Source organism: Falco peregrinus, chromosome 10, assembly GCF_023634155.1.
Source record: "Falco peregrinus isolate bFalPer1 chromosome 10, bFalPer1.pri, whole genome shotgun sequence".
NCBI lineage: Eukaryota > Metazoa > Chordata > Aves > Falconiformes > Falconidae > Falco > Falco peregrinus.
Window position 1 is genome coordinate 21,756,337 of NC_073730.1, and position 225,555 is coordinate 21,981,891.

The window sequence follows — 225,555 nt, forward strand, 5'->3', positions numbered from 1 at the left end:
AACAGAAAGCAGCAGCATCTCCAGCAGCTGCAGAAAAAGGTAACCTTCATCTGAAAAAATTCAAGGGTGCAGAGAAGACATGAAGAAAGAGACACAGAGAAGACCGAAGAAACGGCCTTTTGGTACTACAACCGCAAAAATGTGAGCAGGGAGGAAACTGTTTTCTTGGGGGAGAAATTAAGAGAATTCCCTCTAGCTGTGAAATGCCTGGCAGCAATGTCTCCTACATGCTGAAACATCTCATTCAGAAAGTCTGGGAATATGCAAATGAGAGTCAATAAGATTAAATAGTCGTTCTTAAGGCAACACAGGATAATGCTAATCTTTAGGAATTGCACTATACTGTGCTTGGAGTATCAAATGGAAGATATTTCAAGTAACTAAATTATGTGTATCTTTAACCATTAACCTGTTCTAAATTAAATTTCTCCAATTAAATTGTTTTTAACATTTATTTAGCATAATCATCTCTTCCCCAAATTTGCCACGGTTTTCTCAGTTTTGAGGAAGTTTCTCATAATATCATCTTTATTCGAACTCTGAGATAGAACAGCTTTTTTCTAATGGCAATCTAGTTCTTATTTTCCAATAGAGCAGAGAAACCAAGCAGAGAGGAGCAGCAATGCATTAACAAAGGGTGAAATACCATGAACTTTTGCATTCTGCTAGATAACCCGCAGCAGCGACCTGTGCTTTCCCTATTACTTAGCAGTATCTGGAGGTAGCTTGCGCAGGAAAAGCATACAGACCATCAGTTACCAATACTCAGAAATCAGCTGTATGAAGCCACGTTTGTATTGCCTCAAGTCAAAAGCACAATAAACCCACTGACATGGACTTTTAAAATTGCAAAATGAATCTAGTAATTGCCTTTTTCATTATTGCCTCATACTGGCTCATGATATACGAGCAACTTTAAACACAGTATCAGCTCTTAGCCTTATTAACCAATTCAATACAATAAAAACAAAAGAGTTAGAGCCACCATTCCTTTCAGTACAAAAGCTAGAATCACAAAAGAGGACTTGAGAGCTCTTTGTTAAATTGATATACTTTGGGTCTGCTGAAGAAATAATCTTTTCACACGACAAAAGTGCACAGACCAACCACTGAGCAATTTTTTGCACAATAGAACGATAGAATGGATTGTTATAATCTTGCAGACTGACCTCCTGAATAAATTGAGCCATAAGACTTTTATGTATTCATCTTGTCTGAATTGGAGCATTTCCTTCAGAAAAGCACCCAGTTCAGATTTTAAGATGTCCAATAAGGGAGAATTTATTACAATCTTTATTAAATCACTCCACTGGCAAATCACTCACAGTGTTTAAGATGTGCCTGCTTGGAATCTAAATCACCTGAACTTAAATTTAATTGCGCAGATCTCATTATACCTCTGCCAGCCAGACAGGAGAGCTGCTGTTACCCAATCTCTGCTTCACATATGGTCAAGCTGCTCCTTTATCTTCTCGTTAATAAACATTGCTGGATCGCATTGCAAAGAAAGGCTTCTAAATCTCAGCGTTCCTCTCTTAGAGCTCCCTGATTAATAAACTTCCAGACCTGCACGTGATATTCCAGTAACCGTTGTACTGTGGATAATTACAGGTTGAACAATTTCCTATTCCTCTGTTCAGACAGGGGAGGGGAAAAAACCCAACCTCAAGCAAAAAAAAACCTTTATAATGTTGCACTGGGAGCTGCCTCTCCCCAGAGTCCTCTTCTGAGTCATTGCTTCCCAAGACAGCCTTCTCTCATAGAAAAACTGCCCTGTTTTGTTTCCAGCAGCACAGGTTTAGCCCTAACCACATTAACACACATATTGTTTGGTTATACCCCGGGCAAAATGCAATTGTTACTTGACCGTGAGGAGCAACAGGCCTGGCTGTACAGCCACACGCACATTAACCTGTATCTGGGAGCACACATCACACTGAGTGGTGGAGAAGCTTCTCAGAAAAGCCATGCAAGGATAACGCCGCATCACCAAATAGTCCACATCATCCCAAACACCCACCTCTCCTGTACTCACCGTACTTTCAAGCTTTGTGTAACCTCTGTTCATTATTTGTGATGTTTTCTACCTAATCACTCATGAAACACTAGAACCGAGGACTAAGAAGCATCTTTGGACTCCCACAGGCAGTCTCTGGCACCAGCCCGCTACCAGGCACATGCCGAGAGCAACCAGCCAGCTCTTTATCCTCCTAGTCTGTGCTGGGCTGAGCTCACCTTTGGCTCCTGCGGAAGGGGTGACTATATTGCATCAAGTAATTTCCCTTGATCAGATTTAGAGATGAAAATCTGCTGCACAAGAAAAGCAAGGGATACACCAAAAATGACGTGAGGAGCATGTCTTCTGTTGGCTGGTCCCACACCACATCAGACCTGAAGCTTCATAACCCTGCACCCAGGGACCCAGCAGCCTGCGCGGGAGAAGAGGGGGGCTCTGGGGGAGTGGGGCAGGCAGAGGGCTGTAACATCACACCTGTGGGAAATATGCTTCTCCCAAGCCTTTCCCTAATGCTTTGGTGTAACCCCAGCAGAAGGGAAAGTTCAGAGGGCTGGAAAATTCTCTGTCGAGTATAATGAGCCCATGAGCGTAATTCATGACTGGAAACAGTATCTCATACAATTGGTGTATCTTATACAGTGCTTCCTGAGCGGAATTGATGGTCCTGACAATGCTGTACTGATACAAGATGATTTAGAAACAGCTGAAAAGCATTTACTAAACATAAAGCCAAAACAAATAATTAACTAAAGCATGAGCTCACCAAGCTTTGTCTTCACAATTACAATCTTTAAAATGTAGTCAACCGAAATGTGTTTCTGAAAATATGAGAAAATTCGGGGGTGGGGGGGTGGTATGGGGGGTGTGTGAGAGGAAGAATTTGAAAAGAAATCGACGTATCTGCAGTACATACTGGCTGGCATTTCTGTTGATTACTTACTAAATCTCAACTTAAGATACTGATTCCAGAGATTCAAATGTGTTCCGATTAATGAATTAACACAAAGAACATAGTCTTGATGTATTTATGAAATAGCCAAATACCCAGTCTTTCCATTTAATTAATGGGCAGTATACTTGCTGTTAAATGTAAAGCTACACTGCATGTTAATGTATTTATATGTAGTTTTCCCTGTTAACATATCATTAAAAAAGAAGAGAAAAAAAAAGATTTAAAATATTGTATTGAAACATAAAGCAGGGATATATAAAATGGGCTTGAGAAGTAATCAGAAATCTCTGCAGATTGAAATGCCTGGAAGACGAAAAGACTCTCGATCTCCACCACCATTAAAATTAGCTTTTGTACGTATTCATTGTGTTGTAGATATCCACAACATAATTTTAAAGCCTGACAAATACTGAGACCTAAAACACTCTTCGTAAGTAATAGAAATCATTCTGTGGAACAGAAACACAGCTCTAATAATATTTTTAATGTTCTTTAAATTTTTTAAGTGTTGATTCTGATAGAAAGTGTTTAAAATATGTAGTCTTGGGAAAAAAATAACAGGGATATGCATATCTGCGAGTATCTCTTGTGAGGCCAGAGACGGGGGGGTCATATCCATGGTAAAGAGAACAGCTGTGGCCTTGAAATGATCACATGAAAATGTACACTGGGACATACCTCCTCCAGCAGAAGTCTCCAGGTGGCACGGAGGCTGTGGATAGCTAAGCAGCACTGTATTCAAGCACGCTGCTCTCCAGTCTCTCCCAGTACACATCCTTCAGATGCAGAGCATTGTTTTGGCCCTCCTGTTTTCCTCAGTGCCAGGAGGAATAATGGGGAACACTCAGAACGAGGATCAGTCATTTTTCCCAAATATAATCTCGCAGCTAGAAAAAAAAAATTATGAGATCAATTCACTTTAACTCTTCAGAGACATAAACCCCATTTTGCCAAAGAAATGTACTGACTAATGACTATAAACAAAGAGGATCTGAATGCATCCAAGGGAAACTGCTGTTCAGCAGCCATGCCTGAATCAAGAGCTTCCTCTAAGCATCACTTGGCTGTTTTCCTTCTGATTTTTTATTTAGGTTTGGATTGTTTGGATTATTTAAACAGGGCCAAGAAGAACGGCATAATATAACCATCAGATACAGTTAGAAATGTTTAGTACACATGTCTGTTGAAAGCAGTTGTAGTTATACTTCTGGGATACAGGAACAGGTGTACGTAAGGGTAAGGCACCAAAATAGAAGCATTATCCCCTGTAAATCATGGGACTTACACCAGCGTATGTAGGACAATCAGACTGGGGAAGACATTTCTCATACCTGAAAGAGCCACAAGGAAGTTTACGGTTAGGTCTAGAAATGGCACTCTTGTTTAAGGTACTTTTTTAACTGAAGAGAACTGACCCATTAAAGCGTATTGCCTGGCAACATAGTAGATCCTTCATCTCCTGAAGCCCTTTATATCACTATCCAAACATTTCAGAGACATGCTACGAGCTCAGACAGAAATTATGAGATGGCTGTAGGAATTAGCAGATCAGTACAAAGATGTTATGCAAGAGGCTAGAATTACCCAACTTCCAAAAATGACTGAAAGTCATTTTATTGCTTTGACTGGATCATTGGTAGTATTTCTGTTAAGCTGGCACATTCAACGAACCAAACTGGAAAAAATAGACTTGTTTTCCATTTCTTTTTTCTTTACATTTTGGCAGGCTCTCTGCTGTAATAAAAAACACACCTTTATACAAACATTTCTCTCACAGAAGTTAATACAGATTATTCTGTATGGCAACTGCTCAACTTACCCAGCCCCATCATTAAATTTGTATGTGGTTCACTTTTATGCACTTGGCAGATTGTCTTTTTCCAGGCCATATTTTTCTAATCATCCTTTATGCTTTTGATGCTTCATATCTTTCTAATCTTTCTCCTATTTTCCTTTTCCTTATTCAATGGTTTGGGTCCTAGCCTCTGGTTGCAGCATGTTCCCAAAGCTGTTTCTCGGAAGATATCCTGACATACTCCTGGGCTTTTGCCCACACAGTCCGCTCACACGGCTTTATAATAAGAGCTGGGTATGAAACTGTGTCCAAAAAAAGAGAAATCAAAATTTTAATATTATTTCTACTCTAAATAAAAATAAAAATTTAAAAAAAAACAAAACCAAAAACAAGATGTTACAAGGGAGACAATCACATTTTCTACCAATTGCTGGGGGGTATTTACCAGGATTATGACCAACCTGCCCCCAGGCCCTCTTTTCCCCAGTTATCGTTACGGAACTGAATCTCATTTTTCCACTTTGGTTAAGCGCACATCTTAAATCATTAGGTCTCCTAAGTAGATCAAGCTATCCTGCTTTTTACAAGTAATAAAGTATTTATTTCATCAGCTTGACTGTGCCCCTTGCAATGAAGTGCTTGGCTATTCCCTGCCAGAAGGAGTGCATAATTCCCTGTACAAATAGATTATCTTCAGCTATCAAACTGAATCAAATGGTTTTAGAAAAAGTTTTGATTTTGACAAATCATATTTTTCAGCTTAAAAAAAAAAAGTATCAGATCAGATTTACTAAAAGAGTAAATCTAGCTTACTTGTAACCACCTCAACCATTACCAGTTCAGATAGGGTATACTGCAGCACTTAAGCATGTTTCAGATATCTTTCTAACTATGTATTGCCACTTAAGAATATGGGGAATTTCACTTACAGTACACAGTAGTTATCTGCTTGCATTTGAAATATTCTGCTGCCTTCACATTCATAATCCATTTCTATCTCATTTTGTTTTCCTATTTCTACCAGTATATTAACAATTTGGCAATAAAAATGCATGTTTTACCTGCAAAGTGGCTTTGCCTCTGATTCACTTCGATTGCCTCTGTGAGATCGTTAGCAGGCCATTTACTCCACCGCTGCCTCAGCTGCATGATGTGTAGAATAACAATAGTGTATAGCAGGCTTTACTACAGAAAAGGACTTTAAAATTTAAAAGCAAAAACATTATAGAGGGCAAATTGTATGGGGTATGAATTTACATAACCCAGCATTAAACGATGCATTTGTATACAGCATGTAAAATATTTGGTTGATACTGCATTCATTCAGTGATAAGAGAGACAGACGAGAAAGCATTCCCTGCCACATCAAAAAATGCTATTTTAAATTTCATGTGAAAAATCCTGTTGATCTACAGCCACAAGGCACTGCCAGAGAGCAGACCACACCAGAAAAGACTGACACAAAGAGGACGGGGAGCACCTCAGCCTTTCTCACACCCTCCATCAGCAGGCACTGCCCGCAGCCCTGCCCTCCCTCAGGAGCAAGGGCAAGGTCTGCAAGCCAGTCACTCCAGCGCCACAAGGTACCACCTTCTGGAGCCCACCATCATCACCTTCTGGAGCCCACCATCACCATCTTCTGGAGCTCGCCATCACCACTGCATGGAGACGATGGGTCCCCAGCGGTGCCCCAGGCTCCCAGCCTGCCTTTTCACATCAACTGCTGCATTAGCTGCCCAGCCCCTGCTTGCACACCCCGTGCACAGCTCTCTGGTGCAGGTGGTGGTGAACAGTAAGCAGGACACAAGCCTCCTCTCTACCCGTCCCGCACTCCGATCACCTTCCCAGCTGGCTCTCGGTTCCCAGAGGCAACAGACTCGCTGCAAGCACGGTGACGTGGCGGCACGCTCCTTTCTCCAGCACCATGCAGGAGCAAGGCAAAAGCCCCACATTCACCCTGGTTTTGCCACATTAATATTTACCCTCAAAACCATCACAGAGAATCAAACACATTACGTATTTTTATCAGAAGCTGCCCCTCCTCACCACTGCTCTAAGACCCTCACACCTGCACGACAGCACCTTCCCCCAGGCAAGGCATTATAATGCTACCTCATGCTTATCAGGCCACCCGAGAGCTGGAACCACATCAGTTGGGAGTTTCCTTGTGAAAAAAGTACTCTAAAAGGTCTCTATTGTGCACATCAACCTAGTATAGAAGACTTGAGATTATTTTTTTTGCCTCCAGAAACACAGATGCCATTGGCTTTTTGGTTTCATCAGCCATATTTAAAATACATTCTGGCAAAGAGGTAAAAAGGCTTTACTCTTCCGAGAACGAACCCTTAAAGAAATAAGTAAATCCACAGAGAAACTAGAAGTAGGACTGGTCTCTAGGAAAGGCAAGTAAGTGCAAATCAGGACACTGTGGAAGACACTGATGCCTCTTGCACTGAGGCTAAAGCTCAGAGGAAGCGCTCACACAGCAGCGTACCTTGTTTTAACTATCTGAGTACTTTGTCATACCGGCTGGTTGAAAAAAAAAAAAAAAGCCTGCTTTTTTTCTTTCTTATTTGCATTTAATAATGTTGTTTTACTCCTTTACTCTGCCTGGAAGCAAGACAGATATTTCACTGTGAAAAACAGGACATTAAAAAAAAAAAAAGGCAAGAAACCAGATGGAGGTTAAAATAAATGAGGCCCAGCAACATCAGTGGAGACACTAGCCAAGTGATAACTGCAAATCAGCTCTAATGAACTATTTTTTCCTGCAGGGTATGAGTTACTCTGTGAGTCAAAGGAATATTTTTAAGTGACAAATAAAATGCCACAGAGGAATTAATTGTTGCATTGTTAACTACTGATTACTCATACATATCACAATATGTGGTTGAGTGATGTCATCTTTTAAACTCCCACCCCACAGGAACATAATGAGGATGTAATTACAAGAAGCTGGCTGGAAGTAATCTGAGGGAAGAGGCACGAAGCAGTAACCGCTGAAAAGGTTGCATTCATCTTGACAGAGGAGGAAATGTCATTTCACATTTTCCAGGAAAAATTATCTTACCTGTATCTCCGTGAACTTTGGCAAAGCAGAGCTCATTTCATTATTCCCCTATGTTTGTAAGCAAATACAACAGTTTTTTTCTTGTACATCATACTAAGAGTTGATCATACAGAACTGAGGGAAAACAGCCTAGGGGATCTCAGGGTGAAGGCAGATCTGAGTTGTGCAGCTCACTCTGTCCGACATGTCCTGGGACACATGGGAAAATGTTCAAAATTCTCATTCCCTGAGGCATTTGAAAAAAATCCCCTGTTAATTTCTAGTTTTCAGTTCCCTAGATATTTTGCATTATGCTTTTGTCTATACATAGTTAGCCTCAGCATAGATTACATGCTTTTCAGGACAGATGCTTGAGAGCAGATCTATGTATTTCCTCAGACAATGGAAACCTGATATGAAAATCCAGGTCTACTATCCTATAAACGATAAAGAAAAATTCTTTTGCCAGATAAAGTAAATACACTCCTGTTCCATAAATTGAAGCGTTTGAATATAAATATTTTTTTCTGCTTACTTAACACTATCATCACCCATCACCCCCTTATAAATAATTTATGGTGACGGACTGTAGAAAATAAACTTCTCAAGTTCATAAAATCTCATCGTCTGTCCACTTAAATGTATCACAGGACGTGTTTTCTACCTGCACAGTGACAGTATCAGGTATAAAGAACTTGTTTGGGTTTTGATGCTTTTGAGCCAGTTGCCATGGATTCTAAGGTACATTCTGTGACAATTTTTGAGGCTAATGTTTTGAGAACTATTTATGACAGATGAGGATCTCTTGCAACAATTCAACACACCAGTTCTTCTAAATTTTTTGGCAATTTTTTCTACATGATTTAAGAAGATAACGATTTTAGAAGATGCATAAAGCAACAGTACAAAATCCTAACTGACTGTAATAACCAAATTTCTGTTATCCACCTCTGTTACTATGTCAACTAGCAAACACCAGTGTAGTGGGTTTGCATGGCAAGGGTTTGGGGCAGGGGGGGGTCTGCAGGGGTGGCTTCTGTGAGAAGGTGCCAGAAGCTTCCCCCGTGCCCGATGGAGCCGACGCCAGCCGCCCCGAGATGGACCCGCCGCTGGCCGAGGCCGAGCCCACCAGCAACAGTGGCGGCGCCTCGGGGACAGTGCGGTGAGGAGGGGGGAAACGTGCAACAACGGCAGCCGGAGAGAGGAGCGAGGCTGTGTGAGACACCAGCCCTGCAGACACCAGGGCCAGCGCAGGGGGCCGGGGGGGCTCCAGTGGAGCAGAGATTCCCCCCGGCCCGTGGTGCAGCCCCCGGCCAGGCCGGCTGTGCCCCTCGGCGGTTCACGGTGGGGCAGATCCCCACTGCAGCCGGGGGGGACCCCACGCCGGAGCAGGGGGTGCCCGAAGGAGGCTGTGACCCCGCGGGCAGCCCGCGCTGGGGCAGGGTCCTGGCAGGGCCTGTGGCCCCGGGGGGGACCCCGGCTGGAGCGGCCTGTGCCTGAGGGACGGCACCCCTGGGGGGGACCCTGGCTGGGGCAGGGGGACAGTGTGAGGGGGAAGGAGCGGCAGAGACGGCGCGTGATGGACTGGCCGTAACCCCCTTCCCCGTCCCCCTGCGCTGCTCAGGGGGAGAAGGGAGAGAAATCGGGAATTAAGTGAAGCCTGGGAAGAAGGGAGGGGTGGGGGAAGGTGTTTTTTTCTGATTTGAAGGGCAATAAATTAAACTAATTTTCCCCAAGTCGAGTCTGTTTTGCCCATGACAGTAACTGCTGAGTGATCTCCCCATCCTCATCTCGCCCACGAGCTTTTTGCTATCTTTTCTCTCCCCTGCCCGGTTGAGGGGGGTGACAGAGCGGCTCTGGTGGGCACCTGCACCCAGCCAGGTTCAAACCACCACAACCAGTTTGGTAAACAGGAAAGCCAAGAAGGGATCTTGGATGTGAGATCATGGGAGATGGAGTGTCACTGGGAAGAAGACTGCAATCCTACTATGAAGTTCACCATTGAAATGGTTCAAGGTTATTCATTATTTTATTCATTCATTTATTCAAGTGTTTCATGTATTCTCAGTAACAGAAAATTCAATTCTTTCTGCAGTAAACCAACTCAATAAAAGGAATTTAGTGCTAAGAGTAAAATGAAGGAATTACACACATAATACTACATGTCTCATGCTAATCCTAGCTAGCTTTTTTGCTATTAGGCTTTATTACTTACTGTGGATATTGGCATGAAGATTTAATAAAACTTCCCAAACTCCTACTTCCCTTAGAGCTGAAGCAGATAATACAGCTGGATAGTAATTAGTATGTTTTTAATCAGCCAACTTCCATGCTGCAATATAGAGATGACTTTTCCCATGGCATTTGTTATGGTGCAAATATTAATAGATACTAGGCAGCCTATCGTTCACATGCAAGTAACAGCATCTGTAAAAATACTGTGATAAGACCATTCTTTCAGACTCGTTGGCAGGAACAGTGAGAACCCAAGTACAAGATATGGCTGGAAAGAATAGAAAAATGAGGTGCAGTGCAAAATCTGACAAAAGCTAAGCTGGGTGGACAAAGCAATTCCCCTATTGTTCAGTGGGTTTGGGCAAGCTTAGAGGCACAAAGGAGAAGAATGAAAGCTGTAACCAAATGAAACTGTCAAAGGCATAATTCTGACATGGAGCAAAGATGAAGAAAATAAAGCATGTTAGAGAAAGCAGCTTGAAAACAATGAGCAAAACAACTACTCCCACCCTCAAACCATCGAAATAAACCAGGAATTTACACACACCACTCATGCCATCAGCATGTCTTTTAAAAACAATGCAACAAAGCTGTAAATATGCATTCAGGCCCTTCACTGAACATTAACCACCTTCTTACTAAAACCAGTACTGACTACAGGCTTGTTCATCAAGCTTATAAAGCCATATTTTTATGCAATGAAAATTATCATCATTAAGAAATATTGCAAAATGGTCAGGTTGATTATCACACATTCCACCTGCAAGCAATAAAGCAGCATGCCTACAACTCCACTCTCACATTTCCAAATGCCGTATAAACAAGACATAATAATGATTTGCAACAAATATTGAAAAATATCCTCTTCCCTGTAAATACTATTGAGACAGGCTATTTTCTTGCTTATGTATTAATGTATTTAATTGAAAACCTAAGGCAGCTGCTATACTGCTATTCATTTTATTATAGCCATAAAAATAATGGATGTTCAACACACAGCTGAATACAGATTACAGCCAAAACTATTAATTCCTTTTCCCCCGATCGTTCAAGTGACTACCCGCAAATCTGAAAGGCCAGAAATACAGGGGAAGAGCATACTGTAGTGAGTTTAGCAGGACACATTCTTGTATTTACTAAGGACTAGACATCTAGACAATGAAGAAAATAGCGTCCCAAGCAACAGTCTGCAGCATAACCACAGAAAACTATGCTGTCCTCACCCTTTCTTCATTCAGCCATAGCCAGAAGCTAAAAGAAATTAGCTCTTCCCCCTCACATGAGCTGAGCAATTCAGTGCCTACACCTGAATATTGCACTGAAGACCAGAATTTCTCTCAGCTGTTCCTGGGGATAGGATGAAACCTTGACAGACAACTCCTCTGCACTCAAAAGTTGTAGAGCTGGCTTTAAGCATAGGTCTAGGACAGCAAAACAACTGTACTACACCAAATCCATACAAAAATGGAGATCCAGCCACTAACACCAAAGGAAACGTCAGTAGGACTAGTAGCTATTGGTGGAAGTGATTCATCCTGAGCCCCAGCAGTATTAGCAAGCTCAACATTCCAGAGGCATGTCCTTCCCCTTCCCTGACACTGCTCCCCATCTTTTGGCACACAGTGGGAAAGCCTTGGCTTAGCTATCTCCCTCCACCCCTTTGGAGCAGCAAAAATCACCTATCCTGCTGAGAGACCTCAAACAGACTTTGGCCCTGCACTTCAGTCAAAAAGGCAAGGTACTTCAGTCTTAAAAGACTCTATATAATCCTACCTGCTTTTTTCAGATCTGTCCATGTTATAATAAACCTGGGAAAGTTCGAAACACCTGGTAATCCAACTACAGCCAAAACTATTCTTGGGACTGGAAAGACCCTACTGGGGGAATCACATCTTGCTCGCTGGTACTCCAGCAACTGTATCATATAACCTCCCTTCACAGGGGTTAAAGTTCTGCCCTAAAACCAGCCTGGGTTTTGTCCCCATACTACTCCATTGCGCTGCTTCATTTTTGATTAAAAATCCTCCTTAGCGTTTCCAGACTGAAAACAGTTCATGGCCACATAATACACACCCATGGTTTTGGCAGTGCAGTTGGTTAGCTTGACAAACTTCTCTCCAAGATTTTTGCCATCCTAACACACTTTTTTCTTGTTTCTACAGTGCCAAAGAATGCAGGTTCTTCAGTTTGATATTTATTCTCACGATCACCTTATCAGGTCTTTTTTCTAAATCTGTCCAATGTTTAAACAGAGGAAGCCTGCATTGGGCACATTGTGGCAGATAAAAATCTCACCATTGCCCTCCAAAACACTACTTCCCAGCTTCTCCTGGTTTTCCTCCCCGTGATGCACTCCACAGTCATTTTTTAACCCAGATGCAGCTGCCTGGTGGGTTACAGTCCTTCCATGAATAACTAGTGCATCAAGGTAGTTTTCATCTATTGTCTGAAATGAAGAACTTCCTTCAGTTACTAGTCCCCGAAGTTATGAACTTTCATTTTAAACTATTAAAACCCTATTAGTCAAGTTTTAAAGGTCATCTTCTTGGATAATACTCCGCTATTCTTTTTAGTCATGTCATCTTTCCCAGTTTGTGTCATCAGCAATCTCATTAACCTAAGCCTATTCTTTGTGCCAAGGACTTCTTTTTTATTTCTTTTAAAAAATTAGTCCCAAGATCAATTCTTGAGAAAGTCTTCTGGTAAACTCTTTAGCTCAATAGTTTGATGATTAGCACAACTCAAGAGGAGTTGTATCGCTCTCGGGCAATGCTTTAGCTGTCTTGGACCTTAAGGAACCAAACAACAATCTGAACTGAGTGACATGAATCTTTCCTTGGTGGCAATTCACTACAGCCAAGAACTTTGCCAAAAACATTGCACATTCAATAGATAGTACACAGTTCACTATATTTGAACAGATAAGTAACATTAAAATTATATTCACTTATCTGTTACACCGAAAGGTAAGTATCACCTTACTCTTTACCAAATGAAAAAGCATTTGTACCGGTACCATGTTTATCTACAGCTTCATCTCAATTCATAATGCTTCTGGTCCCGGAAAGAGGTCGTACCTGTAACTTTGGAACATCTCTTTCCATCATAGTTGTTCCCTTTCTTTCCTGGTTCACTTTACAGCTAACGAAAACATACCAACCACAAAACAACATGCTATTTTGTTTTGTTAACATAGAAAGGATAAAGTTAACCTCTACTTTTGTAGTCCTACAATTAGAATTTGTTTACTACCAAGTTTTGTTCATACTAATGACAAACATCCATTAGGCATTTCAGGTATTTTTACCAACAGAACTGAAATTTATGTCATTCTGTTGATCAGTTTCTGTATCTGATAATTTAAAAATTAGCTTACCTAGAGATACTTCAAAAAGGCTTACTGGTTTCAAACCTTAAGTTCAGCAATTGAAATTATCTGTAAAAATACTCATTGGAAACAAAGTCTGGATTCTGAAAATAAAGAAGTTTGGAAAGGATTTGACAGAGATTTCAGTATTATCAACGCCTGGAGGATATGACTAGCAATGAATTTACCATGCTTTCTTTCCCATTTCAAGCCAGAGAGAGTTTATATGTATGAAGAACAAATTGGTGCCTTTACAGGAAGATTTGTCAAGTGAAAGGATTAGACAAATTGTTCATAGATCATCTGTTACAAGCAGAATTTGTAACCCTAAGTCTGTCATTAAAAGCTTTTTCCACTAAGCTAAAATTTTTCCTCCCTGGCCCTTTACCATTCTGTAAGCTTATTTCCTTATTAAAAGGACAAAGATTTGGGAATACTTAATAAAACAATCTTTTTAGTAAGCAGAAACTTGCATTCTTAGATATTGACAAGTATTGTGGTGCAATATGCTTCTCCAATTAGAGCTGATCTACAATTCAAATACCTTATGCCTTTTACGTAGTTAATTAATGCAGTTCATGCTCCAAAAAGAAACATTAATAATAAAATATTTAACTATTCATCTTAAAAGATGACAGGAAAAAACGAGTCAATATAAAGCATATCTAGTAATCAAAAATGCGATTATTATAGTGAATCTTGTTTTCATTCTTTCTGCCTCTGTGAAAAGTTCAGGCATGCAATGGCTAAAGAAACACAACAGAAAAGCTTTGAGGACCGTTTTTTGTAACCTTTAGGTTCACACCTCCAGAGAAAAAAAAAATTCAGCTAATTTCCAAGATAGAACACCCAGGCTTAAAAGCTCATTAGGCATTAATTCATACGCTACATTCATGAGCCCACAAGCCTAGTAAACATTAACGTGGCAGGACAGTGGGCGCAGTGCACCTTGGCAAGGAGTCAAGAAGAGGTCTGCGACCACAACTGTTGGGGCTGAGTACCCAACAGCCACACTACACCTGTGTCAGGGATCTACTTTGAACTAACTCCAGTCTGATCCAGAGTCACCCCCCCTTAGCAGATGGAAAGATGGAAACTGAAGTATCTCCAGCCAGTGCTCTCTCATCTTTACTCATTCATTTATACCCCAGCCAGCCTGCTGCGTACTTTAGGAAACTGGGGAGAAGGAAGACAGGACCAGTTCCTCACATGTACCAACAAGTTATTATCCTCATAACTGCCATGGCACAGCACTTCATCCAAGGTGGCGAAGCTCTTTCCTCTCCTGAGCCACTACCCTGTCTCCCCTGCTGTGAGCTCCTGTGCTTTGCACATGGTTTTATGTATCAGTCTCCAGGGATCATACTCAGCAAACACGACTAGGATAGCAAGCTCAAGGGAAGTGAGATGAAAATTTGGGAAGAAAGGTTTGGATTTGCTCCTGTGGTCAGTCACGTTATCCATCTGAGCTCTTGGAAAACTACCTTATGCCACAAGCTGGAGTTACCTGTTGAGCTTCTGAATAGCAGTTACTCTCTTTTCCACAGTAATGATTTCCTAACAATTTAGAAAGCATTCTTACTATGCGGTGATTTTTTTGACATAATTTTCAAACAAAAGATGTTACTAGGTATCACCTTCCCGGTTACTCTTCAGCATCCTACACAGAGGTCACTGCGACAGCAATGCTGGTGTAACGACTCTAGAAAGTGGAACTGCCAGACACCCCTTCATTTCAAAGAGAAGCAGACATTTATTTCTCCCTGATTTTTTTCTCTTTTAAATACTATATAGTAAAATCAAGTTTGTAGCAACTTGAAAATCTGCATTAGTTCTCAGGGAACTGGGAGAACCCCACAGACTAACGATTCAGCTACAAAACCAACAGCTATGTTTTTCTGAAAGAGCTCTGACATAGCAAGAGAGATACAGGTAAGGGCTGCCCTTATTTAAAGAAAACCGAAAAAGCTGTTCACGACCTCTCTGTTAACAAGCGACGGGAGCTGAGAGATAGGGCAGCCTAAACACACCAGGAGATTGCTCCTCTTCAATCTGTGGACCCTGCGTTGTTCTATTTAAAGCCAGGGCACGTGTTTCAACAAAGAGATACTTTCTGTAAATTTATGCTGTCTCAATCTTTTTCTTCTTTCTAACTGTCATTGCCTGAATCTCACACATTGAATACACCTTTGCTGAGGACAAAGTCTGTACTGCAGGCTCATATTTTTTAACCAAAAAGCCTTACTATTTACAAGTATCTTCAAGAAATGTTGAGGATTTTCCTCGTCTTTGACTTCCGAGCCTGTAAATTTGTTCATATTCTCATAAACTAAATCACAGATCTTTCAAAGTATAACAGCATCTAAAGGCAAAATGGCCTCACGAATGTAAGTCAGAGAACTGGAAAAGAAAACAATACTGAATATAAATTTCAGTTTAAGCTCTCATTGCTAGAGTGAAGTTCTGAAGTATGTGGCAAATATGCATTTGATTTCAAAAGGGCAAATAGTCAACACCCTGACTTCTAATTGTTCTGAAACATCTCCTGGCAGAAAGAAAACTAAGAGTAATATATCATTTTACTGCAATATTCAGAGTTTGGAATAGAAATTCTCAGAGCTGTTCTCATGAAAAACAGTATAAAATTTGAAAAGTAGCAGAAGTTCACATTAAAAAGCAGACAAAAAATCTTCAATTTGCTTTTTTGTCATCACAGACAACACTTTAAAAGTTTTATACTCAGCTTTACATCTTGTCTGATAGCTTTTCCTTAACAAAATATTATATTAGCTTAACTTTAAGAAAAAATATTTTGCTCCCAAATACAAAGAAAAAAGATTTTCAGCTTGATATTACATTTGTCTGAAAAAACGGGAAATAGACAAGTTGTGAAGAAAATCATATACAGAAATAAGAATATATGCATTATTCAAATCAAGGTGCAAATCTGAATAGCAGATGAGATTTTCCCAAATACACTGATTATATTAATAGCTATTTGAATAACTGTATTATGAATAGGGTTGCATAAAATCAAGTTTAACTGAAGCAGCATCTGGCACATTAAAGGTGTCGTAAAAGACAGATCTGTAATTTGCAAAATTAATTCCTTTAAAAGTGTGAAATATTCATCACTCATCATATCTTTAAGATTATGAGCTCAGAACTTTATGAACACCAGATTTCATTAAATCCCCTTGTTGCATCTAAAGACTATTGCTTACAGAAAAAAACCAGTGGTGTATCCATCATCTTGAATATAGCAGTAAGTCTGGAAGTAATGGCACAAAAAATTGCATTAAACTGCCAGCTCCCTGCAAACTGTGTACAAAATTATAACAATAAGGAATCAGTTACTTTTAGAATAGGATTCAGGCTGAGTTACTACTACCTTGTCTCATTCCACCTCAGATTTTGAGAGGGCTGTTCACCAACATTCACCTCCACCTGCAACACACACTAACAAGATGTTTAAAGTCCTACTCTGATCAGCACTTACCTGTGAATTTGGGAGATTTTTGTAGTGACATTTAATGACATTTTCACCCTACAAAGCATGCAAAGGCTTTAGTGTTGTTATTGACTAGGCTTTAAAGGGATTTGCAGGCTGTATTTCATTAGTAAAACGTTAATTTACCACATAAATCATTACAAAGAGCAAGAAGTATTTATCAGACTTCGTAAGGCAGTGTGACTTTCACGAGACAACTTACTCAGGCATAACTGCAAAATGCAAATAATCTACTAAATTGGACAGTGGTACCATTATGTCTTATGTGCTGAAAATAGCGTATGTGTAAATGAGAACTCAGAAAAATCATTAAGATATATTGACATACTTTAATTGCTGTAAATGCTAGTAAAACTGCAATCACTATTTAAATCTTAGTTCTGAGATAAACGCCACAAAGACAAGCCACTATTAAGAGACAGCTCTGCAGAATTAGAGCTTCAGAGGTGATTTTTACCACACTATTTTATCAGTGTAATGAGACAAATTATCCTCTGAGCGTAAATCGATTGAAAAATACTAATTTCTCAAAATAAAATGAACAGCCAAAATGTTTTCCCCAAATCAGGGTTCTTCATCCAGTGTGCAAAACCTGACCAACACACAGAGTCGAGATATCTGTTTATTTCATGTCTGTGCAGAGATGGGTGCTAGATGGTAAATCCACAAAGCTAGCACAGCTTTTCCTGCCTGTAGGAGGTTTATATACCGTTCAACAACAAACCGGGAATGTAGCCATCGTACAGCATGATTGGATGAAACTCTTTACATAATATTATATACAATATGCATACGTCGGGCGGAGGGGGGGAGGCTACCTTTTCAAAGTTTCTGCTTCAAGCAAAGTTACTTTTACTATTATAACTACATTACAATGAGGATAGGTTAACTTTGAGTAGTTTGTCTTAGCAACAAGTGGGTCTGCAAATGTTTTCTTTACCTTAATTCCATAACACTGACTCTTCAGGGTCACTATATCTGCCTTCTGTCTGCATTCTGTTTGCCTTATCAGTTCCTTGGATTATTTCACATTCCTCCTTCAGCCATTTGGCACCAAAACCACGAGGGGTTATCTGCTACAGGCAACATTTCATGTATTATTTTATAATATGACTCTTCCATAGTACTTTATTTTCACTGTTTAAGAAGGAATTCTTCACTTTGATTTTATAATCAATGGCATGTTGGTTACTAACATTAGCATACATAAACATTTCCACAACCTTTGATATTTGACTTTGACAAAAAACAATTTAAAACCAACAGGGAATTCCTGACATTTCATTTTTTCCTTTTTTTCTAAAAGAAGTTTAAAAAATAAATTATATGGCCCACAATAGTTCAACTCTTCGTTACCAAGACTACATTAGTTAAAGTAGCCCTGTGCAAGACAGACAGCGTGCTCAACTGCAAGGGAAGATTGTGGGCTCAGGATTGCAATTTTAAATACAGAGAAACGCTGTCTATCTTGTTCTCTCCGTCATAAAACTACACTCCTTTCTCAAAATAATACATCCTCAAGACCTTAGTTGAGCAATGGGATGTATAAAATTTAACCACTTCCTTACAAAGTGTCTTTAATTTTCAAGTTTTACTAAAATTTAAGTTTCCTTGTAGAATTACATATTTTCACTTTCCATAACTTGCGAATAGCCTAAATTTATCTATATGTGTTTCTACATATAGAAATTTATAATGATCACACCTGTTTTGAAGATGCATATAGATTTTGTCCCACACTGGTGATGACGTACTGGTACGATCAAGCAAAATTTTGACACCTTTGAACTTCTTAACTGCAAGAAAACGTATAACCTCCATACTGCTCTGTACTACTCATTTCATAAAAGGAGTATATCATGTGAAAGATTGTCCTTAAATCAGAGATACAAAAGCAAAATATTCACAGCAGCATTTATAAAATTGGAGATTATCCCCAATGAAAGCACTAAACAGTATTTACATGACTTCATGCAATACATTTCATAACTAGATAAAATATTTGCTTATTATGAGATGTGCAAACCACTGAAGTGGAGTTTAGGAGCCTTCCTAAATAACATAGTAAAGAGAATCAGGACCTGTTCTTTCAATGATACTTCACAGTGTCATGATTTTAGACCTAAAAAAATCAACATAGAACATGTAAAATTACTGGCATAGTCTTTATTTTAAAGAGATCTCTGCAAGACAGTTAAAGACATTAACCTCAGAAGAAAAGTAACTACACAGTAGATACAGAAAAAACTTTTCTAATACCTATTATTTTATATGCTTATGCAAATATAAAAATCTAAAAAACTATGACACCTTCCCAGGTGAGGTCCCACATTCTTGTTTAATTTCATTTTCAATTATCTGAGATTTATTAGTAAAATACTATCAGTTATAAACTATGTTTATGTATGATATAATTGGAAATCCTTAACGCCTAAAATTATTTTAATCTATTATTTCAGGCTTTAGGCATACATTTTCAATCAAACTGTGATTGCGACTTTACAATAGTATCTTCCAGGTCTGAACACCTTCAATGTTTCTCCTATGTTGCCATGTAAAAAAAAACCCCAACCAACCAACCAACCAAAAAGAAAAACCCAAAAAAGCAGACAAGAGGGGAACTCCATAGGACCTCAGCAAATCATTTAGCATATGCAAAGATCAATTAAGCACTTAGTCATACACTAGTCTCCAGTGCCAGATCACAAATATTATTCAAATACATGACCAGTAGTCAAAATTAACATTTGTTTCTTTCTATGCAGTTCCTACTGCAATAATATGGCATCTGAATAAAGCAGCAGCTTCCTGGTTTAAGTGTTTCTGCTGTACTTACTCATTTCAGTAATACCCATGACTCAAATGAAAGCAAGTATTTTTCATTCAAAGAGTTCTCATGTTTCTGAGGAATATGTTTTTTCCTGAACTCAGGTTCTTGAGAAAAAGGGTAGCTTCTTCCCAGCTCTGTCTACAAAGAAGACTATGTCCCGGCCAAACTGTAAGAAAGGTTTTCTACAGCTCTTTGTGTACACACATGAATACATAAAGGACAATAGAAGACCAGGGAACTGCAATGGGTAGCTAGGTAGTTTTTCAACAAGTTTATAAACCTTTCTGAAGAAGAGATAAAATAATCCAAACTCTTGGTTACATATGTCTAACACTCTTCAGACTATTGATATCAAAGTGTACGTACAATAAAAAATATCTAAATTTCATAAAATCTGTATAAATATATCTCCTTGACACACTCCTCACAGTGATTTCTATATGTAAATTAAATGTTTGTTTTAAATATGCAGTTGTCAGAACTTTGGGTTTACCTTCATCTTCATATTTCTATTAGAAACCTTCCTTTGCAAAAAAAAAAAAGTCTAGATAAGAATACTTATACAGAGCACCCTAGATTCCTATCAATAAAAGTATTAAAATTCTGATGTACGCATTTGAAAATCATTTTGTATTTTTTAACTGCACAATCCTCATTCCAGTCGTCCTTGCTTAGCATCACCTATTGCTCCCCATACATCAAAGACAAATTCATCTGGAAATGCAAAGTCTCCAAGAGTTTCATCCAATGCCACTGCAAATTCATCTGGATTTTTCTTGTCTCTCCCAGCTTCCACCATTGTTGCAGCTAAAAAGCAACAAAACAAAATAATGTAATTATCATGAAAGTGACAGCTAACGTATATGGTCAAGATAGTTTTTGAAGGTCTGCTTTCCAAACCAGGTAAGGTCAGTTTAGGGACATGTAAAGCTTACCTACTGAATTTAGGATTCAATAGGAATTATGTACTTAAATCCCCACACAGCAGTTACATTCTGCTCTGATAAACAGGAGAACTCCCTTGGAGTGCTTGTTATATATTCTTCTGTTTGTTTGGCAGAGGTTTAATTTTTGATTCAATGAACCTTCATTTTAAATTATTAAATTAATTATTAATTTAATAATGTAATTGCATTATTAGTTTAATTATTAAATTAACTATAAATTGCTAAATTATATTCTGAATTCCTTACTGAAGGCACAGGAAGCATGGGTCTAAAAACAAGGTTAAGCACAACTCTTCTGCAGTAACAGGACCCCTGCCAGTTCACCACCAACTTCACTGAGTTTGCTATGAGCTTACTGATCTAAACCAGAAGATCAAAATGCAAACCTGAATGCTTTTTTCCTCTAAACAAAAAGAAAAGATCTCAGCAAGTCAGAGTTTAAAGAGGCCAAGTTGTTCACAGAAAACCATAAGGCATAGGGTTTGAACATGGAAAACGACATCCAGCCTCCATCACAGGTACATGCAACCACGCTAGTGTGGGTTTGCTAGCAACAACCTGGTTTAGGAGTTCAAATGTTGAGTATGACCTGCATTTAAAAAGGAATAATGATAAATAGGCCTAGAGAAAGCACTCAAATACCTTATTTTAGGAAGATTTCAAATACTAGGGTCAACTACTGTGTTGTATAAAACACAGAGAAAATTAAAATCTGATTTGTTAGGTATTGGACACAGTAGGTTTGCAACTGCCTGAAAGAAGTTGTCCTCTCAAGAAACTGCCATATGACCTCAAACAGATTTGCTTAATTTTTCAGCTTAATTATATTTAATTTTAATTAACTTTAGTGCATTTTTTTAACACCAAACACACCTCCAGGCAGTAAACAGACAGAGGAATTTATTGTGAGCCACATTATTCTTCTGCTTGGATCTACATTTTTTTCCATACCACCCGAACTACACAAGTAACTAATTTCAGTGCATGGGTTTGCTTTGGTTACTATTAACTCCAGCTCTGAAAAGCAAATCTTTAATTTACAGCACCCTCAAGGCTGGGAAAGGTTGCGTTTATGCCACTAGGAAGTGATGAAGAAGACAAAAGTTATTTCTGGAAGTGTCAGCCACGTGGTTCAAACTGTGCAAGAGCAAGGGAAAGGCCTTGCTGTGCACAACAAACTGGAGCCACCAAAGACTAGGAACGTCTTGGTACTCAGGAGAGTTGAAGCAGAGAGCTCTGATACAAAAGAGGTAGACTATGCTATCTTATACATCCATGCTGTCCAGCGTTTTCTTATTTAACACCCAAGTATCAGAATTTATCAAGTTTTAGACTTTAGTTTGGAAACGGCTACACTGGGGTTGCTGCTCAGTCCTTAGCTGCCGTGCATATCCCTCACCTTCAGCCACTGCACAGTTTTGCAGATTCTAACAAATTCCAAGTCTATTCCAAACACTGGATGTTGGCAACCCATGGATTATTGGAGCAAATGAAAACTGTGAGGGCTCAAACCTGTCTCGGCCATGGCACCTGCACCTCCCTGAAGGATGAGAAGTGTCAGCACAGGAGTTGCTCCCAGTTAAGCCAGGCCAGCAGAACTACTGGCACCAGGCTATCATGGTTTGAGGGATGCACAAGATTCTGTAAAACAGACTCAGCACAAACAGCACTGCTGAATGCAGTTTATTTTCTGCATTGTATCTCTGCTCCACAGCCTCTGTTCATAATCACAAGAAATGGTACTGTACAATAGATGAAGCCCTCAAAGTCTCCTTCATTTCGCTATCACTTTACACACCTGCCTTAAACTGCAAGATGTCTTCCATCTTTTGTTACACTTTTGATATATTTTCTTGATGATCATATCAAATTCAAGCATCACACTGAAGGACTTGATTGCTTTTAGCCTTTTCTCAGAGGGATAGCTGAGTGGGAAACATGTGCCCGAGAAAGGGAAGGAAGCTCCGAAGCCACGGAAGACCAGCTTCGCTGGGACAGTGCTGCCCACGACATGGCAAAATCTCTCTGATAAAAAGGAAAATAAAATTCCCCTGCTTTGAAGTTTTATTAAATGTATTTAATATTACTTTGTTGACCTGAAACTTGGCTCAAGTTTATTGACAGTTATGAACTCTGGCAAACAGTGTTTGCTGTTACGCAAACTTGTAACAAGCTGTGAGCAAACTTGAGCCATATTCCACACTGCAGACGTCAGCAACAGTACTTCTGAAGAAATTTGACGTTTTGGTTTTAACTGTGTTCAGACATGAGGCTCTGAACAGGATCGCAGTGTGCCAAACTACACAAAGCAGTCCAAGGAAAAATGATGTAAATTTTGACAAACAAACTGCTGCGATCGAGAGAGACAGTTCAAGTGTAACCCAGCTTCCCGGGCACCACTGGGGGGTTCTCCAGAACTCTCAAGACCGGCTTCCCTGCCAGAAGAACCCTACCCCTGATGCTTTTGTGTCCCCTGGGAAGTTCCTGGGACACTGACTCAGAGGAGTCTGGATGGGAAATAGGCATTAAACAGGGGACCTTTCTTTGTTCCTGACAAGCAGAAGACAAATATTTGCCTGATCAACACCACTCTATATCCCCTCACACTGTGGCATAAGAAGGTGCTTACAGAGGAGCAACCCTGGAGGTAACGAGGTAAAGGGTGTAATTTAAGCCACCGATTTCTGGATATGAGCCAGGATATGAAGTTATTCTGTATGGACACTGGGAAGGGGCTGGAGGGAGAAGAGTTGTGCAAGGTGAGACAAGAGCAAACATGTCTAGACATAGTTAAGATATTTTTTAAAATTTGCTATCAGAGCAAGGATCTACGCAAGTGTTCCAGCAGAAAGAGTGGGAATACCAGGAATTTAGCCAGTTTTAAGACAAATTGGTCAAGATACATGGAAGAGCCATATGACACAGCAGGGATAAAAAACAAAACAACACATCACTATAGCACAGTCCAGCCGCCCTAGTTGAAACCTCAGAATTACACAGCAATGAACTCTGTCATTAACAGAAAATGTTACTACACATGCCATTTTCTTTAAAGATTGGGCCTCCCAAATTTTGAAACAGAACCCTAAAAATAATTATAGATTTACCAAATTTGAAAACAAAATCCACTAAACTTAGATAATCAAGACAATTTGCAACCCAGTCAAGCAGGACTCAGCACATCACCACCGTGCTCAAGCAGCAGCCTCAGATAAAAGTGTTTTCATCCGCATTGAGCAACTGCAGTCAGCGCTGCCAGGGTGCACTTCACGTGTACACTGCATTTGCTAAAGCACATTCCCCTTCCCATTCACCTGGTGTAAGGAAACGGGCTCCCGGGGGAGCTGGCGGGGTGCCCAGGGCCGGGGCAGGGCTTTCGGCAGCTGCCTGCTGCCCCCTGGCGCCGGCCGGGCTGTACTGCCGCACCGCCGCGCCCCGCGCCACCCGGCGCTCACGCCGATGCGGTGCCCCCGCGGCACAGGGCCCGGCAGAGCGCAGCCCTGCTCCCCGGGTCTCACCCCTACAGACACCCCGCAGGCCTCCTCTGTCGCCCCCCGCACGTATCCTCATCCCCCAGGCAGCCTGTGCCCGCAGCGCTGGGATGGCATCCCCTGGGCAGCACAGCTGGGCGAAACACACGCGGTGACAAAAGGACACCTGCCACGCGTAATTCCCGAGGCAAATCAAAACCTACAGATCGCCAAGGCATCCAGCAGATACCTGCCAGCTTAAAGCAAACTTTTCTCCGAGGGCGACAGCTCCGTGCCGAATCACCTCCACTCCCCCTCCCTTTCCCCCACTGCTTCTTGTAACTGCTGCACAGTGAGTGATCACAGGAATTTTATTCCAATAAAATACTTCTCCACATTCCAGATAGCCCTGTTTTCAGATTATCATTTTTTTTTAATCTCACTTCAGGCAATGCTCATACCTGAGGGATTTTTACATAAAATGTGAAAAGTTCAGCAAATTTAAGAGTGATGAAAGGAATTAGAATTCTTCTCAACTTTAACAGAGAAGCTCGATATCAGGCTTCCCAGAACACTAACAAAGACGTATGCTGGCTTCTTAAACACAGTCCCTTTAAAATAACGTCAAAAGATCTTTCACAAAACTCTTATTTTCCCTTTTGACAGACACAAGCCGCACAAGCCATGAAAGCTACAATCTGCCTGCCATTACCTACCTTACATAGTGGTTTTGCTACCTATACCCTATCCTGTAATTTCTAAAAAAAAACTTTTTCAGAAGACTTAACAGAAGCTTCAGTATTTACTTAGCTGTAATGCTATCAGAAGCTTTGCCTTCATCAAAAGGTAACAAATATTATTATTCTGGCCTGATAATTTAAGACAGCTAAAATTCACTTTCAGCTTCCTTACGACATGACAGAAAATGAAGTGTGTTGTTGCAGTTTCCAGCATTTAACATTACTTGGTTACAGTTTCATGTTGAACATCGTCAGATCTGGCACTCAACGAACCATTAGAAATTATTATTATTATTAAGAAACCTTACTCAGTACTAGCTCTTCTTGAAGTGGAGAAGTTTTCTTGTTTAACCAGACTTGCCACCTTTCCCTTTTTCACAGAGGTCCCATTATTGTTTCAGAGTAAATAAACGGTACAGTCATAAACAATATACGCCAGCATGTATACAATAAAATCCTTGGGGAAAGGAAGACTGGTAACAAAAGGAGCAGAAAACAACAGATTCAAGGAGAATATCACTTTAGTCTAAGCATTTCAAGATAAAAACATCTATCCAATATTGCTGGGTTGGATTTGTGAGCCAAGAGAAGAGGCTTGGGTGACAAAAAGTTTAAACCTGTTAGGACATTTTGACTAGGCAGTGAGTTTGAAAAATAAAGTGTGGAGAAGTAGATTTGAAATTCTTCTAAAAAGAGATGGAGAATATGCAAAAAGATATCATGTCTGACATTATCATAGGGAACAACAAAAAGGAAATAATGAAGTGTAAAAATAGAACAAAATAGGACAAAATATCAGCAGATGAAGAGCTAGCCAAAAGATGCTGAAAGACAAAATTTGGACAGGAAGACCTTTTAGCCATCATTTATCCATTGGTAGCATTCTGGGGTTGGATCCCATAGATCCAAGCTTCCCCCACCCAGAATCTTTGGGAACAAATACAGTAAATAACAATTTAAGCCTCACTGATTTAAAAAAATAAATGTCACCAGTATTTTTCATTACTACTGCTTCCTGACTCCCTCCTATTAATCAGCTGTGCAAGTTCCTTTACCAGAAGGCACTGACAGGATTTAAAATAACTTGAATTATCTCTCAATTGTGCATTTACCTTTTAAAGAAGGCTGAAGTCAAGCCTTGGCCTAATTTCTAATGTACCCATAAAATGGCTGAGGAATACATTTCCAGAGCCAAGTGTCCCTTCTGCAGATTAAGTGCAGCTTTCAGTAAAATAAAGAGGTGAAAAGGTAAAAGTGCATTCAAAAGGCAGGTATGTAAATCTCAAGAGCATTTAGATCTCTGAAAATAACTAACTGTGCCAAAGAAAAGAAGGTACATGTACACATTTTCATTAAATTATTTCCAAGCATTTTGCTCCAACTTAGGGATTTGTGTGCAGATTTAGTCAGCCATTCTTGAAACTGTCAAGATACTTAACTATGCAAAAATTAAGGGCTTTATCTCATCTTTAATTCTGTCTGTAATTTTATATTCTTTCCTTTCTTTCTAACTTTTGGCTTAAAACTGGGGCACTGTTTTAGAATTCAATCACACCATGCAAGTGTCACTTGAATGGAGATGAAAGAGCAGTATTAACTGACATCCAAAGCTTCTGACAAACAGAACTGCACGGGAGTGAGCAATGATTGAGATCTTAATCACTTGTCGGTTGTCACATTGTGATGACTTGCATTTTCAACTAATCTGGCTTGAGTAATGAGTGAAATTTCTAGCTGAGTGGTGATTGGCATTCTCTGAATGAATCCTTTCCTCATATTTCATTTTCATGGGTGACTGATCACATCCAGTATATGAAAAACTGACATGTGTTAATTGAACAGATTTGTGACAGGTGATTAGCTCTCCTTTCCTAAAGAGTCCTAGAGCTGTTTAATTGTTTAAAAAGGATAAAACTTTTTTTTTTTCTTTTGTCATCACCATTGGCCCTTGACTTCAAGATCTGAACTTTAGGAAATGGTTTCAAAGGTGTAAACTAAAGCTACATGAACCCTGTAGTATCCTGTTCCTGACAGTTTCTCTTTCTCTGCCTTTTTAGGAGGAAGAGAATGAAGAGGTGAAGAGCAAAACAACAACCCAGTTGGGAAGAAAAGAGTATCTGAAGACAAAGAACACTTCCTTTTTTGAGAGTTCTTTTAAGACATTCTTTGACACTTTCCAAACTACATACTGAAGAAAGATGAAGGACATTAGATCAAGAAATTAATGGGAAAACCACCAGGTGCTTGGCTATCAGCTCAGCCATACGTGCTGAAAGCAGAACTCCTCAGTCTACTGCACAAGAGCCATCCCGTTACAGTACGGAGAGCCCACAGGGAACACCACTTCCCACAGGAACTTGCTTCCCTGTCCCAGAGCAGAGCATAGCACACCTCCAAATCCCAAGAAACCATGCTCTAGCCTAGGACCTCAGGGTTGCGGGCTATGGACACCAAAACCAGAGCACCTACAGCCACCTAATTCCTGTAAGGCCAGGTGCCTGAGGACCTCGGAGGTAACCTGCAAGGACAGGAGCCCACAGGGGCCCGGCTTGAGCTGGGACTGCAACAGCTGCAGGACAAAAGCAGCTCCCAGAGAGGTGGCTGGCACAAGGCTAGGAGCTTTGGAGCTTGAGCCAGAGACAGACAGCAGCAGGGGCTGCAGGAGAGCAACAGAACATGGGATCTTCCCTAACCTAAAGAGAGGGTCAGCACCACACAGGGCTCCCAGGAGCATATTACAGGGCAGGGGCATCATATATTGGCGTTGTTGGGAAGGGAATTTTTGAGAATTTTTAGTTTTCTGGGAACTGGGAAGTTTAGGTATTAGCTACAAAACAGAATTCACAAGTTCCGTTCTCTCTTCTATGCCAGGAAGCCCACCTCTACCTTAGGCTGGGGGACAAATAATACTTTACCTACAATTTTTCCTGTGAGAAAACTAGTAGAAGCTGCCAGTCAGACGCTTGCTGGTAGGAGCAGCCAACAAAGGACTTCTGGGTATTGGGATAATCTCCTGTTGTTCTCATTCCTTTGTGCTAACTGCTGCCTGTCCAACCCTCCTCCTCTACCCTTAGCTTCATGCCAGACCTATTTTCTCTTCTGCTTTGCCTCTTCCACTTCTCTCTCATAAAAGCTTTCTTTTCAAGATTGCTTTCTATTTAGCTTATCCTTTCCTAATTCTTGGCTGATTTTTTTTTAGCTACTACCATAACAATAAATACCTTCCTTTTTGTTTCGGTATTAGCAGATCCACAAGACTGTATGAGGACTAGGCCAGTCACAGCCAGCTACACAGCGGCACTTCTTGCTCAGCTACACTGCAGCTTCTTCCCATACAAACAGAAGCTCCTATTTAGTTGTCAGATTAACAGAGAAGTTTGGTGCAGTTTTAAGGAACTTTTGTAACTAGGATTGAATGGTTTCTTTCATTATTTATTTATAATTCAATTATAAATTGATTATTGTGATAGCTAGTAAATATCCTGGGAAATTTCCCATGCTCTTCAGAACCCAGGTCTTAGAGGATTCATTAAATTTGTGCAATTACCTTGTCAGATTCCTTTGCTAAATAGTTGCCCTTTCACTGATGAAGGTCTCACATTCAAACTTTAGTGATCAACTTGGATGTGTCTAAGCCAAGAGGCAAAAGAGCAAAAAACCAAATAGACGTGCTTATCCTTAATGACTCTTAAATGTGGTACACACAAGCTCCACTAGAAAACATATGCCAGAAAGAATACAGTGATGACAGTTAATGGCAAACTACTAAATAATTCATGCAATATTGTACAGATAACATGCAGGAAGAATAGAGGATTAATTAATTACATCAAAAGAATCTCTTAGCACAAGCCTTATATCAGACACACACATTTGCAGAAATACAGGCAAGTTTTTGAGACTGCATGTTGGACAAATTTTGCTTTACTTACATCCAGAGACTAAAGTACTTACATTTTAGACTACAGAAAATGAGAAATTATTTAATCTTGTAGTAATGTATGTGTTAAAAACTCACCTAATTCAATATCTCTTATCCCCATGTACGTTTCAAGAAGCTCATCCACTTTTTTAATTGCTTTTTCTTCAACTTCAGTTGGCTTTGTTGAAAAAGGGAGAAAAAAAGCAGAATTACAACTATATCCACACACATTTCAAAATAACGAGCAATTTGCCACTGATTGTCCTTACTCCTTTCTGGACCACCTGGACTTACAAACCTACAAGTAAAACACATTATGCCACACTGTCTCCCTTATCACAAACCTGAGCCTATCTCCTAACATCAAGCTACACAGCTCACATCCAAACTGAACAGGTGCTTTACATCTCCTGATGGCAGATCTCCATCAAATCCTCATCAGCTTTAGAGGAAACCAGTATAAATAACATTACTTTTTCCAAACCTTAATCCGGGTTTTAGACACATTCATGTCAATGTATGTTATTAGCCTCTCCTCACAACAACCCTTACACCAGTCAGTGCACTTTGCAGGGTGAGAAACAAACCCAGCTCTTCAACTATCCTCCCCTTCTTTTTTCTCCTTCCCTCTTTTCAACACTTCATGGTCTAATCTACCTTAAAGTCATCCATGTAACCCATGACATCTAAACATAGGCTCTCTCCTTCCAGATTCCTCAGCCCCATCCTATCCCTGCTAGCCTTCAACTTTAACGTAAGCATTTCTCCATACAGAAGGCAGTCATCGTCATAAGTCCTGCAAACTTTGTAACATCCACATTTTTCCTTCCTACTTTACATTATCAGCTTTGGGGAAGAATAAATCAGCTGCTAGATGATTAAACTATTGACGGGCCCTAAAATAACCATACCATTTCCTCCACAGTAGCAGGGCCTTTGGTTCTCAGCCGAAGTGTTTCTCTCCCTCTGGAGATTTTAGCCTCTGGCAGACTTCCAGCTTTGGACCTTGGTTCCAGCTTTTCTGAAAACAAAACAAGCAACAACAAGAACTACATGGGTAATGGTTTTTAACTAAAAAAGGGTAGATTTGGATTAGGTATTAGGAAGAAATTCTTTACTGTGAGAATGGTGAGGCACTAACTAGCACAGTTGCCCAGAGAAGCTGTGGCTGCCCCATCCCTGGCAGTGCTCAAGGCCAGGCTGGATGGGGCTTGGAACAACCTGGTGTGGTGGAAGGTGTCCCTGCCCAGGGCAGGGGGCTTGGAACTACATGATCTTTAAGGTCCCTTCCAACCCAAACTATTCTATAAAAAATCTTACAAAAAGAAAAAAGTACCAAACAAAAGTAAGTATATAGTAGGTTAGAATACGACATATCTGCTGTAGTTATTACATTACTTTCACTTTTTATTCTAATCAAGATCTGAACATATGTAAAATTTTAATTATAAATTAACTGTATTCTAAGCATAGTTTCACTGACAATTTCTTGTCTTCAGACTTTGATAATCTGCTTGACTGCGCCGAAGCTAGGACTTCCATTGACCGATACATCTATGCAGGCCTACTGCACTCAACTTCATATATGCACATTGTATAATCTTAGTTCCCTATTCCACAGAAAAGTAAAAGTATTTATTACTAATATTAGATAATGGATGAAGTCACCAGTAAAATGCTGATTTACCCCCATCTTTAGAGGCAGGCTGTGTAGCAGCTTTAGCATTGCAACATTTCCATCTTTCACTGATGCAATGGTACAAACACTACAGCTGAACAACTCATGATGAGCCACACTGCGCTAACAATTTGATTGCTAGCAGTCACATAGGTGAAATGCCCACAAGAAGATCTTCAGGAGTTTATCTGCATGTAAGATCCCCTCTCAGTCTTCTCTTCTGCAGGCTAAACAGGCCCAGCTCTCTCAGCCTTTCCTCAGAAGGGAGATGCTGCAGTCCTCTAGTCATCTTCATAGCCCTCCACTGGACCCTCTTCAGTAGTTCCCTGTTTCTCTCAAACTGGGGAGCCCAGAACTGGGCACAGAAGAAGGGCAGACCAGAAGGGGAGGACAGCCTCCCTCGACCTGCTGGCCACGCTCCTCCTGATGCACCCCAGGGTCCCACTGGCTGCCTTGGCCACCAGGACACACTGCTGGCCCATGGGCAACTTGCTGTCCACCAGCACTCCCAGGGCCTTCTCTGCAGAGCTTCCCCCCAGCAGGTCAGCCCCAGCATGTACTGGTGCGTGGGGCTGTTCCTCCCTGGTGCAGGACCTTACACTTGCCTTTGTTGAACCTCATGAGGTTCCTCTCCGCCCAGCTCTCCAGCCTGTCCAGGTCTTGCTGAAGGGCAGCACAGCCTCTGGTGTATCAGCCACTCCTCCCAGTTTGGTATTGTCAGCAATCCTGCTGAGGGTACTCTCTGTGCCTTCATCCAGGTCATTGATGGAAAAGCTGAGCAGGACCGGACCCAGCACTGACCCCTGGGAACACCGCTCGCTGCAGGCCTGTGGCGAGACTGCGCCATTGATCACAGCCCTCTGAGCTCTGCCATCCAGCCAGTTCTCAATCCACATCACTGCCCGCTCATCTAACCCACGCTGTCTGAGCTTGCCCATGAGGATGTTGTGTGAGACAGTGTCAAAAGCCTCTCTAAAATCAAGGTAGACAACATCCACTGCTCTCCCCTCATCTACCCAGGCAGTTGTTCCATCACAGATGGCTATCAGTTGGTCAGGCATGATTTCCTCTTGATGAATCCATGTTGACTACTCCTGATAACCTTCTTTTCCTCCACATGCTTAGAGCTGTCCTCCAGGATGAGCTGTTCCATCACCTTTCCAGGGATGGAGGTGAGGCAGAGTGGCCTCTAGTTTCCTGGGTGGAGAATGGCTTAGCAATAACATCTACCAGCTCCCTCAGCACTCGGGCGTGCATCCCATCAGGGCCCATGGATTTGTGGATATCAGGTTTGCTTAAGTGATCTCTAATGTGATCCTCCTTGACCAGGGGAAAGCTGTCCTTTCTCCAGACTTCCTCTCTTGCCTCTGGGGTCTGGGAAACCTGAGGGGTGGCCTTGGCAGTGAAGACTGAAGTACAGAATGCATACAGTAACTCCACCTTCTCCGTGTCCTTCATCACCAGGGCAGCCACCTCATTCAGGAGCAGGCCCACACTTTCCCTAGTCATCTTTTTTCCTGCTGATGTACTTGAAGCCCTTTTTGTTGTCCTTGACATCCCCCACCAATTTAAATCCAAACAGACTTTAGCCTTCCCCATCGCCTCCCTGCATGTTCTGACCACATTCCTATATTCCTCCTATATTCCTGTCCCTTTTCCCACAACCTGTAAACATCCTTCTTCTGAGTTTTGCCAGAAGCTTCTTGCTCATCCATGCAGCTCTCCTGCCCCATTTGCTTGACTGCTTACTCATAGGGATGCACCTGTCTTGAGCTTGGAGGAAGTGATGCTTGAATGTCAGCCAGCTCTCTTGGAGCCTGCTACCTTCTAGAGCCCAAATCCATGGGATTCCTCCAAGTAGGTCCCTGAAGAGGCCAAAGTTAGCTCTCCTGAAGTCCAGGGTTGCAATCCTATTTACTGCTTATTTCTGCTAGACTTGTTTCAAAAATTCATTCCTGACAAAACATACAACTTTTTCTGGTTCTGTCACCATTAGCACCTTGAATCTCCTGATTTGGCCTAACCTTTATTTGCAATACTTCAGACCAAATCTCCCTGGCCATCACATAAACTATTTTTCATATTCACATAATTTAAATGTAGAGTTTGTGTTATGCTGCCTTTACTTTGTTTCTATTTTTTCACCAGTTCACAGAGGGCCAGCTTGTGACTTGTAAGGACCAATCTTAATAAGACAAGTCTTCAATTCTGTGCTACAAGCCTTGCCTAGAGTAGCTGAAGCAGCCTGTATGCACATGGCAGAAAGAGATCCAACCAGCAAATTATCCTTATTTCACATTCAGCTGAGAGGAAATAAAATAAAAGTTAGTAATTGCACACAGTCTTGTCTCTTATTTCTATATCCTTACAAATTTGTGTTGAAACCAACAGGAATTCAGCACCTACTTGTCCAGCAGGATCTAGATCTTGTTTGTCATTTCCTCTGGGGCTACTCTCAGCATGCTGCAGCTTAAACACTACCTTGAATAAAACCGTGTTTGAAGCCCAACTGTACCGAAGGCTAGAGGTGGGACCTTCTAACCTATTAGGCACTGCAACTTGTGAATTAATTTATGTAGGTTAAAAAATAATGTGCATCTTCCAAAAATCTGTCCAAAAAGCTCTGATTGCCTCTTAATTCAGTGTCAGATAAAAGGTATTGCTGTGGAATTAGCAGGTTCCGTTCTCCACATCACAGGCAGACTAAAAGGTATCTTAAATCACCTGACTAAAGTAATTACTATTAAACAATGGCTGAAGTCAATCAAATGCTGATTTACCCTGGTCTTTACAAACAATGTAATGCATTTTGCACTGAATACAAATTACAGACCCATATTAAACAGGTATTGCAGTATTACCAATAGCAATACTATACATATGTAATACTACTTTAGTGTAATGTATAACATACACATTTACTTAACTGGAGTATCAACTTATATCCAAATGCCTTCGAGATTAACTCATAATCTTCATTCTTCACAGAAGCACCAAAAGCAAAAAGAAATCTTCACATTTCTCTCATTTTCAATTTCTGCTGCTATTCTGACACCAAGTGTCAAGATTGGTGTATGACAGCAGTTGTAAACTACTAACAGGTAAAAAAAGATTTGAAAAATAAAAATTTCAAACTTCTGCTGCTGTGATGAAGATGGTGATTTTGAACTTGCTGTCAGTGCGGGTATGCACAAGGAAGGACTCATATACACTTAAAATTTAGCAGTATTTTGAAGTTTTTATTACAGAAAAATGCTACATAGTTAGGAAGGCAGGGATATAAAGAAATCAAGAATAAAACTCAGTCTCTGTTTTGACTCTCTGAACTAAACCTACTTTTTTGTTGTTGTTTACCACATTGATAAAATTAATATGCATAAGGATTAGCAGTAGGTATGCATTCCTCTTATATAAGTATCACTTTGTCAGAGCATGCAAGCGGTAGGTAGAGACAGAGCTTTGCCATACTGCTTTCTTCCATTTCTGAGTACCTGCTGTATGATTAGAAATCCACAAAAAAGTTGAGGAGAGGGAAAGCAGGCAGGCATGCAGCAAAAGAGGTGCTCTAGGGAATCCCAGACAGTGTTTTCTGCAGCATCCTTCTGCATTAGAGAGTGCAGTCCCCAGTAAAGGGTACAGAAATAGAAAAATCTCACACACAGGTGAACAGGGATTACGTATCAATACAGAAAGAGGAGAGGTTCGAGGATCAGCATGTTAGTGAAGTGATCCATGCTTTAAAACTATCTATGAAACAATTCCTCTGCTTCTTTTGCATCATCATGTAGTGGCAAAAGAATTGAGCAACAGACTTAGGCTGAGCCAAGATGACTGCTAGAGAAAGCAAGATGGAAGAAAATCCATTAAATTTCCCCACTTCAAAGAAAAAAACAAAGGTACTTTCTTGCAGCAGTTCTATTACCTTGGGTGGACACCTGGCTGCAACCTGAAAAAAAAACCTTACAATGCAAGGCTGAATTTCAATATCTACTGAACAAGGTGGACAGTCAGGTCACTCACCAAATGCTTTCATGGGCTCTATCAACTGCAGCTTAAACATCTGACCTTTCTCCAGATCTTTTAGCATTTTGGCAACTTCATAATGCCGACAATCTGACACATTTTTTCCATTTATAGTTTCTATGTGATCTCCCACGCAGATAGTTTTCATTTGGTCCATAAGGCTACCTTCTTTGATTCGCTGTTGATTAAAAGAAAAGAGAGAGAGGGAGACAGAATTAGAAACACTTCTTTAAAAGGTGAAGAGGTGACACCACAGAGTTTCAAGAATGACAGTTAACAACATTAATGCTACTGAGCTTATTATACCAGCATCATGCTTTGTCTGCAAGATTTTCGTAAAACATACTTTGGAAACCATTATTTTTCAAATAAAGTGTTTTAATAAGCATTTAATATAAAATCAACCGAAGAAAAAAAAGAATGCAATCACACTTTAGAAATTAAGGCTTCTGAATAGGCTAATGTTTCTGTGCCTTAAAACTGAACCTAAACATGTCAGTAATGTTACTGTTTAATTGAGTTTTGGGGGTTTATTTTGATAGCTAGACAAGCATAGGAACAGAATTTTTCTCAAGTATGGTCTAGGGCCATTAAAAAAAAAAGTGTGTGATACACTAAAAAAATAACTAATATAAAGGGCTAGTCTTATATAAGACCTATTTATGGTGATAAAACTTCTACCATTTTCCTCATCAAGCTATATAGCTGCATATTAAAGTATTTCCTCTGAAATAACAATAAAGAATAAGAAATTCCTCTAAATGTCATCTCATGGAATACAAATGCAAATGGTCTAAAGGTCATAAAATGTAACAGAAATTAGTATTTATAGTTTCTGCGAAGTGGAATGTAAAAAGCAAGGAAATAAAAATCTTTAAAAGACCTCTATGTTTTAGCAAGTCAATTAAAGGACACAACATTTCAGTGATTCTGTTTATTGTTGTTATATGCTGTCATATTTGTTTATCATGCACCTAAGTCATGCAAGCCATTATACTATGGCTATTTAATAGAAAAACTATGACATAGTAGAGTATCTTGTATTTTGTAGAGATACTAGTTTAATTCTAATAGTTTCCTACTTTTTAATAAAGATTGATGTTCAGACTAACTTTGAGTGAGATACCAGTGAGGCAAGGGAGATAAACATATTTCCACCTACTACCATGACACCTAGCCTAGCTGTATAACTATCTCAGAAACCTGCTTCTAGTTTCTGTGCGCATGTCTGAGCCCACATATGTGCCTCCATCTGAGAGAGTCAGTGGGAAGTGTGATAGTGCTCAGTGTCCTATAACATACTGCAATAATTTTTAGCTTCAGGCTGAGTTTAACTCTTTCTAGCACCTTTTTCTTTAACCTAGACTAAAACCAAAAAGAAACCTCATGGTGAATGAAGGGGGGGGGGGGGGGGGGCGGGGAGGGGAGGGTATCATAAACACACCAGAAACCAGGTCCCAAATGCACTTCTGTTACCAGGGACCAGGATTCAAAAGCATGCTTACCAGACTTCAATTAACATTTAGTCTATGTGTTGAATTAATTTTCTCCTTCACTGGGATCCTAACACCAAAACTGTTTAAGCAATATTCACTGGCTATGTTACTTGTGTCACACCAAACTTCTTTTTTTCATATGACTCAGTTTTTATCATCATTCCAAATTAACTGACCAGAGACAGTCAAACTACATTGTCACAGTGATCAAGATGCAATTGATGTGCCTGTATTTCAAGTGCTCTACAGTCCCTTTAGAACCTAGGATCTTGTATTTCCTATGCAATGCCTAAAATTAATTGCATCACCCATTTTATAATGTCTCCTTATGCACCAGTCAGTCATGCTTCAAGTTCTACTGTTATTCTTTGAATGGTGAATTTAATTCCATAATGTATCTTCTCAGCTGGCTATGTACCCAGAAAACAAATTCGTTACAGCAGAATGACACAAAGTTTTGTTCTTAGTAAGGCAAAACAACATTAGCTTTCATAGAAAAAGAACCCGCAGTTCAGAACATCAGGTTTAAAAACTGGCCAGGCTGTATATCAAACTTAGAAACTGCCCTGTAATTCAAAATACAATAAAATTACAACAGCCCATAACAGCCCATACAATAAAATTACAACAAAATTTTCAACAACCCACAGATAGGTAAATTTAATATTAAATTATAATTAATAATAGAACATAGTAACAATTTCTCAAGGAAAGGAAATATAAAACCAAAACGGAATCTATCAAACTTTAAAGTCTCCACGTATCTTCCTAGACAACCAAGTATAAAAAAGATACAGCTTTTACTTTTGCATATGTATTTTCTATGCTGTTTTCAAAACTCCATCAGCTAAGTATGCAAGAGCTACAAAGCAAGGTCCTAGAAACTCCTTTAAATTGATGCATCCCCACCATTTTCAGAATAATGCTGATTATTAGACTAGTACAAGGACAATGATGTATTCGTTCAGACAAGTTTTATACAATTACATTTTGTGATTTTGGAAATTACAGCTTGTCTTGCTAATGTGGTGAGGGTTTTCCAACCTGCCCCAATTATGCAGTAGTCTACGTGATGGCTGTTCTCTCTCTCTGTATTACCAACCAAGCACAGAGAGAGTAACGCTCTGTACAGTGCTGCACACGTGAACTTTAATCACTGAAGCACTGCTTTCAATGCCTTCTTTTAAAATGCCACATAAGCAGCAGTGTGACAATGTCACAGGCTGCATGGATGCTGCCACTAGAAAGAAATTCAGAGTTCTGTGTCTATAAACACAAAACCAAGGCTATGACTTTACCAAAATGCTTACTGAAACCTCTGCCTCATCTCGACTTTCTCAAGTGCGATCTCAATCACGTTTTTCCACAACAAAGACAAGCAAAGCTGTTTCTAAACCACATCTTATTTTATATCCATGGTAGCTAAGGAATGAATAAAGAATACAGCCTCTCTATACAAGAAGCTCTGTTTGCAATAGCAATGAGGATAGCGACTGGGAAAGCAGTAATTGAACATAATTGCCAATGCCTCACTAATAATGGATAATTGGAGTAGATTAGAGCAAAGCATCTAAAAAAAGGCAGAAAATGTGTTTAAGGTTCCTAATACGTAGTCTAGCAAGAAGGACAGCATCATTTCCTCAGCCTCTACTTGTCTCAAAACACAGTATTCTGGAGGTCAAATAGAAGATGAGGAGGAAAGCAGTTATGATTAATATATTGTACATGTTACTGCCCATAGTTGCTACTCAAGTTAATTGTGGTTAATTGTGTTAATCCATATCCTTAGCACCTCTTAATTCACCCTATCTATCTTCTACAGCAACAATATTGGAAAGCTGAAAAATCACTGCACTTGCACCTATTCTTATACAGCACAAAGGTTTCTGCCCTGTGAACAGTCATGAAGACTGAAAGAACATGATCTCATCATCACATGAGTGACTCAAGTTCTATAAGCACCTAATCAATGACATCAGAAATTCACTTGAAAAAATGCAGGGGGCAGATATAAGCAGTATCTAACACCTACCACCTCAGGGTAGGTCAGAAAATACAATGTTCACATTGTAAAGCTGATAGGCATTACAGAAGCAATGAATCTATGAACTACTTTTGAATGACATGCAGTACAGAAATAGCTGAACTAATTTTGAATGAGGTATCTAAAGAAAAGCAACTGTATTTTTTACTTACCATATATATAAGATAATAAAATATTGTATAGTTCTAAAGGATCATTAAACCAATAATTAACCTGTTATAGTAACAGAAGCTTCTACAGAACAAAGTATTTCACTGGTAATTAAATTTACCTTTATAAATGCACAGCCAGTTCCATTGTCTGTAATGGTCAGCCCAAGCACGTCATCAGTTTTAATAACTTCTACTTCTTTTCGTTGTCCTTTTACATGGGCAAATATGAAATCTTCGAGGCCAATTTGTGCACCTAAGAGTTTGTCCATATCAGCTTTGTGAGTGTTCAAAGTGCAAAACATGATCTGTGCAGGAGGAAAGCAAACTCATTAAGTTTAACAGTGTATTAGGTTTGGTGAACTTCATAGGACGACAAAAGGAGAGCATAGTTCTGGCCTCTCTGACAGATCCATAGGTGAAATGATGATAACTCTCCTTCTCCAGCTGCCCCGGGAGAGGTGACAGTCTCTATCCACGCACATAACATGAAGCATCAACAGCTCAAACTCTGCAGATAAGAGCTGACAGAGAGCAAGGGAGAGAGACACATCTGTGTGAGCAGCCTCTCACGGCCTGCCTCAGCACACCAACTCTGACACAGGCATCCTGAGCTAGAACAGCTTGTTCCAGAGGTTAAAGCAAGCAAACTGAAGAGGCACCACCGCCTTTTGTTTCATCGTGCACCCACCTCAAATTCCACAGGATTCAAACATCACTAGAGACTGCTTCAAAACATAACTGCTTGAAAGCGGTTTTGGGCCCGGGGCGGGGGAAGAGTTTATCAAAACAGAAGCATCATGAGACAGCATGAAATGTTTTACATTGCTCCACGTGTTCCCCCACTAGCTCAGAGCACACTGCCTCCGATGGGTTTGCTTAGTTTCCCAGCCCCCCTCCAGCACGAGCAGGGGTCATCTCTGTTCCAGCTTAGTAGAAGCAAGGCTTAAGAGAAAGGCCAAATTAATTCAGCCTTTCTGAGGGATTTCCCTTCAGCACTGGGTATTAGGCACTCCTTTTTCTCCCTACATTTTTGCTAGTGGTGCTCTAACAGGGAGGTTTATCGTCCCGGCCATAGGCAGGACCAGCTGCACTGCCCGGGGACAGAGACGATGCTTTTGCCCACCATGGTGCTGCACAGGTGAATGTGGTTGGTCCAGGCAGGCTTTGGCCTTTCTGTTCTTTGAGTATAGGCTGTATTGAACAGCCTAGCCAAAAGAGAAAAAAAATAAACCCAACACTCCCCCTCACACCTGGAGTAACCACACCAGCCCGACTCCTGGCCAAGCTGCCGCTGGAGGGGAGCGAGGGCTGAGGCAGGCCCCGCACCGCCTCCCGGGCAGCAGCCAAGACAGACAAAGTCAAAGCTCCATGAGAAACTTGGAGAATCCCTAAAATCTACTTCACTGAGGCAAAGAGCACCCCTAAAGACCATCTTTCATTTGCAGCTGGAAGCAGGGAAGGAGGAGGCTTGCCACCCCATGTTGCCCTCCAGCACAGGTGGCAAAGCACCACGCTGGGGCTCTGCTGCCAGCAGCACGCCCGGGGCTCTGACAGGGCAAGGACAGAAGCAGATACTTTTCTACCCCCTGACTACACCTGCTGGGTATTATTTTCCTTCAGAGCACACCTCAGACCCCCTCACAGCCCACTGCCCACACCAGCTCCCAACTGGGTAGGGGAAAAAGCAGTGCCAACAAGTACCCCAGGAGCCAGCCCAGCCTCCAAGAGAAGCAGCAGCAGGATCCTGCTGTGCCCTTCAGCCTTGCCGTGGTGGCAGCCCCTGGGAGGCAGCGGGCCGGCCAGCTGCCCCACAGCCCAGGCACAGACCCCTGCCCGCGGCCCGCCGAACCCTCCGGTGCTTCACCACGGCTGGAGGGTCTCCTGCCTTCGCCACACTTCCCAGAGCGACAGGGTTTTCTGCAGCAGAACCTTTCAAACACCTTTTCTTTCCTTCTGGCATCACTGGATGACAGCAGAAAAACTGAAACGAAAGGAACCAACCTCCTCATATCTATTCCAGGTCAAATGAGGGGTGAATACTTTTCCTAACGTATTTCACAGAGGGCATTTAAGTTTCTGAAGCTATCTAGAACTTAAGATTCTTTAACTATGGGAGTTTTGGTTTTAAAAAACCTGAAAGTTTAGTAGCAGGATGGCATTTCTTGATGAGGGAGTCTTGTTTAGTTGGGTTTTTTAAAAAACAAACAAACAAACAGAAAACTAAACAGCCCTACTGCAAAGGCCAATTGCTTATCTCCTATAATCCATCAAACACCCACTGCAATCTAACACCCACTTCAACAATGAGAGTCGTAACAGCACACCCTTAACAGACATCAGTTTTATTCTCTCAGGTAATGCAAAGGTTTTCAGTTAACCAATACTCAAGCTGTAACACCACCTAGAGAAATTCAGCTGGTTTTAAGTAGAAAATTAGATTTTATTACACGAATGATCAACATCTCTAATCATCAACATTTTTTTAACCAAAATGGTTTAATCCAAACAGACTACATACAGTTCACGCACACATTTTCACTCTCTCAGGCTAGTAACTTAGCCAGTTTACAACTGCAGCTCAGTTCTTGTTCCCACAATGAACGACAAGCACTATGTCTTTACATTTTAGACATTAGCATCCTTCATCTGACCTTGTCAAACAGACAATCATCTAGTGACTACTGTCACACCTTTGAATAGATAAAATTGGCAACAGAACAGAAATGTGATATTTAGAAACTCGATCTAGAGCTTCCCTTTTTAGACCTTCGTCTGGATGGCATTCCTACTACAGCCTATAAGTCTGTAGAATTTTCTGTGAGTCAGTTCTGTGCTAACCACAAGGCTGAGAGCATCAGCCAGTCAAAAATAAAACTTAAATCATTCTTTATCCTCTTTAGTGAACAACTGCTTTTTCTCAGAACAGTTATATGCAGACTAATGTACTAAAGATGTATCTACTCAGGATAATATACCATTACACCATCTATCAGGTACAGTACAGCTCTATTGTACATGACTGAAACCTAAGAATTCAAAAATTATATTTTTTTGTAGATTTTATGTAAATTTAATATAGGTACCTCACAACGACTTATATACTTGAAAAACAGCTACTCTAGTCCACCTTCCACTCACTCAGAGTTCGGTATATCTTTGATAGAAATTTTCTTACTCAGAAATCAAGCAAGAAAAAAATTAAATGTGCAATTTTCATTGTTGTCTTTTCTCTCTCTTCTTACCCTCAACCTTCATATGCATTTGATCTTTAACTCAGCATACCATTGTTGCGACACTTCATGCCAACTTTAGCAAGATATTATAAATCATAACTGTTACATCAGTCACGAAGTATCTAGGATACCTCCCTTCACTGAGAGATTTATCTTGTGCGGCACACATAACAAGGAAATTCCATTCAGCTGGCAGGGACTGGGGGCTTATGCATAACCTTATAAAATAGATGTTTTCAGATAAGATTACTAAGAGATTATTCCCTGCCTCAGTATTTTCAAGAGAGACTACATTAGCTAATAAAAACAGAGTTACACGGGGTGTTCTATAAAGAAAACTGTATGAGCTAAGATAAAAAGGGTTACACTATGTGTTATATAAAGTATACTGCAATACTACATTGCATAACCTATATACTAATTACATTCTCAACTTCCATATTAAGCCTACACCTTGAGAAGAACTCAAAAATAAAGTTGACTGATAGATGACATATTCAGAAGCTATTAAAAGTGCTTTTAAAATCAGTAGATCTCAGATAACTTTACAGAGGAGATCATAATCATTTTCTCTCTCTAAGAGGTAGGGAAACGAGAGTTCTACTTCTGAGCAAGACATAACACCCACTGACGTATTTCCCTATATATGTACTGATCATTACACCAGGAAATCATCAACACATTTTCTAGGTACCTCCCTTTATTCTCCCTGGGGAAAATGTCGTAGCCTTGACTAGCTGCAGCAACAGGAAGAGTAATCATGTCCTCCAAGTTCTAGTAGAGCTTTTGATACTCTATCAGGTATGCAAGTTTGCCTCCCCAAATACATTCAAAGTACTATAAAATAAGCATTCAGTTTTGGGTTTTGTTTTGTTTTTTAACCCAGAGCACACAAGAACTACAGTGTAAGTTCTTCCATACAGTTTAAAAGTATTTGGTCATTAACACAGCAAACATCACACCTAGGGGAACAGCAAGCAAACAATTGTTGCCATAGGGTTGGAAGGAGGTGGTTTGTTGGGAGTGTTGACTTTTTTCATTTGAAGTCTTCAATCTGTAGGCAAGATTGTGAACAATTTGTGTCAGCAGATAAGCATATAATCTTAAGACTTCGAACAATTTGGTGAAGGTGATAAGGATTTCACAAGCTGACCCTTTTCTCTAACCTCCTAAAATATGCTTCCGATTTTTTCTTGTTATAAGGTCACTTTTACTCAGAAGCCTAAGTTTCAGCAGTGGCTTATTTTTCAGTATTCTTTCATAAAAGTCCAAACTGAACAGGCTTACATCAAATATGTCTACGAAAGCCTAATGTGGCACAGCCTCACAGTATACTTAACTGTTTAGCAGAGGCAAGGCCCACGGAACAACAGCCCAGGCAAGCTCAGCAGCTGAATTCTTATTTACTGAAGAGATGGAGGGAGCTGCATTTTACCTGGCCTTGGTGCTATCAGTAAGGTCTCCCTTTTCCTGTATTCCCCTTAATGAAGTTAAATTCCTTTTGCTGTGAAAGAAACCCCAACCTCCATGGGCTTTTTGCAGACACACCCTCTGAGCACGCAACTTACCTCACCAGCCCCACCATACTTCACCTTCTAAATCAAATAAAATAATCAAAAGTGCAAATTATGAGTACACAAACCAAAAGTCCATATAGCTTCTGTTGTTTACTGTTCCATTCTCATCTGATCAAGAAATAGCCCTGCTACAGTCGGACTTTAATATCCACATTCCCAGTGCCCGATTAGCTACTTTGAATACTTTAAAGCCCTACCATGTGCTCTCACAGGAGCACACCACCACCAAATGCTTTAACAGACTCACATTGTCCTTTGGTCAGTGCTCATTTATTCATCATATAGGCTGTACATAGCACTTTCACCCTTATGAGGAACCTAACATTCCCTGCTACATCTCCCAACAGTCACAGAGGAATCGCAAACGTAAATGGCCAAGACCATACAGAAACACTTTTTCCAACTTCATCCTCTATAGAAAAAAATGGGGCAGATATTTGTATTATTTATCCAACTAGAAACATACACATAACTGTGGATGGGTTGTTGTTAAGTATTGCATATATTTATATGGGGTTTTAGTTCTGTTGAAACCCTGTTGAAAAAATCAAGTTAAAAGTCAAGAACAATGCAATCTACCTCAAAAAGCAAGTACTTGTACTAATAATATAGGCAACCCATTGCTAGAAGCCATCTTCACTCCTCTTCCCTGTGGAAAGAACATCCTAGAACAGGAAAACAAGAAATGCTGGTCATGGTAAAAGTCAGAGAGGTAGGCAGAAATGCAGGCTGGAAGTCAGGTTCAAAAGGGATAACTGAGATACATATTCACTGAGGAAGATGGATGAAGAATAGAAGACCTAGCTACAGAAGGATGAGTACAGGAAAAGCCTCAGAAAGCTGCTGTTACAGCTCACTCCTTTGTAGATGCCCGGCAAACATCATAGGAGTGAAGGAGTGTCCCCTTTGAAGCTATACCTGTCTTGTTGTGTCCCAGTCCTACCCCTACTCATGATCCAGGTCTGTACAGAAGTTTTTGTCAGTGTCTGCCCAACAAATACTGTGTTTTATACAAGCTTCTCTTTATCACTATTAGCAGTAAATCACAGATCCTGGTCAGGATTCTCCAGCAGAAGCTAAACTCAGCTGGTCCTGCAAGATACCATACAAAAAGGAAATGAGGTGCTGGAACCATGAGGAGTCAAAAGGAGAAGTGACAGATCACAAGTACAGCTCATCCTGAACTCCACTAAAACACCCCAGTAGGAACTTACCCAGCAATCCATACCCTTGCCTACGCTGCAGTAAACTCACATATCATACTAAACACATTCACTACTGCAACAGTTATCCAAACGCTCGCTACACTGAGCTCTTCCCCTCACCCCCCCCCCATTTTCCACCCCAGTCACTACGGTGCAGAGATCTCTGTGGTGATAGCACCTGTTTCCGAAGGCATTCAGGTATCACGCTGCCTGTAGGCTTCAGCATCGCTGGGTCACGCAGAAACTTTCCTAGACAGATAACAGCCACAAATGGCATCTGAGCACCTCAGTGTCTTTCAGTTTGATGAGGTGCAGGTTCCGGCATTATTCTTTACACCAGACTGTCTGTCCAACAGCAGCTTTAATTAACAGAAAATACCATTTAAATTGTCCAGTCTTTCCTTACTTCCAGCAAGCTCACCAGTTCTTAATAAATTCACATTCATGGCACCCCTTGCTATTCTCTGATCCATCCTTTTTTATCTTGTGCATCTAAAATTTTGTTAAGAGTCTCTCATCTTGGTTCTTCACTTTGCTATACCACTTTTACACCAGGAAATATTTCTGATCACTACTTTCATTTCATACAACTTAGTTTCTTAAAGCAAATGGAATTTCTTGAGCAAAAGATTCTAAGTTCAGTGCCTCCAGCATTTTTACCAATAATGTCCGTTAAACAAAAAAATGGCCTCAAAACTAAATATGAATGGCATAGTAGAGAGAGAAAAGAAGCAGCTCATCTAGTGTAGCACAAGGCTGGCAATAGATGGCCATGAAACATGCAGTGCTTCCTCCAAAACCTTTGGGGGTGTCAGGTTATACAACTAGCAGGAGAAATGGGGGAGCACCATTCATTCAAAATTGCATTTCCCGATGAACGCTGTTCTTTCCCAAGTCAGTAGAGCCAAAAGATCAGTAACAAAAGTTCAACAGTGAAAGGAAGAAAACTAAAATAGAGAATCATCCGGCAATTACGGGAACTTGAGAGTAAAAGATACAACTGGAGACGGAACAGAACAAAAGGGGAACAGCAGCTCAGCACGGAAAGAAAACAGAGAAGCAGAAGGTCAGAAAGTAGCTGGAAAGGTCTAGGACATAGGTGCACTGGCTGGCAACGGCACTGGTACTTAATTACTTAATGCAACAGTGACTGGTTAAACTGTACTCACTGCTCCTGCCACTCTTCTTTTACAATTTACTGTGTGAAACGCTGCTAGGTCAGGCCACAGCAGACTCTCGGAACAAAGTCTGTAGTAGCCTCTGCTGCTTTAAAAGAGCCAGCTACAAATAAGAAAATAAGTCAAGCCGCATGGCTACGGGCAAGCACAGCGACATGGGCAGGCACAGCGACATGTCGGTGCTTCTCGGTGTCAACTTGCCACTCAGAGGTTAAGGTTCACAGAACCAGTAGGAAGAACTCGATATGGCCGCTACCTTTTAACCAGGGGAAAACAATGCATTTACAAACACAAACGAATCATTATCCAAACAAACGTTTCAGACTTGGCTCAGAAGAAAAGATCAAAGAGGCAGCACAGTTTAAAAAAAAAAATATCCTGTTAACAGATTTATATAACCTAACTTAAAAGAGTAGGCCTTTTAAAAGTAATCAGCTAGCAAAGCGGAAAACTTCCGAAACACCACACGTTCAGTTGGAGGTTTTTAAGATGCAGTCAAGATTTAAAGCATTTACATGTGCCATCCCCTTCATTCTGGGTATTTACCCTCACGGACACACTTATTTATTTATTTATGGACCCATTTAATAGGTTATTTATTTATGGAGCCTTTTATTTATGGACCCATTTATTTGTTTATTTATTTAACCGGAACGAATCGCTACAGTCAGTAATCCCTGCACTGGAAATGTACCAGGGGCCGGCCCCAACGCCCAGAGCCGCGCTGAGCGGTGGCCGGCACCAGGTCACCGGGCCCTGGGGACATTCCGCGCCAGGGCACCGGCGTCCTCCCGTGCAGCACTTCAACGCGGCCCCGCCGCGCCGCTCCCCGCACGGCGCCCCCCGCACGGCAGGCGGCACCTCTCGCCCCGAAAGGCGGGAACCCCCGCGGCCCGGCCCGGCCCTACCTCGGCGGGGTCGATGCGGAAGGCGGCGCCGATCTTGGCGTAGAGCTCGCGGGCGCTGCCGAAGCCCTCCACGCGGCCCGTGGGGCTGCCGTGCGCCAGCTGCGTGTGGAACTGCAGCCGCGCCGGGGCCGCCGCCGCGGGGACCGGGACCGGGACCGGGGCCGCCGCCTCGCTCTCCACCAGCTTGTGGGTCTCCTTGGGCCTCTCCTTCTTCTTGCTCCTCAGCCCCAGCGGCATCTTCCGCGCCTGCAACGGGCTCCTGCCGCCGCCGCCCGCCCGCGCTGGACTCTGCCCCCGGCGCCGCCCCGGCCCCGCTCGGCCATGCCGCCAGGTGAGGCCCGAGCCCGCCGGCCGCCCCGCCCCGCCCCGGCTGCGCCGAGCCCCGGCCGCCCGCCCCGCAGCCTCCCCGAGCCTGCGGGAGGCGCTGGGTGCGGGAGGGCCCGGCTGCGCCGCGCCGCCCCCCGGGCCGCTCCCTCCTCCGCTGCCCCGGGAGGGGACCGGCGCTCTGCCCCGCCGTGCCCACAGCCCCGCAGCCTGGGCCGCCGCGGGGCCGGGCACCGAGGCCCCCTGCCGCTGCCCGCCGTAGCAGCCGTAACTCAAGCAAGGGAGCGCGGAGCCGGGCCAGGAGCTACTCACAGCCACCGGTAACCCCTCCCGCCCTCGGGTCCGGGCCGGCAGCGTCCGGGGGCTCCTCTCGATGGCAGCCAGGGACACCTGGAGCTGGGCCCGCCGGGGGCCGGGGCCCGCCGCTCGCTGCCTGTTGCGAGGGCATCGCTGCTGCTTTCTCCGTAACGGTGCATTAGAGACGGTGTGTAGCGTAGAGTGTGCTCACCTCACCTGAAGGTCTCCCAACATCATACGCAAATCTGGACTGTAAAAAGTTTACCATCTTTCCACTCGCTGGTTCAGGAATTTCTACTAATAACAAAGTACTGAATGTTATTCAGAATAGGTTTATATTCAGGATATAGAAGAAAACATTAAGTATACAAGGACTTCAGCCAACTCTTGCTTATTTACCACAATCATACTTCATGTACCTATAAACCCCTCTAACGATTCATAAAGAAATAGCTGTATAAGCAAAGTTTCAGAGGCTTCCTATTGAACTGGACAACAGCTTCAAAACACTGAGATGTAACATATAGATACTTGAAAAGTATTTTCCAACATTTAGTAGATTTAACATGTTCCTTTCTCCATCATGGAATAGAGAAATGTACTCTACAGAACGAGTTAGATGTTCATGTGTTGTAAGAGACATACATCATCTGTGCTCCTGTGGAACTACACTCACCTGAGCGCAAGTCGCTCCATTTCCACTGGTGTTCTGAATCCACTCAAGGTGTGAAGAGCGGAAATTTCACAAGGCAACACCCAGCACTCCTAAAGGAATTTTCTCTAAAGCTGCAAAGAAGCAGCATTGCCTTACTGCATCTTCTGACTCAGAATAAAAAAGACAAATCACTGGGGAGGGGGGGAAGGGAAAAAAAGGGGGGGGGGGGGGGGGGGCAATTCTGGCACACAGGAGTCAGACTAGGTAGGCACAGAAAAGTGAATTAGTAGGAGCCAGCCTGGAGTCAAAAGTTCTTAGCATAGCAGATCAGAAAGTTCGCAGAACATCTCAGAAAAGACATGTAACTTTTAAACTGCTCATGTTGTGGGGAAAAAAAAAGTTTGAAGCCAGCCAGATTTCAGTCATTCCAGATGGCTTGTGGTAGATTTAACTGAACACTCAAAAATACTTCACTTTTATCCAATTCTAATCGAAGACAATTCAATTCAAGATTGTTATGAATTTTCTAGTCATTTCCACCAATTAAAAGAAACCCACAGAACAAACTTGCCATCATACTTTAATAGGTGACTTTTCAGTCTAGTTTAAAACCAGGAAACTTACCATTTCTCTGAACTTGGAGAACTCTGTGTATTTTTTTCCCCATTACTGCAATGCAATTCAGACAAGATGTTGGCATAAATTGGATGAGATTGCAGTGAGATGAAAGAGATGGATTAAATAACAGTGCCAAACTGTTCACATTCGTTCTGATATTTAGGGGGGTTTGCTGTTTTGCAATTTTAAATGGGCGATTTCTTTTAAGACGTGCCCTTTCCATTTACTAAAATGTATTACAAAGGAATTGGTGACATTCACAAGTATTTACGTCCTGTCTCTACCAGTCTTGATCTCCACCAACTCATTCCTTATCTTCTGAAAAGATAATTAAATCAATGAATTTAAAAAATTCATTTTTTTATGAAGTGAATGTGAAATGAAATGAAATATGCAAAAGTGAATACTGTTTGCAGTCATTATTTAATTATTGACGTTAATAATTTAATGTAAATTAAACCAGCCAAGTTTCTATACAGTGACATACAGAGGTTGTGAAGATTTATTTTAAAAACTCACGGATGTTGACAGCCCTAATTTAGGTATTCATTGCAAATCTTTCTTCAGTGAAAGTGTTAATGTTTCCACATTTCATATGGGGAGATGGAAAAAGACAGCTGAAGTTGTGCAAGAACTACACTGACCCTACTTACAGCTTCAAGCAGCAGCAGCAGCAGCTTTTAAGTACTGAAAGAAGAGACCAACAGAGCTGACCAAATAAACTGAAGATCATATTGTACTGTTTAACACAAACAGTATGAAGCATATATATGCTATCATAATTTATACAGTGTAACAGGTGACATTGTTGTCATTTAAATCTGAGGAAGGTAACGTTGCACATATGCTAAATTAGTCTCAAAAGGCAAACCTAGAACAGCATCTACATGAAATTGGCACAGCAAGAAACTGCAAAGAAGCATTCAACACTCACTTTCACCTGTCCATTATTGCTACACGTGCTTATTTTTTGCTAAGCTGCAAATTCTATTTATTAATATTGCTCTGATCATGTATTAGCAGTTCCAACCACTTGGATTTAATCAGCATAACAGTGTTGACTGAGTGATCTGTAGAGCTAGAAATGAGTCAGACTGCTGAGAAGCTTAAAGAATAAAAGCCTGTAATGGGTACAAGGCATTTTCTCCATTTACAACCAGTCCTGGTCTCAGGCTTCCTTGAACATGTATCCACACTAGGGAAATATCTGGCAACATTAACTAACGCACATCAAAACTAGGTCATGAATTCAAACAAGCCTCAAGCAATTCAGGATAGCTGGGATCCAAAAGTTACTTAGATTTCACTTCTTGTAAATTATATTGTTGGAGAGTTAACCATTTAAATAGAAGTTAATAATCCATTATTAGCCTTAGCTTTAGAAGAAAAAATAAGCTATTTACTAAGAGAAAAAAAAAAGGAAAAATGGGTTTCAGTTCTTTTATTCTATATCTCACACTGCAGTTTATTACATTTTTCAGTTTCTCAGCTACAGCACTTAAGATGCCAGAATTGTGGCATGCAACAGGCATAAAGTTTGTGGATAAAGTATATGGAATAGAACAGTGATGTTACTGGATATGAAATGCACAGTGCTATACTGAAAACTGTCAGTACATAAAGTTGTTTCACTACACATAAAATCTCTATATATATTGATATCTACCTATATGTGACTTAGGCAGTTCTTACCTGCAACATATTATATCTTTCTGGTTATCCATGTTCCAAACAAAGCAACTGCTTAAAAGAATTACTAGTATGGCAAGAGAACAAAGAGTTTCTTGTAAGGTATTTTAGGACCTTATCTTGTTTAGTCTAATTAAAATAAGACCGAGAAGAAACATACCTGGTGTTTGTAAGTATCTGTGATAGCATTAAGTGGATATAAACTATCTAAATAAAAGAATATTGATAAAAATAGAACTGAAATCTCCTACTCATAAATAATGTTCACAACTATTTTTAAACCATCAGAGGATACTGCAAAACAAGGCTTTTCTCTAAGATTTTATTTCCTCCTCAATTTTAAGACAGGAGTTCAAATAGGACTGCCTGTGAGAGGAGGGGACCAAACTCCATTACCAAAACTTAATGATCTTCTGAGAGTTTGTCCATATTACATTAAGTATTGATGTTTTCCATGTGTCAAAGGCAAAATATGAACTAGCAAAACCATCCTCTGAAAGTTTGTGCAGCAGCAATGAACTCAGTTCGCACACCAGCTTCAGTTTTGGAATTGTGACTTGATAGGGAGCACAAGGGGATCCTAGGAATTTTTATCCTGCTTCCTACTACTTTTAAAATCAGTTTGTTGGTATATGAGGAAAATAAAAATATGTGGTTTTCCTGGATTGCTCTCAGAAGTGTTTTTAGGTCCTTACTACACTTAGCCATAGCTTTTGTGGCAAGGTCTGCTTCTCGTTGAACCCAGTTTATCCACCTTTCTTTGGATACAAATACAAGCAGTTGAGACATTTCTGCGGAGCGTGCCATAAAGTACTAATCAGAGAAGTGCTATATGGTATTTCAGGAACTGGCTGGGTAGGGATTTTGTTTTTTTAATTATGTAAGGCAACAGGAATGTGAAGATGATAATTTGCCCTTGATACAGCAATCAGGCATGACTAACAAGATTGTCAAAGCTCCTCCCTTGGGTAACCAGTAATTCCAGGGGAACAAAACAAGCACAGGACAGTTATACATTCTAGATCTAAGGGGAGGAACAGCAGACATCTACTTTCACTTTTTAAATAATAGAACAATTAACTGGAGGAGTCTGAAGGAAACAACTCATGCTACCTGATAGTCTGTTGCTGAGCATTTTGACAAATGAAGAGCTGAGATTCTGTACTTGCTGAGATTGGTACTGCCATCTGCCCACTTTGCATGCCAAACAGTAAGTGATTATATGAATACCCTGGTTCTATGGGATTTGTTCAGTAAGCAACGTAGTAAAAACTATTAATGTCAGCTGCAAATGAGGACTAGCATTTACTGACTGGAAAATTGTCTCTTAATGATATTTACAGTAATACGTCCACATATTCTTTAGCTCTAGCATATGAATTCAAGCACATAGAATTTCACCCTGAGTCATAGCAAATTTCACTGGTGGAGTAAAATCTATTCTACCCCCAAAGTATGTTACCAGCGAGTCAGACTAGCACATAAAATGCACACACCAGAAAGGAATAGAGGGCATTTAGTTTGTCAGTTGTCTAGTCACCTCAAGGCTTTTCTTAGAAGCTTCATCAACTATCTGTCAGCATGAGAGCTGCCATACCCACTATGACTTAGAGCTCTCTAAGTGGATCCCTATGGGATTGATGCTGTTGAAGTCAAGGGAAGTGACTCTGGATCTGGCAGGGAGTGCTCCTCATATGCAAGACTGACCAGATCTTCACAAACATACTTCTGTTCTCCACAACCATCTGAGTTTACTGTCTTTCCCTTCCATTGATAGTACAGATGGCATTCAGTCACACACATCATTCTCTCAAACCCCTGTCTATGAAGCACTTGCTTCTGGATAGTTCTGTCAGCCAGACATACAGGTCACCATCAAGTATGCAAGTGCCTAAAGCAGTGAAATAACACAGTTTGGCATGACAGGATAAGAGACATGATTAACAAGCCTTGCACTATTTAAAATCAGTCAGTTGTCCATGAACAGAGTAAAGCCCTTACAAAGGCTACAGACTTCACTCCTTTAGCTCAGTAGCACCCCAGATACACAGCTCCTAGAACCACATTTGAAGACCGCGTCATCACATTAGTGAGGCCAAATCGTCCAAGATTGGCAAAAGCATCTTAAGGGCTTAAGGGTTTGGGAGTTTTCTAGGGTTAAATATTTTGAGAGACTCAAGGGTTATAAGGTAAGAATAATAATAATAATAAAAAAAAGATGTATGTCTAGGATCATACAGCTTTAACTAAAGGCCAAGGAAGAACCACAATTATTTTCCTCTCTCAACAAAAACTAAATGCCAGCCAGTTGCACCCAGTATGTCTAAAAAGAAAAAAAAAAAAAACCAAAAAAAACAAATACCAAAAACCCCACCACAAAGCATGACTCATTAATAGGGAAAGTTTAGTTCATGCAAGCATAGGGCTAGTGGCACTTACCAAGAAGTAGAACTGATTCTTGGCCAAATACAACTCCCTTTCCAGAATGTTGATTTATTTTGGAATGGGCCCTCCAAAAAAAAAAAATAAAAATCCAGAACTCATAGCAGATTATCCAAACAGGACAATGGTCTTCTCCAGTCTCTCAGCAAAACTATGCAAAGTCAAGAATTTCTACTGATGCCTGTGTACAGTTCAACCAGGGTCTTTAAAACCAAGCCAGCTACAGACATGACCTTCACCTATGCTTTGGCTCTGCATCAGTCCGATAGACATCTCCTCCTGCTTGGATTTTTGAGAATCAGACATGGATACCATTTTGAGTGTTTACTAAAAATACTAGGACTATCACATCTGAGAATTAGAACACCGGTAATCTCATTTGACTGATCATCATAATACTTATTGCTCATCTTCAGCACTGTTTGTGAGGTTTGGACCAAAGGTCATATTGAAAATAGGGATGAATACTAGAAGAGGACTTACAAATGAAGAGGAGCTCTCACCTCATGAAAGGCACATGGAAGTGAGAACACACAAAGTTACAAGATGAAGGTGGTAAGAACAACAGTGGAGACCCAACCACAGTCCGAAAGTCTGTTACTTCCATAACAAAGTAAACAGGTTGGGACTCAAAACCAATCCAAATCTGCATCATCTGTTCAAGACACCACAAAAAGGCTTCAACAAGTTTTCACCATTGATAATACAAAAGAGTGGAAGAGTAAAATACTAATATCCTCATGACATCAGAAAGCCTGCCTAGAGCAATCACAGAGTGATACTGCATGGCAGAATGGAGAAATGGTTGTAATGTAGCATGCCCTACTCTTGCAACAGCTTGATGTTGGGGAGATTAAAAAAGGTTAGAAGTAGAGGTTTTCATAGACTTGTTGAATGAACTCCTCTGAAGTAACCAAATGACTTCTACTTTCTATGGCACCTAAGCAAGCTTCAGGAAATCAAAATATCCTTCTTGCCCCAACTTCACGAATGTCCATGTTATTTCCATGTATTTCAGCAGTTAAGAGATAACACTAGGTGACTGTATTTGACTCCTTCTCCCAAGTAGCCTTTATTAAATAATCAAGTGTTTTTTAAAACATAGCTTTTAAGCACATTTTTTGATTAGAAAAGTATTAATTTTTGAGAATCCTGGATTAGATAGATATTAATGTTCCCTCTCTTATTTTGAAGTAATTCCACATGCTATTTTCTGAAACATATGCTTTCTTACTTCTCCGTAAGAAAAGAAATACAAGCATTTCATACCAGTCCTATAGTTCTGTATTTTGAGCATGAAAACAGTTGGAAAAATTTAGTTTGCTATACATATATATCTCTAAATACACAAGATACTGCAATTCCTCAATTTAACACTACTCCTCTTACCCGAGGATGGTTACAAAAAATAATTCTAGTTGCTGTAACCTTTTTTTTTTACAAGTTGGACTATAGTTACAAGATCCTGAATTACAAAATGCTCAATTCCATTAGCTTTTCAACCAACAAACAGGTATTTTAGGATGATATGCTTTTAAAGTTGTGTAGCTTACAGCATCTGCCATCATAACAAAAGATAAAAGTAAGTTAAAAACCAACTTTATACTTTTTACTTAAAAACCATATAAGAAATGCAATACGGAACATACTGAAATGGGAATTTTTTGAACAAATATATAGTGTTAACAATAAGCGTAAAGCACTAAGCAGCAAATTTTTCCCTTTGTGATACTGCTCCAATAATTGTTTAGTTCCTTGTAGATTCAGGACTACAGCTAACTGACACTGTATGAAGAGATCTGAAGTTGAAAAATTGACTTGAACAGTATCTCCCAGAAGTTCTATTCCTTTGAGTAACAGAAATGGGATTATTCTTGTGCTCATTAAAAAGTTACTGTAAATTAAATTCCACTTCCACATGACTTACTCTCCAGCAGAAAATCGCATACATGAAGATAACACTGCTATTTCTTAAGCCACCTAGCAGAGCAGGTAACTACTACATTTCCACAGGCAAAAGGCTGACAGCAAATCTTACATATTTTCTTATGAAGAAAAAAAAAAACCCAAAAAACAAAAAAAAAAAACCTTAGAAAGTGTTGTTAAAGCACTGTATTACGGTTTTAAACTCAAGTAATAAAGCACACCTGCAAGGTATTTCTTTCAATAAAATCATGCTGCAATCAAGGGAACCAGCCCTATTACTGTGTTATAAAACTATAGACTATTACAGAAGGCTCTCCATTTCCCTATGCACCTTCTAACTCTAAAGACAAGTAACTCATATTTCTATTCAAACAAGACTCAAGCATATGAAAGCTTATTGGCAACCCCTATTCCACCTTGTATCTTAAGCAAACTTTCCTTTAGCTAGGACCTGGGCTTTTCCTTCTTCACGGGAGTAAAGCTCAGCCTTTGAAAATAATGAATACTTGAGATCAGCATGATCTTTAAATACCTGCACTAGCCAAATGCTTTTACAGTGTTCTTTGTGCATCTTTCTACGCAGATACAGACCTGCTCCCTAGGGATTCAAGCTGTCACATCAATACCACCCATCTTTGGGCTACGCCTCATTTGCAGAGCACAGCCCATATCTCTGTCTAGTGAAAAGTGCTAAATCCAAGTTCACAGAATCATTCAGGTTGGAAGGAACATCTTGGGATCATGTAGTCCAACATCCCTGCTCAAGCATGGTCAGCTACAGCAGGTTGCCCAGGACCATGCCCAGTCAGGTTCTGTGTATCTCTAGGGATGGTGACTCCTCAGCCTCTCGGGGCAACCTGTTCCAGTGTCTGACGACCCTCACAGTAAAAAGGTGTTTCCTTATGTTCAGATGGAATCCCCTGTGTTTTAACTTGTGTCCACTGCCTCTTAGTCCTACCACTGAGAGCTAGTGAGAAAAGCCTGGCTCCCCCCATCTCCATTCCCTCCCATTAGGTATTTATATTTAAAAGATCCCCCCCAAAGCCTTTTCTTCTACATGCTGAAGAGCTCCAGCTCTCTCAGCCGCTCCTACATGGCCCTGTGCTAGTTCTGTTCCAGTAAGTTTGTATCCTCCTTGTACTGGGGAGCCCAGAACTGGACACGGTACTCCAGATGCATCCTCATCAGTGCTGAGTAGAGAAAGGATTGTCTCCCTCAGCCTGCTAGCAAAGCTTTGGCCTGTGTCACCACAAGGGTGCATTGTGGGCTCATGGTCAGTTTGTTATCCGCCCAGACCTCAAGGTCCTTCTCAGCAAAACTGCTTTCCAGCCACTCAGCTCCCAGGGTGTACTACTACTGCCTTGGGTTATTCCTCAGGGAGCAAGACTTCACATTCCCCCTTGTTGAACTCTGTGAGAGTCCAGTTCTCCAACCCACTTAGGTCCCTTTCAAAGGTGGTACATCATCTAGGGTTACCAGCCACTCCTCCCAGTTTCGTGATTTGCAAACTGACTGAGGATGCACCCCACCCCATCCCATAATCCAGGTCATTAATGAAGATTCTGAATAGTATTGGCCCCAGTATTGAGCCATAGGGTACACCACTACTGCCTTGCCTCCTACTGGACTTTGTGCCACTGACTACACCCACCCTGTGCCCACTCATTTGGCCAGGTTTTACTCCACCTCACTTTCCACTTATCTAACCTGTACTTTATCAGTCTGTTTACTAAGGTCAAAGGTAAACAACATGGACTGTTCTCTGGTCATCCACAAAGCTAGTCACCTCACTGTAGAGGGCATAGAGGTTGGTCAAGCACAACTTCCCTTTTGTAAAGCTATGCTAACTACTCCTGATCACCTTGTCCTTCTGTTTGGAAATGCTTTCCAGGAAGATTTTCTCCATCACCTTCCCAAGGACTGAGGTGAATGAAGCTGACTGGCCTGTAGCTCCCCAAATCTTCCTTCCTGCTTTTCTTGAAGACAGGAGTGATATTTGCTCTTTTCCAGTCTACCAGAACATCTCCCAATCTCCACGACCATTCAAAGATAACTGAGTGGCCTTGCAATGGCATTAGCCAGCTCCCTCAGCACTTAGACATGCCACCTGTCAGGCTCATGGACTTCCAGTTTAGGTGCACCCTAATCTGCCCTTCCATCACTGAGGTTCCAGACTTCCCCTCTGGTCTCAGGGGTCTGGAATTCCTGAAGGCTTGTTTTACTGGTAGAGACTGATGCAAAGAAGGCACCGAGTACCTCAGCCTTCTCCATGTCATTTGTCATCAAGCTTGCCTGCTCCGTTTGACAGAAGGCCCACCATTTTCTATTTATGTACTTGTTGAAACCCTTCTTGCTGTTCTGCCTGAAGGCTGAGGAACTATCCCATAGCAAATGGCTACTCTTGCTCCTCAAGCCACATGCCCTTTGCTAGACTCACAATGCAGTCCTCACACATTCTCTGAGGCAATAAAGAAAATGCTTTCATTCCACTGGGGGATGGTTCAGGAGTCTAAGCCAATTTTCCCAGCCTATGCTTTGTGCAGTGGAAGGCAACATACCAGAATGATATCTTTCATGTTTTGCTCTTTATATTATTTATACATTTGCATATTTCTACTACTATGTCCAATTTCTGTACAAATGGGTAATGTTATAGATAGGGTAGGGATATAAGAAATAAAGTACTTGGAGGCTCAAATACTGTATCAGAAATATGTACTGACTTTGTAAAAACCGACTACATTTTACATTAGGCAAAATAATGAATAACTTTTTTTGATTAGGAAGATCTAAAATAAAATGAGTGGTTTTCCTGTAAATTTTACTGCAGAAGTCACCTGTATGACTTATATTTAACCTTTTTCTTCTCATGCAGCATTACAGTATTTCCCCCCCATCCCACAAAACAAAAAAAACAAAAAAAAAAAACCCCAAATATTCCACTAGTTGTTACAGATTGCACTTTTAAAAGCACAGACTTGCCAGTCTTCTGCATTTCCAGTGTCCTGTTTAAACTGTTAACATACACAGTCTTCATTTTATGAAACTGGAAGATTTCGCCTAAGTACTTCTTTTGATGCTGGAGAAATGTTATCTGGGAAAATTACTTCAAACTCTATAATTAAGTCTCCACGTTGGTCAGGATTTTTGGGAAATGGCAAACCATATCCTATAATTCTTCTTCTCATTCCAGGCTTTACAACTTCATTTACTGTCATGGGTATGGTTCTTCCTTCTATCGTTGGCACGTTGATAGAGCTGCCACACAAAGCCTAAAGAAAGATTGTATCATGAGAAAAAGAAATTGGTCAGAACTTTATCTGTACCTGTAACTGAATTTGGATTATTTAGAAAAGACTAGCATTCTGAACAGTATTTCCACTGTGCACTACTGAGATGTCAAAATTCAAATACAGTGTTCCTCTCTTAAAAACGGAAGACTTCAATTTTTCATTGAGTATCATGGAATTTGCCAATCTTACACAATGGCCACTGGAGGGTAATTGAGCTTATATATCCTTCAGAGCCTTTATCAAATAATGAGCTAGGTGGGCACAGAGTGAACTCTTCACTCGTACTTCTCTAGAGATGTCTAGCTTCTCTGTTTCCATTGGAAATTTAGAGTCCTGTTCCACTTTTTATTTACATTGTACAGGCGTTTACTCCAATATACTATCAACCTATACTATACCAAACTGCAAAACAACATTTAAGTGTCTGTAAGCAAAGGCATATCAAATTTCACAGCCATCTTGGGTAAGCATTCATGATGCTCAAAGAAAAGGAAACAACCGTTTTGGTGCACCAAAATTAGAAGATCACAGACCGCCTCCTGCTTTATCCAATAGTTTGTTTTCATTACTAGGATCTCAGATAACAACATTTTGATTCCTCCAACTTCACCTGATTCAGCACACTTAGTCTATACTGATTATGTCCAACTTACATAACAATGCGTCTAAACAGGCTTTTATCTATGATGGAACTAAATTACTCACATCAACATTAAATGTTGTCTTTTCTCCCTCCCTCATCTTATTTTAGGTGTTTTACCTCACTTCCCATGTATTTTTAGTTAAGAATCCTTTAAGAAGGGAGCTCATAATGTACACAAAGAGCTTTAACACAAGCAAGAGTTTATTGCTCCACCTCATGCTAATTAAGGAGAAAAAAACCAACATACACGCTCATCTACATTATCATTTAAATTATGACCCTGTCGAGGCTTCAGACCCTTCAGAACTCTGCTGAGGTGTTTTTCTGATATTTCTTTTTGAAAGCCAATGTGTTTTGACCTGGAACAGAATTTTAAAAAGCTATACCATTTTTGTTGTTATATATAGCTTCTGTAACACCTGTTCACAATAATTTATAATCATGAAATCAATCTCTACGTACTTTGAAATCACACTCAAATAAGTTAGGACATAAAAAGGCAGACTTAGAATTTGTTCGCAGTGAAAGTATTTAAAACACTTCTACTTTGTCCTACAGAAGTAGCAATCACATCACAGCAGTAAGGAGCATACTATATTGGATGTATTCTTTAACTGTTTGTGTTTGTTACTTCAGCCTAATATATATTTATCTAGAAAGTTAAAGTACAAAGATTTAAGACATACCAACTTTTACTCTCACCCTCATACTCTTCCACCTCTAATAGTAAACAGCTTAAAATAATACTCCATTTTTATCAAAATGGCTATTGCTACCGCTATAAATAACTGTGCTTTGCAGCCACATATTGACTTTACAAGAGTGAAACTTAACTAAAAAACAAAATCAAAAACTTTACTGCTGCCATAGAGCTTGTGCAGCAGAGCCACTGTATCATACTGTAATGTTCTACCAAAAGAGAAACTTACCTCCCTTAAGCTGATCTTAACAGGATAGATAATATTTGATCCATCTCTCTTGAAGTGAGAGTGAGGTTTATCTTTAATGATAAAAACAATATCAGCTGGAATTGTGTTGGGTGTTTCATCACCTTCTTTTGGAAAAGTGATTTTGGTGCCTTCTTTCCATCCTCTTTTTATCTCAATAGTAAGAATTTTGTCCTCTGTTCGGACACTTCTACCATCTGGGTTAAGCCTTTTACGTGAAATCCTCATCCTTTTTGTGCAGCCATGATAAATCTCTTCCAATGACACTTTAAGTTCATGGATTACAGGGGGATCTTGTTTACGACGTAATTGGCTACCAACTGTATTCCTTTCCCTTGGAAAACCATTCATACTAAAACTAGTGAAGGACCCAAATGGATCACCATCCACTTCCATGTCTTCAGTGTCTCTGCCACCAGGCATCCTCCTTCCAAAGAAGATCTCAAAAGGATTTGTGCCACCAAAGAAAGCTGCAAATGTAGCATGTGGGTCGCCATGGAATGAGTACCGGAAGGTACCACCCTGTCCGTCTGGTCCTCCAGCTCCTCCTTTCAGACCTAAATAATACAAATAAGCAAAGTTAAAAACAAATTCAGTATTAGTATAAGATTCCCTATTGTAGAATGTAATGATATCAGAACTGATGAGTCAAAAAGGTCTTTGCAGTAGAGTGAAAGGTCTCCTTTACAAAGAGGACTCAACATCAGACTATGCAGTACCAACTAGTAATTCAATAGCCACAAAGTTTCTGAAGCTCTGGAATGAATTCTACTTCAGAAGAGCATGTATTCTGACAGTGCCAATTTTATTTCATGTGATTGAAGCCAGTTATTCAAAGAACTCGTATCTTAAAACAGAAGACAGGTCTACTTGACTTGATCTTTTCTTGTTCTGCAAAATCTGTTGGGAGTTGCACCCCTCTACAAGATCACTTGTGGGGAAAATTATGCAGTATCATATGCAACATTTTCCATGGTTTCTGTAGCTCAGCTTTAACTGAGTGTTAATTAGTTTTACCTCTGTTTTCCTGCAATTCAGTCTGAGTAAAAGGTAACACGCCAATAGTCAAGCAGCCATATGCTTCCTTAATGTTCAATTTATAATCCCAAACCTATCAGAGTTTGTGTTCCTATGATACAAAATAGGTAAGAAACCTGGGAACCCTTTTTCAATGCAGCCACAAATAAAAATAGCATGGAAGTTCCTAAGATCCATTTGGGTTCAAAAATCTTGTATATAACGTCACAGTCTCCGTGCAAAAAATCAGAATGTTCTCAAACAGAATGTTCTTTCTTTTCTATATGCCAGGAGGAGAGACCTACATCTAATTTCTTCCCGATAAGTCTTCCCTCAGTTCTCACTGGACAGTCCCTTGTACTTCCTGCTCTCTCATTCCAAACCCAGCTAAAATCACTTTCCTTAAATGCCTCTGTCCCAATAGGTGATCTCTAAGTATTTCCTCGTAATAGTGCTCTCCTGCACTGACTACTTTAGGATATCTTCTCAAATCTTTAAGATGAAAGACTGAAAGTCTTCTTAAGAAACTTTTATTTCTAAACTTGTAATGTATCTCGCAGCAGCTCAGCACTACGGCTGCTATTCTACTTTCATAGCCATAAAAGTGTGAAGACTTACGTTAGTAAAGTATGCATTCCCTAAATCTGAAAGAGGGGGTTGGTGGGGTTTTTTGGATCACTCTTTTAGACCTTCTGTGCATAAGCTTAATACTGGTTATCAACAGTAACCAAGCAAGACATTAGAATGAGAATGCTTTCCCCATCTCAATACCAGAACATATTAAAAGTACTTAGCAACATGTACTAGTACACCCTTCTGTCACAGAACTGTTAATGTCAAGCAAGCAGATCAGTGGATTCAGTCTGTGGTAGTAGAAGAACACCTTCTGAAACAGCAAGCCAAAAATTACTGAAGGTCCATCCAGTTCCTGGCTGTAAAAACACTCAGTTTCCTCCTTCCATCCTCCCACCCCACCCACTGCCTTTCCTTCACAACTAGTTACACTCACAGATGCAACTGAAGAGCTTAAGAGCAACTGAGGCATCGGGAGGTATTTCCAGCTTCACCGTTATAAAAATTATATTTTGGTTTAATATTATGCCTCAAATAAACAGAAATTATGTTTTGAACCTCTGGCTTCAAGTATGCAATACCAGAATGCCAAAGGCTTTATATGCTTTACTTTAAACTCTTTGGTAAAAGTGACTAAAATGATATTTTGGGAAAGTAGATAGGCATGAGTTGCTGCACAGGAATCTAAAATGCAAATGAATCCACAGAGTAAACAGGTTTACAATGACATACAGAAAGAAGGCAGGGGGTAAGAAGGAAGAAGTGCAAGAAGGCAAAAGACCCAAGAGGCAACAAAGGCCCCTGGTATCTACATAAACACTTTTTTCCTAGAATGTTCCAGTAACAGCACTAAAGCTTTGAATACATGCAATGTAACAAAAGACAAAAAAACCCTACATCCTCTGTAGAAGCTGAAGGTCTTCTACATGAATTTATGGATGTTAACAATTGTATTAAGTCCTACAGATGACAGAGGACCAAATTTTATTATGTATTCATAAGAACCCAAAATTTCCCCAAAGTACTGCTATTTAAGTGTCCTCCTTCATATCAGCAAAAACCATGGCCCTAAGTGAATAGCAATAAGTGAGTGACCTACTGGTCATAATGGAAGTAATTATTTCATGTAGAATTTTGATACCATACAGTTAAGGGGAGGGATGTTAATGACTTCCTCTGTTGCTCAATCAAAAGACTGAAAGCCATATTGGTCAAAAATAAATAAAAAGTCATTCTCTCCAGATAACCATTTTAGGATAAATATGACATTTCTGAGGCCTCATTCTCTTGGCATGTTATCACTGTTTACAATTAAAGCTAAAAAAATTGTTCTGGTATTTCATGACATCAGCCAAATTCTTTCCTCTCCAGGCAAGAAGCCAAGGACAACTACAGACTGGACACCTGGGCTTCTGCTCAGAAGGACTGCCCTGTTTAGATCAAGCAGACAACCCTTTAGCAAAAATTTAAGAAAAGAATACATCTATTTTCAACTGCACCTCAAAAAGTGCTATAGCAAGGGAAGACAGCAGTAAAAGATCCCAGAAAGTTATTTATGGGTCACAGAAATTTTTTCAGTTCAGTAACTTTTTGCCTGTCAAGTATCTGGGATTCAAAAAACCCCATAAAAATACATTAAAACAAGAAATAAAAACTAGATCAGCATTAAAGCTCCGCATTACATTTTACATTAAAAAGCTCATGAGTGAAACTTCAAGCAGTACAAATACGTTGCCTAAAAATCAACACATACCGTGACTTTTTCTGTCATCTATGTTTATTTTGCTTCAACTTAATGAGAGTGACTGATCAGAGTGTAACAGACACATACATACCTTCCTCCCCAAACTGATCATAAATGTCTCTCTTTTTGGGATCACTCAGCACTTCGTAAGCTTCTGCAACCTCCTTGAATTTTTCCTCTGCGTGAGGGGATTTGTTCTTATCTGGATGCCATTTAAGCGCTTGTTTTCTGTAAGCCTTTTTGATGTCTTCTTCAGAAGCCCCTTTTTCAATTCCCAGGATAGAATAATAATCTTTCCCCATCCCGAGTGTTGGAGGAATTCAGATTTTTATCTTGCTATAAGGAAAGCAGTGTCCAGTGTCTTAGCAATGTCGAGGCGCTAGAGAAGGAAAAATAAAAATCAAATATGGAATTGAAACAAACAGAACTGTTATAAATCAACAAACTCTCAAATACATTGAAGAAACACTAGACAGCTGCTCCGTATTTCATTCCTTCCCCCGTTGCTCATTTGTAAATAATTATACACACTGGACAAGACACAGCCCTCTTTAGAGTCCTCCCATCTACAGTACGTGTCTCCGCTCTTTCTAGAACGACAAATAATACAGGACGTCACTTCCCTGACTGCCCCAGCTGAACAGTCTGCACAGCTTTCACTCTCATACACACGCATGCGCACGCACACACACACACACAGAGAAAATGCTAAACTTCTATTTTTCTTCCCTTCTGAAGCAACTAGAAAGTTTAAAGGTTTAGCAGTGTGATACAGTGCCTTTCACCGCCAGGGCTGAATCCAGTCAGCTCTAAAGAGAGAGCTGTCCCAACAGAAATGCAGTAGAGCCCATATAAAGTAATTATAGCATTTTACTTCACAGTTTCTATAGAGACAGCTGTACATATAACTGTTTTCCAAATATTTCAGCATGGATTTGTACCCTTTCCAGCAAAGGCTACAGAAGTATTTTACACCTAAGTTAACTACAAATCTTCAGAAAGCATAACTTCATTTCTTTAAAAATAAAATTAAGCCACTCTCAATCACAGTTGCCTGCAGCCACGTACTACTATCAAGCAGTAAGAAATCGATCCTGAGCAAAAAGTACCACTCAGTTTACCGCAACTAAAGCCACTTGGTTAAAACGGACCAAAACTGTTACCCCTCAGTCCCAGCCTCATTCTACACTAAAGGCAATATCAAGACTATTATACAAGTACGGCGATATATCAAGCCAATCGATTTCATCTGATATTTCTGTTAATAGACAGAAATGTGGTTCCTACACATCTGTTTTACAATACATAGTGGAAATTTTACTACTGCTGTATTTCTCATGCTCTCTAGAAAGAATGGTATGAAGTTTCAACCTGCAAGATTTCTTTTGGATCTTAGTTAATTAAGAGCTATAGGGCAAGAAATTATCCCTACTTGCCAGAATGGCAATAAACTTCAAGTCTGATTGGCATAGCTTGAAAAACAGCTCCTCCCTGGAACAAAGTATTGAAATACAGCAGTTTTGGTCCTACCTAGAAGTTATCGGTATGAAAACATTTCTAGGCTCAATTATGAAGTTACTTGTATGAAGACAACTAGGCTCAACTGCCTTCCTTTCAATGATGAAAAAGTTTAAGAAAGGTAGCATATAGCAGTCAAGGAACCATGCAAATATGACAAATCACCATCCAAACCCAACAGCTACGATACTCTGAACTTCAGCAAACAAACTTCATCACTATTGACAGAATAAGATTTAAAGCAGCCTTGAATTCTCTTGCAAAACTAGCAGTATAAGGAGTTGTTATGCTCAGCTGTGCTTCCATGGTATGGTTTGAGCAACATCTGGTGGGGACATAACTTACATCACTTGAAGTACTCCCACCAGTGAGTGTCAGAGAAGGACTCCATGATGTTTGTGTCACTGTATTGTCATATAATAAAACTGTCAAAACAGCAATAGCTCAGACTAGTTTTAGGACTGTATTTTTCACTACGTTTTCACAACTTCTAGTTGAGCAAAGTAGCAGTGGGTGCATATGCTAGTTTAAAAAATAAAGTATGTGTAAGAATTAACACTTATAACGTCTCCTCTTAAATATTAAAATAATAGTAAAGGAGCTGCAATTAGCAAGGCTTAGTGCTACCTTCCCCTCCCCTCCCTTTTGTAAAATATAGCAATTCATTTCTCAAGCTTCTTTAAAAGACCCAATCATCAGGATTTCCTCTTAAATCAGAATTTTCTTCCCCTTGAATGTCAAAACTTACAGGAATAAATCTGGTAACAACAAAACTTACAATGTGACTTTTTGTTACAATCACAGTGAGTAACTGTTCAGGCATCCTTTCTCTCCCTACAGAGGAGAACATGCTATTCTGGCATAACTGCCAAATTATACCCTAATTAGGTAAAATACTCCCTAAAAACAAAATTATTCAAGATTCTGAGCGAGATATACAGCCATAACTACATTACTTCTACTTCCTGCCCTGCATGAGATCTTCATGTCAGAGTAAAATTTACAATCTGAAATCTATCTTCTAAGACCTGATAGATAACTGGAGCACCTCCTTCCAGAAAGCACATTCCTCCTCCTTCTCCATGCAGAGACCTTCCTTTTATCATATGACCTGAGATCTTTTTGAAATACTAGTAGACTGCAGTTTCTCTCACATGCTTATCAAGTTCTTTAAACAATTTGTAACAGATTGAGAGATATGACTCCCTTACAATTAGTGATTTTTTTATTTTTATAATTATTGTTGTTATTATTATTAAAAGACTAGCGTGCACAAGAATAACACCTAGTGATCATGCTAATGATCATTTGGGTACATGCAATCATACCAGTACTTCAGACAGTGAACTCCATCTGGTAATGTGGCAAGTTTTTATACCTTCCAATCTTCTAGTGTTAGTGCAGTTTCAAGGACAGATAATTAATCACAGCTACTAGATTTTTAGAACTCTGAATATCTGATCTTTGCACCTCTTTTATTGTTCATTCTGTTGTTTTATCCCATATTCCTCTTCAGAATTATTAAGAAAAGAAAATAAAGGAAACATCTTCATGTACTCACCACAAGGACTTCTGGCATTGCAGTCCCTTCAAATAAGCACAAATAGACAGAAAGCAAAACAGCTTTTTTGGTAAAAAAAAAAACCTAAATATTACTTTTACTGCTATAGTCCTATCTTCCTTATTACCATATACACCTAGAAGTGGAAGTATTTTTAAAAAAGCACTTTTCTATACCGTGAAAAGATACCACTTCCAATATGTTTAAATAAGGTTTTTATTTTTTGTTTAAATGCTTGAATAAGTGTCCCCTACAAAAACAGGCAAGGTCATCACTAGTGTGCAACAGATGAACTCATTTATGGGATTTTGTTCTTTACAAGTTTCTGTATTCCTACCTTAAGGCCTTCCCCTTTTGTAGTAGAACTTAGTAACATCACAGGGCATTCTGTCAGTAAACCCATTTCCCAGAGTCCTTGTATTTCAGCCACCTCTTCAGAGGTTAACACCTTGTGTCCAAGTACCAAAAGGCACCTGCAATATACGCACACTTCCTCATGCACAGTTTTAATTGGGGCATACAGGGATGCATGCTCACCCCCCATTGGGACTTCCACCTTTTACTTAAAGGAGGGGTGGTTGCTCTTAACTGGATTTGCTTATGGAGCATTAACAGGGCAAAACAGGTAGCCAGGGCTGGCCTCAGCTGTGACAAACCAGCAGCAGTGCATCTTGCAACTTACTCAAGCCTCCCAGGAGCAAGCCACTAAACTACTTATCTATAAAATTACTAAGGCTATAATCTAAGACTTTGATTAAGAGTACTCCTGAATGAGTGCAATTTCTCAGACACACAAATCCAGTAATGCACTTGGATGTGACACCACCTCAAAACCATAATAGATAAATTGACACCAATTAGCTACATCTCTTCCTCATTCTACCACATCACTATTTTCTGACTGATACATCACACTATGAATCAATTAACCATCTATATCATCGGTTCTTGGCTTACACAGTCTTCAAATACAACAGCTGTGTTCCGTTTCAGGCATACAGAGAAAAAACTTTTTATCATCACTGTAGTATCAAACGGTATCTAAGAAGCTTTTGCTTATAGTCAATTCTATAAACCAATTTTCTGTCAAACTAGGCAGTCTCAGACATGTCCCCCTGTTCTTATAAGTTACTTTAGAGTACTCTTATTATGCACTGTGAAAATCAGCAGACTGTGTTTGTTCACCGCTTCCTTATATCAGCGGTATTTGTTACAGTCCAAATCACAAAACAAATACATAAAATGGCAATTTCAGCTCAAACTTTTTTAAAGTTGACTGGCTGAAAAAAAAATGGTGTCTTGAACTGTAACAAATTACTAAAGAGCAGGATACACAATTTATTTTAAAAATGTATTAATTCTCATGAATACTTAATACAATTTTGAAACCATACAGAACTTTCCTAATACAAACACACTCTAATCTACAGGATTTCCTGTGTTCTTTGGTCACAACCGAGAAAGTGACATTCACTTTTGTAACACAAGATTTTGTTTAATCTAAAAATATTTATGAAATACACACTAAGAAACTGATAATAGTTCCTTCGGCAGTTCACCTTCACTTCTGAGACAGTTTGACTACTCTTATTCAGTACTCAAGTAAGTATTTCAGTGAAATAATTATTGCTTTAAAATATCTGTCCCATTATTCTCTCTGAACAACCACAGTTTAACTCACATACACATGGACAAATGTTACACATCATAAATTTAGCAGAACAGTGGCTGCAAGGTCACACCACTTCCAGCTCTTAGAAAAGCTGCATTAATAATATTAACCTTGAATTAGTTGCTTTCTTTAAAGAAGCCTTCATAAGAACAACAGAAATCAAGGAAATATTCACAATAATAGTTACCCTGAACTCAAATTCTAGATTAATCATAAATTAGCACCAATATAAGGTTATTTTAAGGAAAAGCTTCTAAGCAGAACAGTGTCATTATTCCCGGAAGTATCTGAAGGTGAATAAGAATGCTTATTATTTCCTTTAAATTAAGTCATTTCTTCTGTATTCCTCACCTATTAAAAACCTCAGAAACAAAACTGAAAAAGACAGGACTAGATCACAGAACAAGTTAAAGAGCAAACAAAACCACAGAGGCAAATTCCAGACAGATCACATCTATAAATATACATGTGCACGTAAATGTCAAGGCAGAGGAGCCAAATCCCTCCCCAGATTAAGCTCTTTCACAATTAAGTATTATGATATTTGCAAACGCACATTAATTAATGGAATAAATTGTCATTTGTCCACAATGGTTTGAAGAAAGCACATCCATACACAATAGTAAAATTTCCTGTAAGATCATCCATTATTTTCCCAGAGAAAAAAAAATTGGACAATTACTTGTCTCCTCCTCATCTTTTAACTGTATGTAGTTGACTGAGCTACATTTACACTTTTGGACTATGAATAAGACCTGTGTACAGGTAAACCCATTCATGATTTCATTAAATAGTTTCACTACTCAGTAGATCTCATATACATAAATAAATTCTAGAATTCACAACAGAAGCAACAAATACTTGAATTTTTTCTTATATATCTAACACAAAATACAAAGTGAGTGCAACAGTTCTTTCTGATCACACAGTGGCCTAAAAGAAAAGCTTCATCTATTAGTCAAGTACTTCATACCAAACTAACTACCCAAATTTATCAAATTTTTAGTTCAGATCTCTGCAGAAACATGTTACTGCGATGGAAGTAAAAAGGTCATTGTCCATAATGATTCTAGGGCTGATTTTAAGTCTAAATAAATAACCATAAAAGAAAGTGAAACACACATAAAAGCTTTCAAAAATGAATAAATACAGTGACATTTAATTTGTAAAAAAGCATACTTACTTTATACTTTCATATTACACATTGCCTTTGAGAGATTTTACTTGTAAGATTCAAACTGAAAAGCACCCTGAAGTATTTACCAGTTTGCATACTACATACATCATAATTTCTTCCTGAAGCAAATGCAACAGTGCAATTTAATGTAATTCACTGACAATTGAAGCTTACATTAAAAGCTGTTGACTTTTGATCTCACAGATGAAAAAGGAAGAAATGTAGTGGGATAGGTATAGTCATGCTTTACAAATATATCTGGCTTCCATTAGAGATATCTCCAAGTCACTGTGAAACAGTACTTCACAGGACACAAATTTAGTATACTTTCTATATTTACAAAGTCCATAGTATTGCCTGGAAAAATCTCGTCTGATTATTTTTGGTTCAAGAGGAGATATTTAAAAACCCTGCAGCATACAAAGTTAGCCAAGACAATTAAATCCATTATATTCAAGTTACACCAGCCCTAGCATCAACAAAAATATCTTCCATTTTATACTGGCAGTACCTGCTTCAAAATAATGTTTATAATGTTACTGGAATATACGGAAATTATGCTCCTGCCAACAGGCCAAAGGACATGTTTTTAAGATCTTCTGTGGGAAAATTTACTTTCAATATACATCCCAGAGTCAACATGAATTTACAGCTCAAGTGCAAATGTTAAATCTCAAAACGCACACTGCTATCACCCAGAGATATACTTTTACCACTTCTGAGCTTTCAAAATCAATTTTTAAGCCTGTGATTCATGCACCCTTCAATTGTATTCAGAAAATCTACATGACAGCAGGCACTGTCAGTAGATTTTTTTAATTAGTTTTATTGTTCTTGTTACTTTTGCAACAGTAGAGCAAAAGCTAGAAATGCTATACACAACTGAAAATGGCCATCATGTTTATTAATCACATTAAATCTTACTACTGTTTATTTAGTTATGGGGTTGGGTTCTTCAGAAAATTATGATCCCCCCTATATATATTAGGACCTATGTAGAAGTACACACATTAATAGAAAAAGAAACAAAACTTAGATCTAAGTCTGAAGTTGATTTTATTTTAAAGACTATTACAACCGTCACCAAAATCCGGGAATAAAGCTCCCTAACCCCAATGCAGTATTAAGAAGCAGGCATTTATTGTGGTGCAGGGTGCATGAGGGATCGTTCCACCTAACATGCATGCAGAACTATTTTGCCGGTCCCACTTTATGTTGTCAGTTATACATACTCATTACATTTCTCAGAATTATTTGCATATGTATGAGTCTTCATGCCAGGGCAGTTATGCCCCTTCACCCCGCTGTTTGCCTCGTGACTCCACCTAAGTTCTTGCACATATCCCTTACTTTGCACTGCTTCACAAACTCCAGAGCCAGCTTGGGCTGCTTTTTCTGCTGCAGACCCCCTCTTACCATTAGCTGTTCTTTGTTTCACGAAAATTGACTCCCCTGACTAGAAGTCCTTTCAGTCATCCGGTTTGACGACTTGAGAAGGTGGGTACTAGAGCATTAACGACTGGAGAGGGTGGGTCGGCTTGACCTAAACTTTGTGCACATTCTTGTTTAACTAAATCAGAATTTGGTAACTGGGGAGTTTAAGCAACGCAACTATCTTCAAAAACATGACTAAGACACTAGTAACACATGCACACTGATGCCACATCACAACATAGCAAACTTATATGTCATTAACATAAAGAATTGCTTTCTCATACCTGATTCCTGTCTACTAAGTCACAACCTCTACGATAGCTGAAGAACAAAAATACACTTGGAAGAATTTTCCACATTTAACTTTCCGCACCGAGTGGTAATGAAACATCTTCTTGCAAGTAGGCAGACTTCTTAGGACTCAGCTATGATGTATTACATGGATGAAAACACAACTAACCACACACCCACCCACTCCCCACCCCCTTACTTCAGAAGAGTGTAACTACTTCAATCAAAAAAACGAACGGAAACAAAAAGAAAACCAAAAGGAAGCATCCGAAGTATGGTCACACGAACTAACGCACAAAGTAACTCAAGAAGTTTTGCATCTACAGTGACGTGCGGAATCGAGCTCTACAACTCGAGGAGAGTTACAAAGCAGGTATGTTTACTGCGGCGCCAGGTGCAAGGGGGATCGCTCCTCCCGACTTGCACACCGTTTCAACAAGCGGTCCGATATTTATTATACAAATTCATAATCTCCTCCCTCTGGCGCCTCTTCCAGATATACTTTTCATCTGCTTGGGCAGTTACCTGAAGTTCTTGTTTATCTTTGCATATATTAGAAGTCTTTGTTATTTAGTTTCTGTTATCTTAAAACACCTGCTAGCTAACGATTAGTCCTTCCTTATTGCCCACTCTAACGTGTCAACCTAATACGTGCCCACCCGGCTGGTTTTAATCTGTATCAGCATGACCCCCGGGCGGAGGATCCACCTTCTTTGGGGTGGGGGCCATTTGAGTAGGAAGTCGCTGATCTATTACTATCACAATTATTTTACCCTAGTTTGTTTTCTTTTAGCAGTTAGCACGTCCGCATCAGAAGGCTCTTTATTTACATTCTTGTTGAGCTCATCTACATCGGTACTACCTATCCCTTCTCCAAATGCTAAGCGCTAAGCTCCCGCCCTTCCTTCTTTCTCGGGTGTTAATGTTTCTGTTATCTATGCAGTTTCGGTCTGCAGCAGAGTTTTAGGTTTTTTACACTATATCAAGAGGTTAAGCCTTCCCTCTTCTGAAAGAACAGATTCCACAAGTGCTTTTCAATTCCTGACTTAGATTCAACCACTGCTTCAGTTTCCACCCACACAAATTCCTGCCAAAGGACCCTTTTTCAAAACAAGTTGATTGGTCAACCGGGAAAAATACCAATAATGCAAAACACTGAACAGGTTCCCTCACATCACTGACTAGCCTTCAAGTAGTTAATGACATTGATGCCATATATACTTTTGTAAACATATATATGAAAACGTGTATTGTGTTGGTAAAAAGAAATAGCTTCTCACTGTTGCCACAAAAAAATCAAATTCATAAGGAAGCTGAAGTTGTGTTTCCTCCCAGAAAATGTTCTGTTTTGACAGGTTCTGCACAATTTACTCATTAAGTTACCAGCTCGGAGCAAAGAAAGAAAAAAAAAAAAAACCAAACCCAAAACAGTAGTCAAAGTTCCTACTTTCAATTTTACATATACTAAGCCTGGGTTTTTGTCCAAAGGACTGCTGACCCTGCTATCACTCAGGAAATTATTCAGGCCTCAAGGAATTCTGTACTGAAACAGCCCATATACAAATTAAGTTAGACTTAAATCACACATTTATTACACTGTACCAGTCAGGTTTGTGACTCCATGCCATCAACCTTCCCGTGTTGGTTATATAACAAAATATTAAATATAATGAACAGTTTAATACTTTGTAATTGTTCAGTGCTTCTTCCCTCCAATACTAGTTGCTTTTTATTTAACTTTTACATCCTTTCCACTAACTGCTTTAAGAAACATCACACTCCTGCAATACAAGTCTTTCAGATCCTCAAGTGCTAACATACTCAGACCCTGAATACATATTCAATATTGTCACATAGGAGTATTTTATTCGTTATACATATGCTTCATATGTATGCCACAGACTTCCATGCTAGTTTTCTCAGCATAAATATTATACCACATAACAAAATGCATACTGTTTATAAAAGGTAAAAACCCACTACTGATTAATTCTGATCAGTGTCAACAAAAATATAATATCGCTAGATAGCCAGGAAAAAAAGCAAATAAAGTCTTACGAGGTGCTAGGAAAGGAACAGAGAAAAAAACCCAGAAAAACCTATTATTGTATCATATGAACAATATAGTACCAATAGGACCTCTACACCATAACACTGTGCAGTTCTGTTCCCCTCAACTCCCCAAAACCAAGTATAATGTTCTTTTTGTAAAAAAATGTTCAGGAAAGGATCATGAAAGACGATCAAAGATATAGTAATGATTCCATGTGAGAAACAATTGAGGCAACATGAGTTCTTCAGTCTAAAAAAAAAAAAATTCAATCACAGAGGCCTACAAATGATGGCTAAAGGAGGAGGCAGAGGAGGCATGAACTGTTCATGGACTACTCCTACCTAAGCCAGAGCCACCATCTGAAACTAGCAGAAGCCAGTTTCTACCATAAAATTAAGAAGTTCTACAAGCCATAGAATTCTCTGCCAAAGGACACTGGAAACTCAAAAGTTGTTTCAGCGGGACATTGAAAAAATACTATATAAGAGATCCACTGCACGTTTCTTGACAGAGCAGGAATTCTAGGAAGGTAGAAAAGAGGATCAAGTGTTTGCTTTATTCTAACTTTCCCTGAAGCATCTACTTATGGCCACTTTTGAATGCAAATTACTGAGCTAAACAGAACACTTACTGGACATAAGCACCCTCATTAAAGTAATTAGAATCTCAATATAATGCAACTCAGCCACTTTCACCTTCTAAAGAATGAACACTCTTTAAAAAACACAGAAGCTTAAAATGCAACCATTGGCACTATGCAATCAACCTCAGTGACACAAAGATGTTGCCCAAACTCAGCCAACTCAGAACTCAAGCTCAGCCAACTGCTAGAGGTCTGCTCCAACTAACATGTTAGTTCTAGCATGCTTCCTTGTCATACAACTGCAGTATCGTTTTTGTGTGTTTCCAAAAAAACATTGAACATACTGATTAGCACTTACAAGAACGGTTGGTGGGAGCTTTTTTGGTTTGTGTTTATTGGAGGTTAATGTTTTGTTGGTATGTTTTTTGTGTTGGTTTGTTGGTTTTTTTAAGTGTACCTACACTAGAGGCATGTTACTTAAAATTGACTTGAAAGTACAAGCTATGGTACCACTTGCAACCATGCTCTCTCTCTCGTACCACCTCTTCATCTGTTCCTATGACACAAACTATCAGTTGCTTGTATGCTCTCGCACAATTCACACACACCAAAAAAAAAACCCTGAAAAGATGCGTCGACATCTACCCTCATTTCCCTACCTGCAGATTTATAATACAAAACTTGGAAAATAAGCAATGAATATTAAGTTCATCTGTACTGTTTTCCACATAAGTCAAATTAAGAGGGGTGCTGTTTATAATAAACAGACTTTTTAAAAACAGCTATTTAGTAACACTTGTAAAGATGTTTCTAATATTCCTGTTTTCAGTAAAAGTGATGCTTAACAATAACATTCAATGGATTCAGCCCCAATCTTGCAGCACAGAAGGGGCAAAAATCTCCCTAAAACTATAGAGAAAGAATAGCCAGCTCATATGCTACTCCTCCTGCATCCAGCATTCACCCCACGGACCCGGGCCAGCTGGCACAAACCAAAGTAACATTTGCTCTGGGCTCCCTGAGAGCGGACACAAGGCCAGCTCAGACTCTGGGAACCATGACTGGCTCCCTGCCATTCTTCCACCAAATGAATTCTGGTGTTAAAGAACTTCTGTGACCTAATAGTAGTGCTATGTACTGATTAACAGGAAAAGGACAATGGAAAAATAGTGCTAGTTTCCACAATAACCCTTGCTGACTTTCCTTCAAGAAATTGAAACGAAAAAAAAATTTTTAAAAGGCTTTTTAAACGCATTTATTTCAATACCTTACATAAAGTTAGTTATCACAACTGCCTATCACCCAGGAAACATTAGGATGTGCAGACTATTTGTTTCAACAGAAGCAGCATACAACAGCTCCTCTTTTAGCCTTTCACCTGTAGAAAAGGGAGGGTATCCACCACCTATGACAATTTACTGGCATTTACCTTAAGTATGGTAGTAATTCCTTCACTCAAATTCCTTCACACACACAGCAAAGGAATTTTAAGGAGTTTCTTCCACCAAATAATATAATTAACAACCTGCTGTCTCAGCAAAGAGACAGCAGCCGAGAACTCAGGGCTCCTGTAGAACAAAGATAGTTCTTACAGGTTAGCTCTTGCTAAAAACCTCTGGGAAGCTGGCACTGGCATGACTCATGTAACCTATCCAAACCTGAAGTCTTTCTTTTCAATGATCCTCAGCATATCACTATGTATTTGGATCCATTCTATTTAAAAAAAAAAAGTCCCCAACACACTGCCAGTTTGGAACATTCATCAGTGGAACATAACACATTATAGAAATATTTTGCTAAAGGTGAAGATTATACAGGTTTATACTGAAGACTGATAGGCTTATGTAGAGTTGTAGCACTACTTCAGTCATGTTCCATAATTAAGAAAAAGACACAAGTCATGTTTGTACATTATATTTTCTTCTTGCAAAAGTATTAGTGTTTTTTTTCCCCCCTGACATAATTAAAAAGCTATTGGTAAACAGAACAGTTGAGAGAAAAAAACCTGAATAAACATGATCATGGTTATGGGCCACATGTAAGAGGAGGAAAAGTGAAGGGTAGGTGGAAGATGCCTGCACAATCCCTATCAATGCTCTACTTTTTTCCTGTAATAATGAGAAAAATTAATAGTTTCCAGTAGAAAATAAACTATTTTCTCAGTCTTGATGCAAAGAAAAAATGCAAAATAAATAAATCTACTTGGAAAAGTGACTCAGCTACATTATATTGTGTTTAATTGCTGTTGTACTCAAACAAGATGAAGGTTATTGATGCATTACTAAATAAGGAACTGCACACATTTTTGCTATGAACATGTGATCACACTGTTCTTACATAAGCAAAAGGAGATGGTCACACTAGATGCTTTTTCCAGAGTGTACTCGTCAAAATCCCACCCAACTGCTCTGATTCACGCAGATAGTTTTACTTGCAAGGCTGAAAACACAAGCTGAACTGTTGGACAAAGACATTTGAAAAGGAGATGTTAGAACAACTCTAACCTGAAAGAACACATGTCAATAAGAACGTACTTCTGTTCACCTACAGAAGACAAAAACAGGCAGCCCTAGCTATATTTACAAGAGTCAGCTGTAACAGAAGTCAAAAATAGTTGCTCATTAGTCTTTCAAATGTTTCAACCATATCCCATAGCTCAAATCAGGTTTCTTATGTGTTGTTAGTTACCCCCGAGTCAACCTGTGAGAGTTTTGGGAAAAGAAGAGGGAAGTGGGCAGTTTAGTAGACCTATTTTGCAGTTCATCACTTAAATTACTTTATTCCTCTAGATTAAATGATGCATGCCTAATTAAAAGGTAAAGAAGGTACAACAAGGAAAGATGAACAATTAAGCAGAAAATGTCTAGGTTTTCTAAAGTGGTAATATTTTTTAAAGCAATAGCAAATTTCAGCAGCTACTGTACTAACAGACTATAGAAATTCTAGTTTCATGAAAAATTTCACTCAAACTCATAACAAAAGTTCAGCCTTTGCATGGCAGCATGTTCTAGAAAGACATTTCACTGTACAAAGCAACATTTTCAACCTTCTCCTTGCCCCTCCTGAAAAAATGCAGTACAAAGAACAGCGATGAAGTAGAGGCCACCTGCAAATAAAAATTGCCATTTCCGTGACTATTTAATGAAAACATTACACAGCATCAGTTCACTGACAGGATTCCTAACAGGTAACAATCTGTACAAACAAAGTAAAAGACCTCCTCTTCACATTCTCTACAGAAAATACCAATATACCAATCCATAGGTTTACAGGTGTATTTTTTTTTTTGTTTAAACTTCCAGAACCTCCTGTTTTCTTGCTCTTCACATCAAGCCATATCATGACGTCCACATCAATGATTTTTTTTTTAAGTGATATCTGAGATTAAGCCAGCAACATTCATCTCTTTCCAAGTCTATGCAGCGCTGTTGAGAGCTCATTTTTCAACACAGCTGGGCTTTTGATGGTTACACCAAGATACTTTTAACCACAAATAGATACGGAAAGAACAGTTAGACTAGAGCTTTCTCTAAGGTGCCTTTGGATACTGATTTCTTAAAGAGAAAAATACCCTTACACATTCATAAACTTCACTGCAAACTTTTATTTTTCCCAAAACATGCATGGAACCCCTACAATAAAGTTTAGATTAGCTTGTCATAATCATGGGTTTGTGGAATGAAGGGATTAGTCATTTGGAGCTTTTAACCCATCTCTTCCATTTTTCATTACTCACCCTCACAAAAGATTTATCTTTTATGCTTGTCTTCTTAATTGACACTATAATATAGGCACAATCTGGTTTAAAAAAAAGGTGCTCTGAGTCACAAAGTAACAAATATAGTTGTTAGCTGCAATTAAACAGTATCAGAAAGAATACTACCAGGAATTGGGCCTACATAATAGGGAAATACACCGATTTCTTGAAACTAATCAGTCTTTTCCCACTTCCAAGATGAAAATTTTGAACATCACTGCCTTAATTCAACAAGCTATGTAATTTACACACTTATTAACAGGACCTGAATGCACATTGTTCAGTGCTTTGCTGACAGACTGATACATTAAGCACTTCTAGCCTCTACAGCTACTGCATTAATTATTTGTTCTCTCTTTCAAAGTCCCTCAGTCCCCATCTCTGCCTTTCTTAATCCCTATTCACATCAACTTCCATGCCTAGCTCCACTAAACCACTTATTTCAAGCAAGGCTTTTCACACTTTTTCTCCCCCTCATTCTCCCCCATCTTTGAGGTGTTTTGCAGATGTTAACAGCAAACAAACTATCTGCACTCTCAAAGCCTTCCTTCCCATGACATCCACACAAAAACATCCAACCCCCTTGAACAACTCTGACACTGAAGACTGATGACCACATTATCACGCTGACTAATATTATCCAGCTGCCTTTTTGCACTACATTCTTTCTATATGGTGATCTGTGCTGCCTCACTGCATACTGCGGCTGTATTTAAGGAAGAAGTGCATGTTCTGATTTATCCTTCTGTACCTGTGACACACCTAATGCAATGGTGGCCTAATGCAATTTGATAGCCTTCTTTAAGCTAGTCAAAATTCTAGAGGCTAGGTCGTAATAATCTTTTATTGCTCAACTGCCCCCAAGCCCAAAATCAAATTTGCTGGTAGACCTCAACAGAAACCTTGGGGCTAAGACCCCTTCTTCCCTTTTAAGTTTTACTATTAAATTTCCTTTCAGCAGCTCCATCCCACTTCTAACTTTAAATCAAATCCATTTGAAATAAGATTCACAAGAGTAAAATGTGCAAGACAGGTATTCTAAAGAATCTACAATAGCTACACAGCTTTTCTTCAAATACTTGATACAGTAAAACTTTTTTGCTAAGAAAAGCAGCACAACTAAATGCAAGCCAAAACTCCCCACAGATCTGCATTTTTTGGAAACTTAATATATAAAAGTTGGTTCACAAGGGCCTAGCTATGGGCTTAGGGAGCAAATTCACTCCTGCCCTTCCCCCAAAAGCCAAGACGAAAGCTGCATTAGCATCACCGAAGGAAAGGCAGATGTGACAGCAGCTGCAGCAGAGCAGACTGCTGTTCCTCTCCCACACTCTCATCCTCTCCCACAAATAAGTTTTCTTAACCCCTCTAATTTCTCTGTAGCAACCCATGCTTCTGCATTTGTCTGGAACGAAGCATAATAGGAGTATGTGTTGACTAGGAAGACACAGCTATCACTTGGATCATCTTAGGCTGGTGAATTCTACACAGTAATCTTACTGTTTCAGTAGTAAAAACTGTTCCCCTTGACCTCATCTCTCTCATAAGAAAACTTAATTATGAGCATTGTATAGATTGTAGACAGTTTAAGTTATGCTTTAGTATTATGATTTCCCCACCAGCATGTTCTCTTTCAGATCCAAATTGTGGATCTGAAATTATTAATTTTTACTTCAGTGCACATGTAGTAAATATGAAAGCTCATAAAAAACCAGCATATACAGAGCACATGATTAATCTTCTCTTCAGTAGTTACTTAAGGGAATTTTTTACTGATAATATTGCAGATCCTGGACACTCTTTGCCAGTGCAGGAGCACCAGCTGACAGTTAGGATCTGAATCAGTTGACCTCTATCTCCCAAAGTGATGAAATCATCAGAAACCAATTGCAAATTGCCCATTTCCCCACACCAGCAATGACTTGCAGAAAGCATAGCAGGCAGATTTAAAAAGATCACAATGGTTATTCTTCTCTGATAGTTAAAAGACTGTAATCAGTTTTCCTGTACAGGTATTTAGACACTAAGGCAAAGCTAAACAAAACACACTACCCAGAGAGTTGCAGAATCAACTTTACAAGAAATGTAATCCTTTATAACCCTGTACAAGGTCCTTACTTGTAATAGCTAACCACTTCCTTCACAACTGCCTTATTCTTTGCTCTGGTCACCACAGACCAAAGTTGGAGTCAATTATTAAAGGGAAAGAAACAACTGAAAAGAAAATGCAAGCATGTACTGAAGTGCCTCAGCTTAGACAGAGTCAGTTCCACACTTTTACATCTATGTTTTCGCAATACCCTAAACTAGCTTATATTTAGAAGTACCCTGAATACCTTTTGGCAGAAGAACAAACTCCCTCGTAAACACAGTATCTGATTAAAAAAAAATATTAAAAATATAACTGTGGTTTGTTTGTGCGTCCACGGCATTATAACTGCTTTAAAATATCATCAGTGTTATACAGCTACCGGCTTGTCTCACAGAACTTAGCAAAGAATCATTAGCCCATTTTGTAACAATAAAAAGCAAAGTACATAGATGCTCCACATCTTTAGTAAGTGAAGAGCCATAAAAGACATAGCCAGTAGCCAGCATTAGCATAGATGCATCATAGTCAACTACTATTGCATAACAAGCCTGGTATACATAGCCAAATTCTCAGCAACAAAGGAAATGAAAAAAAATAGTTCAAGGTCAAATTATTGTTTAGAAATAGCACAGTCAAGCATAAAAATTAAGTTTCCACTTTCCAAACCTATTTTTGCTTCCCCCTCCACCACTAATACAGCTACATTAATGGAAAGTATATGCTAGTTCTTCTGAACAGGCTTTTTCAGCAGAAGTATCACAGCAGCAAGTTTCACCTACCTCTAATTATACACTGCAATCTGCCTAGAAGCATGGAGGAATTTTAATGTTCTGGAATATATTAATCTTAAAACTCTTTTGAGCTATACTACTTCAAAAGTTTTATAGAAGGGAAAAAAAATCTAGCACACGTTTTCAGCCTCCTTTGCTAGCGTTATCTGGACTGGAGATGCAGGGTAACCCGACCTCAGCAGCAGCACTGTGTCTTAAGGTCTGCTCGAATGATCCCATTTATAAACAGCCAGAACTGAAGGGACTAAGGAGAAACCAGGAACTCCTTAAGGCAGCATGGAACTACAGGGCTCGCCAAGGCACATTTTCTTCTACAACTTCAACAGTTTCTCACTTACTGCGCGTAGTCCAAAAGTAGGCAAAGTCCAAAACAACCGTCCCTTAATTAAAAGTACTGACAACAGAGAAACAGAGACTCATTTAGGTTGGAAAAGACCTCCTACACTTCATTTAAAAAACAAGTATATTTAAAAAAAAAATATGGAAGAGCCCACAAAGAAGCTACAGATCGACACGTATAAATAAACTCTTAAAAATCTGCAAAGCCTGCCCTCAAAGCAATACAGAAAGTAGTCGTAGTGCTTAGCTCCCCTTCAGTATTATCTAGTCCGTACTGCTATGACAGCTAAGTAGATATTCTATGACCTTATCTAGATGCAAAGCCTTTGCAACAGTTATCCATATTCAGCATGACAGTTCATCCCCACCAGGTCACAGGACCTAAACAGGGCCTAGATTAAAGCATTACTAGCTCCAATTGTTCGTTAAAGCTTGTGCTTGCGCAGCGAAGAAAAAAATCCCCGCAACTGTAAAAACTGTACAGGAACAGCGCCCATTTTCAACTAAGAAATAAACAATCGCGGACGCTGCAGGAAGAGACCAGCGAAGCTCCCCGAAAGGTGCAACGAAAAGGCAGGCCCCGTCCCGCGGGGCGGTGCAGGGCCGAAAAGCCGTTCCGAACGGGCGCCCGAGGGGACGCGGCGGTGACAGGCCAGCCCGGGGCGGGGAGGCGCGGCGCCCGCTCTGCCCCCCGGCTCCGCGGCTCTGCCTCTCCGCGGGGCTCGGCAACAAGCCCGACCAGGCGGCCCTGGGCTCTCCCGCTCCCGTTAAGCCTCCAGCACTAGGCGCCAAGGCTGCTCCCCCGGAAATGGAGCCTGGTTATTTTCCATAGCGGGGAGACTGGCAGCGCCAGGCGGCCGCACAACGCCAGGCGCCACGGCACGGCGTTACGGGGAGCCCCTCCACAGGGCACCGCCGCGCTGAGGCGGGAAACAGCCCGGCTGTCTGCTCCGCTCGGGGCTCAGGGCAGTATCCCACCAGCCCAGGAACCAGCCGGGAAGGCACAGAGCCTCCCCAGGCGCAGCCTAGCGCGGGCAGGCGGCCAAGCCGCAGCAGCGCCGGTCGCCCTGGGGCCCCCTCCCATTACCTCCCTCACGCACTCACCCAACTGTCACCGCCTCAGACGCCCCCCGGGCCAAGCTCGCTCCCGGCAGCCTCCGCGCCCCAGGCACAGCTCCCACTCGCGCACCCACGGTCCGAAACCAAGTCACGCGAGATCCGCCCGCAGCGCCGCGAGCAGGGCGCAGCGCTCCCCCGCCCCCGCCTTCCCCTCGTACCACGTGACGCCCCGAGCCCTATCACCGGGCTTCTCTAACCACTCGTACCGCTAGGGAAACATCGCGAGCTCGCCGCCCCCTTCCCCACCCCGCCGCAGGGCACGCCCCGGCGCTCGGCCGAAACGCCGCGAGGTTTCTCCGCTGTTCTCCGGCTCCCCGATGAAATCTCGCCCGACATCTCGCGAGGTCACGCCGCTTTCCCTCCCCCCCCCCCCCCCCCCCCGAGCACGATGCCGCGCAGGAATGTGAAAGGCTCCCGCCCGCCGCCATTTTCTTTCTTTCTTGGCAGGCAGCGAGTGGGGCAGGAAGCGGTGGCTGAGCGAGTATGGCGGACTATTCCACGGTGCCCCCTCCTGCTTCGGGCGCTCCCGGGGGAGGCGGCGGTGGAGGTGGAGGAGTGAACGATGCCTTTAAAGATGCGCTGCAGAGGGCTAGGCAGGTGTGTGCGTAACGTGGCTCTGTCAAATCAATGGGCGCTCGACTCCGGGGGCCTGGAGGCGGCGGCTGACCAGGCCGCCGTGCCTGAGCCGCGGGAGGAGTCAGCGGGCGGCGCCCTGACCACGCTGGGCCCCGGGGAGACCTGAGGAGGGGTCCCCTCCGCCAAGATGTGTCTGCCGAGTGGGTGGGGGGGGAGCTTTGTCCCGGCCCCTCGCCCCCCTCCGCGCACGCCGCGGCGAGCGCCCCCGCCGCCCGCTTTCCTTGCGCCGTGAAGGGTTTTTCCGGCCAGTTCCCGGCCGCCTGCGCTCCGCCATCGCCGGCTGGCAGGGCTGGCAGGCCGGGTGGCCGCAGCGCCCCGGCTCGGCCTGCAGCCACTCGCGTCTTCGCGGGGCGGCATGGTGAGGGGAGCGGCGCTGTGGGGCCCCGGCTGCCGGCCTGCGCGGAGGTGAAATCTCAGCCGGCGGCCAGCGGCGGCTGCCGGGGGCGCGGCGCCTTGCTGGGCCGCTCGGGCGGCCGGGGGGCAAGAGGGCGGGCGGCCCCGCCCGCGGCCCGTATTGTGTTCCCCGAGGCGCCCGCCGTGGCCGCCAGCCTGCTCAGACCGGTTGGGAAGTGCCGCGGCCTGCGGAGTGAAGGCGGCGAGGGCTGGCTTTTAGCGTGTTCTTTAACCCGGAGTTTTATTTGTAGCGTTTGCACCACGGGCGATGTTTTCATTATTTCTCAGGGGGAGTTTTTGCTTTGTCCGGTAATAGCCAGTCGCGGTTATAGCAGTATTTGAAGACCCGGTGTTTTCGGGACTGCAAGGGTTTGGAATAGTTTTAGCGGTCAGGCTGCCTGGGAGATACCGCAGTGTTTCGTGAAGAATGGGTAGAAAAGGAAAAGCCCGTTTCGTACAAAAGTTTTTTGTTGCTTGACGGGTAGTCAAGTGGTTTTTTTCAACCCATGAAGAAATCATAGGAAGCTTTGCTGTTGAAGCATAAGCACAGGTCTCCTTTAAGACGTGAAAATAAAATTCTGTGAGCCGAACTGTTTCTAGCAGCAGTCTCCTATTTACTTGTTTGGGATCGTTTTAATACGCGTTTTGTCTAAATGGCTCAAAACTGTTCAGAAGACCTGCACTATATGAGGCCTGCCTGGATTATTTTTTTCCCCTCACAATTTCTGCCTTTTGTTTAGATTGCAGCAAAAATTGGAGGAGATGCTGGCACATCAATGAATTCAAACGACTACGGTTATGGAGGACAAAAAAGACCTCTTGAGGATGGAGGTATGCATTCGTTGCTGCTGCCTTTATTTTTGTTTGGTATGGCCACGGTGCCAGAAAGATACAGGTGGTTTTTTTTGTTTGTGAGGTTTTTTTCCCATAGTATAGCATAAAAACATTTTGTTCCCTTTATAGATCATGCTTTTTCATTTTCAGTTTAATGGGGAAATTTGTTTTAAACCATTGTGCTCTAACCTGAAGTGAATGTAAGCCTGTTCTAAAAAATCTTAAACCTGGTTTAAATGCTCTAAAAGGGAAAATATATGGGGGGGGGTGGGCAGATAAATCAATGGTTGAGAAACACACAGGTATGTCATTTAAGTCTTATGTTGTTGTGTAGGACTGATTAGTTTGTAAACTACAAGCAGATAAGGAAGTGCTCACTCCTTAAATTTGATGTTTCAAGTAAAAGTATTAATGCATTTCATTGTAAAAGCATAGGACTTTAAAAAAAGACAGGAAAGAAAATTTTCTACCTTGTAGACACTTGCCTAGTCTAATATTTAAGCCAATAGCATGTGTGAACCCTGATAAGATCATACTTGAATCTTCGAACTTGTTGCAGCTTTTTGGATTTGTCTTACACTGCAGTAAAGTTTTCTTCTGAGATGTGTGTGTGTCATCTTCTGTCTCTTACTAAGTAGCCAGTTTGAACTTAACAGGGTTTGATATGGTTAATATACACGAAAAATCCTGGCTAAATTGTGGAAAAAAATCTCTGAGCTTGTTGAAATGTTTTCATAGGTCTCACAAAAGAGCAATGCCTTTTTTTCCTTTAAGAGGATTGAAACTCAGTCTACAGAATGTAACTAAGGCTTTATATCAGGAGTTCTTGTGTCCTGTAATAAAAGGGTTTTTTTCTATTAAAGGTGAGGTTTTTAATATACAAAAATGAGCTAATGATGCTTCAGATGATATATGTAATGTATTCTTTTTATTTTATGTGTAGATGGCTCTTGGACAAGTCCGAGCAGTACAACACACTGGGAGGGAATGCCCTCTCCTTTTAAAGGCAGGAATTTTTATTTATTACCTGTGTTTAGTATGTAAACATGACATAAACTAGTGGATCTTTCTGGATTGACACAAATATTTCTTGGAATATGTGTCTGAGTTTTTGCTGCACATAAATTATGGTGGTTCATATAACCTTTATTTTGGGGTGGGAAGGAAGCATCTGAAGTCTTATCTTTTCAGATACAGGTTGATTATGCCTTTTGTTCCTTTACTGTACAGAAAGGATTTGGATGATAGTGATGTAGTTGCTTTGAATCTGCTTTTTTTTGAAGTTTTATGCTATGAAATGCTTGATATTTGGATAGGAATTTCATATTCGACATCCAGAATTAGATTGCATTGCCATGTGATACTGTTGTATTTTCAGATGTTTGATCTAGATTTGTGGTCATTGTCAGAATTTTTTTTTCTTTAAATCATTGTTGATTTTTGTATGGATTTGGTTTTCTTTTTTTACAATAGAAGCATCATTAGCTTGAGCAATCAACAGAGCTAAACTTTGTTCCTTGTCTTAGTTAAGTTTCAGTGGCTGGGTATCTGAGCAACCTACAGTGTGTTCTGAAAACTGCCTTTTGTTAAACTACTGAATAGATACATGGAAAAACCTAACATCTTTTCAGCTATACTAACCAAGTGCTGAGTGTTCGTGAGACTCTCTTCTTTTATTCAGATGGTCAACTCCCTGAAATTGGAGGAAAAAAAAGAAAGAAAAAGGAAAAAAAAGGAAAGGGGGACTAAAATACACTGGAAAGTTACAATTCACACTAAAAGGTGTAAACATTTCTTGAATTTCTTGGCAGAAAAATTAAAAAAATCTTAATTTTGCAGATCAACCAGATGCTAAGAAAGTTGCTCCTCAGAATGACTGTAAGTAATTTTTACTTTGTTGCCAAAAAAAAACTAAACAAGTGTAACATTGTCAGAACAAGAAACAGTGTTCTGGTAGGTGATAACTTGAATCAGTAAGATCAAAGTAATGGCTGGGGGTTTATGTCTTACTTTCTTGAAGCAGTGTGAGTCTGCTTTGTAAAACTGACAAAGTTGTTAGGAACAGTTGAGAGTCTTTTTAGCTGTTTCTAAATCTCTTGATAACTTAAAGTCCACTGAGACAAAAGTTCATACAGTTAAGTTTTATTATCAAAGGAGAAGTTTAGCTGTAAATTAAACCACTTGTTTGAATTTAATTTTAACTATTTATTTATAGCTTTTGGGAATCAGCTACCACCGATGCATCAGCAGCAAAGGTAAGAATTACACAGCCTCTTAAATAGTTTTCCTTTTTACTGAAAGAAAGTAGTTTCAAGAAATTTTTCTGAAAAGGGGGTATCGATGCATAAAGCAATTACTCTCTCTGTGTGATATGTTGAAATTTTAGCTTCACATCCAAAGCCAAACACTTAGAATGCATCTATATTGCTGTCTCAATTTTTCTTCGCAGCCTAGGCTGTGCATCAAGCTTAGTAAAAGGAAAATGTGTTGTTGGTTTTTAGTACCTGAGTGTAGGTAGCATTACCAAAGTTGGAAGGAAGTCTGAAGGGGAAAAGGTTGATGCTATTTTGTAAACAGAAAGGAAAGCTACTGACTTTTGAAAAACCAACCAACAGACTTAGCACAACATATTACAACATAGCTACATTTGCTACTACTTAGTAGTTTTCTCTGCTTATTTCTTTAAACAACACATCCAACTATCATTCTTATGCATTGGCTGGTTTTGATAGATGAGATGTGAAATTGGTGTATCTTCAGCACACTTTGGATATACAGATGAAACTGAAAATGCTACAGTGGCCTCTGTACGCCACATCTGGTAGTGGAGAGGACTAAGGAAAACTTTGATTCCTATTATACTTGAACATTTTGTGGTTACTTTTGTGTTTCACCAGTTTACTTAGTACTGCGCTTGCATGACTACGTGGTAAAGTTAATGGGATGCAAGTAAGTCAAGGTGATAGAGGGAGCAGTAGCATTCTTTAGTTTAATGGGAGGATATATCTAAATTCAATGCCAGTATGGTCTCTGAATGGCAGTTGTCTTTTGTTTGATTTAACATTCTCTGTAGATCTGTGATGACAGAGGAGTACAAAGTTCCAGATGGAATGGTTGGATTCAGTAAGTAGTATGGATGTGGTGGTGTAGTATAGTGAGGGATGTTAGCAGAAGCTGTTAATATAAATAATTTTTCTGTATTTTCTTTCTTCAAGTAATTGGCAGAGGTGGAGAGCAGATCTCACGCATACAGCAGGAGTCTGGCTGTAAAATACAGATTGCACCTGGTAACTATGTGTGGGGTTTTTTTTCTTTGTTTATTTTGGTGGGGGGTTTTGGTAGAAAGTTCAGAAGGCTGATAACTTGCTTCTAATTGGTTGCATCATTATTTAAGGTATATTTTAATGCTTTGTACTAATTGCAATTGCCACAGTCTAAAGAAACACGTGTTGTGATGCACTGATTTTTCTACTTCAGTGAAGTTCCAGTAGTTTGCATATTATGTTTAATTTAATGATCTCTTTCTGACTTAACACTGCTGATAAATTGGTTTTATTTTATGATTGTAGATAGTGGAGGCCTGCCTGAAAGGTCATGTATGCTAACTGGAACACCAGAGTCTGTTCAGTAAGTAAACCAAATTTTGCGTGTTCGTATGTAACAGCAACACACTTAATTTCTTAGATCTAAATACAGTATCTGGATAGTATGCTTATAATATTATGCATTTTATTCTATTGAAGAGGCAGTCTGGTGACAATTATATGTATATATGAAAAAAAGCCCTGAACCTGCAGTCAGATCTCTCGGCATACCGGAGTTTTAAGACAAAAATATGGAACTTCAACTTTGTCAAGTCCAAATCTTGTTGTAGATAGATGTTAACCATGTGCTGTTATCAGCTTGAGAATGAAATATGTGAATATATACTAAAAAGAAATGTATGCTGAAAAGAAACTCATTATTAACCAGAAATCGGAAGATAACAGGGAAAATGTGGGAAATCAGTAATATGTAACAATAGGAGTTACTATAAAGCCCAGCCCATCAGAGTTCTTAAATGTCTTTGATATAATGAATGTATAAAACAAGGTAACCAAAAGTTACAAAAATTATGTCTATGTAATACCTATCAGCAAAGTAACTTTTCCCTTCCCATGTTTAGGGAAGAGGATGATAGCAATCAAAATGTTTGGGTGGGCTTTTTTTTTAAAAAAAAAAAAATTTTGCTGGCACAGAGGTGTTGTAACCACCTGAAGATCAGCTTACCCTGGCTTTGCTAGGAAAGAGCTTAGGTGTAGTGTATTTGTATTACATTACCTCATTTGTGTTAGCTGCTCCCACTTCATGTTTGCAGGTAAGGCCTGCAGCTACATTTTTTCCTTTGGGAAAGTAACGTGGCATTCTCCTCTTATGTTGCAGCCAAGCAGGCTGCTGTTCATGAAGTCATCCCTTTATGGGAATTTTCTAATTATAGTTTATTCTGCTTACATATTAGAGGGAAGAGTTTTTAACTGGTGTTAGTGCTGTAATCATGATTTAACTCACGGCAACTTATTTACATGTGTGGTGAATATATATATACTTGCTTTTGTCCACTGTTGTGGTAACAGTTACAAGTACAAATGTCATTACTTTGCATGCTGAATCAAGCAGCAGCTATCATGGTACGTGGTGTTAAAGCTATAGGTTTATTTTACAGTCTGGGTTGGGTTGCCTTTTTATAAAACTTAACATAAAATAGATCTGCCTTAAGATTGGCTGTTAGTAAAGAAAAATTACTGTCGAATGAGAGGTTACATGAATTACTACTGAAATTAAGCAAAGTTAGAAAAAGCTTTCTGTCTGGTGATTTTTTTTTAATATTTTTTTTGTTAATACACAAAAAAGGTACATTTTAATGATTCCAAATCTTCTCACTAATGTGGATTTTTTATATATATATATATATTATTTTAAAGGACCAGGTTTCCATCTTCTGTTCTGGATGAAGGTTTAATCAATGTAACAATTCAGGGATGATGGTCATGATTGAGGAGGTAGCTTTTACTTAACACGTGTTTGGTAAAGAACCACCTTTTGTATTCTGACATGGGGGTGTTTTTAGGTTTACTACATTATCTTGCAGTTAGTCCCTTGAGTTACTGTTACAGATTTACTGAGTTTGCCTCATATTTCTTAGTGATAGTAATTATATTTCTTCTGCAGAAACTTTTGAAATCAAAAAGATAAAAATTTCCAAGCAGAAAAGATTGGGCAAGTGATACTTGTGGCAATAAGTGTGTTTATAAATGTATATATTCCTTCACAGATCAGCAAAAAGATTACTTGATCAGATAGTTGAAAAGGGAAGACCTGCACCTGGCTTTCATCATGGTGATGGACCTGGAAATGCAGTCCAAGAAATTATGATTCCAGCAAGTAAAGCAGGATTAGTTATTGGAAAAGGTGGAGAGACAATTAAACAGTTACAGGTATATATGTATCTTCTTTTAAATGTGGCAATACCAAATTTGGATTTGAGTGGGTATTAACCTCCCTTCTGTCAAACAGGAGCGGGCAGGTGTCAAAATGGTCATGATTCAAGACGGTCCACAGAACACTGGTGCAGACAAGCCCCTTAGGATAACTGGAGATCCTTATAAAGTTCAAGTAAGGAGTCTGTCAGAACTCAGAGCATTTTTAATCTATTCTGATGTTGCAGTACCTAAATGAACTTTCATTTTTCTTTTAGCAAGCCAAGGAAATGGTGCTGGAGTTAATTCGTGATCAAGGTGGCTTTAGAGAGGTGCGCAACGAATATGGGTCAAGAATAGGAGGAAATGAAGGGATAGACGTAAGCATGGTTGAAAAACTTGTTCACTGTATTTTGAGATGTTAACATTAAAATGTTAAGCTGGGTAATACCACTGAGAGCTCTTAACCAGATTCCAAAAGTGATTGTGGCATGTAAGTATTACTTGGTCATTACTGAAATCATGGCTAAATGGTGTGCCGTATTCACTTTACATTACCAGCTGTTCTGAACAGTTTCAGCTAGCTGGGAGTTTTTTATCAAATAAGAAATAAACTTTATGACTAAGTATATAATGTTGTTATAGAAATTGGAGTTTGGCCGTTACAGAAGGATATTTAAGTCCACTTACTATGCAAGTCATGAGCTCTTAACTGTTCATCAGAGGTGAGGCTGAATGTTTCATCTGCTGGAATCCACATTTTAGCCATTTTTGATTGTGAGAAGCATAATATCCACTGGAATTGCTGCCGCTATGAGAACTTGCAGTGCACTGATCTCTGGTTCTGTTGCTTTCCAGTATTTGCTAGGCTTGTGACTTGATACTAAAAAATTCACGCTTCAAAAAGCCTGAAGTGGCATAGGGCTGTCCCTGGTTTACCATTCTAATGTGATCCTTTAATTGTGTGAATTTGGTAGGAGTATTTGCATCATTGACATCTTGAAATGTTTTTTTTTAAGGTTCCAATACCAAGATTTGCTGTAGGTATTGTTATTGGAAGAAATGGAGAGATGATAAAAAAGATACAGAATGATGCTGGTGTTAGGATCCAATTTAAGCCAGGTTGGTAATATGTCCATAAGTTTCTGTGAATTGAGTGTAAATGTACTGGATTACATATACTGGAATAGTTCATTTTTATTCCAGATGATGGAACAACTCCAGATAGAATAGCCCAAATCACAGGGCCTCCTGACAGATGTCAGCATGCTGCAGAAATTATTACAGATCTCCTTCGAAGTGTTCAGGTTGGGTAATATGTTGTTTACCATCTAACATTAAATCTAAGAATGAATGTGTAACTAAACTTCATGGTTCTATTTGAATCTATTTCAATGTTCAGTCTGGAATATGAATGTTTCCTTTTACAGTTACGGTTTTGCAAGTGTCAAGACAATAATGATAATACTGATTCGAAGTCATGGCAGTTCTTGATCTGGCTGGTTTTAGAGCTGCTTATTCTGTGGTCTTATATTAGTAGCTGATAACGCTGTTACTTTTGGTTGTAATCGGTGTTTGAGAGATGGGTTAAATGCTCTGTTGTGAGATGAGCGCCACTGCTGCATTTACACAAGGCAGACAAATTATCTTTGTATGTGTGAAACTTCCTGCTTTTTTTCTATATTCTTCATCTTTCACATGCAGAGCTGTACAGAAGATCTTTTAAAATGTAATTTTGGTCTTCTGGAAGAAAGACTACTTTAACTATCAGAACTATCTGAGTAGTGATTAATTTTTTTTTTTTTTTCCGAACAAATGATGTGATGTAACCACTTGGCATTAATAATTTGTTTGCAATAATTTTTATAGAACATGCTGATTTGTTGCTTTTTTTTTTAGGCTGGTAACCCTGGTGGGCCAGGACCTGGTGGTCGAGGAAGGGGTAGAGGCCAAGGCAACTGGAACATGGGGCCTCCGGGTGGATTACAGGAATTCAATTTTATTGTTCCCACGGGCAAAACTGGATTAATCATTGGCAAAGGCAATATATCTTACATATATGTATCTATATGTAGTTTCAGCTTTTCTGTTTGTACAAATAGCTACACTAGAGAGATGTTTCAAGAGAAGGCTTTGCAAATAGTTTCATGTATGGTAGAGCATAGTACGGCTAAATCGTAATACTCCTAATACTCTTTTCAGAATTTCCTCACCAAAACACATACACTGGTAGCTAAAAGTCAAGAACCAAATAACTTGTCTAACCCATTTTTAAAAATAAGTACTGAGTTACATTGGTAGTGTGTGTTAGGTTCTTGGGTGATGTATCTTCTCATTAACTTCCGGTTGATAGTACTTGATTATCCTAGTGTTATTGCATCTGTAACTCACTTTTAAAACAGTTTTCACATACTCCAGTGAAGATCTTTTACTGTGGAATCCTGTAACAATTTCTTGTGTGTGTGTTAAAATAATTCTCAAAGAATTTTTTTTTTCCAAAAAAATAACTAAATGAAACATTTGAGTTATTTTAATCTTTTGTTTGTAGTGTGTTTTCCAGACACAACAAATAGGCTGATGTAGTACAGTTCTTGACCTGGGAAACGGATTTTATTGTTTGGGGTGTTTTTTAAATGTCAAATGATTGTTGTTTTGCAAATTTTGTGCCTACTAATGATACACATAACTTCTCAGGATACTATAAGAGGAGGAACTAGTTTAGGGAATTTAACTTTCTGGTTTTAGTGCACTACAAAAAATGTGGACTTCACCATCTGGTCAGCTTCTGGGTTTTTTTATCATGTTTGCCTACTACTTTATAGGGAGGTTAGGCTTTAAGGTTGCATTCACGGATAACTGTGGATATCAGTTGTTGTTCATGGCTAATTTTATGTCTTTACATGAATGGAAAAAAACCAGACAACACTGTAGGAATTCTCTGTTCTTTCTGAGTAGCAATACTGTGGTCTTGAATTTAAAAAAAAAATTATTTTTACTAGTTCACTGCAATCAAAGCTCTATACTGCAAAGAGGAGGAGGTTTGGTTTTTTTAATTGGTGTTAGAATGTTCTTGTGTGGCTCGTAAGAATAGGTGTCTTTCCACTTTTTTATCTTCAGCATCCGTGACTTTCTCTGATTTGAATCTTGGTATTTTCACTTTAATGCATGTCACAAAAGCTATTTGTTGCATTGTAGGTGGTGAAACTATTAAAAGTATAAGCCAGCAATCTGGTGCTAGAATAGAACTTCAGAGAAATCCTCCACCTAATGCGGATCCAAACATGAAGATGTTTACTATCCGTGGAACACCCCAGCAAATAGATTATGCACGACAACTTATAGAAGAAAAGATTGGAGTGAGTGTATAACTGTATTTTGGTTTACTATGATAATTAAACAGAATAGGAAGCAAGTCTCCTTTGTGGAGACTTTTCTTGCATTTCACTTCCAAATTACTTAATCAGGTAACAAATTGATAATAAATAGTAATCTAGGTTTAAAGTAATGTAAACATAATTTGATATGTACCAAAAGAAGCAGAAACCTGAAACAGAAAGAAACAGTTGCTATCTTCAATGTAATACAGTCTGTTTTTTAATGATGTGTTGTTGAACATGCCCACTTCGTGCGTAATGAAAAATTTGAAAACTTCGAAGATATCCTTGATATTCTTAAAGCTATGAAACTGTTGCTTGGTTTTTCGGTTTCAGTATGTTTTTAGGTGGAGTTCTAATGCAAGTTTATACCCTTTAATTCACTGCACTTTTGTTTGCATGCATATGCATGTAACAAAATTTACTACCCATTTCTTCTACCTGATCTTATACACAGGTTTTTATTTTAAAATACTGATAGTCTTGGTTTAGTTTGTGGTTTTTACTGCGACTTGTGGAAGAAATTCATGTGTATTTGTAAAATTCTTTATTTTCTCAAGAAAGAACTGAAATGCAGCTTTTTAGTTGTTGCTACTACCATGGATGTTTTTAAATCTCTTCTTTAACCAGCCAAAAGCCTAATTAATCTTCAAAAAGACTGTTTTCTCCAGGGAAATGTCTGTATTAAAACAATCAAACCTTTTAGGTTATATTCTAAAGTGTTTATGCTTCTAAACTGCTAAAAAGTACAGAACTTAAAGGATTATTTTCATCTGTGTGCTGCTCTTGTTACAGGGTCCAGTAAATCCATTGGGTCCACCTGTTCCCCATGGACCCCATGGTGTTGTTCCTGGCCCACATGGACCTCCTGGGCCACCAGGTCCTGGTGCTCCCATGGGACCATATAATCCAGCTCCTTATAACCCAGGGCCTCCTGGCCCTGCACCTCAGTAAGTATTGCTTCATCTAACTTCCTTTTTTGTAAGGTGAATCTGGGACTGGCTTTCATTGTGTGTGTACAACATGATCTTTTGTAGTGGTCCCCCAGCTCCATATGCTCCACAAGGATGGGGAAATGCTTATCCACACTGGCAGCCACCAAATCCACCAGATCCAGGTAAGAAATGTCACCTTTGTACTGTAGTGTGTGTATACTTGAGTAGATCAATTTTGTCCTTACCAAGTATATACGCTTCACAGTGTGTTTGTGTTAACACTGGTAAATCTGAAAAAAAAGCTGTTCTTCAGGCTTCTCTTCACTGATTGTCAGTTTATGTATGTTTTACCCTTCCCACATGCTGCTTGTGAGATGCTGAAATTCCGTTACAGTTGGAATATGCTTCTTACTAAACGTTACTGATACTGCATCCCAATTTGATACTTTTTGCAAGATTCTCGGTTAACTGATCTTGTGCAAATCGGTTAATTTTTCTTGCAGTGCATGTTTTTACATTAAGTTCTTTACTGAGGATGTGTTTTAAGTCAATGACCTTGTATTTTGTTCTAGATGATACCCCTTTAAAATCTCAGTGATTCTGACTTTGCAGGTTTTATGCTATTTTATATATTTTTAGCTTTTTTTGACCTATATGAGGATTGCTTTTCATAGTCTGAAACAAACACATTTTGTTTAGTCCTTCTTGAGGGATAAAGCTTCGGTTGAACTGTTTTTTACAGTAAAACTAGTTAGGATTGTGTATTTTGAGCTTTTGCTTACTATAGTTTTGTATTTTCTTCTGAAACCCATCTTTGTAGAATATGTTTCTTCTGTTTGTTTATCTTTGTCAAGACTGGGAGTTTTTGCTTAACTACAACTTCCCAAAGTTGTAGTATCCTGCTTTTCTTTAAGTTACATCCTTTGGTTGGACTAGAGCATATGGGGAAGCAGAACTGCAGTCACAAAAAGCATGGTAAGGCTAGATGCTCGGGTCAGTTCTGCCTCATTTGTTTGAGGTAGACTTTCTTCAGAATTTCAGCCAAAAGATCTCAATTTCATTCTTGTTATAAATGGAATAAATATTTTCTGATAGTGACTGGTCCTGACACAAGCTTTATTAGTGAAAAAAGGGAGGGCTTTGGAGGATGTTAAAAAAATCTACAGAGAATTCTATTCATGTTCAGCTCTTCTATATATCCTTTCTTGGCAAAGAACCATCTCTGGTTTCATTTCCCAGACTTGTATAAAAGGTAGCTCTGCATGCATTCAGTTAATTACTTAAAAATGCTTATTGTCATTATTTATAAATACAGTGATTCAAAGTGACTTGACTTGAAATCTCATCATACCAGAAGTGTCATTTAATCCAAAACCACTGCCAAAATGTTGCAGCCTCTTTCATGCCACGTTTTTTTGTTTTGGTTTGGTTTTTTTTGTTTGTTTTTGTTTTAATAAAAGTGACTTACCTGCCTAGAGATCTGTAAGGAAAGTGGCACTCATCTTGATGTCATCTTGGTGATGATTTTATAAGCATTTTTCAAATAAGTGTTCCTTTTAAAAACCTGATTACGTTTCCCTATGTGCAGTTGAAGTTGGGTATTTCTTTTGATTAACATTTATTTGATGCATTTTGTGCAGTTTTCCACTTAGTTGCTCATTTCAGTGTTAATAAATGGGTTATTTTAGTATTTTTTTCAGAGGTGCTTTCTCCAGAACCATGCTTGCCTCTTGTCACGTGAAAGTGGAGCTAGTTACTACAGTCAGATTTCTTTGGAAATTTAATGAATCCTGCTGTGTGCTCTTCTATTCTAAAGAAGTAGCTTCTAAGGGGAAGGAGGGGGGGAACCAAGCAATGGCTTATTTGGTATTTGAAGGTAACCTTAGAATATAGTACGTGCTAGTTTAAATCCACTGTTGTTGATGGAAGTAGTGTAATTTAAAAAGGGAACAGTGTGTTAAAATCGATTTCTGTATGCTGGTACTACTGTGTGCATTTTAAATGGCTACATCCAACTTTAATGCTAGATGAAATACTGCAAGAAATTTGTGGTGGTGTGCATTTCTTCTCCCTGACTGCCTTTTTCAGGGGATTTCATTTTTCTCTTCCATTAGTCACTGCCTTACCTATTTTGGGGAGAGAGGTGGGAATATACTTCCATTCCCGTGTATAATTATTCTAAAGTATCAGTTTTGTCTGTCCTTAACTGAAGTTTTCTTCCGAGTTGGCTGTATTTATTTGCAGATGTTTTTATTCTTAAAGGATGCAAATAATATTAAGGGATGCTGGTTGTGGTATAGAACATTATGTTCTCCAATAGTAGATGTGCAGTTTTTGTGTGTTGCTGATCTGGTAATATAATCAATCTCTGTTATCCAGCAAGAATAAGCCATTCCTAAAGGCTATGTGTGGAAAAACAGATAAATGAGGCTCTAGGAAGCAGCATTGCTGGCCTTCCTAGATGTAGTTAAAAATAAGGAAAGCATGGAAATAGCTGCAGAAGATGCAAATGTTGCTGCTATTTGTTATACTAAAAAATTGTAAGTAAACAGTGATGCTTTGTAGCCATGTATGGGGATTCAGGTTCTTTAAAATACATGTGTTTCTGTATTCTACTGTTACCTTAAAGTTTAACTGACAAGCGTTGCAAGTACATAGTAAGATATTTATTCTTCTATTTCAGAAATACGTATTTGGCATGCCTCCTTCACCTGTACCAGTGTCACTAGTGTGAGGTTATAACAAAAGTAAAACCACTGAAATTGTTTGGTGCTAGAATGATTCATTGTTGCTACTGTTTAGTAACGTGGCTGTTTAAGTAAACTTGAAAATCTGTTTCTTTTTGTCACATTTAAAAATTGGTAAATGGCATTGTGGTAAGGGTTCTAGAATGATATTCTCATCAGCTCAATGGAAGTATACTTTGTACAGTGCACTTGTCTGAAACCTGATTGAAAGTTTGTGCTGGGAAGGAAAGATACTTAGAGGGTGTACATGGTTATTTGCTTTAGATTTTTCCTTTGAGAAAAATATAAGTGCTTAGAACACAGTTAATTGAGGACAGCATTCTGTTCATAGTACTTCTATAAACACTTCTGTTTTGTTTCTATAGGTAAGCCAGGAACAGATCCCAATTCAGCAGCGTGGGCAGCTTATTATGCTCACTACTATCAGCAGCAAGCACAGCCACCACCTGCAGCCCCTCCTGGTGGACCAGCTACAACCCAAACTAATGGACAAGGTAGCTATCCAATAAAAATTCAAAGTAAAACTTAACAAAGAAAAAGTTATAAATTTCTCACTGCTGGTGGTGGGGATGCCCCATTTTTTTGTTGTTGTTGTTGTCTTCATATATTGGGTAAATTTTTAAAGTAGCTAGTTTTCTTGGTAAAATATTGCTTACAGCCTTTAACATTGCTTTTCCTAATTTCAGTAGTAATAAGGGTAAATTATTTGTCATATACACCACAGAGAATTTTGCTTCAATGTGGGCTGATTTAATTAACATCTACATAGTGCAGTCATAAGTAAAAATAAAATGAGCCAAATTGTTGACTGTTGTTTGCTTAAACAGTTGCATCACTGCTAGTGGTTTTAGGGCAATTGTAGTTGTATTTGTATAATTGTTGTGCCTGGATCATGCTTACCACTTAAATTTAGGTAGTATTTTGTACTGTGAGTGGTAGTGGTGTGCATTTATAGGATCTTGAAAACATGATAAACATTTATTTGTTTCTTCATGGTGTCTTTTAGTAATAGTTTATATTTGTAGTACCTTCTACCACAGAGGTTTATAGTGTCAGATTGAGTGATGTCATTTGGGATTGTTGCTGAAAAATTAATTTGATTTTTTGTAAATTGTTCTGTGTATGAAACTAAAAAACCTGTAGTTATATTTTGACTATTTTTAATACAATTCAGGAGATCAGCCAAATCCAGCACCAGCAGGGCAGGTTGACTATACCAAGGCCTGGGAGGAGTACTACAAAAAAATGGGTACGTGTGTAGGCTTTTCTGTTGTTCCATAGTAGAATGTTTTAGGAGACTTGGCATATCTCAATATCTCATTTGGTGAGATGGGGTTTTTACCCCCCAAAAAATAAAAATGCATAATCTATGTGACTTCTGAACCATTTACTGCTAAAGGCCCTGAACTCTGCAGAAAAACAAACTTTAAAATTTGTGTATAAGGCATTTACTTGTACTCATGCTAGTAATCAGCTTTGCAAAAATACCTCATACTCAATATATCTGGTCATCGGGAAACAACATCTTCTAAATATTTTAGTCTGAGTATTTCTGAAGTATATTTTTAAAGTATATTTAGTAAGTTCTAGAGTTCAGCTTCGATCTGCTTTACGAAGCTGTGTTGTTCAATATTTGTTTCATAATGCTCTTAAGATTACTTTTTTTTCTTACAACTTGCTTTTGGTGTTCCAAGTTATTAAAGCATCGTAACTAGCTTTGATTTATACCACACCCTTTTTTAAATAGTATTTGCTTTGCAGCACTTAAGAACTGTGTTTAAACTGCAGGTTATACGTTGTTGCTAGCTTTTTCAAAATACTTTGCTTGAGCTGACTTACCAAACTGAAATGTATTTGCTTGTTAAGTTGATGGCTTCATCCTTTCCTGAATAAGGAGAGAATATGTTGTCTTGACACACTGGCAGAAGGTGCCTGTATCTTTTAAATCACAGTAATGTCTTGCCAGGACAGTGTTTTGTCCACAGTGTTCTCCCATGGATATTCTAGTTGATTTAAATGAGTATACTGAGGACTAGTGGGCTTCTTGCTTTCTCTGGTATCTGTTTGACCAGACATATAGCAGCATCCAGTTTGTATTTTTTGTTGGTTGGTGTGGGTGGGAGTGTTTGGTCAGGTTTTTTCCCCTCTTCCAACTGCATCCTGTTTTCTTCATGGAATATTAAAAAGCATTTGGAGTTAAGATGAATAGCATATTTAATTTCTTAATCTTATCAGCCTTCTACCAGGTTGATCTCAAATTATTTGCCAAGACATCATTACCTTTACTCTTCTTCATTTTGGCACAGCATAAGTGATGAAATGAAACAGAAAATATATAATAATGATTTACTTCAAGGATTGTGTATCAGACTAAGAAAATTGCAACAGCATGTCAAACACACGATTTTTAAGATGCTGATAGGCCTTCCCATTTATCCTCTTCATGTTTCATGTAACTACTTGTTTTCAGTTTACTGTCTCTGTTAGTTCAGCTACCATTCTTCAGTGCAAAATTGTAGAGGGTTTTCACTGCCTTTTTAAGAATAATGCAATTTGTTTGCAGGGACTTTGCTGTCTTTCTAATTTTCTGTCTCTGGGAAGCAAAGTCTGGCTTGCACTACTTTTGTATTTGCTCTGACTAAATAATAGCTATTTATAAGGTGTCAGGATAGAGTTTCTGGGAGCAAGTTCAAGAGTGTGAACCCAAAAAAAAAAAACATTGGGAGATGTCAGGATTGCTCTTAAAATGCAAAATTACAAAAAAAAAAAAACCAAGATAAAAATCAAGTAAGAAGAAAAAGAAAAGGGAAGTTCTGATATTCATTCCTTTTTCTAGTTCAAATCCAGTTCTTCGCCTGCAGGAGAACTGTTGATGTCTGGACCTGTATAATTTGACTGTGTAAATCATGAGAACTTTTTGCTTCTACAGAAGATCCACTTAGAAAAGAACTGACCAAGTGAGGTTGAAGAGCAGAGAATTCACTTGGAGTTGATTTAGTGCTAAATGAGGTTGTTTTTCCCAACCTCCTTAACAACATTAGAAAGTAGTAGAAGATCAGATGAATACTAAGGCTGTCCATCAACAAGTTATTGTGGTCTCCAGGTGTTCAAATACAGCTACTACTGTTCATGCTTCGTACAGTAATGTAATGCTTCTGTTCCCATTAACTTGTGCAAAAGGGGAAAGGTAGGAATTGCAAGTCACTCATTCTGACTTTTTTTCAGATTTTTCACAGCACAGATGATTGCACAAACAGCTGTGTTACAGAGCTGAACTGAAACTTGGGACTTGCTGAGCCCAAGCAGTTTTATTTTTACTGCTGAAGAAAACTACTTTGATAATCTGTGGCAAGCTTACAAGGGTGACGGTACTGAGCTGAATAAATGTGATACTGCAGTTGGTGCTCTGGATTTTCTCACACTTTGTTAACTATGAGTGCACTGAAAAATTGCGTGGTCTGAAAACTAAAGGACAATCCTCAGTATTCCCATCAAAACCATAATACTGTATTCCAAACTGGCTTCCTACTGGTGCGATATGACTTGGCTTATTATCACAGAGAACATTTCCCGATTTTTTTATTTATTTTTTTTTTTTTTTCAGTGTATAGAACAGTCACTTGAAAATAACGTGTTTTCCAACTTGCAAATAATAGTGGCAAAGTCAGTCTCCCTTTTCAGACTTGTTTTGGTCAGGGGCTGTGGCTTTAAGTAGCAAATACCGTTAAAAATAAGACCAAAAAGCTAGTAAAATACTCCTGCACACTGGTACGTTACTGTACATGGATCTTGTAGGTGACCAGACCATCTTATTTGCTGGGTACCCTACTTTGTAAAGACAGAAAACTTGTTTTAAATGTCCCTTGAATATTACCAGTTAACAAGACAGTTTAGCTTTTGAAGACATATAGATGCTGTTATCTTGCATTGGCAACAGAGTCTTTTTATGTTTATTTTTACCAACAAGAGCTGAAATAAAGATTTGCATAACTGGGCCCTAAAAATCTCCCAAGGGTAGGGGTTCCTTCTAAACATGAAGTCATATCTTAGTAAATTATTTTTACATAACCATAGGAGTTTGTAAATTGATAATTTGAAATCAGGTAATATATTGTGGTCTTGATTTATACGTAAGGAATTCCATAATAAATATTGGAACTGTTCTTTAAGGATTCCTCAGCTTTGTAATGAGAAAAGGACAAAGAACAGTTTTCTCTTACTAGAATCACCATTGATAATTTGAGTAGTGGAAGAACTGTATAAAAATATGGCGTTCTCTTTCTTAGCCTTCCTGAATGAGGAGGTATTCTGTGTTTCTTGTATTTCCTTTGTTTATACGTAGTTTATCAATCTTGTTAGTGTTCCAGTTGAATCTGGATATCGATGAGCATGTAGCGTTTCATGCAGTTCTGTACACTGAAAGGAAGTTTTGACTAAACTGCTGAATTCCATGTGTAGGTTCAGAATTACTTGCAGTACTTAGTAAGGGAATGACGCAGCTGAAATACTTTGAATTTTTACTAACATGTTTCAGGACAGAAGTCCAGTTTGACATCTTTCAGTAGATGTTAAACTTCCTATATTTGATTTATCATTTGAATTTCAACACTGCCTTGGGATAGCTGGCTGAATGTCAGAATAATCTTGGGTTATAATGCACAAAAAAATGCCCTAGCTCTTCCACTCAGCTGTACTGACAGCTATAATACAGCTAAATAATTTGGAAGTAGAATTAGTATCTCATAAATTAATAGCGAACTTGCAAAAAGTGTATCCTGGGATAATTTGTAACCATACTAAAAGTCATTTTGGTTAAACTAATTGATCAGAAGTGTAAATTCAGCTTTTAAGATTAGAAGACATTTAAGTAAGTTTATCTAGGAAAAACAATTGCTTTACTGTATAACACAAAAAGCGATGGAGAGGTTCTTTTTAATGTATCTCCAGTGTAAGTGGAAAAACTATCTAAGTTGTATAGAGGGTTGGAAGGTGAACGATTGTATTTTGAAGAAGTCTAGGATAGTGCTTTGCCAAATGTTCAGATTCTCTGCTCACACTTAATGTTTTTGAGAGCATTGGGAGATTATGTACGTAAGAGGAGTGTGGATAGCTAATACTCTTTGTGTGGATTTTCTGTGTTAAATAAAGTATTTGACAAACAAAACCAACCTTCCATCTGATCCCCTAGACAGTTCATTAGAATCTTTAATACTCATGTTCCCCAGAAGGTTGTGCAGTGGTCTTGTATCCAAATAAAAGGTGAGGTGGTTTCAAGTAGGATTGAAAGCTTTTAAGCCCTCACCGTGTAGAAGCTGCCCCTTTTTTGTGATAGCAGAACAGAAAATCAGGCGCATGTGGAATTGTACAGGGCGTAGGCTTGTATTTTGCTTGGATTTTTTGGTATGGTATGATTGGATGTGCTGGTTTGTTTTGTTTTTTTTTCTCTAGGATACTAGAATCTTGGAAGAGTGATAGTTTTTGGATAGTGTTATAATTCTGACTGTAAAACTTACATTATGATCTACATTAAGAGTTATTTTCTCAAATTAATCACAGTAGTATTGTTTCTGTTTTGGAAGTTCAAGAAACTTGAAGCACTTCATATAAAACTCTTCTGTCTGGATGCATGCAGGTATGAGGACAGATGACTGGATAGAGGATAGAGTGTTGTTCTGCTGTGATAGGAACGTTCTGCTGTGATAACTGCAAAAATACCTTTCACATAAGATTGTGAAGATGATAGTGATAATAAGTGGAGTGTTTGATGTTTCTGAAATAAGAGAAGGGGAAAAAGAAGCTGTCTGTCACAAACCTTTGGAAGAACAGCATGACTGAGGTCCTACAAAGTTGGCTGTAATTATTTTTTTTTATATACACTAAAGATTCCTTGTGTGTTAGTCTATCACCTTTCTAGAGTTTTTAAGCTGCAAGTTGATTTTCTTGGAAAGACTGGTTGTTCCCGGCTGTAAATCTGGGAGTGTGTGTACACACATGTATATACATGCTGTTTTTTCTAGAGGAGTGGAACTTAAGCAGAAGTTGAAAGGAGAGGTTTCAGCACTCTGTTCTGTGGTGGAGTAAATGTTGACAGAAATCATGCTGGTTTTGAAAAATGTAATCTGCGGTAGCCTAGCAACTATATTAAGGAGGCCAGAACTGGGAGAGAGATAAAGTCAGTCAGTCTAGGCGGAGTACAAGAAGTAATCTTGCTTGTTGACCTGTGTTTTAAATTTAAGTGATACCGGTTGTTAGGTCAGTTTAGGTCAGCAGGCTTTGAAGACTTTTGCTCTGGAACATAATTCAAGAGGTGGAAAAAACATTCTTTGTGGTTCCTCAGTTTTGTGTTACATGGGAATTATTACATTAAAATAATAGTATAAGTGGTTAGGTAAAAAAAGCAGCCACAAGATTATTCAACAGCTTTGTTAGGGATACTGCAAGAAGCTAGGTGAGTTTCTTAGGCAGTGCGATTTTGAAATTTTCTCATTTCTATTGCAACAACAAAGCTGTGTAATTCTAATTACTTGTAGGTCAAGCAGTTCCTGCCCCTGCTGGGGCTCCGCCAGGTGGTCAGCCGGATTACAGTGCAGCATGGGCTGAGTACTACAGGCAGCAGGCAGCATATTATGCCCAGACAAGTCCACAGGGAATGCCACAACATCCTCCGGCACCACAGGTATAAAGTTTAAGTGATTTTTGGCTGGCTTCCATTTCAGTGGTTACAGATAATTTTTTTGCATGTCTCCTGCTTTCTTACCTTTGGAGTATGCATCTTTTTTCTAGCGAAATAACTATCACAATAATCAATAGATGACTTTGTTTACCTGATAACTTGAGTTCTGTTATCTATCCATATGTTTGGTGATTATGGTTTTTTTAAAAAAAAAAAAAAAAACAAAAACAAAAAACTTTCTCCTCCCAGGGTTTTGAAAACCATGCAAGAAGCCACCACCATTTACATTAACCAATTTTTCTTTCTTAAAGGCTTCACTCCTGAGTTAGCTCGGTTTAAAGGATTTTCTTTAACTTTTTGTGTATCTCTTATGTATCTCTTCTGCACAGGGCCAATAATAAGAAGTGGACAATACAGTATTTGCTTCATTGTGTGGGGGAAAAAACCTTTGTTAAATGTATGGATGCAGACGCCTTGATGAAGATCTTAATTTTGTTTGGTTAAAAAAAATAGTGTTTTTGAAAATGTACAAAATATCTATCACTACTGATAGGAGGTAATATTTCTGTGTAGAAATGAAAAATGGTTTGTTTTTAGTATTAGTGTAGATGTACACATTCCAGCAAATGTATTTGCAATTATGTGGTCAATGCTTTGTGATATAAATGTACTTTTTCAATGTATACTTTATCACTTTTAAAATGCTTGTTTTGTGCTTTACAATAAATAATATGAAACCTCCTGTGTCGGTAAGTTGGATATGTGGGTATGTAAAGAATTATAGGAATGATTTACAACGCTGAATCAAGGTACCTGTACACAAATGAGACTTTTTTTTTTTCCCCCATGAAACCTTGTTGAGTTTAAAAACTTGTCGTTAGCATGTTTTTCCCCTCTTGCAGAATAGTTGTAGATGGAGGATCTCTTTCATTCATTGTATTTTGCTGCCTAGCACCAGTAATCTTGATACCTTAATTTTCTTTCTATTTGATTAAAACTGCATGTGTTTAAGAAGGTGATCTTTTGGCATACTTCCATTGCATTAACAGTGAAATTTCCTTTTACACGTGACCACTGTTTCAGACCTGTGCAGCTGCTATAACAGATAACTTTTGTTCTTAATTGAGTACTTCAAAACTGTTCCTGTGTAACTTCTTTATGGATTTTTTCAGACTAGTCCTAAGACTTATTTTAAGTGTAATGTGCTTAAGCCTTCAGTTTAAAGTAGTCCACTTCAAAATTTAGTGTAGAAAAGTTTGATGTGGTATGCATAGTAGTTACAAAAATTGCATCTGTCCTTAAAACGCTGTTTTGTTTGAGTGGTGGGGAGTGGTTGAGAACTTCCTGTAGAGCAGATAACTTCTGTTTTTGTAAATACTCAAGTATTTGAATCAATTGATTATTTTTTTATATATATACTTGAAACTTCTTATTGCTCTAATGCTCATACTAAAAATCTGATTCTCTTGAAATCCTGTGTTTGCTCTTTGCATATTTATTGGCTCTTTGCATATATTAGACTACATGCAATACAGTCTGTCTTGCCATTGTCTGTTGAAGTGCAGGTTTGATCCAGCCAGTATAGAACTAGCTCTATAGGGGTGAGGAGGACTGTGCTGTGTATCATCCTTGATTGTTCCTTCAAGGAGCATTGCACTGTAAGTACATCAGAATGACAAATTGATGAACTGCAACAGTATCTTTTTGTCAATGTTCCACATAATGAAAATGCCGTACTTGTGTGACTATTATGTTGGAATACAGTGCTGGTATCTTAGGAAATCATAATTGCTTCTTAATTCAGAAACATAGGTTTGCATATACTTATACATACACATAATATGATTTTTTCGGTAAGTATTCCTGAAACGTTTAGCAATAGCTAAAGAAAATCATGTTTCTGTTTATCTGAGTAATAGTTCTTTTCATTAGTACTCCTGAGACAGCTGTATCAGTGTTTTAAAGTGTGCATATCGTAACATTGAAGTCTTTGGAACCACTTGTTAGACAGAAGTTGTCTTTGTCTTCAGATAGTTTGCAGTTATGTAGTGATGTAGGTATGTTTTAAATAATTCTATAACTGTTATTTGCTTTATCTTTTGGGACACCGTATTGTTGCTTTGAGAATAAATTTTTTAGGGTGGCTGCACAGAGGAGTAAAAGGTTAAGGCTTGAAAACTGAAGTAGTTTATTCAGGTAATTAGCAATGTATGTTATTGTGCTGTAGAAATAGAAGGAATTATTTTTATCCCTTTTAAAATTAGGAATTATTCTGGTAGCTTAAAGGCTAGGACAGTGTTTGCTGTCTTTAGTGTAGGGTATGAAGTTTAATAGTTCAGATATTTTGCATGGTATTTGTAGATAACCTTATAGAATGGTGCATTTATTATGTACTAAACTGAGCAAAATTAAAGTCACTGGATTCTTTATCATTCACAAAATGGAGGCTGTTGATTTTGATTCATTTAAAGTATAAAATCTTTATTAATTGCAAACAGTGCAATTATTTATACTTCACAGTGCCTTCCCAGACCTTCCACCTTAGGTTCTGCTGCAAAAAAGCAACAGGTAAGCACAACCTAAGGAAGTATATAAATTAATATATTTCAGTACATTAATGTTGTCCCTGTGAGATCTTTGTGGTTGTGTATTGAAAAGCAATCTGCTGCTTCCCCAAATGCATTGTTATTCACGGTTCCATTTCAGTGGAAAGTCTTTAAGTTTTTAAACAACTGTTTATATTTCTAGGTAAACATGTATTTTCTTTCTTTTTTCTTTTTTTTTTAAGAACAGATGAGTAGATTGCAGTAATTACACTTGATCAGAATAAGTGATTTTTATTATTTTTCTTCATAGCTAATTGTTGCAATTTAAAGAATCAAAACCTTTTAAATATGCAGGAATTACTTTGGTTAGAAACGTCAACAGCCTTCACAAATGTTTTTTTATAATAGGGCACTATTCCTACTTAAACCCATGAGACCTAAATATAAAGAATATGACTTCTTGTTGTTATCGCTGAACTTGATAACTTGTCTTACAGTTACAGTCTGTTAGTGGAATTTTTAGATAACTAACTTTGCTGATTCCTACTTGACGTGGTAGGAAGAAATTCTGGAATTTCAGAGATTAGTATGTTTTAACTGAAAAAGCATGTGCACCAATTAAATGTTAACAGTACAGCAAATAATATTTTATCTATATAGCAGTCAGTGTATCCTGTTTTCTTGATACTTTAACTGAATTGCTGTATATTTTGATAGTTTAAAATGTTTGTATGTCTTATAGATGGTCTGGTACAGGTTTTTGTTTCAGGTTTTTGTTGGGGTTTTTTTGCTTAACATAAAGCAGCATCTATTTGATTTTTGTTGATTATTCTGTTTCTAAAATGTGCTGCTCCTCTTTCAAAAGTCCTGCTTATCTGTACATCAAAGAAAAATATTCAAAAATACTGCCTTCATTTTCACACACAGTGCTGAAGATGCTGCAAGCACCAAATCATAGCTCATAGAATCAGGTCCTGAGATAGTTACTACCAGTAAAGAGGAATCCTTTGAGTGTATGCCATTGGTGAGCCGATGAGCATGGACCATAGAAGGGCTCCATGTAGAAGGTAAAATTGGCAAAAACATAACAGATTTGAAATGTATCCCATACATGATGGTGTAGGGTATGATTTTTGTTTTGATCACTTTTCATTCTTTAAAGTATAATTTGTTTGACCATAAATGTTCCATAATCTGTTAAGTTTTTTAAACTGTGATTTAATAATATAAACCATCTAAGTTATATTCTAAACAGTCAAGCTTAGATATATTGAATTTTTGAACTAAATTAGCAGTTGTGCTTCAGTTTCTCAAGGCGCTTAATATTTCATCTGTAGTGTATTATGTAACTTCATTTTTGATGTGAGAAAAGGTTAGGTGTGTACCATTTGGATTTTGATACTGTGAATTTAGTGTTGGGCAAGTCATTTGTTCAATTCCTTTTACCTGACTCTTCTTCTTCAACTGTTGTTCCTAAAATGTCTTGAGTAGTCTTTCAGTAAATTTAGCCAGTGGGAGGAGATAGAAGCCAGTTTATTGGAATGTTGCTAGAGTGTGGACGATGAGATGTTCTTGTGTGTAGCATTTGAGGTGTATTGACTTCCAGCTTTCTCACTGCTGGGTTTACAGGCATGCTGTTTTGTGCTAAGCATAGTGTTTATTTGTCAACCCTGTCTCCAAAGTCATAGTTCTTGGGAGAAGAGAAAATAGACTATTGGAGTTACCCTGATGCAAAATGATAACTGGACTGCCTTAGAAATGTAATGCACTTGTCCAAAAGGTGTCTTCCTGTTTCCTGCTTTTTCTTTTCCCCTCCCCTTAGAGTCCATTCAAATTAAGCAGAATGTGAAGAGTATGAGAAGTGTAAAAAGGAAGCATAATGTTCAAAGTAGGAAAAGCATTTTCATATCTCTCTCTGCAGCCTATTCTTTAATAGGACACAAAATAAAATGTCAGGTGGATAATCTTCAGTCTACCTTGATCAAAAGTCATCTATTTAAGTTGTCTGGGCAGACAGGATCATTATTCACTTGCACAGCCTGTCTTGAAGTATTTAATCTTTTTACTAGTAGTATTTTATTGGATGATGGAAACTGTTTCTTCCCTGTTCTCTTCCAAAGTAATGTTTAAGTTTTCCATTGCATGCTAAAAACTTCTTATTTTGCTTTTTTTTCTGGAAGTGGGGGGAGGAAGGGAGGACTGGGCTTTTTCAGCAAGCATACAGTTGACAGGATTCCCTCTTCCCTAGTAATAGCTTATAAAACTCCTATGTATGCACAAATATTTCTCTTACGTGCATGTGAAATGCCTTTTCGTCCTGAGAAAAGTGTTCTCTGCAGAAACTACCCGTGTGTAAAAAGAAGATTGGCTTTAAAAGGCAACTGTGATGGGAACAGTGTCTTAGGGAGATGCAGCTTGGACTTGAGGTAAATTGAATGCTTTACAAAAATGTGGTTTTGAGCTTGCATTGACATTGTATGTAATATGGGTACACGTTAACTGTATAATGTTTTTTGTATGGTTTTTCTCAATAAATGTAAACTGATGGATAATAATAGCAATGTTTTTGTCTTTTTTTATGCTTCTATCCCTGCCTTCGTTAGTTTGAAATAACAGCTTCAGAGGAAAGATACTGCAGCAACTAGTACTTCTGTGAATGAACATCACCCACATGAAATGAAGCAGAATATATCGTTATTAGGATAGATAATAATTCAAAACATCAGGCAGCCTATTACCATTCTTTTCAAGAGGTTTCTGAATTTCTAACTTTTATTGAGGCAAAAGTGACTTTCAATAGATAACTGTACAAGGAGCAGTCAGAAGATTAAACCACAGGAAATTTTTTTAAGTGCATCAGTTCATTTGCTGCAGCTTACCTTATCTTTATATTAAGACTTAAGATTAAGTGTTCTATAAAATGTGACTCTTGTAAAATTACTCCTGCTGAAGCTAAACAGTTCAGATGGTGTTAGCACAATGACATTGGTGTTGATGTCAAGAGGTCTTAGAGAAAAATAGTACAGTAGCATTAAGAAGACAGATGTTTAGAGGTGCAGTAATAAATTTATTGCATTGAGAGAACAAAGGTTGAGAAGTTAGGCACTTCCTGAAAATACTTTTCTTAAAGCTTGCTTCCTGTCAACTCAAAATAAGAGCCTATTGTAGCTGTCACCAACTGTTCTGATTTTTTCATTGCTTAAGCGATACAGGAAGTTTTACAAGCAAATGTTGGTACTATAAAGGCTACTACAAGCCTTAATGAGGTTGTTCTACTTTTGGGTTATCAACTGCATAGGTTGGTAAGAGCATAACAGTTTAAATGCAAGCCCATTTAAAACAAAAGAACTAATGCTCTTTGAAACAAAACAACAGAAGTGAGCAGTTATGTCATCTTTTATTCTTTAAAAATAGTACACTGGGGGTTTTGAAAGTCATCAGTAAGTATTACCTTTTGCCAGTTTAGTGCCTCTGGGATAAAGTAAAACAGCTTAAATATTCAGTGTTCATGCAAAATATACTGATAGATTTACACTACTACACAGGTTTCCAGATTGTGTATTTAGCTTTATACTATTACACAACAGTTGGTCTTCAAATGTGGGAGCCAGTAATTATAATTCAGTGTTTTCTTTGAGCTGATCTTTCATACATTGATTCCTTTTTTTAGCCTTTTAACACTAATTTTTTATTTGATCAAGGAACTCGGGACACTCACAATTTGAAGGTTACTCTTATCTGATGCAGGAATGACAAATCAATGCATATCCTTGCTTTCTTTAGTTGGCCCCATCAGAGAAAGAGATGATGTAATAAGAAAGTTTGGAGGGGAAGAAAGATTCCAGCTAAAGTAGAGCATTAGTAGTCATCAGCTAGAAAATAAAAGGGTTAAGAGAAACAGATAATTAGATTTTCATAATAGGAAAGATGCAAGAAGAGTATTTGAGAATCAAGCGAATTAAAATGCTAACTCTTACTTTCAATGGTGAGAATACAGGTGCTAGCAGACGTGCCTCTGTTGTTGACTGCTTTACACATATATTCCCCTTCATCTTCTGGGAAGGTTTCTGGCAAGTAAAGGCAGTAGGTTTCTCCTCTTTCAATGTATTGATAGTCCTCAGAGTCCTGCAACATTTCCCCCTCAAACCACCATGTAACTTCAGGTTTTGGTTCTCCAGTAATTTTAACTGTAAATCTCACTGGCTCGCCATCAACAACTGATGTGTTTTTCAGTGATTTCTTGAACCAGGGAGCTCCAGATCGAGCCTGATCCTCCTCATCTTCGCAAGTAGAACCGTTGATAATACTTCCCTCCTCTTCTTCTTCATCTTCCCTTTTCTGTTAAAATAAGTCCATTTAGAGCACTTGAAAAGCCATTAGCAGTGTGACTGCTAAGGATACGTATTTGATCACAGAAGAACTGCCGCATTCCTGAGAAGGGGGAACGTAATAACGCCTGCCCTCACTAGATTAACATAACGCACTGAATCTGGATATGGAACAGGCAGTAAAATGGACTTTAATGAGGCTGAAATCTTGGGGTAGAACATAGTTATGAACATAGATTCCATTGCCAGACTAATCAAAGGATTTGATGAACTTTCATACTCTTCAAGAATATGTGAGAACCCCAAAGGCAGTTTTACATTCCTGCAGCAATTCACAGCAGCTGTTAAAACAAGTATAATGTTCCTTTTATACCTCTGGCGGTGTCGCCATCAGTGGTAATCAGAAGCTAGGTTAAATGACACTTAGGACTCAGGAAAAGGTACTTTGTAATTTATACCTTCTGTAATGCCGCATCAATTTCTTTTTGTTCAAACTGCATGCGTAGTAATTTTTGTTCTTCAATTCTCCTCTGCTCCTCTTCTTCCCTGGCTCTTGCCATTTGTTCAAAACGAGCCTTCATGTTTACTTTATGAGTAAATGGAGCCTCAGATTTCTTGGCTGGTCTCACATCTACCTCATCGTCCTCGGGGGGGGGGAAATTAAAAAATAGGACTTAATGCATTTATTACCTTTTAAATGTGTATGATGATAAAAGCAGTTTTGTAGAACTGTAGTTTTTAATTGAGCAAAGCCACAAGTCCTGTTTTTCTTAGAGGTTGGTTTAACGCTGGGTTTAAGATTGTCTTGTAATAGTTTATCCCAGGGATAGGGTGAAATACTTGCAAAAGTCATTTCAAAAATGTTAAATATAAAATAACTCCTCAAGATTTATTTTCATATGGAAGTAGAACACTGTCTTGTGGCAATAGTAAATCCTTAGTGACTTGACTTCTATGCCATGTTAGGGTAGCTGCAGCACCTACCACAGGTTGACCTTACAGAAACAACTAGAGTGACAGTTACTAAGTTAAAAGCTCAAAAATAAGGCTTTTGAGCTGATACTGAAGTGACTAACTACTGTGGATAGGAACCTCAACAAGGCTCAGATGAGGCTGACCACTGTTAAAAAAGGTTTCATGCATTGCCACGTGTTTATGTCATGGAAGCTCACATCTGTGTTTTGGATGACAGAGCACAGTGTTGATTTATTGGTTAGACTGATAGCTTCACTTCTTATTTCTGCCCCCTGAAAAAATGCGATAGTTTCCAGCCTGAAGCATAGTTAATTAGGTATCTTTTTCTGCTCTACCCTGAGAAATGAGTAAAGATGATAAAAAGACTTGGTCTTAAAATGGTATTGTTTGGTTTTGTGTTGGTTTGTTGTGGTGTGGTTTTTTTAATACCAATTAAAAGCAATTCATGTGGTGATCTAATAAATTCTCAAATATGAATGTTTCAGACCTTCAGGCTGGCAGGTTTCACATTAAAATGCTGAATTGAGGACCTTGAGCAGAAAAAAAGATCTCTGCTTGGCCAGATAACTCATTAATAAACTGGTGCTGTTTAAGAAAACGGGGATGCTGAGGCAAGACTTCCTCGTGCATCCAAAGAAGGGAACAGGAAAGAAGGGAGAAAATATTTTTGGAAATACAGCAAGCTTTGAATGCAGCAGCACTGTCCGCTCCTGGATCATTAGTGTGCTAGTCAAGTATAGCATTAACATACAGAACGTAACTTACCTCTTGAAATTTTTCAGCTTCCCTTTCTCTTATTTCTTCATCCATTGCTCTTCTCTTTGCTCGCTCTTCTTCAATCTTCTTCTGTATTTCTTCTTGAGACAATTGTCCTATTTTTTCAAACTTGCTTTTTAAGCTCTTTGCCTGAATAGAGCCACTTCTTTTTAGCTTTATTAATTCTTCATATTCTTTGCTTAGCTCAAAAGTTTCCGACTCTTCTTCCAGCTGTTCAGAAATCACAGAATGTGTAAAGATGGAAAATGCCTTAGTTATTTTTACTACCTGTTTTCCCCACAGATAGGTGTAACTTACTACACCTAATTACTGCATTTGTATCATGTCTAAACTAGATACAGATTTTAAAAATACTTTGCTTGAATATACCCTTTGTTATTGCTGTCAATAAACCACCCTTCACAGACTCGGAGAACCAGACACCTAGCAATACAAAAAAATGATACTGGATCCTTAATTTACCTATCTGACTTAATTGTAATATGGTAAGAAATAATTTCCTGAAATACAGCTAATTTGTTAAGATTACTTTTGCTTTTAATTCAGCAAATGAGATTTCAGAATGTCATGACTGGAAAAGAAATAGCATTTCTAGATCCTGTAATCAAAACTTGTCTGAAGCTGCAATTGTTGTTATTTTACTCCTTCCTTTTATGACCCCTGACTGACAGTAAAGATGTATATGCATTTTAGTTGGATGTCCCTGTCTCTTCTTTCCCAGGATGTAATACAAAATTTACTTGAAAGTTTCGCAAGCTAGAGCCTTTATTACTCGCTCTAGCTTTGCTTAACAAAAATAAATAACTAAATGTAGTCCATTTGACATTCAAAAAGGAATAGTAAAGAACTGGCACCCACAACGAAATCAAACTGAAGTGTAAAGTTCATGAACAATGTTTTATACATTTGGTATGCAAAGCGAATTTTGTGTGTGATTTTTAAAATCAGCTGTGACTGTCTTCAAAGCATTGATATGCTGAAGTTCAGGCCACTAATTCTTTCCTAATTAGTTATCACGGCATTCCCTTGAGGAAAAGCAAGAACTTTGCTCTTACCTACTTTAATTTTTGTATTTTCATTTGGGAACTAGGTGTTTCTGTTCTCCCAACATTGTAAATACTACATAATCATTTTAGCAATACTGTAGATTTTTCAGAAGTGAGTGTAAAATATAATTAACAAACTTGAAAATAGGTTTTTAGTTTAAGGGTGGCAAGGGATAAAAGCATTTTCCTGTGATTGGTGATAAAAAATTGTGTTGTACAATGTTTTAAAAATACTTTTATCTATTTTTCATTCTTTTCACAGAATACTCTATATACAATTCCTTTTAAAGGAATTTTCAGTTAGTTTCAAAGTTTGAGATTTTAGTAATTAACTTAAATGATCCATCTTATTTTTATTCAGAGCATGCTTAATATATCTTTGGATATACAAACCTCTCCCATTTCTTGTCTTAACTGTTGAAATTCTTGCTTTTCCATTTCCAACTTTTGCCTACGCTCTTCTTCTGTGCGCCTCTTTTCTTCTTCCATCTTTTGCCTCAGCAACTCCTCAAAATTAATTTCCAGTTTACCAGGTATGAGAGATTCTTGAGAAACTGTTTTAAACATTTCTGGTGAGTCGTCATCCAGCACCTGCTGAAAATTCAGAGCATTAATGATATCTGTGATGAAATGACACCGTTGCTCAGACACTTCTAGTACATGAAGATAACAAAGTACTTTGCAGTATCTGCCACAGTACAGTAAGATGCAATATGACAACGTTCCTCTGATGTTTTGGGATGGGGGGGCGTGTTTGCCTTTAGCTCTTTATTATTGCAACGCTAAACTTTTATGATGAAGGTGCTTATTAAAATGTAGTCTTTTTTGCAAGATGATGGAGATGGCGGAGTGCAGCTTTGGGACCTGAAACAATTAATTCCTATTTATTTCATAGACTATAATTAGGCAGAGTGCTTGTGTGTAAATGTCATTGCTCTTAATGCTGAAGTACGTTTACCTGTAATCTTTTTCTAAGCAAACTGAATTATATTCCTGTTCTTAAGCAATATTAGTATTTCCAGTAAGGAAAACTGAACAGAATTTTCTACAAGAAATTCTTCTTGTGCAGGAATTGGTTATACTAAGTTACTTTGCCAGTTCACTGGTTTGTACAACCCAACAGCAAGGGTTTCCTCCTCCCCTTGTCCTTTTCTGAGACTTGAGAGTAGGGTTAGGCTTCAGTGGTCATTCACGAGCAGGTTGCTGATTTTGTAGACTTAATTAATAAGAAGATGACAGGGCCTAGGAAAGGTGATTTTCATTACTGCCGGAATTGGGAAGTGTAAAAACAAGTATTTGTTATCAGACTGAATTTCTTGAAGCAAAGCATTGCTAAAATGTGAAGCTGTATACTACAAAAATGGCCAGTGACTTATGCAGGAAGATTTTTTAAATAACTTATCGATAAAACCTATATAAATGTATATTTGTGCATTTAACTATGTAAACTTATTAACAGAGATTGTCTCGACATGAATGTTCTGTGGATAAATGTGAGATGAGGTCAAGTACTGATCCAGAACTGTGTGGCGATGTGGCTTTTGGCACTAATTAATTGGCACGATTTGAAAAGCCTTGTGGCAAACGTGGAAGAGCCCAACGTGCCCAAACTGTAGACAGTCCCAACAGTAGTAATCAGGCAAATGCTAGAAAGAACTAAAGGAGCAAAATTTCCATTTCAGAAAGTGTTTTGACTAGTTTTGTAAAGAAACAGAAAATAACCATTTTTCAAAAGGGAGTGCCAAACAATCTTTTTTATTGATATTTACTGCCATTGAAACTTAGACCTTTCACTGCTGTTTGTGCCTCTTAGTTTGTACCACTGCCTTGACCTGCTCTGCCCCTATCCTTTTTATTTTTCACAGCTTGCTCAGTAGTTTTTTAGCCTAAACCCACTCAAATACTGCTCTTTGCTATAGATGTCCTTTAGATTTTCCATCTGAGCAAGCTTGCGGTTGGACTTCAGCCCCACCATTCCTTCCATTCTTGATTTGTTTTGCATAATACGAGCATATTTGTGGAAATTTTGTTACAGAGAAGCGGAGTCAAAAAACAAAGCTGTAAACTATTTCCTTTAATGAAAACAATGCATAGCCACATCGTTTTCAGAGGCTAACCACAGCTAAATTAGCAAAGAAATGAGTCTCTTGCTTGTGATGCATTAGTTCATATGCTCATCACTTCAGAAAATACAGAACCTAAGTGAATAGAAGCATTAATTCAAAATTTACCAACACATGTACGTATAAACTTTTGAAAGCTGTGCATGTGAGCAAACACTAGCAGCTGTCTGCTCTGTGTTTGCAAGTCCTAATTTATGAAAAGACAGTAAGCTGGCAATCCTGGTTAAAAAAACACAGGAAAAAAAATCAGCTGAATTGTGTGATGTACAAAACTTGTGGTTAGTTCAGTAAATATCTTAGCCATATTTTGTAATGTGAGACCATACTTTTTTTTTCCTGCAGAGTGGGAACGGATGGTCGTAAGAAACAGAAACAGTCCTGTAAGAACCATAATTTGCAGCACAGTCAACCTATTTTCAATGGGCAAACAGTGACTGATGGAACTTTTTTTTCGTTCATGTTAAGACAGGTTCTTTATGCGGTCTCTAATAAAAAGAGTGGGATAGGGGTGAAAGATGAATGCTTCAGTCTGAACATGAGCGTGCTGATGGTGGGAAACACGGAAGTATAAATGTAGCACAAGTAAATGTGAAATAGGGAGAACCTTCCAAAAGGAGGTGGCGTTTGTGTTTTCCAGCAACAATATTACTACTACTCTGTGTGTATACTTTCAAAACAAAGTGAACATGAATAAATATGAAAGAGGTTCTAAAATAACTACTTAATTTAAATGCTTAAATAAAAATCGAATGTGAAGTTTTACTACTTGGGAAAGAGATGACCAATAGGTTCTTAAAATGTTTAAAAGCATGCCTGCGTTGCTGCTACAGTGTGTAGCTGTGGAAGACAGGGAAAGCATGGGCATGTATCTTCTAAGTAACAGGAAATGTGGTGTTCATATTCTGGATGCTAATTAACAGAAAACTTGCAAATATGTGTAGGCTGAAAATACACTTCCAGTAATTTTTTATTATTATTTTTTTTTAAAATACTGAATGTCTTCACTGTCTGCAGTTACAGCGCAGTCAGACTCTGTGCTATTTAATGGATTAAACTCTGTTTGATCAACGAGATTTTTCTTGCCTGGACACATATCTTAGGTTCTTACTACACTGAGGCAGAAAAAAGATTCTCAAGAAAGCAGGAAAAAACAGAAGACAGTACATAATTTCTTTGCCTTCCTTTTGTTGTCTGCTTGCTTTTCATAAAAATTGGAATGACAGAAGTCCAATACCACTCATTTATTTCTTTTCTAGTGGCCTTAGTTTGTTTGCTCTCTTTGGAGGTATGGACCGACACTGTTTTCCGTAATTGCTTACCAATACAACATCAAATATAAATTTACGTTGTAGTTTCTCTAGGTAGTCTTTCGGCATATAGGTCTTGTCTTTGGCCCAATTTCCAGGCAGAGGGAGCACTGCTTGCAGTATTAGTAGTCATACAAAGCGTTGCCTCACAAGCATTGCTTTGAATGATGAGGAACATTTAATTAGGCATGCAGTTGGTCTTTCCCAATAAAACCACAGAAGGGAATGTAGGTAAGTGGGTTGTTCCACAGTTCTATATGGCAAGTCTTGTCCTTCCTTTTGAAACAAACAATGCTTGGTTTTAGTTGGTATTTGTGTTATTTAATACTTTATTTGCTAACATCCACCAATAAGTAACTGGCTTATACTCAACAGCCTGCTGAAATGTGAAGTTGTTGGAGTAAGTGTTAAGAATACAGTGAAAAGCACTATGCTAGTTATTTTTTATAAAAAATGTTGTTGCCACCCTCTGGAATTGGGTGTCTTTCTCTGCTTTCAGGTAGTGTCAGTATGTCAATCCTAGGTCTCTGAAAGCTTGTCTTCAATATAGCCTTAATTCAAATTTCAGAAGTCATGGCATATCAGATTAATTGTAATATGAAACTTGCTTAGACAAATAGAAGTTGTTCTAATGGTAAATGTCACAAGTTACTTTTTCTGTTTCTCTGAACAAGCAATTAAATACAATAAAAATACCAGTTAGCTGAGTTCAGCCTTCTTAATTTTTCCTTGCTGAACAGCCACAGATGACTTGTACTTACAGTGAGCATTTCTCTAGTGTGCTCTTAGTTGCGGTTTGGCTAGTAAGAACTGATGGTGGACAGCCTGTAAGGGCAGAGATAAACCTGGAGAAGTAAAAGGAACTGCTTTTCCTCCCGCAAGAGACTATCAAACCCTCTTTGTGAAAAGATTTTGCTTTCCAAGTCTGTTGTGTCTCGCATAATAATGTCCGTTGGACACAACATCTCGTTTGGACTAAATTACTGGAAACCCTTTCTAGGCTTGCTGTGATGAGGGCTTGTTCCGTGGTGATTTTTGGTATTGAACTTGATTAGTTTATCCCACTACCTTCTGTAAGTAGCGAGGTGAACTAATTAATGATGTAGTTGAAGTATGCATTCCTTGACTGTATTTAAAGCTTTTTTTTTCCCCAGAGCTCCTTTCCAGTTCATTTGAGACTTAAGTAAAAATTAAACTATATACTAAACAAAAATGCCATACCATGTTCTTCCTTGCTTCAGCAAATGCTCTTTTCTCTTCTTCTATGCGTCGTCTTGCATCCTCTTCAGCTTTCCTCTTTTCCTCTTCTCTCCTCTGTCTCTCTATCTCCTCAAAACTGAGTCTCAGTTTACCAGGACGGAATTCTTTAACGGAACTTTCAGATTCTTCATCGCCACCTTCATTTATCTTCAGAGAAGAGGGAGAGGAAAAAATAGAAAAGAGTTATCCAAACATACTCCACTTATTCCTTTCTGATCTTTTATAAATGTGTTGGGGTTTTTTTCTCCTTGGGGGAAAAAATACATCAGGAGTTGGGTTTATGTAAGAAATGTTCTAGGCTTGGTTTTAGCCAGGGAGGGAGAGAAAAGAAACATATTGCACTATCGAATATGTAGGTTGTATAATTTCTATAAATCTCAGTGTGTAATTCAAAGAACAACGTGTTACCAGGAAAAGGCTGAACAATTAAGTACATATTTTATGGTCTCAGGGTTGGATCATTTACTGTAAACCACTCCCTATTCACCTTCTTTACGTCATTTTCATAGACCTTTATACCATCAAGTCTTTTTGTTTGCATATAAATTGTTTTTAACGATACACTGACTAGTTAAAAAAATGCTGTAGAGTTTTATTACAAAACTAAATCAATTAACATTTTGTTACTACTCCAGACTGAGATTTTTGTTTTTCTTTTCTTTTTAGACATTTAATCATCACTGAAGAAAGGGAATTGAGATACTCTGATCTCTTCACTATTGCTTGTCTCCAGTGAACACTTACCTGCTAAGAGAAGCCTGTGGTTTGCAAACTGCAATCAAGAACAAAAGAATGAGCCATCTTCAGAAGGCACCTCTGAGTACTTTATTTGTTAATGGAGGAAATGGACTGGTAACTCTCAGAGTACTGATAATCCAGGTTTCTGTATACTGCAGGCAGCCCTGGGACTGTTACGCAGGGTAGCCAGTTAAGGGAATTACAGAAATCTTTTACTTGAAATTCATAAGGGAAGAAAGAAAGAATTGAAGGAAATTAACTGCTGAACTCTTTTAAGAAAACTTTGGACGTCAGATTTCAACAATCACTGATACCAGATGAAAGTGCATGTTAGAAAGCGTCTTTTGAAGTAGAGAATTTGTAAATTACTGTATATTACTGGGTTAATAAATGCATATATGTAAGGGTGGGAAATGTTAACAAAACTTCAGTTAGAACGGCTAATGACTTTGTGAAGTCCTCTCTCCATTTTCTTCCCTCTTCTCCTTCACTAGTAGCCCCTGCCCAAATAAATACCAAATGTTACTGTGTGGAAAGGTTAAGTGGTTTATTGGAGGTGCAGGTGGAGGAGTAAACTACGGTTTGGGTAACTGCCTAAACCTAGAACCCTCACAATCTGGATCAGTTGGTAATTTCAGTGTTTCAGTTTTCTGGAGATTCTATGGGTTTTTTTCCTGGAGAATGTAAGTTTCTTGAATGGTTTTGAAATATAGTCATCTTGAGCTGTTTATCCAAGAATGTTCATTCGTAATTATACTCTTAAGTTAGCAAATTCCTAGAAATAATGTTTTAAGATATTTCATGAAAGATTAAAACCTCATTTCTCGTTAATCATCTTTGTATGTGAATTAGCAAGTCGTAATGATCATGATTGTACAGGGAAAAGATATTTAAATGCAGAACTTAAAAAATGCTTTTGCAAACGGAGTATGGTAAAGTAAGGAAATGTAGAACTATGTGAATACGAAGCATATAATTCCTTTATTATGACCAAAGAACAAACTATAGTGAGGTCTGTTTATGGTTAATCTGTCTGGTTTATGATAAAGAACACATATGGAGGCAGTTCTGCAAGTAATATAAAGCAGGAATTGTGAGCTATATTACTCACAATTTGGTGCTTAATCTAATAATTTCTAGTGTATTGTTGTCTTATGCCAGTACATACAAGAGAGCTGACCCGTCTTTTTTTCCCTTTCTTCTTAAGAGGAAAGTTCTAATTGATGTATTTATCTATCATATTTATAAGTAAATACAGGAATAAGAAATAGCATTCTAATACTACAGAATGTTTTCATCAAAAACTGGTTACTGAAACATCTGAAGCACTACTTAAGAACAAAACAAGACAACTAATTATCTTCTTGACAACGTAGAGCTTAAGTTACTACAAAGTGTAGATATAAAATCTGCTAAGATTGCTGGCAAATTTTAAAAACATACATTTCCTGGTTTTACCGAAAGAATGTCTAAAGCATTATGCCAGTGTGGTTACTAAGTTTGAGGTAAGATCAAAAATAAATATTTCAAAAGTAATTTTCAGACTTTTAACAGCTTGAAAATATACTTATGGATTAAGAGAAGAATCAGATACAGGGAAGACTAGAAAAGTATATCCTATGTTAAAATATGAACAGAACATGTATTTACCATTTGCTGTCTAGCTTCTTCGAAGGCACGCTTTTCCTCTTCTAAACGCTGCCTTGCTTCTTCCTCTGCTTGCCGCCTTTGATTTTCCTGTCTTTGTCTTTCAAGTTCTTCAAATGTAACTTTCAGCTTACCAGGAGACAGAGGCTCTTGGGTTTCCTTGTCTTCATTTTCACCCTGTGTAAGAGAAGTGAAATACTTACATCTTAAATAATAGGTACTTATTTCTTAGGTATTTTATAGATTTACCTTGGTTTACCTTGACAAATGAAAGGCCCTTGGTTTCCTTAAGGAATTGGTTTTGTTCCTCATATTTTAGCTTCATTTCTTCATCCTGTCTCTGTCTTTGTTCAGCTCTCTCCTTTCCTGTGTTCTCAAAGTTTATTTTCATCTTCCCAGGTGTTTTGGTGGGTTTTACAGGCACTACTGTAACTAGCAGAGAATCATCCCCTTCCTGTCCAAAAATAATTTATTATATTTTCATAATACAAATTGAAAATACAGAGTTCTACATTAAACTAATTTCTTAATGAAATTTTTGTTTTACCTGTGTGCACCAAAGCTTCCAAAAAAATTACTTGTATTGAGTATTAACCACAAGAATAAACCTGTGGCAGTCAAAAGTTTTCTTCTAGTATCTGAAGAGCATCAAGACTGAATGATATTTTAAACATAACTACTGGCAAACTCCTTAATTCCTTTACATATTTTCATTAACTGTTAATAGTAAATATTCATGGTTTGGAGAAGAGCAGGTGAAATTTTCAACACATAGCAATTGTAGCCACACTCTACTTCCAGTCTTATATTTATTACGTAAAGGATATACTGTTGCTGGAGTAAGCTAGTAGTTCTAGACAGCAATATGTAATTTGTCAGGCAGAGTAATTTTTTTGAAGGATGTTGCTGCTTCAAAGCACACTTTGCTTGCCAAAATATCTTCTACCTGAGTTTCTTCACAACATACCATGATTATCAGGGATACTTTCAAAGAACTTAAAACTAATGGGTTTTGGGGTGGGTAGGGTTTTTTTTCCTTTCCAAAACAGTACTAAGAATGTGATTTTCTTGTGTTAGTGAAAGACAATAGGACCTTTGGGTCTAGCTTTTTGAAATTAAACATTTATTTGCAAGACTTAAAATCCAAACCCGTATGGTAAATTAGTCAAAAAAAATTTAACTGAGTAAGGAGTTCAAACATCTGTATATTCATAGAATCGCCTTTTAATTTCAACTTTAAGGCAAAGAGCTTTTAAGATGATGCTTTCCAAAGCCAGAAGACTTAAGAGTATCATTGCCAGTATACCTCAAATCATTCTGGTGGCTTTCGATATTTATATTTTAGGTGTTTTTAACTAACCACAAAGTATTCACAGTGCAGACTATTTCAAACTTACATAAATTGACTTCAAGTACAGACATACAGTTCTGTATACCTTAAAAATGCGTTAGCTCCTTGGTTGAATTTTAATTGTGCATTTGTGTGCCATTTTCCCAGCCCAAATTACAACCATAAAACAAAGTGAATAAAAGTGTAGGTGAACATTTCTTTAAAAAAATCTGATTACCTCAGCTGCTGATTCAGTTCCCGTATTGTTAAAGTCATCAATCTATTAAATGAGAATTTCATATGATTACATTACTTTAGCTCTTTGCCTTAGATTTGCAAACATAGAACTGGAAATTCTTTTTGTATCGGTGATATGTACGTAGCACTTAAATTCATGGAGATGATAATGATTGAGCCTTTGTTGTAATACTTCAGATAGGTTACCTTGTTGAGGAAGAGGGAATGTAACATAAAACATCATACAAAAAGTATGCTAAAGCATTCTTAACATTTCAGTGATGAACTGAGTACTTAAGATGTCCATTCTTCATTTAAGTATTCCAGAACTGTGTAAAAAGGAAAAAGCTAAAGCAAGCTCATCGGTTATTTCTGATTCAAGCGACATAGTCTTCCCCGCAACTACTGCAAAAAGCCCATTACTGTATTTGCTTCATATGGTGTCTTTATATGTTACTGTCTAAAACAAACATACTTTCAAAAATTCTACATCATACGTACTTCTGCCTTTCAGAGTACATTAAATATTACTAGATACATTCCCAGTTAAAAGCACAGTTTTAACAATCTTAAGAGTCTTAGTAGAAAATAGTATCCTAGTCATTGTTGAAAACTGACTCCTATTGCACCGGGTGTTTTTTTCTTATAACAAAAACAAACCTAAAGTAATTACTACTATCTTTTGGTTAAATAAAATTTTGCATGTTGTTCTGTCTATCATTTAGATGTTCACTCTCACTGCAGTATTTGCAGCACTGATGAAAACTCAGAAAGGGAATTAAATGTGATACCTCAATGTAAAATTCTATGAAAGACAGAATTTGCTTTACTGCCATCAACAAAAGTTGGAGTCTGTTTGTTTATATATATATATATATGTAATAAGAGTCACAAAGTGGCAAAGGAATAAAACGTGATCTGTAGCTTCATGATTTATGATTTTTACTGCATTAGTATCTAGTTAATTTTGCCTGCCAATGGCATTTTCTTAATTGCTTTTGCTTGACTTAGTTCATGTATCACTGAACTGTATTTACTAACGTATAGGCAAAAATTGTCTAAAATAAAGGTTGGTAAAATATAACAAACATTTTCAAATTATTTTAGTAAATTCTGTGAACTCTTGCATGCATATGACACCACAGTTTGTGCCAGATTCATATTCCTACCAGCTTTATGCCTGCCTGGTTTCATCTGTAACTCAAGTTTAGTGCTTGAAAAAAATTGTTACTGAAAAGAACTGAAGACAAACATTCTCTGAATATTATTCCCCACTTCCACCGATTGCACATCTCATGTAAATCACTACCATCAGAAATCTTAAGATTGAATCTTTTCTGATCAATGCAAAACTTTTTTTCTTGTGTTGTTTATAACTGTATCCTGATTGTTGTGAACATACCTCCTGTGCTTTTTTTGCTAATTCCCTTTGAATTTTTCTTTTCTCAATCATATCTTGTTCAATTCTGCGCTTTCTTTCTTCTTCCATTCTTTTTCTTTCTTCTTCTTGCCTTTGCTTCTCCATTTCTGCAAACTTGCCTTTAACGGTTCCTGTGGAGATGAAACACATGGTTCAGTAGGTACATCTAATACTTACCTAGTGAATTATGTGGACTTTAAAATCAGGGCCCTCTTACCTATTAGCTTTGGAACATAACCTTTTTCTATTTTAGATAATTTTGCATCATCATCTTCATCAGATCCAAGGAGTTCTTTCATCTAGTTGAGGAAACACAGAAAGTAAACAGTCTTTATAACTTAAATAAAATTGCAATATTACTGTCTTAAAATAATGTGAAAAGGTTTTCACATACAATATTGAATATTAAATAACACAAAATATTTGCAAAGAAAATAACCTCCTGCTTTCTCCTGTTCCATTCTCTCTCTCTAACATATTGTTCTTTTCTTCTTTGCTTTTCATCTCTAGATCTCCTTTGATTTCTTTCTTCCCTTGCTTTCTGCATAGCTTCAAATTTATCCTTTACATCGCCCTTGTGAAGCTTGGGCACATAGGATTTTTGGACGGGTTTAGATGAAGAAAGCAGAATCTTGGTGAAGATATAGAAGAAATGAAGATAAGAAAAAGAAAGTTGAAACAGGTGGACAGAAACATTCTGATGGATTAGAAAGAATGCAAGAACATAAAAGAGAAATGCATTTAAGATTATGAACTTTGTGTCACTAACCATCATCAATTAAGCGTCATTGTATTTGTTAACAGCTAATAACAAATAATCAACTAATAATAAATAATATATCTAACAACATTTAGCATTGTATTAAACATAGGCTATAAGCCATTGTAATGAATAGCTACATAACTAAGTATATGAACTATGTGAATATACATTTTCAATTATTAGGGCTTTAAAAATTAGGCACAGATTTATATCGTTGCTTTCAATCATAAGCAGTCACCAAAGAGCCTCTCTAACATAGCCCCTAACATTTAAAATAGATATAAAGACATAGACCTATAACACAATAGGTATGCTTTCCTCTGCAACCTTCTACAGCCATGTATGTTTTTTTAAATAAAAAATAGTATTATTTGTTCATTTAAAACTTCCAATGCACTGTATACTACTTTAGTGTTTAGAGAAACTCAGAAGTCCAGTGATTTTATGTTGTAAAACGTGAAGATCACAGACACTTTGCCGATGCCTGACCCTGCGTGGGTCTGAACTAATAAAAGTTCCCACTTTTCAGAACTACTGTGAAGTTCTCTCTCTTTTTACTGTAATGACTAGAGGAATGCTCCCAGTACAGTAATGCTAAAAACTGGCTGAAAACATCGCATGTTTCACATTTCCCACCTAAACCAATAGGGTTTGTTCCTGCTTTTGTTCTTGTGCCAAGTGAATCTATGTAGAAGAAATATTTGAAGTAGCCCAGTGTTTACATTTGAGAATTAGAAGTGAATGTTGCCCTGAGTTTCCCCACACACACACTTTCATTGCCTTAAAACAACAGCAATACCAGCAGACTTCCGATATAATTTTTTGTCTCTTGCAATTGTTTGTAATTACTTTTTGCAAGCATCAGTTGTAAATTACATTAATTACTTTAAAATCGGTACATACCTCAGTTTTCTGTGCAATGTCATTCATGGCTTACTGTATTGTGCTCTGCACCTGGTATGTTAAGATTGCTTTCAGTTTCTACCTGAAAGAAACAGTTGTAGTTATATTCCTTTCTTTTCCTTTTAAATGATGCTTTAACCATCGTCCCGCAAATAAGTTTGCAACAGCTGAAATTGATATATCACATTTTCATTTGGTCCTTTGAGGCTTTTGAAGACATGAATAGGTTCTAAGTATGCAACAGTAATTAAAAGAACAAGCTTATGATTCACTATTCATGCTCATAACTTCTCTATATAGTCCGAGATATTGGGTTTTAATTTCCATTTGAAAAAAAAAAAAAAAAACCAACCAAAAAACAAAAAACAACAAACCAACACCCACCCTTGGAGCCAAGCTCGGGCTGCCCTGGCGGGTGCGTTGTGAAGCTGCTCTCCTCCACGCTCAGGACAGCAGAAGGCCAAGTGCCCTCTGCCGCCCCAGCCCCAGGTGGGAGCCATCAGCTCAGGTTCCATGAAGTTTGCCCAGCCCCCCACAGACACCGCTTCGCCTTCGTGCGGCTGGCAGGGGAGCAGCCCCATGGCGGGGGGACCCACCTGCCTGTCCCCAGACCCCCTCCCTGGGCGAATGTCCCCCCCAGCCTCAGCCGGGCCGGCAGCTCCCTCAGCTCCTCAGCCAAGACAGGAATAAAAAATAACGCCTTCCTTTCTCCATGGGCTATTCTAGGAAAAACTAGTGCTAAAACCTATGAAATGAGTCAGGTAAGCCACATACACCTTGCAGAAAGTATTTATATCATTTAATTTTGTGCTGGAAATTGCACCGCATTTTTCCAGGGAAAAATGTTACAGATTTTATATTACACTGTCCTTATTAGGAACCTAATGGAAAAAGCGCTTCAAGTTCAGGGCAAGCCTTTTCCTCCCCCCACCCCACCTATTTTTTTTAAATCATCAGGTCTGTCCGAGCTTGTGGGAGGAAGGAAACCATGACACAGCTCCAGCGCCACGGCTGCGGGGACCGTACCAGTGCCGAGCCCCAGGCAAGCCTAAGACATCAGTGTGCCAAACGCGGTGCGAACACATGGACTCGCAGGCTCAAAGCAAAACGGCTGGGAAGGCAGCGTACTGCTGGGGGGGACTTCTCACTCCCGGTTTAAAGGAACTGAAGCCAGAGCATTTCCTGACATGGGAAGTTAAGTTCTCCAATTCTTAATTGCAAACAGATTACACAGGAATTTTTGTGTGGCATTAAAAATAATGAACATTATGAGTTGTTTTCATATAAGCCCTTCAAAAACACACCAATGTCATCAGCGCTCACTGGTGCTGCCATAGCTACACAGATTGAATGAGGTTCTGAGGTATCTTGGGATGTTCTTCTGAATGAAAACAGCCACAACACACAAAAACAGCATTTAGCTACCGATCCCTGTCCCGATTTACAAAACCCAAACTCTTCAAATTCAGATTTCAACAGAGATGTTCTGAGGAACACTTGGGTGTTCCTTTTCAACAAATGAGTATGGAAAGCCATCCCACCCCTCCAGTCAGAGTTCACAAATACCTCATTTGTAGACTGACGGGAATCCAAGGCACTGCAGTTTCTCACTTGTGAATACACGAACATAAAATTACCAAGTGTTGGTTCCTATTTAGACTGTTCCAGATTAGCACGTTAAAATTCTGTTGTGTCTAGAAAGGCAGATAACTCCACGAGCATTCTTGTGGTCTCACGGTCCTTATACACTTTAATACGCACCTGTGTGTTGTGTAGTCGGGTTTGCACGTCTTTGTAAGCTTTAGCTGATGTCACACATGTAAGTAAAATCCCTGCTGCGGTTGGTATAACCTTTAAACTAGTCAAAATCTTTTGACTTCCTCATTTTTCTAAGTGGGGCCTTAGAGAAGTTCTTCTCTGGCATCTGATGATGAAGCATACTCTGCTTTTTCAATTACTTCTTCCCTACTTGTGGCTGATAGCCTTTAGCCTTGTGCTTAAAATACGGAAGCTAAATAAAAGGTTTACTGCATGAACCCATCAGAAAACAAAGGAACGTTCGTGCATTGGTACGATCCATGCAGTGAAGCAGCCTGGGACACACAGACCTTCTAGCCTTTATACAGGGCTGGAGCAGAAAAGTAAGTCCCAAAGATAATCTTTCACAAGGAATTCCACTTCACCTGAACACCTCAAGTGAAGGTTACTGCAAAGCTTCACTACAGCAACATACCCTATTGATACAGCTTCATCTAAACGTCACTTGAAAACAGAGTATTCCAAAGTCTGAATTGCTTATTATGCACAATTAATTGAAGAAGATTATGTTCACAAGTCTGAGAAACACAATGTAGCTTTCGAGCTCTTGGGTCAACTTCATCTTGAACCTTTCTAATCGCTCCAACTACCTGAGCCCCTTGACAGTGTCACTAAGATTGCTGACAGCAGCGAGACCTACCCTCACGTACCAAACCTGAAATTTTCTTCAAAAGTAGAAATGTTGGAAGAAATTTTCTTTGCAAATTCCTCCTGTCTGAACTTCCAAAAATGTGCCAGTCCATCAGGCTGTGGGCCTTCAAGATGGCAGATATATTTCCGCCATTTGGAATACTGCCAGATGTGCTATTAGGTGTAGGCTACTTTCCAGTTACTTGGCATCACCAGCTCTTAGTATGCTTGAAGGTTAGCCAGCTGGCTGTAAGACATTTTGCATCTGCAAGTCATCCTACCTCCACCTTTGATGCTAAGAGATATGGCTATAAAGTGGTAGGGCATTACTAAACACGATACCACCCATGTTTGCACCTTCTTCCCTCTCTTAAACCTTGAGCAGGAACAGCAGCAGGACTCTGCCTCAGGCACTCCCTAAGGCAGGTAAGTCATTTCCAATACAGACAACCAGAATCTTTAAGACAAAAAAAAAAGAAAAAAAAAAGATGTACTCCTTGAGTTCTGGCTCGGCTCTGTGAGGCAGTGACCACTGCTTCAGCAACGGCGAAGCAGACTGAAGCTCCTTTCTGTCTACCTTATTATTAGGAGAGGACCCATGCAGTTAATGCATTGTTGCTGAGACAACCAAAGTGGCAAAGTCAAGAAGTCCCGACACCTACAAATCATGGACGAACAGTGCCTTCATTATCTGCTGACAGCTTTGCACAAAGTATGTGGTAATCAATTCATCAACCCAAGAAACCTCGACCTACTAATTCCCTTTTGAGATGAACTAGCTGTATTTTTAAGTTCTGCGTGTGTATATTTTTTTTCTTGCTTTGTAGTAAGAATTTCCCCACAGAGTGTATCTAATACAAGCAATGCTTATTCTTTGAGGCCACAGGAGTCTACCTGTGTTTGTACTTCATAAGAGATTTGTCCTCCTATTATGAAGCTGTCCAATCGTAAGATTCAGTCTCATCTTTTATTTCCTGAGACCAACATATCTCAGGAAAAGCTGTAAGAGCTCCCCATCGAAGCCTCCTACCCAGAAAAATCACAGATTATATTTTGAACATAACCATGATCAGAAAAGGAGTTCAGCTTGTCCCTAGGCTTTCCTTTGCCTACCCAGTCTCGTCACTCTAACATTCACCTGACAACACAAGCTAGGGGTTTTTGTTGGTTTTTTTTTCCCCCCCCACATTTTATCTTTCCTATGATTAAATGAAATATCTCAGGAAATGTTAGTCTGGTGTTATTATGTTTATATTGACAATACTAGACAGCAGTTCCCCTTTCAAAGGAGGTCTTCACTGAGATTTTGCCTAGTAGAGAAAATTAACCTCCATCCTTTGATCATTGTCCTATCTCTGTAATTGAATGGAAGAGAAAATGCTGTTACTGCAGTGTGACTTGACCTGCTCTAAAACAGAAACTCAGAAGTTTCAAGTGAAATTTTAATACAAAACCAATAATGCGCAGACAACTAGGCAATAGATTAGAAATACTCTGTAAAGAAAAAAAAAAAGCAACTGTTTTCAAGCCTCTTATTTGTTCGCTGTAAATGGGAAAGCTATCACCTCTGATATTTCTTGATCTGTTACAATCACAGCACTTTTTCAACTTCTCATGCAGACTCCCTAAAACCTTACTTTAGGCAAAATAATCAAAGTGAACAAAAAAAGCCATCAAGGGGACACAGGTGGTTTGATGGCTCACAAGTCCCCAAATCCACTCCCTCAAATATAATTAATTTCCATTTCTGAAAGGAGGTCAGAGTCCTCAACTGATCAAAAAATGTTGTACAGCTTTAACCAAATTTAAAAAAAAAAACCAAAACACAAAAAACCCAACCTCCCATAAATAAAAATCCCCTTCATTAGAAAACACAGAAGTTTTTGATCTTCAGCGGCGTGATTAACATCCAGACACCGAAAAGCACCAGCATTTTCCTGAACTGAATCCCACTCTTTACAACAGGAGTACGAAGCCAGGACTTTAAACAAGAGCCTAGTTCCCCTGCAATTGCTCCTTTTGGGAGGCCCCCCTGCTGTCCTGCGGCTACTGTGAGTTATAAATAAGCCCTTGACGGCACAGTCTAAGTTACATTTACCATCTGTCTCCTCTTTGTGATGTACTCGCAGGAAAGACTCCATTATATAAGAAAACCATATTGAGAGGGCTGGAAAGTCACTACTCGCAGCCAAAGCACTTAGGAGCGAAAAACGCCATCCACAGCGTTGAAGTATTTAGCAAAATATTAAACAGAACTGGAAAGAGGAGAGGAAAGAGAGCGATGTTCTTAATTTATGTCTTTACTGTAACTCGTCTGGAATGACACTGCCAGTTGTTGTACTAAATTACAGATACTGAAGTAGCTACTAAAATTATCGTGCATAGGGGAGATCCTGAACTGGCATAAACCACCAGCTCCACTGAAGCTAATGAGCTATGACAGCTAACACCAGCTGTCTAAACTTCACGTTTTGTAAAATAAAAAATAAAAACCCTAATTCTACCCACTTGTATTTCTTTCATTAAGTCTTTATAATTAAAGACTAGAATGCTTACTGACAATTGACCCAGACAACTCGATTTCATATACAATCTTTTCCTCAATCTTTGATTTACTGCACTTCAGCACTTACTGAGTCTCACATTACAGCAGGATAGTCCTTGCAGATATGATGTTATTTATAAAAACATACTTATTATAAAGGATTTTGTCCATGTCTGGTTTTATAACTATGAATACTCTTAACACAACTGTGCCATGCAGTCCGGCTGCTGTGTTAAAAAAATACAATCACCTTTCTCTGTAGAAAACGTCTGTTTGTTAATTCCTTCCTCCCTTCAGGTAGTTATAGGGTACCTGGGCTCCAAAGCAAACGTAGGGGGGGCTGAGAGACTGCTCAGTGATGGGGGAAGCCCCGCTGAGATCTTCTAGCCCATGATTTCATGTTCCAAGATACATGCCGATTCTAATCATGGGTGGCAGTAAATTGTGAACCGAGGTCCCCAAGAGAAAAACCAGTGGATTTTGCTCCATGCCATAGTTCCTCCATCCTCCGCTGCGTCACAGCGGCTGAAGAGGAACGGTATGATTTGAGCTCAGCTTCACTGAGCTCCTTCACTGAGAAGGATTCAGAGCTCAGGGTGCTGAAAAGTGGGATTACTGGACATGAAGCACTACCACAATTTGTTTCTTCCCTTCCCCGATGACAGGACACAGCCTATCTGCCTCTCCTCTGACATCCTCATGGTCAATTCAAGCTGGACACAGCGGTGGTCACCGTGCCCGTGCCATGCCTCTGCCACAGAGGAGCGGTGTCCCGGCTTCCCCAAGACAAGCTGCTGCTTCCACTTGACCAACCCTACTCTGCTGGCAGTGCTGCTGCCTATGAAAACCAGATCCGCATGCGACACCTTCACCCGAGCAGGTATGGCAGCCTTCGGCGCCCAGCAAGGGGTCACTCCTGCTGCTTCCCGAGCCCTCACCCACCACGGCGAGCCTTCTCCTGCCTTTGCCCACAGGTGCCTTCCCCAGGGCTCGCCGCGGCGCTGCGCCTTCCTAAAGGAGTTTCAAAGCTGAATATCCAAGTACGGTAAACAACAGGTTGCCTGACCTCTTTCACTGAGGAAACCACTCATTTAAAATATTCCAAAAGCAATGGGAGAAGGCACTTAATGCCTCAAACCACCGGCCCAGCGCTTCCATGTCACCAGACCGAGCTCCTGCACGCACCAGGCATGCTCTCACACTTCTGTACCTTCCTTAACACACTCGGCCCTCGTGTAAGGCTAGTCATTATCGCACAATTTCATTTCATCGGACATTTTTCTGAGAAGGCCAAGAGATCTCTCAAGACCTGAGATCTAAGGTTAAGAGCAGCGTGTTTTCCAGCACGCCGCTACTTGCCGATGGATTTTGACACAGCAATGCCTTCCACCGAACCCGCGTTTCCCGCAGGCGCTCGGTGCGTTAGCAGCTCTGATTTACCTACAGCAAACGCGGTCACACGCGGTCCGTAAGCCGCCACGGAGCCCCGGGGTCTCCCCCGGCCACGCCGCCTGACAGCCGCCCCCGCAGGGCGGAGCGGAGCCGTAACGCGCCCCGACACGCCGGGCTCGGGGCGCGGGTGGTTCCGAGCCGGGGGGATCCGCAAGGAACTTTCACCACCCGCCCACCACGGCGGGTGCGGGGGCAGCGACCCCACGGCCCCGCACACGCCGCGCCCCGGCCCCGGCGCTGCCCGCGGGGGTCCCACCGGGCCCTGACACGGGCGGCAGCCGCGGCCCGGGCGGTGAGAGGCTCCCGCCCCGCCGCCCCCGGGGCAGCCCCGGCCGGCGGCCGCTGCCAGCCTCGCTCGCCCCCTCCGCGGGGCTGCGGGCAGCCCCTCCAGGCGCTGCCCCGCCGGCTGCCGCCCCCCAGCCGAGGGGGAGCCTGGGCGGCCGCCCACCGCCTCCCCGCCGGCGGGGGCTGCTCCTCCCGACGGACCCGCGGGCTGCCGCTCGGCCCGGCCACCCCCGGGGGGAAGCGGCTGCGAGGGGGCGGCCCCGCGGCGGGAGGAGCGGGTGGGCAGCGGGCCGGCGGCCGGGGGAGCGGGCGGCCGGGGCGGGCCGTGGGCGGCAGGGGAGCCCGCCCGAGCGCCTCTCCCGGCGCGGCCGCTCTTACCTGCGAGCGCTGCCCCGCCGCTGCGGCTCGGCGCGGTCCCCGGGCGGGCTGGCGGCTGCGGAGCGCCCCTTGGCTGCGGCCGCCGCTCCGGCGTTGCAAGTTTCCATAAAAGTCGCGACGCGCGGCCGGCGCCCGCATTCCAGGCGAGCCCCGCGCCGCGGCAGCTGGCCCGGCCCGGCCCGGCCCCGCGGCTCGGCACAGCCCGGCCCGGCACAGCCCAGCACAGCCGTGCCATGCCCGGCCCCTCGCCGCGGCGGGGGGCGCAGCCCGACCGCGCCGCCGGCCCCCCCGCGGGCAGCCGCTCGGCTTATTTTGGGCTGGAGGCACCGCGGAGTTATAAATAACCCGGGAAGGGCGGCCGCCCCCCGGCTAGCGGGCTGCCGGCCGCGCCGGCCCTGCCGCAGGGAGCGGGCGGGCGGCGGGCCGGGGCCGTGCGGGCGGCGGGCCGGGGCCCCGCACCCCCGCCGCTGCGGGCTGCCCGCCGTGAGGCCGCGGCCCCAGGCCCACCGGCCCCGTACTCACCCGTCGGAGCTGCCCCCGGTGCGCCCTGGCCGCGGGGAGCTTTATACCGGCAGCGTCCCGGTCCCGGGGCGCTCGATGGCACGTGCGGAGCAGTCAGCTAATTATAGCGCTGTGACAGCTCGCTGAGGAGCGGGGAGGAATGCGGGTAGCGCCAGACCTGCGGGACGGGGCGCGCTCGGTGCACGCAGCGCCTTTCCCTGGGAACCTCGCAAAGCGGGGGCTGAAACATGTTTTTATTACACCTGCACACATTCCCGTTCCTGCCTAAAGCGGGATTCTTTCCCGCACCTTCCGCTGCAGGGGCTCTGGCACACAGCCGGCCTCTGCCCATCTCACCTGTAGCATGCCTGCCACGCTGGAGCCAAACTTCCAGCCGACCTCAGGCTTTGCAAATCTGTACGACAGCCGTGGAACCTAAAGCACAAAACGTGTCTGTCTTTTGAAGAGCAGCGCAGGAACCTTCCCCCAGTGCCACCCTCAAAATAGCTGCACTCGTACTTCTGAAGCAAAGGCGTGAGATGTCAGATAAGGTAGGGCTTGCGACTCTTAGTAAGAAACCAGTTTTCACAGGCGAACACACCAAACAAACTCGGGCACATCATCCTTACTTCTGCGGCAGTGAGGATTAGATGCCATGTTCTCCATTTCATTATTTACATTACTCCACAAGAAAGTCCCGTTCCATGACTGCAGCTCACTATAGCAGTTTGGTTTGGAAATAATCCTGAAAAAACTCATCTCCTAAAACCGAGAAAAGAGACAACAGCTTGGCATAGAGAGATGAATGCAATGGAATCGCTCTGGTTAGTGCCACAGGCGGGGATCTCGCCAGCTCACCGAGCACTGCCTGTGTCATACCACTTGCATGTGCCCGCATCATGACCACAAGCCACGCCAGCCACCCTTAGCTTGGGGGGTTCTGCATTTATCCAGGTGTCTGGCTGAATCACTTTTAGACTTCCAAGACTAGAAACACCAATATTTGGCTTTTTGGTGGATCACTGGCCTATGTGTTGAAAATTTATTGATGCTGTGAACCATTCAACAGAGGCAAAGTTAATCAGGTTGACAAAATCTGTTTAAATTGGACAGCTCTAACGCTGTTCCCATGCCTTTTTTTAAATGTATATAATAAATTTTGTAAGAGTTGTTTTTCGCTGGATTTCAGGGAGCAAATGCCGATTTCAAGGTGACTAACTGGTATCAAAACTCCTACTATATTAATTGCTATATTAATTGCTAATGCTAATGTTGCATTAGATTTCAAGAATTAAGCAAATGCGAGTTTTAGATAGAGTTATACGAGCAACAGTTGTTTCACTGAAGTATTTTATTTAATATACACAGCTGCAGTTCATTTAGGCAACAGAAAGTTCACAATTACACTTACTCTGACACTTGATTTGACACATTTAGTTTGATATAAACCAGAGACTACAAAAGTGAAGTATAATAATCATTTAGAACACATTAAAAGTGAGAATATTATTACAACTAAATTACAAATGATATAAATATTTGATTCTCATGTAATCCCTACACATTCAACATTTCTGATCTTAGTACAGTTACGGCAGAAGAAGATGGCTTTTAAATTCAGCTTGTTCTTATTAGCATGGTAAGTGGCATTCAAAACTACTTGAAAATTTAGAGGTTATAAACTAAATTCTGATTTTCATTATGAATTCACTAAAGCAGAATTGCATTATCCTGTCACTGCTTTGGTGCAGCTCTGGCACTTGTGTAAAGGTGGTGGACTTTTGAGATTCTTAAGCCATCTGGCTGGTTACCCACCTTCTAGCTGATGTGTATAAAACTTCAGTTATAAGAGAACTGATTCCAGTTCCGTGTTAAAGGGAGACAGCTATCTCCTATTCAAATTCGTAGCTGTGCCTCTAGAGTTAGGAAGGACAGAATATATGAATGCTTTTTGGGAAAGGTTCCAGAAAGACCCAGAGGAGATCAAAAGCCTACCCACACCTACCTGCACTTTTCCCTCTTCCTCTCTCTTTTCCCCTCCCTTTCCCTCTCTATTTCTTTCTTCCTTCTTAACTGTTTCTGAATCAAATGGTTTTTAGTGGTATCTTACAGCAGCCAGATACTGTAATTCTTGTTTCGGATGAGAAATACATCAGTTCAGTTTCCTGCCTGTCTCTATGGGCTTTCGAGAGCTCCACGAGTGCTCCTGTTTTAAAGAGATACATTTGTTTAAGACGGGTATTATCAGGTTCTTACCCATTTTCTAAATATTTCAGTGTTTCATTAGACCTTTTTCATTCTTCTGTTTAAAAAAACACACCCTTTCAGTTTCAACAGAAGACTGACTTTTAAATGATCCAGAAACATTATAATCTCATGTGTAAATGCTGTTGCACTTTCTTCAAGAGCTTTTTATAAATAATATGAAAATTGCTCACTTAAATAACCATCTACTTCTGTGAAAAAGTGCATTTCTTATTTTCTGTGATCAATGTTAAGGTACAATTTTCTTCACATCATTTTATGAGACCAGACAAACCACAGCAGTTTCTTTTGACACATTGCACCCTCCGGGTAGTACATTCGCTGTGGAATGTGCCATTTACTCTGTTACCTCTATTTCCAGCTATTCCTATTGATTCTGAACCCAACGAGACACCTTACTGTACCATATAATTTCATTCATAGACTTGCAAAAAGCTGCCAAAATACAGATACTTTTGAGCAGATGAGTATGTTTAAGCTAAGTCAGATGGGTGAAAAAAACTTCACATTCCAGTATTGAAGACATACTTTACAGAGAAAAAAAAAAAGTATAGCATGGAGCACGGTGCCAAGTTCAGCAACATGAATGGTGGAAATAGACCAACAGCAGCGTTTGGAATTTCTGTTTTATTACACATAGAAGTATACTTTTTTATTTTTTTTAAATAAACTATAATCAGTTGGCATTTCACACAAGTCACATGACACATTTTCATCATTTTCGTATTTATCAGATGAGTACAAAGGAGCAAAATGTCAGCTTCAGTAAAGTCTATGGAATTACACAGGCCTTCCTTTTCAAATATCGTTATTTTGGGTTGCGTTTGCAGCAAAGGTTGGAATGTTTCTAATCAAAGTTTATTTCAATATGCCAGATTTTAACAACATGCTTCTCAAGTACCTGAATAATTAGAATTACTCTGTAATTACTTATTCTGTATTACTTGACCCAGGATTCCTGTGGGCTGGCTTTATGTGGCAAAGCATATATGAGTAGTTTAAGAGCCTAAGCTAACTATGAAACATTGTTTCAGTTTACAGAAATTCAAAGATTACAGATCACCATTATCTATTACCTCTATCACAGGAAAAGACATTACTGCAAGTTCCCTTATGCCTTCTTACTGTGCTGTGCGCTCCTACCTAAAGTTCCGGGTGCCATACCCTGAGCCACAGTTTTCAATTGCACATACATGGCCACAATTGCTTAGATTTCCTCTTAAATAGACACCTAACTTCCTACAAGGAAGGGAGGAAGACTGAAATGCTTTTCATTATAAAACACAGCTTTTGATTCTGTTTCATGATCGACAAATCCCATCATACACCCTTATTTAAAAATATATTTTCAAATGCTACATATGAACTGAGAATGGTATTAGTATATCTACTACCACCATATAAAGTAGTAACAGTTTAAAAAAAATAATAAAAGTTTTAAATTAATTGGTGAAGCTACCATAGCTTTTTGAATATAAATAAGTGCTCTCAAACACCTTCACGATGTTTAGATGTTTTAAAACAAAATAAAGTAAAAACTGCATACTGCAAGTCATTCCTGCCCAAATGGTGGCTGCATTTCCTCCATCGCTCTATTACACTGTAGTACAAAATGACTGCTTACACCCACGCAACTGTAATTTCAGGGCAGTGGCAACAAGTTCATTTTGTGAGTGCGATTACTTTACTGCATGTGTGTCACATGAATCAGAGACTGCATATACCCCAGTCAAAACACCTTCTAGATCTAGACACACAATGATTTGGAGACTCCGTAACGAACATTTTGTACTATAAGCCTTTAAAGGAAACAACTCCATCGGCTTCACTTACAAATTATCTGTGCAAAAGTACAGTATTGCATAAATAAACTTTACCCAAATGTTACAGAAAAAAGCTTTGGGATACATTAAGTATAAATACAGTGACAACTGAGCTGCAAATTTAATTTAGGTATATACAATAATACGCTCACCTGTTCTTTTCATAGATGTACATTTAACCTCCCTGAGTCCTTTTCCATACTTAGCAATATAATACATTTTCAGATGCTTGCTTGGTAACAGCGATGATAGCTTCGGCATTAAAGAGAAAGGTGGGAAGGAGTATGTCAAAGTGCACTCCATTTTATTTGTCATGGATTTTAAGCTTACTGTACTTTTGCTTCTAAGAGCCCACTGGTCATGACATGCCCGTGGCCACTTACGCAAGCACTGACATGCCTTAGTGAATCTGCTCCAAGATAGGCCATTAAAAGTTCAATGTGTCTGATTAATAATTGCATAAGATCTTCAGCCAAACTCTCAATAGTTGAGTATCTCACCTTTTCAAAATCAAAAATGTCTTTGAGGAAGAAAAGCACTTGATCCTAGTGGGGAAAAAAAGGAAAAATTTGTATTCACTTACAAGAAGAAAAAAAGGTATGCAATGCTAGCTATTCCTTTTACACATTTCCTAAAAACATCCATTTATGTATTCTTTTGGTGCTAAGATAGAAGTGCACTAAAATAGACTTTGTAAAACAGTTCTAGGCTTAACATTTTTAATATGAAAACATTTATTTTCATGGTTTCTTACTGCTAGTCTAAATCTTAGGAAGTGTATGTTTATAAATAAAACCCTCATTTCTGTTAACATGGAAGATTTTTTTTTTTTTTTAAATAAGGTAAGTGGTAATTAAAAAAAAGTTGCAAACCTTGAAGAAGCAGCATAGGTCATAATGGGAATTTCTGGGGCCTAAAAAGCCCCATGCCAAAACAGGGCTGATATGTTCACATATAGCATAGAAATGTGCAAAAAATCCATCAGGCACCTAGTGATGTAAAAAACGTAGACAAATATTACACAAGAAATTTAGTATAAATCTCTATTATATAAAATGAAATCTTTAGAAAAGCCTGAAACACCTACTACTGCAGGGCTGTGGTAACTTGAACTTCTTTAAGTCACAGCTCAACTGTACCAAACAAGTGTAATGATTTTTTTAGAAAAGGTTTTTACTTCAGCATTTAAATATTTTAAGATTAATAGGCATAAGTCCAGAAAGATCATGAACAATCTATTTTGACTCTCGTATGACAGATCAGATTACTTCATTCAGTTATTCCTGTTTGAGTCCCTATACACTACGTATAGCTGAAACTTGCAAAAAAGTAAGCAAACTGCACAGTTTTGAATGGAAAAAACCGCTGGCCATAAGTCAGAGAAATTAGTCGCCACTTTTAACTGGACGTCACTAGGTTGAAAATCTTTCAGCTAACACATTTTGCTAAAAAACCTGGTATTATGGCCCTATGAGCTACACTTCTGCAGTTGGCAGCCTCTTGTCTAACTAACATGTCTACAGGATTAAGAGTCTCTTTGTAACTTATTTGCCACAGTTACAGAACTTCTAATTCTTAGGAACCCATCAGTAACTTTGGTCCACATAATTTGGAAGGCAACTTACCTTCATTTGCTGTCTTTTCTGCTTCAGTACTGACCAACAGCTTGAAGCAACAGCCTACATGTAAAAAAAAAAAAAGCCCCAAATCCTGTGTAACTTCACTGTAGGAGAAATTATATTTCATCTCAAAAGAAGTGATCTGAAAAATACTGTATTTCTATGTTTTGGGGATTTGTATTTTTTCAGTTTCAATCTTGTGATAACACTCTATGTAAAACTATAAAATCTGATACAAGTAACTAATTTTATACATAGTTCATATTTGTTGTTTTCAGATCTTTGTAACATTTTCTTCAGTTTGATTCAAATGTCATTTCGCATCCTTGACTGATTTTACAGTTTCAACAGTTAGCAACGTTCCCTGGGTTTAACTGAGGACCAGGTCTCTTGTATACCAAAGTGTGTGCTCAGACATAAGTAACTATTTTGGGTATTAAATAGCATGTGAACACATTGAGATGTCCTTTTTCATTTTAGCAAAAACATTCTTGCAATAGCTTTAGATTCAGCTAAGGAGTTTTGTCCAAATATGGACCCGTGAAATACAATATACTGATATCAGTATTAGGCTTTTTCTTTTCATAGCTTGTAAGTATCCTCATCTGACCCCTCCTTCAGTACTGCAAGATAATTTACTGCTTGCAAAACACAGTGTTATCACATAACTACAAAAATAAATATATGCATGTTACCTTTTTTTCCTGTAGAAGGAATATTTAAATTGTGGCAAAAATAAAAGGAAAACTGGCAGTTTATAGATATAAATGGATGAAGTGACAGTAGGACCTCTACCAGCTGACCCTGGCAGTAGCCGCTATGTCTATAACAGAGATGAGATCTCATTTGACAAATAAAGAGACACATACAAAAAAGCATGAAATATTATCAGTATCTGAATGCCTGTATTGTATTAATTTACTTGTGTTTGCTTGCAACTTTGTGCCTTATTGCTAAACCTCTGGTGTACGAGCAAAACCCTGTATCTAGTATGTACGATGTGGCTAACAGAATCTTCCCTTCTAGAATTCTACTTCCTCAAAAAACCCTTCATTTTTCCAGTACAAGTTACAGTATTTTCTCCAATACATTCAATCATTCTATATATTTTGGGCCCAGACTTGTAGCTTTTAAACTGTTATTATGAAAAACCTGATAATAAAACATGCTTATTTTTTCTTAGGAATATTTCAGGTACATATTCAGTTACATTGGAAGCTGAATTGGATACTACAGTGAAGGATGGTATAGTTTCTTTGCTTCAAAATTAATGCTATTATCAAGACAATATACACAGTCTTTATACTGCACTTGTTGGGATTTATTCTGATTTTTAAATTGTGCTTTAAGTACATAAAGCATAGATTGCTGGAAGAACAGTTTTGACATATACAGAAATTTTATATCAGAATGCTCACACCAATGCTGTATTGATCATACCATCTACTTATTGTAACATAGTACAGAATAATGTTTATCCAATATATACATAAATACTTACAGTTTCTTTAAAAGAGGAATTTAGCCAGCGGTTATTTACTACATTCTGTATGGATATTGGTGGGTTTTCTAAATCTTCAAATGAATCCACTAATATGAAGTCCAGAACGACATCATAAAAATTCAGGTGTTTCACCTATATTAAATCAGAACATGATCTAAGTAACCTAGTTGCTCTTTCAGCAGTGGAATTCAACACACACCATATTCTAACTCTGTATTAACATGTGGATTTATAAATGGTTTTAACTATTATTAAAGATACTTTGTCAGTAAAGGAGAAGTTAAAAAAATATGATGCACTTTCTGGTACTAAACCGCAGTGGTGGATGCCATTTCCCTAAATCAGCAATGTAAACAAAAAAAAGTTGCCTTTCCCACAATTCGGAACTGTAAAAATTTATTTTTAGATGCTATAGTTTGCATAAAAGCACTTTTCAGAAATTCAGACTCACTCCTCTAGCAGCAAGTTCCATTTCAGTATTATCCCAGTGATCTGTTTGTTCCAAAAAATATATCATTTCATCAAAGACATCTTCAAATTTCTTTGGATTCTGTAAAGTAAAAGCAATGAGTATCAAGCAAACTTAATAAAAGAGATGATTTATTTACATTGGAAAGCGAATTCTGGTAGAAGTTACATTAAAAATAAAACATTAGTTAAAAAAGGCTTTTACCTTTCGTGCTCTCGCAATTATAGCAGACAAAATTTTTCTTCCACTTTCAGCAAGAAATATTCTGTTTGCTGTTTCTGAAAGAACTATCTAGAAAAGGTTTCAGAAAATAGACATAGTCATTTACAGGTTATATTAAGTGACCCTAAACATTTCTATCAAATTTAGTATAATTATAACCACTGCTACAGTAGGCAAGTTCCTACTAAGCCTTTGGTGTAAAGGTTCCAAAGCTAATCACAGAATTGGGACTCCTCTGCAAACACATCCCATTTTAAAAATATAGACATGTAAAAGCAACAAGAACATATTTAATTACAGAGTATGTTACAAATACACTTGCACAGGTAGTACATTGAAAGTTTCAAAGCCAGGTACTTTAGGCTTAACAAGACAGACAGACAAATCACTACTATGTACCTGAAAAGCTTGTCGAATACAATGAAGCTTAGCAAGGAAGTCACTGTCTCCTAGACATTCAAACATTTCAGTCCTATATAAAATAGAAAAGTTTTCAAAGACCATTAAAAAAGAAGCACAAGAAAATTCACTAAGTCTAATTCCTAGAAAAAATACTTAGTACAAGTAACTTCTAAAAGATTAGTTCTATATAGAACATTTAACTTTAATTCTTGCTTTTCTTGGAAATAATTAAGTAGACATAAATCAATACCTTAACACTCGTGAATAAATTTTGCCTTCCTCTGCTAAGTGCATAGCTTCTTCATACAGTGGGCAATGGCAAAGGGAACCTAGGCCATACGTATTACGAATCTCTCTGTGCTCTGTAAGCTGAAAAAAAAGATTTTTTTGAAGTTCAATAAAGAGCTTGCTAACATAATTTTTGTAAAGATAAAACAAATTAGATGTTTTCCTGACATTTTACTGAAAGATGTATCCTTTCCTGCATCTGCTTAAAAAAAAAAGGGGCACCACTCAACTCATAAACAGAAGAGAAACACCACATTATTAGCAAGACTGTTACTGTGTAACTTTTAAAATCAGAAAGCTACAGTTTCAGGTTTCAAGTTTCAGAAGTTTAATTAATAAAATGGCGGCATCTTGGTTTTAATTTGCCTAGTTAATTCTAATGGGTCTCAAAGCTGTTTAAAAAAAGTCATTGTCAGGACACAAAGTACAGAATGCTTGCATCAAGCAAATCTTTAGGAAGCTGGAAATAGCAGCGTCCTCCCACCCTTGTTTTTGTTTTGATGGTAAATGTGTCTGCTAGTCACCAAAGCAAATCGTATGAAGCATGACCATCCAGCATTTTACTACAGGCTCCCCCAAAAGGTTTTAATTATCAGCACTTTTAATTCTGTGGTTATCATATAAATTAATGTGAACTCAGGGACAGTTTTAGAGCAAGAAAAGCCCAAAACAGATTAAGAAATCAAAGCACATAAATAATACGGAGAACTTCTGTTTACAGGGTATCACATGCAATCCACAAGACAATAGCTAGCTACAATTTCTACTACAAACAATACATAATATTATTAATGATCCAATAAAATTAAAAAAATAAAAATCAGAGGCTTACACATCTTTCAGTGTAGCTAATAACCAGAAAATTAATTATTTTTTAATTTTTTTTCTTTTTTTTTAATATCCTGCATGGGGGAAACAAACATGTGCTTCTAGGCTATAAAAACGGAGCCTAGAAACATCTTTAAAAATAATTCTCACAGTAATCGAACTATATAAAAATAGTTACCCTGGATTTTAGAAAGATTTTTAAAAAAAACCAGATTAAAATATAACTTTTATTTTAAACTTTCATTAATATTTTCAAACAAATATATGCTGAAAAGTTTTCCCCCTGACTGAGGAGATACAGGTAAGTGCATAAGGATAGTCCGTGTGCTTCCAGTGGGTCTTCTCCACAGATTGTAGTTGAGCCAACCACAGCAACAAGTTTGGCCAAGTAGCCTTGCCTGATGAAGGTAAGAATATAAGCACGTGCTGATATATGTTTACATGGACCAAAACAGGTAAGTACACGAGTAAGTTATAGAGACGTCAGTACAGAGCTGGTGTTCTGACAAGCATTGCATGTTGTTAGATGATATGGATTTGTAGGAACTTACACTGACGTTTTCAATCACTCAAACCACTATTCTTTTACTGTAAGCAATACATACAATACCTTTCGTAAAATTATCATGTTGAATTTTAGATTTCATTGTTTGGGTAAATATATATACACACACACATATATATATACACTGCTATAGTTAGAACAGGTATAAACACGAAAAAGTGAAAAATCTTTACTCCAGAATTCGTTTTTCTACATTAGGGTTAAGAAAATAGTAACTGGGGAAAAAACAAACATATTTTCTGAAATAAAGACCAAAACAGAACGCAAGTAATATACTAATTTTTTTCTGTCTCGATTAAGCTATTACTGAAGCCATAAAAAATTCTATATACTTCATTTAATTTGCAAAGCATGAGAAGAAATAGGTTGTGAACATACGTGCACTTTATAAACAGCTGTCCTTCTCTTAGAGGTTACAACTTCTGTGGTAAAAGGGATTATATTAGTTTTCTCTCATGAACTTCAGGCAAATCATCTTCTTCAGATATTTAGGCAAACTGCCTGACAGTGACTGAAGTGTCACTTGTGTGATTTTCAGTTAGACACAGGTAATCTCCACCCGCTGCCAGCAAGCCTGAGTTGGTAACATTTTTCGCACGTGAAGATGCTTCATCATAGCCTTTGTGATTACAGATCAGCACAGAATCTGATACCCGGGAGTGGGGCTAGCCCCTTGATTATATTCAGCTGCTTTTTTTGTTTTCTTTTACACTTCCTCTTATGCTCAGATGAAATAAAATAGCTGTGTTACTGTTGTAATGCATATTATTGAGCTCAAACAAAGAGAGAGGTTAAGTAACTGGCTACTAAACAGAAGGAAAAGGTATAACTATTCTTCTACTGAGAAGATGGTTTTGATTACAGGTTGAAGTTTGTTCCAACCAGTAACATTTGGAAAGTGGGTGCAAATTCCTCTATCGCTGACTTCTCTTACTCTTAGCATGCATAAAGAGAAGAGGAGGAAAAACAAACCGAAAACCAGAAACCAAAATGACCTCTAAGTTTAACTAGAAAAGGTGATTTCCAGACAAGCTCTGAAGCTGCACTGTAATGGTCCTGAAGTCATCATGGATTTTCTTTTGATGCTTTCTAGTATTTAAAAATAAATCTATATACAAATATTTTATATGTAAATATAAACACACATATATATATATGTAACATATAGTATTACATTTTAAATGGTCTTGCAAACATTCAGTAATGGCCATTCTTTTTGAGATGAAATAAGGTGAAAGCTTGCCTATATAAACATCCTGGTTTAAAGTAAAATTAGTTGAAGATGCTCTGAACATGCATCCACGTTTCTAACATCGCACAGTCCAGCTATTAGAAGAATAGGCAAATCATTACAATGTTTAACAACACGCAGAGCATACAACATTTTCTAGATAAAAACTTCTCAAGCTGACATCAAAAGGTAAATTAACTCTTTGTTGTAAAGTCTCCAAGGACTTGTTACCTTTGAGGAAAAAGATGGAGAGAAAGGTTAGTTTTGTATGAGATGGCTCACTATAGCTACTTTATATGAATTGGTGTATACATTCATGATATGTACTCAGGTACCTGCTTTTTACCCTATCCACTGTGTAACTTTCCTCAACAGTGGTTCAGTATTTACCAGAAGTTTGCAGAAAGCCCCAGCATCCCGCATCTTGCCATTACAGGTAAGTTGGACTCTCGGAAGCCTCTTGAGTCCCTTCTTGCCATTCCACAGCAAACACTTCTTTGTACAGCCACTGCCATTTTGAAACTCTTTAAGACACCACTAAGGATGAAAAAGTGCTCCATGCACAGCTAACGAAAGTGCTGGTAGCTGCAAGTAACACAGAGCCTTGTGATGATGGACCTGACATGTCAGCCTCTAGGTGTCTGCTATTTCATCAGTATCATGTGGGGTTACATGAGGAAGAATATGAAAATGCACACAAAGAGCTGAAAAGATGAATCACCCTATAGCAGCAACCCAATCTTGTAATGCTCTACTTCTACCTGTTCAAGGCTCAAGAAAGAGATAGTAGTTGTTGCACATTTATGATGATGTGCAGTGAATACCAAACTTCGTTTTGTTGAAATAAGCATGTGCCTTCAACACTCCAAAGCTTGTAGTGGTAACTTGTGCCTCTCCACACAGTGCTGCGAAGCAGCCTCTGAAGATTACAACATGGATTGGTTTTGTTCAGATGATCGTCAGCTTCCTCTGGGCAGTTCAGCTTTAAGGCAGCACCTGCTAGTAGAGATGCTGAAACCATTGTTGTAGAGCATCAAACCTCTGCAACTTGCAATAGTTTTTAAGCCTGGGATTCCCTGACTGCTTTGGCCTAATAGAACAGTCAGTATTCTTATTTGACACCCGCAAGCTGTTTCTTAATAAACAGAAAAAATTCTCAGCTGTGCATCAAGACCTTGTTGACTACCAAAATAACCACCTACACGAATGTAACAAAAATAAACCATGCTAGACAGTTTAGGAATTCTTCCTTGCTCCCCCTAATAAAAAGGTCCATTTACTGGCACAGTCAGCATTCCTTACATCCCGAGAAACTAAGCTTATCCTATATTAAAAAGGCTGATGATCTCTTTCTCTGGATATCTGTATCTTTTAAACATTTTCTTATTTTATTTTTAAACATAAGTAGTTGCAGGATGAGTGTGAAACATGTTTTGGGAGTTGGAAGATGTGATGGTGATTACTAAGTAAAACGTTTGAGATGGTACTTTATTAAAATGGTGCATTCTTCCTAATATCTAGAAGAAAACAGGAAGGAGTTAATGTAATTTCAGGAACTCCTCCTATACTTACTTAAAGAAAATATGTCGCGTATTATAATTTATACGAGGAAAGCACACATTCAGAACATGATTTTATCTGAATTACTGCTGCAACTTTCTTAATTTTAAGTATAATGAAGAATGTGAATTCACTCTATTGTGTGCATCAGTGGTATTACTACTCCTTGCTGGGCAGAATGATCCTGGGCTACGTGCTGTGTCTGGTACATAGGCTTTTGCCTACGTAACACCTGCATGGAGGCATTATGGTACAAAAATTAGTTCAGTGCTAATATATGGGATTTGTTACAAATGTTACATGTATTTCCTAAGAATTAGAAACTGTATAGTATAAGCAGTCAGCATATAGGAACACACTAGCTATTTAAGTCCCTGACCTAGAAATGAAAACATTTAATATACTATGAAAATACCATACATAGCTAAGGTTTCTGCTAGAGGACAAGGATCAACTCCAGATATATTTTTTTAGTATTATTTTTAAAGCCTTTAGAGCCCTATTTAATGACTTGTTGGTCTAAGTTTTCTTATTCATAACCATACAGCAAGCAACCACAGTTGTCCTTGAAGGGGATCAAAAGGAATCTGGTTCCTGTTCTCTTGATTGCCACATGGAAAACTTAGAATATTTTTATATTCTAATATTCTAATATATTAGATTCTATATTCTATTATATTCTAATATAATAATTCTATTATATTCTAATATAATAATATATTCTAATATTCACAATAGAATATTTTTAACTGGGGCTATATCTATTGGGATGCAGAAGACAAATAACAAAAAAAAACCAAACCCCAACACAAATGTAGCGTGAAGTTTGAGGAATTTGTTAGAAGGGACATAGGAATGGGAAGTGTTTCTCTAAGTGAAACAGAACTGTTCTGTTGCCTACAACAGCAGCAACATTTATTGGGAGGTAGAAAGCTTCTGATGATGATATAAATAGACAAGCTTTATTAGTGGATATCACACTTCACTGGCCAGCATGAAATCTTTTCAGCTTGCCCAACATAGTAGGTAGCGGTTAGTGGCACTTTAGGTACAGGTTCTTAGAAGAAACAGTATTACTGTTAGCAGAATGAAAGACTTCAGGGATTAATTTTCCCTTCTCTCTCTCTCCACATGTTTTAAAACTATAATTATGAGGCGCCTCTGTACCTCATTGAAGTTTTAGAATAGGAAGCTACTTATGATTTGCTACCCCGGGCATGCTAGACTACAGGACTGCTGTACATTTGTTTTTGAGGTAAGACAATAATCCATGTCAAATTGGACAGGTGATATGAGCAGTTCAGTCACTCTTCATTCAGTTTCAGTCATTTTGAAGGTTTTGGTGCAAATAATTACAGGCATATGGAAACTGGCGTTCTTTCCCTCTTATCAAAGCCTGCTCCTTCCCGCACTGTTTTGTTTTACTACATTTGAACTGAGAAAACGACAACTTTAGTAAAGGAACTACCGCTAAAAAAAAAAAAAAAAAAAAAAAAAAAAAAGAGCAGCTAAGTGTTTATTCCTGAGTCTGAAAAATCTCGCAAGCTTTGGATTCAGTTAACATTTTAATAAAGAAAGCAGAGTTTATTTGATAATAGAACTACAGATTCAGTTCTAGCCAAGATATGAAAATAAGACATGATAAATGCACGTGCACTGACAAGGGAGAGGCAGCAATAAAGCTCACTGTCAAGGAAAGCAGGAAAGTGCTTCTACTGGAAAGAAGAAAAACAAGCCAGGAAAGAGAGGGTGGAGACCTTTATCTGGCACATTCACTGCTGCATTCTTGCCAAAGGTGGTAGCTATTTTGATCACACAGTAGGTAAGACAGCAAGAATATGAAAAGGATACTAACCCTCATAAACACAAGCTGATGGCAGATGGTCTCAAATGGCTAATACCATTATTTAGCACATTATATAGTATCAACAACTTAATTAGGGCAAACGGTTGTGTTTACCGCCCTTTCTGCAGCGCTTCTGAGAGCCTATGTGTGTTTAAGAACAGAAGTCTGTCTGGGCTTGGGGATAGCAACTGCCTGCCTAAATCATCTCTGTAGGATTCAGATACCTGTGTGTTGTAGGTGTCCAGACTGGCACAATTCTGTATGAGAAGTCATCAAATGCATGATCCTCAGCATCCTCTTGATTATCAGCCATAGCCAAGATGAAGTTTTGGCACACCCTACTGCTATCCTGTAGAGCTCATCAAAAGGGCATGTGACTTAAACTCTGCCAGCCGTCCCAGTTTTGCACAGTTCTTTTCTAGAAAGCCATCTTCCTATGTTTTGTCCTAATATAACACAGCACAACATTCCCGTTGCCTCCCCAAGCAGTATCCCTATCAATTCTCATCGAAACATCTATCTATGTTTTAGGATTCCGTGTATCTTTGCTGTTATGCCTCCTGAGGCCCGTGAGCTAAATTTGACTTGACTGTATTTCAGCACTGAAACATGAAAACAGCTTCTAGTCTCTAAAACCAGTCACACAAAATACTTAGTTCTGCTCCTTGGGACAGGATGCAATGTAGAAGGAAGATGAATAACTGTCAATGTACAGCTTGTAGCATGACATGATCACAAAAAATACTGCTACTTGGAAGGTGAAATTACTAATGACTCCAGTAGGGCAAAAATCACACAGCAGTATACATACGTATATGAAATCCAGATTCAAAAACTTTACTAAACATTTCTATCAGCATACAGAGTTAAAAATTGTAACTGCGATCATGGAGCACAGGATGAAAGAACAACTGCCTATTTGCCCATTAGCTGAGACAAATCCAAAGCTGGAAAAGCCTCAGTCAGACCTGTGAGCCTAAAGCATTCCACTTTTTCACCAGTGCAAGAATAAAAAAATGGAAGAAGTAGATAAGGAAGAAACAGCTACCTGACATCACCATGTCTAGAATAAAAAAGTCTGGTATGTTGATTCTAATCCAGTTACATCAAAGTGATTACCATTCTCTACTAATAGCTGAGATATACTAGGAAGTAGTTATTACTCCTCATTGCCATAGTTATTTGCAGGACTAATTCAAAGCATTTCTCCCCCCAGAGGACTGACAAAACTTTACATCAAGGTAGCACTATATTCATAAAAGAAGACCAATTTACAGCTTTATTATACCTGCACCACACAATGATGCCCCAGTAACTATTACTAGAGAGGCTAACCAGCCTTGTAGTTTAAGATTAGTAGTTCATATTTTGATAGTGTTCTGGTTTGAACACAAAACCTCAAGTTGGTTTTGGCTTTGTTAGTTTTCAGTACTCCTATCAGCTGAGATTTTTTATAGATTCTTCAATAAAATCTGAGAAAGGAGATCAGAGAGCTTTTTCTATTGGCAAAGGCTAGAACAGCTGGAAAGGAAGAGAAAATCTTCATAACTTTGTTCTGGAAGAAGGAGTTGACAGAAGTGGCTTTGAGGTATCAAAATGTGGAGAATATTTTCAGAATATGTAAAGACAATTCTGTTGCCAATTTTGACTCAAAGATTTCTTTAGCAAATACTGAGACAATTTAGTTTCAGGATAAGATGCCAATTCCACTGAGGTGATGCATCCCATTTTTCTTTTTTTGGTGTTCTATGTTTTGGTTGGTTTTTTGGTTGTTTTTATTTTTGTTTGTTTGTGGTTTTTTTTTAAGCCAAGCAACACAAATGAGGATAATGGCTTGTTCCCATTTTCACATACCTGCAACAAACACTAGGAAAGTTCAGGGCAGAGCAGGGTGGGGTGAGGAGAGCTACAAAAGTGTACCGACTATAATGGTTTACTGCTCCTCTCAAGGGCTTGTAAAGAGATGACACAAGCTTGAATTGTGATCTTGTCCAAATTACAGGGAAGAGTAACCAGTCTCTGAAGTCATAATCTTTGTTAGGAATGAATGTTAGGCATACCCATCGCAACTTAATTTGAATTACTGGTTGTAGGAAAACAAACCATACAACAGACAGTCAAAACAATAATTGCAAAAAATGTGTATGCAATTCTCTCTCTTTTTACAACTGTCTGAGTTTAGTATCTTAGTTATAGTACATATACGAAAGCAGTATCTAACACAGAATGTATCTATTGAGACCAATTGCTTTTCCTGTAATTTGGAGAAGAGTGCTATTCAAGATCACTTTAGCTCCTGAGAGAATATAAAAGGAGATATTCCTCATTCAAATAAGTGTTTCTCTGTATAAAAATTCTTCCAAATACTTCAAGGGAGCTGTAGCAGATTTCAGCTAACAGCCAGTGTCCTGTTATCCAAAGATTATTTCTTTATGGTGGTCTTTGAGGTATTTTCTTTGTGGTCTTATCCAAGATTAGGGAAAGTTAGATGAGGTATATTGTATCGTGCATGGAACATACTAAAATAGATAGCTGTCAATTTCTAATAATTTCCTCTCCAAAAAAGACAAAGCCTTCTTCATATTATGGTAAGGGAATAGGGGGAAAAAAAAAAAAAAAAAAAAAAAAAAAAGAGAAAAATGCAGCTCATAGTGAAAGGAACTACTATAGCCTCAACTGATTGTGCTTATTCACATACAAAAATCTGGTATATTTTTTAAAACCAACTTCTTTTCAGAAGGAGCTGGGGAAACATTCTTCCAGTGCACCAAAGAAAAAGCAAATTGATCTCAACTTCATTACTACTTGAACTGCTAGGAAGCTGGTTACAAGTAAGCAAGGAAAGATTCTTGTTTTTCCCTATAAGAAAAACATATTTTGCTTACAATAACGAGCAACAAATTGAGATCCTTCTGCTCACTGTTCAAATAGATCAATGAATCTTTAAAGAAGCAATCTTTCAGAGTCTTACCTCAGCTGTGGAAACAAAGGAGTCTGTTGATGCAATGCTTAATGTATCTCGAAGGCAGAAATCATCCGTATTATCCTTCACAGTAATGTCTGTATTTTTATCTTTCAAATTAAAAAAAGAAACAACAAACAAACACCTGATTATTAGACTATCAAGAAAATTCCATTTAAGCCTTGAAAGTGTGTTTCATATATACTTTAATGTAGTATAGTACTTCATTTGGAAGGCACAACATTGTAGTACTATGACAGTAAATTCTTGTATGACCCTCTGACATATATAAAGGTGACTGTATTTTTCTGTCTGTAAAGTGGACTTACAAATATCATCTGCAATGAACAGAGAGAAGAAAAAATATTTCCCCAGAGGTTTTGCCTTTCCTTTAACAGGCTTCTGAAGATCTCACTATCTAAAGATAGTACTTTGCTATATTGATCTAAACCCTCTGTTGAGTTTTTAACTTGGCTGTATTATATAACAAATGCTCAATGTTTTAGTAACCGAGAAATACTGTTTTAAATAAAAGTCCATTAATAAAAACCAGGTTTCAGCTTGCCTTGAACTCATTTCATTTTCTCATGTCTTTTTTCACTCGCTGGTTCTTCAAGAGAGCAAGTGAAGTTTTTAATCTTCACTGTATCCTCTTTCCTCAAAAAGCTTTTCCACTGAAATAACACATCCAGAAGCATTTACTATAATCCTACAGCTCTTAAAGCCTTTATAATAACTGATACTTCTGGCTTAAAACAATCTGCAATACAGTTTCTCTCAGTTTTCCTTTTTTTTTATTCTTGGATTTCAACTGTTGCACATATTACTAGCATACATGGTTTCATTTTCACCATACAGGAACACTTTCACAGAAGGATTATATTCATAAGTCAGACTTTGGCTTGATGTACCCCATACTACACTCTTGGTAGAGCATAGGCATTTATTTTGGGTTGCTCTACCTTCAGACATTACACATGTGTTGCTAAAAGTCTGTTTTATTTCCAACAGTCAGCAGCAACCAGCTACCCAATGTCATCCAGATCTGTTGCTACAGCAATACTTCATAAAAACCAGTATTACATAGCAAAGTGGCCAAATGCCAATATACTGGAATGGTTTACTCATCAATTGAAATGCTACACATACACATAACTATTATTTCGATGGTTGTTATGGTTTTATTAGTTACAGACTTGGAATGATAGCTCAAAAATTGCACATAACAATAAATATCTGTCTTTGAGACTATTCACTGAGGGGAAAAAATATTAAAAGTCTGGACAAAGATTTTACTAGATTGAGTTAGGCAGATTCCTACTTGTAATCACAACTTCACCAATATGCATATGAAAGTATTGGATTTTTTTCAGATGATTCTTAATAATTTGTTCTTTCTTTTGACCTCTTAAAACCAAGACGGAAAGTACAGTAGCATCCAGGTTGGTTGAGAAACAATCACATACTGGAATCTAAAGAGCTGGAACAAAAAATCAAGCTGGTTTGTGAAGCATTTGCTTGTGAAGCATTTGCTTGAGGTCTGGTAAGAGCATATGTGTAACATGACGTCTCCTTCTTATTTCTAGCTCATAATTTGCATTAATCCCCTTCTAATACTACATTAAATGCTTTTCTAATATCACTTTTTCACACAAGCAATCGCTGAAACTGCAATAATACTGTTAAACATAGGGTAGTCCAGGGATATACAGCCTTGTTGCAGATTTTTCCAACCTCTCCTTTTGGCTGTTTTCCATAATAAATTTGCAATTAAAACAAATTCTTCTACATCTCACAGTTAGAAAAGCCCTCTAGCACCTGCTTCAAGTGCAATCCAAAGAAAGTATTTTCCTGATCCTCCCAGTCTTTAGGCAACATCCAACACTAACTGTGAGAAATAAACTGCTATGTTCACAAGCAGCAATGCAAATTACAAACTCCTCAGAGAGTAAAGCATGGGCCACACTTCCAAAGATCTTACTGATGGCTTTAATGGAGATGTTAAGGTAGGGACCCAACTCTTACGTACACAGAGTGCAACTGTGAAGTAGTCTCATGTATCAACTTATTCACAATCCAAGAACATCTCAACCACCCTCACAGGGAACTCCCAACAATACCACGGACTAAAGACTCAAAGCCTTCAGACATTGTCTGATAACTACTGTGTTGTTGCTGTTACATATGAGTTTATAGCTCGGCAACAATAATATATCTGCAAACTGATGCTGAAGTATTTAACACTGACTTGATTACATGGAATGTAATGGAAATAATGGAAATAATGCTATTTAATTAAAATTTATTATGTATATATATATATATAAACTATTGGTGTAAATGAAGGAACCGCAGAGTTTCCAGCCCAGAATACCAAAGAATCAGGGGTTCTTCTGTAGTTTGCATTCAGCCTGCTACAGGCTACATGAAGCTCTAGAGATAATAAGATTTTTAATACATCTGTATTTGCTGAAGAAGTTGTAATTCCAGGTTTTCTAATACGGGCCTAAAACCTGTGACTGAGCCAGTATGCTTTTAATGTGTTAGTTGAATATGGAATATCTATATTTTCACCCAAAGAAAATTCTCACTACTATAAAAAAAGGCACAAAATTTGCACTTTATGACCAAAAAAAAAAAATATTAAAAAAGGTTGGTAATGATGACTGAATTAATACCCTTGGCAAGTGATACGTGCATGCAAAGTGCAGCCTCCCCAAAGAAAACACAGAACAGCCTTGTCAGCTATTTCTGACTTTCTGGCTACCACCACCCTAAATACTTTAAATACCCTTAGCCAAGCAGGTGCTTATCAATACTGACACTGTGCAGAGAGCACACTATTATGAAAACATTAGGGTGAAAGTTATATTACAGCTGCACTACATACCATGCAAGTACCAAGCGAACATTCTTAGACACAAGAATATGAAAAAAAAAAAAAAAAGGGACAAAAAAAAAAAAAAGACAGCACCACAATGAGACTCCTGGAATGAACAGCTGCGAGAGGAACTGACCCACCAGCGGCTGCAACTGCTCATACAGTCATCCCTAGTTCTTATGTACTCTAATACCTTCAGGCAAGTATGTGAGCTTCAAATATACTTTACTTATTTCAGGAGCTAAGGAGTTATTTTGGGTTCATTTATATCTGTGAAAAGGATGAAGCAGAGTTTCAGATGTGATATTGACAACAGTAATTGCCATCAAGACTCTTGGTTGTAGCGCCTTAAAATGCATATGTGGTTCTAAAGTTAGACTAAGGGTATGAATAAAGAATATGGGGTATTGCTAGAACTTGTGAAATTATCCCCATCTTTATAAGATTTTGCAAACAACTATTTATTTGAAACTAAGCAAGCTAAAAAACCCAAAATTGAACCTCACATCTATTACCCTCACATCTATTCGCAAAATACTGATCTGGAATATATATTTGTCTTTGCTCTGATAGGTTTGTGTGGTGAGACAGACCACAAAACTAACCCTCTAAACCCCCAGAGAAAAATCTGACCTTAGAGATGGAATGGCACACCAATTAACTTTTTAGGCATTTGCCTGGGAAGTATTCACCTTCACACAATGTTTTAGAATTCTGAAAACTGTTTATAATGTTATCTTCCCTCCAACCCTGAATGAAACACGGCATGAGTTCACATGTGAGCTTGGCACTTACATTCAGTAGTTAAAAATGGAAAGCACTTACCAGCTGGCAAAGGACTCACTGGGAGTTAAGAAAATTATGTCCAAGTGCCACCTTTAAAGCCATGGTTTCCTATTCTCAGCTCTCCCGCTTCAGTAGAACATCAATGCAGTAAAACATCACGAGCAAGAAAGCAAGATGAGAAAGGAGAGACTTGCTAGACTCCAAAGAAGAGAAAACCTTGCAAAGGAATCCACTTATGAAAAGTCAGGGTACCCCAAGAGCAGCAGGGTCCCAGTATTCTGCCAGGCGGCCACACAGGCGGCCACTGTGTTGTCTGCTAGTCAGGCCCCTTAGACAAGGGGATTACAACAATCAAGTTCAGAGAGCGCAGAAGCACGAATTACTACATAATTCAATTTCAAGACAACGTGTCACAGTCTTCTAGCTAGTCACAAGTGGCACAGTGCTTTGTCACCACTGTTGCTGAAGCATCCAAAAGCAGCTTTATTTATGTTCATAAATAGTCATAACTCTGAGAGTGCTGACTGAATATTCATTTAAAATTATCAGTCCTACCAAGTAGCTACTAATGTATTACATGAAGTCTTACAGGATGTACCTAGAAAGCAGTGAATTTTAGTTTATGTCACATTTATAAAAAGAAAACAATGCCAGCCTTCAGATGGCACCTTCTGATAGCTATGTCATATAGCTACAGGTTAAAAAAGCCATGCCAAGAATGGAACGGAGTGTCCACACAGACCATTCTGCATTTAACAGTTACTGTTAAATTACGTGCTTACATTCTGCATTAACACAAGTGCCTGAGTTCAAGAAAGTGCCCATAGCTGGAGGCATCTCACCTCCCCTATATAAAAACAAAGCTGTTAATGACTCCAGCATAAAAATATATTTCAGGTCCAGGTCTTTTAAAAACACCTAACCAAATACTGTACTCTACCAGTACGTCAGCATGTATCACAAGTTAAACGTGTCCCGTGGGTCTTTGTTGGGACTGCTCTGATGCAAACTGAAGTGACAGATTCCTTTTAAAAAACAAAACAAAAAACCCCAACCAAAACCATCACTCCTCCCACCCTCACCAAACCCACAAAAAGATACTCCAGTGCTGTACGATCATCCAGCGGTCAGTATGTGCTCCCACTTCCAGTAGGCTCTAGTTGCGAACACATGCTGCTCACCAGTATTTGACTAGGAAATCAGCAACAAAGCAGTCTAATGTAAAGGAATAACGGGGGGAAACTGAGTATAAGACAGCACCAAGGGCTTAGTCTTTGCAATTTCACCTTCCTCCTGGTATTCACAAAACTTTTGAAGGTAAGCTGTGGTTGAGCTAACTGCTGAGCCTTCCAATTATGTCCTTTAAAAATACCTAGTAGTTTTCATGCAGAGAATAATTTTCTGGTTTTGCGCAAATATAAGGCCAAGTCTTACTTCCCCAGCAAAAGTTGACTCAACAGAACTCTCATAATTGTTTCCAAGTACAGCTATAATCTTCAAGGTCCACATAAAAGCCTTCCACTAGAATACTCTCACATAGGTATAAAAAGGCCCATTTTCCAAGGCACTGGATGCTTGCCTAATTATCATTATGCAAAACACAAGACGTTCTTCACTCACACTGTGTTCTGCATTTATTACTTTGATGTTATTCTTAAGATAAAAGGAGTCCAGCTGATTAAAAGCCGAATTAAAAGCATGTGTACAGATGACAGTAATAGATTCTTTATGCTTATATATAAATAAGCAGAGAACGTATATAAAAATTGAATAGTACAATCCATTAAGTTTACATATATAAGCAATAAAATGCACCTAAAAACCAAGATGTAGTGATTTGCAATATTTGTCATCTGGGGAAAGATGCAACTTGCCTAAAATAACCTTCTAATCTTCAAGAGATTTTCCACATACTTCAGAAAGAAATAGCAGCAATTTCTGGGATGTTTATAATAATTTGGTTATTTTCAGACCTTCAGGATACTGACTTTGTCCATAAAGTTGTATTAGCTGCTCCGCACCACATGTTTAATGATGCATAAAATAATACAACATGATTACTGCTCTTATATTCTTAAATAGTGAAATCAAGCACTTTGAATGCTTTCATCTAGCAAAGGTAGAGACAGCACAAAATACTTCATTTTCATCTCTCCAAGAAAAAAATCAGATATGCCTAACAAAGGAATTTAAGCACAATTTATTTCCTGTAATCCACAGACAAAGGTACATTAAATAATCCAAGAGTATTAGGAACTATGATATAGCTTTGACATTCTGGATATCAATATGGATATCAAATAATTCTTTCAAGATTTAAGTCTGCTAAACAACTCTTCCAAAATTTTGATAACTGAATTGGAATATTTTCTGATAGTTGCAAATTTTTTTAAGCAAAGAAATTATTAAAAGGCTAGAAATACAATTTTGTTATAGAGAATGTGACCTGTGAAAGCTGTCCCTGAATCATCATGGCATGCTTTATCGTAGAACGAAAACCTCAAAATAGAAAGACCTCACCATGAGGAACTCTGCAATTCAAACCCCAAGGAAGAGGCAGAGTAAGCACAAGTCATCCTAGATTGCCAAAATCTGAATTTTAAGAAAATAAATGCATATTTTATAGCCTGAAATAACACATCATATGTGTTGACAGCTGAGAAATCAGCTTAGTAAACACAAAATAAATGTACGCATGTGTTCACTTCTCTGGTTTACTGCTCTGACTCTCTGCTTGACATCAACGTATCCCGAAACAGATTTGAGATGGGTATCCTGTGTAAACTAGATGTCACCGTTAGGTCTCTCCCTATCATGCAGCTTTTTGTTTCTTTTGTTATTTGTAACTGCACATAAGATCCTACATTTATAGAGGGTTACAATTTTCTGCAACTTCTTTTCTTTACCCTGAAGCTAAAAATTAGGGGATCTTCCCTCATTTTAAGGTTTAAATCCCTGTCCTTTACAGAACAATTTCATTTCTGACCACCCTCCTGTTTTCAAGTCTAACAGTTGAGGTAACAGTCTCTGTGCTTGTATTTGATTTCAGAGAGAGGATCTGGCAATCAAGTTTGCTCAGCCATCTAATCTGGACGGAGTCTATTTAGATGGATGTGCAACACAAAATTGACAGTTTCCTCTTCATAGGGGTACTCCCGTAGTTCAGAAATCACCACATCTATTTTGTTCACAACAAAGTCTAGTTTGAATTCCAGTGCTGCTTATTTTAAAACTTAGGCTGTCCACCAGGGATTTACAGCACAGCACTGTGAAGACTGCCAGATACCTTAGTCATCAGATTTGAACGTCACTGCCTTTTCTTAGTTCTTCACTTCCTTAGTTCTTCACATCCTAAAAACAAGCGCAACCTACTGCTATTTTTGTACAGACATTTTCTAGTGGCAATGGAATGGTCTGTTCAAGCACATTCAGTGTGATACTACATTAACTCATTGTGATGCAGAGCAGATTCAAAATGCAATGTCATGTTTACAAGAGAAGAGAGTACGAGGTTAACTTGGAGGTTTACATATTATCTAGAACTAGCTCCTTTAATACTTTCCCTATGCTACAGGCCTCTATAAGCAGCTTGGGTAAAAAAAAAAAAATCTTCTCACCAGATTTGAAAGAGAAGTCTCAAAAGTAAGTGAATTTGTCCCTTTGGTCTCACTTCTACTACAGCTGTGTAAATCTATTGAAATCAGTAAGTACTTAAAGCAAGACATTTACAAGAGTGCATTACTAACAGTATCCCTTGCTTCTTTCTAAGGCAGTTCATTGCCACCTTGGCTTTCCCACCACGCACCCTTCATAGAAGACAGTAGGAAGCACAGTGATAAGAAAGGACAAGAATAACAAAGAACAAACTGTTGCTCAGCTCCTGAAACTTGTTGCTTTACAAAGTTTCCAAACTTGCTGTATAAAAAAAGGAAACAGTAAACAGTTTAGTATGCTAGCACAGAGACTATTTTGCTGGACACAGCACAAGGGTATGGGACCATCCAACATGTTCTCTTCAAAGTGAGGCTTTAAACACAAGATTGCTGGAAAGGTTTTCTTTTGCCAGCACATTATGCTTCAGGGATGTCAAGATTTCAAGGTGAGACAGACTGACAAAAGGAACCCACGTATTCATTTGTTCTTCCATTAAAAGAAAAACACACTGTGTAGCAGTTGGCAATTCCACTTACATGTATGAAGACAGACTCAGAAAAGAAAGATCAATACCATTCTATCCCCAAAATTAACAGAAAGACAAAACCAACAGTGTAACTAATGACCCTCAGTGCAATAAACATTAAAAGATACAAATATATACATAAATATTTGATTCAGACTAACATTTGGATTCTGTACTGAGAATGGAGACTAGCATATATGACACAGTCAAACTCTTCAGAGGCAGCATAATAATCCTAATCTTCATTTGAATTTCAGGGCAGAACCGTTTTACAGAATTCTGCAGCCTCCAGTGAAACTGCTCATGAACGTGGCTTCTGCAAACCCAGCTGCACACAGACCACCGTTTAGGGACTTAAATTAGCAAGACACACATTTAACTTTAAACAATAAGACTTAAAGAATATCTTAAGTGCCCTACTGATTGGGGCCTGCTTGCATTCCACTTGCCCCAGCGAGTAGGAAAGAATGAGATAAGGGTCCTTAAAAAGTTGTACTGAATGAAGAGTTCTTCCTCCGGACCTTTAGTTTACTCAGTAACACCAGATTCCAAACAAATTAAAAAACAAATTAATAACATATAAGGTTGCTAAATGCATTAGTAACAACATATTATATGAATTATAATGTAAGTAATGATTAGTGCAACCTGACTCTGGAAGGTAGCTTGACACTGATTAGCAGCTACTCTAACAGATAGTTAAAGCTGCTATCTAGTCAACATATTAATTATCTGTGACAAAGTAAAATAAAGCAAAGTTTGAATAATAACATACATAATTTATGCTACCTGGAAATATGTATATGTTTACCTTTAAAAACTTGCAGCATAGTTGCATGTAGAACAAGGGCAGCTTTAAATAGCAGTAAGAGAAAATAAAGAATGATGTGATCGACATATGCTCTTTCATCAGCTACACTACAGCACTTCGCAACAAACAGGTTTATTAGGCAAGATGAGACATAGCGTGCAGATCAGATATACCACAAAATCAGAAAATTGACTGTAATTTATTAAAAAAGGTTTAGTTTGAGTCATCAAAAGGGAAATAAAACATCCTCAAACCCAGTTAAGTTTTTGTTACAATTTCGGTAATTAACTGCATAAATACATGCATGATTTGACACAGAAATAATAAATTTTCTCCCTCTGTTACTATTGTTCACAGAGCCTTTTGCTATAACTGGCCATAGAAGCAGATTTACTTCCACACAGAGGTTCAACTTTGAAACATTTCAAGCTGAAACAAGTTTAGGAAAATTACAAGATACAAAAAGGCCTTTAGGAAATAAATGCTTACCAAAGCTACTTGAGCCTCCTAGCTATAGAGTAAACAATTAAAAAAAACCCTCACAAACTCTATGTGTGGTAAATAGATGTGTATGTATTTATAGCTAGGGCTAAAAACCAAGCCCAGTAAACAGCAATTGCTGAAGACTGTGCTATGTGGATATGCTACAACCATTTCTGCCAGGCTGATGGGTCAGAGCCTTTGACTTAAATGGCAGCAAGATTTAAAGAGAGTAAACACATCAGTTAAGAGAAGTTACTTTTGCATGTGTCCACACAGACACAATGTGTTCATTTTAAGCCCTTGACAATAAATTGCAGGCAGAAGTTTATCTAGCTTAGTCCTAACTGAATGAATGAATAAAGGAACTTCGCGCAGAAAGTGACATTTGCCGATTTTGTATGATTCTGTCAGTATTCCCTTCAGATATTGTGCTCAAAAAGCGATTGTAAAAGCTTAAGATGTTGTTTCTGCAATTTCAAGATTAAGCTACCAAGCTAAAGAGAGCTGGTGACCTTTGAAGTCTTTTCAAACTCTAAACTATCACTGTCTGTATCTCCCCCATCCCATTCTGGCTCTCCTTCCTCCACATTACCCAAGAATGTTTCAGACAAGCCTCTCTTAAAAATAGACTTTATTGCAAGAAAAAATTGTTTTAATACAAGTTCTAAAACAGGAATTAGCCCTGTGGGCCAAAGCATGTTCTTGATCATCAGTTTATATAACCTCACACTGTGCTACTCCAGCCAGAAAAATAAACACTTATCCCACCCTCACTACTTGCCATCTGTCTGGTATATTTCTGACCTTTGGAATGTTTATACTTACAATGTATATAAATACATAGAAGTTAAGTATATATACATCCTTTTTAGTAAGAAAAAGGATTTGTAAACTATAACTTGTTAAAATATACACAAGAACATGCAAGGGGTGGGGGGAAGCAAAGAAAGCAACTTCTTGCCTTTGGAAGGCTGTTTCCACTTATTCCATACATCACTTCTGGAAAGTGTTCCAAATGAAGGCAAGTGGTTATTAAATCAAGCCTGATGTGTGGGGAAAAGAATCACTTTTCTTTACACAAAAAGAAGGTAAAATGTGATTTTTTTTTCAAAGTTTTTTTTTTTTTTTTAAAATGGAGAAACTATCGACTAAGCACTAAAACAACCAAGAAAAAAAGATGTAAAAGGAACACTCAAATATATGCCTTTAAAGTAGTGTTAGTCATATGTGCTTGCTGTCGTGGGGTAAGTGATAAACACGCAGATAATACAGCATGAGTTAACTAGTCCTAGTTGAGTAGTATCATGGGGCACTAACTAGCATAAATTGCTGTACAAACGTTCCTTACTCCTGTAAGGAACAGGAGCAGCTTCATTATATTCCCCCCTTTTTCTCAGGGATTTAAAATTGATGGATAGAGAAGAACGAAAAAGACTGAGAATGGTAGTTAGAGCGTGCCCAGGTAACTATGTGGAACCAAGAAGATCGCGGTAAGGAGAGATCTGGGGGAGGAGACTATTGCAGTTGCTCACATGTTGTAAGGGATGAGCAGAAACAGCTGAGAGAGAGGTGGACTTTGTGTTAGGAGGGCTGAGGAGGGAAGCACCGTAACAGCTAACTGAACAAACTTGGGGAAATTAGATCAGGTAGATGGGTTGTGGCTCAATTATGAGCAGCCTTTAGCGTTAAAAGGAGAAATAGATTGTATTTCATTTGAAGAGATGCTCCTGAAAGAGAGAGAGCTCAAGGGAGAGCAATAATCTGGTCAGAAAAATGAGCAAAGGTAAGTTTTATAAACAAGTTAAGTCCCTGTGAGAGAAGCACATTTTAAATGGACAAGGCAAGACAAGAGAACACACCAGGAGCCAAGAAGTGAGAAAGACAAAGGCTTTAACAGGAGTTTTGGTGTGGACAGAAAGAAGACAGGTTTCAGGGATGCCATTTAAGGAAAAGCAACAAGGTGTATAAATAGCCTACACAGTTGCACATAAGAGCAAAGCTGTTGGGCAGATGGTAACAAGGGTAGTCAGAAATCAGAAACTGACTCTCTTTCTGGTCTTATTGGAAGCGTTTTCAGAAATTTCTACCCTTATCACCCTCCAAGCTAACATACAGTAAGTGACCTTGAGCTCTCCAATGCTGGTTCAGTGTACAGTAAAACAGATTAGTTTGAGCCACTGCTGAAAAGACTTCAACTAATCTGTTTCACTGTGCAATGAAATGGCATCTAAACTTCAGCTTTTAAGATAAACGCAAACATACACTCCAGGTTATCAAATACCAACAAAGATACAGATCATCAAACACTGATCTTTTCCAGTACCAGCAATATCACTGCAGGTCCATGCAAAGCTATTTTGCGTTTTTAGTATAGTACTGCCAAAATTAAGAGTATTGCTGAGAAAGCCAAGCATTATAATCTTTTCATAGAAACGTTTGCAGAAATATTTTTGTTTACAGTTGTAAATCGAACTTTTAACTACCAATCTTTACTATTCAACAATGTGCTTAGGTGCTTTTTGATAAAGAATTTTGCTGAAACCATTTAGAAAAAGTTATTAATATTGGACAAATATACCTTTAAAGGAAAGCCTTAAATTTTATTGAGAGCAGAAGAAATACTACAATTCAAACACCTGCCCTTTGAGAATCTATTGTGAATCAGAAACATGGAGTTACAGCAATAAGTTGCAATACAAGAGACCTCACAGTAAAATGCAGTAAACTTCAGCAGTTTCTGAACTTCCACAAACTGTAATAGCTAAATTGTGTTCAAAATATGCATTTTTTAATAGGATTGGAATAACTTTTCTGGGCTTTTCCTCAGACTTAGTAATATTGTTTTCTTTCCTTTATAAAAGCATTTCTTGGGATGAATATCCTTTCACACTTAAAAAAGAAAAAGCTATTGTTTTCCTTTGTTTTGATTTCAGTTCTTTTCAGCCACTAGAAAAATGTTTTGTCCTTCTCCAAGAAATGAAGAAATTTAATGTAAATTTATCTTCAAGGAACACAAAGCAAGCAAGAGTTTTCAGGTTATCATAAAAAATATGCTACTTTGAAATTATTTTATAGTATGTACTACTAGAACAAACCCAAGTGAATTGCTACAAATTGCTCACCTCCTCAGTAGAGCCTTAGAATTATAAACAGAAACATTTCTTCTGCACAACCAAATAAAACATAATACTTCCAAACTAAATTTTTTCCATTAACATTTCAGAGGCAGGAAGGAAAATACAGGCCCTAGATATTAATTCATGGACAGTAAAACATTATAGAGGCCTGTGTTAATAAAATGGATAAACGTGAGCTTTCAACAGCTTCATTGATCATGCAAAGATTTTTGTTTTGTTTTAAGAGCAGTTGGAGAAAAGGTTTCAGATATGTAAATAAGGTCCCTGAAGAGTTTTGCCACTAGGTTAAAGGCTGTGCTTATTCTCTCCAAAATGCCAGGCATATCTTTGAATGTGAGAAGAAAATTAAAAAAAGAAACAGACAAACCTTCCAACAAAACCATCCAACAGCACAGACCTACCTACTGCAGTAGCTCAAACAATTCACTTATTTTAAATTGTATAATTAATACAAAATAAAATGTAAATATTTTTAAATTGAAAATGTAATATAGATTTTAATATTATTATAAAAAACTTTAAGGGCCAGTGTACACAAGTCACCATTAGTTTGTGTGCCAGCATTCCTTTTTTCAGCAGAAATCAAAATAATAATATGAACTATTAGGAATTCAGTACTGACAAGGAGCCCTACAATTTGAGAATTTTCCCCTCTGACCTGCAATTCTGCTTGTAAGTAAAGCTATTGTTTCTCTCCTAACTCTTTGCATTCCTCCCAAGCTAGCTCTACTAACATTTCAGTCTGCTAGAAAAGATCTAAAAAGAAAAAAAAAAAAAAAAAAAGGCAGGCGGAAAAAAAGAAAGAACTTTCTTCAAGGACACAGTAAAAGTATTGGAAGCTTTTAACCCTCTACTCTATCACATTCGCCACTCAGAAATAACAAGATGAATGTTTTCTTTCACAGTTTTCTGCCAGCTGCCTCCTTCCTGATTCAGTGGGGTTTATACCTGCCTCAGGAAAGCCTGTTTCTAGGCTCCCCATGTTGCTTCACAGTCCTAAGAGCATCAGCATAAAACCAGCAGCAGTTTAGCCCTACATATTCGGTTTAGTTTCATGTCCAGAAATATTTCTGCTACAGAAATCCTATTTTACCTTGTGGTTTATATGATAATTCTGAAAGTCCAGTGGAGAATGCAACAACAAACATAATTGCATTCCATTATTTCATCTGTTTAATATGCATGTCTTTTCCAGGGCTGTATTCATTGTTTATCACTTAACAATAGTTCACAGAGTTTAAAGTTATTATTTGCAATTATTTTTATTATTACTATTAATAGAATTCTACCCACAGGGAGAAAAGTTATTTATTTATACCTGCTGCATTGTTAAAAGTTGAATATTTAGATACATCTGGAAGAGAAAATATTTAATTTACATATAACTAGGAAAAAAAAAAAAAGAAGCATTAGGAGGGGCTCATTTACACAAAAATCAAAAGCCATCTAGACTACAGCAAACAATCACTTCAAGTGACGATTGCTTGCTCTGACAAGTCACCTTTTACCTGTCATAGTAGAGAGGAACAAAGCACCTCAGGCCACCTCATGAAAGTGTCATGAAAGACACTTGGAGCAACAAGCTATTGCATTCCAGCAGGGTCCCAGATCACTCACTGCTGACTCTCCAACGTGCTATGTTACCACAGTCTCCTCCAGAAGGCTGTTTCTCAAACCTGGTTTGCAAATTATTTATCCTGCCAACCAACTTCAACTAGTAAGTGAGATCACAAAATGAAAAATCAAGGCTGTGGTATCAATGGCAGCAGTAATTTCTTAATTTGATTAGGTAGAGGGAAATGATGATCTGGGAAGAACAACATTTAAAGCTATGGGGAAGGTGCAACATCTGTGACTAGCAGACAAGTAGGGGAGAGAGTGGTTTCACAGTAGCCCCGGACGTTTGACAGAAGTTTTTACAGAGAAAGCTGAAAACCAAAAACTGATGGAAAATTTTACCTTTGTAAGTTTCCTTCCTGACCAAATTTGGAGCAGATTATAACCCAGGGTTTCTGAATAAGAAGTGCTAGTCAGACATTTATGAACCAATCCTTTTGATAACACTTGATAGCACTTGTCTTAACTGCTAGAGCCCTGTCTCCAGCTGTGGCTAATCACAAGTGCTTCAGATGGAGAAAAGGGAAGAAAAATCCACAAACTGTAGCTAACCATCACATGTATCAGCAAAACATTTTCTGATTACTGTTGTGGGTCAACAGTTGAAACCCTGAAGGATAAGAGCTGGTTATAAGCATTCTAACAATAAGCTCCCAGTGTTATGAACCTACTAAAGACACAAAGGCTTTTTCTTGTTTGCTCCAAGGCCCATGAAAGAAGGAAAAAACCAGCAGTAGCAAGGGGAAACACTTAAATGACAGAAAGACTGCCATGACCATTTACCCCCAAATCCATCTCTTTCTCTCAAAGAGGAATAAAAGCATCCTTCAAAATAACATTCTTTTATATATATATATATACACACACACACATATATATATATATATATATATATAATCAATCTTTGTCCAAAACACTGAAATACCCTCAACACACTTCAGAGGCAACTTCAGAAACTTGGTTCACTTGAACCAGAAACTGGATCTTACGACTTTGACAACAAGGTCTACAAATCCCCCAGCACCACATACCTTTTCTATGTGTAAGTAGCTATTCAGAACAAGTAAAGCCACCTCTCAGTATTTTCTTCAATAAGAAGCTGGGCATACACAACTTAAACCACACGTTAGCTTATTTTTCCAAAACATGGATCATTTTTATGGCATGTTTTGTGCTGTCTAGTATTTCCCTGTCTTCTGAAATATGAACAACAGAACTGGACAAAGTATTGTAAAACCATACAAAATCAAGATCTCACCTCTGCTTCTATGCTGACACTGTCTTTTTCACATAGCTGAAGAATAGCAATTTTTTTTCTACAGCACTGTGCTGAGAGCTTACACTGACTATGATGCAAAATTTTCTTAATGCATTCCAAGAGTGTTTCTTTCTTATTTTTCTTCTAAAGCCTCTGGTCTATATGTACGATCCATACTTGCCTGGATGCAAATGTAATTTGTTAGATTGTAAGTATTTAAACAGCTCTACAAATTATTTTATCATCAACTACATAGCTGCTAAATTACAGCGTTTGACCAAACATCTTCCCTAGAAAGCAAACTTTTCCCTCAATACTGGACAGAAGTCTAAACAAATGTTCACGTCAGTGAGCTAATTATCATCTATGCTATAGTTACGAACTGGCACTAATTACAGCTTTTATTATGTTGTCTGTGGTAACAAATACAAATTAGAACTCTGGGTGTCGGAGTTTTGGGGTTAGTTGGTTGTTTTTTAAGATTTAGAAGTAAATTGGCAATTTCCCAATCGTTTGGAACATTTTCTACTTTCCAAGATTAGTGAATAGTAAATGATGGATTAGGGTGCTTTCTTTATCCAGCTTCTTTAAGAAGTTTTGGGTATAAATCATCCAGGACTACTGATTCTGATTTAACAGATGCTGCTTTTTTCACCACAAATACACATTCCTGCAGAGCAGAGGTACCTTTACTTCTGTTTTTGTTCAGAACTGTCATTTGCATTTTGCAGTAGGATATTATTCTTGTTCTTAGCAGTCTAAAGAATGCTGTACGATATTTCTTTTGGCCATCAGGATTTCATAATTCTCGGACTTGCTTATTCCTTTGACACTTGTAATACATGCTCATGTGTGTACACATGCACACACAAAAACAGGGAAAAAGTGATCAATGTTTATAATAGCATACTTCCTAAAAGAGTAATACAAAGCTTTGAGCAGAAATGAAACAAAGTAAGCATTACACGTACATTTTGGGGTAGTAAAGGAAAGTCTGTTGACAGCAGCTTTCATTTTATTTTACTAGATTACCAAATACAAAAACAAAGGAAAAAAAAAAAAAGACGGTGTGTGTGAATCTGTAAGACACCCTCTAGAATTATCTCAAACATACTTTTCTGTCTCTCCCAGGAAAGTTACCAAAAAGCTCTCAACAACATCCTACTTCAAACTTTCATACACTACACTCAGTGTCATATCCTACAGGAAAGTAAATTATCCAAGAGATTTTGAGTGGTGAAATGGTTTTATATCAAATATTGAACGAAAACATCCTCTGTATTAAATCTTCCAAGCACCACAGTGCTTGGTACCAGATGATGCTCTCTTTTTTTTTGTTCTAAAACATTCTGCAAAAGTGAAGCATTCTTTAATATATTACTTGCTGTTCAAGCCACAAATTCAAGGTAATGATGAAAAAGCTCCATATCCTGAACAGTGAAAACACTACTCACTAAACCATTTCACTACTTGTTTTCCTCACTCATCTGGGCCAGCACAAATAAAATTCATAATAAAGTAACAGACATCTACTCAAGAGATCACAGATGACTCCTACAAAAAACATCTGAAAGAAATTAAATTCCCAGAACATTCTTGGTAAACAAGAATCTGGTTATCACATCTAAGAAAAACAAAATACCAATTTAAAATACGTCCAGGGTAACCAAGCAAAAAAATAACTAAACACAATAAACATTACATTGAGTTCTTTGAACACCATTTTATTAATTTTGCCTAAAGACAGAAATTATAAAAACCCTAATTCAATAATTTATATACAATGCAACAATTTTATTTAGGGCTTATGGCTTCAGACATCAAAATGAACCATCAAATGCTTTTCTGCTTTAAGAATTACATTAACAGGTGTATGAGATATGTCAGAAAACCAACTCTGACCTAAATATAATTCCCACCTTACTCAGAGCTGTATTTAGTAGTTGCAGGAGAATATGAAGGCTAAGAGATGAGAGTACTGCCACCTCGTGCCAGTCAAGCTGAAGCCTAACAAACAAGATTACTGACTAAAACGAATCCCAGAACATGTTCTGCCTTTAGAGCCTGACAGTTGAGATCAGAAGCTTGATCTTGAATTATGAAAGAGTGTAATAGTTTAAGAACATCTTAAAGCAATTCTTTAAATAAAAATAATCAAACTACCTGTACTTAATCAGCATGCCTGGCAGCAACTACTCACATATGCCATTTTAACATCCTGGGTTTAGTCACTCATAACTGTGATAAATTTCAATCACCCCAGATAAGAGCTTTGGTAACGGGTATCTGTTTCAGACTAAATCTTTCTGATTTTGTTTTGGTTTTTTTGTAAAAAATCTTAACAAACCAAAGAAAAAGTACATGCATACACAGTTTGACAGTTCAAAAGACTTTTGAAACTCTCTAATACCCCCATGGTATAAAGTGTCTATATTCTTACGGCATAAATATCTAAATAACCAAAGCAACATAAACTTTAGAGACTTAAGAAATATTACGAAAATTCTCAAGTATACTGACAAGCCACAAAGAAGAACATTTCCTTCAGTCCATGCTTATCTAAAATATAAGGGTTATATCAAGCATTACCCAATAATGTAAAGAACGTGAACTTTTTTCTGCTTATTTACTGATAAATACAATTCTGCTTAGTGGATATTTCACCATCCCCACCCATCCCCGAGGCATTATTACAAGCAATAAAAATGTAGAACAGGAGTACTCACCAATATCATTAGCTAGAGAACCAGGATCAGAGGCCCCAAGGGTAGCTTCAAACTCCTCCTGAAGACGATAAGCTCTTTGAAGAAGAGATTCAAGCTTATGAATGAATTCAGCACTAATGATATCCTGCAAGAAGACAGACATTAGAAGATTTTCTATTTGTTTAAATTCTGTAAGATTCCTTTATAAAATCTAAGAATATTAAGCTTTCAAAGAACAAATTGTGCCACATTAATTTCCTACAAACTGTACAAGTACACTGTCAGATGACTACTTCAACATCCAGAATACACACACTTTTCTAAACGTACATATATTTAGTGTAATAAAAATGAAATCTAATTTTTAAATGCTTTAAAATTGTATGTATGTTTACTACACTAGAAATAATGAAAGCTACACAGGTGTATGTTTATTTAAAAATATTTTTAGCTTTTAGTTCATAAAAACAAAGGAATACAAATAAAGTTCAAGCACATTATTTGTGAATATTCAGAAATTTATCATCTTGCTCAAATGTTTATCTTTGCTAAGCAGATATCCTCTCACATAGTTGTAAAAGAAAGAGATGACCCAAGGTATTTTGTGCAGAGAACCAGTATGCTTGGTAGCTTGATAACATCACACAGAAGCAAACTCTGATGCAACAGCAACTGCCAAAAAATAAGTAACGCCAATTTCCTCTTCCCATCCTCCTCCAAATAACCAACCAAAAAAAATAAAAATCAAAAGGAACAAAAAGTTAGGTGTCCTTTAAATGCAATACCACTGAATTGGAAATTAGAATTCATTCTCAGATTTGGTAATCAAATTAGAAGTTGAAAAGATTCAGGTAACAAAATGCAATGCATTGTCAGGGCAGCAACAGTAGAGTACAGATTGCATATACTCACTTCTACACTTTCTTCTGCAATTGCGTCTCCTGCTCCCAGCTTAATGGAGCCACAACTTGCTTCGTCTTCAACTTGCCTGTTACGGAAAGTTAGTGCCTGCTCCCATCGACGCAGCGCTTCTTCGAAAAGTTCCATACCTAGGGGAGAACACGAATACCTCCACTTCATCAAATACGCAGCTTCCATATGTATTCACATTTCAGAGTTGCAGAAAACTACGTAGCTAATAAGCTTGAGAGCGCACTAATAGCAGAGATGTAAGTTTTTAAAACAGCAATTCCCAGTCTTAAAAAAAATTAAAAAATATAAGATACCTGCCTTTGTAATGAGATAAGAAAGTTCACAATATTATTAAAGCAACAGTGCTCAATGTATTCTTTCCTATTTACTTTATAAAATAATTTTATGGATTACTACTACATACATAGAAATTAAGAAAAAGCTCATTTTGAAAAACTAACTCTAGATCAAGTAAGATTTCACTGTCTTATGGAAATGTTCTGAGCCATATGCCAACAGGGCACTGTGAAAGAACACCACAATAATACTGTGTAAGCGTCACTTTGCAGTAAAATCAAGAAATTGTTCACATTCATTGTTGGTAGATGCTGAATATTCTTATGACGACTTACCCATCAAATACAAATTTTCAGGTGTGGTCACTGGAATATTGACAAGCTTAATATCGTCTTCATCTGCTTTATCCCAGGAATTAGAATTGGCACAAGCACAACTGTGACAAGAGGTGGCACTCTGAACCTTAAAAAAAAAACCCACACACCCAAGTTTTGAAGGGCTGTTATACAGAGTATCCTTAAATCTACATTCCTGCCAAAGTACATTACATCCAAGCTATCAGTCTACAAATTGTTTTCACTATGTAGTAAGTACAATGGCCTTGTCAGCATCTCTAGCCTTCTTGCGCTTGTTTAGGAAAGTTGTTTCAGCTCAGTGAAACCATTAGGTATATGTTCAGTGCAAGTTAACAGACATTCAGAAGTCTTAAACCAGTTCTACTTACCGAGGCCAGGCTTTGAACTGAACCAGAGTATTTACTGAAAAGTCCTCCATTTGCATAGATACAAGACTGAGATCCTTTTTCCTTAGCAGAGCTCAGAGAAAGAGTCAAGTTTTGCCGGCTACTGGAACAACTAGAACCTAAGAAATACACTGACTTTAAAGCTGCTGCCATCTCAAAACATTGTACCTTTCATTAGCAAGATCTATCAAGAATTGCATTTACTTTTTTCACTAAAATCCAGTTTAAAAGCAAACAACAATTACTCTTATATTTACAGTTCTACATGGGAAACTACAAATTACAACAGTCAATATCTGTAACAATAACCATGCATTTCAGCATAATTATTTTCCCATCCTATAAAAAAATCACATCTGCTTTCCTTAATATTGAGGTATGTCGACAAGAATGGCAAACATCACCATTAATATTTTACTTAATTGATATGTTACCTTTGAAAACAAGACCAGCTTATTTAGAAGACACTAATTTTATTCCTAATTTGCACAATTTCTACTTAAACAATTTGAAACTAATCAGTATTAAAGGAAAATTGTTTTACTACTGAGCAGTTATGCACACCCATCCCCTCAAACCCCTTTTCTTCTTCTCCAAGAAAACACAGAAAAAAAAACAACCTTAGGGGCTCCTTCATGTACCTTTTTCTGATGCAGCTGCTTTGGTACACTCTAATACCAAATGACTTGGTTCCCATAGTGGCACTTTCTTGTTCTTCTTTCCACGTCTTCTTTTAAAGTGATGGGCCAGAAAAATAACGGATATTGCACTCACTGCTGTTACCGTGAAAAGCTTCTTTAACCCAGGGGAAAGCTTTATCTGAAAATAAAAGTGTGTGACATCACTGGAAATATATGCTTCTTAACTCCCACCTTTCCTCCTACCCTCCTTTTGGCGTGTTCAATCTAGGCTATAGCTTGCCTGAGGGTGATAAGAGAAGCTGCTCTCACGTAGCCTGAGAAACAACCAACTCTGAGTAAGGACAGACTAACTGCTTCTCAAAATTTGCAAGGACCAATAGGTGACAGAGTTTACAAAGGGTTGGTGCGACAGAGTGGGTGGCTGCAGAGAGACATACTGCAGCACCCAGAACTACATGAATGGTAGGAATCTAAGTAAATTACTTTAAAACCTCTTTTTTTGTTTATTTCCTTCTAATGCCAGGACAAGACAGGGCTTCAATTAATCCTCCACTGAAGAGAAACTCACCCTTCACAACAAGACTATTTCTTGCACTGTTAAAGACTGGAGGATCCTAAAGCTAACATTTACATGGTATTTCAGTTTGGGAAGAACATGTATGATAAGATATTTCTCTAAATAAACCATTCTTTTTTAATTGTTACCTTTTATTTTGGACATAGATCAGTCATAAGTTTACAGACATTTAAATTAGCAAATAAGAACCACATATACCAGCAACTGGAATTAAAAACCATTAACAAAGTTTATGAAATTCCAAGTGACAAGATACACAAAGAAGAAAAGAGCCACTTAACTGGAAGCTAGAGTCCATATTCACAAAATCTTTGTGAAATCTATGCTGCTTGAGAAAGACTGCTGGGAGACAACCAGATCTGCAGTCCTTGGAGCTAACATGGTGTTTCTGTAACATGTTTCCTCACACGAGAAAGAGCTGGCCACACAGAGTACCACCGCAGTCTGGCAGTCCCTGGTTGCTGTGCAATTTGTTAATACCATCAGAGTTTTATTTAATTTAAAGAAGCGTTGAAAGCTTTCTCTGCACTACTGAGTTTGCAATCAGCAAGTCAAACACCTTTGACTTGAGAACCCTGTCCTTAGTGGTACTGTATCTTGACCAAGGCTGAAAACCTAGCACTGTACTCTGCGAGGAAAAGGAAATCCCTGAAACCTAGCACAAACACATACTTACATAAGGCTACTGTGTTTCACAGAGAAGAGTTAATAATCAAATAACTGAGATTAAAACCTTGAAGCTTACAGAATTAAATGCTAGAACTAAAGTTTCCAAGAACTGTAAGTGGATTATCTTTTTTGTATGTCTGTGCCTACAAACAGGATCATAACTAAATTAACAGTGAAATGAAAACCTCTAAGTAGAGGAAAGTTAATAGCTGCACATAATGGAGTTGCACGTGGTATTTAAAAAAAAATATGAACATGCTACAACATAAAAAAAAGTGATCTTGCAGTGAAAATTTTAAAGTATTCCAAATACAGAAAAAATGTGAAAATAAACAGATGTAGGTAAGACTCAGAAAACCTCATTCTTTTATATGCAATAAAACCCTGAAAAGCATTTAAATGCAAATGTGACAAATTACATAGCTTTTGCTTACAAGCACCTAATTCAATAAGAATAAAATACAGTCATATCAAAGACATCGGGTTTAAAAGCAGAGCTTTATTAGGATTCGCTAATATATATTTTGTAAAGACACTTATTGGCAATCCTAATGATAAACATTTTTTTCTTTTTTAGTTATCCTTGTCAATGATTGAACATACACAGAACGGGAAAAAAAGTAATCTATTGGACCATATTTTGTACAGCAAACTAGAAACTTTTTTTTCTTCTCCTGTGTATTATGGCATCAGCACATGGCTCACACCTCAAGAAATATATTCTCTGAGGGATACAACTGACATCTTAACATTTTCTCAAGTAATTCTGACTTGTTTCACTCTATCATTCATCACAAACATAGTTACTGGCAACTGACATCTCTCCTCTCTGAATCTCTACAACACAATTACAGCTCCTCCTCCCTGCCTTTGAAGTGAAGATGCTCTAGGGACAAATTGTGTGATTCCCTGCAGACAAGGAGTATCAGCTTGACCATACTTTCAGCTTTTGTCAAACTGAAAATTATGCACTCTTTGCTCAGATTGAAGTGGCTGTTAACCACGTTGCTAATATCAATGAAAGAAAATAAATCTGTAAAAAGAAATACTGTGATTAACAGAGCCTTAAGTTTTTTTTTGAAGATGATCTTTCCTTAAGTAAACCAAACAAAATCAGTAAAAGACCTGAATGGGTTTTAAAAAGTCTGCTTTTAAAGAATCACTGCCTCGTTTTAGTCACGTGCCACTTATTTAATCAAACAGAAGTGACTCGAAAAGTAGAACAAGGATTTTTAATTTACATTAATGAATTATCATTCAGATAAATTCAGTGAGTGGTACTAGCAATCTAGAAAGTATTTCAGACCACACTCAAAATTCAATGACAGCTATGTTTAGATTTTAAATACCTAATAACATTCTGCCAAAAAAAAAAAAAGACAACTTGAGGATTTTAATGTTTGATTTAATAAGAATCAATATGCTGTTGCAAAATTAAGACATACAGACATTGCAGATAAAGCAATCTCTTCAGTCCGATGTATGATGATGCACTAAGCGTTTATTAGCAGAAAAAGACAAAAACCCCACTTACTTAAGTTCAATGTTCTAAACAAACTAAAAATGAAGGTATTTGGTACAGAGTTAATCCCTATTAAGGTCAGAAAACCAAGTACAATGCTGCAATTAAACTTCTAAACACATAATGGAAGTGACAATATTTAGATAATGTATACATTACCTGGTTAAGAGAATAATACCATGAAAGGGGAAGATGAAACACCCGTAAAGCTACTGTCTTCAGAGAAAATCGCGCTTCAGTAACAGTTTCTTCTGACATGGCTCCTTCACTCCCATAACCTCATTAAATGGAACTACCTTGAAAGCAGTCACAGATGGTCTCTGGAATACTCTGTCAAATGAAGGATACATACTAAATTATGCCACCAAAGTCCAGGACATTCTTCTACAAGCCTGAATCCCTTACACAACAGGTACATGACTTGTTCAATTGACAGTGCTGACTAGAGACAAGACTTGCATTTAAGGAGAAGACAGCAACCTTGCTGGCTCAGTTTAGGCCCCATTCCTCCCACCTGCTCTGTGCAGAGCCGTGGATATGAACAACCAGGATCTACAGAGCACTCAGTTTGCTCTTACTAGCTGGCATCCCACCCACCATACCCCCTCAGCCACACACTGCGACAGCCCTGTTTCTAAGACCACTACTGTAGGAATAACGTAGGTGCCAGCTAAGAGTTAAAAGCTTTGAGAGCAGCCTGGAAAAGTTTATCTCGTTCAGAGCTTCAGTTCTTTTGCAGACACCCTGCATAATAAACACCACACCCTGACGTCATCCCCCCCACGAGGAGGCACGGGCTCCCTTACTCCCCGGTGCCAAATACGAGGCGAAGCCCCTGAGGTGTGACATCCAGGCCGCCAGCGCGGCACGGGGCGAGGGGAAGGCAAAGGGCAGCTCCCCCCGCCGCCGGACACGGAGCGGGGCCCGCCCGGCCTCAGAGGGGCAGCGACCCCGGCCCCGGGCTGCGGCCACCTCCGCCCGGCACTGCCGAGCCCTCCCCAGGCAAGGCAGCCCCGGTACCACCGCCGGGAGAGCCCGAAACCTGCGGCGCCTCGGGTGGGCGACGGACAGAGCCGAGGCGCTGGCCCCTCGCACCCCGCAGCCCCCCAGGCAAAGGCAGCGCGCCTCTCCCTGGGCCCGGGCCGGGCCCTGCCGCCCGGCAGCCCCATGGCTGCCACCCCGGGTTACCTGCCGAGCACCGGGCAGCAGCCCCGGCCCCTCGCGGGCGGCTCCCTCCCCGCTCCGGCGCTGCTAGGAGACCGGCAGCACAGCTTCTTCCGGGCCAGCGAGAAGCGGCCGAGGTCGGCAGGAGACAGCCCCTGTCGTCACGTGAGAGTGACCCGCTCCGTTAGGAGTCCGCGTCGGCCATCTTTACGCAGGGCAGCCTTCTCCTGCGGGCGGCGGGGCAGGGAGGGGAGAGCCTGGCGCCGTCATCTTTGTGCAGGGCGGCGCTCACGTGAGCCGCGGAGAGGCTCGGCGCGGCCATCTTTGTGCGGGGCGCGTCCCGCGACCGGTGCTGCCCCAGCTGCGGCCGGTGGGCGTCTGTCTGCGTGAGGAGGCGCCGGTGGAGCTGCGGCCGCGGCCTGGGCGCGCCTGCTCCGCTGCGGCAGCCTCCTGCACCGCTCCGTCCTGGGCCGGGGAGCGCCGCCCGCCCACCAGGGCCGCTGTCCCCGGAGGCTGCCATTCGCCATCCGTGTAAGCCGCGGGGCTGGCCGCGGCCCGCCTTAGCTCCGGGCTCGGCGCGCGGTGCATCTTCTCGGCCGTTTCGGTGACGGGGGGGGTTCCGCCGACGGCGGGGAAGGTGGGTCGGGTGCGGTGCCTGTGAGGGACAGCGGGCGGTGGCCGCGGCCGGTCTCCCCGTCCCGTGCGGCTCGGCCCGCTGGGCGTGTTGGCACGGGCATGGCCGCCGCCGGCGGAGCCGTACCGGGGGCCGGGGCGCCGCGCTCCCGCGGGGCTGGGCGGGGGGCGGGGGCCGTGCGCGGCCTGTCTTCCGGGCCGGGCTGGGCCGGGCCGGGCTGGGCAGGGCAACCGAGCGGGGCGGCGGGGCCCGGGCCGGCCGCTCCCGGCCCGCGGGGCGCCGTGCGGGGCGGGCGCTGCTGCCCGCCGGGACCGGCCGCGGGGCGGCCCCCGCAAATACCGGCCGCAGCTGAAGCCGCGCAGCGATGGTGGTGCAGATGTGACGCGATTCCTAAAAATAATTTGGTTCTAAGTTACTCTGTTCGTTCCCTGAAGCGTGTATATGTTTTATCGCCGTGTACGGGGGATGGAGCAAAAAAGGCCGGTGTAGCACCTGGTGGAAAATCACCGCAGGCTTCTCCTGCGTCCAGGCAAAGCCTGAGTCGGGGAAATCCTCTTAGGAACATAAAGGTCAGCTGCTGGGTTTCCGAGTTAGTTTTTAACGTGGTGGAAGGAATGAATGGATGGTCTGCACACTGAAAAGCAATATAAAATGAAAAATGTTTAACCTGTGAGAGGCTATACCCTCAACTCAAACATTTTTTTTATGTTCTCTCTCTTTGGAAACAATACATCATGACAGAAAAAAAAAATCTAATGGAAGTGACTTAAAAAAATTGTGTCTTGCTTGAGCAGATAGCTCTTCGTGCCTGAAGAGAGAGACCAGGTGTCTTTCATAAGCTTACTGAACGAGCTTTTGTCATTTATGGGGAAAATACCAGGGTTTACTATAAACAGAAGTTTTTTACCAGAGTTAGCGCTAGTTGTTGTCATTTTTTTTCAAGAAAATGGGATACACTTGTGTATAGAATTGATAGATTAAAAAAGGTAGAAATAGGGAGGGATGGGAGATGAAAATCAAAACCACCTACCGATTAACAGAATATAAAGGAACGTAGGGTGTGCAATTAAGGTTAGCCTCCCTGTTTCTTGACCCAAGAAATCTATTCTCAAGTTTGGTAGCAATATTATTCACATACATTGTTATGCTGAAGTAATTTCTGTAATAAATTGTGAAAGAGTCCAGTAAAGTTTTTGAAGAATAACACAGTTCTTTAAAAAACTGATAGGATGACATACATCTTAAAAACCTTAATGCATGTGTCTAAGGCTTCAGTGGTCACTTGTGGTCAGAGTAAAGGTGGTTTTTTTCTAAAGTGCGAAGAATATCCATATAACAAGTAATTACTAAAGTTCTAGAGCTCTTTCCCATTGTAAGTAATGTTCAGATACAAAATTGCACCCCTGTCTCATTCTCACTTTTGTTGCCATAAAGTAAAAATGAATGTTAAATGCAGTAGTTCAGTGCATCACTAGTAAAATAACTATGAGTGCAAGTAAGAAGCCTGAACTTAGACCTTGCTAGTTTGATATGCTGCTACTCAGAGTTGCACAGGCAAAATAATAACAGCTGGTAATGGAGATATGATTACTGCTTCAGGTGATTGCTGTCTTCAGAATACTTCCTTTATTCTTAAAATCTTCTACCAGCATTCCTTTAGTAAACTCTGAAAAATTATCTGACAGAATGGCTGATGTATTTAGGGACATCAATGGGATGAAGATATGTAGTTGTTTATTTCTATTGAAGTGTTAACTACTGTTACTAGACAGATCAAAGCATTGAATTTAATTCAAAAAAACTTTGAGAGAATTTTAAATCCGTTATGTTTCTTTAGGAAATATTAGGCTCCCTGCATGAGCCTAAGATCGTTTGCAAGATCAGTTGAATTATCTTAGTGTCTCATGGGATCTTTCTGTGTGTGCAATAGGTCTTCCATGGTAGTCACCACACAAGTCTAATGCCATGGAATTCTGCTGAATAATACATAGGTTCAAGATAAGTGTTACAAGCTTTTGTGCTTTTTTTTCCCCTTTGAACATTAAACAGTTCACTTAGTTGAATGATGTAACATGATGCATTGAAATAGGTGGGCTGAAACAAACCTTTCAGTGGAAACAATGGGGAGAGCTAGCAACAGACTGCAAAGTTCTCTCCCAAATACATGAGAAGCTTATTGTATGAATGTGATCGTAAACAGTTAGGGTGAAAGCTTGAGTTATGTTGCAGTTCACTTTTAGTTCATTCTTAACCTCATAGTGAAACAAATGTGCTTCTTGTATCCTGTGTATGTATGTCCATGGTTTTCAGCTTGGGATTTTTGTAAGGCTGCCGTGAGACCATGGAATACTTCTGAAGGGTCCCTGCAAGGTGACAGAAATAGTTTTGTTGCCATGGGACATGTGATTGCTGTCTAAGTATTCCCATCTCAATAATTTTTTAGAGTTCTGCAGCATGAGGAAAGCTGAAATTACTGATACAGATCCTTTCCAGAGGCTTTCTCTGTCTTTCTAATATATAAACTTTTGGCTCAGGAAGCCCCAGAGCTTGAAAGGATTTAGGGAAGCTATATATTCTTGTTGAAATTTTATTCTTCTGGAGTTGTCTTCTTTCGGTCAGTGGTGGAAACAAGATACTGGGCTAAACGGACCCATCATTTGATGCAGTAGAGCTGTTTATATGAGAGTTCTAGATATTTTCCCACTACAAACTATCACATATCACCAGGGATGTGGAGATACGCTCAGGCTTCAGAACAGGAGTATAAAATGGATCATAAGAGAAACCACAAAGGTAGATACTTATTTTTTTTTATTACTGAAAATGCAAAGAAGTGACTTTTGGATGAGGTCAATGCAATGCAGAAGCCTGTGAAAAACAAATGTGATAATGAGATATATCAGTAGAGGAATATAAGCAGTCTTTTCAGATAGAGTAGGAAGTGGTGAAATAGAGGAAGGACAGGGAGGGAGGGAGGGAGGGAGGGAGGGGCTACCCTGGGCTTGCTAGGACTTGGGAAAGATGAAGGGTGAATCATGGTTTTGAAATTAATTTTGCAGTTTTAGGCTTTAATCTAAAACTTTACAAGTGTCTTCCCGCAGCTAGGTATACTAAGCTACCAAGGTTATGGCAGTACAGTGAGTTAGCACGGTTGCTAAGCATGGAAGGTGGTGTATGAGAATTTTGTTAAGAAAAGGTGAAAAAAAGGCCATTCAGTTTTGCCCATGTAATAACATGTAGAGAATCTATAACATTAAGTAGACGTCTGCTGGGGGTGCTCTCCATATGGATAGGAATAGGGACCACATCCATGTGGACATGACTTCCAACATGCTTTTGGTCTTTCTGATGGTTATTATGAGAAGAGAGATGCAGACTCCATCAAGAAACAGAATCTGGCATGAGCAGAACTTCTGGGATTGGATTTGTTCAGGACTGCAGGTTTGGATTTATATAGTTCCAGATCTGAAAAGTAGCTAATAAATACAAGTTGGGTAGCATGAGGTGAAGTCTGCACTTCATTCATTGCTTTGAATTACTTGGAATAATGCATTCAGGAAGCTGCAAGCTGCTTTCAAAAAAAAACAAAAACCAAAGCCTAAAGCTTTACTAATCTATTCTACCAGTTCTAAAGTATTTGTGTGTAATCAGCATTAAGTCACACTGGATTTTTTTTAAGGTTGTCAGGGCTTTACAGGGCTTTATTTGAAACTCACTTGCCCATTTTTAATGTTTTAACAGACCTTGTAAAACGTGCAAAATGAAATACATCATCTTGTTTCCATTTCTCTTCTGAAAAGGAACTTTACAGATCAAAGCAGAATCTGAAGTTGAGGAGGTTTGATCTGAAACAATACCGTTTTCATATTTGAAGTGTCTTTAAGCAGTATTGCATACAAACAGACAGTGAACTGAGGGAATACTTCTCCGTCTGCAGATTATATTTGAGAGTAATGATTTTTAAATGTAAGCCATAGGTCCAGGAAGAGAATTTAGACCTAATCTTGAAAAAAAATTCCCAAATTATGAATTTACTGTAGTATTTCCAATCTTGTGAGATAAGTTCTTAAATATTTATTGAACAGCTGTTAACATGACATTCAAAAAGACCAAAAGGTAGAACACATACTTGAGTATAGGTACACGTTATATAGATATATAAATGTATCTTGTGTATTATATATTAAAAATAGTTTATCTACTTAAATATATTTTATTTATATATAAATGCAGATACATACATGTATGCATATAACAAATTATATGAAGTATTAGATATTATTCTTATAAAAATAATATGTAATACTGTAATAACATTATTTGTATAGGAATGTTTATAGGAATAATGTAGACTATTTATGCACATTCACACACGCTTATATTAAAAACCCCTTTAATGACCAAAGGGAACTGAAATGACTTTTGATTCAAAGAGTTCTTATTGCAACACAATTGAAGTAAAGACCAAGTCACAGATAACAAACTGAAAGTTTACTAGGGAGGTTTTCCGAGATGCCTACTAGGCAAGGTTTGTTTTCCACCACACTGTCAAAGCCCTAGGTTACTTAATATTCAAAGGAGTGATTGGTCGTATAGCAGAAGGAACAAACCTAAAGCTGCCAAAACCAAAGAGGAAAGAGGTGTTGATAACAGTGCTAAAGACTGCAAACAGATCAACGAATGTGCATCACTGAGTTAGGGTGAAAGTTTAGTTGCAAATCTTGATAAAGGAACACTAGATTGTACAGATCATATTTGGGCAAAGAAATTTTAAGATTTCTTGAGCTTTAGATAGATTGAGGCATCAGTAGTAATTAAGTGACAAAACTGGAACAAAGTTCTTGGATGGTTCTTATTTGCATGAGTCAGTTGGAGTATTCATATAAAAGGAACATTACTGAGTTAATTTTTTAATTTTCTTTCTGTAAAACATCATAGATTTCTCTGCAACCATCAAAATAACAATGACAAAGTGATTGCATTTAACATTCTTTATTTCTGAGAAGTTTCTGTGTCTGCATCAGGGACCGTGGATGGACAGAGAGGACTCAAACAAGAGAAAAACTTGCTGAGTGTTCAGTACTACATGTAAGTTACAAGTTTCAGTTTGCTTTTGATATATAATGTTCTTGAATCTAGAATGTGTCTTTGTAAATAAATAAAACCAAGATAAAGTTTCCTTCTCCTTTGACAAGCAGGTCATGTGCTCCTGCATTTTTAACCTTCGCAGCTTCAGCACACTTCAGCGCTGTTGCAAAAGATCCCTTTCCAGAATGTACAGTCAAAGCTACCATCAGTTCTGGGTAGGCTTGAGAACTGTAATTTTTATGTTGTTGGAATGCCATGATAGAGGCCAGAAAGTTTAATAAGTGATCCAAACCAGCTCTGCTCCACTCAGAATTCTGTTAGTTTAAGCCCTAAAAGTTAGAGGATTTGGTTTTAGAAGTCAGCTGTGTTTAACTTGGGCTATTGAGTTCTCTTACTGTAAAGTTATTTATACTAATGTACTTTAAAAAGCCACATTCATTTAAAAGTTATGTACACACTGAATATTAGATATCTGATATTGATGCTTACTGTAAGGAATTGGATTTTACTCATTCTTTTTTCTGTTGACAAGTGATTCCCTGGTCTTGAAGATCCCAGCTACAGGATCTCAGAAAATACAGCTTCTGAAATGTCATCGCCCGGCAGCAATTGCCCACACTTGGAATCAGTTGGTGAGATAACAAAAGAGGAATTGATACAAAAATCCCATGTGAGTTGTAGCAGTTTGCTTTCTTCCTATTGTAGTTAACTCTGGTCGGTTATTTCAGCTATGTGTGTTGTTGTGTGTTATTAGTTATAAGATGCATAAGTGTTAAACATGGGTAAAATCTTCTGTAGTGGAACAGTAAGGTTTACACGAAGTACAGGAAGACTTAAGGACTTGATAAAACTGAAAAACTATCTTTCAGTGCTTAACACTGAAATCAGAGTACCTTTCCCAGCAGTGTTTTCCAAAGCAAGTGCTGTTTGAGTGGAAATAGAAGAGTTAGCATAGCACCAAGCTGAACTGTAGCAGTTAGTTATTTGGAATGTTTATGTGATACAGTATAACTGACTTGACTTCAAGAAGAAACTGTAACAAAGAAATCTATGCTTAATTTTTTTCTTGGATAATACTTCACTTGTTGGTGGAGGAGCCACAGTCTGAGAAACTGCCCCTACCCAACTCATGGTTTCCAGCTGTTAGTAATAACTGGAACAAAGAATGATCTTGTAACCCATTTTAGCAGCTGCGAGGTGATGAAAAGCCAAACCTTTTCTGTCCATTGTGCTAAACTTTCTATCTGAAAAGTGTTAACAGGTAATTTGCCGCTGAGGGGTATAGCATTTCTGTAATGTTGCTTTTTTTTTTTTGTAAACCTTTACAGGTAGTGTTGACTATCTGCAAATAGGAATATGCAGTTATTACAAGTTTTAAATTCGTTTTATGTTAAATTTATAGGAAAGACCAATTTTGAGGATTTTAATAATAATTTGATATGATAATGTTTATGCTTTATTGAGAAGAAAAATTTTTGGTTTAAGATGAAAACTCAGAGAGATCCAAGGTTTTACTAGAAAAATATGCTAATCTTATGTGAAGCAAACCAAAAATTGGGTTGGTTATAAACACATTTCTTTTTTGATCTTAAAATTATTCAGCTGATACTGAGATTTACAGTATTTTTTTCTCATTTTGTCTCAAAGTTGTGGTTTGCTGGTGAAAGCAAATGAAATAATGCTTTTCGTGTGTGTTTAACTTCAATAGGGCACTTGTCAGGACTGTAAAGTCAGAGGACCCAATCTTTGGGCATGCTTAGAGGTAAGTCGTTCTGTTGTTCCGTAGTAGGGTCGTCTTCTAGTAATCTGTAGATAAAGTTGGTAGTGTTCTTTTTAAGAAACAACTATAATGAACTTCTTTAGTTTCTTTAAATTGTTGTTTAAAAGTATAACCTATTGTGCAGTTTTCTGTTTTTAAAATTATTTACCTTCTATCAGGTACATACTTCTTGCAATTTAAGAATAGTGTGTTTAAAATGATTTTTTTTAATAAGAAGGTAGCACATTAAGGTTTCTTCTTGAGTTATGATATTTTTTAGGTCTTAAGATATTATATTATTCCTGAATTAAGTTACTTTTAATAAGCACCTCTTGGCATTTGTAGTAATAACATCCAGCAGTGAGTGCTGACTTTTTACAGCATAGAAATACATACTCTGTTGGGTTTTTTTTTTTATTCTTAAGTAAAATAAAGAAAAAACCCCTTATTTTGAAACTTGTAGAAGTTTGTATAAACATTCTTCAGACTTTGTAAGAATTTTGCATGGTCTCTACCCTGGATATAGTTATTTCTTAAATATGCTTGCTGTCTACAAAATCAATAATTTTCAGTGTGTTAAAAAAAAAAAAAAAGCTCAAAGTGTTGCTTCTCATTGGTCTATGATACCAACAGGAAAGTATGTAGCTAATTTAGTTTTTAAAATGTCTTGGGAGTTCTTCAGACATTCAGCTGTTTCCAGAGATTGAAATTTTACTATATAGGCTTGTTTTCATTTTTTGGCAACTTTTGTCTAAGTCTTGTCAGGAATATAGTCTAGGCTGAGATGCCAAACTTTAGGTGTATGTATGAGTATTTTAAAAAAACCTGCTTCAGTAGTTTCCTTTCAAGTGGTTTATGGTAACAGTTAAGAGATCAGATTATTTTGCTCCTTCTATCAATAAGAGATAGAAAAGAAGAGAGAAATAAACAGTGTTTAATGACTTCTTGTTAGATGTCTGGAAGTTTAATTACATATAAAAACCCTCTTGGGAGTAGGAAGAGGTGTTCAGGGGTGCATCAGCCTGGCAGGTGGGGAAATGCTGTCACAGCTTAAAACATGTTTTTTATTTCTCACTCAGTGCTCTTAAACTGTTACTGAAAAACTCAATTTCATACCAACATTTCCGTAGGAGAGTTTTGTAATTGCAGTAGGACACTTACTGTCATGCTGTGATGTATCTCCTCTTGGATGAATTGGCATCTTGCCTTCACCTTTTTCAGTAGAAAAACGTGGTGAGATACCAGCATGTTAACTATCTGTAATTTAACAAGTATCTGTGATAATTTAATATAGAAAATTGACTGTGTTCAGCTGCTATTTGATTGTATAAATTAACATGCTTGGAGCGTTATACAGATAATATGCTGTACCCTCTTATGTGGTTGTCTTGACTCATGCAAATGAGGAATTAATGAAAGTTGCTTGAAGATTGGCAGCTGCAAGATTCCACACTCAACTCAGCCAAATGTGTTTTGCAATTGGCACAATTAAAATCAACAGTTATTTTGCAAGTTATAACTGGAATGTAGTAAGTACTTAACCATGTAGTGCTGGAAACTCTTATGTAAAAGTGAAAAAACAACGAATTGTGAAGTAACACTGATAAGTAGGCACTGCAGATAGGCGCATAGGGGCAGTTTTGTATAAATGTGTCATGTTCCAAGGCTGTTGCAATTCAGTCTTTCAGACACTGGGCTAACTTCATATTTTCTGTAACAATCTACTAAATCAGGAATTGTAAAAAATAAATGTTGACCTTAACCTGAATAAATACATCAAAATGGCCAAACAATTATATTCCAAACAACTAAATATCTTACACCGCCCACCAGTGAAAAGAGTTGAGTTAAATCTTGCAGCATTCTTATTTGCTTTAGGTGATACTTATTTTAATACTTAACTGTGCATGTCTCTTGTTTGTGTAGGACTCTGCAAGTTTGAAATCTGAGTGAATTTTAAAGGGACTGGCAGTATGTTCCTATTCTGTAAACCTGTTTGACACCATTTTTTAATTCTGTATACTTCTTCATATCTTGCTCAACAGAACAGGTGTACGTATGTTGGCTGTGGTGAATCCCATGTTGATCACAGTACCACCCATTCCCAGGTATGTGTATTTGCTAGTCATACAGTTACTTGAAGCAGTGGAGTAGAGTTGGAGAACTTTTTAGACTAATTTTAGTGAAGTCAATAACTTGTGTTAGCATAATTGGAAATTTGATTAGCTATGATTGTTTTTCATCTATAGAAGCAGGTCTTAATAATTTAGGGGTATATGAGTTTACAGTCTTTGTGCAGCTGCATAATTGTTTATGTAATTCTGGCATTATTGCACTCCTTAAAAGAACATGGTGAAAATTAAAAAAGGAACAATTACTGATGATTTTGAAGATGCATGGACAAAAGGCTTCTTGAGTACTTCAGCTGGTATGTAGTACTTCACTGCTTCAGTCTAACTTTTGAAGACTGTGGCTGCCTGGTGGGTGAGAGGAGGGAAGTTGGATTAATGAAGATGGGAGCTGAACAGCTGTAAAATAGGAAGTATAAATTACTGGGAAAAGGTGCTTTATTTCTGCATTATGCTCCCTGTTCCAGTAGCTACAGATAAAGAAGTGACTGAGCTGAGCGTATCCTTTCATGCAGTGTCCTGATTTTGGGTCCGGCTTGGTAGGAGCAGTGGAGTATGTGCATTGTGTTCCCAGCATGCCAAGTTCTGGCAAGATTGGACAGCTTGAGTGCATCTGTTCCAGTCTTAAATTCATTGTATGTTCTGTGCATACACGTGTGCCAGTGGAACACTTGCCAAAACAAAACAAATAAGATATATTCTCTCTTAGCAAATATACTGGGGACAGATGGGATGGCAGTTTTATGAACATGTCATTTCAGAATTGCTGACTTTACAAAATTAAATGAAATTCTTGCCACCAATTTACTGTTTGTCTGTCAGAAAATACATCTAAGATTCCTCCCTGAGCACTTTTTGGTCTCTGAAAATACTAAAAAACCCACCCCTGGTAAATATTGAAACAAACAAATAGTATTTACCAGGGTTTTACAAGAAGTAAGCTTTGACTGCATTTTACCACGACTCCTCATTTTTTATTCTTTTTTGAAGCAGGGCCTTGAAAGGAGTGCATATTTAAACAAATCAATAATGTATTAATATAAATCTTTATAAATGTGGTATTTTTTGACAGCTATTTAAGCTGAATCACAGTTCTACAGCCTTTACAATAGATTAATAAGCTGATTGTAGTGCATTTGGGGAACAGATGGCCTCTGAATTTCTTACCTACAATTTTGTACCTCTTGGCTTTCTATAGTGGTTTATTCTTGCTTTACGTGCTGTTTTAGCAATGATATGTACTTGCCAGGTAAGAGAAAGACAATGGGTAGTTTGGTTGCTGTCGGTGACATCTTTGTCTTAATTTTCTTGTTACTTAATTTTAACTTCTGGATAGTAAGTCCTCTTCTGGATTTTTTTTTTTTTTTTTTTTTTTATCCCAGTAAAAACCTCATTACAGTCAGTAAAATGGGAGAAACAAGGCTGACGTGAATCAGTTTATTTGTGCTTACTCCAGTCCACTCTCCTGTAGTGGACACTGCCTCAAGGCTGACGGTGCCACAAATCATGTTCATTGTCCCCACTTCAAGAAAACTAGTAAGCTGTTGCTCTAGAGACTTGTAATTATTTATGCAGCTGAAGCTGCAGAATCAAGCATATTCTCATGATTAAAATTGTCCAAGATATTGACATAATCTGATGTTTCTGATGTTTTTTTAGCAGGGGGAGGGCTACTTAATGAAATTGTAGCCCACACTTTATATTAAAAGCCTTGTTCTTGTACCAGGCCTTATTAAATGAGAGGAGGAGGAACTTGGGCATCCTGCAGAAATTGTAGTATTTTCCTAATTTCTAGCAAATCCCTCATTGCTTATAAACCTGGATGGTGCTGACATATAAGGAAGAAATACAGGAAGGATTGGTGGAAATACATGGAAGATGAAAGCAACTGTATGCACAATCTTATAGTAAGCAAAGAGGTTAAAAAAAGAAAGATTAGAACTGTAAAATATTCTTGATCTGTCAAATTTTTATATTGCTTCGCAGGATAAAGTTGTCAGCAAGAGAACTAATAGTCTAGAATATTTATTTTCCTATGAGCACCTCTTGCTGTAACTGAACTAAAAGTCTTACCTTACTCTTCTGATTGTTAAATAGCTTGAATTTCCTACAGCAAACCAACAGAAATAAATGCTGCCTTTAATGTAGAGCAGTCAGCTGCCATTATGAGCAGTAGCAGACATTCCTGGAAAATTGGTTTGTTGTACATTGTAATGCTTCTGGCAATAGGCTTTCTTCTTATTTTTGTAATTACACAGAGTAATTGTCATATATCAGATATGACAACAGCTTAGATTCTGATTGTACCTTGTTGCTATTTTGAGTGACTTGTACTAAAACTGAGTGTTGGATAGTTCGTGCTTAATTTCCGTAATTTAATTGGTATTTTTTTAATATTCTACCATATTTGTTTCATTGTTGAAAGATCTTGGAGCTTGCATCATGTAGCAATATTTAATTATTCCAAATTTCTGAATCACAGTTTTGGCTTTTGTTCTGTTTTAGGAGACGAAACACTGCCTAACTGTCAACCTGACTACGCTCCGTGTTTGGTGTTATGCCTGTAGTAAGGAAGTATTCCTGGATAGAAAATTAGGATCTCATTCTCCGTTACCAAATGCAAGACTGTCTCACCAAGCACAAGAAAATAGTGTGCAGGTATTTTTTAACCCAATGAAACAAAGGCAGCTGCAGCTTTGTGGTAAACACTGTGTCTTCTCTCAAGTGAGAGACGGCCTTTTCCTCCTTTCTTGTGGCTGAACTATTTTCTCTATTTTTATAAAATTTCTTTTAAAAGATGGTGTCTAGCTTCTGTGTTCTGTTTCTGTGTACTGCATGCTTCCTAAGAATGCTTTTTTAATCTTATTGTCTAATTGTTTGTAATCTGCAATAAAATGTAAGGTACAGAAAAAGCACGGTAAAATTTAAGGTTACAGGATTGGAATAGTTCATCTGTACTTCCCCATTCTGTCAGTTTTTGAAAATGTTGTTTACAGAACTCATTGCAGTAATTGCTGACGAACTTTCAGGAAGTGGCAGAATGCCTTTAGTATGTGTTTTTGGATACTTACCCGAGATACAAATTCATTCATACAACCGCAGTACTTTTAGAGAAATATATGCTAATCATTAACCTCATTCAGCTAGTAATATAAGACGCTTAAATGGATTCCTGTAACAGTTTCTGAGGTTTAAACATATCTAGTTTTCAGTGTTGATAAATGACCAAAAAGGTCTTGATTTCTGTGTATGTATATGTGGGTGGGAAAATTTTCCCAGTGGAGTGGTATACACACAAACACTCCTGAGTAGTTACAAATTTAGCTACTATGCAAGAATTTACTAAGAAAGCAGTAGTAACCTGGGTATGTTCTGTATATGTGTGTGATTTTGTTTTAGATTCACAAATACATTGTGTTAGATTCATGTGGAAAAATATGTATCAAACTAGAAATCAGGAGAATGCTATTAGTACGCAATGGCTGTTAAGATTGCCAAGGAGTATAAATATGCCCAGGAGAAAAATATGGCCAGTATCTGGGAAGTTTATATTAGTTGAGTAAGTCACAGGCTTAAGATTGTAGTGTTCTACATGATTATGTTGTCAAAGACAAGACTTTATAAAATGTGCTTAGCTGTGCCTAACTTCACATTTATTAACAATTAACATAGTAACTGAAGAGTAAGATGATGAATAAAGCATTAACTAGTGTTGGAGACAGCTTAGAGGAAAAAAAATGAGAACAGAGGTTAAACAGAATTTTTAAATACACTATTTGCTTCTGCAGTTTTAACAAGGTTTGTTTAGGTTTGGTTTGTTGTTTCATTATCTTCTCCTTGTTACTGGCATCAGTACTGTTCTCTAATATCTTTTATAGATAAGTATTGTCTTGGAGAAAGTTATGCTGCAATTTCTTAAGTATAATTGTTTGGCATAATGCATGTATATGAAAAAAGGTGTTGCTTCTATCTTGCCTATTTAATGTACTTGTATAAAAATTACAGTAACTCAGTTAAAACTGATATAAATTCAAGTACAGTAATTCTAAAATGGTTTTGCTTGAGTCATAGAGTGGAAGAGATACTGTGTTGCACAGAAAGATGGGTAGTTTTTCAAAGTATGTGGAGAGGAAATATCCTTTAATATTTTCACTTCAAGGCGTAGTATTTAATATGAAGAAAATCTGATAGTTTTCTCATAAAATGCCAACAACTCAATTGGAATAGTACCATGGGAGTATTTTTTTCTTTGTTGTTCAGAAATTCTGATGGCTTGATGTACAGCTGGGATCAGACTTCTGAACTTAAACTGTTTTAATCTTCCAAGTAAATGGGTATAATATACAGAAAAATCAGTAGAACTTAGAAAGTCTGTGAACATTTTGTTTAGAATTTTTATTTATGTGCACAAAAAGATCTTGTAATGTGGTAAATGTCTGCCTGCCTAATACTTTGTTACTCTCTTTGTACGTTTTGCTTCCAGCAGTTTGTGTTCGTCAAATGTAGTGAGCCATCTGGTGGCATATCAAAAATGCGTACACTAACTTTTATGTGATGACTACTGTGTTAGCTTTTCAGTGCTGGCTTACTGTTTGTTATCCAAGGGAAGGAAATACTATAACTTGCTTTGTTTTGATTCTTCAGCTGTTGTCATAAAATCACCGGATGTTGTCACTGCTAATCTGAAAACAAAAACATGGGGCTTTTCTTAGTAAGCCTTGGGGGTAGCTGTGGAATCCTAGTCTCACTTTGTGCAGTGAGATTTCAAAATGCATTCAAATAATTCTTAGTTTGTGGATTTGTTGGTGAGATTATATGTAAACTTAATTAAGGGGAAAATCAATAAATACAAGTAAATATACTTTTTTCTTTTTTTCCTTATAAGGATTTTAAAATACCTAGTAATCCCACGCTGAAGATTCCGCTAGCAGCTGTATTTGATGACTTAGATATAGAAGTGGAAGAAGATGAGTTAAAGACTAGAGGTAATAAAAGCAAAATCCAGTGCTTTATTGCCCATTTATTACATGTGTATGTCTCTACATCTGTTCTCCAGCTATATGCTAGTTCTCTTCTAAGTGGAACCGTTTCCTATTCTGCTCCCAATACAATCTTTAGTTTCAGTTTTATTGCAGCAATCTTTATTTCCCCTCAGAGGAGAGGCTGCAGTGATAAATGTGCACCCATGCAAGCAGCAACAAAAATAAGAAAGCATGTTCCTGTTACATGTGGCAGGTGTTCTAGACACTCTGGTAAAAGTAATTTTTTATAAATCTGTTCTAATGTTTTCTCCTGTCCTATAAGGTTTCTGATTTGAATGCTTTCCTGCATTTTGGGTAACCCTTTTCTGAGCCTGTAGTATCCTAGTGTGGGTTTTTGGGTTTTTGTGGTCGCCTTCTCAGTAATGGATTTCATGCACTGCCAACTTTCTGGTATAAAAGGTTACCCACCTTTAGTAACCCCCCAAGGTTACTAATATTAAACTATTGTAAAGATGAGAGTAGATGAAACCCCAAACAGTGAAGCCTTAATCTCTCATTCCATGAGAACATAATTATTATTCCTTACAAATCTCAAATTGGTATTGATAATTTTAAAAAGGTTATGTGTGTGTGTTAGTAAAGAAAATATTTCTAACTACCATTTTCTCTGAAAATCTGACCAGCAGATTGTTGAGCTATCGTTTTTGAGATACTGATGCATATGTCAAGGCAGTTTGTTTTCCATCAGTGAAGATAAAAGAGTTATTCTGATTTATGGATCTCATTTCTCCTTTACTCATCTGCTACCAGCTTTCTTTCTCTTAAGTCTGCTGGCATTGGCCAAAATAACTGCTTTCCCCCTTCTGTTGTCTGGCACAGTCTTTCTGGATATGTCACCACCCCACTAATTTGCCATCTGCCCTTAAATCATTAAACTGTGTGTTTTATTCAGAGTTAGTTTCTCCTACCAATACGTGTAGATGTGTATCTTGTCGTATTAATATTTTTGGGAATGGAATTTGTATAGAAGTAATATACAAGTAGAATTGCAATAAAGTTCCCAGTGATATGACTGTGTTAATACATTTCTCAAATTTAAAGGAAAAAGCTACTTTAGCTCCATTTTAACTTTGTTAAAATTTCTTTTGAAATATCTTTGCAAGAAAAGAAGTTTATTCAAAAACTTTACTTGCAACACTGCAGGCCAGAAAACTGCAGTAGGAGTATCTTTCTGTTATGTATTCTGCTGCTAAAAAAAAAAAAATAAAAATCCTATGACTTTTCTTACCTTCCAATTTCCGTAAGAAGGATTGTTCTTTTTTTGTAACGGAAATTGGAAGGGCAGAATGCAGGTTCAGATGCGAGAAGCTGGACTATATTTCCATTCAGACAGATAAAGAACCTTGTAAAACTTAAAGATGGATTTCTGTGTATTAGAAAATTCAACTGAAGCAATTCATACAGTTTTTTAGATGTAAAAGCATTTTCTTCATAAGTTTTATTTTTCTGCCACAGACTAAGACGATCAGGGTAGTTCCTATATTTCAAGGATTGCATAGAGCCCATGATGCTGATTGCTGAATAATTTAATTTTTCCAGTCTTACTGATTCTTTGCTTATAAATTGTTAGTTGTTTTCTCATACAAAACCAATTCTATTTTGAAATTAATTACTTCATTAATTTAATACTCTAGTAGCTATGAATAGCAATTGTTTCAGATTAGTTTTTTAAAATTGAGATCATACAATAGTTATGATTTGTTTAAGTAGCCTCTCCTCAAATGTTTAAAGGGTGTTTCTCATGACTCCATAATCACTGAAAGAATATATGTTAATTGTAACTTTTATGTGTGTGGAAAAACTATATGTGGATATCAGTAAAGAAAGTAAACAATCTGGGCTTGAAAATAAATTCTGTTGGGAAATCTAAACTGAGCAGTCTGTGTATAAAAACTAAGGGTATACAATTGACATAGAAAAAGACTGGTTGTAGCAAATTATAATTCTGATTCTGGAGTAATCACATGCTGAGTAGATTTTGAACGTTTGGTGCAAACGTTTGCTGACTACTAGCATGAACTTGAGACAAAAGAATGAAATCTTCCTTGAGAAGCTTTTGGTGATAATGCTTAACAGTTACAAATGCAGCGTGGCAACAATTTAACTGGGCAGGTAAATCATTAAGTTCAAGTAAAACTTAAATATTGAAAAACATATTTTAAATTACAATCTGCAGCTGTCATAAAACATCAAAAGTTATAAGATAAATACAGTCTTAATTGTCTGAAGTGTTTTAGTCAGCCAAGATCAAAACACTTAATTACTACTTCTAGTGATTAGTATTCCTTTAGGAGTCCTCTGTTTCTTCTAGTTACACCTCTGCATCATAATTGGCATCAGAAGTGTTACATGAGTATTTGAATTAGTACATATTTTCGAGGAAGTATTTTCCTTAATATGTCTTGTATTGGATTAACAGACTCACTGAATATTTATGGTGTTTTTCAGGTCTAACAGGATTAAAAAATATTGGAAACACTTGTTACATGAATGCAGCTTTACAAGCTCTTTCCAACTGGTAAGGAAAATGATTGTAAATGTAACTTTATATTTGCTTATACATGCAGTTTCTGAAGACAGACTTAATGATTTTGAAGGGCTGCACTACCATGGAATAAGACATGTATTTGTTTAATCTCAGTTTTACGTACTACAAACAGTTGTGTCACTGATAGGAAAAACAAGTATTGTGGTATATGGGCTACTCAGCTTTTTCTCTGTTTCTTTCTAATTCCTCACTGTTCTAAGTGAAAATATATGCAGTTCTAGAAACTGGAAGAAAATCTGATAAAAGCTATTAAATTTGTGGGTTGTTTATTTTTCCTGCTACAGAAGAAGTCAAAGGAAATGCATAAGAATAAATCCTAATTAAAAAAAGAGACACGTTAAGATCAAAAGGTCCAAATTCAGTCCTTACAAACAATGCATCTGGGACAGTCTATGCTAAATCATCCTAGGCAAAACTAGAATACAAACTCTTATTATCCCATGGGGATACCAGACAAGTTCATGAAGGAGAAATCTACAAACTCTGGAGAGATAAAAATACTATCCAACTCTAAAGATTCTTGCACTAGAAATGGTTAGGCAGGGACAGTACTTGAGCATATGCCATATATGCTTACTGTATGCATCTGCTTTCGGCTGCAGTCCAAGGCAGGATACAGGGCTAAGCAGACCTCACTGAGATCCTTTGTTGAGGTGGAGGAGTACTGAGGCAAAGCTCTCTGGAAGGTAAAGAAGTGGACAAGGCATCTAATCATGAGGAAATGGTTCTGTTGAGAAATGCCAGATTTTGCAAGTACGCTGGGCTATCTCCTTTCCTGGATAAAAATAGGTCCAATCTTTATGAGGGATTGTGACTTCAAAAGGGGGCTTGAAGGGGAGTATGTGAGTTGGCAACACTGCATGAAGTAAACAGATAATAATCATTTAAGTATAAATTACTTACCTACAAACATCATGCGTCACTATTGGATTCTAGAGAAAAGATGTGTTTAAGATGCTATTTATGCACTGGGCTTATGGTGAATGTTGCTGTAGTGGTATGTATGTACTTCTGTGATGGCTAGAAGGAATAGCTTTGAATTTGAATCCCATTACACATTTATAGTGCTTTAACAAAGTCAGAATGTATTTGAGGAACAGTGTTGCTGTACTGCTGAAGTTATTCTACTAGGAAAGGTTTGGTTGCAGCATTTAAGGATGTAGGAAATGGAATTGTTCAATGATGTAATAGTATTACTTTTTAATAATTTTGTATGAAATGCAGATTTTGTCTTGTATTTTAACAACCTGAAAAAAATCAATACTTTCTTCTTTTTAATCAGCCCACCTTTGACACACTTTTTTCTTGATTGTGGAGGCTTAGCCCGAACAGATAAGAAACCAGCAATTTGTAAGAGTTACCTCAAGCTGATGACAGAGCTCTGGCACAAAAGCAGGTATTGCATCATTTTAGTGATGAAATGGTTGCAAATGAACTCCAGAGTCATGAAGGAGGCATTAATCTCTAAATGAAGGAAGGAAAGACTAACTTGCAGGATTTAAACACTCCTTATAACATGTTCTTTTCCACGTCTACCAAAGATAGGACAAATAATTGATGTAAGTTGCGGTAAGAAAGATCTGACAAGAATTAAATGATTAACACTATACAAAGTAGCATTAAGCTTTTAAAAATAAGTTTATATCTGCCAGAAATACATTTAAAATGCTGAACTACTTTATCCTTTCTGTGTCAATCATTCTGTATCGATGTTCTATCAGTTTATTTCCTTGTATGGAAATTGTTATTTCTGTCCAAGAAAGTACTTCAAAATATAAGTACAAAAATAAAGAAACAGTAATTGTGCATAGTGCCAAGTATATGTCTGAATTGTTGTCTGATTTTTCTGGCAAGAAATATGGCATAAAAGGCCTGATACAGTCTCTGTTTCTGTTGGATGACAGATGTTAAAAAAACTGTATAGTTAATAATTCAATACCAGTATTACGTTTGGTTAAGATCAATATTATTGGTGTTAGATGTGTTACAGTTCAGTTGCAGGGAAAATTATGATCCCAGTGATTATAGAAAATTCCATTTAAATGCTTCCTTTTTAATGTATATTTATATATTTAAAACTTTTCTTTTTATTTAGGCCTGGTTCTGTTGTTCCTACTGGTTTATTTCAAGGAATTAAAACTGTTAATCCAACGTTTCGAGGCTACTCTCAACAGGTAAAACTTTCTGATGTCTTTTAAATCTGCCTAAGCCATAAAGTTATCTCTTATTTTTAACACGAATGCTTAAGATACCATGCTTTCTGTATTTGTTTAAAGCAAATTCACCATAAACTTTAGTTCATGTTTCAAATGTAGATCAGCTGAAGTGAAACCATCAACAGAAGCCAGGTTTTATGTTCATTTGTATCAAATACTTGAAAGGCCTGCAACTTCTGAGAATAATTCCTTTTCCATTTTTTCAAGAAAATTAAAATAATGTGTATCTGAAACTTTTCCTTTGTGTGAAAGAATGCTGCTAATATTTGCTAACTCCTAGAAAACAAGATAAATGTGTTCGAAAATAAAAAAGAATATAATAGATCTTTTTATTCTTCTACCAGTTACATTTTAAAAATAAATTAAATACACAGTATCCAATTTTCATTTAGTATTTTTGAAAGAAAAAAAAAAAAACAACCACAAAACAAAACCACCATCCGCTGCTGTGTGTTTTGTAAGCAGTATTGTGGGAACTGTAAATTGGTAACTTAATAATCTATGCCTATTTAATATATAGTAAAGGCATTCTTCAGTTGATTCTTTATACAGTATCTTGCTGCATTCATACAGTTTGCAGTACGTCATTAAAAGCTTTTGGACTAGTGGAAAAATTGAAACCTTGTAATTAGAAAAGCTTACTAATATCTTCCAAGAATCTGCTGTTACTCAAAGGAAGAATTTTGCTGTTTCAGTTACCATGTTTTGTATTTGTGGAGTGGAGTTTTAGAACATGTTTTAATGTTGAAACACTGCATGTAGCTGTAAAGTAAATGTTTAAATAGTAATTTGATTTTTTTAATTTACTCATTAATTTCTTATGAGCCATATGTGTTTCTGGAAAAGTAGAAAATTGATCTTGATAATCAAAAACTGTATGACAACTTCGTTCTCAGAGCTTTGGACAGTGATGAGAATGCCTTTTTCCATGCAGAGCAACACTTAATGAGAACCTTTTTAGCTTCTGCCTGGATCACACTTCAGTTGCATGTTCAGTAGATTTCACGGCAGCAATTAAAACAAAGCAGTTCTTTCGTGACCAACACTCTCCTGTTGCCCAGCCTTGCAAGCTGGGCAGCCATGTCCAATCTCCAGGGAGAAAAAGGAATTATTTTGCTCAGTGAAGAATGGTTATCAGTTAATGTGTCTCGAGGTTTGAGTCACAGGGTTTTTTTGTGTGTGTGAAAGGATTACCAGGAAATAGACATATTAATGACTTTTTTTTTTCATTACCCAAACGTGATAGTTGTAGCCTTTAAGAAAAAGAATGTTTTCTAGTCAGCAGTTGTGAGCCTTAATAAGTAATTGCTATGATGGATGGGAATGTTAAGCAGCAAAAATCATTACTATGAACAACCAAAATACAAAAAGGAAAATAAAAGAAGCAGTAGTAGTTGCCAAGAAGTGGCTATTGTTTTCTCCCATGCTTGCTTTATTAGATACTCTCTGTTGCCAGGAATCAAGCTGCTGCGTGGATTGTTGAAATTTAGTGGCTTTTAAGATTATTTCCAAACACAGATTAGAGTAGTAGTAATAATCAACAGCTCTTTGTGGAAACACTGATAGTTGAGGAATCTTGTCCAGGCTTGAGAAGAAGAATTAAAATCTTATTATGACAGTATGATGCAATTGGAAAGACAAGCTAAGTACACCATAATACTTTTTAATGAAGTACTTCGGTGTCCAATGAAAGCAAGGCTGTGGTTGCTTTGCTGTAGATGCTGTGTGAAGTTTTAAAAAACTGTCTCTAAAATGTTCCATTAGCAGCAAAGCTGCAGTCTGACCACACTGTTGGTAGTTGCTTCAGTTACATTTATCATTCATCTAAGCTATGGCAGTATTTTGTAGAAGTAAACTTTTTGGGAATTGAAGCATTTCTGGGAGAAACTTGTATGACAAGGTTACTTGTGACATGCAAGAAACAGATGCAGGAAACAAGTGTGTGGCCTGGAAATGAAATTTCTTTTGAACATTAGACTTGGGACAGAGGAATTTACCTTCTCGTTCTTTAACAGCCAGCTATAGCTTTCATTTTAGTTATCTGTATCTTTTCCTGATATGACTTTAATATCTTGCAAATATAATGGAATAATATTGTAAAACTTGTTTAAAATCCTAGGATGCACAAGAATTTTTGCGTTGTCTAATGGATTTGCTTCACGAAGAACTTAAAGAACCAGTTGTGGAACTGGAAGATGCCCAGCCTATGAGTGTAGACGAGGGTATGGAAGAAGACAAGAGCCAGTCAGATGTAGGCTTTCAGCCCCGTGAATCTTGTGGTACCTATGATAAAACTGAAAATGATGCTATTTTCAAACCTGTCCTAGAGGATCCCGCAGAGACAACCATGTTAATTCAGGATGATGATAACAACTCAGTCACATCCAAAGACTGGCAGAAAGAAAAAATACCAAGCAACAAGCTTAAACGAGCAAATTCTATGGAAGACTTGGAAAAAGAAACAAACACTGCTTCAGAGACCACTGAATTTTTAAATAATCAGGGAACTGTCAAAGTACAGATACACAGTAGATTCTCAGGTAATACATTACTAATATGTGATTGAAATAATCAAATTCTTAGCCAGAATATCTCTGTGAGTGGAAATGAGTTGTAGAATGCAGTAGAGAGGTCAAATAGCATAGGCGGATTTACTTGTAAACAATGCACCTTTTTAATTTGTTTTTTCAGTATAGATGTTCTGAATTCAATTTGAATTCCTTTGAAAAGCTAAAGACCTTTAAAAAGCTTAGCCTTATTGGGTAAGGTTTCAGATAACCCAGAGGAGTGGGGGGTTTTGATTTTGTTCTTAATGTAAAAGGTATGTGAATTGAAATTGTCCTTCATTTCTAAATGGCCAGTGACCTGACAGTATTGTTAAATAAATTGCATGACCATTGTGTCTGTTCATCCTGCAGTAAATATTTTTGTGGAATATATGAAATAATGCAAATATTAATTGCAGAGTACATCAGTGATGTCCACATGAATGATATATCTGCAGCCCAAACCCCATCATCGAATGAAGGGATGAACACACGCTTATCAAACAGTCCTCCAAAATCATTCTCATCGTGCTCTTCACTGGCACCAGTCCACAAAAAAGGTATAGGCCCTTTATTTTCTCCTTCTTGGTACTGAATTTCTCAGTATTAGTTTTCGTTTTGTTGTTTGTTGTGTCTTGTGTAGCAATGCAATGTTGTTCCTAAGGATTTATTTTTATTTTTAATCTCCTATCGCTAGTGGTGAGAGCTGGAGTGTCTAAGCTGGACATATGATAAGACTCCTTTTACTTCTGTAAAGTCCTGATTCTTTTGAAGCATGGATTGTATTTGCCTCTGCTTTGGGAGAGTGGAATAATATTTTTTGACAGCTTTCTCAATTGCACTGGTTTGTAGAGAGGGGTAATGTGAAAAGTTAATACCCTCAGAAAGGTGATGCTTTACCAGAAAACAAGCACATTGGTTCATCAGCAGAAGGTTCAGTAAGTCAATGTTTTTAGTCTATTAAGATCTAAGGAGCCATGTGTACCTATACTCTAGATAGATTGTAAATGCTAGCTGCTTTCTGGTTGTTACTGTCTCTGCAATGTAGAGTATTTCCTTTGGTGCGTTCCACAGTACAATATATTTATCAGCATCCAGAATGTTTAGACTTTTGCTGCCTTTAAATACAAGACAGTGCAGCTTTAGGGCACAAGGAACAATATATAATTTCTTTTTTCCCCTCATTTGTCTAAGAGACTATTTTAATAAAAGCTTGTATTTTGGAACATGCTTTTAAGGCTAGCATTAAACCAAACTAAACAACTCCAGCAACTTTAATAGTGTGATGCTTTTTCATTCAAGAGGCTGTCCAGGATAAGTTCTGAAAATGTTCATGTTATCCTTCTAATGCTCTAGCATTGGTGCTGAATGACAATGATTTAATGGGCTTAAATCGTTGATCTCCTTGGTTCATTTGTTCAGCAGTTTTGATGCTACATCTGTCATGCACTACTGTCTCCACCATTACAGGAAGGTTTTAGACAAACTGAAGTGAGTCTGCCAGAAGAGGTACTAGGTGGCTGGAGCCTGTTGTGTACAAGGAGAGGCTGAGAGAGTGGCGTTTGTTCAGCCTGGAGAAGGACAGGCTAAAGGGGAACTGTTGCTGTCATCAGCATTATAAGTATAGAGAAGGCAGAGCCAGGCTTTCCTTGAAGCCATGCAGCAAATAGAAATTTTCCCTTCTGCAGCTTGCTTCCATTTCTATTAGGTGGAAGGAAAAAAATCTTTCCAATGAATGGTTGAATACTGGAACAGAGGCAGGAACCCAGAGATACCCCAAGGTTCTTGGATATTCCAGAGTTCAACTAAAGCTGCTTTGAACAGTGTGTGTTCAAAGAAGACTGTGCCAGGTGATATCCAAAGGTCTCTTCCAATCTTCGACTATTGATTTTTGCCACTTCCTAATAATGTAACTCCTGGTCATCTTTATTGAGTACTGAGGGAACAGATATGTATGCAATAGAATGGACTAGGGGAGTACCGCAGCAGCCATTTGAAAGCTCAGAAATTGTTGGGGTTTTAATTCCCCATAATACTAGAGGAATTCCCTAGTGTGCCTGGGGCTTGTGTCTGGGGGCTGACACCTAGTTACAATGCACCTGTTCCCTTCTTCTCTTCCATTTCCCCCTTGCTTAAAGCACATGGTATCTGTGGGGTGCCACAATTCTAAGATGGCATTTCTTCCTGCTGTTTGTCAGTGTGGATAAATACAGCACATCTTCCACATTACTGATAAATAAAGACTTTAGAACCATCTTAAAGCAGTTCAGTGACAAAATAAGTGATTGAAAGGAACCTTACATAATTCTGGGCAAAAGGCTTTATGAGGCAGTTTGTGTCCATAATAAATAAAATATGTATGATGCACTGTGAAAAAGAGGGGTTTTCTGATGACTTCTAGCAGCCGTTCTTTCTGCTGGAAGTACTTCTGAATTCAGACTCTTTTTATTATTTTGGACAGACTTCTTGGTATGGGATGATACAGAGACAATATATAATGCTGGACAGTGAAGAGAAAAGAGTACTTGCTTACGGGCAAACTCTTTATGTACAAAGGAGCCTTGGGAGGATGTGTTTTATGTGAAAGATTTATTGGAGTAATTCAGTTTCCTTCTCACTGTAATTATTTCCATGTTTCACTGCCTGGCTTGTTACTGGCTGTCAGCATTTTGGCAGAGTTTGCCTTTGACTCCTACGAGACTTTTGAGTGGTCTTTTGGGTAATACACTGACTCCAGAAGAGGTTTTGTGGTCTTCATTTCAGCCTACCATTCCAGTAATCTATAGAGCCCAAGAGACTGCTCTGCTGTGTTTACCTAATTAGTAGTGGATTTGAGTGGGGAGCTTGGAGTTTTACTTTATCTTTTTTTTTTTTGTAGGCTGCTCTTAGGCTGGACTCTAGTACTACATTTACTTCAACCCACTGTCATCAGTGTTGTGATACAATAAGCTTGTGTATGAGCTCTTCGGCCCAGCATGCTTAAAACTTCCTGGAAAGATGCGATCAAATTAAATATCAGATAGAATGCGTCTTTTTAAGTTTCAGTCCTGGGGAATTCTTGCCAAAACAAATCATGTAGCAGTAAGCTATAGTTTTCAAGACCGGCAGTTTGAGTTTTACTTAAATAGAGGCAAAATTTTGTGGTCTTTGTACCCTACAAACTACTTGAGGAACCTCCATGAATTGCCTGGTATTAGTAGTATTTCTAAGAAATATTTAGTTAATAGAAAACAGGGCTTGGCTTTTTTTATTTTTGGCTATATTTGGCTATAATTTAACCCTAAATATGTGTGGTGTCTAATTATATTATGCAAAGTTATGGGAAATCAGAATCTGCTATATCTTAGTTTACTTTCAGCATTTTATTTTTGTAATTTTACAGTTTCAACTGTATCATCACCAAAAAGGAAGAAGCGCAAGAAGTACAGGAGTGTTATCTCTGATATATTTGATGGGACTATAATAAGCTCAGTACAGTGCTTGACTTGTGATCGGGTGAGTAAGGAGGGGAAGTTCTAGCTCTTAATGTTTTGTTTTGGTGGGTTTTTTTGAGAATTGGTTTACAACAAGAATGGAGAAAGAGGCTTGCTCTTCAACTTCACTTGGGTATAACCTAATGCATACCTGCTACTGTCATAAGTTTTTAGGTACATAATGGTACAAAGAAACGTAAAAGTTTATAGTCTAATTGGGCTGCTGTAACAGTCTCATCAGGTAGACTGAGACTAAGAAAATTCATGTCTTTCAAAAAATCCAAGTAAAGACACAGATGATACGAATCATTAATTGCTTTCTGAAGTTGTCCTCTACTGCGAGATGTAGTGCAACATAAGAACAGTTTATTTCTTTCTGTACTATTTGCTCATAGAATTACTTAGAACAACACACATGATCATTTTAGAAAAGTCAGTTACTTAAATATGTCTAGTGGACCACTTCCGTTTCAAAGCAATAGTATCAAATATTGGATAACCAAATCTTTGGACTGGGGACAAGTTTCTCAACATAAGGTTTAAACGTAAGCCTGATGCAGTTAAATGCCCTTACTGCTTCCCTTGTTTTAGATCTAAGAATACCAAGACCTCAGGGTAACCTGGTGAGCAAGTTCAAAAAACAAATAAGTTTGCTTGATGTTTTACTCTGTGACTGTGATCATTAAACCCAGCATGGAAGCAGGAAAATGCACAGCTGGGTCTCTCTTGCAGCGGTTCCCGTTACATCAGGTCAAGCTAACGTCAAAGTGAAATACTGTCAAAACAGTGGACTGAAGCTTTCTGAAACTAGCTTGCGTAACCGGAGCCTGAGGCAAAAATCGTAGTGCTTTGTATGACTAGTATGTAGACAAATAATTAATAATGACTGGAAAAGAAAAAGTTTGTTATAACAATGTGCAGTTCACTCTCAAATGGTTTTTTTTTCTTCCTCTGTTTTAGAAAATGAATTCTTACGTCTCCTTATTTTATACTTAATTTGCTACCTAGTGGAATTTTCAGCTATGTGGTGACTTAATAGTTACTGGTGAACTTCACAGAATTCAATTTAATTGCTGTTTCTCTTCAAGCTTAACTTTATTTTGTTTCATTTGTTTCTTCTTTAGCTTTCTGTAACTCTGGAGACCTTTCAGGATTTGTCCTTGCCTATTCCAGGTAAGGAAGATCTTGCTAAACTCCATTCTGCAAGTCATCAGACATCTCTAGTCAAGACAGGATCATGTGGAGAAGCGTATGCCCCCCAGGGATGGATAGCTTTTTTTATGGAATATTTCAAAAGGTAAATAATATTTACCCTGTTTTATTTATTTATCTACTTTGAAATTCCAGTTTCTGCTCTTCTGGCAGAACATTTGTTGGTTTTCTTTCTTTTCTGTCAATGATGTTTCAGGTTTGTTGTCTCATGTGTTCCTAGCTGGTTTTGGGGTCCAGTTGTAACCTTACAAGATTGTCTTGCTGCCTTTTTCGCCAGAGATGAGCTCAAGGGTAAGAGGTTAATTACATAAACATGTTTCTTCTGGTTTTTTTCCTCCTATCACAATAAGCTGATTAATATCTCCTTAGCTTCATGCAATTAAGCAAAGGCCACCTGTTAGACTGTAATACAGTCATTCCTTGCTCTTATGGGATCATTCATTTCAAAAAGGTAAGCTTCTCACTCAACTGAATATTCGAGGCGAGAAATGCCCATGAAAACTGCTTTAGAAATGTCAAGTAAATCTGAATTTGGTTGAATGAAATGTTATCAGCTGAAGGTTAATAAAAATTTCAAACCCCACTATTTTAATGCTCATTCTCATAACCTTCATTTAGACCTAGTAAATTATTTCCCTTTTAAATTAGTCACCATTGTCTCTTCGGATTATGCTGTACTGCTTCATAGTTGAAAGCATAAAACCTGAGACCCTTTCTGTTTAGTTGCTACGGTCGACTCTTACAACTGTTAAATATTGAATGCACCCTAAAGATAAGTTCCCTTGAAACTGTTACATATCGAATGTATGTGCTTGAAGGATAAGTATTTGTATTTAGAGAGTAATGGCTGGTTTTCTTCTTCCTGATGTTGGCAGGTGATAACATGTACAGCTGTGGAAGGTGTAAAAAGTAAGCTGGCTCTTACCTTGTTTGTTTTAACTTGTCTTCATTTGAGTGCTTTAATGCCTCTGTTAGTCAAGAGGCATTTATTTCTTTTGGATGTGTTGGAGTACTATTAATCTTTTGCTACATCCTTGTGTTCTGGCTGTCAGGAATTTAGTGTAGGGAAGGTGCAGCTGTCAGGGAGCACTGACTTGTCATTCCATATTGCAAACCAAACGTGCTTAATTCTTTTTCATTTCCCTTACAATTTTAGAGCTTTCTAAATTGTTTTTGATTGATAAAAATAAAAGCTTTTACCCCTCTGTATTACCAGCAGGTTTAACTGATGTGCAGCAGGTCACTTAGTTGTGTTAAAAATAAATAAATGTGCTATGGCTTCAAATACTAAAGAACCAAGAAACAGAAGTGTTCTGAAGACTGCTCAAAGCCTTAATGTTATTCTTTGCTATATCACTGGTGATCTGCTGTAGGTAATTTCTTAAAAATAAACCTGGTTGGTTTCTTTTTTGCTGAACGATCAGCTTTCATGAAGCTTAAAATTCTTTATGCTAAGAAAAACTGTTAGCTAGATAGAACTAGATTATCTGTACTTACTGCTTTGAATTTTTCAGCAGTACAGATTGTCTTTTCTTCCCAAGTGTGACTGTTTGTATCATTTTGGCTACTCCACGTCTAGTCTACATTCCAGAAATATTTTGGGTTTACTACAGTGATGTTCAGCTTAGACTTTTGCTGATGTAGCACAATAAAGTAAAACCTTTTCAGAACTAAGTGTTGCTTGTTTTGATTTGGGTTTTTTTTATTTATTTTTATTTCTTTCTTTGCTTAGGTTAAGAAATGGAGTGAAATTCTGCAAAGTGCAGAAATTTCCTGAGGTACTGTTACTACATGCACTTTAAAGCACTTTTTCTGCATGATTAGGAATGTGGTAAGACTAATGAGTTGCATGAAGTAAACTGTGTTTATAGTGTTATATGATGAAAGCTTATCTTCATATTGGCATTTAAGAATGTGAGCAACATTTGGTTATTCACCCTGTAGGAAAGTGAACCTTGTACATGAAAAGTAAGTTAGAATAATGGGGGTTTTCTATGTTGTTACTGTCAGTCTGCAGAGCTTGTTTATACTGTAGATTGTAGAATTAAATAACACAGCCATACTGGAAATCTTTTCTATAAGTAATGCTTGTAACTTTACATTTTAAAAGTAATCCATTCTTACACTTCAAAACATGAGTTGGACTGCAATAATCATGAAGAATTAATGTCCCTCTTGACAAGATTGTGCAATAGGTGCATTGAGGAAGAAAAAAGGTATGTTTTTTACCACTGCATCAGTGTTAGTAACTGTTCAGGACTGTTTTGTTTTTTATACTGTCAGTAAGATAAGGCTTCAGTAATTACAAATTCATTTCTAACTTCTTGAGCTGCAATTGATTTAAAAAAAAACAACAACCTGTGGAACATAGAGCTTGTGATCATTGCCTCAGGCTGTAGAGAAAAGTCATCCTTTTGGGATGATAAAAGGAAAAGATGGCATACACAGTGTAGTTATTAAACATCAAATAGTACCATGTACAGTTCTTGAGTGAATCTGTCGATCCTTCTTACAGATATTGTGCATTCATCTCAAAAGATTTAGACATGAACTTATGTTTTCTACAAAAATTGGGACCCATGTGTCCTTTCCCTTGGAAGGCCTTGATCTTCAGCCCTTCCTTGCAAAGGACAGTCCAGCTCAAATCATGACTTATGATCTTCTATCTGTCATCTGCCATCATGGAACTGCCAGCAGTAAGTATGAAATTGTTTTGTCTTTGCAGTTGATTTGCAGTTGATATTCATATTGGCACTTCTGTTCAAGGATGTTACCCGTGCAGTGAAAGGTAGATGGAAGAGCATTGTTAATTAAGTGAAAGATAAATGCTGTGATTTTTACCTTGAACTGTAAGATGGCTTGTTCCTAGAGTTGACACATTTTTGAAATTGTATGGCATACCTAAATAAAATTGTAGGCGGAAAAAAAATTAACAGATCCTGGAATATCAAGTAAAAAAACCTATATGCACTGTTGAATGTGAACAGCATAAATGTACAAATAATGTTACCTGCCATCAGATGACCAGTTGATCAGCTGTTCTACACAGCTGCTGTTTGTCTAGAGTTTGGATGGTTTGTATGCCTTACTGTTTTGGAAAGAGTTCATAAAGTGCCACAAAGACACAAGTAACTTTTTTTTGAAGATGTGCTCTTGGATGATCACTGCCGATTAACCCCAAAACAGGCAATAACTGTTATTTATGGGTAGTGATGAGTAGCTGAATAAACATCTTTTTGCTATATGTCAAGCTTGTTTCTGTGTAGGTGCTTTCAGTATTTATAAGATTTGGAAAATAGGAGAAAGAAAAGTTTAAAGCTAGAAACTTGATAGAATTTTATAGAAGTTACCCACACCCTCATACTCACCAAACTCAAGGTATTCATTGTTTAGAAGAAGTTGTTTCCATTTTTTCAGGATGCTTTTTCATCTTCCATTTAGTGCTTGCTGAATGATGTTTCTTGTAATCAGTTTAGTAGATATTTTTTTTAATTTAATTACCAGCCATTTAATTTGTTTGAAAAAAGTAATAATTTAAAATATATTATGAATAGTCTTCAAAACATAGTTAAGTATGGTCTTCATATCATGGAGCTGTTACACATCTATAAAGCACTCGAAGATTTAAAAAGAGTTCGTTGTGGAAACTGATTGAGGTAAGTTGTTCAGACAGTTCTTACTCTTGATTTGAATATTGTGGTTCAGGAGTGCATTAGACAACAAGCTGCTTGAAGAATTCAAGAATATGCTGAAAGTGGTGTCCCTAATTTCCACGAGCTGATAGAAATTCAGAAAAAAAAGCTGATCCTGAGCTTGAGAGAAGTTAATGTGCAGGTCATGTCTGCTAATGATACGATGTTTCTCCCATTTTAGACTTGCATTTTTTTTTCCTTTTCATGTATTGCAGAGTAAAATAGGCAACTCTGAATACTTTCTAATAGCTTTTGCTTCTAACGCTTTAGGTGGGCATTATATAGCTTATTGTCGCAACAATTTAAATAATTTGTGGTATGAATTTGATGACCAGAGCGTCACAGAAGTATCAGAATCCACAGTGCAAAATGCAGAAGCCTATGTTCTCTTCTACAGGTAAGAAATTATAAGTTCAATCATACTCATGTAAGTCAGGTATGTAAATACCTTTTTAAGCGGTTGGGTAGCTTTCAGAAATTAGCTGCCACACAAGAATTATAATGGAAGAATTTGACCAACCAGAAAAGCCTGTGCTGGAGAGAGACTTTTAATTGTTCAGTTATGTCCTTAACACTTGCTCTGTCACTGCTAAAACACGTATGGAACTTAAAATGAAAATTAAATCTGCATAAATAAAGTGTATTGAGATGACTAGAAAGAGAACTTCAAGCAGCTGTTAGAACTAGCCATCAATTACCTTGTTTTTAATTAGAGGAAAGGAATTCTGCACAAGGGGAGGTTTTGCACACAGACTCTTAACTGTTAGAGCTCTAAAGGGAATTGTGGAAAGTCTTTAGCAGATGGGATGTGGAACAACAGAGGTTTTACTGTCTTGTAATTTAATTTCAGGGAATTTATAGGCTGGTCTTTTCCTGGAAGTGGAAATGAAAGGCGAGAAGTCATGCTATTATCTTCAGTCTAAGGAATTTTTGTACTTTAAATAAGAGCAACTTAACTCAATTTTAAAATTCTAGATTTCTGGTGTTGAGATCAAATTTCCACTAAAAGTTGACTCTGAAATAGATTGTATCAGAGTTGCACAAGAAGGGAGATGTTCTGTGGATGTTTTAACTTTCATTAGGAGCACTCACACCTGCCACTGTCCCAGCTAAGCCTGTGAGCCTGATCCGGTAGGGCTTTTATAAGCCGTGTGGAAGCCATGCTGTATGGCCAAGAAAGAACTCTGTACCTGATCGTGGGCAAACACATTAAAATGAATAATAGAATAGCATTCATAAAATTTGGTATTAAAAAAGAATATATGCACAAAATACATCTTTCAGTGTGTTTCAGAAAGAGATTTATGTATCTTAAAGGAGATATGTATACATTTTTAAATTACAGCTGGAAAGCAAACTTACCTACTTGAGTTTCATTTTCAGACTTTTAAAGTTTTTGTTAAATAATTTTGATCTGAATTTAAACAGGTAATGTATTTTTAATCGGGTTCATAGCATATGCTTTTTCGTACTCTTTTAACCTTGTTGTTTTAGCCATTAGATCTGTCTGAAGCTTTTCTATTTGAAGCTATTTGAGTCAGCTTTGACCCCATAAATTAACAGAGGTGGTCCAGCTTTGTGTGATGCTAAGTGAAGTTTCAGATCAGAATTTTGGAGGATTTCACTGGTTCAAATATGCTTTTGGAGAAGAGACCTGCTATTCAATTAAAAACAGGAGAGCAGAGATACTTCCAGTTGGACAGCAGCAACAGGCTCAGTGAGAAGAGTAGGGGGATACAGGAAAAGTAAGGGAATTACCTGATCCACTTACTGTTCAGTCTTACTTCTGAAGGTAAGTAAGGAACATTTGCCCAAGGAGTACTGCTTGCAAAGCTTTATTTAGCTCACAAGATGCACAGAGCAGGTGGGCAGAGCCACATCCCCTCCTGCGGGCAGTAAGCACTCTGCAGTATAGTCTGCTCTCCGTGTTGTAGTCCCAGCTATTTGCTTTCCCAGGCTGGTAGTAGGTTGAATGGGAACTGTCGGGGGTCTCTGAGTCGTTGAACTCAGCAGGCAAAAGTTTTCTTGTAAGCATGGAACACCTGTGCCGTGGGTTGTTGGAGTTAAGGGCAAGCATAGGTTTGACACAGCCAGCGTTCTTTGCTGCCCTTCCTGCTCTGTACCGAATCCTGTGACACATGGGTCTGTAACGTGACAGTCTGGTTTCCTGCCACACATTTAGATGGTGGCTCTGACTGTGCATAAAAGGTGCAAGTTTTCTCACATGCTGAGTCAACTACTTCATGCTAGTAGAACTATGAAGTATAGATTTGGCACAGGTAATTTACTTGAAAGTACAGTTTTCTTTTCACAAAGTGAATTATTTTGCACTGTATAAAAGGATGTATGTTTGTTTAATGGTTTCTACTTCGGTAATAGAAAGAGCAGTGAAGAAGCACAGAGAGAGAGACGGAGGATATCAGGTCTACTGAATATGATGGAACCAAGTCTTCTGCAGTTCTATGTTTCCAGACAGTGGCTAAATAAATTCAAGACTTTTGCAGAGCCAGGACCAATTTCAAATAATGACTTTCTCTGTGTGCATGGAGGTGAGACTGTAACTGAGTATCATTTTAAAAGAATTTGTTACCCTGTAGCTATACAGAGTTCTACACTTGTTTCAGTATACTAAGTTCATATATATATTTGAATATCCTAAGTTCATATTATAACTTTCTATAACTTCTTAGCTAAAGTAGAACTATAACTTCTAAGTAAATTACTTCTCTCATTTTAGTATCCGACTGGCTGGAAATAATAGTTTGAAGTTCTCCTGTTTTCTTTTCTCCACACGTTTGATTTTGTTTATAAACGTTCTTGATTCTTAAAGAGGAACAGTTTGGCATACCTGCTTGCTTCCTGAACATGTATATTCCCATTTCTAAAAATCCTGCCAGTTTGTCATCATCCTTAATGCTCTGGTATACCAATCTAAATCTTCTCAGCTGTGTGCTAGAAGCAACAAGAAGGTTTGAAAGCTGTGGAACAAGAAATTGGTCTGATGCAGAGCGTTCACTGCATAGCAGTGTGAAAATAGAGTAGTAACTCTGTATATTTGGTATAGGAGCATAAAAATTTTGCTTTATGCTAAATGTTAATAAAAATGAGAGAATTAGATTAAAGCAAAATTTATTTGGGAAAATACCTGTATTTGAGTGCTGACATTCCAAGAAGTCACTGCTATGTGGTATTCTTACACCTATTTTTCTAATGAAAAATGCAGCTGTATTAGATTAGCAGCTATAGGTGCTGCCCCAGTTGCTGAACTGAACTTTTAACATAGGAATACTGTGCCTCTATAGCAATTTGCCGAGTGTGCAGGTGAGCTCTTGTGGTTGTGGCCTTTTGCAGAGTTACAGCAGATGACTCTTGTTGTACAAGTGCCCAAACTACTAAATTTTCCCTATGCAAAAGAATTCCTGCATAACACATTGCTGCTTACCATGCAGTTCAACTCAGTGCTTCTAATTCTGCAAACACCTCTGTTTCTACCTCCCTCAAGATTTCACTCCTTTCAAGCATTCATGTTGTTTGAAGTAATTCAAAAAGGTCTACAGCAAATAAGTTAATATTTGAATAAACATTTTGCTAACCTGTTTACATGCATAAAAAAAACATTAGTCACTCTTTAACATTTTAATTGTATACCTTAAGAAGCATTGAATTGGTATCTAGAAAGGATTGTAGTGCTTTAATTGTAATCTTTCATTACAGAAGCAGTTTGCTTCTGCTTTTTACAAACTTTTCAGCCTAATAAGACTAAAATTAGAGTGGTCTCTTTAAATACAGTAATAGATTATACTGTGATAAAACTTTTCACATGATTTCTCTGAATTCATTGAAAGATTGTATTGTTAATTTATTTAGAGATTTCTAACATAGTTTCCTCCCTTCTAACCCCCCAATAAAATCTGCAATTCTCTTTTTTTTTTTTTTTTTGTGTGTGTGTTGATGTTGGGGTTTTTTGTTGCTACTGCAGGTGTTCCTCCACACAAAGCTAACTTCATAGAGGACCTAGTTGTAATGCTACCTCAAAATATATGGGATAATCTGTATAGCAGGTAAGTTTTGTACTGTAACTGGAAAAAAAACAGTGATATGGTTTGAGAGCAAATACATGCCAAGCAGACACATCAGACTTTAGAACTAGTGGCTCAGAAAAATACATATATACACTAGGCACAAAGCTAAGTGAAGGTATTGCAAATGGCTGATTTATATAATTTGCTTGTGCAAAGTAATGCTAAAAGCCTACTTAAAGTAGTGTGTTACTGGGCTAATACTCGAGTATTAAACCAATAAACGTGTATGGTATGTACAAAATGACACAAAGTAGGTCAGCAAAGTATACTTTGCAAGAGGTATTTTGAAAGAGCTCTCTGTATCAGCTTCCTGTTCTCTGTTGGCTGGAGACAGCTTTTCTTTTATGTTGGCTTTGAATCCATAGCCTCAGCTGCCAGTACTGCTTCAAAATAACTTCTATCTAAGCATTCCGTGTAACTGCTCCACACTTTCTAATGTAGGTCAGGCTTAAGTGCTTGCTTATAAAGAAGGGATTCTTGCAAGGCGTGTCTCCTTTTAAAGTAACAAAAAGCTGCAGAAGAGCTTTGCTGATGACCTTAAGGACTCTGTATTGCACTTGCATTAAATATTTTTAGCTCTAAGTTCCTGCCACCTAAGCACTATACCTAAAGGGCTGTGTTTTTTTTGTTGTTTTAAAGTTTCAATGGACACAAGTGAAAAATAGAAACAATACTATTTCCAGTTTATTTCCATTTTCCTAGATGTACCAAATTTTTATTTGAACTGACAAAGGCATTATCTGTTTTCTATATGCAGAAATATTTGCTAAATCTGAAGGAAAATGTTTTTAAATGTCTCATTAATTCCTCTTTTCTATAAACTTGTTTTAACATGACAAATGTCAATTGTTTGATAGAAAGGCAGAAGCCTCAGAGATGATAGGGTCCTCCAGATTATGAGGTATTCCAGAAGAGAGGTATGAACTGTAATTGCTAAACATTTATCTGTTCTGTGTGGCTTCCCGACTGGCGCACGCACCCTTCAACAACACAGAGTAGCTCTGAAGCAACTGTGTTTTGCTTTTTGTCTTCCTGCTATCTGGGAATTATGGGAGAGTACCTTTGCTGCGGAGGGTGAGAATTCAGGGTGAAGAAGCCATTTTGGGTGGAAGCTGACTTTTACTGAAAGAGTATTAAGGAAAAGGAGATTTGTCTAGGTTGCCAGTTGCCAACCCATGTCCCAAACACACGTATTTTGCTGCTCACGTGGCATTACTTCAATTCCAAATACTCTAGTTGCTTTGAGATAATGTATATAATCCATACTTGACCTATTTCAGTTAAAAACTTGTGAACTTATCAGTGCAGCCTAAAGACAAAGTTTCATTTTCAGAGGTGCAATGTAGGTGGTATGTGACTGATGAAACGTCTTTGTTAAGTTGGGATGATTGAGTATATACCAAAAAACTTGTATGTATGAGTGCTGTCGTACTGAAATAATGCTTTGATTTTCAGTTAAAATACAACACTTATGTATTTTGGGGGTAAAAATACTATCTCAAATAATTTTTTTATGGACCGACAAACATACAAGTCTAAAAGGGAAGAAAAACCAACACCTTCCGTTGCAGATTTTTGTTTAATTTTTTCCACTCTTGTTTAAGAATTTTCATGTTTTGCACTTTAATTCATGCCTTGAACTTTCATGTTGCTATACTTAAGAGCACTGTCTTTTATCTCATTTAATGTAAGATTTTTGGAATAAAATCTAAAGTTTTAGAAAAGAAACAAAATTGGAAGAGAACACTGCTCTGACAAAAATATTCAACTAGGAAGTAGAACCTGCAGTGTCCTTATTATAATGTGTATTTTAATCTGACGTTTCTGTTGTACTAAATGTATCTCTTATGACTGCTACTCATTCAAGAATATTCTCTTTATCAGGCTTGTGGTTTCCAGGCTTAGCAAATGCTGCCCGTGTTCATAATGATACACACATACGCATCTGTATCTCCTGTGCCTCTCAGTAACAGTACCTCTGCAGACTTCCATGTATGTTGTTTCATCCATAAGCTGTTTCTTAGAGGCCTTTAATAAAATCACACATGATGTATATTTAACAGAATACTTGTTCACTGACATGTTCTTCCCATAGTAATGTCCTTTGAAGTATGTGATACAGCAGAATTTGAGATGGTTTGTACTGGCTTTAGGCAGTCGGAACTTGGAAGACGTTATGATCTAGGATGGAGAACAGAATACCACTAGGAAAATAGATGATGGTATTTGTGGATCAGTGTGACTGGCATGTATCAGATTTCTGTTATGTATTATAAGAAGCTGACACGATGTCTATAGGTGCATGATCTTTTTACATGGTATTTTCCACAAAGTTAATGATGGCTTTTTACTTTTACTGCAGGTATGGAGGAGGACCAGCTGTTAACCATCTGTATGTTTGTCACACCTGCCAAATAGAGTCTGAAAGAATTGAAAAAAGAAGGAAAAATGAATTGGAAATGTTTATTCGGGTAAAAAAGTAAACACTTATTCATTCTGCTTTTTGACATCACCTGACACTCATGACTTGACCCAAGGGGTTACCAGAAGTGCATAGGTGATTCCTTTGACAAATGGATTTTATTAAATATCTGTATACCTATATAGAATCCCTTCTTTCCTGTTGGCAACAGTAATGTTCTTGGGATATCCCAGATAACTGTTTATATGGAAACATACTTAGAGAAAATATTTAATGTTTCTTAAACTGCATTTTTATAGTATGGAAACAGTGCAGCCACATGAGCAGTTGTTCTTTATACACTGTCAGTGATCTGTTCTGTGCAATCCAATAAGGTTTAAGTGCAGTAATACCGTGCAAGCAAAAAGTTAATCATGACCTTTAATTCTAATTTTAACAACGTCGTTAAAGATATTAAAAATCATAAATAATTCAGCATGAAGTAAACACCTTAGTATTGTAATGGATCTGTAAAATTAATATCAAGCAGCTACTATATTTTCCATGAGTTAAAGATTATGTGCATGAGTCTGCATGGTAAAATAACTAGTAGTAATGATTTTGTAATTCTTAAAGCAAAAATGAGTTTTGAAGTTTTCAGTGAAAATAAATGCAGAGATATTGGAGTCCCATTTCTGCTATCTTAATTCATGGGAGAGAGAAAAACAGAATTGTAGCTTTTCTCTTGGTTCTCTTTGTGCTTTAATCACACTTCAGAGATTGTGTCAGCTTTTCCATGTTTTAGCTGGTATTTCAACTTCTTGGTAATAGATTTTTCTTTAGTCTGGGTTACCACTGGATAGTGATTATTATTAACAACATTGAGTCAACCTCATTTGCTTTAGCAATCGGTATCTTCCCAGTGTAAACAATGATTGTATGTGCACAATTGTGCAAGTATTGTAACGGGTTAGCAGAGAAAATTCTGTTATAGTCTATAAAGAATGCTTTAGTGAATGATTGCAAAACTTACTTTATATGGAACCCTAAGAAGTTTTGTTGATGCTTGAGGTTTATGGTTTCAAGGGGGAAGTACAGCTGTATTATTACAGAGCTAAAAGATTAAGGTATTAAAAGTTTACATGACCCTTTACATGTTTCTTAATAACATTGCAAAAAGATCTGTAGTGTCTGAAAAGGAATAAAATGTTAAACTTCCTAAAATCTTAATTTAAAATATATATATATATTTTAATAAATATAGAAAGAAATTTAGTGAAATGCAACTGAAACTCTTTACCCAGCTGTTTTTTGTAATGTATACAGTCACTTACATTGCCTTGCAACAGAAACTTGGAGAACTAGGATGTGATTTTTTTTTTTTTTTTTTTTAATTAAAATAGTAGGAACAAAAAGTATCTTGTGTGTTTTAAACTGAATCAAAGAAAAGTCATGAAAAGTCCTAGTGCATTAGTTCTCTGTGTCTTGCTTGGAATCGTATTGGCATCTGTTCAAAGTATTTGGGGAAAAGCAAACAGTTCATCACACAAAGAACCTTCTATAAAATTATGGACCAAATCTTTCAAAGCACTCTTCTATTTTATAAAAATAAGTTTTCTGCTTTCTTTTGTTACTTCAAACTTCAGCCTTCACAGCAATTACCCAGTAGTGTTTGATGGGTAAGCACTTGTGCTTTAGAAGAAATTGTTGCTGTTTTCAGGAAAAAATAAATAAATTCTCAAGTAAAGAATAAATCATCTTTTAATATGAAGGTTTCGACTACATCAAAATCTCACCTTGTGAATTCACCAGGTGTTTACTGTTCTGATGGTCAGTAGTTCTTAAAAATGTTCTGTAACAGTGTAATATTATGCTGTTAATAATTACAGTGGTTAAAAGAGCTCAGTAGTTTAAAGGAAAAAAACCACAAAAAACCACAACTGAAAAACATGGATTCTTTGTCGTTTCAGCTTAATAGAGCATTCCAAGAAGAAGAATCTCCATCAACGTTTTACTGCATAAGTATGCAATGGTTCAGAGAATGGGAAGGATTTGTAAAGGGTAAAGACAGTGGTAAGTTGTGCTCCATTTCAAAATATGGGTGATCTTTTTTTGTTGTCATATAGTGGTACTGTTTAAGTAAATTGTTTCTGCTTTTGTAGAAGGCCATAGGAAGAACAGACAGAGAAGGCAACAAAAGTTCTTAAAGCAAACATCTAAGACACAGGTTTTGTAGGTTACTAATATATCCAGGAACCAAATTACAGAATATAGTCGAATAATTCACAAGAATGGATAATGGGATAGTTGTGGAAAGAATGTTTCTTGTTTGCAGGGGGTTTGCTGTTAGCAGCAGGAAAATTGGATCGAAATACAAGGAGGGGGTGGATTTTGCTGTGCAAACTGATAGATAATGCTACAGCTTCTGGAGGAAAGATGACCTCACTGTCACAACCTAAACTCATAGATAACTGAGTAACAACTATAGTTATACCACTGTAGCCTACTTTAGGTTCCTCTAACGTTTTGAAATGGAAACACTGATAGAATGTTCTACGAACTTGTCTGAGTCTGCTCTAGGACAACTTTGCTAGGGGTAAGAATTAGGATTAATTTGTGGTTTACATTGCTTGAAGACTTACCGTAATGACGAATGCTTTGAAAAACTTGCTCTTAACTGGAATTCTGATTAGCTTTTAACAACTTTGAATGTACTGTTAAGCAGTACAAGAACAAGCAGTAAGCAAATGAGCTATTTCTCCTTCTGTTTGAAAATAGAACTTCCAACCTGCACTTTTTGCAGCTCTTCCAATTTTAATTATCTTTCTGTCACACTAGATCCCCCTGGTCCTATTGATAACGCGAAGATTGCAGTAACAAAATGTGGAAATGCTGTGCTAAAACAAGGTAGGTGTCCAGTACTGCTGCAGCTTTGGGCTCCATATGATGTGTTTGCTGAATTTTGGAACATACATTATGAATTCTTTTTTTGAACTGTTATCGTAAAATGGCAATTCCTAATGAATCTATGTAATGTCTGTTTTGAGACCAGTTTATTCTTAAAATAACGAATTTGTATCTGTAATTGACTAATCCAAGTGCAGAAAAGTGTAGAAGGAGCTGCAGAGTAACTTTAAAATGGCAAAAGTGTGCTTTGGCTTTGTATCACTTGGCTTGATTTGGGTTTTCTTAACATAAATTGGGAGGTGCTTGGCTTGTAGACTGTCATGCATCTGTACATAGTTAATTGAATCTTAAAACCTCATTTGAATTGAAAGCTACTTCTCACAGAAGGAAATAAACCACAGTAAGTAAATGCTGTTGCTCCTTTTTCTGCAAGTTATTTTTTCCCACTATACATTGCAAAAACTTCTCTAGCATGCAAAGATACAGATTTCTTTGTTCATCTTTACAGTCAGATGCTCGATACTATTAATTCGAAATGTGTAGGTACAGAGAAAAAAATTCTAATATGGCCTGATTTATAAAGAGTTTTTGCTTCCTGTGAATATTTAGTTCATTCTAGCTCAGCTTAACAAAAAAAAAAATTGCAGCACTAAGATTAACATTTATTTTACTGAATTTTTTCCCAATTTAACTTAATGCCTCAGCATGCAGTGGACCTACCAATGGCAGTTTGCCAGAGGCCACTAGACCCTGCATAAACCTCACCAATTGTAGAATGTCAAGAGTGTGTTTAAAAAAGGAGTTCTTCAACTCTTGAGTTCTGCAGTGCGTTATAATGGTTTAAGTGCTTGTGCAGAATTCAGATACAAGGTATGAAGTGTCTGATGTGTAGCAAAAAACCCCCCCACCAAACAATAAAAATAAACAAACATGCAGCTCTTGGTACCCTTCCTCTTTAGAAACTTTTTATACATATAGTATAGTAGTAGGCCTGAGGGAGCAGGTGGTGTGGACAGAAAAGTATAAGAGGTAGTGGGAGAAGCCTCCTTGTTATGGCACTGCCTTCTTTGGGGTTTTGGGCTTTTTTTGTTTGTTTTTGAAGTAGGAGGGTGCTGAAATTAGGCTTAACAAGACAGATTAATAGTATCTGATAAGTATATTGGGGGGAAACTTGCTGCAGGGCAGGTTTTTGATGAGTGGCTTAAAGAAGAGGGGGTTTATTCTGGTAGGATAGAAATTTGTCCTCTCTGCTTAGGTTAGTGTGAAGAAATTACTTCAACTCTATCAAACAGAATCCTTGTGTTAAAACCTAAAGGGGCAACGTGCTGATACTCCCTTGCCCTTTGCCACTATAAAAGGTTGTGTAAAATCAGAAACGGTTGTTGGATGCTGACTTGAGACAGGAGAGAGCACTCTAGCCAGAGGAATGGAATCATAAACAAAGACTAATCAGTGAACAAAAAGAAGTCAGGCTGACCCTACGTGCAAGGAGCATTAGTGGGGCTGTTAATGTGCTAATAGTGTTTTCTTTTTGGGGTTCTGAGAAATTCACTGTGGCTCTCACACTTTTATTCTTTACTACCAATATTAATTTATTTGATGATACAAGAATCTTGAGTCCTTGAACTTTACTGTGTAATTGATGGGACTGCACGTTCTTATATTAATATGTGAATCATTGTTTCCTGTATACAAAGAGCTACCAGATAAGATATCAGATGTTTATCATAGAACCTTCATGTGTTTTATGCTTGAGGTATGTTAAGTTCTGGATAACTTAGAGCAGGTAGTTGTAAGAATCAAGAAGTATAAAATTAACAAAATACATCATTGGGTTTGGCAGTTGGTACAAGATAAAGCACAAATTTAGCGTAGGGTTTATAATTTGAATCTATATTATATTTTCCTTTTTGTATCTCCTGTGGACTTCAAAGAAATAATGAAAGAATTATTCTAAATAGTAATTTTTTAAAATGTTTTCAGGTGCAGATTCTGGACAAATATCTGAAGAAACATGGAATTTTCTTCAGTCAATCTATGGTGGAGGTCCAGAGATTATACTCAGACCACCTGTTCCTCCAGTAGAACCTGGTATCTTGCAAACAGAGGAGAAGATTGAATTAGAAACTCATGGTCTGTAGCTATTGAGAAAAAGATGAACGTGTAAGGAATCCAGCTTCCTTACAAAATTCCCACAATACATTCCTAAAAGTTTTATTCTCTTACATCTACTGGAGGCACAGCTCACTGAGCATTACATTAACTACAGAATAGTAAGTTGAAATACGTATTACAGTTTGTTTAAATAGAGGCTGTTTCTCTGTTTTGGAAGGCATGTGGTTTGTACATTTGGAGTGTTCGGTCAATGGAAAAAAAAATGTAATTTCTGAACTTTTTGGTATAAGTGAAAATCCTGTTACATCCTTAGACTTGAAAAAAAGGGGACAAATTTTAGAGATGTTCAATAACCCTTCTGATTCCCGATGGGGCTTCTGATATCTACAGACTTTTGCCTGTCTTAATTGTACAGTCTTGACAAGCCTAGGTGTATGAGTAGTATATTTTAAATGGATTGCAATCGATGATAAAGAAAAAGGATTTTAATTTCCTAAATGCTCAGGAAAAAAAATCTTACTTATTTTGCACTGTAAGTATATGAAATGGGTAGTATATAACATCCAAATACTTACTGTATTTGAATGGATCAAACAGTGTAGACTGAATATTGTTTTAGTCAGCAAATGTCATAATTTATTACCTACTAAATTTTACATCTTCTTATAGTGTTCTGTAACTCTATAAACTGGATAGTGTCTTTAATAGTATATGTGACAAAAAGATTTAGTCTTCTCTAGGGTAATGTTTGAGAGCATGAAGTGTGAAATGTAAAGCGATTATGGACATGAGTGATATAAATTTCAGAAATTAAATTGTCTGGTCTCTTGAATTAAATTCATAAACAGTTCCATTTGCAGGATTTTATTGTATTGTTAAAAATTTTCATTGGCATGATGACCTATAATGTCAGAAGCTGGATAAAATGTGTGTATTGCAGAACTTAACTGAATGATTCATATTGGAATGCAGAATGGCACTTGCTCTTGTTTTTGCCTGATACTGTTACCAAATAAGCAGCATTATTCAAGGCTGGATCAATAATAATAATAATAAAAAAGATTAAACTGTGGAAGAAGGGGGGGAAACCTTTCTTAAATGTTTTTCGTTTATTATATCAATACAAAAACTTTTGAAGTAATGCTGCAGTACTGCTCTCACACCCATTTAACTATATTTCTTGAACTATATTTCTTGACCACTTTGTCTAGGCAATGATGTTGACAGTTCTAGCTCCAAAGTACGAAAATGCTGACATAATATTCTTTGGGATGATTTTATATCTAGTATAAAATCAAACTGCTTTTGAACTTTGTAAAGCACTTGAAGCCATTGTGGTTAAAAAGCCACCTGTAAGAGTCCTAAAGAAAATGTCCTCTAAACTTAAGTACTTGCTGTGTAGGAGACATCAATTCTGTATGAATGTAAATCTCAGTATTTTCCTCAGCCTACCCGAGAAGAACTAAAGCTAAAAACAGCAGTGCAAACGAGGGGTGAATGGACAGCAATATGAAGCGAATGATTGTATGGCTGGTACAAAGGAAAAACATGTTTCAATTTCATACTGCTTTGTAGGTAACTCTTGACCAGCCTGTTAAATTTCTGAATTTCTGCTGAAAGGTTCTTTAAATTTCAGAGGAGGTTATGAGACGACAGCAGCTGAGAAGCCTTGCATGTACCTGGATTTAAATATAAAGAAACACTGAGCAGACGATGTCTGACAATGCATTTGGACAATTTTATATTAGTAAATAAGGCAACTCGAAGTTAATATTGTGTTACCCCTGTATGTAAGGTAAACACAGCAGTTAAAACAACAGACTTGGCTTACTGTTAAGGTAAAGGTAACTTGCTTATGAGCAGTCAATAGTAACTTGCTGACCTTGGCTTCTGAAAGGCTGTTCTAACTCCCCACCTCCATTTTTTGTCCTTTTTTTCTCATGTGGGGGTTTCTAAACTAAACCTGGTTTTATACTGTCATATTTTAACTCTTCTCTTTTTTTTTTTTTTTTTTTTTAGCTAAGGTTTTATTTCATTGAAGCTATGCTTAAAGTTCTCTAACAAAGTAAAGCTAAGCAAAATGAATAGGTCTGTGTACTTTAAGAATAATTTTTCCTACATGGTGTTCTTCATTGGAGACTTGTGAAATGTTTTCTTAAAGTACTGTATGGTGATCAGGTTTACAGGTGTATTCAGTGTTTTCATTAATAATCTGGATGGTGGAACAGACTGCCCCTGTAAAACTTGCAAGAGAAAAATGGATTGAGCGTTAGGGACTATCAGCTTGTTGGGGGAATGAAGCAGTTCTGTGTTAACTCTTAGTCTGATGCTACAATACCCAGAATACTTAAAATACAGCGATACCAAAACAAAACCTGTTCTGGGTAATAGTAACAAAAGCATCAGATGTGAAGCACAGGAGGTAATTATTCTGCTCTACTTGGTGCTGTGCTTGTTGTGAGATCTCATCTGTACTGTTCCCAATTTTGGATGCTATATGATGATAAATACAAGTTGAGAGGTTACCTCAGAGAAGAGCAACAAGACTTACTGTTGAAAATGATGTTGTTCTCTTGCTTAAAAGAATGCTGAAGGTGCAAGACTTCCAGTGTGAAAATAGTTGCTGGATAATAGTGAACATTTTTTCCTAGATGAGTATGGATATCTGTCTCTGCTTTAGCAATGCTGACTTGTGCTGGGTGTAGGTAGCCTATTAGAAATCTAGATGTCTTCTAGCAGTTTTGTCAGTCTTCTGTCACCTCTGTGACCCTGGTAAATGGCATCTTCACACTACAGTTGTCACGCTTTAAAAAAAATAGTCCTGAGTTTGCAGACATGAAGTAGATGCGTTTGTGTTTAAGACAGTTCCAAAGGGATAACCGTCTTGTTTTTAGCCCTTTGAGAGTTCTAGAAGGGATTTTGCGCCACAGAAATGTAAGTAGCATTTTAAAGTAAGACAGTGTGGGAGAAATCCAGATGGATGGCTTGTGTATGCTGGAGGGAAGGCAACAATTCAGAGAATAGGTTAAAGAGAAGCCTTTACTGTGAAGAGCTGTCTGATTCACAGCATAGAAAGAATGCATTTCAGGAAGGGGCTGTGGAAATTATTTTTTTCCATAAGCCTTTCACCAGACTATTTGGATTCTTTGTTCATTTGTTTCCAGTTGAGGAAACACAGCAATGTGTTTGAGTGCCAGGGAAGCTGTCATTTCAAGAAGGGAAAAATCCAGTGGAGTCCTTGTTTTAGGCCTGGGAATCTGGATTTGAGCTGTTAAAAGCCTGTTGTTCGGTCTGGTGCCTTTAATCCGCTCTTCTGGAGCAAACTGCATGGGGGTTGTGGGGAGCTCACCAGCTCAAAGCTTGATTTCTCTAAATTTTTGAAGGTTTTTTTTTTCAAGTAGTATAGCTAAGTGTTCATCTAAACCCCCAACATCGAGGAGAGTTCTTCAGAGACCGTGTGATGTAGCTGAAAAGTATAATTGGAGGGGAAAAGAAGTAGCAGAAGAGCTACTGAACTATTCAGTAGTAAAATAAGGCACTTCTATAATATGCTTCAGAGGTGAGAGCTAAGTAGTCCATCTGCTTAATAAAGCAAATAAAAATGTCCTGCTTTGTAGCTGTAAAATTATCCCATGTAATAATTCTACTGACTTGAAGGCCAGTCTTGTCCTTTCCTGTGACTGGAATATTAAGAAATGAAGGAAGTTCTGAAGACAATTCTGTGATGCAAAGTCATTGTTTAACTTGGGTAGTCCAGAAAGCTGTTTCTGTGAGTATAACCTTAAATTAGTCCTGTGTCTAGGGATATATATATATGTATGTGCGTGTGTGTGTATATATAATGAGAGAGAGATAAATGCACATAATCTATTTCTCCAGTCTCTTACTTGAACTGTGGATGGAGGCACTACAATAATTATTTTGGGTTCTATATTGTAATAGTGATCTTAAAACCCAACCTTTATCAGATGTATCTACTCGTTTTCAAATTGACTGCTCTAATGGGTGTCAACCTTCCCGTCAGTAATGGCCTGAAAGTTTGCTAGGCAATTTGGAGACTCCATACACTGTACAAAAGCTTTATCAAGATTAGATGAGCAAGGGAAAAAGCTCTATTTATTAATTCGTATCAGAAAAACTCAGAATCATTTGGATAACTCTAATATTTTATTTGAATACTATTGTCACTGTCAGCTGTTGAGCTGCCTGAATGCAGCAAAAAAATGTTTTAAGGTATCCTCTAGTATGTATTTGACAAAACTGCTTTGGGTGGCGAGATGCTAGAAGACTGCCAAATCTGAATTCAAGGGAAAACCGCCACACCCAGTGTTGCTACATGTCCCTGACAGTGGTAAAGAGATCTTGCATTTGAATTTTATGGTCTAGATACCGTGCTATGACTTGCAAACCTACTATTTGCAGCTGGGTCAATGGAAGCTAATTTATTTAGGGGTTTTTACTTAATATGTTTCTTCTCCCCAGCGATACCATATTTGATGTGGAAGTTCTAGTCTGTGTAGCTTAGGTTGGGAGTTATATAGTCATGTGGGAATGCTTACCATTCAGTTGGCAGAGCTGTACTGATAGGAGTTAACTTCTGACCAACCTATCTAAGTAGAGATGTTAGAAGACTGAAGTTAACAAGGAGTAGTGCATTAGTCCCTACTCTGGAGGCTAGATGATAATATACTCTTAGAAATCTGTCCTTTCAGTAGAGTGCAATGCTCAGTGACTTCTGAAATAATTTATATTTAAAGCCTTTTGTAAATTCGTATGGTCCTGTATTTTGGTAAAAAGAGCCCCAGGGCAAGGTAGTTTTCATATAAGTAATCTGTTGAGTTAGTGGTATGTCCCACTGCCAGTGGGATATCAGCATAAAGTATTAGATACATGTTTGGCTATAAAATGCATTCTGTGGATGAAGCAGTTTCCATTTGTGGAGCAAAAGTTAAGTGTCCCCATCTAAGGCATACGATATCTGGTGTCATTTGATGTGCTGTACTAAGGATCCTGCTTCTCAGACTTGAAACCTATATAGTGATTGGCTTTTTCCTCACATAAGATATCCTAGGTTTTCTTAAAAGGACTAAAGCTGACAAGTTTCTTTCAAGTTAGTATTATAGGCATTAAAAATAAATGCCTATAATACTATATGCTAAAATTTGATTTCTTTTATTGATAGATTATCCTGTTATACTTAATCTAAACTAATTTGGAAAATTTACAGGAAAACTCAGAGATTATCTGCTTAAAGGGGCAAGTGGTTTCTTCATATTTGCCATACAACTATTTTATACTGAACTAAGAAAATTCTGTTCCATTTATTCCTTTTGAATTCCCTATATACATCTGGCTTAGTGCAGTCTAAGCAATTTTCTCACTGAAAACCTTTCAGCTCTTCATTTTGCCCAGGAAATGAGTAAAACAACTAGGCTTTTTCATTCTTCCAAACAGATGGCTTCTCTGGCTTCCCTCTATACTTAAGCCATCTAGAGCTGACAATTAGCAGGAAGCAAAAGAAGAGTTGCATATTTCTGAAGTGTCACAAAGACAGACAAATCACTTTCAGCGTTATTTCACAAAAAAATATCTGGTTGCAAACAAACTTGGTTTATATTAGCCTTCAAAATCTTAGCAGATTAGAAAATAGCCTTGTTCAGTAAAAATTTTTGAAAGCACTGGTCTCACAGTGAAAAGTATAACTTGTTTCCTTGAATATATTTTATATGTAGCCGTTTAAAACATGTGACTTGAGCGTAGCTTCAGCCTAGCTTTCAATTGTTCAACAAGGTGAGAAGGCTGTTTCTCCGTAAAAACCAGTGTGAACACTGCCACACAATAAAACAAAATGTCATCTGTTCATAATACATTTAATATTACAGATGTTTGCTTACAATAGCAGAGTCGTGTTTTTCATAGAAAGCTGGTATTATTCACTCTATCACAAAACTTTGCTCCTTTCTGAATGTGTGTGTCAGCTGAGACATGCAGCTAGAAAAAGGTCTATTTCTGAGAAAAATATCACTCTGATAGGTTTTATGAATTGTTAGTGATACTACATGACAAGTTTCCTTACAAGGGTCATAGATGGATATATGGGCAGACCTAAGAAAATGCAGTAGGAACTTGATCACTCAGATAGGGTTTTTATAAGATGAATAAGCAAGAAATTTAATTTTCTGACTTGTTCAAGATTGAGTTGATTAGCTAAAAGGGTAAAATACAAGTTCTGATTTTTAAAATGAGCAGACATGAGGAAACACAATTGACACTTGACTTACTGAATATATACCATTATGAAATGAACTGTCAGTAAAAAAGTAAAGTTGGAGTAATAGGAATATGCTGGTTATTTATGTAGTTTTGATATGCCATTATGCAATGCTAGTGAAACTCAAATAATTTATTTTTCTTACTAGTCATTTGTTAGCAGCATGGGAGGTGCAAAAATAGAGCAGTCACCATCCACAAAATGTTTTCATAATATAAATGAAGTTAGAAGATTTCATTTCCAGATATGTTCCTCCCTTTTCACTTGGAACTCACAAACTTACTGTATTTAAGAACTTCAGTAAGATCCATTTTTGAAATGACTTACAACATGAGAAAGTAAATCTTAAAGTACTTTGTTGGGAAGAATAAAGAGGGTAGAGGGGCATTTGATTCTTACAAGTAAAAAAACTTAGCTCAAAATAAATTCTCAGCTGTCAAAAATAAAATACAGCCATTTTTGTCTCTTACCTCACAGGACAATGCTAAGACCTTTTCATTTTCATTGTTTGAATAGGTTTGCCCAGAAATGAATATTTTTCCAGGTGACTAATTTTGTTCTGCCCAGTGTGTTTTTTAATGTAGATGTTCAAACAAGATGTCCTGGTTACCATGGTGATACATTGCCCACCGCCCCCCCTTCCCCCCTGCCCCCTCGGTTTTCCACTGAAGTGCCAAACCCAAATGACCAGAGATGCAGCACTTGCTCATGCTGTGAATGCACGTTTGTTTCCACCAAGGCACACACCTTCTCTTTAGGACCAGATGCAAGATTAGTTTGAGATGTTAAGCTGTAACAAAAGAAATGCACTCAGTCATGCCAAAAGGTTAATTGACCAGCAGCTATCAATTCAGTTAAACAATAGTTTCAATTAAACTTCTAGTCCAGTACTGAGGTTTTTATATTTAGACTCACTTTACAATTTAACTGTAAAAGCAAGAAGACGTTTATTTAGCTATGAACTCTTCCTTGGTGTCTCATCTTCTGAGTAATTTTTAGTAAGGGAAATGTACTCGCTCTTACCTTGTTTCTTTGTAGTATAATTAATTTGCTTTCCAACCAAGCAGGGTAGTGGAGATCATTTGTCTCTTTTAACTATCTCAGTAGCAATCTGAACTTCATGTGTGACCCTGACTTTGCACACTTGAGTGCAGAGGCTAGTGTTCCTGGGCTCTTTCTGCAGATAAAAGGAAAAGGTAACGGAGGCACTTTCTAGGCTTCTGCTCTGCAAGCCTCCTCCAGAAGATGTTAAAGTTTACTGAGAGCACTGTTAACCTAAATCTGAAAAGTGCCGACCCTCCACTCTGGATCTGAACCCTGAACAGGGATCTCCCCTTAAACTGTCAGTGGTGCTGGTGTCCACTCCTGTGTGATGGCAGTTAGGATGTGAAAGAGTGAGTTTTTATTTAAACCTGTATGAGAGGGCCCTAATCACAAACTAGGCTTGTCTTTAAAAAACTGTTATGTTTGGCAGGGGAAAAAGTGCCTAAATGCTAGGCAGCAATGTGCCAGGTCTTTTTTTTTTTTTTTTTTTTTAATTAAACACATCTTAGTTGAAAACTTATAACCTGTGTTTTTCAGGTTTACACTGAGCATACTACATGTTTTTCAGTTTGAGTAACAATAGAGCCCTTTATTGTGGTGTAGGACCTGAAGGAATATGCAAGGTAGTCAAAAGAGTAACAAGGATACTCCATGACCTGGCATATCTTTATGTAGGTTGTACATAATTCAGAGTATTAATGCAGAACCTCTAATACCTGAGAGTGCTCTATATGTATAACAAAGGGAAGTTCCTAAAGGAAACGGGGAAAAATAAAAGCAAATGTTTGGATAGGAGTGTGTAACTTCTGTAAGGAGTAAGACTCCTACAGGAAGCCAACTAACTTTTAAAGTCAGTGCTGATGTGAACACTCCAGTAAAATAACTGTTAATATGGGCTACAATTTTTCAGTAGCCTTAGGCAAAAACACCTGTGCCCATATAGGTCCAGCTCCCATTCTAATCCCATTCAGTCAAAACTTCCCTGTCTCACATACATGAAATCTTCCAAACCTGGAAGTCTCTGGACTCTTGTTTTCTTGAAGCCCAAGTCAAAGTCTATATCCTAGAATAGTAACATGCTCAAAGCCACTGAAATAAATTTTAAAAATAGTTGATTGAAATATTTTAGACGCCAATAAAAGCTCACTCTTCAGCATTAAAAACTAAGAAGTAGAATATATTCTGAAAAACAAGGAGCTTCCTTTTTGGTGTACTGCTTTTATGTTTAGTTAAAGTTCCAATCTGGAATTTTTAGTGTGGTTTTTTTTTTTTTTTAATGCACTAGTCTAGCAACCATTTCATATCTACCTGACTTTGAAGCCTCTACTGGAATTAGAAAAAGCCCTTTAAATAGGAATACCCTATGTACAAGGAGTGGTTATACATTGTACTAAGTGTAGTCAAATTAATTATTAAAAATAAGTATCAAATCTACTTAACTGTGACTTTTTAGACTGATTTGGATTAGATTGCCCTACTTTAAATATACAGACATAAAATGGAAATAAATTAATAACTTCCTAAATGTGATTAACTTTTATAAATTGACAACTTGCTTTTTCAACATGGAATGTGACATTTTTCAGTAACTGAAGTCAACTCTGCAGTAGTCTGTATGGGTTGTAAGACTTCTAAATTGTCTAATGTATGTGTCCTTTATCAATGACTGGAGATCATTTTGTTTAATGAAGAGCTAAACCTTTGATTTTCTCCTTCCTTCTTCCAAAAAAAAATTTAAAAAAAAGTGCCATAAAACCAGGCATTATAAATTTATGGCTGGAGTGGATTTATTTTGAATAGATATTAGTCCAGATGACCACTTATAATTGTGTGCTACTTACCACATTTGCGTAATTTTTCCCAATTATGATTTTAGTATTTTTTTAATATTTTTGACATGCTGGCTTGCATAACTACTGTAAAACCTTTGCCCAAGTAATATTTGATATAGTGGAAATATTAAAATCATTCATTTTGTTACTGTGTTACTTAATTGATAGTATTGTAAATTTTAACAAAAGTTGTGGCAAAAAGCCTGTATAGTCTCTGATGTAAACTGGCTACTGAAGCCACACCTAAATGAGTCAGTAGGGTATGTCTTCAGACATCAACCAATTTTGTTTAGATAAACCATTTTGCTTCAGGTAAAACCACTGAAAGTGCTTTGTTGTTGATGACGACCTTAAGGGAAATCTAGCCTTTCTCATATTTGTTCTTTACATACGGTAGAATGAACAGGGGGAAAAAAAAAATTAGCATTTAGGGCTCTCCAGGGAATACAGGAGGCAGAACGGAGCAGCAAAACAGAGGACCTATAACAAAACATGAAGTGATTCTGTGTAACAATGCATATTTAAACAGAAAATGGTCTTAATGCTGTTAAAATGTTTTTTTCTTGTTTTATCTCAACAAAAACTTCCCTTTTATAACTTTAAAATATTTTCTGTAACTATCTGTTGTTGGAATTTTTCTTCTCAAGAATGCCATTTTTTTTTAAATTTCAGCAGTATATAAATACAAGATTCAAAATGCCACCTGTAAAGTACCTAACAAACAAAATTACTGCGATGGTGAAGTAATTAGTGCAGAGACTTCTAAGTGTTGTGCTGAGCCAACCTGCATCCCGTCCAGGATGGTTTATTAGATTTGGGCTGTATTGTGGAAGCTGACCCTACTGAACCTAAGCTGGCTTTAGGAAAATTCTCTCTGCAGTTGTCCAGGGCTTATGGTGCAGCCACCCAAGTAGTTCCACACAACCAGCCAGTCCAATGTGGCTTCCCTTCAGCCAGAACAAATAAGCCTGAGCTGAAGTCTGGAGGTGAATTCGGCTATCATCTTCCCCATCCTGCATGCCCTTTTTAAGAGGCAGCGTAAATCTAGAACTGTAGCAAGAACATAAGCCCTGTTTTACTTGCAGCGTTGGGCGGCAAGCAGCAAGAGCTTGCTAATGCTGTTCTTGGGGCATGGTGTGAAGATACTGGAGTAGCTGTCACAGAACTAACTTAGATGTCCTTAGGACCAACTTCTCAATTGTGCTGACTTGTAAAGAGTGAACTTTGTTAATCTTTTGTCAGAAAAAAAATCACATGTAATTTGCTGTAAAAATAGGAGATGCAATTAAGCTATTTCATGGATTGAGATGGGTAGAAGCAGCGATGCTGCCGCTGAAGGCGTGAACTATATAACAGCTTCATGAAAGCTGGACCTTGTGATCTTAGGCAGTGCTTTATACACAGACATGAGCTGAGGTTTCATTGACGTGGAGGGATATAAAGTATCTCAGCTCCCGATTTTGTAGAACATACTAACTTGGGAGAGGAGGGCTGATCTAGTGTATTTTAGCTTGCCCCATTGTAACATGCTGAAAAGCTGTCACACTGTTTTCCCTTGATCAGAATAGTGTGTTGTTTTGTTTGGTGTATTTTTTTTTCCCCACTACCACCAATGCTGATGAGGCCAGAGAAGTTGTTATTGCCCTATAAATGAGTA

General features: G+C 38.2%; 6 protein-coding genes across 36 annotated transcripts; 2 read left to right on the forward strand and 4 right to left on the reverse strand.

Annotated features, from left to right (window-relative positions):
• Positions 1-19,072: 19,072 nt before the first annotated feature.
• GIPC2 (GIPC PDZ domain containing family member 2) lies at positions 19,073-46,685 on the reverse strand. The gene is made up of 6 exons (XM_055815528.1): positions 46,330-46,685; positions 38,348-38,533; positions 34,534-34,714; positions 29,747-29,856; positions 28,932-29,013; positions 19,073-20,563 (listed from the first exon to the last, which is right to left on the reverse strand). The coding sequence occupies exons 1-6, from the start codon at positions 46,564-46,566 to the stop codon at positions 20,409-20,411; spliced, it is 951 nt and encodes a 316-aa protein (XP_055671503.1). The 5' UTR covers positions 46,567-46,685; the 3' UTR covers positions 19,073-20,408.
• Positions 46,686-48,941: 2,256 nt separating this feature from the next.
• Positions 48,942-81,029, reverse strand: DNAJB4 (DnaJ heat shock protein family (Hsp40) member B4). 3 transcript variants are annotated; one of them, XM_005238443.4, is made up of 4 exons: positions 80,870-81,029; positions 62,589-62,876; positions 59,146-59,720; positions 48,942-57,552 (listed from the first exon to the last, which is right to left on the reverse strand). In XM_005238443.4, the coding sequence occupies exons 2-4, from the start codon at positions 62,797-62,799 to the stop codon at positions 57,319-57,321; spliced, it is 1,020 nt and encodes a 339-aa protein (XP_005238500.1). In that variant the 5' UTR covers positions 62,800-62,876; positions 80,870-81,029; the 3' UTR covers positions 48,942-57,318. The 3 variants fall into 3 exon arrangements, with proteins under 3 accessions (XP_005238500.1, XP_013155509.1, XP_055671421.1); XM_013300055.3 differs by lacking the exon at positions 80,870-81,029 and adding an exon at positions 62,954-63,777; XM_055815446.1 differs by lacking the exon at positions 80,870-81,029 and having other exon boundaries at positions 62,589-62,947.
• A 230-nt stretch (positions 81,030-81,259) lies between these two features.
• Positions 81,260-117,863, forward strand: FUBP1 (far upstream element binding protein 1). 8 transcript variants are annotated; one of them, XM_055815439.1, is made up of 21 exons: positions 81,272-81,481; positions 82,654-82,744; positions 83,691-83,753; positions 84,587-84,625; positions 84,963-85,002; positions 85,821-85,870; positions 85,963-86,034; positions 86,317-86,374; positions 88,059-88,221; positions 88,301-88,399; positions 88,482-88,535; positions 89,223-89,325; positions 89,410-89,510; positions 90,103-90,244; positions 91,399-91,559; positions 92,373-92,527; positions 92,615-92,694; positions 95,625-95,753; positions 96,434-96,508; positions 101,790-101,935; positions 116,961-117,863. In XM_055815439.1, the coding sequence occupies exons 1-21, from the start codon at positions 81,368-81,370 to the stop codon at positions 116,976-116,978; spliced, it is 1,953 nt and encodes a 650-aa protein (XP_055671414.1). In that variant the 5' UTR covers positions 81,272-81,367; the 3' UTR covers positions 116,979-117,863. The 8 variants fall into 8 exon arrangements, with proteins under 8 accessions (XP_055671417.1, XP_055671419.1, XP_055671418.1 ...); XM_055815437.1 differs by having other exon boundaries at positions 81,273-81,481; positions 88,482-88,583; XM_055815440.1 differs by lacking the exon at positions 116,961-117,863 and adding an exon at positions 102,322-102,674 and having other exon boundaries at positions 81,273-81,481.
• On the reverse strand, positions 106,565-130,767 carry NEXN (nexilin F-actin binding protein). Of its 12 annotated transcripts, none has more exons than XM_055815429.1 (14): positions 130,441-130,767; positions 123,333-123,414; positions 122,106-122,297; positions 121,884-121,965; positions 121,649-121,797; positions 120,248-120,289; positions 118,939-119,133; positions 118,683-118,856; positions 116,256-116,441; positions 111,998-112,198; positions 110,547-110,768; positions 109,265-109,450; positions 108,456-108,816; positions 106,565-108,350 (listed from the first exon to the last, which is right to left on the reverse strand). In XM_055815429.1, the coding sequence occupies exons 2-14, from the start codon at positions 123,357-123,359 to the stop codon at positions 108,337-108,339; spliced, it is 2,031 nt and encodes a 676-aa protein (XP_055671404.1). In that variant the 5' UTR covers positions 123,360-123,414; positions 130,441-130,767; the 3' UTR covers positions 106,565-108,336. The 12 variants fall into 12 exon arrangements, with proteins under 12 accessions (XP_055671404.1, XP_027644031.1, XP_055671406.1 ...); XM_027788230.2 differs by lacking the exon at positions 130,441-130,767 and adding an exon at positions 129,766-129,911; XM_055815431.1 differs by lacking the exon at positions 120,248-120,289 and having other exon boundaries at positions 130,441-130,765.
• Positions 130,768-132,274: 1,507 nt separating this feature from the next.
• MIGA1 (mitoguardin 1) lies at positions 132,275-173,111 on the reverse strand. 2 transcript variants are annotated; one of them, XM_055815405.1, is made up of 17 exons: positions 172,932-173,111; positions 171,903-172,073; positions 168,976-169,153; positions 168,317-168,453; positions 167,928-168,054; positions 167,296-167,432; positions 166,405-166,528; positions 148,535-148,635; positions 139,496-139,614; positions 139,243-139,315; positions 138,826-138,912; positions 138,604-138,702; positions 138,150-138,284; positions 136,655-136,708; positions 135,902-136,018; positions 135,413-135,574; positions 132,275-134,445 (listed from the first exon to the last, which is right to left on the reverse strand). In XM_055815405.1, exons 2-17 carry the CDS (start codon positions 171,999-172,001, stop codon positions 134,386-134,388), a joined length of 1,809 nt encoding a protein of 602 aa, XP_055671380.1. In that variant the 5' UTR covers positions 172,002-172,073; positions 172,932-173,111; the 3' UTR covers positions 132,275-134,385. The 2 variants fall into 2 exon arrangements, with proteins under 2 accessions (XP_055671380.1, XP_005238497.1); XM_005238440.4 differs by having other exon boundaries at positions 132,275-135,574; positions 172,932-173,105.
• A 191-nt stretch (positions 173,112-173,302) lies between these two features.
• On the forward strand, positions 173,303-215,566 carry USP33 (ubiquitin specific peptidase 33). Of its 10 annotated transcripts, none has more exons than XM_055815398.1 (25): positions 173,303-173,438; positions 178,566-178,629; positions 179,162-179,299; positions 180,338-180,391; positions 182,434-182,496; positions 185,023-185,175; positions 187,403-187,502; positions 190,008-190,077; positions 191,390-191,503; positions 192,203-192,281; positions 194,443-194,863; positions 195,289-195,429; positions 198,252-198,364; positions 199,467-199,638; positions 199,741-199,845; positions 200,430-200,463; positions 201,287-201,332; positions 202,070-202,250; positions 203,517-203,643; positions 205,626-205,795; positions 207,226-207,307; positions 209,691-209,799; positions 211,700-211,802; positions 212,568-212,636; positions 214,620-215,566. In XM_055815398.1, exons 3-25 carry the CDS (start codon positions 179,219-179,221, stop codon positions 214,775-214,777), a joined length of 2,745 nt encoding a protein of 914 aa, XP_055671373.1. In that variant the 5' UTR covers positions 173,303-173,438; positions 178,566-178,629; positions 179,162-179,218; the 3' UTR covers positions 214,778-215,566. The 10 variants fall into 10 exon arrangements, 7 of the variants coding, with proteins under 7 accessions (XP_055671373.1, XP_055671371.1, XP_055671370.1 ...); XR_008749020.1 differs by having other exon boundaries at positions 173,328-173,544; positions 209,691-209,807; positions 214,620-214,759; XM_055815396.1 differs by having other exon boundaries at positions 173,331-173,544; positions 178,548-178,629.
• The last annotated feature ends 9,989 nt before the right edge of the window (positions 215,567-225,555 follow it).

Coding starts and splice junctions, on each gene's coding strand:
- NEXN (XM_027788224.2), bottom strand. CDS start 122,441: ATGATGGTTAGTGACACAAAGTTCATAATCTTAAATGCATTTCTCTTT. Junction 116,442..118,682: donor AAGAAGCTAGACAGCAAATG/GTAAATACATGT, acceptor TCTTCTCTGAAG/ATAAATGAAGGTGGCGATGA. Junction 108,817..109,264: donor TTGATGCGGCATTACAGAAG/GTATAAATTACA, acceptor TTATTTTAACAG/AAAAGGGAAGATGAAGAAGA.
- DNAJB4 (XM_005238443.4), bottom strand. CDS start 62,799: ATGGGGAAAGATTATTATTCTATCCTGGGAATTGAAAAAGGGGCTTCT. Junction 59,721..62,588: donor TGATCAGTTTGGGGAGGAAG/GTATGTATGTGT, acceptor TGTATTATTTAG/GTCTGAAAGGAGGAGCTGGA. Junction 57,553..59,145: donor TTAAGATCAGCTTAAGGGAG/GTAAGTTTCTCT, acceptor ATCTTTCTTTAG/GCTTTGTGTGGCAGCTCTAT.
- GIPC2 (XM_055815528.1), bottom strand. CDS start 46,566: ATGCCGCTGGGGCTGAGGAGCAAGAAGAAGGAGAGGCCCAAGGAGACC. Junction 29,014..29,746: donor CTGCTACTGTGGAGGAAATG/GTATGGTTATTT, acceptor TTTTCAACAAAG/CCAACTGAAGTTGAAGAAAA. Junction 20,564..28,931: donor GATAAGAGATATTGAATTAG/GTGAGTTTTTAA, acceptor GTTGCTTTTTAG/CTGCAACAATGGTGGAAGCT.
- MIGA1 (XM_055815405.1), bottom strand. CDS start 172,001: ATGTCAGAAGAAACTGTTACTGAAGCGCGATTTTCTCTGAAGACAGTA. Junction 139,615..148,534: donor CCTTTGTTTCCACAGCTGAG/GTAAGACTCTGA, acceptor CTTTTTTTTCAG/CTTACAGAGCACAGAGAGAT. Junction 136,019..136,654: donor AGAAAAGACAGCAAATGAAG/GTAAGTTGCCTT, acceptor TTACATCACTAG/GTGCCTGATGGATTTTTTGC.
- FUBP1 (XM_055815437.1), top strand. CDS start 81,368: ATGGCGGACTATTCCACGGTGCCCCCTCCTGCTTCGGGCGCTCCCGGG. Junction 84,626..84,962: donor AGTTGCTCCTCAGAATGACT/GTAAGTAATTTT, acceptor ATTTATTTATAG/CTTTTGGGAATCAGCTACCA. Junction 86,375..88,058: donor GGAACACCAGAGTCTGTTCA/GTAAGTAAACCA, acceptor ATTCCTTCACAG/ATCAGCAAAAAGATTACTTG.
- USP33 (XM_055815398.1), top strand. CDS start 179,219: ATGTCATCGCCCGGCAGCAATTGCCCACACTTGGAATCAGTTGGTGAG. Junction 185,176..187,402: donor CACAAGAAAATAGTGTGCAG/GTATTTTTTAAC, acceptor TTTCCTTATAAG/GATTTTAAAATACCTAGTAA. Junction 205,796..207,225: donor CTTTCTCTGTGTGCATGGAG/GTGAGACTGTAA, acceptor TTGCTACTGCAG/GTGTTCCTCCACACAAAGCT.